Here is a 288,358-nt window from a genome sequence, read left to right as displayed (position 1 = left end):
AGACTTGGCTTATAAAACAGCTTCTGGATGCCTTTAAACGTAGGTTGTCCTGGCTCCTTGGTCATATTAATAGTTTACCATGCTGCTATAGGTGTGTGTAAATTGTACTCTGGTGCTCGCTGTGTCCATAAAATAAACTTGGTGGTTGAATTGTAGAGAATCGAAGCTTTCCAACAATGTCTAACATGTCTATATTGGTACGAATTTTACCATCATAATTGTCATGCATTCTGAGTTGTTGTAAACGCTATAAAAACGGTTGCCGGCAATCGGGTGGATTTCTTGTTTGTTAAACAAATTCCCACCGCAGCGATCAGCAAAGTGGGAAACACTGCTTTGCTAAGTTGCATGCTTTAAACCCACTGCTGCCTTGTAATAAATTTTATCGAAAAGCAGCTCTTATATTGTAGAGTGTGAAAAGTTTTAAACTAACTAACTCTTTTACAATGTCAGGGTTACTGCCCTGAGCGCTTCCAAGACCACAGGAACTACAGTCAACCTTTCAGACTCTTTCTAGTTGTTCCCTGGGCCCTTGGTATACATCAGAGATCGCAGTCCAGACATGTGCAGTTCTAAGGAGTGCTAAGATATTGCGAAGAACCCTCTAGCTGAGTTTGAGATGAAGAAGCCACCCGCAATACCCTGGAATACAACACAAAATTCTAAAGTTGATCCTTCCTGTCACCAAGCCTCCCTGGATGTAATTTGCTTAAATACTTTTATGCTATTTTTTTTTACAGGTGTACAACTGGCATAATTTCACCTCATTCATGGTGATGATAGTTTGACACCCGATTATCAAAATTATGCCTAAGAGCAGTGTTGGGAAAGTTCTCTTTCTACGTGAACTAGTTCAAAGTTCAGTTCACACATTTTTAAATGAACTAGTTCAGTTCATAGTTCACAATTCCAAAAAACGAACTAGTTCATAGTTCTTTTTTTTTTTCATATATTGCTCAATTACACCATAGCCTACTGTAGAACCACAGACAGCAATTATTTTATCAGTTGTAACTCTGAAACTGTGCGTCAGATTTCATCTTCATATCCAGTTTTGAATCCTTATCCAACCAGGGTTTACATTAGCATTGAGGGGACAGCATTTCCCCATTGTTGCTTTAACGCTTTGTTGCTGTCCATTCACATCACACTAGTAGCAGCTGCAGCTTTCACCCCTACAGTATATTCTCAAAAACATCGGGAAAAATGTGCTGCTTGAATGGTCTTTTTTATGAGTAATTATTAAAAGAAAAATAGGAAAGTAGTCTTTAAGGTGCAAATGTTTTTTTTTTTATTTTAATAATTTTTTTCCATTTGAAATTCCATTTCAATACATACTAAAAAGGAATCCTGGAATCCTGGAAAATTATACCAGGCAGGTTTAACAAACAAGTTACATGGATAGTAAAACCCTCAAGAACAGGGGTCTTCTATGTTTTCCAGACCAAGGACCCCCAAACTGATGGCGAGATGGAGAGGGGACCCCCTATTTATATATATTGTATGAAATTGTGTCCTATAGTCACTCTATTACAGATGGAGTAATGTAAAGAAATTAATTTCTCCCTGGGATTATTAAAGTTTTTCTGATTCTGATTCCTGGTTGTTGTGAAGGAAACGGTGCCCAGCTTGAAAGAGCTCCTGTGTGTCGCTGAATGTGTGGATTGATGACTGAAAGACATCTTTTGTCTCCATTTATCTGTTTACTACAGTGTGTTGATTTCATGTTAATGAGTATTTAAAGACATTTCAATTAGTGGGGGAAAAAATGCGGGGGGGAATATAAAAATATCAACTAACCATGCAGACCCTCATGCAGTACCTCCGTAGACCCCCTAGGGGTCGCGGATCCCCTGTTGAAGACCTCCGCTCAAGAAGATTTTACTAACACAAACTGAGGGACCAGGCTGAGGTAGGAATTTAAGGTTACTGAAGTGCAGATTTTTTTACTGAAAGCCGGCGGGCAAACTTGTTGCCATCATCCTCACCGACCACCTGGTCATTAAACTGTTTTAAGTCGCCTCCATGCTGCTGTGGCTTCTACGCTGCATTTTGTTTTGATGACGCACGCGGCTGTAGGCTACGACGCTGGTAGCTGGTGTTGCCAGATTGGGTGTTTTTCCCGCTACATATTAAGGCCTGTTTACGGTGTGATTTAGCCGGGGTTTCGCCTGGAGGGCTTTATAGAAATCTGGCAACCTATTGAACGGAGCTGAACTGAGAGTGTGCCGTTCACAGACACCAGAATGAACGAGTTCACAAAAACGTTCATCAGGCAATAATGCAGTACGTTCAGTTCACGTTTGCCCAAAATATGAACGAGTTCATGAACTTTCGTTCAATGAACGCGTTCAGGCACAACACTGCCTAAGAGGAACCCTTATGAATAGATTGTAATAGCCTATTTGGCTTAATTTGTTTAGTATAGCTAAAAAAACATAACTAATGGATACATTTTTTCAAAAATAAGAAAAAATACCTAGCAAAGACAAGAGGTCCCCATTTTAAAAGGGAGACAGAAGACGTTTCTCCTAAATCAAGGCAGAATAAACAAAGTATATAATTTCTCCCTGTGAGCACATAAGACTAATTATGTTTTTGATTTTATTTTGATGTTTTAGATGATCCTAATACTCAAAATGCAAAAATCCCAAACCACAAAACATAACAGAGGCTGGTAAACAGAACATGAATTCCTAAACTGGTTTGTTTATTATGTGGAGCTTCAGTTACGTGACTTTGTGCCAAATTAGAGGTTTTGGCTGTAAGTCTGGACTCTCTGGTGTTTTGTTCATTGAGGTAAAACCTTAATACACATAATCAATTTAGAGATTCTCTGTCAACATCATAATGTCACATATTGTTAAAATTTGACTTTAGGAAGAGCTGAAGCCAAAATATCCTTGGATGCCAAATATCAAGGCAGACAATATGTAATCTGATAATTATAAGGTTTTAATATGAAAGGAAATTACCATGGTGGAATCCTTGAGATTAAATCTGTTAAAGTTTACATGATTCTGTTTGACATAGATAGGAATGTTAGACATCCATTGTGTTTAGCCTTCAGTAGAGCATGCTTATTTTTTCATATAACATCAAACATGAGTATTTTGTCTTGCTGAGATGAAGTTATCAGCACTTAAAGATGAGACAGAAACACCACTCAACTGTCAACTGAAAATGTTTGCTTTAAATTATAGCATACATATGTGTAGTTTTGTGAGTGTAGTGGTAAGCTTTCATCTTGAAACTAAGTGTGGATAAGATCCCTTTCTAGCTGGGGAAAATTAGGAGTCCCAGCTGCAATCTAGACACGGGAATAATAGGACATCCCAGAGGGAGCCTCAGTAAATGGATTCTTGTTGATGTTCCAGGTAATGGCAGGACACAGCTGTCATTGTTGATATCCTGACACTTTTCTGCTATATTTTTCTGGGTAACATCATAAGACATTGCTTCTTTTCTCTACAGAGAAAAAAAAAAAAGAGTGTTTTGGTGCTTTTTTGGCTAAGTGTTTGTGTTCAAAGCAATTTTAAAAACAATATTATTGATTCCAAAAATACTCCAAACAATAAACGCTTTATATCTGATTGATATTTACCATAAGATCCTTTATATATTGGGTCATAGAAGTAACAAGTTCTGAGAGAAGTTTATGCCACTATATCCATAAGAGACTACAATAGTTTAATAGCCCAAAAAACAAATTTCTTTTGTACTTGAAACTGAAAATGTTTTGCTGGTTTAAATAATCTTTCTTCAGCATTTTCATTCATGGTATAATTTCCACATCAAGTTTTTACAATATATGTTTTACGATATCTATATATTTATTTGACTTTACGTAAATCAGAGTTCTTACAAATGGATGAATACAATTTTGGATGATAGTCAATAAAGTAAATCACACTCACTTAAACTAAATATATTGCATAAGATAAACTCTCATGGTTATTCTGAGAAACCTTTTTTAGCACTCAGAAATGCGTAAACCTGTCAGATTGGTTTTAGTGTTGGATGTGGAACTGTAGACCTAAACCTAGGATATAATAGTGCAATGAAAAGGTATGTTAAACATCTCCTTAATCTGGTCACTATTACCTCTATAATAGAGGTAGAGTCTGAGAATGTCACCATGGGAGAGGCTATTGGGGTGTGGAAGATATTTCCTTGGAACATTTAACCAGAGATTTACAGTTGAGTTGCTGGGAAGGACATTCTTTTGTGCATCTTAATAACTGTTAGGATTATTTTCATTAATGATGTGAGTCTTTTAAACCTTAATAATAGCTGTATGTTACATGTCAGAACTAAGGTTTTCCCAAGTAGTTTATCTAATTAGGACGGTGAGTTCTTCTGTCATGATAAAAAGTCATCTTCATTATGCAAGTGGCTAAAGATTTTGGAAAAGAATGAGTTTGGTGTCCTTGATATAAAACACAGTGTAATATTTTGATAAGGCTGTAGCTATGGATGTCTCCTCATCTGCAAAACATGTATGATGTAATGATGTGGCAAACTGGAGATGTATAAAGGGCTTTGTTAACTGTGATACAGGACTACTTCACTGAGATGTGAGCCAAGTTGGTAAACATTGCGTCCTGTAATTAAAAGTAACTTTCCTGATCAGAGTAGGATTATACTTTCTTTCAAAATCTGTTGTCATGTCTCATGGTTATTTAATACATATACATTATACTGTGTTATTTAAAGAGTTTGTCCTGAGTGATCTCTTCTCAGGAAAGAATTCGGGAGAGAAAGCTTAAAAGTATAAACATAGAGCTTTCTTTTACCAATTACTTCTCACTCCCTTGATATATTTTTTGGGTCACCTATATGTTTAACATTACTTACGTGTTAATATGTTACAGAATATAAGTTCTTTCTTCCAACCACAAAGTAAAACATTAGCCTTCAAAGCAAAACCTCATATCTCCATCTGTTTGCAGCCCATTTCACAATGTCTCTGTATCACACCACTTCTAAAGGCTAAGCAAAGTTGGAAACCTCTCAAAGCTGAAAAACAAATTTTCGTGCCTTAGAGATTAGCTTAAAAAAGGTTGCTGTCCTGTGCAGTTTAGCTCCTAAAAGAGCCATTTAATCATGCTCTGCATAGTATCCCACCTCTTAGATTGGATGAAGCAACGTCTATATTTACAATAAGGTAGATGCTTCCTTCTCATTTAGTTATTCTCCAAATGCTCGGTTTTGCAGGATTGGGAGGGGCAGCTGCTCTGACAGCAGATGTCATTGGGAATACTTAAAAATGATAAATTCCTTTTGTGCGTGATTTTGATCAAGGAATAGCATTAAAACAGTTTAAAGCTCAGAAAAGTTAAATTTGCCTGACACAGGAACTTTAAATCTGGCTATTTTTTGGGAGATTTGACAATAACTCTAAGGGCCGGATTTATCAAGATCCAATTTTGCGTGCAGTAATTTGCGCTCGCAAACTGGAATTTTGCGCGAGGGGCTGAACCATGGTTTGCGGGTGATTTAACAAGAGCGATTGCGTAACTGGTGGCAGGTGCAAAACTGTTGGAGACGCCCTATTTAAATGATGGTTTTGCGCGTTTTGTGGTTTGCGGCAAAGTAGTTTGTAGTTTGTGCAAACTAGTGCATTAAGAAATTTTAATCTTACAGTGACAACCCCACCCAATCCCCCCCCAAAAAATTATATATATATATATATATATATATATTTATATATATATATATATATATATATATATATATATATATATATATAGCCCTGCGATGGACTGGCGACCTGTCCAGGGTGTACCCCGCCTCTCGCCCATTGACTGCTGGAGATAGGCACCAGCACCCCTCGCGACCCCACTTGGGACAAGCGTGTAAAGAAAATGGATGGATGGATGGATGGATATATATATACACTATATTGCCAAAAGTATTTGCTCACCCATCCAAATTATTGGAATCAGGTGTTCCAATCACTTCCATGGCCACAGGTGTATAAATTCAAGCACCTAGGCATGCAGACTGTTTTTACAAACATTTGTGAAAGAATGGGTCGCTCTCAGGAGCTCAGTGAATTCCAGCGTGGAACTGTGATAGGATGCCACCTGTGCAACAAATCCAGTCGTGAAATTTCCTCGCTCCTAAATATTCCACAGTCAACTGTCAGCTGTATTATAAGAAAATGGAAGTGTTTGGGAACGACAGCAACTCAGCCACGAAGTGGTAGGCCACGTAAACTGACGGAGCGGGGTCAGCGGATGCTGACGCGCATAGTGCGAAGAGGTCGCCAACTTTCTGCAGAGTCAATCACTACAGACCTCCAAACTTCATGTGGCCTTCAGATTAGCTCAAGAACAGTGCGCAGAGAGCTTCATGGAATGGGTTTCCATGGTCGAGCAGCTGCATCCAAGCCATACATCACCAAGTGCAATGCAAAGCGTCGGATGCGGTGGTGTAAAGCACGCCGCCACTGGACTCTAGAGCAGTGGAGACGCGTTCTCTGGAGTGACGAATCGCGCTTCTCCATCTGGCAATCTGATGGACGGGTCTGGGTTTGGCGGTTGCCAGGAGAACGGTACTTGTCTGACTGCATTGTGCCAAGTGTAAAGTTTGGTGGAGGGGGGATTATGGTGTGGGGTTGTTTTTCAGGAGCTGGGCTTGGCCCCTTAGTTCCAGTGAAAGGAACTCTGAATGCTTCAGCATACCAAGACATTTTGGACAATTCCATGCTCCCAACTTTGTGGGAACAGTTTGGAGCTGGCCCCTTCCTCTTCCAACATGACTGTGCACCAGTGCACAAAGCAAGGTCCATAAAGACATGGATGACAGAGTCTGGTGTGGATGAACTTGACTGGCCTGCACAGAGTCCTGACCTCAACCCGATAGAACACCTTTGGGATGAATTAGAGCGGAGACTGAGAGCCAGGCCTTCTCGTCCAACATCAGTGTGCGACCTCACAAATGCGCTTCTGGAAGAATGGTCAAAAATTCCCATAAACACACTCCTAAACCTTGTGGACAGCCTTCCCAGAAGAGTTGAAGCTGTTCTAGCTGCAAAGGGTGGACCGACGTCATATTGAACCCTATGGATTAGGAACGGGATGTCACTTAAGCTCATATGTGAGTCAAGGCAGGTGAGCAAATACTTTTGGCAATATAGTGTATATATATATAAACTTTGGCAACCTTTATTCCCTAAGGTGGTATGTGGCTGAATTTCTACTTCACTGCAGTAAAAAAAAACAAAAAAAAAACAGGTGTTTTGTATTGGCCTGTAGAAAAATGCACATACCAAATGGCTCACAAGAAGTTACTGTGGATGAGGTCACTGCGCGCACTTCTGAAAAACGAGATTGGGAGATCCCAGATGCAAAAATGTGCAATGTTGCAAGGAGTTTTGTGATATCTGGTATTGCGTGGGCCCTCCTTGTGGCTGGCTCCAAATCCATTCGGAGTTCCCCCAACAGCTCCAAAATGGAAATGCTGGATAAACTATATGTTTTGATGATCGTTTCCTCGTTCATTCCAAAAATATTCACACGGAGTGAAAATATGCGTTCTCTGCGTCTCCTTGCTTCATTTCGATGTCTCCTTCTTGCGACAATAACCGCTGCTATGTGTGCGCAATTACGCATACAGACCATTTGCACCTTCTTTTGAAACGTGTTAAATATAGAGTCAGATACCGTTAGCAAAATTGCTTTCAGGTTTAATAAATCACTTTGCGAGTGCTAAATTAATATATTTACATGTTCTCCTCCCACAAGACGCACTTTTGCGTGTAAACGCCCCATATTGCATATTCATTGCAGAAAAAGTACTAAATGGATAAGAGGCGCTATTTAGCACGTTTTAAAGACCAAATCCTTTTAGCACGCTGTTGATAGATCAGTTTGTACATTTTTTAGCGTGCGCAGTGAAATAGCTCACGTTTTTATACACGCAAACATTTGATAGATCCGACCCTAAATCTCTTAATCTAAACAACATAACCATTTGCTTTTGGTAAGTTACAGAAATAGCGAATACATTTGAAAGATTAAAACGTTAAATTTAACAATGACAAGAATTGTCCAGACTGCCATTCCTGGAATCGAACCCAGAATCTTCTTGCTGCAAGGCAGCTGTGCCACCCACTGCAACACTGAGCAGCCCCTATTTCTTCAAACAATCAGAAACAAAAAAGAGTTTATTTTAGTGAATGCCAACATTACAGATATGAAGAAAATTGTTGAACCACACAAAGAATACATACAGTATAAGTAACCGTGAACACTGAGGTATCAGTCCTCAATTACTATAGACCGCTTTCCAAGAAAGCCCACATCAATGCCCTCCTGTGGAGACTCCTGAAGGCCTACCTGAGCAAGCAGGACCACCGTGGAATTGGAGATGAAGATGCCATCATACACCTGCTTCAGCAAATCTACTGTCATTTAGAAAAGGCACACAGCACTTTGAGGATTAAGTCCTTTGATTTTTCTTTAGTGCGCTTGAGCTAACATACTCAATTTCATGCTCACCCCACGATGGGGATAATATAGGTTGGATAAGATAGACACCATGAGTTCAAATAACGTACCTCTAATTTATGGCCCACGTATTTGCAAACGCTGGCAGAGTACTTGGAAACCTATGTCGAGGTGTGCCAGCATGCTTCAGCATGCTCATAACTTATACAAAACGTAGCCTACCTATAACTGATCCAACATATATCAGCGTTTTTGCATAATCTTTCGTACGTCGGCATAAGCTGTTTAAATCGTCAGGGCGTGACAGCGTCATAAGAGAGGTTTTCATACTTTGGCAGAAAAGGTACTTTCATGTATTGTTTTGACTCTGACAATAACGCTTCCCTATGTTTTTGTTAAGTATTGTCAAAATCTCCACTTTTTAATAGTTTTTATGCTGAAGTTGTTCTAGTTTTTATTTTTGACTTTATTGGTTGCTTAATCTCTTTTGTAGTTTTGAGTTACGTCCTGTCACTCTAGACTTAATTTAAGGTGTTGTTAATTATAGATTTTGTGTGATTAACTTCTTGATTACCAATTTTAGAAAAACTAAAACTGGTATGAAATAAACCTTACCACTGCTATAGGCACTCCATCCCATAAGATTCAAGTGATCTGAGCCTTTCAGTTTAAGGCTCCAAAAATCTATGGTGGACCATCGTAGCACTTTAATTGTTTTTTTTTAACAGAGTTACTAATTCTGATTTTGACATCATCATGCAGGTTTATATATTATTTTATAAATCAATACTTTTCATTACCATCAAAGTTTTCAGAAAATGTCTGTCAAACTGTGATGGCTAGTTAACCAAACATCAAACTCCTTATTTAATTTTAGAGCTAACAGAGAGCAAATTCCTCAAAACAAAGTTAGTTTTTAAACATACATATTCAAACTTAAGTTTGATACATATGCATTTGGGTTTATTAATATCAGTTTTATTCTTTACGTTTAGTGTCTTCATTCATGTTCTAAAGATACAGTGGGGCAAAAAAGTATTTAGTCAGCCACCAATAGTGCAAGTTCTCCCACTTAAAAAGATGAGAGAGGCCGGTAATTTTCATCATAGATATACCTCAACTATGAGAGACAAAATGAGGAAAAAAAATCCAGAAAATCACATTGTCTGATTTTTAAAGAATTTATTTGCAAAATATGGTGGAAAATAAATATTTGGTCAATAACAAAAGTTCATCTCAATACTTTGTTATATACACTTTGTTGGCAATGACAGAGATCAAACGTTTTCTGTAAGTCTTCACAAGGTTTTCACACACTGTTGCTGGTATTTTGGCCCATTCCTCCATGCAGATCTCCTCTAGAGCAGTGATGTTCTGGGGCTGTTGCTGGGCAACACGGACTTTCAACTTCCTCCAAAGATTTTCTGTGGGGTTGAGATCTGGAGACTGGCTAGGCCACTCCAGGACCTTGAAATGCTTCTTACGAAGCCACTCCTTCGTTACCCAGGCGGTGTGTTTGGGATCATTGTCATGCTGAAAGACCCAGCCACGTTTCATCTTCAATGCCCTTGCTGATGGAAGGAGGTTTTCACTCAAAATTTGACGATACATGGCCCCATTCATTCTTTCCTTCACACGGATCAGTCGTCCTGGTCCCTTAGCAGAAAAACAGCCCCAAAGCATGATGTTTCCACCCCCATGCTTGACTGTAGGTATGGTGTTCTTTGGATGCAACTCAGCATTCTCTCTCCTCCAAACACGACGAGTAGAGTTTTGACCAAAAATTTCTATTTTGGTTTCATCTGACCATATGATATTCTCCCAGTCATCTTCTGGATCATCCAAATGCTCTCTAGCAAACTTGAGACGGGCCTTGACATGTACTGGCTTAAGCAGGCGGACACGTCTGGCACTGCAGGATTTGAGTCCCTGGCGGCGTAGTGTGTTACTGATGGTAGCCTTGGTTACTTTGGTCCCAGCTCTCTGCAGGTCATTCACTAGGTCCCCCCGTGTGGTTCTGGGATTTTTACTCACCGTTCTTGTGATCATTTTGACCCCACGGGGTGAGATTTTGCGCAGAGCCCTAGATCGAGGAAGATTATCAGTGGTCTTGTATGTTTTCCATTTTCTAATAATTGATCCCACAGTTGATTTCTTCACACCAAGCTGTTTACCTATTGCAGATTCAGACTTCCCAGCCTGGTGCAGGTCTATCATTTTGTTTCGGGTGTCCTTTGACAGCTCTCTAGTTTTGGCCATGGTGGAGTTTAGAGTGTGACTGTTTGAGGTTGTGGACAGGTATCTTTTATACTGATAACGGGTTCAAACAGGTGCCATTAATGAAGGTAACGAGTGGAGGACAGAGGAAGCTCTTACAGAAGAAGTTACAGGTCTGTGAGAGCCAGAAATCTTGCTTGTTTGTAACTGACCAAATATTTATTTTCCACCATATTTTGCAAATAAATTCTTTAAAAATCGGACAATGTGATTTTCTGGATTTTTTTTTCTCATTTTGTCTCTCATAGTTGAGGTATGTCTATGATGAAAATTACCGGCCTCTCTCATCTTTTTGAGTGGGAGAACTTGCACTATTGGTGGCTGACTAAATACTTTTTTGCCCCACTGTATATTACCTTAAGAATACAATAAACAGCAAAAAAAAAAAAAAGAAAAAAAAAGAAAACAAGCGTTGTCTACAAATGTTTTCTATGACTGTATTACTGTATTTTTCCGTATGCATGGATTTTTGCTTAGTAGCTTAGTGTATTGTTGCTAGTTTAATTTTAGTTAACTTTAGTTCTTTGGCTGGGCATTTTACCATGAGGTAAGTATTTTGTTAATAGATTCATTTTTGTTGAGATGTTGGATTCGTTCTGTAGGCTATATATATATTTTATTGACTTTGTTTAAGAATGTCAAAGCTCGAATAAACTCTTCGCTTAAATTGTACTATAATACCCCACCTTGGGGTTACAGTACACAAAGCATGTTTAACAAATTCAGATTCAAATCTGCAACTCTAAATTAATCTTGCCTAAAGTCGGGAACTCTGACTGTTTTTGTTTCACAATGGCTGCTGTCAGTTCAATTAATTTTAACTAGGTCCACTCAGAGTTAACCATGTGCGCAACAAGTATGAAAAGCCATTATCAGTGGATAACCATTAGACAAGCCACCATGTCAACAGGCAACAGGAAGTGCCTATTTCACCCCACTGGAACTAGAGATTATAGTGCAGAAATGCAAAAAAATATAGAATAAAAAAGGAGAATGTGTTTAAGTCTTTTTTTAAACAGTAAAGTGGCTGTTTGCAGCCACGGTTAGGATATTATCATCCCTATAAATGGCTGTTATAAGCAGCTATCAGTCCCATTGAATGGCTTCCGATTGTTCCAGTAGGCTCATTAGGTTGTTATTATCAGGTGAATCCTAATCCTAACCCTAAAGTCATTAATTTCCCTGTGGAATTAATTAATCTATTTATGTATGATCTGAAAATAATTTCAGCAGTTCTTCATGTACTGTAAATAAAACTAAAATAAAAATAAAATTATCTGCATCTTGCTCATATTAAACAAACCAAAAGCATATAATCTCATGCCCTGTCAACTCAGTTGTAGAGAGCGACAGGAAATCATTTTAAGGAGGATACTTTTAACATTTTATGGTTACGTAAGGGTTGAATTTAAAATATAAACATAAAGAATGTTTTTTATTTTTAAAACTGCATGTGTTTGTACAACACATTTTTGGTTTGTATGAAGTTTGCATATGATGTTAAACAAAAAGAACAAAAGTTTAACATAAAGGAAAGTGTGAGAAGGATCAATAAAGACCTGAGAACAACTTTTGCAACCTCCGGCCTCCTTGGGTGTAATATTAATAACTGTAATCATTCTTCTGTGACAGGTTCATTGTAGTGAGGTTTTATATCTACATTAAATTATTTTGCTCTCTGTTTACATGACAAGTGGTAAATAATAGTTGTCAAGGTGTGACAGGAAACAAATACAGACTAAAAACAGTGATTCTTCACAAAATGTAATGAAAGTGTCTTTTTTGTGCCTAAGCTTTTCAAGGCTGTACTGTCACATAGTAGGATCCTGCATTAATGAAACATTTATTAGTTGACCTTTTACATTACTAAGGGCTCAGGAGATAACATTGTACCATACAGTATGAGTTACGAAATTGCAAGGACTGCAGTATTTATTTTTCTGCTAAATTTAATCCAAATGTGTTTGAAACAGACTTTAATATTAAACGTTTTCCTTTGGAGGATATTGTGTTTCTGCATTTCTGCTGTTTTTATTCATTGTCTTACAAATATGAGAGGTATATTTTTGCCAGTGTAGCTCTGGGAGTAGATGTATAAGAGCTTGATAATAACCCAAGAGATTTGCTTTTACAAGCAGACCATTATGATTGTTGCCATAAGGTCCTTCGTGGTACTTGTATTTTAAATTTTATTAAGAATTATTTCAGGAGTAAAATCATAGGTAACGAACATGGAGATCGAAAGGGAGGTGAGAAAGAAAGAGGGGATAAGGGAGAGAGGGAGGAAGACAGAAACAGGAAAGGTCACATGAAAAGAGAGAAAATGAAACAAAACAGCAAAAATAGACAACATAGAAGATATACTGTACAGTGACTACTAGAAGTCTGGGTTTACACCTGTATGAGATAAGAGGGAAAGAAAATATAACAACAGTAAAAATAAGACAGCAGACAATCAAATAAAGTTCAAAAAAGGCTTCAAGAGTAGTGGATATCCTTTAGATATCCGTGTGTGTCGGTGTCAGAACCTATGGTGATTACACAGTATCAATCAGGATGGTATACATCTGTAGCTGCAGCTCAGTATTTAGTTTTTGTGTGTATCTGTGAACACCTGGGCCCGAGCTCCTATGGTATGTATGCATTTTTGGGTATAAAGGATTCACAAAGCTTCTTTATAAGGAAAGTGTGCTTAATAGCAGGTGTGGGCGGCCTCAGATCAACCATAAAGGGCCCAGGTCAGAAAAAGGGGTTGCGAGCCCCATTATCCAGAGGCACCCCAGATCACTGGGAAACAAGGACGGCAGACATAGGGATGGCTGCACCCACAAGAGAAGGGCAGACCATAGTCCCTGGGTGCTGCAGGGCCGCGGCAGCAAGCCTATGGGCTCCACTTGTGGCTGGTCAGGCCAAAGGTGGACCCAGATGAAAGCCCAGGGGTCCATGACCCAGTGGAACAAGACAACCTCCCTCCATTCCCTGCCTCGGTTAAGGATGGCTACGCGGTACGAGGTAAGTTATTGGATCCTGACTCTGTGTTGAACCCATTCTGCGGTAAATACAGTTTAGTTGTCCTAATTCTGGATTATTCTCGCCAATGTGCAGCTGCTGATGGGCCTGGAGATCGGGACCCCACAGGGCCAGGAGGCCTGGGCCCGGCCCAGCCTGGCAGCACCCAGGAATGAGAGAGCACCCACCAAAGTATCCAACCCTGTACCTAGAGAACCATCAACACGGCAGCAGATAAAGGCACCTCTCATCGGTGGGGAGCATAAGAAGGAGGAGGAGGCAGAACATACAAGCACTCAACAGAGATGCACACAGGGGAAGACACTAAACATATGCTTACACTCCTCATACATACACTATCCTGTGTGGTAGCAGGTCAGTGTGGGAAGGCAGCTTCAGCTATGGCTGGGATCAGGGGGCTGAGATCTGCTCAGATCTCTTACACCCACCTAAAATGTCACATGGGACGTGGGGAAGGACATACTGGAACGTAAAAAAGAGATACCAGTACATTTGATGCAAATAAAACTGTAATGTACAGTTTCAGCCCTCTTCGGTTGACATCTTGTTCCTGAATTGAAGCATTTGTTTCTCAACATTGCTTTACATCAGCAAATTTGTGAAAGAGATAAACAACCTTTACTGTATTAGACTCTACCTTCAGGAAAGAGTTTCCTAACTGGCTGAATCAATCACACAAAGCAGATATATGTGGACACAACTAAAGTTTGGCTGTCCCAAAAAACATTTCTCATCCAACTAGGTTGATTTTAGCTGCTCTAAGGAATCAACAAAGGTAAATTTAAAAAGACACTTTAAGAAAGGGCTCTGAATCCAATCTGTTCTCAAATTATAAGGGGTTGAAGCTAATTTATCATTGAAAAAAACATAACTTTATCTAAAAACGGAAATAATTATATTGGCTAGTGCAAACAATATAAAAAAAAAATAATGTTTGCACCAGCCACTTTCAAAAATTGCTCTATAAGAGCTACAGGAAAGGCACCAACTCATCTATGTTCACCATGACATAAAGCATTTCGTTGGTAACTTCTCATTCTTTATTAAATGGGAAAAAAAATGTGCATTTTGGCATATTAAAGATTAGGCATACAATACACAAAAAATGTGGAATGGTTTTAATCCAGGGAATGTACAAAAAAACATCTCATATTATCCATATTTGTTGGTATATATGATTAATTAATTCTTAGTCTGTTATTGAGCCTTAAGATTTAAATAGCCATTCATATTGGTTCATACTGCAGTTTATTAAATCAATTATCATTAACTCAAAATCTTAAAAAATCAACTGAACCACAGTAATCCTAATATTTCTGTCAAAGTTGTGGTTCAGTTTAGTTTGGTTTTGGACTTATGGCCTTTTTCTGTTCAGCCTGTCACTATTCAGCCACCAGCAGTTTTCATAACAGCTCAATTTGCCTCCAGCCACCACCCCACTCTAGATTATCTCCACCTGTTCCAAATAATTAGTACTTAGCTCACCTGTTCACCAGCCTACTTATAACTGCCTCTGTCTACTCATCTCTGTCAGAACGTCTCTCCTGCTAAGGACACCTGTGTCTGTATGCTGCACTTATGCCTGTTTCCTTCACTACTGGATCCTATCTGCCCTGCCAGCTGAACTCTTCAAGTTGAGGTTGCCTTTCTCTCCATGACCCATTACTACCCGTTCCTTGGTGAGTCTCAGCTGCCCACTTGTCTGTTCCGGTGGTTCTCCGGTCCACTCGGCCTATTGGTTCTGTCAACATCTACATCTCCTGGTTCTCTGCTAACCCCTGCAAACCAGCACAGTCAACCAGAATTCATCTGCCAATAAAGTAACTGTTTTTGCCTGCTTCATCTGCCTTTATTCACTCCTTCAATAAACTCTTCAAACGTAACTCTGCATCTGGCTGAAAATCGGGTTCACCTATGGGAAACTGTGACAATTTCCAACCATCTACCATTTGATCTAAGTAGTAAGGAATGATGCTGGGGATTCTGTGTCCTTATGTGTCTGTGGTGTTTCTTTCCTGAGCCACAATTAGCTTGCTGTAAACACTTACCGACAGCCTGACATATTTTAAAATTTTCTTTGTAATTATCCCAACTGATGCCACTTCGCCAGGGATTTGTCCATACTTTTGCAAGTGTTTTAAATTGAGGATGTGCAGGAGCAGAGGTTCCAAAAATGGGGGGGTCAGAACCCCCTAGAGGGCCACAAGACACCAAGTGTGTGTGTGTGTGTGTGTGTGGGGGGGGGGGTTACAAGATGGTTTTCACAATCATGATGAGGCAATCCTGAATGTATAGAGAGGGCCAAAATATAGGGGCCAAAATATATGACTTTACCAGCGTTACTCTTTATACTACAAAATGTCTGTCTATATACGGTACTACAGTAGCAGCCATTAAAAGTGGGCCTTCCCAGTCAAATGCCATTCGAATGGCAGCCCACTTTCCTGCATCTCCCGGCTAAATCCCCTCCAACTTCCAGCCACTGGTCTTCTCCTGGGCGTGCATATTTTTTTTAACTTAATTTTTTTACTTTTTGACTCCACCCTTTCACTTAATTACAGGGTTTGACCAGTAGATAACGCTTCTCTGTCTATGTACTACACTACAACTGTCTATTAGAGACTGACACGGGAGTGGATTTTCACTCCTGTCCCGTCCCACTCCCACAGAAAAAAATGGTGTCCCGTCCCAATCCCGGGCCAGAGTAGAAATCTAAATCCTGTCCCGTCCCACTCCTGGTGAAATTACTCCCACTCCCATCCCGCTCCCATTCAGAATGACTCCCGCTCCCGCACCACTCCCATTCTTGTTGTTTTTGAGCACGGGTGAAAAACTCAGAGCGGAAGTTACTATTGGTTTGCTCCCGCTCCCGTCTGCTCCCGTTAATGTTTAATCCTGTACCATCCCAATCCCGTGATCGTTACTAATACTGACTCCCATCCCACGGGAATCCCACGGGAATCCCGTGACCCGTGGGATTCCCGAAAAAATGTCAGTCTCTACTGTCTATAGACTACATTACGGCTGTCAATAGACTACATTACGGCTATCTATAGACTACACTACGACTATCTATGTACTACACTACGAATGTTTATATACTACTCTATGACTCTCTATATACTACACTTTGACTCTATCTACTACACTATGACTGTCTATATACTACACTACAACTGTCTATATAGTACACTACACCCTATAGATGTATTTTATCAGTTAAATTAGATAGTAGAGTATCACATATTCATTATCCATGTTTATCTTTGACTTTTGTGAATTTAATAGTAGCAAGCACACCTCTGCTTTTGTTTGAATCTGTTTGCATTAATAAATGTAGAACCATTGTATAATTCATAGCACCCTCGTTTCAATGCTAAGCCCCCATTTAGCACCTGGAGATAAAAATCTCTGGAGCCGCCTCTGGTTGAAGACCAGTTTATTAGGTCATGGGAACAGGTGAAGCAAATGAGCAGATTGTGTTGCAGCAGAGGAATGATCGCAGGTGCAATAGATGACGTTAACTGGAACAGCAGAGGGAGAGTGATATCTCATTCACAAAGACTTCTTCCTCTGAGTGTCCTCATTCATTAAAATATAAAAGCCTTAATAGTCTATGTGGTAAATACTACCAGCTCTGTTCTTACATGGCATGACAAACACCAGGGTTGAGACGACTCTAATCCTTTTCCTAAACTAATCAGAGCTCATGTCAATACACAGCTTCAACTCTTCTGCCAGGGTCCTAGCCCCAAACAACTTATTTCTTTCAAGGCAATAAAAATCTTAATATCTGCAACTTTTCTTTCTTGTAAGTTTCTCCAGATTGAAATGCCTCAATTGTCTAAAACCTGATTAGCTAAACAGGATGTCAAACACCAGAAGAGAAAGCTGGTTCAGTTAATATTCAAAATAAATGGTGATTTATGCATGGATGGGACCAGCACTGAGTGAAGACTTCTTCATAGTAAATGTTGTGAGATATAAAAGAGCGGGCACAGATCGTATTATGTGTGAGGGAGGCCTGAGTAGGCAGACAGGCCAGAATAATGACAAGTTGCAGCACAGGTACTTAAAGGTGAGAACATAATCCTGCTCATCTGGGGTGAGATCTGTCCTACTAGACCTGAAGAATCAGGGCTAAATGTGGGATAAGTAGCAGAGGTTTAGATAGGGTTAGATAAGGATGAGAGAAAGTGGCAGTTACCTTAACCTAGCCTAGCCTCATAGAAACATGGGGAGTAAGCAGAGGTGGCTGATTTTCCACCCCCTTTGACAGCAAAGGTTAAGGAGAGTTAAGGAGGAGGACAGGAGTATTCATTATAGAGGCATTTGCCTGAGTGAGTTAGGTAGGATATATTCAGATCAGCTAGAACTTAGCACCTGTTATGATGTCTAAGTGCATTTGTTGCTGTCTGACATTTCCTTGTTAATTAAATACAGATATGCTGCCCATGTTTAGATGAGAACGGAAAAATACATCTGAGAAGAAAAACAGATTGACTTTGGATAAGCTAAAATTAAGGTGTCATGAATACCCTAGTACAGACCTAAAATGGGTCATTTTCTAAATTATTGTACAGTCAAATCAAGTATTTAATGAACTATACTCTTACTTTGTGTATTATTCTGGTGTACACAGCCCAGTTTACACATTGTAGACATCCTTAAAAAACAAATAAAAAATATTGGCAATGATGAAATAATGCACAAAAAAAAGCAATGCAATCAAAATGTTTTAAATGAAAAGAAAATAGCACATTATTTTGAAAAATGTATATGATATTAGAAAACAGTTTTTTGAGTTGCCTAAAAAAAAACAACAAATCTTTATTGATAAAAAAAATGCTAAAATATGCTTTAGGATGAAAACAAATTTATAGAAAACATGAGAGTACCAGCAGTGTAAGCAAACTTTTGTGCATTTTCTCCTTTAACAGTTGGTAATGGAATTGAAAAGTGAGTCCATACTATACTGATATTCTGGTTGGGGAAGACGATATAAAGGAGGTCATCCAATCAACGTTTACTAAGAGATGCGAATTAGTAATCTTTTTATCATTACTGTCATTACTGTTTGACATCGCAGGTGAAAAAATGCGGTGATCCCTTGTGAAAAGTTGAATTTTTGTCCTTTATATAAACTGCATGAGTCAAATCATGCAGTAAGAAAAGATTAACACTTTTTTGAATTACCAACACCTTCTGTGGCTGTTAGATTTCTGCACTCATAGGCTGAAGTACAGCCTCCAATCTGTGTTTAGTCCAAAGACAGGAGCCAAATCACACTGCCAAACTGACATTCCATTTGCCAGATATGTGCTCAAAGCTTCTGGTGGCCAGCAGACAGTGTTTGTGTCTTTAATCCCAATTTGCCCTTAATGTGTTGCTGTTGGATGGTACACATCATTTGGTATGGATATAGGAAGCTGGGGGTGGGGGGTGATCAAGCAGGTTAAAGTGTGTTTTTGTTTTGTGTATTTGTGTCCGTGTGCCCCAAAGCCACCAGCCTACTCTGGCCATCTGCTTGGTGCAACACGTTGGGCCTTCCGCCTCCCTGTAGAGCGCTTTAACAGACTCCAGTCATGGTTCAGAATAAAATATTGCACTTTTCAAATATTTCTTTTTCGCTCAGTTAAACATTCCAGTGAAAAGTTAAAGTGTAAACATTGTCACCTTCAGTTTGTGTCATTGGATTCACACAGATTTTTTACACTGGCCCAAACATCATGCAGTTGCAAGGCATTGTTCAGGGTTAGTATTACTCCATTGTTGTGCTGATCAACAAAGAAAAGAAGAATGAATAATTTTGTCAGTCTGATTGGGTTTCTGTTGCTACTTTACTGTTCAAATACAGTTGAGCCCCTGCACCTCTTTACCTCTTTAAGTTAAGAGTCATCCAGGTTTTTATGTCTTAAATACATGCCTGTAATCTATGTAAAGGGTTAGAATGTCAGGACGAGCACAGATACAAGTCAGATACAAGTTCGTTATCTGAGGCCATGAGAATATCATTAGTGACTTTCACCAGTGCTGTTTCAGTGCTATGATGAGCTCTACAGCCAGACTGAAACTCTTCAAAAAGTTCTTTATGATGTAAGCGGTTGCACACTTTTTTGGCAACTACTTTCTTAAGAATTTTAGATAAGAAAGGAAGATTGGATATAGCTCTATAATTGACAAATTTATCTGGGTCAAGAGACAGTTTCTTAAGCAAAGGTTTAATTACAGCAACCTTAAAAGCCTTTGGTCCATATCCCTGTAACAGGGAGAGATTAATCACATCTAAAATGGAGGAGATCAAAGGGAATACCTCCTTAAATATCCCCGTTGGAAATAAATATAACAAATTGAAAGCTTAGATGAAGACAATAGTTTTGCTAACTATGAAAGTTCAACTGCATCAAAGCAGTCTAGACCCGGTTCCAATTCTATGGCTACCTCAGGTGCTGTCTCACCGTCCAGAGATAAACCAATCATAGATAGAGGAGTGCTAATGATCTTATTTTTAATAAAATCAATCTTATGTATAAAAAAATCTCATACAATCATTACTGGTAAGAGCAGGTGGTATAGACGGTTCAACAGAGCTATGGCTCTGGGTGAGTTTGGCAACTGTATTAAAAGATATCTAGGATTATTTTTATTCTTCTCTATTAATGAGGAGAAATATGCTGCTCTTGCTTTACAAATGGCATTTTTATACAGCAGTAAACAATTTTTCCAGACCAGGTAGGATTCCTGTAGACATGTAGAGTTCCATTTTATCTCCAGTTTCCTAACATTATGCTTCACAGTGAACAGCTCTGTATTAAACCAGGGAGCCTGCTTTCTATTTTTAAAGCTTTTCTTTTTCAGATGGGCTGCATTATCTAAGGCAGTACGTAGAGAACTAGAACCCCATCAACAAAATCATCAACCTGTGAAGGGGAACATGCTAAACTTTTGCCCTCTGCAGCACTTCTCAGTGACACAGAGGAGAGATAAATTGAAACAGATTCTTTAAAATTTATATCTGCACTATCTGATAATGATCTGCTAAAGTGAAACCTTCTATTTGGGGAGGAGAACTCTGTTAAAGAAATCCTGAAGGTTATTAAAAAGTGGTCAGAGAGGACAGGGTTGTGAGGAAATGCTGTTATTTCTTCACATTCACATTCTTCAACCTTCAACAATTATACTTTGAAGGTTGTAAAAACGTACTAAAAGGTTTGAGAACTTGGCCGTTACTCTTTTCTTCCCCTTTTTATCACATAGTTTGAACTCGTGAAAAATAAAATACATGGAATCAGGCGAAATGCATAAGAGGACATAAAGCTATTGATCTGCAGAAAGGCATCCCCGCAAAAATAAAAAGTAAAGAACAGCCAAGCAGGATGGAGAAGGTGTTTTGGGGGGTTTAAAGAGATCTAAGGGTTTAGGGAGAACTGGGTAAGATTGATGGAAGAGTTAATAAACTAGATTTCATTTCATTAGAGGAAGCCCAGAGGTACAGTGCATGTTCTTCTCACCTGCACATACCCACATAGCCTGTCCCTCTACCATCTCAATCTGTAAAACAGACTCTGCCATATTACTGCCTACTCTCTTTATCAAGTCCCTTCTCAGGTACACAAAGCGGGCAGATCTGTGAGGACAATGTTCTTTGATTTCTCTTGGGCTTTTAACACTATTCAGCCATAGCCCTGCTGTGAGATAAGCCCTGATAATGCATGCATGCCTCCACAACAGCCTGGATTATTGACTATCTGACTGTCAGAACACCATTGTACCTTGATGAATGTGAATAAGTGGGTGGTAAGCGGCTAAGGTGCACTGCTGGGACCCATGCTTTTACTGTTTCTCTTCACTCAGAGCTCCTCCGACTTTCATCAAAACTCTGAATTCAATCATTCCTGTTTTCTAAATGGTAAAAGAAATTAGCAAGAGGCTTGACAAGGAGTATTAATGAAACCTTTTTGTACATGAAACAAAGAAAGTGCCAATTTTGAACATAAACAAGACCAATAAAAAACATTTCGATTGCAGGGAAAGAAGGATGAATAAACGTTAGAAGAGAAAAGGTGAAATAAAAAACATATCGCCAAGGGATCTTATTTCAGCTGAACAGAGAAGGTTATTTCTGCTTACTGTAACAATACCCTACAATAATTGTCTATACCATTAGGACGTTAAAAAAAACAGCTCTCTTTTTCTGTATTTTCTTAAATTTTTTTGTTTTCATTCATACAGTTCTTGCATATCATTTAAGCTGACCAAAAAGTGGGGGAAATTCTGCAGTTTTAAAACAGGAAACATTGGTTTGGCTCTTTTAATTGGGAAAGTTGATTGAAATATAAGCAAACTTTAAATAAAATCATCTACTCCCTGCTTATTTAAAAGCCAGAGGCAAGGTATATTCTTGACAAGAATGTCGCCGGTCCTTCAGAGTGACGCATAAGAAAATAACCATGCGCACGTCTAACCTTTGCACTGTGGGAGAGTACTGGGAGAAAACCCATGCATGCACAGTTAAAAATATGCTTTAAGGTTGGAAGGCCAGAGGAGCCCATGGTACAATCAGTTGCTGGCTTCATACAGGAAAGAGACACAGTTACAAGAAAACACACAAAGTCAGGGGTACTTTCTATAGGGAAAATAAACCAAAGCTGTGCATCATTAGAGGCAGCAATAGCTCGTTCAATTGCTCTGTCCAGGAAAAACCAAGAGCAAAACACAGAATTGGGCCAGATGTAGCTTACATGTGAAGGAAAAGAATCCCTCTCTCACAAAGTAAGTGGCAAAAATATCGGCTAGATATTCAGAAGATAAAAAGCAAAGTAAAATTGTTGTGGTTTGACTAAAAGAAAACTTGGTGGAAAAATATTATCAAAAGTTGGATTTTTGTTTGTTTTAGAACTCCTGGCTTTTTCATTCAACCAACTTTACTTATTATTGGGTAAAAAAAAAAAAAAAGAAAATTGAAAATTCAATCTTTTTCTCAAGTTGTTTTTAGAGGACGCTTATTATCAGCAAATTACCTGACAAAAAATGTGGGCCAAAGACTTAATAACCCAATTTAATTTACTTCTCATTGTACTTTGTTTTTACTGTGTTAGAAAGATAGATTCGGCAGATCTCTGGCAGAGGAAAACAGGGGAACAAAATGCTTGAGTTACTTAAAGAACGGTTTTTGACAGCAGAGTTAAAATGCACCCTGGCTGATCTCATTGAGCCTCAGAGAAATAGAGAAATGTCCCGTTCACAGAACATTAAGAATCTGACTAGCTGAGACAGTATATCACCAGGAGACAAGTGCTTGTCTGTAAGTCTGCCATCCTCTTTTCTGTGAGGAAAAAAACAAAGACGTGGAGACAGTCTGAAGTTATTTATGGGACAAAGTAGGTTCTGTTGACACAGCACACAAACTGCAGATGGAAATGAAGTGAATAGAAGAAGAAATATGCATTTTGATATCCTTTATTGAAAGTTCACACAAACATCAGCATCCACAGTGTTTTGGATAAATAAAAATATATATCCATGTGCAGTAAAAACAATAATACAACAGATTAAACAACTTGATTCATATAAATCATATTTTTCCCACCAGGGAAATTTCATAAAATATAATCTCCATTTTCAGGGATTGAGTTTACAGGTGCTATTAGCAGGAGCAAGATTGGGATTTGTTAATAGAAAAAATTCAGTCTGAAGGTGAGATGGAGCACGAATTAACTTTCTGTTTCTGGTTTAAGAGTTTCAACATTGCAGCAATCAAGACAGGTGCCGTTCCACAGTAAATGTCATTTGGGAGACGCATCAAGCCGTGAAAGAGACCATAATCATCCCTGTAATTCTCACTCCTCCACAGACAACTGGGACTTTTCCTCATCTTGGTTTTTAAACAGATGTGATGGGAGCCAGCAGGAGCACAGCTATTTCCTGCTTTTCTTTTAAAAGACACTTTCATTTCTTTACTTTCTAATTGCACAAAAAACAAATGTTTTTTTTTTCCTGTTAGCCACGTGAAGTCTTAAAATTACTTGTTTTCATTACCCATCTTTTTAAACTTCAATTTACATCTTATTAGCAGGAAACAAAGTTGTACAGCTGCATTGAGTTGTTTTTTTAATCTCTTCCTCTTGCTGTTTGTGTTTCATCCAAATAGACTAAATTAATTTTTGTGCTTAAACAAAGACTTTTATATCTATAGATCAAGTTTGAAAGGGTGAAAAAAATGAAAACAGAAACAAAACATCATGTTATTTAAGGTTCAAAAGCTTCTGTACAATGTGAGGAAATTAATTTATTCATGTGTTCAATTTCAAAGAGGATCAAAGTTATCAGCATGTTTGATCCGTTTTCCTAGTCTTTACTGCCATCTAGTGGCCTAATAGATTTATCAAATGTGGTCAATAGTTTAGTGGTAAAATGTAGGTTAAAATGCAAAAAACAGGGATTTTAAAATTATCATTATTATTATTATTATTATTATTATTGTTGTACATAGGTATTTCATTAGAACAGAGTGCAAATGAAACCATAAAATAAAAAATGTAATTTTATACAGTAACACCTATTTTTTTCATAGGTTTTGGAATGAGGCTGAGTGAAGTTATTTGTAGTAGTTCCATTATTAATATAAGAATGTTTAATTACCAAGAGCTTGTTGGAAAAGTACATTATTTGTGCACAGTGCTTGGCACTAATAGCTGGTTATTTCAATGCATGTGTTCTAGCAGGAACAGGAAATTATTAAATCAGTGGGATACAGACTATGCGAATTGCACATCTCGGGCCCTGCAGTATATTATGGGTACTGTAATTTTGTAATTTTTTTGGCAACCAATCATCATTCAAAGATGCCAGAAGGAAATTAAGATTTTAAGTATTTAAACAGCTTGGAAGTTGATGATTTAAAGTGTTTTAGTAGTGAGAGTGGAATGTCTTTTACAACCAGGACTGCGTACGGCAACATAGAGAGATGAAAACAACTTGCTGCCCTTGCATATGCTGCATCTGCACAAAAACTAAAACTATTCCCAAAGTAGGAAAAGATTCTGTCCAAAGAAGCTGCTTCTCCTTGTTGGTCATTGGAGACAAACAAATTTGTGACTTTCCAGCCTTAGAAGAGAGTTTTCTGGCAGAACTCTTCTTCTTTTTTTCTTTTTTTCTACAATGGCCCTAATATGCCTTCATAAGTAAACAGTGTTTTACTGAACCATTCACATTTGAGAAATATACAAGAGTTGAAATCAATATTATGAAAAGTTATCAACATTACTGCCCTAGCAACCGACCTCCAGCCCTACCTCAGGAGTTTCTGACAAGTTGCAGTCAAGTTAAGTTTTGACAGGCGTCATGGCGTTATTATTGCAGTCATATATGCATGAAAAAGGCACACGAGCACATTGTGATTCAGGATTGTTGAACCACATAGTGGACTCAGTGGAGCCTTGGAATCTTTGGTTTTCCATTATCTATCAAGCCATAAAATTCCATTAGAGCAGCGTTGGACAATTCCAGTTCCTGAGGGCCGTTATCCTGCAAATTTTGGATGTGTCTTTTGGTTCAGCACACGTGAATCAAGTGGTTAGATGATTGAGAGAACTCTCTGCATATATTGAGGAACTGTCTGCATAATGAGGAGGTAACTCAGCTGTTTGATTCAGGTGTGTTGGACCAAGGATGGATCTAAAGGTTGCAGGATACCAGCCGCAAGGAACTGGAATTACCCACCTTGCATTGGAGCAATCAAACATAGCACAAAGCACACCTCTGTACGTCATGTAAGGCTTAAAACCTTTCAACCAAATCACTGTTAGCCTTAACTCCCATGGTTTGCTACTTGCAAACAAAGTTCAATGGCTACGTGTTGGTTTGGTAGCCAAAATGTTTCACCTTGGTTGACCTGAATTATTGCATCATGCACACATCCACTGGGTGTTTTTTAAATGATATTGCCAATTAATGCAGTATTTATTCAGTGCAGGATTTATAGCAGTGTAAGTGAAGTTGGGACATCCAAACATGTCATAGGAGATATGTTTGAAGCCTTAAGTAAAAGATGAGGTTGGTAGATGATCCTCGCACACTTTTCCTTTTCACCAATCTACAAAAATCCCAGCATTAATATTGCCAAAAGCGTCAGAGAGGAGATACGTGGTCTCAGAGGATTATCATGGATACCATTAATCAGTATGCTGTCCTGCCTGACAGAACTGTTTGTTATCGGTGTTAGATCAGAAAGTATCAAAAAAGTAGTGCTAAACACATTCCCATCTTTCCAATAGACATATCCAAGGAAACAATTTAAGAGGGAGTTTAATCCTTTTGCAGAAGGAGGAATGTGGTTCACCTTGAAACACAAGAGATTCAAAAACTTGTCTGTCTTCTCTCAGTGCCTCGCACAAAACATCTACACCTTCCCCCGGAACAAAGTGTTATCTAATTATCCTTGGGTGGATAAAAAAAACAGGGTCAGACCAACCTTATTCATTCTGTAGACATTAAAAAACATTTAATGCAAAGGGACAGAATTCCAGATTAAGCATTTCATTAAGCACACTCATATGTGCCCCTAAAGCTTTTATTTAGTATTATTGACAGGGTTATTACAGTACATCACTTAAAAAAATCTTTGGAGGTAGAGGTGCAGAAAGTACAAAGGTTAAAGCCCCTCAGTACATCGGCAGCTGTGATTATCAATGCCAGCAGTCAGTCTGAGAACACGGCAAAGAAGAATGAAGCTTATGATAAGAAAAGCTCTCATATTTGACCACAAAAACACGTGTTTGAAGGAGTCAAGGAAAGGCTTGTAAGCAAAGAACAATGTAATAACTGTAAAATATGTTGGTGGCATTGAGTGTGGTTGTTTTACTGGCAGTGGTACAACAAGGTAGATGAGTAATTGACTTAAAGATATAGTGAAATTTTGGAAAGACGTGCTCGCTCCACTTAAAAAATAATAATAATAAAAAAAATGCACATACACAATCCTGTACCTGCTCCTGTGAGGGATCGCCTAAGAGCATAAACAAACCCATTTCTCCTCCGGGAGGTGCAGGGACCCATGCAATGATAAGATTAATCTCATCTCAACCAAATTTATACATGAAAAAGTTTCCCTGCAAATAAGACTACTGGTACATTGAAAAGTCATGACATGCTTGTATGTGTGTGTGTGTGTGCTGCAATGGAAATTTGGACGTGTTTGCGGGGTAAATAAGGATCTATAGTCACCGTATAATTACTAACGATGCAAATTACAAAAAAAAATAAACTTATCTTCCCTGGAAAGTTATAATATAGAGGTAGATACCATCTACCAGCAGTGATGTGAAATGATTTCTCCAAATAGCATGCCAAGCTTTACCTGTCAAGAGGAAACTTCGTAAACGAGGCATCAGTGGGAAGCCCGACCTCTGCTTTCAGTGAACGCGCGAAAGAATCTTGTGATGCCTTACTCTTCTTCTCATAGAGTAAGGGCTTAAACAGAAGAAAACTCAAATATGTGAATAATTAGGTTTTTTTTTTAAAAGGCTACGAAGTCTACTTCTCATAGACTTCGTAGACACTTTTTCTCTTACGACGCTCATTTTCATTTTCCAAGAACCGTGGTGAGAAAGGCGAGCTCCAATGACTGGATGAAACAGTAGCTCGTAGGACGGCCTTACGTAAACATTTCACCTGAGTGATTGACAGTTAGGAGGACCTCTTATTTAGATGATCCACCCAGAAATAAAAGATCGCCCTCTATACTTTTTGGGTTCTGCTACTTCACCTCAATCGAAAGAATGACAGTAGAATTTAAAATTGCTATTGCTAGATGTCACATTTATCCTAACTGCAGATGAAAACGGGTTCTAAAGGGATTCAGTCTTTAACCTCTATGGAATGTCCCCCTTCAAGTTATAATCCTACTGAAAAATCACTGTGCTTTAAAGACCTAATAAAATTTGGCATTTGAGCTTCTCATAAATGTATCTACATCTCTGACTGGAAATATACACACTTAATAAACGAGAGAGAGACCGGTTATAGGGGACCATAAAGTTTAAAGTCAAATCAGTCATTAGACTAATAATGAAAGCTTATCTTTTATGACTTGTTTACACTGCCATGCTCTGTTTGACAGGCTTCCACTGAGGTAAACAGAAGAAAACTCAAATATTTGAATAATTAGGATTTTTTTATTTATTTTAGGAGACAGGTTAGTCAATCCCTCCGGTCCCTTTAGTTGTCCTGTTTGTGTTGTTTTCCTTTTTCTAATGAGGAGCAAGGCAGAGGGCTCGTCAGCCTTTTTAACATACACCTGTGCGGCTCCCTTTCAGCCAGTTACACCGCTGAGAGTTTGGTGCAGATGACGACCTGATGAGTCACTCTTCCCTGCATGGTGGCTTGTTGAGAACCCATCTTCATTATTTACCTCAACCTCTGAAGGTGAAAGTAAAGCCGGATTTTAATGAATCTCGTCTATCCCCCTTTTATTGCAACCTCAGTCTGGTAGTGACACAGGATGCTGTTTAAATCCAGCGAGGGTATAACTCCACCGAGGGATATTTTATTTTATCCTTTTCTCTTTTTTTGTCATTTAAACATGAGACAAAAAAGCAGGAATTTATTGAGTTTATATTTTACTTTAAAGGCTTCAAAAAAGATCTTTGCACTATTGATTAGCCTTAGAGACTATTAATAAACTAAGAAAATAAGGTGGCAGTGCTGCATTATATGAGTGTGTATTCTATAGCAATGGATATCACAAGAGGACATGGAGGGCAAATGGAAACCTCTGTATCTTAACGTCATCCTATAGGAAACAGAGACTTCACTGCATGGATGCGCAGCAGAAAATGAGTTAAGGCTCCATTCCTGAAACTCTTTTAAGGAATTAATTAAGAAGTTGGAGAGGTATTTATTTAATCTATGTAAAACTAACGATAGTATTTTCTACACAAATTAAAGGAATCATAAGAGCTTAGAGTTGGTGAAACATGCATATTTGTATGTAGCATTCATTAGACCATGCTATTTAGAGGAATTAAAGCTTTAAGATTAAACTGCATATAAAAAAGAAAGAACAACAAAATAATTTGTATAATTAGGCTTTTATTTGATAAAATATTATAAAACATTGTTATAAGACAAACATTGTTATAAGACACCCAGAAATAGTCTCTTGTCTATGCCGATTAATAAATAAACAGCAGCAAAAATAAACCTGAGCCTTATAACAAAAAATAATTGAGAATTTACCCATACAAAAACTACAAACTACACATATAGGTTCTAAACCATAATTTGGCTTTAAATACTTTGGTTTTAGTAATAAAGTCTCTATTATAAAGTTTTAGATGCATACAAATGTTTTTGGCATATCTATACAATACCTGATGGACTCTGTTGTACAGAATTAAACTAATAATAAATAAGACAGTTTTATACTAATCTGATCATTTAAACTTGACAAAAAATGATCCCTACCAGCACTTATAGATCACGTTTACTTTTAAGCATTAGTGCAGTGAATCTCTCCATGTAATTCAACAAAATAACAATCACACTCCTGCCATTATGTGTTTGATTATCAAAGCAAAACAAGCTAAACAGGAGAAGCCAGATAAAAAAAAAAATAAAGTCTGGCCTCAAACCCCCGCCACACTATAAGTGCTAATGCAATGTGAACAGTCACACCCCAAATATGTGCATACAGCAATTCCATAAAATAGTGCTACAAATACAGACCTAATTTGTAGATTAAGGCATCTGGTGACAGATAGCAACAGCTTTTGGCAGAAACATATAAACAAGAATTATAGTTTTTTTCCTTCTTCTTTTTGTTTGTTTTTAGAACAACCACTTTTCATTATTTCTTCTGGGAGAGACTAAACCTGAGGTCTTGTTTCTTACACCATCCATAACTATTAAATATATGCAATAATAAAACAATTTATAAATATCTAGCATATGAGCTTTATTAACCTTTATGACTGTGTAACAGCTCTGGCCTTCATTCTAATGACCTACATTAACCCTTAGAGGGTGTAATCGCCCGTCACTTTGTTGACTGATTAAATATGTACAGGCTCTGCTCCATAGAGTCTTTAACCCAACCCATGACGTCTGACTGCCATTATCAAACATTACAAAATAAAAAGAGGATGTTTTAGGACGGTGTAAAAATCTCCCATGTCAATACCTTTAGCCTCAAACAACCTTAGCTGCATATTTTTCATGTTACAGTAAATGACAGTGACATCATCCTGTTCAGCAGTGAGGCTGATGCAAAAGATGAACACAATTAGAGCGACACATTCCTTATGTGCTTTGTTTAACCTTATTGACTGAAGTTCCAGTATCACATTGTATAACTCTGAACAATAATTACAAACTGTACAAAAAAAAGCATTGATTTGTCAAAAATGAGAAAACATTCACAGATCAAAGGATGAGTAAATATGGGATCAGCAGCTATGGCTCTCCAGTTAAATATTCAGGAGCAACTTCAGACTTTAAAAAATGTTAGAATTAGAACTTTCACTGCTTGCTCTGTTTTTTAAAATCTTACTTTCATTAAGGCAGTACAGAATATCAAATATAAATATATTATAAATATATTTGATGTTCTATACTTTATCCTCTTCACTTAACCAGGTGATATTTACTAAGACATTACTTTTGCTGAACATATTTCAAACCACCAACATTATTCCTTAAAAAATGTAGAAAAATCTAACTTTTATATGATGTACAGTAGTTATTCTGTGAGGAAAAAAACATTTTTTAACAAAGTGCTTTCCTTTTTAAATATAATCAGTGTGTGAAAATGTTTAATTAGTAATTATGTATCTAACAGTACAGAGCCAAGGTCACTAAGGTCAGGACATGATTATAAGAAAAGACTTGCTCACCTAAACTTACCGAGATCTGAAGCTAAGACAATGTTTAAAACGGACAGCTGAGGCTGGATTGTGTTAATCGTGCCACATTATAAAACTATGAAAGATGAGAATTTTTTTTTTTTTTTCAAATCCTAACCTCTGAGGAAGAAAATGTACTTTGATCTTAACATCAAGGTTCATACTACATCTGCTGAGGATTGCAGTTGTTTCATTTCCATTAGTAAAATCTTTTAAATGACAGTTTATGTAGCTGATAAGTTACTGGGGTCATTTAATATGAAGAGGCTGATCAGCATTCGTTCCAGAAGATTAAAACAGAGCAGCCTGATGTGATATGACTGGACAAAAACAGTTCTTAGACATGAATATAATGGGTAAAACATTTTTGAAACAATATGTGACAAAACGATAGTGCTGCTCTAAAAATAATTGCTGCAAAACTAACTATTTAAATGTGATAGTATGAAGCATTGGTTTAATCAGAGATCAAATTAAACTGTCTGGGCCTGACTAAAACAGGCGTCAGCACTTCCTGTAATCCTAGTAACTTTCCATAACGCAAAGGCACAGAGCAGTTTGACAGGAATGACAACTACAGTGTCAATTGGAAGATCAGAAGATGTTTCCTTCAATCTAGAGGACGGAATTTATCCTGTTCTTAAGTTGAGATTGTTTTTAAATTATTTGGTTTTTGACTATAAACGTTAAAAACAGAAAACTTAAACACTATGAAAATTTAGAAGGATTTTCCAATCACAAAAAGACACAAAATCTAATAAAAAAAAGAGTTCCATAAAAATAAGATTATTTCTTTATAATTAACACTATAATAAAAATATTTCATCATTTTTGCCCTAAAATACTCCAACTTGTTTTATTCATTTATAAAATAAGTAAATAAATATAGGAGCTTATGGTAACATTCTAACTAAAGTTTCCAGTAGTAGTATGAAACACTGATTTACCCTGCTCAAACGGGAATAAATATTTCTGATCAACTTCAGAAACACAGAACTTCATCTGCTGCAGACGGATTATAAGGCAAGTCGGCATCACTGAGTTACTGATTGGTTGTGTTTTCATTGGATATTAAATAGATGTAAACAAAGCTCTTCTGTGGGTTATTGCATCTTCAAGATTTGTTTTCACAGTCTCCGTTAGGAACATTTAGGCTTTGGACATAGTTGACGGCATCGGTGATGGTAAAGAACAACATGTTGTTTTTTCCTACTTCTCCATCTTTTTGGTTGTCATAGTAACCTCCTCTTTCCAGGGAGTCCAGAACTGAGGTGTTACATTGAGCTAAAACTACTTCAACTGCAAGATCCTTGAAATCTTTGCGTACTTCTTTCAGGGCGTTCACTCCAGCCGTGTCCAAAAACAAGACGCCACTGCAGTCGATCACTAAGCTGCGTAAGTTTATGGAAGAGTTCTCATCCAGCATCACTGATATGGAGGCAGAAGCTTCCTGCTCGTTCTCTTTGCTTAGTTTTTCTTCAGACTTCGCTCCAGGCTCCTCCTGCTTTTTGTTCTTCATGAACTTTAAACGCCGAACTTTCTCCTTTACGGGGTTAAGATTTGCACATTTGTAAAGAGACTTTTTGAACAAGCTTTGGTTGGCATAGTAAATCGGGGCCCCGTATCTGAAAACGGCCACTCCAGAATGGGTCTGGAGGCCGTGGTAGGATGACACATTCTCATAGTGCTCCCTGGTGGCGGCGCGGCCTAGCTGCAGGACCTGGGCCTGCTGGGTTCGGCCAAGGACGAAGAAGGCCGACACCAAAACCCCAACCAGGAGCCCAAGCTCTGTGTTGACCAGCGCTGACGTCGCCATGGTGATCAGCCAGATGGAAGCATCGATTCTGTTTACACGCCACATCCGGGGAATGTCTCTGAACTTCCTTAAGGCCCCACGAAGGTTCACCACGATGATAACCGCTAAAACACATCTATAAAATACAAAGGAGAGAGAGAGCAGTCACTCTTTGCTCTGAAATGGAAAGTAAATGAATGTAAAACAAATACCTAAGGAGTTTCCTGAATTCTCTTCTATTGTAGGAGGTACCAAGAATTTAGCGGAACCACTTTACTTTTTCAATCAAGTGAGCATAGAGCTTAAAGGTTCTATATTAAGTCAAATTCTCATTATAAACATGTTGTAACAGTTCACAAATATAAAAAAAGAAAAAAAAATCCTCCTCCATCTCTGCCTTTCTCCACATCTTAGCAAATGTGTGCTCAAAATGGTCTGTTTTTATAGCATGCCCCTGATGATGTCATGAGGGGAAATGAGCTATCCAGAGTAGCCATACATTGGTCAAGCTCTGGCCTTCAATTAATTTATTATCCCATGCTCCTAGGCCATCTATACAAACTATGGTTGTTACGGTTGCGGTTTTTGGGGGTGTGGCCTTCATGCTGACAGGGGCGTAGAAAGCCAAAACAGCTCATACAGAGGAGGGCTGAAGGAGGAGATTTTTGGTCTGTCTGCATAAACTGAGAGGAATTTTCCTGCGAAACCTGCCAAAAACAAAAGCTCTGGGGGCATCATTATAAATATTTCTTATTTTCAAATGTAGCATAAAATGGAACCTTTAAAGATATGTACAGTACAAGTAGTCATACAGTAGGGAATCATCTGAGGCCCAAAAGACGCCATGATGAGCAAAGCATTCCTCCAAGTATCGAAACTTGGTCTTTTTGAAATTTACCTCAAAGCCGCAAACTTTAAGCTGTTTTAGTGAGCTATTGAGCACAAAGCAGTTTATAACTGGAATGAAAGACAAGTACCCATGTTCAATACATAAAAAAAGGTAATAAACTTAATAAATAAGCTTACTAATCAGTCGATTGGTTCCAGATGTTATTTGAGATGATAAACAAAGCTGTTCTGTGAAGGTGTTATGGGTTTGTTGGAGAACATTAGCACAGTTAAAAAGAAAAAAAAAAGCCTAATGAACAATAATGAGCACAGCAAGAATTTTAGAAAGAAAGTAGTAGGGAACTCTAAATCAGGACATGCTATAGATCTGTTCAATCCAATATCTGAAAATAGAAAGAGTCTAACACAACTAAAGATATGCTTAACTAAGTAAAAAGACATACTGATCAAGAACAGGTATCTGAGAAGTAACAAAGAGGTCAATGTTTACTCTGGAGGAGCCACAGGGATGGAACTATCTCCACAAATAAAGCCTTCATGAAAGAGCGACAAACCAGAAGTCAGAAGAAGTTCAGGACACGGGGTTGGCAGAATTATGCTGAGGTTTTCCTCCAGCAACAGCAGGCAAGAAAGGCAAAGTTGGTAAAAGACAGTTTGCACAAAACGCAAGGTAAGACCAAAAGAAAACCTGTTTGAGGCTACAGAAAGACTATAACCTAAATGGATGGAGGTTCATCTTATAGCAGGACAAATACTAACAACCAACCAGAGCCACAAAGTCAGATTTCATCAACGCATGTTCCTGTTTTAAAATGGCCCATTCAAAAGTCTCATATTAAGCTACATTTTGGAATTAAAAATATCAACAATGGCCCCTTAGAGCGTGTTTTATGACATTTGAGCAGAAAAAAATTCCTCTCAGATGATGCAGACAGAAAATGTCCTCATTCAGCCCTCCTTTGGACGAGCTGTTTTGGCTTTCTACACCCTGTCCTCCTGAAGGCCACGCCCCCACAACCCACAACCATGATAACCAGTCAGAGTGCATAAAGATAGACTAGGGATAATGGGATAATACATAAGATGAAGACAGTAGCTTGACCAAAGTATGGGCTGCTACGGACAGCTTATTTCCCCTTATTACATCATAAAGTGCATGATTTTCAAACAGACCATTTTGAGTACACATTAGACAAGAAGTGGACAATGGCTTCATGACACATGACAGTTACAAAATGTTTTTAATGTGAATTTTGCAGAATATGGGGCATTAAAAGTCCAGCCTGAATAAAACTAAAAACCCATGTCAACCAAGGTTACCAGTTTTCTAGAGGAGTGGGATCTGTGTGAGCAGGATGGGATCAGGAGAAACAGGAAAAGCGTGAAACTAAGGAGAAACCATGTGAAAGAACATGTAACCTGCAACTTCTTTAAAGTTTATTTGTACCGATTCACACCCGCTTTAAATCTGCATATTTTATCATCCTTTCCTCTTTATACGTAGCAGCAGAGGAAAGTGACCTGCACACACTCTGCATGATGAACACATAGAAAGTGGAGATTAGGGGTGGGTATTGCCAAAGAAGTCACAATTCGATTCGAATCACGATTCACAGGCCACGATGCGATTCTATCACGATGCATCACGATACTTGAATTATTGCGATGCATTGCAATATTTTCTCCTCCATGTTTTGTTTTTGAATGACTCGGCGCAGTATCCCGCGGCCGGAAATCCTTGTGACACAAGGCAGCATGCGTCAACACATCCGCAGCGACATCTACTGGACTGGAAGTTGTATTACACTTTTTTTAGGCTGATGTTCGCCAACCATTCATGCAATTTTATTTATTAATTTTTCTATATTAATAATCGATACTTGGCGTCAAGAATCGATGCAGTAGATCACGAAAATTAGAATCACGATGCATCATCATGACGATTATTTTGCACACCCCTAGTGGAGATTACACAAAAGTATGTTGGTGCAAAATAGGATAAATAAACTTCTAAACATAAAAATGTCACAATTTATATAGGTTAAAAGTTTGATAAAAACAAATTATTTTGAAGTTGCAGACAGGAAGGTGAGTATAACTACTTTAACACATCAACATCAAGGCAAATATGCTTGAAGACAAACTTGTTGAAAATTTGAAACTATGTGCCATCAAAGTTGTTTACTGTTACTTCAAAAGAGCAAATAACACATATAGCGACAGGCTTATAAAAACGCACGCCACACATTTTTATTTTATTTTGAAATAAATGTCAAAACTACATTTCATTGTACTTTTACATCAGAATTATGTACTGCTGAGGTAGCATCAGGACTAAATACAATAACATACTAAAAAAAAGCATGGAAAAAATCCAAAGAGTTTGTATGTTAATAAATCTCCTGATGATTGAGAGTTCATTCACATTCCCTCAATCATTGCTGTTCTTTGCAAACCACCTGTGTCCGGAGTTTGTACTGAACAGAGCTCCTGCTGAGAGAGAAGCAGGTTGTCAACATGAGATCTGATCTATAATGATGTCAAAGTTGACCTCTGAAACCTCTTTTCAAAGGAAATCACTTCCTATTGTAAACTATAAAGCTTCCGGTTTGCTGAAGGACTACGAACATTTTACAGTTCAGACTTTGCTAAAGTTGATCTCTATCTGTCTATGGTTCGCTCTTTGGTTTTACCGTTTCAAAATGAAATGAGACAAAAACTAAAAATCACATTATTTTAATTCTTTGTTTTAAACAAAATTAGAAACACAGCTATCCAAAAATAAATAGGCTGCGGCTTTCTTGCTTTAAAGGTTATGAAAAAAGTCCAGCTTCATATTTTATTAGTGCAACTAAAAGCGTAAATTGAACATGATCAACATTAAATAGGATAGGCTATGCAAAACCTTCAGACACAATAGAATATGGAGGTCTATAACCTGCATGGCATCATTGATTACCGAGTGGGGAGAAACTGATTGCAAGGACAGTTATTTATTACTGAAAATGTAAACTAGTAGATATGTTGCATTGATGTAATTAAGATGTTAAATGTTCCTCATGATTGTCCAAATCATATCAGGACATTTGTATTTTGAGGCACATAATAAATTAGACGTTTTTCATTCATCTAGAACTTATCCCCTTGAACCCTACGGACCCACCGGCGGGTCCAGCTGCTACATGACCTCGTAATTTTACCAAACCCCCAGTATTGATGTAAAAAACATATTTGGCACAGTTTGGTGACATTTATGGATAAATGTGCCAAAATGGCCTCTCCGCCTAAGAAATTTCTCACTAATACCATTCTAAAATAAATATGATTCATCTGACTGAGTCCAAATTTGGTATATTTTTACACAACATTTAGATTTAAAAGTCTGTACTACTTTTTTGTGCTATAAATAATATTTTGGTAGTGTTTTGCAATGTTTATTTCAAAGAAAATTTTGGCGAGGTTCAAAAAATGCAAAATATTTTGTCCCTAATATTTCAGGCAGGGTCAAAGCTACAATGGTGCTGACACCAGAAAACCATTCTATGACATCTTACCTTTACAGACGTACCAAAAGTTTCTTCTTAAATCTAATAGCTTTGAGGCTATAAGTTATTTACTTTTGTGTGTTTTTGTCAGGCAGAAATTTATTTATACCCCCTTAGGGTGTAAGAGGTTAAGGCAGACTTACTTCTGAAGGGAATAGAAGAGTGGAGCGATAACCAGAAGAACCAGCAGCAGGATAACAGCCGTGACCAGTCCTGACATCTGGGTTTGGCATCCCGTTGACTCTTTGACGAGAGTTTTCGTCAAAGCAGCACTTGTCGTGAAGCAGCGGAAGAAAGAGGGCAGGATGTTGCAGAAGCCAATGGCGTACATTTCCTGATTGGCGTCCACTGTGTAGCCGTGTTTCTTGGCAAACATCTCAGATAAAGAGACGGTGATGGCAAATCCCACAATGGCGATGGAAAAGGCGTCGACGGCCACATTAGGGATCAGGGACCATGCTGGCAGCTGTGGAGGGAGGAAGCCTGTAGGGATGTCTCCAGCGACCCCTGAACCATATTCACTATTAAAGTGACCAAAGTGCGAGGCAAGGGTTGCTATGATAACAACAAAGAGCTCAAACGGTATCGGAGCCTGGGGAGAAGAAAAAGGAGTAAAATAAATAAAGAGAATTCTACATCAAATAAAAAGTTACCATTGAGAGCCAAAAGTCTGGAATCAGGGTTACTAGAAGCCTGGGTCATGCATGTTGAGTCTGTTTATGAGCAAACAGCTAGAATAGATATTCTTTCCTAGCATACTTCTACTAAACATATCTAAAATATACCACATGTGAACAAAATGTTAACAAAGGTTTGTCACTGAAACAATGGCCAAGATAGACGTTAGCTGAGACCTCAGCCAATCCATTATTTCAGTGAGTGGAAGCTTTAAAAGTCAAATGAAATGGTCATCTGGCATATTTTATGTCCTATATGTTTATTCTAAGATAGATAGTCCTTAAATTACATTATGATATGATGACAATGAAGAATCTTGATTCTAAAGTGAACCCTAAAAAAACCCCCTATTATATATTAGGGGGAAAAAAAGAGCTTGAATAATAAGTTTTCTGTTGCTGCGCCCTGAAGACATTTTGTATAAAGGAAAAACATAAGCTGATCAAACATTTTCTCCATAGGCAGAGTTTGACTGTCCAAGTCCAAACACATTAAGCCTTAAGCTAACATTTTCAGTCTGACAGCCACAGAGGACAAACTGAGCCTGTGAGCCAGTCTTCTTTCTAGTTTCTAATGTCTATGTTGCTAACAAATTGCACACAACATGCAAATAGGGCTAAACCAATTTATTGATTTCAGAGAACTAATTAGGTGATTGAATCCAGTTGTTAACTGGAGTATAAACACCATAAAAAAATGCAATTTTCTTAAAAAAGAAAAAGAAAAAAAACTTACAGCCTTCGTAAACCCAAACTAAACGATTTTAACTAGGGATGCACAGATCCACTTTTTTCACCTCCGATACGATACCGATATTTGACGTTTAATGTTGGCCGATACCGATCCGATACCAAAAACCCGACTGAATTATTAGCTAAAGAATAGTTTTATTGTGTGAAAAAAAAAAACAGATAATTCTTCTGTGTATATGATTTAACTTCCCTTTTCTTAAAAAAAAAACATATAAATATTATGACTAATTTATTTAACAACTGTGCACAAAATTTAAACCAAACGTTCTCTGACTTGGTTAACATGTAAAAAAAAAAAATGGTGTCATTATTATCGAGTATCATCTCTGTGATGTTTTCTGGCCTCTATATATTGTTACAAGGTAAAATTTTCACTTCTTTGCTTTGCTTCCAAAGAGATTAGCTGCTTCCTGCTGCTTCCTTTTTGTTTGCTGAGTCCGACAATCCTTGCATGTTTCTTGTTATTAAACTTCTGGAGGTGTTTCAATAAGTTGGTGGTATATTTAATGTGATCGTGTTGTGTTGTTGCGCTGCCGCATGATGGCAGAGCATATTATATAGAGTTAGAATGAATAGATCGGCCCCTATAATCAAGTCAATTGTCACAGATGCCGATCTAGTTTTTTTTCCTTATATCTGGACCGATACCGATAAAAATATTGGATCGGTGCATCCCTAATTATAACCAGCTGTTTGTAACAAAAGAAGTAGTCAATACATAAAAAAAACCCCCAAAACAAATAAGCTCAGAAGTTAAGTTTTGTGTAAATATGTGAAAATTACACCAACAAAAAGGTATTGAACAAAATTCAGAAAGGAATGTGAATTCAATGGTTGATCAGAAAGCCATCCTGTCCGGGACTGATGACCTATAAACATTACCAAAATGTCATTCAAGGAAAATTTCATGACGGTAAAGGCTGACGAAGGTCATACCGGCCAAAACGATACATCAATAAATGAATGAGTGAGAGCCATGCAGTGTGCAGGATCCTTTCTTTCAATCTTTGGACACTTTCTGTGCTACGCCCTCTTCCTACATACCTGCGCCGTCAGGTGTGGTGCAATTTTGCATTCACACTTGAAACTTAAAGGCAAAATTGTAAAGCTGATAGAATTACCCTGCCAATCCCCTGACTAGAATCCAATTGAAAATCTATTTGTGTGAAAGAATAGGTCCAAATCACAGCCCATCCACTAGTTTCTCCATACAGAAGGAGACTTGAAGCTGTCATGACCTACAAAGGCATAATAAATACGTTCTCTCTGTGTGATATCACACCATTACACATAAGTATATAATTTCTGGGCTTATTTGTTTTGGTTTCTTTCTATGTATGGACTACATGGGTTGTTCCCAACACCAGGTAAATATGAATGTCAATAGAACCTTTAGAAATGCGCTTACTATAAATAACGGGGACGTGTTTAGTATCTATTTTACCCGCTGTACATACATCTATCAAATACTTTATCAATTTAACAATTAAGTCTTAAGCATTTCATTATTTTTATGTTTTGTCATTGAAAGTTTATCTAAAATGTGCAATAAAAGTTTTTTTTTTAAGTACAAGTTTAAGTAATGTTGACTTACTAAAAAGAATTGTTGATAATCCTGTCTAATATACAATGTTTTGAAACAACAAATGAACAACACATCATAAACATTTGCCAATGTAAAAAGGGGGGGGAAATATAAATCCTTGATGATTTCATATTATCCTCATGATGTTTTCAGTTTTTTATATATATATATATATATATATATATATATATATATATACATTCCTCAATTATCAATTTGTGTGACTTTCCCTGCTTTTTTTTTTTTTTTTTAAGCATACTTGGAAAATCTTTTCCATTTCCCCCAAACTGTTGTTGGTTCTTGAGAGAAAAATGTATTCTATTAATGAGCAGGCAAATATCCAGAGCAACATGTTGGTTTTATTGAGTAGGAAAAAAAAACTCTGATCATTGGCTGGTTTACGTTAAAGGACCAACCGTTCGAGAACCCTTCAGAAAGTGGACCTTCATCCCTGCCTTCAAGGGTCGCCCTGTTTGCCGGCCTAGGGGTAGGGGGGTGGGGGTGGGGGGTTGGGGGTGGATGTTCACCTACCTAAAACCGCACACAGGGTGAGTCTGATTTGATGACAGAAGCAAAGGAGCACAGGGTTTGGTGGGTGGGCCACCTTTACATACCACAGACTTTAAGGCCTTGGATGAGGTTCTCACATATATGTGCAAATAAGGATGTAAATGTGTAAAAAAACAAAACCTGTTTCATGATTCAATGTCGACCTTATTTCAGCGTCATTTTGACAACTTTAAGCCTAAACCTGCTGCCAGAGGGAAATGTGCTGCCAAGAACCTTGACGAGTGCATTAAAAAAGTGAAAAGGAAAAGGAGCAGCTGAGGAACAATAACTCAGGCTTTTATTTTGGCGTAAAGAATGGGATTTTCTCTCAGTGTTTAAACAGCCTAACAAGGGGCTTTTCAAAATGAGGGGTGTGGTTCCCCAAGGGGCCCCAGAGCTTTTTAAGGGGGAGACACAAAAACCAGGAAGTATAAAAACTAATGTAAAATATAGCCTCCTTAGCTATAGCCTTCGTCTGTCTGTAATGACGTTTCTGTTAAAAATGATCAAAACACAAAGGGGATACATGGACCAATGTTATGCAGAAAAGCATACACATGCAGGTATGTGCTGCACTGTTATAGGAATGCTTATTGCTCATTACAACCTCATATTGATGAAAACTGGTTAAAATATGACTAACGGCTACTTATAACTGAAGCTGTAATGCTAACATGTTCCTTATTCATATACCAGGGTAACTTTAATCTAATGCTTTTTAATGCTCTTAGTACTAATTTTAATGCCATCAACAAGTACCCATGACTCTCATATATGACACGGCAAAATCCTTCGTCATCCTTACCGTCAACAGTCTGCAGCCATGTTTCTTTACCTCAAGTTTCTTTTCCAAACATACGGCTTTACGATAAAACGGAAGCAGCAAACACGCGGAACCAGTTATATCTGATCTATCCGACAAAATTATTTGTATAAACGTTTCTTTATTTTTTTTTTTTAATAAAGCATTTTAAATGCCACTATAATCACATTTAATGAATTTTAATGCCAATTAAGGCCTTCATTTAAAAATATGACTTTTAATGACCTGCGGAAACCCTGTATACATTGTGAAGAGCTGCTGTTGTCTTGCAGATATATCTATATAAGAAAGATTTTGTTTAACTAAATTACTACATTTACACATTATTAACATTTACGCTTAAAGAATAGAGAGGGGTGGTGCTGTTCTCCAAAACAGTTACACCTGTAGTCCTGAGTTTATATGTGGTCATATCAAAATATGTGATGTCACAGGTTCCTCGAAGCTGACAGGGATTTGAAATGATGAGAGTTGGAAACCTGCTTTTTAGGATGTTAAATAGATTTCTTTAAGCTTAAAGGGACAAATTAGTTAATTGGAAGAAATGGTGCCAGAAATAATTATGTAGTGGTGATCAGCTGTCTATTGCTTCTTTGAGGGGGAGCTAACAATCCCACAGTTTGAAAACCCCTGGTCTAACACATGTAGCCTGACGTAGTCCGACTCAATTCTAGTCAGAATATGAGTCTGATACTGCTCCATAGAGCTGTGATTATGGGGCGTGTTTTGAACGAACCAGGAAAAAAAATGCCTCTGCACTCAATTGGATAGACCTACAACCAATAAGAGCAACGGAGTGCGTGACGTATCTTAAGCGAGGCATAGTTGTTGTCCACAAAAATCAAAGCGTGCAGTTTCACGCCTAGAATAAGAAGATGAGACTTGATCGCGTTTCTCTGTTCCTCTTTTGAAATTAATTTGCTGTCGATATCTTCTAGAACAGACCTGATAGCAGAATCTACTCACCCAAACTCTCCAGCGGCAGCCATTATTGTTGTCACCCAAGCGCGCTTTGGTCACGTGGTTGATAACGTTACTCTTGATCATCTGTCCATCATCGTATAAAGCCCGCCCTGACAATTTGATTGGATCGCCTGACAGTGGGCTTTAATACTCGCGCTACTATGGAGCAGAGCCAGACCGAACTTCCCCGAACTCAAACCTTGTGGGTGGGACTAAGTTCGGACTGGCACCCAGGCTATAACACATGCATAAAGAAACACAAATCTAAAACTTAAGCTTTTTACCTTTAGCTTGGATTTGAATCGATCATTCAGCTCCTTTGACGGGATGAGGACCGCCAAGCATACCAAGCTGGTGATTAGGTCACAGATGTTGGTTTTTCCTAAGCTGCTGAACAGAGCATACCAGGTCTTGAACAGAGTGAACCAGCCCTGCGGCCGGGGTATCTTTAGGCCCAGGAGGTACTTGATCTGGGATGTGAGGATGGTCAGGGAGGCCCCTGTTGCAAACCCACTGAGGAGGGAGTCGGAGAGGTAGACGGAGACAAAGCCTATCTGCAGAAGGCCCATCAGCACCTGAGAGAAAGAGATGAACAGGAGTTAGCAGCCAGGTTAAACTCTAAACCAGCTGTAAAAATGTCAATAATCAAATAACAGTAAAATAAATAAACCCAATTCTAATTTCCTGTTTAGAGACTTATGAAATTTACCTGGTAAATGCCCGCAGTGAAGGTGACCGTTGCTCCTACTGTGATTGCATAGCAGCTCCTATCACATCCCATATTGCTGCTGTTCCCCTGAACGGCCAACAAAGTATCGCTGCTATTATTACCAATGCTGCTCTCTGGGGAGTATCCTGCTAGAACCAATTCTTTATCCACAACCTGACCCACAAGCAGACAGAGAACTCCAAATATTCCCACAGAGATGTGCCTGGAGGAGCCCAAAATGGCATAAATGATCGACGAGAAGAAAGACGTGTATAAACCATATATAGGGTCCTGATTAGCCAGTAAGGAGTAGGCTATGGACTGAGGAACCAGCAGGATCCCGACGATAACTCCTGACATAATATCACCGAGAATCCAGTCTCTGAGCTTGTAGCGAGGCAGCCACTTCAGAATTGGGACAAAGCCCAGTATTTTGGATTTCACCTTCTCCGGGCTGCATGAGCAGTGCTTCTTCACCCGATCTGATAGAACCGTATGCCATTTCTTCTCCGGTTGCTTCTCAACCCTTTCCAGAATCAGTGGCTGCTGCAGGTCAGCCTTGGCTCCATCCCCAAAAGGTGTGCAGCAGTCATCTTTCGCCGGCATGCTGGACTCCAGTGCCTACAGTGAACAAAGTTCAGCAATTATCAAATAAGAAATAAACAGCCGATCAGATGAACACTTCTCTAGTAGTGTGTTGGTCGCTGCACCTTCCAGGCTAGACCATTGAAGGTGTGATTCTGACCACAAGCAGCCCCAGGAAATAAAAACAGCATCTGAAAACGCCCTTAATAGATGGATGCTACTGTAGCAACAATCACAATGCAGTACAGAAGCCTGGGAGGGTCTAATGACTGGACATTTGCTCAGACCTAAATATAGCTTCTACTTTTTTTTTTTTTATACTTCACAATAAAATTTATAAAGAAAATATAATTCAAGCAATTAATCAAATGATCCAATGTTTAAATGGTCGATTGCAACTAGCAAGGGAAAAAACACGACATATGGGAAGTTATCGTTAATCAAGTGCTCAAATATGTCACCAAATAAAAGATTCTAATTGACAGTTTAGAAGATATTTATCCTTTAAGACTTTAAGCGATGCTATACTCGCTGAATTAGACAAAGGACAAAAAAGGGTGAACTAAAATTGGGGGGGGGGGGGGGGGGGGGCTTACATTATAAGCTGTTTAATTATTGATAACAACAAGTTGACGATATATACACCGGGATTTTCAACAACTTCGTGAAAAACTCAAATAAATTAAAGTTTCTCTCAGTCTAAGTGAGGACTAGTTCATCCAACTGCCAGCTTCCTATCAATGGGCACCATTGTAAACAAGCTGTCAACGTGGACACCGAACTTTAACAACTTCCGTTAATCGACAAGAATTGTCCTGCGAAAAAAAAAAAGCAAAAAAATTTTACGGAAAAAGTCACTAACCTGCCACCGAATCAGGCGAATGAAGTTAGAAAGTTTTTTTCCTGTTACTTTTTTGACGGTGGAGCTTATTCTGCCTTTGAATTCATTTTACGCTTGGTTTCCAGGCGATACGTGCTGACGTCTATGTGAACGTGATGACGTCACTATCATCCTCTTCGACATCATCCTGTTCTTCAACTAACCTTAGAGGTGCATACCGCCCCCTACTGTGTGATTGAATAACTTGATAGCCTACACCTTCTAAAATCTGTTTTAAATTTGTACGTATAAAAATAAGAACAACGCTTTATCCATAATCATAATTTCATCTATATCCCCCTTATTTCTTAACATTGATTTAAGATTTTTTCCCTCTTATTTTTATATAAATCCTCTCTTTCAATTGCATATTTTTAAACACTTTCTTGAAAAGTAATTTAAACTCTTTTTATCTATAACCCTCACATTCCTCATAATCATTCCTGTTTCTTATTATAAATAAAAAAAGATATAATTTAAGTATGACCACAGGACTGATCTGGCTATTATGTAGCAAACCACAGTGTCTGTAAAGGGTCCAAGGTAGTGTCAAGTGATTTGGGGTCTTTGGACTTAAAAGAGTGCTCAAATAAACACAAATCAAGTTTAATTCTTGTTTTTTAAAAAGGTTAATTGCCTCTAGATCTCAACTGCATGTAATATAAATCTAACCTTCTCCTAGTTATACACTTTCTTTCGTTTTGAGTTGTAAGGTTTGTCTTAGTGTGCTTCTACTTGTTCCTTTTTTGACTCTTACTTTATAGCTTACATTTCTCCTGTTATGGTCAATAAAGGGTTATTATATATCTGTTCTTATTTTGCCTTCTAGAAGGAAAACATTTTAAATAAAAAAAAACATATTTCCTAAGATTAATCACAAGATGTAATTAAAATATGGATGCAAAAACAATATCTGTGGCCGACAAACACGGATCAAACTAAATGAATCGGAGACACAGACACATACCAGCTGTGTGTCAGTAATAAAATCTCTGTACCTGAATAGAAAAAGGAAAAAAAACAGCATTGCTTCTAGGACTTCACTGCCCTCTTGTGTGTAAACACTATATCTACCAGAACCCTGAGTGAAAAATACAATACATTTTCCGATGCAAAATAACAGATTGTTAAAAAGGCACAAACCTTAGTACTTTGAACAGATTAGTATCTTAGAAGTCTCTCAGATCCTCTTTTGTTGAACATTTAGTCTCCCTACTGATCAACAGAATGAGCCAGAGAGATAAAATATGTTCTGGCTAAAAGCAATAATTCTGCTGAACCCAGCTGTATGTTTCTCACCATCCAAGGACCTAAAAAAAACCAAGAAAAAACAGCATTGCTTCTAGTACTTCACTGCCCTCTTGTGTGTAAACACTCTATCTACCAGAACCCTGAGTGAAAAATACATTTTCCTATGCAAAATAACAGATTGTTAAAAAGGCACGAACCTCAGTGCTTTGAACAGATTAGTAACTTAGAAGTCTCTCAGATCCTCTTTTGTTGAACATTTAGTCTCCCTACTGATCAACAGAATGAGCCAGAAAATATTTTCTGGCTAAAAGCAATAATTCTGCTGAACCCAGCTGTATGTTTCTCACCATCCAAGGACCTAAAAAAAAAAAAAAAAAACACACACACTTTGCACAGTTAATTGTTGTTACATTTTAGTTAAATAAAGATATAAAATTGTATTTTTCTTTTTGAAGAATCAACAACAAGTGGGACATAATCATGGAGTGGAACAACATTTACTGGATATTTTAAACTTTAACAATAAAAAAAAAAAAATTGGCACTGCAAAGTTATTCAGCCCCCTATAGTTAATACTTTGTAGCGCCACCTTTTGCTGCAATTACAGCTGCAAGTCTCTTGGGGGTATTTATCAGTTTTGCTTAGCCCATTCTTTCTTGCAAAACAGCTTTTCCACAGATTCTTGATTGGATTCAGGTCTGAACTTTAACTTGGCCATTCTAACACCTGGATATGTTTATTTGTGAACCATTCTGTTATAGATTTTGCTTTCTGTTTTGGATCTTGGAAGATAAACCTCCATCCCAATCTCAGGTCTTTTGCAGACTACAACAGGTTTTCTTCCAGAATGGTCCTGTTTTTGGCTTCATTAATCTTCCTATCAATTTTATCCACCTTCTCTGTCCCTGCTGGAGAAAAGCAGGCCCATACCATGATGCTGCCACCACCATGTTTGACTCTGGGGATGGTGTGTTTGGGGTGAAAAGCAGTTTTGTGTTGTTTACAAAAACTTAATTTTGGTTTGGTCTTCGTAGATTTGCAGTGTTCCTGATACTTCTTCAATTTCAGTGTAATTGCTTTCAGAGTGCTCCTTGGGATGTTTCAAGCTTGGCAAAACATTTTCTATCCAAATCTAGAGTCAGATCGGCATACTTTTTGTTTCTATATAAACTAAATTAATTCTTAGTCACAATATAAAGCACAGCCAATATTCTCTATGATTTTAAACATGAAAATAAAATCTAACCAAATTTAAATTCCCGCACAAAGTTTTTTCCTACTAAGGTAACTTATTTAAACTAATATTGACCAATACAGTTTTAGCTATAGAGAATCTTCCCTCAACATCCCACAAATTTCTTATCTCTGGCCATTTCTGCATCCAAGAAATAACATTATAATCAAAGCTGATATATTTGATTTTGCTGATTTTTTAAAAGTTAAAATAAATGTGTTTTTGCTGGTCGCTGCACTGCTGCTACAATTCAATGTGGGAATAATTCTCTGTTGCACATGCTTATTAGAACAATGTATGCCGATCTGACAGCGTATGCTGTTCTGACAGAAGACCCTGCATCACACAACAGTATCTTAGACCTGCCTGGTGTGTTCACTGTTCTTTATTAGGCTATCTGCGCTTCAAACAGACCTCTGAGACTATCGTAGAGCAGGTGCATTTAGATGATGACTTGATTAAGAACAATTGGATTCTATTTATCATCATTGGTCATTTATGTCAACATTGGATAATTCAGAGATCCTCACTGAACTTAACTGAAAAGTAAAGAGTCCAATTAGTTTTGCACGCCCCACTTTTCAGGTTTTATTTGTTAAAAAAGTTGTAATTCAAGCAGGTGTGGTTTTTCAAAATAAAATTCTTAAATGTTAAACCTTGGATGTGTCCTCACGCAGAGAGAATTTGAACATGACATCTGAAACTAAAATAAAATTTTCAAAATGTATCCCCAGGTTCAGATTGTGAATGTTGGACAGTTAGCGTCCAACAATTTACATTTCCATACCTGCGAACATGATGGTTTCCTCTTTAATTTAATGTTGTATTATCATGTATTGGAGCATTGATGTTTACTGAGGTTGATAGGTTCAAATAAGTCAATGGGTTGGGATTGCAAGTTGCATGTCGTTACCTCAGACACCTGGGAACAGTTATTGAAACACTATCATTTAAACCATAGCTTATTGGGGGTTAGCCCATTGCTTTGTTTGTATGACTCATACATTTGAATTATTAAATGATTTAATGCAATGAAAATCCATTTGTTCTGATATCATAGTTATCCATCTAAAAATAATATAAGTCAAGGGGTACAAAGCCAGAAAGGCAAGTAACATTTAAGTATGTAGCACAGCTCAATAACAAAACAATTTAACGAACTGTACATGAGCAGAACATCCATTTATTTATTGAAAGTGTATTACCCTTTTCTACATGGAATTAGTTCCCCTCTATTGCCTAACACAGGGGTCTTCAATATTTTCCAGACCACCAAACTGATGGAGAGATGGAGTAATGTCTCCCTGGGATTATTAAAGCATTTCTGATTCTGATTTCTGGTTGATGGGTGTTGTGAATGAAACGGAACCCAGCTTGAAAGAGCTCCTGTGTGGTGTGTCGCTGAATGTGTGCATTGATGACTGAAAGACATCTTCTGCCTCCATTTATCTGTTTATTACAGTGTTTTGAATTCATGTTAATGCGTATTAAAAGACATTTCAATTAGTGCACAAAATGCAGGGCGGAATATAAAAAAAAAGAAATTTGTAATCAACCAAAACTTTCACGACCCCTTTGCATACCTCAGCAGACCCCTTGGGGGTCGTGGACCCCCTGTTGAAGACCTCTGACCTAACAGATTAGGAACTGCGTTCATTATACCTTAAAGGTGTGTTCCAAGATTATTAGTCCCACCTCTCACCACCTGGGCTTTGTGCAACAGCAACAGGCTAACTCCTTAGTGATCCTGCTCATGCTTTGTTTTTATCTTTCCAGAAGATGCAAGCTCTGCTTTCTGGCCTTTAAAACCCAGAGAAGGAGACTGACTATTGTTTCCAATTTGTTTCCACTTCTGAACTCTGAGGGGTTTGAATAACTGATTTCTAATGAGCAATATTGGAGTATTTCCATGTGTATTATCATGATATTGTTGCCAGATCTGTTGTTTATGCGTCGTTTCAATTGCTCCTTTTCATTTAAAGTACTGCTACCTATATTTCTGTTTTTGTTTTTTGTTTTTTTATACTGTTAGCTCCCCCTGGCCCTGGCTCTCTAAATGACCCCTCAGGGATATGTCCTTCTGTTCTAAACCATATCAGTAAAATAAACCAACAGATATAAATACATTGCATAGGCAGGTTAAAAAATAAAAATAATAAACCACAGTGGGCTCAAATAAACAAACTGTCTCAGAATATTAGATGTTTGTTAATCTGTTATGTAAAGTATTATTCAGGTCTGCATGTGATTCATGCAGCAGCAGTAGGTACGGTGGCTACGAAAGAGCCGTCGGTCTTTTGCTACAAGATCACTTGAGAAGAAGAAGCTTGTCCAGAAATATTTTAAAACATATTAAAATGCAGTTCAGACTTTGAAGTGTAAAATATTTTAGAATATATTTTATTAGATGAACAACAAATTTTCAGATTAAAAATTTTGTACAATAATATTTTGTAGTATTAAAATATTAAATTATTTAGAACATATAAAATTGAGAAAAAATATATATAATTTTTGTTAAAACTTCCTCACTGAAAAAGAAAATAGTTTTTAGAGAACAGATCAGATCCATACCACTGTCGGGTGATCTGTTAAATATTTCTCTTTATACATTTTTCCCTGTTTTACTCTAAATTCCAACAATTATTTGATTAGAACTTTATTTGTGTGGATATTAAAGCACAAAACACCAGAAGTAACCAAACACTATCATAGGAATTAAAAATCTCAAGATAGCCGATTGATTTTGTAGAGCAGTTCTCACTTCTATCCGCTGAGGGGCGCTCTTGGTCTATAGTTGGTGCTGATCAAATAATCTGTGAAAAAGACTTTAAGAAAATCTACAGTTTAATAAAATACATTGAAAACTGCCATAAATAAGTTCAAAATGTAGGAGGTACATTTTATTCAACTTCTGCTGCTATAAACCTGGCCTTCATGTGTCCTCTACAGGTCCACATAAGGACTGTTGGTGTGGATTGTTAAGCTATACAGGGTCACAGAGATTTCTGGGGATCCTGGACTTTAGATCACTGCTCTAAAAATAAAATGTTTGAGATGTTTCTTTAAGATAAAACATAATTTTGGAGAAACAAGAATAAAAGGATTAGCAGAAACTCTAAAATTCATGATTAATAACATTTAAGGAGTCTCTGTGGAACTTTTTTAAATTAATTATGTCATTTGTCTGTTTGGTTGTTTTTTTTTTTTCTCACCCCTTAGTTCATTAACTTAATTAAGATTACATTTGAGGAAATATTCTTGACTGGAATAAGGTGATACAGTGCTATCATGGGAACTTCTAAACTGTTATAGCATTTCTTTGAGGTACCAAACCAGTGTACATTTTTATATTTAGTATTTTTGATTTTTCATTCCATAAATCAATCTATTTGTAAGAAATTAAAGATAGATTTGGAGAAGAGAGGCCCATATTCATTTATGCTTCTAAGAGATCACTGATGAGACTTAAGTCTTTCAGGAGGTTTTTTCTTGGAATATTATATATGGGAAAGATTTCAGGATCTTCAGAGTGTATTCAGGTTGAGGAATTAAAGAGCTGAGGCCCAAGACGCTTTCAGAAATGATATAAACTGAGTTGAAGATTATAAGGAAAATCACTTTTTTCCATTAAAACATGTGGATGAATATCTGAAGTGAGATTTAATTCATGATCGATGAACCTGTTGTTGTGTTCCTAATTAGGTCTGTCTTCCTCTTCATCATCTTTCCCTTCATCTCCATGTTTGCTGTATCTCATTGACTTCTCTCTCTCTCTCTTCCTCCATACTGAGGTTTTTTTTTTCTTTTTTTTCCAGGATTTCCAGACGTTTCTATTTCCCAGGAGGAAGGCACTGGGCTAAAGGAGGATAAATATTTAATCAGTGCTGCTCCGGAGTTTCTGCTTAATTAGAGGATTTCTGAAAAAAAAAAAAAAGAAGAAAAATACTCAAACAAAAACTGACAAATACACACGTTAGGGTATGTCCGCATCCTCGTGCACAAAAAGTCACGAGCAGCGATCAAACATAACTTCCAGAATGTTTGTAATGAAATTCAGATTGCTATTGTTTGCACTGGATCCGGTTCTGTTTTAATTGTTTGATGTGAAATCATTTCTGGCGCGGAAGCGCGTCTGATTAGTGATGTTGGCGCTTGCTGTGCCCATAGAGAAGCAGAGCGCCATATGTCTGGATGTAGAAATAAAAAGCCAGAATGAGGAGCGCTAAACAGAAATCCACCACAACTGGAGTCCGGGTGGATCCAGATCCAGATCAATAACCTGCTTCAGAGTCACTCAGCTGGAAATGCATGTTGGGCCCCTGTGCTCTCAGGGGCCATCATCGGTCACATGTCATCAGTGCGTCTAGTGTTTACCTTTTTTTCCTCAGTCCGCGCGGCCCAACACGCGGAATCCCATATTTGGAGCGCACTTAAAAAAAATAAGTGACGCGCCTAGAAATTGCAGCCAATCAGACGCCAGAGGTGAGACGTGTATTCAAATTAGGATTCCTTATATGGTTAGGCCCCGCCCCCTCTGTTCCACGCGGGTCCCCCGGGACCTGCTGTGCATAGAGACCGAGAGAAGGAGCTCTCCGCCGGGACGGAGGAGCCATAAAGAGCCGGGGAGGGAAGGGCAGATTTCTCGCTGCCCAATCCCCCTGTTCCCCCGAGAGCAGCAGCTTTCCATGGCCCGTCCCTCCCTCTTGTTTGCTAATCATTTCATTTTACTCCCTTTTTGAAGCGCTCTCCCTTTTTTTTATCCCACTTTTACTCGCCGCTCAATCCGTGGCTGCTCGTCTCCCTCTGATCCCGGCTTCGTGCGCTCCGGCTCCCCGGACCCTCTGCAGCTCCTCTGAGATGCTCTGCCCGCTCCGCGCTCTTCCCTCCGCCCTCTTTTAGCTCCGACTCGCGGCTGGGATCTAAACCAAGCCCGGCGAAGCCCAGAGGAATCCGCGGCTCTTCTCTGGATCAGGACCCGGTACTTTGGGGAAGGTAGCTGCTGGGCCTCCCCCCCGCCCTCCTCAACCACCTCCTCCCCTCCTCCTCATCACTCCTCTTTTCTCCACCTTAATCCAGGTGGTCCTTTGGCTTCTTTGAGCGCTTGGTACAGGGAGGATTACTCTTCATCTTCTGCCTTGTTTCTGGTGAAGAAAAAGCTCCCAGAAGGACATTCTGATGTTCTCCATCCAGGACAGCCTCCCCCGGGGGGCCCTGACCATGAAGGAGGAGCCGCTCCCCACCGGCATGACCCCGGTCCGTTCCTGGATGCAGGGCGCAGGGATTTTGGACGCCAACACAGCGGCCCAGAGGTAAAACACACACCGCAGCTGCACCTAGAAACTCCGGCGTGGACATGAAAGCACACAGGAGGATCTGCGAGGCTTCATGAACAAAACAGAGAGTTAAAGTTAAACTAAGTCCGACTGGGATACTGACTAATCGGGACATTTTAAATCTGACAACTGCAAATAATTTAAGCAGGATGAAGATTTGAGGAAAACTTTCCAGATAAACTATGGCATTAAGCGCATCTAGATTTATTTATCATCAAAACATAAAAAATGAACATATTTTGAATTTATATCATAAGAGAAATTAAAAACTCAAACACTCTCCTGCTTTCCATCATTTCACTCACTGGGATGATTTTCGGCGGCGCGCAGCAGCTTCCTCACGCCTCCTCCCTTCTTCTCTCCACCGGTTTTAAATCTAGCAGTTGCTTCTCGCTGCTTTGTCCTAAAACTACCCAGAAATAATGGATAAATATCTAAACTTAGCCTTGTTCATTTAAAAACAATTAATATACTATTCCTGCCGCGGAAGCACAGCGCGTAAAGAGCGCAAAGAGGCCGTGGCTGCTGCGCACACCGCGGCTCAACATTTCAAGGTATAAAAACCGCCTATTAAGCTTTTAAACAAGAAATAACGAGTTTTAAAAATAATTCCATACTTTTAAAAAATAAAAATAAATCTTTGAGAAGATTCAGAATCATTTAAAGTTCGTCATAATTTATTTCATGTTTCCCAGAAGCTGAGAATAAAACCAGCAATGTGTGGCTTCAATTAAAGTTCATTCTTAAAGGGAACTGCTACTGACCCCAATCCGCGCTCCGAGGAGTTTGAATGGGAAATTTGAGCGCTTGGCTTCAATAAATCAATGCGGGTTTCTGCCATGGTTGAACTTAGTGCAGATCCATCAACAGGAGGAGGAAGATGCGCAAACTTTTGCGGCAAATAAGCCACAAAAATCTGCGCACCAATCAGTTCTAAGAGGAGGGCAGCTTTGGAATTCTAAATGCACACAGTTTTAAAAGTTAAATTTTTCGTCCTGTAAAAAGTTTCAGAAAAACTTCCAACTTTAGTGATCAGGTTTAGATTTTCGTTTGTGGTTTTAAAACACATGAAGATTAAAGCGTTTCGTTTCACGTTTCTGCGGCATCCTTAATAAATTTCTCTATTTTTATATAGCTTAGAAAAAATGTAAGTAACTAATTAAGACATTTATCATTTGACAACCCGAAGCATAACATGTTATTGTGCTGATTTAAATTTTAATTTTTTTCTCAAATAAAAGTTCAGGATATTCCATCTAGATCTCATGAGGGTGGCACATTTCACAAACTACAAAAAACGAGCTCTTGCGGCAACAACAACAAAATCTGTAACTAAGCTGAATAAACTCCCTTTATGTCGGATTTAAAAGTCATTCAGGTTGGAGGTCGATCTGGGAGAGTAATAATATGTCAAATATGTTTTATAAAACAAAACAAAACAAAAAAACAGAAAATTTAATGCAAAGGAAATAAAAAATACACGCATATATAATAATTATGATGAAAAAAACCCACCTTTGTCCTAAAAGGGAATCCACTTCTGCAGGAATCGGTGAAAATGTGCCCAAGAAAAGCGCTCCGGGGTTTAATGTCAGAGTTTCTGAGCCTGTGAGGCTGGGACTGTTGATTTCGGTTAATTTTTTCCAAAAAAAGAAAAAAAAAAAAAGAAAGAAAGAAAAAAGGAAAATGTTAATCTGAGTGTTTTCAGTTGTATAACCTAAAGTGAGAAAGAAGATGATGGATGTGCCGAAGAGAACCCATAGCTGGTGTTCATCCGTTAGATTTGAAGTTAAGAGACGGATTTTATAAAAATAAAAAAAAAGAAGAATTTCCAGATAAAGTCAAACAGCTTCAGGTGAGGCTTTAGTTATAATTTGAGAACCGAAATAAATTACACAAATAAAATGCTACTAGTAAAAAAAACTTCTATTAGGGTTATTAAAATAAAATAAATTATATCAGGAAAGAGTTAAGCTTTGATTCAACTAATTCAAAAAATTTAATTCAGGAAAATATCTGGATTCTGGATTAAGGAGAACCAAGTAACCAAAGCTGGGAAACTGATCAGAACTTATTGATTCTGGTCTGGATGAGGAAAGTGTTTGAGTTTAGATCATTCATTGAAGCTGAGCAGGAGATCACCAGATCAGGCTGGAACTCACCCACAATCTTTAATCCTGAATGTTCTGTAGCTGAGAAAGAGTTCGACTTTATGCACTGGTCCATTAAATCTCACAGATTTCTGGTTCAATCTATGACTAAAAACCTGAGATAAAATTCTATCAAAAATATGTTAGTTAAATGCAATTTATTTAGAAATCCAGTTCAAAAACCCCCAAACTGTTGAACACCCAGATATTGAGTTGAATCATTTTATTTTCATGTTAGTATTTAAACCACAAACACGTGAATTTTTGTTGAGACAACTTTCCAACCTCTCTGGATTTGTCAAGTTAACTGAATGTTTATCCCATCTCTTTATTTAATGTCTTTTCTTTTAACTTGTTAATCTGCTCAGCAAAGAGACTATAATTCTGACATGGATATTTAAACATGTTCCAGTTTCTCATCAACTTGCATTCTAAAGATTTATTCAGAAATGAAAGGGGTGAAATAAAATCTGACACTAGATGCTCTTAAATTGGTGATCCGATTTCTAAATCAGTTTGAGTGAATGACAAAAAAGGGGAAGAAAATGAACAGTAAAGAGATTTATTAGATGTGGTTTAACTTAATACGGTTTATTTTGTTACTACACATATCCGGGATTCTTACTTTTTTACATAGTCTCATAACATCAGAGACCTTTTTTTGTTCTGTCTCATGGTAGATTTATTTTAACTAAAGGCCACCTTGATTTAGAAACCATCCGGTTCAGAAAAAAGAAATACTCCCTAAGAGCTCAATTTTAAGTCCGATAAAACCAGCATGATTGGGTCAGAGTAGAACCTCAATATTTTGTTGCACACAATGCTCCTTCAGTCGGATTGGATCAAAGCCTCTAAATCAATGTTCTGTATTCAGTCATGGTCCAAAACAAAACATCTGGATCCTTTAATGCTTTTGTTAGACCTGATGGTCAGAAACATGAAAACAAAAACTGTAGTTGGTTAAAGTCTCAGAAACATAATTGACAAAGGAAACTGTGATCTGGGACTCAAAATTTGGACCGATTCAATTTTAAATTTTATTTCTTTAGTTTATATAATGTTAAAATTTTAGCACAAAATCAAAATCTTATTTTGCAATTCAAAAATGTGAAGTTGCATTCTGATAATTCCTCCAAGGACAATTTTCAGATAACATAAAATCTTAAGCCTTAAATCTTCTTTTTTCAGGACTTTAAAAAAGGCCAGAAACACCCCATGAAGAACGATGGCTGTCAGTGATACGACCTGTAACGTTCACATGGAGAGATTTCTGCAAACTGATTGCTGATTCAAAACAATAGATTCATGTTAAGATTTAGTGTGAAACATGAAGCATGAAATCTTCAGGCAGCTCAGAGCTGTAGAAGTGAATTTGACAGATTTTTTTTATAAGGAAAAACTTTCTATAGTTCAAGGTGTTTAAATCAATCAAACATGAGGAATCGAGTCATTTCAAAGAAAGAAAATCGGCTTATCCCAATTCTCAGTTTAGGAAAAACAAACGAAGATGAATTTTATATTAATACATTTTATAAGCCAAACGTCTTTGGGATACAAAATCAGGTGGAAATATACAAAAAAATACACAATTTTTTTTTTTCTCAGTTTGTTACATGAGTCTTTTTAAAGATCTTTCAGGTATATTTTATAGGAAACTTAAAGTATGAAAATCTTATATCAGCACCTGGCTTAATTTCTATGGGAAAATCCGTGCTTTGGTGTGTTTTGTTGTATTTGAATGTATAGCAGCTCTATATTTCCCTCGGATCTCTCAGAAGCTGAGCGATTGCTACCTATTTCTTGCAGATCTTTGTCCTCTGGGGTTAAAGGTTGTTGGCATCTCCAGCAGGTGGTGGTGCATTGGGAGCTAATGATTGATTCTCCTCTCCTATATCGTTTGCCATCAAACAGTGGCAGAGTTTTCTGCGTACTGCTTCCTAGACAAAAGCGAGGGAAAACCAGGGATCAAACCAACTCCTCTCTTCCCTGTGAAGGTCTTCTGCACTTTTTCTCCTAATTAAAATGGAAACTGTCTAAACAGCAGATCCAGGAGCCTTTTTAATCCTCTGATGCCTTAAGAAGAGGTGGTAGAGTTAAAGAAAAAGCTTCAGTCTCTTATAATGCAACACAGCACCATCTTGATCACTCTGTCCCATATTTCTGTGCAGCTGCATGTTTTGCAGTAATGCAGAAAAGTTTGACTGATTAAAATTCATTGAAAAAAAAGTAGAAGCCAGAGCAGCAGGTGAGCTACAGTTTATATCTGGCTGAATCACTTCTGATCTCTGTGCTGTTATTTTATTCCCGTTCATCAATCCATTACCCTTACAGCCTTTATTGAACATCTTCACATTCTGAAAATGAAGGAAAAGCTTTCAATCTGTGAGCCAATGGAGATGAACAACATGCAGGAAGACCTGCCACCTGGAGCTCTGCTCGGTTGAGGAACGAGTGACCACACTAAAGGATGGGATGCTTGAAACGATAAATGATGCATTTCGGTACAAACAGCTGAGCAAAGCCAACCTGCAGCTGCAACCGTCCAACTGTCATCCATCCTCAGCCGAGAAGAGAAATAATTCAACCTGACAAAACTGGAAATATATCCGAATCGCTTCAAGATGGAAAGCAACAACACACCTGCAGACCTGAATCCTGAAGCCTACACACAGCACTGACTGCATTGGCCTACCAGAAAACTGATATTTACTCCAACCCCTGAAAGCAACGCTCAGTCAGGTTACGTGAAAAACAAGAAAAAGGAAACCTAACCTGTTTAGAAGAAAGAGCAACGGATGTCCCAAACCTCCATATGATGATGTTAGTAAAGCAAAACACATTTTCTCATAGGAAAAAAAAAAGGTTTCTGACAGAATCAATCTCTTATAAGAATCTCAGGGCCATTAAGCAACAACAAAAAAAGAATGTTTTCGGATCAGCAGTCCACAAAAGGAGAGGAAAACTAACAGACTATCTAAACCAAGACAGACAAATAAAATCTGAGTAGGATTTAGTTTTATTTTTGTTTATTTTGTAGTTAATATTGCCAAAAGAAAATGACTCCTCAATCACACTCTTTTCCTTCGTTACATCATGGTTCATCAATCAAGTTGGTTGAGTAGAGCTTCTAGATGTTGAACAGTTGTATTCAGGTGTAAATATCATGGAAGTGTCAGGTTATAAAAGCGAGCAGATGGAGGCTGTTTCTGAGACCCATAAAGGGAAACCATTCCTACTCTAAAGTACGGTGGTGGCAGCATCATGTTGTGTGGGAGTGTGTGAATATCAGGGCAACGTTCCAAAACATCATCCAGGATGTTAAAGCTTTGGTTAAATATGTCCTCCAATAGGACAATGTCCATCAGCATACCTCCAGATTGGGGCCCTGAGATCCCAGGAGCACAGAAATCTGTCCCAGCCCCCCTGGTTCTGTCAGAAAAAAAACTTCCAGGAAAAAATGTTGATACACTTGTTGATGGAAACCCAAAATACGGTAAGGTAATTCTACCAATTAGAAGAGATCAACATTATCTCAAAAAAAAAAAAAAATAGATATAGCTTTAATAATGCCAAGCGCCATAAAACAGGGCAGGTTTAATTCTTTCACCAAAAGCAGTGGCTGCAAACATCTGGTTTCAGCTGCATATCCAGTGATTCAATTCACCAACATCTGACTGGATGTTTTTGATTCGTTATAGCTTATTCTGTCGTCCTGAGACATCGAACGCTCTGGAAAGAGGTTCTGTAACATTCCCAGTCTTCCCAGCCGTTCATTCAGTGGAAATAGGTTTATAAATGCCCTTTAAGAAGTAGTTTATCTTGGAATATTCCAGAACGCAGATATAAATCTGTGTTTCCTTCTTGCTCCTTAAGTTCATCCTTCACCTCCTGGCCTCTGTACTGTTCCAGTCAGATGGTCGTTTCATAGAGCAACACCTTTGATCCTGTTAGTTCAGCAAAGAAAACAGCTGCAGATCCCAGACTGTCATGTTTAAAGTTTTTTTACACTTTCAGTCCTCAGAACAAACCAATTAACACACCAGCCCACCGCCGCACATACACAGGGTGGGTCAGGAGTGTGTGAGCACATGCAGAAACCCCTTCAGCCTAAAGACTAATTTGTTGGTAATTGCAGCATGACAGCAGCAGCACATTCCGGCAACGAGCCGTCGTTTTTCCTCCCGCATTGAAGCCTAATTAGGAATGACACACACTATTAAGAAGCACAAATGGAAATCAGCCAGGGGGCGTGTCCTCCTTCTGTTCACCGCCGCCACCCGCAAGCTCCCACAATGCATTTCTCGCAGCATCATGGTCAACAAACCAAAGAGTAGAACTGAAAGGTGTGAGCATAAAAAACGGGTCAGATTTTTAGGACTTAAAATCCAATTAAACTAAATTCAACTTTACTTTAAGTGATCCTGTCAACAATACTTTATTTAATATCAACAAAGTCATATTCCTATCAGCTAAATGATCATGGTATTCAATAAAATGACTAATTGGTGTTTAAAATGAAGAGGTTAGAGTTAAATGTTAAAGGTTAAATGAAACATTTGCTCCTAATATGTTCAGATAGTTATACGCTGTTAAAATCCTTAGTTTTGGCTCCAGTTGAAATGTTCTCTCTGGACGTAGATTTGATGCAGTTTGGTGTCAGAACAGTAAATGATCCAAACACTTTAGAGCCGAACTTCAACCTGACTGTTGGAACAACTTCACCCTCCTTAAGGCTTAAGTTCTGTTAAAACAGGTTGACTTTGAGAAGACACATGCTCTCTGTTTGCTTAACATCTCAGAATGTTTGGTGAAATAGAAAAATCTGAGTGAGTGTGACAGTAAAGCTACAGTACTTGTTAAAGGCCCCTCACTGCAGCAAACAGCCTGTCTGACCACATCATGACCCCACTGCCGAGCTAATCAAGTCAGTTTTTCCAAAGAGGATTTTTCCTGAGGTAGTTTGGAACAGATGGAATGTGGATCTTTGTATTTAGTGTTCAAATGTTTTTTTTGTTTAGTTTTTTTCTGGTGACCAAGCCAGTGTCCACCCAGTGTAGAAGGGTCAGGAATATATTGACAAAACAGCCACCATGGTCACCAGAGAGCATATCAACACCATGATGCCCATCTTTCCCTGGAGGGGATCTGAGTGAAACTCCCTTCTTTCTCTGTTATTTGATCCCCGCAACTAGGTTTTATTATTCACTACATCAGGACTTCTCCTGCTCTCCACCTGGATTATAAGATTCCTTTGGCCACATTAACTTTCTTGCAGCATTATTGTAAATTCCTTTTAGTACAAATATCGTCTTTTGAAAATTATACTTTCTGATATAGTTTTTCTTGAATATTTGCTTCAAATGCCTCCCATTGCACACTAACCAAACTTTTAGTCTGGATTAAACTCGCAATAACAAAAAGTTTTTACCACATTTAAAAAAATAAATCATAATTACTTATGTAACTTGGGACTGTCTGTTTGAATGCTTTTCACACTTTTCTGCACAGTCATTAATTGATAATGTTATCTGAATAATATGGTTTTTGGCTATTTTTATGTAGATGTATTCCATTTATTTTAAAAAACAATTTTATGACAAAAATAATCAATGAAGATTCAACGTAAAATCAGAATTTCCCATATATTCGTGACTGGTTGTACTTTAGCCTGATGATGAGAGCAAGGCATTGAAAACACAGAAAACGCTAGAAAATGATGCAAATAAAAAAAAAGATTTCTCTATGCAATCTGTCATCTCCATGTGTTTTAGTGTTTAAGTCATTAGTGCGTATTACACAGATAATAAGAGCTGACCAAACATGTGTTTGTGTGAGACAGCGAGGAAATATATTTCTGCCCCGGATAAATCAGCACAAACACAGAGCCCTGCACACCAACAAAGTGTGCATATTTTAACGAGCCAAACTCAACACCCATAGCAATTACAGATGGTCTGTGTGCGTGTTTGTGTGTGTGTGTTTGTGCTTTTTTCTGTTAATTTTATTCCTGCCGGATGTTTGCACACACCTGCATGTTTTAACACGCTTTGACGGATGTCAGAAAGTTTTATTTTATTCAACAGATCTCTGATTCCTTCATCTGAGGAAGTTCAGAGAGAAAACCTTTGTGACTACCTGAAAGGTTCACTACAAATTAATTGACTATAAATATAATGAGAATACCAAGTATTTCAAACAACAACTAAAGCTCTTCAAGAAGCTGTAATTGAATCAATCTGTTTTTTAATGTTTTTGTCAGATTTAACTCTCTACAAACTAGAGAATAAGAATTAGTTCTCAAGGGACAATGAGGATCGGGTTTTCAAAGATGGATGGACAGTTTCTGGGTCAGAATGAGGAGTTTCTGAATCTATATAACAGATTGTGATCCTAAAGTTTGTAGACGCAATAATCACAGAGTTGACTGACCAGCCAGATGGCCAAATAAAACCATTGATTCCAATAAAACTCACCACGATGCAGAGGTCTTTTTTATTATTGTGCTATTATTTATACATAATAATTTTTTTTTATATACATTTGGCAAAATAAAGAGATGTGTTTAAAAATTATGCCTGAAATCCAACAAGTTTACTTTTCCAGATTGAGAAAGGAAGACTTTAATGAGGTGAAAATTTTATTATTTTATGTTTTTATGCTAGTTTGTTGGGTTTTTTTTGTCTTGTTAGTTAACTTCTTAAATTGATTATCAAACTGGTGAAATTACTGCTAGTTATTATGTAACTGTATTGTATTTAGGTACAATATTATGATTTACTTTTTAATTGAACTGTTATAGTGATTTTGATATTAATTATTCTCTAATTGTAGCAAGGTAAATGACAGCTGCAGAAAACTAACAAGCATAAACAGATCAAACTGCTAAAGTCTATAACGCTGCTGTTAGGTTAGTCGTCAGATATCCGAGCTTCTTATCTGATAGAGTTAAACATTTTTCTACTGGTCAAGGTCACAATGCTGAGGATGAAACTGATCACACTGACTGCATAAACACTGATCAACCAGACAAGCTTTTATTACCTCCAGGTGTCTCAGTTATAAAGAATGTATCCCTTTCCTTTTACTTTATGAACTCTAATGTTCATCAGCCTCAGCTCTGCTAACCTCCCTGTCATGGAAACGTTTAGGTCTGAACTGGGGCAGGCTCTTTGTTTATTCTGCATTTAGCTTCAGACAGGACCGAGGACTATCACAGACTTCCAAAATAAAAGTCTTTGAGGAAACCCGAAACATCTGATAAGGTACAAAACAATGAGTTTTATGGCAATTAAAAAACAAGGGTGACGAGACCTGAAACATCGGTGAAGAAGTAACAGAAAATGGGCAGAAAAGGAAAGTTAAAGCAAAAGAACAACAAAGAAAATGCAAAAACTTTTGCAGAAGATTAAGGAATAACCCTGAGGACAGATGAAAGAGAAATGGGACAAAGATGCTTCTAATCTATAATTAAATTAAAGACTGACATTGAAGAAGAGACATAATACAAAGACAATCATTTATGCTGTTCTTATTTTTTTGTGGTCATTTTTTTCAACATCAGGGATTTAAAAAGATCGAAAGATGGGTTATTGGATAAATCAATCCAAACACAACATAATAAAGGAGGTTTTAACACAAGTGAAACATTATGAAATGCAGACAATGAGGAAAGGCTAAAGATGCTACAGTAGCGATAGAGTCAGACTTTATGAAGGATTTTATTTAAATCTCAGTTTCTGCATCAAATAATCATAAAAATTTGATTTAAAACTATAGTTTTCAAATCCAAAAAGCACAGTAGGTGCAATATTTTAACTCTCTGAGAATAAGGATGTTGTTTTTACAGTCAGCGGGTTTACATTTCTAGGAATTGCGCCATCCCACACCCTTGGTATATTCGGCTCTTTGAAATTGACCTCAGATTAGGAAAACTGTAGGAAAACTGTTGGGTTCCTTCTTTTCTCTGCTGATCCAGTCAGAAGTCAGTTTTAATGGTTGGTTAATAGAAATGGTTTCATCTGCAGGGTCTTTACTGGGATCACTGGCTGCAGGAGATCTTCCTGTTGAACCCAGTGTGAAGAGATGAGTGAGGCGGCTTTTATTCTAAATGTATGCTATTATGAAGTGAGGGTCTAAACCTGGCTGTGCTGCTCAATAATTGTTTACTGACCTTTCATTTTAGGTTTCATGGAGGATCCGTGCAGATCAGCTGTCCTGGTTTTCCTCGCTTTGCTTTTGTACTGTGTGTGTACTGTTGGAATATGTGCTACTCATGGCATGTTTGTCTGAGCCATGTGCCATCGATACTGTTTTTATTACACCTTGTGCCAAGTGCTAACAGCAGGGTATGAGTGGATGCAGCTGCAATTAGCATAATTGAAATAATAATAATGCTGACGAGCTTTCTGAGAGGAGGTAGAGCATTGCCGCGGCAATTGGCCGTCTGGCTGGTCTGCAGAGCATCCTGTTTAATTGGGATAATGGCTGGTTTAGTGGAAGTGATGCTGTTGATGTTGTTCAGTAGGCAGCCATGCCAAATTCAGCCCAGGTTTGTTGATTTATTTTGTTAATCAGGTCTAGGATCTTAATTTGTTTCTACGGTAACAGTTTCCATCTAGAATAAGCATTTTCAATAATTTTCTAGTTATCATTTAAATTTTTTTTTCTAAATTGAAAAAAGTTACATTTAGATATTTATAGATTTCATAGTTTAATATTTGTTGAATTTTAACTTTAGTGGCCAATTTTGGGTATAAAACATGGGAATCTGGCTTTGTTGTTTCATCATAATTAGCACTACTAAGAAAAACCACAGCAGGAGGGAAGCTTGAAGGGGAAATAACACGATAACAAACAGTTTAAGAACAGTATCTACAGGTGTGCTTTTTTGTGTGCTACAGGTGTGCTAATTCAGTTCTAAATAGAAGGTGGGCTCTTATGGTGCAAAAGACCCTTTAGTTTCTGACAGTGAGACAGCCTGGTGGAGGAAACTGTGTGTGGGTCGGTTTGTTTTTGGCTTTATAGCTCTGTAGCGCCGCACTGCAGGTCTGAGCAGCCTCTGATCAGGATGGGTGGGATTTGTTGGCTTTTGAGATGCTTTTTTTGTGGCCCTAAACCTACTGGTGAATGGACAGAAGGTCAGTTTGACCCTCTCTGTATATTTGTTGCAGTTTTGATCTGTCCTGATTTCTTGATGATCCGATCCACAAAGATAGACAAACACAGGACAGACTGAATTATGGTAGTATAGAAGATGACCAACAACTTGGACTTCCTAAATGCAGCAGGAGCTTCAGTCTCAGTGAGTCTATAATGGACCTCTGCTGGCTGTGCTTCTGCTGGAGGATATCTGGGTGTTGAAGACCAACACCATATTTGCCTGACCTCTTACTCTCCATCCTCACCCATTCCACTTAAAATAGCCATCAATCTCCTCCTCTCTGGTCCCTCATCCTGCCTCGCCACCAAGTGATGCAGGGTCTTCTGCCGCTGTGATCCTCAGCTATAGAGGTCACTGTTTTTCTGATCTATGAAACATCACCTTCTGTGCTGTTTGCATTGCCCAGGGGCACACTGACATAAGGCAGGAGGAAGCTGGAATCAAACCTACAACTTTTTTGCCAGATAACTGCTCCTTCTTTCAGAGCTACAGTCATCACTTATTATGAGATTTTAACCCTTTTTTAACAGAATCTGAACCAGACTAAAACTGCAAGAATCTGGGTGGAAAATATCAGACAAGGAAAGTTTCTCATTTTTTATTTAATTTTTTTATAATTATTGTTCATTCTTTCTCTGAGTGGGTTGTTTTTTCTTTTTTTTCCCTCAAAATTTTTGTTATTTTTTCATTGTGAAATTCATTGACAATCATTTCAGTAATCAATTGATTGCAAATAAAATCATTAATTGTTTTAAGTCTATTGAAATCGTTTCATCTTTTTGATTTTGGATTTTTGTGCATAGAGGGAGAGAGTAAAGAATATGAGACGATGGAGTTTTTAGTGATTGATTTAAAACTCCTCCCATCCCTGAAAATAACTCATGATTAATGATTGCTGCTGAGCTTTCCTCTGTTTGGGATTTCCTCTCAGATGAACGATTTATTGCTTGCATTGTTTCCAGTGTGGAGGTGATGGAAGCTGCTGCTTGGACTGGGAGACAGGTGTGAAGTTGTTTTTTTTTTCTTCACACAGGAATTCACTGATTTTATTTGATGGTGAGGGTGTTGGAGTCATCCTCACTGTCATTCTGCTTGCTGTTATTTCTATATCCACACCCGGCAGCTTTTGCTCCCACTGCGCCTCCATTAAAACGGCTCGATGCACACCTGAGCTGCTCCTCCTCCTCCTGGAGTTCCTCTGCAGCCTCTCCACTCTGCGTCCACCCGGCCAAACACTGGGAGTCAGGAGAATTAGCTTTCAACAAACTGGCCTACAAATGAGGCATTAGGCATCGGTAATGGAGGTACAGAAAGGTCACGGCTGTATTAATCTGCTGTCTTGGGAAAACACCCCCGAGCCGGGAAGCACAGGGAGAGCAGGCCGGCAAGTTACCAAAAACAAACCCAGAGCATAAATAAATATTTCTCCAAGCCACGGCAGTGTATTGATCATGAAGTGTTTTAGGAAACCAAACGAGCCAGGAAATGAGATTGATGTCAAAATATTTGGCTGCTGTTTGGAGCCTTTTCCCTGCTGGACTCTTTGAGTTCTGCAGGCTAGGAGCAAAGGTCGCCTCCTGCAGGATCATTGACTTTAGAGCCCTCTACACCTGCAGCGTCTTTTCATGCACTTTTCACATCATAGGTCAGGTGACCTCTGACCTTCAATGATTTTTTTCTGGCATGATAATCACCAATAAAAACTAGAACATTTGCTTCAGAATATTGCTTTATTTAATTCCCGTATTTAGATCAATTTTATATGCTTTAAACGTGTTTTTCTTTCATGTGTTGGATTGGTGGTAAAGGATATTTTTCTGGGTGGCTATTTTCCTCTCTGTTATGTTCGTGGCTGCTGAAAATTGACATCATTAGAGTTAAAACAACACTAATTCATTTTTTATTTTCTATCATGAAAAAGTCAAATTCGGTCTAATAACTGATACAAATTAAATATAAATGTGTAGAAATAAACTAATGATCAAATATTTGAATCATATTAAAAGATCAGAAGCTTCGTACTATAAGATGAACAACTGCCTCATTCAACTATAAACCTATAAAATTAATAAATATATAATCTTTTTCACATTTTTATTAATTAAAATGGATCAAATTAAACCTTTTTCTGCTTAAAGGCTCACGTACATTCAAAACAGCAAGGCCTGCTCTGATTGGTCAGGAGTTAAGGTAGCTCTTGTACTCATTCTGTGATGCTGTGCCCTGTTTCTGAAGGCGGGATAATCAGAAAGCTGGAAAACTGTTATCCAGAGTGAAGTTACTAGTGCTAATGACTCTGTGATTCAACACTGAGAAGTGTTAGAAATGGCATGTCCTTTTCTGCCAGAGCCTGTAGATAGGGAGCAAATTCTCCACATGATTAGGATCCTATTTTTCTCCAGATCCACAGGTTGTTGAGCATTTTCCTCAGAGTTAATAATTTATCTTAATAGAATAACAGCCTGCACATCCCTCATATGACAAAACATGATCTAGATGTTTGTGCTGCAAGTGCAGTTTTCTCCAAAAAACAAATTGGTGAAATCTCACTGTAAAAACACAGGCGCTCAGGAGGTTGGTTGCAATTTTATTACGTATTCTACTATATGTAATAAAAGCCATTTTGAGTTGTGTCAATTTTTCCTTCTATGCACTAACCCTGGCAATGACTCTACCTGTTTACCATGTGCACCTAACGTAACCTGAACTCATTTCACACTGCAGTCCTAAACCGTGAAGAAACAAGAAATAGCTGACCAGCAAAATGTCCTCACTTTGACACAGTAGTAGTTTTCAATAACCTATAATTAAACATTCTGCATATAAATCAGTTTTACTTGTGGGTTATATTTTCTGTAATGGTGAGTTTCAATATAATCCGAAATGATCTCTGCAGAGAAAGGTTTATGAACATCTCTTTTCTTCAGACTGCCTTATGTTTATCCCATAAACGCCTGTGATAAATGTTTTCTGTGTTTCTCAGAGTTTCCTGGTGAATCACACGTTATTAATTAGCTGAGCAGACTTCATGTAAAGACAAGTTTGCTAATATCAAAGTGAAAATGAGGTCCCAGAGTTAGTCCTCTGATAATGAAGTATCAAAGTCATCAAAAGCAGACAAAGGAACAGGAACGACTCCTTTGACAGACTCAGAGATGAGAGTCTTGCCTGGGTTCCAGTGATAGTCTCCTCATCACATCTCCAAGCTCAGAGTCAGCTTCTAATGATTTACGATTGATTGCTGTAAATAACATCAGCGTGAAGCCGCAATGGACTTGGACCCAACAATAATCATTACTAAAGTGCAGCATGTTTCAATTGTCCTTACTTGTTGTTCACTTATTGCCAATTAAAAAGGTGTGAGGCAGACATCCTCTCCAGGCTGGTTCTAGGTGCCAGGTTTGCTACCATGTTTGCTCTGATCCCTCAGACTTGTCCTCTCTGTGTTTCAGTGGAGTGGGACTGGCCCGAGCTCACTTTGAGAAGCAGCCTCCATCCAACCTGAGGAAGTCCAACTTCTTCCACTTTGTACTGGCGTTGTATGATCGGCAGGGCCAGCCGGTCGAGATCGAGCGAACATCCTACGTGGACTTTGTGGAGAAAGACAAGGTAACCCCTGCCATGATCTGACACAAATGTTTGGACTCTGTTTTTTGTTTTTTTTTCTCTTTTTTGCGCATTCAAACAACATTTTGATCACTGCCGGCTGTCAAGCATTCAATTGTTGATTGATTTAGTACTCCATAAATTTAGATTACATAAACCTCTTTAGTTATGTTTAAAAAATGTTATTTATATATGTTGCAAAATGAATTTGAATTACATTGATGAATTATACACAAAAATAAGTTGGGATGATTCAGACCCATTTGAATAAAATGCATATGAAAACTGAGTAGCTTAACAATGTTCCAACTTCTAATAGTATCTATAGTATCTATAATATCTATATCTTCTGATATATAAAATAATAACAGTGGATATTATAAAATCTATGCAATCCATGTCTGTTTGTTGACATCTGTGTAGTTATTTAACATATCTTTCTGTAGTTTCCTACTTTATAACTATATCTTTGACCTAGTCTGCATCCGAGTCTTAATTTTTTATATATTTTTTTTTATTTAGAGACATTGACAATTCCTAAGTGAACAGTAAAGACCTATTCTATTCTGTTCTATTCCATTCTGAGCTATTCTATTCTGTCCTATTCTATTCCATATTATTCTATTCGGTTCAGTTTTATTCTGTTCTTTTAAATTCTAGTCAATTCTATTCTGTTCTATTCTATTCTTTTCTATTCTATTCTATTTGATTCTATTCTGTTCTATTCCATTCTATTCTTTTCTTTTCTATTATATTCTGTTCTATTCTGTTCAGTTCTATTATTTTCTATTCTATTCTGTTATATTCTATTCTATTGTATTGTATTGTATTCTATTTTATTCTATTAAGTTCAGTTTTATTCTGTTCTATTAAATTCTAGTCAATTATATTCTATTCATTTCTATTCTATTTTATTCTCTTCAATTCAGTTCTTTTCTATTCTATTCTGTTCTACTCTACTTCTACTTCTACTTCTATTCTAGCTAATTACTTCATTATAAAGAAGAACAACTTTAAGTAGAATCAAATTCTAAGATTTAGATTGTAAATGTGGTTATTAGTGTAGCAGCATCTTTGCGGGACTGTTGTGGTGTGTAGGGCAGAACCAGAGACAGGATCAATCAATCAATCAACTTTATTGTCAACTATAATTTACATTTAATCAAGATTTCAGTTTCAGTACAAACTGTTCATCACAATACATAGCATACATTGGGATGGGGAACTGAGAGGGTGAACGGTTTTACTGAGGCCAGGCGTGCCGCTGAACACTGCCTTTGGCGCGTTCTTATGGCTTCCCAGGTTTCCACAGTTACCTGGCTTCTCAGGTCCCAGGTGGTTACCTATGGCGCTGCCTTTATCTCTGTGGAAAGATAGGAGCCACATTGGGGAAGAGAGGGGAAAAAACTCAGTGGGGCTGCTGTGTAATAAACTGGTTCTAAGCACATAGTTTCAGAGAACCCTAACTAATCGGTGCTCTGTAGCCACAGCCCCCCTAACAGGTCTGTGTTGTTTACGATGCATAACTTATATCTGCATAGCAGAAATGATAGACAGGGACACTGTTTTGTTTACAGTTGATCTATCGTTCATCGGTAGGTGAGCTTCTTATTAGTCCAAGAAAACGATAAAAAACCTGTTCAGGACACAACTAATAAATGAACAATAGTTTTCTATATTTCTGGAAGTGCTTTCGCTGCCCATCAGTTTGTGTTGCCCTGGGTGGTGAGCCATATCAAAAATCCTCCCCAGAGCCAGAATTGTGGGGGGAAATGTGAGCTGGTAGGGGCAGTGTGAGTCTTTGAGTGAAATCTTATGTCCATTATTCATCTGTAATTTACTTCAGCACCCAGCTACTACTTACCTCCAGCCACTCAGGGGAGTGGGCACCCTCACACAGGACCCCTTCCATCAGGGTGATGTTTCTTGGTTCATCTGGTTAGTTGTTCTGGACACTGTCATTCCAAGGCTTCTAGGACTGCTGAAAGTCCTGAGCCAGAGACACAGTAGACCTGGAGAGGAGTCCATGAAGAGTCAGACTGAATTAAAGGAAAGAAAGGAATGTTAAACTCAAGATTTCTGTCTGATTAGTTTAAAGGAAAGTTTTCTATCCTGAGAAGGAATCCTGATGGTTTCTCATCAGCATGAATAGTTTCTCTGTTTCCTCTCACCGAAATCACAGATGAGAGTCATAATAAGATCCATGCAGGGTTGGGGGTGTATGTTCTCTGATCGGCTGCCAGTTGGCACCAAAGTCCTGCGCCCACTCGCTCACCTCTGCCTTGACCTCTAGTCTCTCGGCCCTACGCACTGGGACTGAGCCAACGCTAGCAGGCACACTTGGCATCATACGGCCAACCAACAAGGACTCCAACAGGGGAGGGAAGAGAAATAAAATGGGAAGTAAGGACTAAAGAAGGAGAGCAGAGGGTCAGAGGGAAGAAACGATTGGAGGATGTAATGAAGAGAGATTTACTTTAATTTAGGCTGTGTTGGATCAACGTTAATGTCTGCTGACCCTTAGTCGAGCTTTCATAGTGCATCTTAGGCACAGCTGCCAAACAGAAGCTGGACAATTCTGCATGCACAGAACCAGAACATCTTTAGATCTTCCCTGCTAAATGATCTAAGAAATACAGTCCCGCCCATCTAAAAGATTCCCTTAAGCTTTATTTGAGGAATTTTCCCACAGCTCAAAGATTCTACAAATAACCTCCTAAGTTGATTAATTTGCCTCTGATTATTTCCGTAGAATGAAATAGACTTTATATCAGATGTTTACTGTGTTTCCTGTGTGTTTTCTGGCAGGAGTATAACGGAGAAAAAACCAACAACGGGATCCACTACCGCCTACAGCTGCTGTACAGCAATGGTAAGATTAGAGCTGGCCAGGGATCGCATCACTCAGTGGGGATCAGTCAGCTTCAGGGACCAGATCAATACACGAGTGTAACTTTGGGCCTGCAGATATTTCCTGGTAGCTTTTATTGACATAGATTCCCAGCAAATGAACCACCTTTTCATGGATGATAATTCTGACCGACATCTGGGATAGAAATCTGCTCACAGAGATAATATCCTTAAAACATGGGCTTTATTAGACATTTAACTGTATAAAATCACAGCATATGCACAGACTCTTAAATAATATCTTTTATTTTATCAGAACTTTGTACCAAACATATTTGGCAACCTATTTGTTGATTGGTCTCCATCTTTCCCTATTGAATCCAGCCATCAAAGCTACTTAATTGGATGAAGTGGGAAAATGAATTCAGAACTAGTTTGTTTTGCTGCAAGGTCCAAAATCTTGCATATTGCTTTGATTGTTTCCTGAAACTTCCCTAAACTGCTAAACTGCAAATTGGGTGAATAATTGATACAGAGGGATAATAACCAGGAAAACAGATAAAAAAAAAAGAAAACATCAGTAAGAAACTGTGTAACAATCTAATAAAACCATCAGGAGATCAGTTAATTTCAGCAGACTGTTAAATCAGATTAGATGTTTTAAGGGTTTACATTTCTGTCATCTCAGGAGCAGAATTCGACAATATATCTATAACGGTTGTTCTCCTGGTGATGCGTTTGTTCTGATATCACCACCACAGAGCCTTCCTAAAAAAAACAAATACAGGTGCTGGTCATAAAATTAGAATATCATGAAAAAGTAGATTGATTTCAGTAATTCCATTTAAAAAGTGAAACTTGTATATTATATTCATACATTACATACAAACTCATATATTTCAGATGTTTATTTTGTTTAATTTTGATGATTACAAATGACAACAAATGAAAATCTCAAATTCATCATATCAGAAAATTAGAATATTACTGAAGACCAATAAAAACAAAGGATTTATAGAAATGTTGGCCAACTGAAAAGTATGAACATGAAAAGTATGAGCATGTACAGCACTCAGTATTTAGTTGGGCCTCCTTTGGCCTGTATTACTGCAGCAATGCGGCGTGGCATGGAGTCGATCAGTCTGTGGCACTGCTCAGGTGTTATGATAGCCCAGGTTGCTCTAATAGTGGCTTTTAGCTCTTCTGAATTGTTGGGTCTGGTGTATTGCATCTTCTTCTTCACAATACCCCATAGATTTTCTATGGGGTTAAGGTCAGGAGAGTTTGCTGGCCAATTAAGAACAGGGATACCATGGTCCTTCAACCAGGTACTGGTAGCTTTGGCACTGTGTGCAGGTGCCAAGTCCTGTTGGAAAATGAAATCTGCATCTCCAAAAAGTTGGTCAGCTGCAGGAAGCATGAAGTGCTCTAAAACTTCCTGGTATGTGGCTGCGTTGACCCTGGACCTCAGAAAACACAATGGACCAACACCAGCAGATGACATGGCACCCCAAACCATCACTGACTGTGGAAACTTTACACTGGACTTCAAGCAACGTGGATGAAGTGCCTCTCTTCTTTTCCTCCAGACTCTGGGACCTTGATTTCCAAAGGAAATGCAAAATTTACTTTCATCAGAGAACATGACTTTGGACCACTCACCAGCAGTCCAGTCCTGTTTCTCTTTAGCCCAGGCAAGACGCTTCTGACGCTGTCTGTGGTTCAAGAGTGGCTTGACACAAGGAATGCGACAGCAGAAACCCATGTCTTTCATACGTCTGTGTGTGGTGGTTCTTGAAGCACTCACTCCAGCTGCAGTCCACTCTTTGTGAATCTCCCCCACATTTTTGAATGGGTTTTGTTTCACAATCCTCTCCAGGGTGCGGTTATCTCTCTTGCTTGTACACTTTTTTCGACCACATCTTTTCCTTCCCTTCGCCTCTCTATTAATGTGCTTGGACACTGAGCTCTGTGAACAGCCAGCCTCTTTAGCGATGACCTTTTGTGTCTTGCCCTCCTTGTGCAAGGTGTCGATGGTCGTCTTTTGGACAACTGTCAAGTCAGCAGTCTTCCCCATGATTGTGTAGCCTATAGAACTAGACTGAAAGACCATTTAAAGGCTTTTGCAGGTGGTTTGAGTTAATTAGCTGATTAGAGTGTGGCACCAGGGGCCATCAATTTTGAACCTTTTCACAATATTCTAATTTTCTGATATGATGAATTTGAGATTTTCATTTGTTGTCATTTGTTATCATCAAAATTAAACAAAATAAACATCTGAAATATATGAGTTTGTATGTAATGTATGAATATAATATACAAGTTCCCCTTTTTAAATGGAATTACTGAAATCAATCTACTTTTTCATGATATTCTAATTTTATGACCAGCACCTGTACTCTTTGATTAATGAACCTTAGAAACAGAGTTTTCTGGGCTGCAGCTGAAACCACCACAGTTTATCTTTAGATTCTGCTGAACAAACTAAACTTTCTGACAAAACCACATTTAACCTAAATTCAGCCTTTTTTAAGGTATTGAGATTTCCAGCATGGATTGGTGAGGTCGGGCTAATGAATGCCATTTTCCCCAGGTGAAGCTGCTGTTGGCGTGATTTAGACCGCACATTAAAGGTCACCTCAGCGCACGCAAAGTTGAACTCAGCTGTACAGTTAAAAGTCTGGAAAAAGTTTCTCATTATCAGAGCTGCAGACATCTGGAATGTGTGACAGAGCTGAATTCTGGTTTGTCCATCGGGTGGTGGCGGGGTTCCTGGGCTGATTGGAAACACACAACTTGGCCCCGTTCTGGTCTGAGTCCAGCCTAATGCTCTCAGACCCCCGCAGAAACACCAGATAAAGTGGGACATAAAGGAGCGTTTCCTTCCACAGGCCGATAAATCACTCTAATACGGAGCCACGGATTAGCATCGTACAGAGGTAATTGACCTCATCTGCAACTGGGATGGATAGACGCCATTTAAGCTGCAGAGCGAGGAGTGAATCATGTCAATTAGAAAGCAGGGAAGCTGCGAGGAAACGGCCCAAACTATGAGACGCTACAAAGCCATTTCTTCCAGTACAATTAGAGGCGCTGTGCCACTAACAGGTGTTCCCGGCAATTTTCCTCCTCCACCCCATGTCGTGTTTGTGTCACATTTACAGTCGGATGCATAGCTAATAAAAGACACGCAGTCCTGATTGATATTTAATTTGTCTGAGAATGAGGATCCCTTGTTCTCCTCAAGGAAGGAGGCAGCGGGGAGGAGAGAGGCGCTACGCAGTTTTAAGGCGGCCCGCCTATAAATAATAAACAGCTCTGCAGCAGCGCTAATGTTTGCGTTTGCAGACGGAGGGGGGCAGGGTGTGTGTGTGCGTGTGTGTGTGTGACAAGAGGCTCTGCAAACATGAATACACAACGAGCACATAAACAACCTGATCGTTCTGCTACAGCACATTATTAGGACTAGTTTCCTTTGTTCCAGAGCATTTTGAATCACCATAACAGCCTAATGAATGTATGTAGCCTAGTATTTTGTGTTAACGTGTTTCAGAGTCCCAAAGCCAAACTGTTGGGGTCTCACTGCTGTGTTTTTGCATTTCTTGTGATTCTCAGGTATCCGGACAGAGCAAGATCTTTACGTCCGGCTCATCGACTCCATGACCAAACAGGTGAGACACCAGATCTTAAACGGGACCCACACACTGGCACCTATCTCACACTTTGGCTCCATTCATTTTTATGATGTATAAAGTGCTATTTCACACTTATTCCACTTTTTAGAGAGGTTTCTTTGGGTTCCTTTTTAAAGATTTAAAGGTGATAGCTACATGTTTAAATTCTCCTGACCAGTTAAGCCAGGCATACACTGTGTGATATTTTCAATCATTGCACGCAGCTATAGCTCAAACTGTGCGACGAAACCGCAGGGTCTAAAAGTTCACAGCTCACAATGTATGTTCTTACGCTGTACATCCCGATGCGATCTAGCTGCATGTCTAAAAACCACACGTCGGACTGAGTACCGAGAGATTGAGGCTGTTTCTCAATTCACAAGAACTCGAGTACGGACTTGTGTCCTCGCAAAGTAAGTTCTTGAGAAGAACACAAGAAAATATGGACTCTGGGAGAACGAGAGCACGCAGCAAAAATATGGGTCAATTGGAACAGAAGCGTACTCTGGACGTCACCACATGGCCGGCTAGCCTGGAGCTGCATTTCACCTCCTGTTATTAATAGTCTCTAGATACTAATAAATTCTTTCTTTTTTCATTTATTGGGGAAATAATAATGAACACAGTTAGATAAAAAAAATAAAATAAAATAAACATTTGCCAAATAAAACAATCAAACATCCATCAGAGCCAGTGGAACTTCACACATGGCTAGGCCGAGAGAGGGCTGCTGCTAGGATTAGACCCTGCTGCCATTAACCACGGAGGTCTGCTGGTTGCCGCGGTTCTCTCAACTTCAGAACTTTTTTTTTGTTTGTTTTTATTATGCACTAAATTAGTAAACGGGCCATATAATGACGCTTAAAAGTATAATGTTCTCGCTTCAAATGATCTTAAAATGTACTTTTATTGAACAATGGAAACAGAAAGCAGAAATTTTAATTTAATACTTGAAGCTGCTGCTGCCGCAGTGCATGCTGGGACAGCGGTCAATCTCAAGAATGGGCATGTCTGCTCTGATGCATACCCTGTAAATAGGGAGGGGCGCGAACAACATCCGGGGGCTTTGTCCATTCTCAGTCGGTTGTTCTTGTGAATTGGAACAGTACTAAGGCTGAGGGTGATGACGTTTTAAGAGGACACGAGCACATGAGAACGCACAAGTACACATATTGAGAAACAGCAAGAACTGGTTGAACTCGTCAATCTGAAAGAAGATGGAGAAGGACCCTGTTGTTTGCACATGTACAGTGCTTGAGGGTTTGGTAAATCGGCTTGTATTCTTTGTAGCTCCGCTTTAACTGCAGGATTTGTCCACGAACATTTCACGACGGCCGACTGAATTTCAAACACCTTTTATTCCTGATCAGGAGGTAATCGTGAGAGGCTAATCGCCCCTCCTTACCCCCTGTACACTACACGATGCAGGACACACAATGAGACTGAAACTCGGCCCAAGGTGGAAACTTGTATCATTTAGAGCTTACTTTTATTTTTTTAAAGCCATTTAGAGTGTTTTAATTACATTCTGTCTTGCTAATGTTGATATTACTCTGTACTGCCTGGCAGAAAACATGACCAAATATTCAAATTAGATGATGATGTCATCTACTGACTTTTAGGATGGCGATTAGTGAGTCTCCTCACTAGATATAACAGCGGTATCGTCCTTCAAGCTCCAGATTGCAGATGTGCTGCATCTGGGTGGCAATATAAGGCATATCGCCGATGCTTCATTCCAACTAGTAAATGTGCCATAGCTGTTTACCTGCCATCATCAGTGTCCCTGTTAATAGCCTGCGTGTTCAGGAAGGGCTGTATCACAGTAGGGAGTAACAAAGATGGGCCTGTAAGGTATAGCTGTTTAAATTCTCACTCTAAGTCCAGGTTTTCTCAGATCCCCCCACTGCAGCTTTAAACCATCATACATTTTAGAATATTTTTCTAAAGGGGTGGAGGAGGTAGTGGTGGGGGGTATCTGACAGACCAGTGGAATATTGTTGAAAAGTGAACTTAAGAATGCTTTAGAAATCATTTAAAAAAATTTGTGGAGTGGATTTTTATTCCCCCCCCCCCCCTTAAATCAGATCTCTGTAGAACGTCCTCCGGCTTTGTCTCTACTAACTTTGAACACCTTCAGAGTGGAACCTCTATCCATTCTTCTCTTTAAATTGTATTTGTTAATGTGAAAATCAGAACATTTCTTCTTAAACGTTCTTATCAGTGACTAAGACTTTATTCTAAGATCTGTCTCTTAAGTAGAACACAAAAAGCAGTTTTCACAGCATCTGTTGTTCTGACATTACCTGACTGGCTTATGATTCTGTGAAAATACATCTGACTAAGTTTGACCTACTGAAGGCAACCATGTGTCAATAATGATCAAATATTAAAGAAAGATGAATAAAAGTGTATCTCACTTTGTATATGTGAGCATATCTGTTGCTGAATGAAGCCGGTCCTGCTCAGTTACTGATGCTTTTTACATCTGGAGGCTTTTGTTATGGATCAGTACCAGCTCAATGCAGAATCAGCCAGGCTCTTCATCCTTAGCTGTTCGTATATTCAGCTTCAGATCAAGATGTATTCCCTGATTCTTGGAAAACTGTATTAATTTTATGAAAATGACTCAGTCTCCTAATACATTCTGATGTTTTTTTCTGGGAAAGTTACAAATATAGAGATTTTTTTTGCATTAATCAATTTTTAGCGTTATTTCTAATAAGAGTATGTACTGCCACTTAGTTTCAGTTCATATAGAACTATGATGTCTCCTAAATGTGAGATTGTGTTTTTAAGGGAAGCTAAATATGTGTCGATGTGACTGTGAGGTTAGAGGTGGGCTGCTTTCTGTCCCTCAACTTCTCTCAAATTAAAAATTGTGTAAAATGTGTAAAACCAACCTCCTTCTCATCTTCCTCTTGCTCTTCCTCTTCCGCCTTCTTGTTAAATTCTCTAACTCTTGCTTGCAGCTCTGATGTGTTTTCCTTTCCAGCCAGTGTAACTTGGACCTTTCTGGGCCTCCCATTTTTCCCGTTTTCACTCACTCAGAATCCCATTTGGGATTTCAACCTGTGAATGGCTTCACTGCCAAAAAAAACCTGCAAATGTTTCCAAGTTCCAGTCAATTCGACCTCCCAGCCTCCATCAGCTGCACATTCTTCTTCCTCATGCTTAAGAAAAGTTAACATCAGGACAATGACCCACAAACCCCAAACACTCTCAAACAGCTTTACTTAAAGGATATTGTTTTGCATTGACTAAGGAAGCACTGATGCTGAATGTCACAAATCTTCTGGAAAATAGTCTGATTTTTGGAATTCTGGAAAATAATCCAGAAAAATAGAATGGATATTCCCTTTATCACCTACTAAATTAAGCAAACAAGTTAATAATGTATACAGGCTTCCAGACTAGAAAATAGGAAAAAGGACAAAAAACTTTTGTACAGAAAGGACAAAAAATATCTCACTAAATAACATTGCTTCACTTATGAAATAAAATTAAGATTTTAAAAGACGTGTGAAGCAGTTAAAAACTGCAAATAAAGGCTTTAAAGTACAAAAAAAACTAAGGGGTCGTTCGCCATGACCATCGTTTGCACAAGTGTAGTAAACATACTTGAACGGGGGATGGGGGGTCAAACTAGTGGCACACATTTTTTAAAGGATTCCTCACTTCAGATTATCACATATTTTACTCTACTAGCACATTGAAATTGATCTTAAAACTGTTGTTTTATGTTTCATTTATTTTTGACATGATTTTGGTTTTGTTTAAGTTTAATTGGTTACATTTCCATTTTGTGTGGTATTCTAGTTGTATGTGAGTTTTCATGTATTTCTTGTTTACCTTCTGTTGCCCCCCTGTGTCAGTCTCCTTCCACTAACTCCCTTCTAGATGCTTCCATCCACACCTGCTCCTCATCTGCTGATTAGCCCAGGCTTGTGTGTGCTCATGTATATTTTCCCTTACATGTCCTGGTTTTTGGTTTTCAGTTTTCAGTTTTTGTACTTTGCTTCTGTTTGTCTTTTGACGAATATTAAATCCGCTAAAAACCACATCCACTTCCGTCTCTGCATTTGGGTCCTCTTCAAACCTCAACTCAACCTGACAATTTTGAATTTGTTTTAATTAGTAACTTTGCAAGCAAGTGTTCACCAACAACAAATATACCTCTAAATAATTCACCTTTATTGGATAGTCCCAGCTACGATAACAGCAGGGATTGGTGAAAAAAATCTGATGTTTTTTTTTACTAGTTAAAATGTTAAAAAAATTCTTAATCACTGCAAAGTGAATCTATGCAACAGAGCAACTGAGTGATCTATATATGGCCGCCATGTATAGATGGTTAACATTGGGTGTGGTTGGAAAGCACAGGTAATATTAACGACATATCTGCTGAGCTGAAGGATGGGAACCTATTTGATTTGATCTGGTTGGACCAAACTCATAAACCTCTAATACCTGTTCAATGTGAATGATCCCCCAACACCTGTCTTCCTCTCTCTCACATACCCACACACACCCACCTCCACACACGCTGCTTGGTCCTGTCGGCATGTCCCCGATCGATATACCAAGCAGCTCCCCAACCAAGCGCCAGCCGATCAATAGGCCCTAATGCAGCAAAGCGACGACACACTGGAGACAATAATCCTAACACCTCCTCCTCCTCTGTGACAAACACACACTCTGCTCCACAGCTTCACCTCCTTTGACAAGACACCCCATTGGTCGACAGTCAGACCTGACAGACAGGTCGGCTGGAGTCCCTGCAGATCAATAAGGGCCTGGCGGCCTCCTGTCAGGGGCCTCTGATCTGCAGAGTTGTTGAAGCAATGAGGAGCTATGCTAATGTAAATCCAATTGTTGAATTCATTTTACACAAATAATCAGACCACAGCGAGAAAGTCATGGGGCACCATTAATGCGGTTAATCTTGGTTTACTAAAAGTCGTCCGCATTTTCACAAAATGAAAGAAACATGGAGTGTATTCAAATAATCTTATTTTCTCTGTTTGTAAATGTTATGTTGCTTAGAAACAGGATAATCTGTATTGCACCAGTCTCAGGAAACAAAACGAAAACTTCTTCAGGGGTCGGTTCATTTTATCACTAAGAACCCAACCGTATCAATGTGCTTGACAACAATAAGCCAAACCACAAACCCTAAGCACATATGCAGAATAAACACCAACAAATTTTCTCTAGAGAAAAAATCGTTCCAGCTTGCGGATAAAATAAGTAAGTAAAAATAACAAACAATAGAATAAAAACAGATGAAAAACTACAGCCAATGACCTAAAAAATTTGCTCGGAGGTTTTTGGGATGAAACAAACATTTTTTTAGTAAAATATGTTTTAATGATTTTCCTAATAGGAGACCAATAACTTTTTGAACTATAATATAACTGATGTATCATCTAGCTCTCACAGGATGTGATGGAGGACTAAAAATGTATCTTAAACCGTTGATAGAGCAACATTTTTAAAGATGTGACCGGTGTGATGATGTCAGTATTTCCAGAGTGTCTACTATATGGCAACCCTTTTAGGTCTCACATGTACCTTTTTAATCCCATTATTAAAAAAATGTGCATGAGTGCTGGTTTTGTTCTACAGCAGATCATTAGGCTAACAGAACGGGCTGTAAAATAGAGAAAAGGTTATGAACGTATTCCCTTCTCTAATGTTACTGAATAAATATGCACGTTTTAAAGTAAAGTCTTTTTTTCTTATCTAATCTTTCCAAAATAAAGCCTTTAAAATGTCAATATACACTGTTATTTAATTTAAACTGTCTTAGTTTTTTCTGAACTAAGAAAACAAAGTTAATCTTAGTATAAATTACCCAAAAATGTCAGACTTTCGCTGTGCCTCAGTTTCAAACAAACAATCTCTTCTTTCAATTAAGAAACATTTCACGATTTCTTCAAATGCACCTTCTTAAAATCTAGATTTTTATATCCGCAACATGTGGTCAAAAGCACTAAACATAAGCTATTATTATAAGCTATTATTATAAACAATTTTCCATCCATTCATACTGTTTTACCTTTAAAATAAATTTTTTCAAGTTTGGTGTCACTTCCTTAGACATTTTTAAGTTATGCTATAAGAAAAGATTTTTTTAAAGATCCTCTCCTGATCATCACGTTTGTTGAAATGAGATTATAAGAAACTAGTTTTAGTCCCGCATCCTTCAAAAACCAGAGCTGATTCCCAGCTGAAATCAGAAGCAGACTGTAGAGATTAACCTGCTAACAAGCATGAAGGTGGCGTCCTGGCACGAGGAACGATGATGTATAAATATCGACCAGCTGGATGTTGTCTCTGTTCCTGATGTAGTCCACATCCCTTCTGGTTAAAGTGGAGCATTTTAATCCAGAGGAACAGAGCCAGGGCCATGATCAATAATGCAGAAGTGGTCGTTATCCTAAAAGTATTGTCCCCCAGGGTGTGTATGGGTGTGTGTGTGTGTGTGTAGGGTGGAGGTCTGTTTTAACCATAAAGGTGGATGAGGTAGTTGTTGGTCATGGCAGGAAAAGAGCAGGAGGAGGAATAAGGACACACACACACACACACACACACACACACACACACACACACACACACACACACAGCCTTGCTTTTAGTGGAGCACATTTACAGTCACCAGGGTGATACAGAACACACACCCACTCCTTTCTACCCCAGGATGGTCATCTTTATTCTGAATGCCTTCCCCAAGAAGCTCAGGTCCCGAATCCTCTACCTGATTCCAGACGCAATGACAATGGCCTCTAGAAGCATATGTCCAAACATTTTTTTGCACTCACCTCACTTTGTGGGGTTAAGTATAAAAGGGGGCGCCGTCTGCCATGTGGCAGAGAACTCTGGAAAGGCTGGAGGAGCCAGTGACCACCATAGGGACAGAGTTGTTGGCGGCCATGTTTGATTTTACTGCTAGCTGTGTCCATGGGGCAGTGGGGGAGGACCTGAAGTACCTACTCACTCTTCTTCTGATTAGCTTCTGTAATTGAAATGTGGTTGAATGGTTCCTGCTTATATTGGAACCATCTAAACCAGACCATAAGGTCAGATGCTTATATTACAGTTACGTACAGCCTACAGTTTGCAGTCCTCTGATTGCGTGAAACAGTCCTATTCTACAGTATTTTGTCTTCTTGTGCTAAATGCAAAAGGTAAATGTCATCATCTCCATAAGGTGAAATATTTGCATCCTCAGTCTAGAGGTACGGCCTCTGGTTTGTTCTCACCTCAGACAGCCCTCTCTCATCTCTCTCTTCTGCTCTAAAGGCGCTTACAGACTCAGCTATTTTCTCTAGGAGACCTGTTGTGTATCTTTGCCAGATAAAGTTGGACTTGGGAAAGGTCAGAAGGGAAATGTTTAGAATTTTGGTTAATACTAATGGCTGAGCTGTTGCATGACCTGCAACGCCGGGTTGACGCCACCACAAGGTTGATCCTCTCTGCTGCACTCAGGAACTGAGCTGGAGATCCGGCTCTGGGAAATATTCTGCCTTTAATGTTTAGAGCTCAATCCTAAGCATTTCTAACAAACAGAAACTAAACTTTGGAAAATTCTACTGAAGCAGAAGGTATACAAAGTCAATAGGCCACAATATAATAAAGTGGCAATAATGCTATTTGGGAATTTTGAAATTTCACTATAACAAAGTGCATGCATGCAAACTATCTTTATACTAAGTAAATACATTATAATATGCTGTATTTCTTAAAAAAAAATGTAAATAGTAAATGAATATATTCATTTCATGAGCATGTGTTAAAGACATCCTAAATTTATTTAATCTCTCCTCATAACAAATTAATTAATTAGGCAATAGGAAAATCAGTTTTAATGATTTTGATTTTTTAAGGTATCTGCAGCTGAGTTTAATGATGCGCGTTAGAAAAGGAAGCAACAAGAGATTAGAAAAAACATAATAAATCAACACCTTAATAACAGAAAATATACTTATTTGATCTTAAAAGTTTACTTTTAGTTGAAGAAGTTGAGGAGTCAAAGGAAATGTGATCTGTTTTCACTGTCAGTATGTTAGCTGATGTGATGCTGAAAGCCAGCTCATGTCAGTTAGACCTTTTTAGATAGAGCCACTGACTAGGCTGAACTGGCAAGGCTGCAGTGCATTGGTAAACATATTCCCTAACTTTGGACTTTATGAAACACATTGAATCGGTACCTGCGCTTTTTCCTTCCCCTCAATTTCCCATCATATGTTTAGTTGTAGAGCAACAGCATGTTTAACAATGATCTTCATTTTTGTGGCTTTGGTTCAGATCAAATTCTGTTTGTTGCATAGTGGTTTAAAATTGAAAAGGTAAGACTAGAGAATTCATTGGACCAAACATTTTGGACTTGGATAAAGGGACTGTTGTTATTTTTTTTTGTCCGATTCTTATTCTTGTAACTCAGAAATGAGGATTTGCTGTTGGGTTTGGGTCAGAATGTGACTCCGGTTTTCTGTTTATGTCCCACCAGCCCATCCTGTACGAAGGTCAGGACAAGAACCCAGAGATGTGTCGTGTCCTCCTCACCCACGAGATCATGTGCAGGTAAGCGGCTTAGAGATCCTCCTGCAGCAGTGTGTCAGGCTCTCAGCTATTCTGGAGTGATAATGAAGCTGCACAGGAAGTGTGCTTATCTGCTGTCATAGATGATTACCTGCAAATACGAAACAAAAGGCTTCATTTGATTCCATATAAAGCATTGAGAAAAGACGAGTCCTTGAAAATAAAAGCTGCTGAACACTGAGTGGTTCTCAGTTGGTGCGTTCTCCTGCCGTGTCTGTAGTCGAGGAAAAAAAAAAGAGCAGCTGTTGGTTTGCCGTTCATCGCAACAATCAACACGTCTCCTGCCCTGCCTTTCTCTGCTGTTGGCTGTCAGTTAATGGTTTTATTGGCTCAGACCAAGGAGGGAAGAAGAAAGTGAGAGTGTCTTCAGGGCAGAAATAGGTCAGAAACTCAAGTCTGGATGTGAGATATGTGGCTTTAACATCTGTTGCATGGAGCCTAGCTGGTTTTGTAGTTGAACTCATAACTGAGGTGGTTATCTGATGAGGAAACCAGTCTGCACTGACTGATCAGCTGACCTGACATTTAGTGCAAGACATGTAAATGTAAATCACCCAACAATGACTAGCCATACATAGCTGTTACTGCTGTTCAATAGGGCTCCTTAAGGTGCAAAATAATGTTCCTGCAGCAGAAAAAGAATTAAGTTCAAGACATTTTCTACATTTTATCTAAAAGTTTTATTGAGGGCTTAGTTGTTTATGCTGCAGCTTACGTGGTTTAATCTGGTGATTAAATCTGATAAATATGTAAAGAAGAAATTAGGAATCGGCTGAATGAAAAGGCAAATCAAGAGGAAAGATTTATGGAAGAAAGAAGGAATAAAGAAAAACAAAAAGAAACATTTATTCTCTGTTTGCTCATAAGTTGGACAAAAAGGAAATAAAGAGGAGGAGCTATCATGGGACTGATCTGCTCCTGCAGGGCCAAATAACTTTATGCATTATTGTTTGATTCCTTAAAGAATTGAAAGGGTTTAAACTGAACCAACTCTTACCTCAATCGTCAGGGCTGCTCGTTTGTAAATGATCTGAAGCTCATAGTTACACCAATGGAAGATGGACAGAGGTGGCCATGTCTTTGTCTGGAAGTTACCCCCCACCGCCCAATAACCCTGTCTGCCATCAATAGGAGCTTCATCTGCATCACGGCGGCTGTCTGTCTCTGGGCTGCAGTCATTATTTGATGGAGGGAGATTATTGCACAGCTCCTCACTGATGGATGTTGTCTTCAGCCACTAATGAGTGAGCGATTGGCCCATCTTCTGACTCCCTGAGCCTCCCTAACGGCACCGTCCCATTTGAAGACGTCCTGAGATCTGGATGGCTCCAGCAGCTGTTGGTTTCTGTCCATGTAGCTTCATAACATTAAACTTAGCAGAACATCTCCTGTGGATCAGATGTGTGTAAATCCTGAGAAAATTTCCACTATAAATGGTTCCTCCTGTGATCAGAGTTCATTCAGACCTTAAAAAGGTTGTTCTTTTAATTGGCTGAGCCTCCATCCATTTATTGATCCATTCACTGCAGCATGTGCAAGACCATGTGGTTTATAATGATTCATTAATGGTCGTAATTGGAATTATTGTTAGACGGAGCAAAGAGCAAGAAAGAAAATATGATCTAAATGCCAGGAAATTCATGCAGCTGATCAATAATTCAAGGCCTCATCATCCCAAGCATTTCTACTGGATCGATGGGATGCTGGTCAGAACTATGATGAAAGTGGTATTAAATTAAATTCAGGGCAGATTTTAAAACGTGACTTTAACTCAGTAAATCTGCAGCAGCCCTGCAGGAGATGATTTCCACATGAGTATGTTTGTATAACTGTAATCATGGTAGCTTTAAAGACTTTTAAACCTTAAGATGTAAAGTTTCTTTAAAAGGTTTTAGCTTGATGTTTTCCCTGCTGAACAAGTCACATGAAGAATCTGGATCCAGGGAAGCTGCAGCTGAAACGTTGCCAAAATGGTTCTTGTAGAACGGCTCAGGTTGTGATTTTTCTGACAGTTGGATGCTCTCTGCTCTGACTGATGCCGATAGATTTGTTTGCTTCCACCCGCCAGCGCGATGCATTGATCATCTTTAAACGGCTGATTATATTAGAGCTGGTGGCAGACTTAGCAGTAGCTGCCAGACTGCCAGGCGGTGTTGCCCCCGGCCCTTCCAGAGGCTCGCCAGGTCAGGGCCTCATGCCTCAGCTCTGCCGGCTGCCAGGTTGCAGGCGGCGCTGGAATAACGCTGCTGCAGAGAGGCTCCAGGCCTTTGGGTAATTACAACACTTGGCCTATGAAAGTCATCCTGGCGTCCTGTTTGGTGATTTCTGGCTGCTGCCTTTAGAGTTCCACCGATCCCGGCATTCTCAGGACATCTTTGGACAGCCCCTCAGTTTTACAGACTGAGAAAGTGATTCCCTGAACTTCTCTGTGGGCTTTGAGCACCACTCATCTGAAGTGGCTCCTTAGAAGTAAAAGCTGAATGTTGGAGCTGGATTTTTTTTTCTTTGGTTTGTGTGTTTTTGTTTGTTCAGTCTCAGAAAGAACTCTCTGGCAGCCGAGTGACAGCAGCAACAACAGCAGTGTGTTTTATTTCACCTACCCAGACACACACAGAGCCGCTCAGGTCCGTGCGTGTTGTTCCTCTCAGTCATTAGCTGGCCGCAGTGTTAGCCCGCCTGTGGCCCGGGGGGAAACGTCATTAAGGCGGCATTGTGGACGCTCACCCAAGGTTTGTTTTCGTCTTTGGAAAGGGTCCCCAAGTCCCCGGAGGGGCCCCGGCAGTGCTCCTGGGGTCTGGTTTGTTTATAACACTTCTTTGGCAGTTTGGAGGAGGTTGTCACCACAGCAGCACCAGTGGGTTTCCAATGCTAATTGGTCTCCTGGAACTTTCACTAATGGTTCCAAGTAGCTGGGGGAATAAATTATTGTGGCAACAGTCACACGTACACACGCATGCAGCCGCCCAGACACAAACACTGCGCTGATTTTATGATTTTTCTCTACTTAGAGATCAAACAGCGTGATAAATGATTCATAAAGCGTCTCATTTGGCATTCGAAGCCTCGATTTGACGCTTGTTTGTCAAATGGCAATTTGATTCAGGACAGCATGGGGCCAATGCAGGAGTGTAATTGGACGTCACGGGTCAGATGCAGCATGATTAATTTTTAAGAATTACCGGAAGATATGTTAATGCCGTTTCAGAAGCTTGTCAGAAGATTATTGGCAGAAAATTAGATCTTATGTTGAGTGAGCGTTGTTCTTATCAATCATAGATGCTTTTTCACATTAGCATTACAGAAAGCTGGAGCTCATGTGCTGCGTATGAAATTAATTTGGACAAATATCGGAACGTTTCTGTCTCCTTGGAGGACAGAAGATGGAAATGTTTCCTCTGAGGCTAAAATGGGAACGACTTGGATCGTCTGAACTGGATCAGTTGGACATATTAGGTTACGCCTCTGATTTATTGTCTCAACAGTATTTTAATGTGTAAAACTAATTTCATTTTACTGTGGAATTGTTCCTAAAACCACCTTGCTATTTTCCCTGGGCTGTGACTGTCAGGCAGCTTCTGCAGATGATTAATCATACAGGATGAGATGATCTGAGTATAAACTGGGAACTAGCTCTGAGCAGACAGAAGATCTGTTCTGACTCTCCATTAAATTTGAGCTGAAATATTCGTCTCACATCTACATTAAATGTATTTATTCAATCAAGCAGTACTGATGTTTAATGCATCTCAGTCTTACGGTACATATTTCAGACAGTTTGACAACTCTCTTTGCCTGATGCCTGCTTGTGCCTACAGGCAGTCCTAAGGGCTGTTGAAATGATTGCTTATTTTCCCTTAAAGTGCTTATAGATCTAAGATGGCCTAAATGTCCTTCTAAATGAACCAGAGCTGATTGGTGTAGTTACTTCAGTTCTATAAATGTTTTCTGTAGATGAAAAAAAACAGTAGCTTCTGCAGAATCTTTATACTTTATGTCTTTGCTAAAATAAAGCAAGAAAAACAACCATATCTTTATCATTTACAAATATTTAAATCTCATCTCTTAATCTTCTGAATACAGCATTATGCTTCTTCATGTGAGGCAAATGCTGCCTTATAATTTTTTTAAATGTCTTATTTGATTAAATTCTTATAATTCTTTAACATAATTATATATGCCTTCAGGTTTTATATTTCCCCACCATTATCCTGAAATATTCACACTGTTCTCATTAATAGAAAACACTGAACAGCTAAATTTGTCTAATTCTTACCAATTTCTTCCACAAATTTTTGCATCAGAGTATTAATCCCATTTTTAGACTAGCTCCTATTTGCTGCTCAGGGTGGCTTGTTGATGTGTAACGTCAGATTAAGAGTCTGAATGTTCTGAGAACATCTGTCTGATGGATATTCATTTGTTGGAAGAAGCCATCTGCTGTTCCAAACACTACAACGAACCATCACATGATGAGTCTCAATAGGCTTCGTCGGTCCTGCGCAGCATGCCTAGAACCTGGTGTCCCCTCAGGGTGCAAGCTGCTGGGCTGGTTTTAGATGCAGCAGCCGGCTTCCTCACCCTCAAGCTGCATCGACGGCTGTTCTGGCCAGAACACGTCCAGTTTGCTGGCTGTCTGTCACAGGCAATAACCTGCAGTAGGAGGTGGGGTTGCTGGAGGGATATTATACATTGTTGGGTCTTATCCAACTGTCTGTGACCTCAGTTTGGATTCAACCCAGCTGCACAAAAATAGCTTTTATTGATCCATAATCCCCAAGTTTTTTTAAACTAGAGAAAATGTAATTTCTTTATTATAATATATAAACTCTTCTTACACTTTACTGTCTTATTCTTTTTACCTGATGGTGGTAAAGTATAATTTTAGGATAGGTTGGGTTCAACTGTCCTGGACTTTGGTTCTTCACCCACTGGATGGATGGGCTGGGGTGAATTAACTCTCAGGCCTTCTCAAGGCAGAAGACAATTTTCATGTAGTCTGATCACCTGGAGGAAACCCATGAAAGTTGCTGTGGGAATTGGGCCATTGCTGTTCCAAACCATCTGGTCCATGAATGGCCAAAGCAGGATCTGCTGTCGGACTCTCACGTTCTGATTCTGCGCTGCTAACCGATCATAGAGAGACAGATCAGAGCTTCATCTGCTGTAATAGCAACTCTGGTCAGAACCCTGGTGGTGAGGGTGACTCTGAGCGAAAAGATGAAGGTCTTCATTTACTGCTCATTCTATGCTCCAGCAATTACCTATAATCTGGAGATGTGGACCAGGACTCGAACAATCAGAGCCCAGGTGCAACATGCAGCAAGGAAGAGGTCCGGGAATTCACGCAAATTTTTCAGTCAACAATAAAAAAGGCAGCAAAACATTTAAATGCACTGAAGCACATCTTTCATTTGAGCAGAACTGAAAGCAGTGTTTGTCATTAGATTGCGCTTTTATGATTTAAACTCAAACTATTAAACTGAACTAGAGCTAAGCTCATAGCAGGACATAACACACCTTTTAAAAAAAGTGTGTTTTCCATTTATAGATGTAAACGCACATCGGTCTGTGAGCCGTGGGACCATAAAATACATGCAAATCATCTTAGGGCCTCTATCAACCTTACTAAGAATAAGATGTTGTGTCAAGGAAGCAGATTACTTCCTCACTAGCCAGAAGTGATGATCCCTGAGGTCGACCAGACGTAGAAAAACATACATCTCATTACATGATCTTGTATATGTTATAGTGATAAGCATGAAGCAATGGTTAAGCTTACTACAGCACACAGAGTTGTTTAGTCTTGTACAATCCTACAGAGTTTATTTTCAGAAATTTCTTGTTACTGATAAAACTCAAGAAGTTGCTGTTTGTTGTAACTCACTATTCAGTAGGAATCCCTCCTGGTATAGTGAGAGTCTCTTAGTGCCTGACAGCACGGTTGCCATGGTTATTTGAAAGTATGGAGGTTGCCCTCCAGGTAGTTATACTAGCTTGGAAACATATTTAAATGCTAGTGATAAATTCAATGCAAATAAAGGTAAAATGTGTGATGATGTGAAAACATGACTTAAAACATCTGGATTTCTTTTTATGCACCTCTATTTGCAGTTTTCAACAGCTTTCGTCAAATCAACATCTTTAGTATAGAAACTGCACACTCTTTTGTAGATGATGACACAGGGCAGGTAGCGGAACTTGGATTAGGACAGGTACCAGGAAAGCCAGGTAGAAGAAGAAACAATAAAACGGGTAGTAGGACATGTACTAAGATATATAACAGGAAAGGTCCTAAAACTAATTGTTTTGAAGATGTTAAAATTTCTTCTGCATTTAAACTTTTCCCTTCCTTTTACAGTCGATGCTGTGACAAGAAGAGCTGCGGGAATCGCAACGAGACACCTTCAGATCCAGTCATCATCGACAGGTAAGGACTCACCTGACCTCAGTTCCTGAGCTGTATGATTATCATTTGTTAAAGATGGATTCATGTTTCTGTTTTTGTGGTTCACTTCATATCGATCTGATGCCACTTTAGTGGTTTTTGAGCTGATGCTCAGCCAGTTGTTCAGTGTGACTCCTGCCAGGGGATGCAGCACCCTGACCTATTTTTAGCCTGTGGACTCAAACGCTATACGATTTATGCAATCTTGCCATTTAGACATCCTATAAAGTCTGTGTTTGAGTTCAGAAATCTCTGTCTCAGTCTTGGCACACAAATAAAGTTCAGTTGGAGGAAGCGTCATGTAGTATTTGTCATTGCTGCTGCACTGAAACTGGATCGTTGGTCTGAGTCATCATGAAACTTTAGAAAAAGATATATTTACTAGAAACCGTGCATTCTGTTTGAGGGAGGAAAATTCTGGTTTCTATTGCCTTCAGGGACACAAGCCTATCCAGAAGGTTTATCCTTGAGACAGACCTGATCATGAGCTAGTCCTTGAACACAGCTCATGTTATTTTTTTTAGTTACTTTAATTTTATTTATTTATTTTAACATAACCAAGCTTCAAGCAGCCCATACCTGGAAGTTCAGCAGTGTTTTAACTGTGCAGAGCAATTAAAACATGAAAGTGGGTGCATAAAAACATGGAAAACCTTGAGCAGTGTTTTCTTCATCCGGCTGCTGTCGATGCACAGCTGGCATCGCTCTGCTGTCTTTGTTTCTTCCTGCTTTTTCTGTTTTCTGGCATCTCACTTCTTTCTCACCTCTTGTTTCCGACGTCAGGCTCGTCTGTGTGAACGGTTTAATCAACACCACCAAGACAACATTTCCAGTCTGCAGCGCTAACCCACAAATCAGATCTCTGCATTCCCATACTGCATGTTTAGGTCTTTCTGTTGGATGTTGAATGTTGGAATTTTTTGTGTGTTTATTTAGCTGAAAGACCTGAATGCTTCCTTGTCGAAGAACTCTGCAGGTTTCACGAGTTATTCCTGATTCCTGACAAACTGCTGACTTTTCTGCACCTTTACATGGAGCTCCGAGTTTAATTTCAAACAATTCTCTCATCCAATGCCACATTAAAGCCTCCAGAATTCCCACAGTGTGAATATTTATCCAATCAGACGCCAGCAGACATCGTCCTCACTGCCCGCTCTGTCCTTGGAGTCAGCGTCTGTCTGTCCCATATGACAGCAGGCTGTGATTGGCTGAGTAGCAGCGGTGGGAGTCGGTGACCTCAGTGGAAGCTAGTGGGGGGTTATTTCATCACTGAGTCCATGTTGGCCTGGTAGTGGCCTTGGTCTGCAGCCAGAACAAACACACAGGTGAAACACGCTTTCATCCGGCATGAGTGCTGGCACATGTATAGGAGACCATGCATACGTGTCTGAACATGCCAGATACACACAACACTCTGAAACGACCTCTCACCTTTTGGGGAGTGCGTGTGCTCTGCTGTGTTTGTCTGATGGTGTTTTTAGCAGTACTGTCACCTCTCGATGTGTTTGGTCACACATGAGATGGACTCGGCTGAGAAGGTTTTTCACAATGAAGCACAACCTCAGGAAATAAATGTGACCTGATTTTACAGGAGAGACGTTAAAGGGCAACAGATGTTCAGTTACAGAGAGCACTTCATTCCCCATCGACTTTACACCAAGATGCAATCACCTAACTTAAAAAGGTTTTTCTATTTTATTTTGTCTTATTAAATCAATTGATTCTGAATATTAGACTTTAGGCAGAAATGAGCTCATAACCTCTAATATAGCAACATAAATGTTTCATTTCAACTGTTAAGCAGAGTGGTAAATGTAAATCCTTTGTTGGCACCTGGGGAGCAGTCTGGAGTTAAGGGTCTTGCTCAGGGACCCAAAGTGGCAGTTCATGGGAGTCTGCGGAACTTGAACTCAGAACCTCCGGGACCCAAGGGCAATGCTCTAACCACTTGGCCCCCACTGTTAAGCACAGTGGTGGAGGAATGATGATGTGGGCTTAGAGTGAGATCATTGAGTTCATCTCAATCTCATCTGTATACCAAGGTACTCTAGAGTCTGTGACTGTCTGTCAAGAAGCTGTAGCATAATCCAAACTGGGTCATTAGCAGAGCCATTAGCTAAAGCTCAGCAACAGATCTACAAGAGAATGGATAGAAATGAAACAAACAATTGCTGTATTGACCTAGTTAAAATCTAAACCTTAGTCTGATAAAAAAGCTGCGATGGGAGCTTTGGAGAGGTGAGCAGAAGCTAAATCAACACTGGAAAGATGGGAAGATCAAAGTTCTGTGAAGTGATGCAAAAGACTGCTGAACGTTCTTCTGCTGGAGGAGGTTCTACAGGCTGCTCCTCACTGAAACAAAAATTATTTGCATTATTTATATCTGGTGTTCAGCACTAAGATAACAGCTTAATGTTATTATTCTGTCTTCAGATTTATAGCTGACTTTATAACTCCTTAGCAAACAAGACAATCCAGAGCTCAGAACGGGAAGCAAAGTTGTAGTTGAACAGACTTCCTGCTTGCCTTTTTGAGACAGGGTCTGTTCTGATGCAGCTTTACCAGGAGACCGTCGGTATATGCCTTCATACTGACCCCACCATGTTGCTGCTGATGGAACTCCACTTTCTACTTGTCCTCGTTGCTCCCTGGTTGTTTCTCTGCATTTGGCCGCTATAATTAGGACACAACAGGACATGTATTCTAGTCCACCAACCCTGGGATTGCACACACACTCAGACAGACACACACATCTGCATATTAATGGACACGCCGGCGTATTTGTGTGGACGCGCTGTCAGTCCTCTGCTGCTGATTTACCGCAGCTTCGGTTGTTTCGCTGCATTTTAGAGGCTGTTAAGAAATGCAGGGATTTATTGCTGCGGTCCAACACACACCATTGGCGGGTGTGTGGAGATGGTTGTTTTTAGTGACCCAACATGCAAATGATGTGGCTAAGGGGCTACAGTAAAGCAGGCCTCTCGCTGAAGTAAATCAAACACTGTCTGTTTCCTAACTTTGTTTTTTCATCACCTCTGTTTCACTTTCACTTTTATCACCTTTGGTTATGTTTCCTCCACCTATCACAACGTGGAGTAGCCTCAATGCCACTTCAATTTGAGTTCAATTTGAGATGTGAGCGGTTACGGCCTTTTGGAAGGACATTGGTTTTGGTTGGTTTAAACAGAGCTTTATGAGGACTTAAGCTCAGAGTTCTAACGCCTGCTGGCAGCATCCGCATCCTGAAGCTCTGAGCATCACCTGAAGGTCTCACTGACAGCCGCTGTGTGTGTGAATATAAATGCGTGCTGATGCTCCCCTCAGAGGTCGCTTTGTTTCCCTAGTTTGCCGGTTAATGGCTGAAATCCTGCCGAGGCAGCAGAACACGGCGCTGACGGATCGCCACGGCTTCACTGTTATTGCCCGCTAATATTGCAATTAGATGGGTGGCCAAGTTGCCCGAGCAGGGCAATAAATTGCCACAGAGTGTCAAAATGTAGGAAGAGGCTGGGCTCTAATTACCCGGAGCGCTCCTGTTCCCCGCCGCCTTGGCCCCCGCCTCCTCCCCCGCCTGACCATCACCTCCTGCTTTAATGGGCGAGCCTTACATGGAGGTCACGACCCCCCTTAGAGACACTTGTTCCTCCAGCACCATTTGCAGCTTTGATGGAAGCACTGGGGAGGTGAGTTTAGGGTGATAGAGATCAACCTCTGACCTTAGAAAAGCAGCGGCCTCACTCTGACAACACGCACTAATCTGAGTGGGGTCACAACATCTGAACTGTAGATCCTCAGAATAACAGAACAGAGGAGGCTTATTGAAGGTAAACCTATCACTGGTCACACAGAGAGGAAAGAAACCTCACAGAACCATGAAAAAAAGAAACACCCGACTGTCTGAAAATAGGGCGGGAAAAACTAAAAGCCAAGTCTAACCTCCACCTTTGCTCATGGATAAACATTTCACTCAGCTGCTTCTCCAGAACCCTATCCAGGATCATGAGATTCTGCTGCTACTATACAATAACCAAAACCCTCCAAAGAAGCGTTATGCTTAGTTCTGTCTAATATATATTTTTTTAATTCGTTAGTCTCCTAGTTTTGGTGCTCTTACTAGGTGTCTGTCCTGTTGCGAGGTATTAGTCCAGTCTTCTTGTCAATGTGAAGTAAAAAGGCAGATGATGCGTAAGCATTGGACCACTAGTGGGTAAAGAGTTTCAACCCTCCTGATTAGAACAGTAAACAGCAGCTTCATCATCAGAGATTTTGTGTTGTACACTGAAGAGTCTCGACTCTGTGGGTGGGTTGGGGGGTGGGGGGCGGTATCAGTCCCTGTGGACCCTCCTCAACAATTGCGGCACATTGATCGGGACAGCATGGCCAATTGGAGCCATACAGATTAACAGTATAGATTAACAATAAAAGCAGGACAGTGAGGCTACAACAGAGAGAAGGTAAAGATGGAGGATACAAGAGAGACTCATGGGGCAAAGAAGGCATAGAGGCTGCTGATGTAATAAGGGGGGGGGTGGTGATTATGGTGGAGATGAAAAGCTGTGGACTGGTACTTAAGTCACAGACAGTCCACATTGGAATATTTAGGAATTAGGGAATTTGAAGACTGGAGATCAAATCACAGAACCCCACTGGAGTTAACTGAGCTGCTGAGAGTGACCCTCCCCTCTTGTTTGTAGCAACAGCCTAGATGTCTGGGTTTTTGATTTTTTCACAGATGATGAAAGGAACTTGAACACCTGGCTTTAGTTATTCAGATCCATGAAGCAGACTGCTATCATACCAGTTTGATCAAAATCCATAATTTAATATTTGAAAGAGGAACAACGAGAAGGGCTTTGTGCAAGAGTCGCAAGACCTTTGTGCCTTTTCACCTTCTGACTGGGTAAACCAAAGCACAAGGAGTAGCTTCATCCAGTCGAGTCTAAATGTTCTGCTAATTGTCCCTCTTTTTCCCAAACGGATTTGATGGGACCAGGCTCAGATTGACCAGGTATAGCACTACATCAAAATTGCAACACGTTAACCTTCAAGGCTCGACAAATTAGTTGCAAGGTGCTGAGCGAGGAGCTGTGGTATTGCACAAATTTAGCGATCGACAAAGCGAGAGTAGGCAGGGGTGGAGTTAGTAGAAATGAAGATGCTGATGCTGTGTTTGTGAGTGTTGATTAGGAGGAATAGTGAGAACCTTAGTAGAAGAATGTTAGAGGACTAGAGGAGGACCAAAGAAGCGATTTGTGGATTGATTTAAATATAAACGGGGGGGGGGACTGTTGAAACATTTGTGACACTACTGGTCTTTACTTTAAAGTAGACAAACAGGAAGTATGTGAGGAGAGAGCAGAAAGACATGCAGCAAAGATCTATTGATATGGATTTGGTAGAGCTGCATAGAGGACTAAGGCCCCCATATCAGGTTGGACACTCTACCCCTAATCCACTGCCATACCCCATGTAGAACATCGGGTTAGATGGAGACAGGTAAATTCTGGGGAGGAGAACAAAATAATGTTTTTGTTTTGCAAGTAAGAGTTAATACAATGCTATATTATTAGTAGTAAACAGACATAATCAAACATTAAAGATAAATAAACGTAGCATAAAAAGATAAAGAAAAAAAAGGAAAAATTGTCAACTATTTGATTAACTGATTATTATTATTAGCAGAAGAATTGAAAAAGACATAAAAAATAAAAATAACTAAACTAGATTAAATAAAGTAATCAAATAAAAAATGTAAAAAGTATAAATAAACCCATTTATGAATCAATTAGTTTGCTTTACAATGAGTAAATATGGGTTTTAGCAATACATAATATGAAATTTAAAATATCTACATAAACAAGAGGAATAGATATTAAAAGCTCACAGAAAATAGCAAACAATTTATATGACTTAAGAACAAAACTATTATTTAATTAAAAGATAGAAAAAATTAAATCCCTATATATATTTTAATCGATACAGTATGGTCTTTAATGTCTAAAACAAAACAGATATGATCAAATGTATTTCACAGTTTAGAGATTTCACAGGAGTGAGTGTGTATGTGTGTTATGGGTGGACTTTGTTACTTTGTTGAGACAGTGTCAGGCCAATTTCTGTTAGTTATGCCACACTGTAGGGATTTACAAGTACTGGAGGACCACTCCATTGGTCTCCATGGGAACAAATTACCTCCTTGGTTTTTGGGGTTGGGTTCTAGCCTAAGGTGAGAATTTAGTTTAGGTATATTTTGGTAGTGCTTAGGGTAAGGGTCTGGGTTAGGCCATACAGCACAAATGAATGGAAGTCAGTGAGGGGTCTCCATAAAACATGAAAACAAAAGGGGTGTGTATGTGTGTGTTTTATGGAAAGAGGGGGTCTCTGGAATGTAAAATATAGATGGTGCAGCATGTGGTCTGATGGTTAGACAGAATAATTCATTAACAAGCACACTGTGGTGGTCCTGTGTCTGCAGAGGAGATCCTTTAAATCTGGAGGACTGATCCATTGGCTCTGAACTGTGGTTCAGACCTGCTTTGTTCAATCTGATATTTTTAGACCCTTTCTTTCCCCAGCATTACCAGTCACTGTGAGAACATCTCTCCACTGTATACACTAAAGCTTTTACAATTATATTAAAGTGGGAATTTAAATTGAAATAATTTCCTTTTCTGCCTTCAAAAACATTGACTAACAAGGAAGTAACTTGGTTAAGACTTTCAGAGATTAAATGGATACTCAGATTTCAGGTGCTGTCTTTGTTAAGTTTTATCAAAGAAGGTTTTTTTTTTTTTTAACAGAAACCAGGTGAAATAAAATATTTCTACTTGAGGAGTTCTGGATAGATCATATTGAGTCACAAAGAGATTTTTATCTCTTAAATATTTAAATAATGTTTTACAATTTTGGCATAATTACTGCTCCAAGTGGGTTACTCTATCAGGTAAAGGCTTGTTTTGAAGTGTCTATCATGTACTCCACTTAACAATTTATAGATTATTAAAGATTAGGATTATTTCAGTAATTGAATAATCATAATTAATCTGATCATTTTTTTCAGTCCTAAAATCAAGTTATTAACTAAAGAGGTTTTTGAAGAGAGTAATCTACTGTTGATGAAATCACAAAACTTCTCTGCAGTTTTCATTAATAGGTTGGGTAGTTATGTGGAATCTTAATTTAATTTGATTGTAATTTATTATCAGAGACCAGAATGGGTTTCAAAAGAGGAGCTGGCAGAGATCATAAATAATCTTTAGCCACAGTAGTTATCAGAATCAGAATCAGAAATACTTTAATAATCCCAGAGGGAAATTACTTGTGTTACACGCTCCAGTTACAATTTTATATATATATATATATATATATATATATATATATATATATATATATATATATATATATATATATATATATATATATATATATATATATATATATATATATATATATATATATATATATATATATATATATATATATATATATATATATACAACCAACCACGCAAGATATAAAAGATGAAAATATATACACATATAGCTCTATTTTAGTTATTGCCATTAAACAAGAAAAGGAAGATCTAGTTTTGTTTTATTGCAGTTTGTTTGTTTTTTATTTCTTGTATTTTATTGTATATCTTTATACCTTGTTTGTCACAGCATGACTTAGAGGTGTCAAATTGAAAGAAATTTAAGTCTAGGATTAAAATCCATAAAGTCTCAGACACCAAACATAGATCAGCCAGTGAAATCAGCTACGCATGCATTCATTTTTATTCTGTAATTTATTTATTTAGTGTTGATGGTAAAAAAAAAAAACAAAAACAAAAAAAAAAACTGTCCAAATGTATAGTTGAAATTTCTAGTTACTCATTTTCATTTTTCTCTTTTAATAAAATGAATTCCTTTTGATTTGTTTCAGCTTTTTTAAGTATATCCTAAAATCTGTGATTTTTTTTGTTGTAAAATCTATTCAAGAATGAGGTCAGTAACAGATATTTCTCTCCCTACCTCCAGTTTTTTACCTGTTTGGACTTTACCTGGTCTCAGGTATGTCTCAGGTGAACACCTCTCTCTCTCTCTCTCTCTCTCTCTCTCTCTCTCTCTCTCTCTCTCTTTCTCTCATTTTCTTTTCTCTCCCTCTCTCTCTCTGTCCCTCATTTGGCTGCTGCCTCACCAACAGTTGTGGGGGAGGTGTGTGTTCATGTTTCGTCTGCAGCAGTGTGAAAAGTGAAATGTGAGGCGGGCGAGTCCAGACACAACAGCAGCAGGAGGGGAGATGGAGATACGGGGGTGAGGTGGGAGTGGTGGATTGGTGAGATGGGTGGGTGGGGGGTAAGGTGGAGAGACTATTTATTTCTGTATAAAGATGAAGAGCATTGATATGGGGAAGAACAGGTTTAGGTTCCTTAACTAAGAGAACTTTACATCCAATTATTGCAACAGCTCCTCCCAGATAATTCAGCTCAGTTCTACATACATTTAGAAATGATATTAATAACCTGTCTTGATAATTATCTGTCTTATAATAAGATCAAATCAATCAGTCAAATAATTAGAATTAGATCTATAAAATCTTCAATTTTTGAGGCAGCACAAACATAATATAGTTCTGCCATTCATTGACTGAAGCAGAACTTTGCTGCTTCCTCCTAGAACAGAGGCTTTAGTATTGCAGCAGCAACTAATGTGCATGTTGATTGTTGACCTGCATAAAGACAGTAAAGCAGGAAACTAGAAAGGTTAAGCAAGACTCACTCTAAAAAAATCAAACAAACAAATCCCCCCCAACACCCCCCGCATCACCAAAAATACACCCCCAACCACTCCCTACACCGACACACTGCACCAAAAGTTACCGCAAAGCAAGTGAACACTAAAAAAAGTTTTTTGGGTCTATTTAAACGCCGATCCCACCGTCATATCTAATCTAAAGGTTCCCCCTAAACTTCAACTCCCATCCCATTCCCTGACCCTTACTCATTCCCTCACTGCCCCCCTCTTACCCACCTCGTATTAGTGGTGGACACACCAGCTTCTGTGTTATTACATTGCTTGTTGTCCGACCCTCTTAATTTACTGAAAATAAAGCAAGAAGATGTTATATCCTCAATTATCGGCACAATAACACAGTTTGGTGTTGCAGTGAAGCAGAAGAGAAAGAAAAAAAACTGAAAAAGAAAATCTTCAATTCACTCGTGAGACATCCCATTGAGGTCGATAACACTGTAATATTTAATGAAGGCTTCATGCCGGTTGAAAAGGGGCTGCCCTAAAACCCAAACTCCCGCCCAGCAATCCTGCCTGAAACACAATGGACAATCAAATCTATATATATTATATATATATATATGTATTATATTAATATATATATTTATATACTATATATATATTTTATATAAATAAATATATATATATATTCCCCTTTTATTTTTATTTTCTAGTTTTTCCGATTTTTTTATCAATCCCTCCTTCAGCCCCGCAAAATTCCACAGAACCAAGAAATTAAACCCACAACCTTCATGACCACCACCAACAACCAAAACGTTCATATGTTATGGTATTAAAGACAGTTGAGATAGAATCAAGCACCCCTATCATAAAAACCCAAACCTAAAGCACAGTAAAATCAACTTCCCCATCATAAAAAAAGAATAGGCTCCCTTGTTTTAAACACTGAAACATAGCAGAGTCAGAACACATGATAACAAGTTGTAAATACATTTCAGTTTCATCATTAGTTTAAAACACCAATGCACAGTGTCACGTTTTTTATGCCTCTTCCCTTAAATGCATTACCACTGCATGAACAGGGCCTGGCAACACCCACTAAATATTCTAAAGATTTAAAGTTATTTGTGTTTCCTATAAAACCCGTACACTAAATTTTTGCTTGCTTTTCTTCTGTTTGGAACAGAGCAGAGGTCCACAGCTGGCGTACCAGAGCAGCCCCTTTTCTATTCTAGCCAGGTCGTAGAAAGGTGAAAAATACGTGAAAGTCAATGGAAGATCAGGACATCATAATATGCATTCTCATAATAAATTTAGATAATTTCAGAATCCAAAACAGTTTATATTTAGAAAAACTTGATTATTCTACCCTTTAATGATGAGCTTTCAGTTTTCTATGATATTAAGACCATAAATGTTTTCAATCTCGATCCGATCAAAGTTAATTTACAAACTCCTTAAACTGTAATAGCCCTAATTTCCAGTGTATAAGAGAATTTCAAGTTTGTCGTCTTGGCTTGTTTACTTGATACTTTGAACATGTTAACAGTCACACCATCCACAGAAACTATAAAACAGATTAATCTAAATGTAATGAAGACCCCTAATGTATGCTAATGGAGATGAATTTCCAGGTGTCTCATACATAAAAGAGCAGGTAGTTAGAAGTATCATTAAATCTGGAGACTTGTGGCACAAAAAAAAGGTGTACAGGTGTACTGTATAGAACTGTCCTAATTAGTGAAGTTGAACCCAGCTCCAGGCACCAACCTGGACCACCTGCTCCCCACCAATAGATACACATGCACGTGGTAGTAATACCTAGAAGGGTCCCATCATGTCTCCAAATAACTATGAAAATAGGGTTCAGTAGGGCAAACAAATCCAGTTTTAAGTCTTTGGAAATAGTGGATTTTTATCTAGTTTCCTCCGGTATTAATGTAGCAGGTGAAGGTTTAATGCTGTTAAGAGGAGCTGAATTCTTAATAATAATTGAACTTTACTGATCTCACATTGGAGAATTTTTTCTCTGCATTTAGCTCTCCCCTTGGGGAACAGTGGACTGCCATCATGGGGCGCCAGGTGAGCAATGGGGGATTAAGGATTCTTGCTCAGAGAGCCAGAGTGGCAGTCTGTGGGAGTGGGTTTCGAACTCACAACCTTAAGATTCCAAGCTCTACCCTAGGCCACCACTCCCCTTAATTAAATATGATGAGTGAAATGTTATGGTGAAAGCGTCAGGGGCAGAGTTATTGAAGGGGTCATAGGATACTCCCTCAGTATTCTCACAGCAAGACTTTTACACAAAGCTTAACGTATTACGGGGTTTTCCTTCAGTATAATTATGAATGGCATCATGCATCTCAATGAGATCCTCTCATTACATTACAGATAAAGGAGTCACTGTGCAAACCTGAGGTGGAAGAGGAAGAATATATTCAAAAAAACCTCTAGGGAGTTGTGATGTCTGGGAGACAGTTGGACCTCCAGTTTGGTGGAGGATGTAAACTGAGAAAAGTGAGATTTAATAGTTGTGTCATTTATTAATGCTAATTCTAACCATCAAATACTTTACCACCTAATAATAATAGTGCAGTTTTACAGTAACTCGGCTGTAAAATGGGAATTTCCTGATAAAATGAGTTTTATTGCAGTGGTGTTCTAATATAGACCCAGAATATGACTTATGGGGCCAACTGAAGAGATCAGGTCACTTTGTTCAGGATTCTTATGCAGTTATCATGAAGAATGTTTAGAAGGCCTGCATGCTGGTGTCAGAGCTGCTGTCAGCTGGATAAACTGGTGGATTTATCAGATGCAGCCTCTCATAAGCTGGAATCAAATTCGGATCACATCGAACCTCCAGCCGGTCTGCCTGGCCGGTGCTCCTCCATCATGGCTGAAATACTGAGGATGGTTTTGGAGGCAATTGGAGCTGAAATTTGGCAGAACGAAGCAGGAGGAGGAAGAGGAAGAAGAAGAAAGGGAAGGGGGGGGTTATCCTCTGCCCGCCCGCAGTCGTCTTTCTTCAGCCTCGCCGTAAAACCGCTCTTAGTGGGTAGTGCCATCTGGACGGGGCCCTTGTGGAGGCGTAACGGGGGCCAGAAACTCGGGGTCGCGATGCTTTACTGCCCAAGCCTACTGCCTGCAGATGGCAGCGGGCGTGCCGCTGGAAAACGCCAAGGTCGCAGCAGCATGTGGCGCAGTGGAGGGGAGAGCTAAATGGTAGCGGGGATGGAAGTGGGGGAGGAGGGGAGGCACCGCTGGAGCCATGGCAACATCAGGGCCATGCTATGCTACATTAAAGAGCAGTGCTAGCTTGCCATATGGGAGGGATACAGCTATCAAAGCTAATAGCTGTTAGCTCAACACACGCATACCACACACACACACTGGCTAATAGAAAACAAAGTTTCTGTCAGTGTGTGTGTGTCTGAGCTGGCAGCTGGTGGACAGAAAAGACTCTTTACAAAGGAGTCTAATAAGAGAACAGCTGAGGAGAGAACTGACTTCAGTCCAGCGTGGATGAACCAGAAGATTATGACCACTGACGGCCATACCTGTCACTGAGGGGCAGATCAGGGGATGCAACGATCTGATGGTTATCATCCATATCAGCAACTTTTTGGGGCATTCCCAGTCGGCAGGAGTCAGGACAAACACAAACAAGCTGCTCCAGGTCAAACTGGTTCTGACAGACGGTTCCAGATTGTTATGTCCGGTTCAATGCTGCAGGCCGCCCCGGGGTTCCATGATGACTCGGGTCCACCCAGCACTTCTATACTGACACATGAGTCTGGGAACTGGACCACTGAGCAATGGAAGAAGCTGGCTTGGTTGGGGAGACAGATGTAATCATACCACCAGGAGCCTGGAAGAAGCTGGAACTGTTGAAATGTCTCCCTGAACCAAATGATATAAAGATCATCAGACAGGTTTTCTTCTACACTTGGAGAAAAAAAATGATTTTTCTGAGCTAGGGCATGTTTGTTTCTGCTGACCTTCCCTCAGATCCAACTTCCCACTCCAGCACTACCTCGGTTCAATCTCAGCTGCTGTCACCCGGCGTTTCAGGTTTTCCTCTTTTTGCTGCAGAGGATTTCTTTTTCCAGGAATCTTTGCTGCAGACTGTTTGCTTGCTCTCTGGCTCTCACCTCTTCAGGTAAATTGAGTTTTCAAGGTGAAAGTCCCATTACAGGAGAAGGTTGACAAATTAATTTGGTGGGCGCCTTGTTGCGCTGTGAGTAGCGATAGTGACCAGCCTGTCAATTTGAGAAATGAGGTGGAGCTCCATGAGCCAGATGGGGGAGAAATTGAACAGCACATTAGTTAATTACCTATGCAAATCATCACCAGTCACTGCACCTTAACTTAAGCCTGCAGGATGACAGTCAAAGAACCCTGTTGGAGAATTTTAGCTAATGTTAATCCAGGTGTTCACACCCACCCAACTCACCTGCAGCAGCAGAAACTGGGTCAGTCTAGTCTGCAGGACCAAGTGGGTGTCTGCCACAAACTCGCAGATTTATTCGGGATCTAAACCTTTATCAGATTGATTATATTGTGTAAAACGAAGCCTTCCTTTCCTGGTGTTTTACCATAGTATTTACCCTGGTTTCCAGTCAGTTTAGATCCATATTCTTATGAAACATGAGGATTTAGACACATTTCAGCTAAATAGAAAGCAGACGCTGCCGTTTCAGGGTTAGGTCCATTCATTTTGCTGTATGTCTTCTCCACTCTCCCCACATTATTTCATTTCAGACCACTTTTAAAATAAAGGAAACTAGTGCTAATAAAAATCAAGCAACAAACCCCAAAAAGCACCTAAATCTGATAAGAAATAGAACAAAATATAATTCATTGTATCTCAGTGGAGAATTCAGACAGTTGAATGAAGTGAAACAAAACATTTTTTTTTTCTCCAGAAATATCTCCTGTGGTTGAGAAAGGCAGAAGCAGGTAAAAGGAGGTTTTATTTTGTTATATCAGGCAGAACTTTCTCTTTTCCTCCTCCTGCTCCTGTTCCTTCAGTTGCTCCTGCTTCTCTTGTTGATTAAGGTTGTTGAGGGGAGAGTTCAGCTCAAAGGGGATCTCCTGACATCCTCCTGGTAGTTTTTAGCTCTTTTTTGACTTTCTAATGGAAATCTTTATCAAAACTGCCATTTCCTCAGAAACATCTTTGATTTTTTGATGTTTGATGGGAGCAACACACCGATTGCTGTGAGCCAAACAAGAACAAAGCTATAGCATCCAAACACAACTTTAGCTCTACTGATGAGACCTTGGATGTTATTGTCCTCTGGGGTAAATTATTACTGTGAATCTATGGAAACCATCCATATGTAAGTGTTCATCGTAATAAAATCCTACTGGGTTCTAATCTAGGAATTAATCGGATTGAATGTTTATTTCCCAAAACTTCATAAGAGATCAACCTCAAAGCCTCAACAGCTCATTGGTTTTCTAAATGTTTTATTATTGCTTTAAGTTCCTTGTGAAAGCTTCACTTCATCTGCTACCTGAAAAGTGTTGGAACACCTACCGGAAGCCAATATTAGTAATTAGTAGTAATTAGTATTAGTACTATTTGTGAGTTCTGAGTCTTTCTGGACCTGTTTTATGGGTACTGACCTTGAGAGGTGTCCTGTAGAGCCAGTGGCTCTTCATCTGCATAGCAAACCTCCTCCTCCACCTCTTTCTCACTACCCAGCCTCAAACCCATGGCCAGGTGTTCATTTAACACCCAATGGCGGGTCTGTAAAAATGCCCAAGAGCCCGCTTCGCTCCGCTGCCAACTCAGTCAGGATGGTTCTGCCAAGACCCCCTCGTCCCCCATAAACCTCCCTGTTACCTTCTTTGAGGCTGGCGTCTCCTCCTTGTCCCCTCCTGGTGATAAACAGACGTCCAGCAGCTGGACACTAATGACTAATTTACAGCTGGATGGAAGGGAAGCAGGATGGGACACATTTGCTCTGAAAACCCTGTTAATATACATGTTTCATAGTCTGAGAAGATCCTGGTGGTGAATTAGAATCAGCCTGAGCTTTTTACTACTTGTGAGGCCAACTGGAAAGATCTTTTAGTTCTGTTTACTCAGGAGCCAAACTACTGTAAAGGTATCCATTAGTAACTGGTTCATAAATAAACAATAAAAAAAAAATATATAAAATTATGGCTCAATTTGAATAATTTTTGAACTCAAATGATGGATGATAAACTTTTCTAGTTAAAAGTTTAGTAAACCACAAAAAAATGATTAATTTGGTATCTGACTCGGAAGTCTGGTTTGTGTCTCTGTTGAAATTAACAGTTTAGAAAATAAAAACTATAAAGGTTCATTAAGAGGCATGAATAGAACTTCAGATGTCTAATACAGCAGAGTCCTGCCCCAGTGTACACTCCTTTCTCTCTTCCGTGACATCCTAATCACGCCTCCCTTAACTCACCTGTCAGAACTAAAGGTGATGGTCCAATCACAGAGATCACTTCTGGATGCTGGGAAGTAAAAAATAGGCAGAGAGGAGGAGGCAGAGTTAGAGCTGGAGCTCCTGGTTTCTCCTCTGGAGGTTCGATGTGCGTTAAGATGGAGGAGAGCCGGGGGCGCCGGGGCACCTAGTTAGGATTCAGGTGTGTGTGTAGGTGTGTATAAAGGAAGTGAGAATGATGGACTGCACTGTGTGAGGGTGTGTGTGTGAAAGTACAAGCATCGATCCATTGATCGACGTCGGTGTGGCTCTCCTGGTGCCGGCAGGCTTAACTGTTGTTACTGCTGCGGCTGTTTAGCCGTCAGTCATTAATTAATGCCCTCACACTGTGAGCTCTCTGCAGCTGTCAGTCACCCCCCCTACAAACACACACACACACACACACAGCCTCAGCTGTGACTGATAGCCACTCAGAGTGTTTGATTCCTGCCTGTTGACGGTAATGAAGTGGGGACTGAGGGTCGTCTGCAGCCTTTGATTTCCTCTGTGGCTCAGTGTGTCGACACGCATCGTGATCCGACTGTTAAAGAGCCCCGCTTTTGTTTCCCTACCTGCATGTTTCTGAACCGGGGTCCTGGGGCCTCGACCGGCCCCCTCCGTGCTTCAGGGGAACCCAAACTTAAAGCTGTGGCAAAGAAGAGAGATTTTCACTGTTGTTTGTGGGAATGTTTCCAGTTAAAGCTGAGGTTGGCGGTCTGACATCAAATCAGTGGAAAGTTTTAGAAACTAGATTAGATTCATAATGATAGATGCAGGAAACGAACCCTTGATGACCCAGGTGTCTGTAGGAAGATCCTAACACCTTTATCGGGAAGAAAACTAAGCCTATACGGCCGATTATCATAGTTCTGTTATTTACTACTTTCTAATGAGGTGTGTGCAGAAGTACGCTGAAGGTAAGCAGATTGAGCAGCAGATTTCTGTCATTGTACTTATGGAGACATTAAAAAAAGCTATTGGAAGTTGGAAGACCTGCATCCCTCCTTCAAAAAAGTTCTGCATCCAACTGAAATGTGCTTCTTTGTCGGAAAAGGTTCTGACATTTTCAACTTGGTTGCATTGTTTCTGCTGTAAAGAGAGCACCTCAAAGGACACTGATAAGGAGGTACGTTGATCTAAATAAGGAGTAAATTAGTTAAAAAGCTGTCAGTAAAATATAGTACCCACATTTCTCCTCGAGGTCTGCAACGTCCTTCAGTCCTCATCACAGTAGGCAAACGGTAGACAACAGATCCTTATGGTGGATCCCTATGGTGTTCAAACAGACTAAAACAAAGTGTAATTCCTAACTAAACAAGAAATTTATATATTTTAAGAAAATCGCTGTTGTATAGTTTTACCCATTTTAGGTAAAGACAATTTGCCTCTGCACAGCAAAGTCAAATTGCTTGATCTTAAAAATAAAGTGTTAATTTAACACTCTTTTTTTGTGTAATTCTTTTACTTGATCACAAGAGATTCAAGAATTTTTGCTGAAACTACTGGATCACCTTCAATGACTTATTGTTTTTGGTTTGAGGGATTAGAAATGACTGTAGGAGGCTTTATAGCTACTAATTTAAAAAAACTAGAGCTCTATCAGGCCTGGTGGTTCTCTGTGATTCAAGGCTTTTACACCCTTGCACACTTGTAGCACAGAGAGAGGAACATCATTAGAGGGGTCTGTTGAAAGATTGGAGGGTCTTGAATACCCTCCAAGTAGACAGAGTCAAACAAAGAGCCAATGATACAAACTCCTTATTATATTAATATAAGACCTAACTTTAGTCATAGAACAATGTTTTCACAGCAAATCATGGGAAAACTTATGTTATCAAATATATATTGATCATCGAGTTTCTCAGTTGTATCAGATAAGTAATATTCCAATTTATCCTTTTTGATAAACGAAGTACATTTATTTGTTAGATGCCTGATGATTGCTCAACTAATGCCAGAAATGACCTTTTCTAGCTTTGTTTAATGATTAATGGCAAACTGTGGAGAAAACGTCATCCATTCATTCAGAATTTCCTGTTGGGAGCATGTTTATTTAATATTTTTGTAAAACTTTCCTTGGAAAATATCCAGTGTATATCAACATTTGGCAACAGACCTGTTTCCTCCAACTGACCAATTCAATGTTCATTTAAATGTTTTACATTTGCTTCCAAATAAAATGTGGTAAGCATTTGGGGGTCTTACTGTCCCAGGATGTAGCAACAATGGAGTGATTACTCAGTTTATTGCAGTGGGGCCCCTTTGATGAGAATTGACCAGCTAGCTGAGATTGATAGTCTCTTGAAAATTCAAATAAATCATTAACACAATTTAGCAAGTTCCATTCCATTCTCCAGTTCTCTTAATCTGAGTCTGTGTATTGTAATAAATGTTCTCATTGTTACTTTCCAGGGATTTGTGTTTCTTTTGTTCTACTATCTATTTTGGATATTTTTTTTGTAGTTATCTAAAGTTGTATGAACTTCTGGGACAAAAATTGCTTATTTCTTTTCCGTTCAATCAATTACTGTCCAGTTCACGTGGCTGTAAAACAGCACAATCAGCCCTCCAAGGCTGGACTTCATATTGCTCTAATGGTCATGGATCACTTGCAATAGATGTTTACTTTCAAAACAAAGAAAATGGCTGCTGCACTATTCCATCCGATTAGAAAATCTTTCAATCTATCATAAAATATTTTTCAGTTTGATTCATGTTTGTAGTTGTTGTCCATGTGTTTCATTCAGCTATGATGCTGATTTCTCCTTGCTGAGTGCTTGAGGAGAAATATTTCTCACAGTCTGGTTTGGAAACAGCAGAGCTCACTGCACTCAGCTCTGTTTCGTGTCACAAATCACTTGGAGACTTTGTCAGCCCTTGACTCTGTGGTGATCCCAGGGGATGTCCTGAACCGCCCTTGTGCTGCTGGTTCTCATCACCCTCATTTTTTACATATGGTGAACAAAAACCCTAAGAGTCTCTCACACTGTCCATCAGAACTTTGTTTTTTGATTTTTTCTTCTTTCCCCACAAAATAAACAGATTTCAGCAGCAAAATTAAGTTGTCTCCAGATGTTCCAGATATAGTTTTACTGCTCCTCAGTAACCCCTCTGACTAACAAGCCTGGAGTCCTTGATCGCATATGTCCAAAATCCTGCTGTAACAAACAAACCATAGAAACCTGAAGCTTCAACAAAGATCCATACCTTCTGTATAGTCATTGACCAATCTTGTGCCACCTAGAGGCTGTTCTAGGAAACAAGTGTTTAACATATCAGAGACATGTGAAACATTTTCTCCACATCTTTGTTATTAAAAGAGAGTAAATTAAGAACTCAGTGGGGCAGAAAATACCTTAAAAGCTGACCAGCAGTAGTAGCCCTGGTGATGATGTTATGGGATGGTACTTTAATGTGAGCAGAACCTTTTAGAGACCAAGAAGATTTTCTGGTCCAAAATTTAGACCCAGATTATCAGCTGTTTTTGTCATGATACGTGGTTGGTTTGCTAGCCCAAGGATGCAGAACTCCACAGACACTGAGGCAGGATTAAAGTCCAATATTTATTAGTGGCACACAGGGTTCTGCCCTGGAAGGCAGAGAAGACAGAGCACAGGTTAACTCAGGGACAGATAAACAAGCTCAAACTCACTGGTTCGCTGGTTCAGACAGACTGGGTTTAACAGGCACAGATAAGCAGATTCAGGCAGGCATGGCAATGGCAATGGCATGGAAGAGCATGGCAAGGCAGCACATGGCAGAGCATGGGAGAACGTGGCAAGGCTTGGAAACGATCCGGCTCAGAGTGAAGCTATCAAACAGTTTATATGGGGAGAGGTTAATGAGCAGAGCTGATGGGAAACAGCTGTGCTGAGAACCAGCTCCCAGGAGGATCCACAGCGCCCTCTGGTGGGCAACCTCTGGATCCCAACAGGAAAAGGAGCCCACAGGAAGGGATACAAACAGAAACAGAAGCTACAGAATGGGATCCACACCGCCCTCTGGAGGGCAAACCTTGGATCCCAACAGTACCCCCCCCCTCAAGGGCGGATACCAGACGCCCAAAAACAAAAAACCAGAAACCAAAACAACCCACCTAGGGTGAACAGAGGGGGAAACAGGCACGGGGGGGCAGGCACAAAAAACAACAGGGACCAAAACTCAAAACAACCCACCTAGGGTGGGCGAGGACAGAGAAAGTCTCAGGTGACCGGCCGAGGGGCCGGAAGCAGGGCTAAATCTCAGGTGGCCTGCCGTGGAACCGGCAGCAGGATAGAGTCTCGGGTGGTCGGCCGTGGGGCCGGGGACAAGGCAGAGTCTCAGGTGGCCGGCCGTGTGACCGGCAGCAGGACAGAGTCTCAGGTGGCCGGCCGTGTGACCGGCAGCAGGACAGAGTCTCAGGTGGCCGGCCGTGTGACCGGCAGCAGGACAGAGTCTCAGGTGGCCGGCCGTGTGACCGGCATCTCAGAAGCTGCAGGGGCCATGGAGGAGGGCGCCTTCTCTGCTGCTGTAGGAAGCTCCGAGTTGGACGCCGTCTCTGCCTCTGCGGGGAGCAACGAGGAGAACACCGTCTCAGCTGCTGCGGGGAGCGTCGAGGTGAACGCCGACTCAGCTGCTGCGGGGAGCGTCGAGGTGAACGCCGTCTCTGCTTCTGCGGGGAGCAACGAGGAGGACGCCGTCTCAGCTGCTGCGGGGAGCGTCGAGGTAAACGCCGACTCAGCTGCTGCGGGAAGCGTCGAGGAGGACGCCGTCTCAGCTTCAGCGACACAGCAACAGGCTCAGCAGCAACCGACGACTGTGGCTCAGGGGAAGGCTCAGAGGAAAGCGTCGACTGCAGCCCAGGAGGAGGCTCAGAGGAAAGCGTCGACTGCAGCTCAGGAGGAGGCTCAGGGGAAGCCGCCGACTGCAGCTCCACCCCTGGAGCAGGGGAGACCACCGACTGTGGCTCCACAGGAACCCAGGAGGCTGCAGATTGCGGCTCCAGATCAGGAACAGAAGAGGCCGCCCATTGCGGCTTCACATCAGGTACAGGGGAGCCCGCTGGTTGCGGACCCCGGTGAGGAACAGAGGTGCCTGCTGATTGCGGCTCCCGGTCAGGAACAGAAGAAGCCGCCCATTGCGGCTTCGCATCAGGAGGAGAGGTGACCACCGATTGTGGTTCCGGAGGAGGCGGCGAACAGCGCATAGCACGCCAAAGGGTCTCCAGATTACCCATATACTCCCGATTCCAGCGATCCCGCTCCTCATCACGTTGGCGACACCACATTTCCCATTGGCGATCCAACTCCTCTTTACGTCGGCGCCGCTCCATCTCCCGCTTCCGGATCACCTCCTCCCACCGGACTGATGCTGGCGGAAGAATCCGAGCAGGCTTAGGGGTCTCTAGACGGCTCGGGGCTAACTCAGGGGCTAACTCAGGGGCAAAGGCAGCCACCAGCTCATCATAGTGACGACGAAGCGCCTCCCACCCGGGAGGTAGCGGACGGCGCTGAGCGGGCCTCACCAGGTGAGCGTGCTGGGAGTCTGCTGGGCTAGTCTGGTGGCCGGATCGTTCTGTCATGATACGTGGTTGGTTTGCTAGCCCAAGGATGCAGAACTCCACAGACACTGAGGCAGGATTAAAGTCCAATATTTATTAGTGGCACACAGGGTTCTGCCCTGGAAGGCAGAGAAGACAGAGCACAGGTTAACTCAGGGACAGATAAACAAGCTCAAACTCACTGGTTCGCTGGTTCAGACAGACTGGGTTTAACAGGCACAGATAAGCAGATTCAGGCAGGCATGGCAATGGCATGGAAGAGCATGGCAAGGCAGCACATGGCAGAGCATGGGAGAACGTGGCAAGGCTTGGAAACGATCCGGCTCAGAGTGAAGCTATCAAACAGTTTATATGGGGAGAGGTTAATGAGCAGAGCTGATGGGAAACAGCTGTGCTGAGAACCAGCTCCCAGGAGGATCCACAGCGCCCTCTGGTGGGCAACCTCTGGATCCCAACAGGAAAAGGAGCCCACAGGAAGGGATACAAACAGAAACAGAAGCTATAGAATGGGATCCACACCGCCCTCTGGAGGGCAAACCTTGGATCCCAACAGTTTTAGGTGCCCAGAGTTCTGACCCATTTTGCAGCTCAGAGGGAGGGGATGTGCTGCAGCATCTGCTCAGCTTACATCTACAGGAACATTTTAGAGGAACTTATTAGGACAATCTGGACCATCCCACCCGGGCCTAATCTGAGCGAATCCAACTTTGTGTTTCTTAGTCTGGCTTGTTAGATTCACAGTGAATGGAGCCCAACGGGTCAACACTAAAGGTCAGATTTCCTGATGTACCTGAATTGCTCATCTACGCTTACGTAGCTGTAACAGAACCATCATTGTGGGAACCCATTTTAATCCATTTTCGTCCTTATTATGATGCTAAATGAATGGAACCAATGTAGTGATGATGTACACTGGCCAGATTACTTAATTCTTATGAACAGTGGCGTTTGATCGGATCAGAATCTAGACACATGAGGTCTTTAGCATCCTGGAGAAGGAAATAATTATACACTTGTGGGGAATGGTAGCCCAGGGGTTAATGCATAGGGCTTGGACTCCTGAGGTTCTGAGTTTGAGCCCCACTCCCACAGACTACCACTCTGGCTCCCTGAGCAAAGACCCTTAACCCCACACTGCTCCCAGGGCTCAGCACAATGGGATGGGTTAAATGCAGAGTTCATTTTGTTGCTCTGTACTTGTAACAGTGTAATTACAATAAAAGCTGGGAGAAAACCCTACAGGGTTTTACAGAACGATCTCCAGTTTTCAGCACTTCTGGGAAATAACTCATGCATGAAGTCTGAAATATTGCAACTTCTTTCTGTACTCAGTGAACTTCTATGTTGTTTAAGGTACCAGTGTATGTAGGTGTCAGACACACTGAGTGTAAATACAAAACAATATTATGTCGCTTACAGCTTACAAGGAAAATGAGCAGCTTAAAACAGTGAAATGAACACCCCCAGTGTGTGAAACAATTGTAGTGGGAATTGCTTTGGAGTCCCTTGACTTGATAAAGTACTGTACAAGTACAATTCATTTACTACTGGATTTAAATGTGTTGCAAAGCTCTATTTCAAAGCTTTTGAAAAAGACTACAGAGCTGGTTTTAGGTTAAATTTACTTACTTCGTTTTTTTTTTTGTTTTTTTTTTTACATAAAAACTATGCAAATACAGCTTTGTGCAAGTAAACTCAGAGATAGAAAAATATCTAGAGTAATTTTTAAATACCGGTAAGACATTATATACAATCTCTCACAGTTACCTTCATAGGGCTTTTGTTTTCAAAAATCTTTTTGAAGACCTTTATGTTGAGAAGTGTGACAGTAGATCAAAATTCTTCTTGGTGAGGAACTATGATCCCAAACCAGCACGGTTTTAATCATTGTGACGTGAACCTAGACAACACTTGCCTCCTGTATGTTCGATCAGCTTCCTTTCTTTCCCAGAGTCCGAGTCATACATCATGTGATGATGATGGTGATCCTCGGAGGGTTGCAGCTTCCGCCCGGCGACACATGTTCTTTATTTAAAGAGGCTGAAGTGGGTGGAGGCGGAGGAAGTGGATGATGGGAGTTTCTCTTGGGAAACGTTGTTCCATGCAGCTGTGGACAGATGTTCCAGCCTGCAGCTCCTGACCTCTTCACCTTCACAGCAGAAACAGAAACACAATCAGTGCTAGTGTGAAACCCAGAAAACTGCCCAGAACATTTTATCCTCCTCTTCAGGTGTTCTTCCCACAGTTTCACTGGAAGCAGTGAAAACGTATTTCTAGAACAATTTTACCCATAACTTGAGGCCGGTCATATTGTCTTTCTGATTCAGACAGAATTAAGCCTGTCTGAGCTGATGGTACGTTGATTGCTGTTTCTGACTGGAAAACTTTTCAGGACCAAGATTCAGTCATAGAAACATCTGGTCAAAAACTAGGAAATGTGTTAACTGTTGAGAAGACCAAAATCCCGGTTGCTGCTCTGGCTGTGCGGTGGAAAAAGTGGGTCTGATGCACGTTGGGCGGAGCTACCCTATCCTTTCTTTTCCTGTAACAATGGCAGGAATATTTGCTGTGATCCATGGGTTCAAAGTAGTTTTAATATATTTTGAAGTGAGAAAGTCCACCTGCAAACATTGTCAGTGCGGTCAGTTCATCCAGATTAATGTACAGTTGTCATTAGGAATCCCATTCAACAGCAGCCTCTGGCCCGGTCGTTTTTCATGTATGAAATCCAAACTTCATCACCAGGATAATAAAAGTGAACATGTTTTACTGGCAGATTTCAACATTTTAAGTTAATTTAGGCATTAATAAACTGTTTCAGAGGAGTGATCATAGCGCTCTGCATCATCAGCGCTTCTCTTGCTGCTCTAGACGCGCTGCAGACAGCATGTGCGTTTATGTGTTTTGAAGGCGTGGTTTTGTCAGTTGGTCTGAAGGGAGAGGCATGGTCCTGTATGTTCAAAAATATAGCTTGCTAGGACCATTTTTCCGAGATCTCCTACAGCACCTTTAAACCCTAAACCAAAACCACGGAGAAATATTGTATCTATGATAAAGTTGGATTTAGGGGTTTTATATCTGACAAAATGCTCAAATATCCTGCAAATTTGTCTCAAATGTTCTTTATAATAAAAATCAACAAGATTAGATGACAAACTGAACTCAACATCAAGACTTCTGGGTCAAATCAGATGTGTTTGATCCAAGTAAGTCCCTTCCAGCTGGACTCTTTTAGAGCGTTCATTTCATACTTCACAGTGCCCTCATGGTTTCCCCACAGCGTTCTCACAGTGTCCCCACTTGTGGTGACCCCACTTTCTTCAGAAAAGGTCACAGAGCCAGAGCTGGGTCTCTGAAGGGTACCCAAACCTTCCTGCAGGACCTGAGGCGGGTCATAGACTTGCTCCTAGGGGAGGGGGTGAAGCTGTAACCTGGGTTCATTAAGCCACTGGGCCCTTGAAATCATCATGGCGCTCCCTCACACTCGGCTGCTTTTTAATTAATCCTGAATTTCCTCTCTGACGTGTTCACACTTCAGAAACCGGGTTTCACTGTTCCGAAAGGTGTCGACCAATCAGAGAGCATAAAAAGCTTCCCAGCTGTTGGGATTCGTGGGTAAATTTGCTGCTGCAGCCTGCGGCAGGTTCCTGACAGCAGAGTGGCAACAGAGGGAGGTTTTCCACCTGCAGCTTTTAATATTCCCTCTGTAGTCTCTGATGGGTTTAAACTGAAAGGTTCTGTGGAAACTATGCTACTTTTTCCTCCCTGAAGCCACACGTTATCGGCCTCTTCTCAGCAGCTTTCATCTCTGGGAGCAGGAGCATGGAGCCGATCTGAGAGCAGGCAGCTCCTTGTTTAATAAAACAACTCCTCAGTCTGAAAGTGAGTCTGAGGAAACTGCCTACAAATGTAAAGCCACATATTATCTCTCAGATACCAATCTGCTTACTGGTCTGCTCCCTGCTGTCCTCCCTTTCCAGCCTCCTGCTTCCAACAGTTATGGGGAGTTCTTCAAGTTTGAATACTTTAATCAAAGCTACTGTGATTTATCATTTCTGTAGCTCCACTTTTGCAACAACTTTTCCATTAAACTTATTGCAAACATAACTTTAGGTGTCAACATTCCCTGTCGATGAAAGGTCAGGACTTCAGGCACCACTCTTCCTGGATGTGTTTTTTCGTGTCTCAGGGGGAGGGATGTTGGAATTCCCTAAAGAAGATGTGGGCTAGAAAGCTGTAGGTGTTGGATCAATACTGTCATCAGAAAAGAGAAGATCCAAGCCCATGATTTCATGATGTTCTGCTCTGAAGATGGAGAATTTAGAAAAATTGTTCCTAGATGAATTTCTTCAGGAACTTTTAACTTTAACTGGTTCAGTGATTTTCTGACAGTTGATGTCAGGTTCCTCACTGTGTCTTAAATGCTGATGTTGTTGTCTTAATTATTTTTACCAATAATCTTGTTCTCTTGAATATTTTACAGCAGAATAAACAGTTTGATTTTTGATAGTCTAAGATTAAATTAAGAGTAAAATCCTAGTTTGAAGTATGCAGACATGCCGCTGATGCACCACAGGTTCAGACAGGAGAGCTCAGCTTGTTTTTGGATCACCTATTTTATTCCTCTGCAGTGTGAGGCCTGTTAGCTTCCCGCTGTGCAGCGCTCTGGCTTGCTTTATGTGCTGAGCTACAGCAGCGAGGGCGGGTGCCAAAAGAAAACAAACAGAGAAAAAGCTTCACCTGCAGCAGCAAATCAAAGGAAAAACAAAGCGCAGGAGGGACGGAGTGCCGAGCGACCATACAGCTCTCGACGAGCACCGTCGCTGCGTTTGTTGGGCAAAATTAAACACTCAGGACCATTTTCACCTGCTCAGGCAGGCATATGGCCCGCAAGTTAAAAATAAAGACAATGCGCATACATTAGCATACATAATACAGAGCAGCCCCCATTTAATATGCAAATTCCCTGAAATATTACTGAACACCTTCTGTTCGGAGGGAATACATTTGAATTTGCAATTAGAATGATCCTGTATAATTAATGAAAAGCATCAATTTTTGGCTGCTTGCTAATTTGATTAAACGTGTTGACGAGGCGTTTAGAGGCACCGTAGGATTGTAGGAGAAAGCTGATCGGGATGAGCTGACCTGCAGGAGGTCAGGGGTCACTGTGATGTCAGTGTCAAGGTTTTGTCATCTCATCACTATCTGTCAGGAGAAATCTACATTCGTGTTCTTTTGGGCAGGTGAGATGTCCTCCATCGCCTGTGATGAACATTGATGATTTGTTAAAGCCTGTTTGCTCAGCTAAGACATTATTATTATGGTCTGTAATGCTTCAGGACCTCTTCTGCAGCTCATCTATGAAATGTGTGCATGGATCGCAGCACCTCGGCAGAATTTATTCAGCCTTTTTCTAATTTAATCTAAATCAGACATTTATATTCCGTTCGCTCTTATTTTGAAAGGTAGATATATTTTCTTTATATTTAACTGAGTTGTTAATTAAAGCCGATGTTAATTTACAGCTGTCATCCTGCTAGATCAGCTGTGTGGATGTATAGCAGGAATTTCTGTCTTCATTCGGAATATCATTAACTGGGATTTCCTCCTTCCGAGTCGACAGGAAATAAAAAAAAACACAGGCTGTCACTGCTGCTTCTGGACACGAAGGAATGAAGGACTGAGTGAGAAACAACGTTAATATGGCTGCAGCTGATCTGGCGGCATGTTTACACTAAGAACTCAGAGCAACACTTTTTCTTTCAACCTATAAGAAGCAAGACTGGTTTATAATTATGATCTTTAATGTTTAATTAACTTGTTGAGTCTAGTTAATAATTTGGAGATGACCTAATAACCGTTCACAGGTTGATGTTTAGTAAAAGAGAAAAAAATAGGACAGATCCAGGTTACTTCCAGAATAAAAACTGAATAAATCAAAAATAAAATAGTAACCAAACCAAACTAAGATCAAAATAAAATCATAATAAAAACAACATAAACAATGGACTCTATGATTGAATCAGTCAAGGACCAGAACTGTCCACTTTGTCATTATTGCTACACAAACACCTGCCTGCATTTGGTCAGATCAGCACCAGGACCACATGCATTCCATAGCAGCCGTTATGTTTTATCTCCTTTTAAAGGAGAAAAGTTGGATATGTAAGGTCAAAGCTGCACACCAGAACCAGCTGCAGGCCTTAATCCGAGCTATTCAGAAGTGTTCTGAATATCTACTTAGGGTTTGGGTTCTTTATTACTGGACTAGATGATCTAAAGGTGTGTTAGGATGATGCATTTAAAGGGGCATCCCTCGTGTGATCATTAGGAGAAATAGAACAGTGAGCTTCATCTTCCCTGCCACAGAAGTCTGAACTGCTTCGGACTGTCCTTCCCTATCCCTGTTTCGTCCCATCCCTGCCTCTCCAGTCCGAGCAGGCCCAAGGTCAGGCCAGATGGTGCAGCTGGCTTCACCTTGCTGCTGACCGCTGGTCCCAAAGCAGCAGAGAGGAGCCGCCGCCAAACAGATGGAGAATAGCGGTAAGCATCGAAGCCGTGAAAACGTGCAGAAAAAAGGAGAACGTGTTTTCGACGACCTGTTTGTGCCAATTAAGCCTCAGACTCCTTTTTTCTTTTTAAATTGTGGTTTTAATTCGGCCTCTCCATCAGGTGCATTCAGTGTCAACTTCAAAGCCAGTGAATTACATTCGCTCTGTAATTCTTGCATCATTATTCCTACTCTTTATCAACAGCCGATGCGCAGACTTTATTTACATCTTTAAGATTTAATGGGCAACACTTTTCACATTGAATCTCCACCAAAGTTCTGTTTTGAATTAAACCCATCTCATGAATGTGGAGTTCATCTTCTGATCAGTTCAGTTGATTCATAAAGCACCATTGCAGTTTCAATCTTAAGCAAAGTTATAATCTTAATTTGAGGAGGTAATACAATGATAGACCAATGATCTGACCTAAAAATAAGATTACACTATATAATGCACATAAAATAAGATAATGGAGTTTGTTTTCCACTGTAAGTATGTCTTATTTACCTGCTCAAACCAAGGGAAGATACAGTTATTACAAGAACAAAACAACTTACTTCACTCTTGGCATTGAAGTTTTTGGGGGAACATTAGTAAAATAAATCAGAGCAAACTAGATGGTTTTAATCCAATCGTTATATTCCAGTTTTATTACAGAATAGTTGGTTTATTCTATAAAACTGACTTACTGAGCTGTTTGCAAAGAAATTATTCTGTCCTACCAAGTAATCATAGGAACCCTGCATCCAGCATCTTTAACTCAACCCAGAATGTTTAATAATCCCCTTATTAAATAGGAGCTAAGCAAAATACATTTCCACAGGAATCCAAGTATTTTAAAATACTTTTAAAACACTAATTGTAAAGGTTAGAGTTACTGGGTCTTGTAGGGAAGGAAATCACCTAATGTGTGATAATTTGAACTGATATCTGCCACACAGAAGCTCCGAGTCCAGTCACGAATGAACAGACACCACTTCCTTTAGCGAGGAGTCAGTTGTTGGTAATTAGTGAGTCTGTGAAGTGGCTGGAAGTGTTTAGGTGACGCTCAGCAGCATTTTACTTCACGTCACTCTCCCAGTCCAGGCAGCAGCTGGAAAGGTTAAAGTGGCATGAAGAGATATTGAAGCGAAATGGTTGGAAGGCAAGCCCCAGGCGTTTATTCAAATAAGCCTGTTTTTTCTTCTTCTCGCCTAATTTTGATCCAATAAAGTCGGACGCCGAAACCATCAGCAGTCAGACACTTAATTAAATACCTCAGCGGCTGGACTAGCTCCAGGAAGCCTGTTCAGAATGTTAAACCTTCATGGCCTCTAAAAGCTCATCACTAAACTACACAAAGATATTTGAGCTTCAGGATCAGCAGCATTAATGAGTGATTGGCTGGAATCAGGGGGGCTATACTGGGAGCATTGGTGGAACAGCAGCAAGGAGCGGTTCTGCAAACACTCAAAGCAGCTTTTATTGTCTTAAGAAAAGTCATGGAATAGCGTCTCTTCGATTCAAGTCTCAATGAAACACCGTATTACTGGTGAAAAAAATAAAATAAATCAACAATGCATAAAATTCCTCATCCATAACATAACTGGCAATAAAGTAGACCACAAGCCTATTTCATAGACTGTTTCAGAACAATCCAATGGAAATACTAGATGCTACATTTCTTGAATATACGTTCTTCCAAACATGCCTATAGCTTCCTCAAATGTTTCTATTTTTATTGAAAAAGTGAAGTGTGTTCATTTATTGTGTTTTTTTTTTATCTGCTGGTCTTTTTTATCTTTCTTTTTCTTTAGATGTACTGTATTCAGTTTCTGTCCTATATATTGCATCCTCTGACAGATGTTTCATCACAATGTCATTATGGTCTCATTATGACAATATGTATTTTTATTTCTTAATTGATATTTAAGAAATATTAAAGGAATACATATTTAACATGCTGATCAGTGGGCATTGGGTGTAGTGGGATGGCCGTGTGGGTACACTCTTCTCTGTGCAACACCATATCCGATACCTGGATTGGATATTGGTGATTTGATATTAGATATCACAGATCCAATTTTGTGCACTTTACATACAACAGTTATTTCTTTCCTTTTTTGCTGCTTATTTCCTAATAATAATACATTTATCTCTGTCTTTATTTGTTACCCTTTTCAGCAATCTTTATGTCAAGGCTGAAGCCTTCAATTACATAGCAAAACATATTGTTCATCCATTCTACAGTTGAATCGAATCGTATCGGATATCGGATCGTATCAGATATCGGTCGATACGCTCACCCCAGGTATCGGTATTGGATCAGTCAAACTGGATCGTTGCATCTCTACTCTTCCGGTACCTTATGGTAATAAAAATTGTGCTGTTTGATTTTAAGCGAACAGATAATTCGCTGCAGTGCCAATAAAATTTGGTCGGCACAGAATCCAGTATCCCAGAATTATGACCTTGTTAATAATTCTGGGAATCATCTTCAGACATCTCAGACAGCGTAACTGTTGGAAAAAAAAATCTAAATCAAGTCTCAGACTCTGCATCACACCAATAACCGAACCAAAATACTGCATATTTGCACCATATACATACATATATATATATATATATATATATATATATATATATATATATATATATATATATTTGTCTTGAAATGCTCTGAACTTCCATATCAATGCATTTTTGCACTATGTTTCTTTTTTTTCCTACACTCTTTACATTTAATCACTACTGCACTTTATGGAATGGAAATGTTCATTTCACTCTTAAGTTGCTGCTCATTTACTATACATAACAAAATTTGTCTACATCTAAATCTATGTTTTGCTCCAGCTACATCTCTTAGTTAAAGCCTGCATCTGACTCGACTTGGAATCGGTCAGGCACCTTCAATTATTACAAAACAAGCATTAAAGAGTTCTTATCATCTGCCCCTTAGATGTGATCTCTCTCTGCACCTTATTGCAGGACTTTTTCTTCTCTGAACTGTTTTGGATATTTATTTACTTCCTTAATTGCTTTCTGTCCCTAAGCTCCATGTCTCCTGGGGGGTCCTGGACTTGAAGCCTGCAAGGCTGTTCAATAATCTTTGCAGCTTGCTGACACCAGTTTTAAGCCGACGCTTCAGTTGTTTGCAGCTCTGTGTAAAGAGAGCAAACATTAGGCGGTGTTTTGGGGTTTCAGGTCAGAGTGAAGTCCGCGGGTCATGAACTCATTGAGTTGCTCTGTCTGGAAATGCACTTCATTTATCCAGAGAGATTCTCCTCGCCTCACCTTTTCACACTTCCTCTTCTTATTCTCGTGTTGGTTCAAGCTGTTTAATGATGAGAGCTTTTGATATGCAGAGGTCTGACCTTCATTTGTCTTTTATTTCAGTTTTTTCTGAGCTCTGTTGATGAATTCAGCTGGTTCATATTGGCTGTTGATGTTTGACCGTGATGGACATCATGCCAAATCTCCCAGGTCGGAGATGTCAAACTTTTCAGGAAAGAAATGAGTCCAGTTTTTAGGTTTTTACCTTCAGGCAGTTTGGAGTTGATCTGCAGGGCTTTAGAGGGATTTCATCAGACTAGAAGCTGAAGGATCTTCTGTGTCCTCGGAGAGTAAAGAAATCCTTCAGTTCGGCATGAAAAAGCCTGCAACACGGCTCTTACGAGGATTTTTCCTGACAGCAGTGATATTAGAGCTGCTGCAGGATTTAAACAGATACCTGGAATTATAATTTATAACAATGGAAATAAATAAAAGAAGGCACATTTAAGTTTGGAGGGAAAAGTTTCAGTTACAGATGAATTTAATAGGAGTCAGAATGATGAGTTTTATTTCTTAGAAATGAGTAATATTTGACCTTCGACCTTAAATAGGCCCTGAGGCACTGCATTGATTAGCTTCAGTCCCAGAAAGCTGAAGTGAAGCCTTCAGCTGTTGACCTTTTACTATTCAACTACTTTATCCACTGAGGCTTCCTAGAAGTTCTTCTTAGAACCACAGGATGTTCTGGACAGACTGTAAAACTGTAAGAAATAGATTTGAGTTACTTTTGCTTTACTGTTAAGATGAAAACCTGTTCTGTAGTCTGTTATTATTTCCTTTCGTCATCATTTAAATGGGATCGTTTAAATGAATCCAACATTAATATGAGGCTGTTCTTCCCCTGGAAGAACCTTAAAGGTGTCCCAGGGTCTGCTGGACCCCAATTATATTTGCATATTTAATGGGACATATTACGGTTAAAGTCTGAATAGCGGTCCCTAATGTGGCCATATGGACCTCTGGGTGTTCTGAAATCCGAGGAAGCCAAGTGTTTCCAGGCTCCTCCGGGCCGCTTCCAGACTAATCTGGGTCAATTCCGGGCTGATCCCCGGGTCTCCTGCCTGTTTTGGTTGTCTCTTGGTGTTTGTCTGCTGCCAGCTGCACCCTCCCGTCTCACAATATGCTGCCTAGCTGCTCATCCCACTACAACTCCCATGATCCCCTGGGGAGCCGTGCTTGTCTGGATGGCGTTGGGGTGCAGGGAGGGTTAATAGGGAACAACTGGGCTGGTCTTGGTGAAGCCGAAGCAGAGTGATGATATCTGGGAGTTGGGTAGAAAAAAAAAAGACTCAGCTAAACTAAGGTTGTTTCAGAAGTTTAGTCTAGGAAAAATACTTTGACTGAGTCAGAATAACAACGGTCTTTATCGCCGTTATTTATGCAGGGGACCATAAATGAGTAAATGAGGAAGATCAGTTTGGTGCTTAAAGGCTTTCCCAGTATAATGGACAAGAGCAATTATTTTTTGGGGTCTAATTATAAGTAATAAAGTGCAGCAGAGACTGTGAGAGTCTGAGGTGGATTGATGGCTTTGAGACTGGTAGTCCATGTTCTGATGGTTCTGTTTTATTTCAATGTTCCTGTAGTCCTTTAAATCTAATGATCTGATTGGCGGAAGCTGGATTGTGTTCTCAGGTTGTCATTATGAGGAAAACAGGAGGGAATTTAGGGGTTTTGAATGATTAAATTATATATATATATATCTATATATATATCTGACGATTTTAATCATCCTGTTGGTCGCCACTTACGGTATAACACCATACCGGTTTAGATCCAACCAGCTGGACTGGTCCCTGAGGACAGAGGAGTCGTTTTCAGCTTCCTGTTTAATGGATTTTCTGTCAGATTATTTTCAGATGAAGTAAACTTCCCTCCGGCCTCAGAGGCCCTGGGATGAATTTAACATGACTCCCTTGAACGCCACTTCATTTAAAGTCGGCGGTAAACGAGGCGGCCGGATGGCGACCTGCAGCCTACTGGAATCCCTAATTGCTGCACTCAGTATTTCAGACGGACCAAATGAATTGAGCGTGGCTCTTTTAGCAGAATAAACAGCTTTTGCTCTAGGATGAGGTCCGGGGGAGAAGGGGACCTGATGTGTTGTGACAATAGAGGCCGAGCTGCTGTGTTTATGAGACGCACTGAGGCAGATCTGTTCCTCGGACTGTTTTAGTGCCTCATCAAATATTTAGTCTGATTGTACACGGTCCTGTAATTGCCATCTTGGCTGGTGAATTATTGATGGTGTGTAGCCGAGCCGGGGAGGGCCTTCACACACACACGCCCTCACAGCTGTAATAAGGCCAGACACACACTCTGGCTGCGGTGAATCATCATACGATGTGCATAAAGCTGATCCTGTTTCATATCCTAATTAGCAGCAGATAAGCATCATCTGAGCCGCTCAGTAATTATTTGAAGAGGACGTTTCAACAACATGCAGAGTCAATATTAGACTTTCCTTCTAATGAGGCGACGCTGCTTCTTCCTCTCAGGGTTTTCACCACAAACTGCCTTAAAGCCTGTTTGATTTTCTATCTTGCTGCTTTTGTTTCAGTGCTGCTTGGGTGCACAGATCCTCCTCGGTTCCTTCGTTAGCTGCTAGCAGATGAGATGTGACGGCGAGGTGGTTAGCAGACTAACCAGGGAGGATTGTAACCACGATGGCCTCTCACCTTCTGCTTCGCTCTGGGTTTTCTCACCCGTTAGATGAGTCTGTGGCGGTGGCGACGGTGGCGGCTGCGGCAGCCTGCTGGTCGGGGCTCACCGGGCGGTCAGCCGGTAAACGAGCAGCGGCGGGCGGCCTGCCGGCTCTTTGAGGAGATACGATCATGGTGTGAGGGCGAGCTTCGCTGTAGCACATCAGCTTTTAAAAATACTCCTGTGGAAATATTGATTTTTTTTTTCTGCTGCTTTTTCTTTCTGGGTTAGTGTAATAAGGGAGAGACTCCAGGGGAAGGAAGGCGGTGTGTGTGTGTGTGTGTGTTTGCATGTGTGAGTGTTTCTCAGTGTTTTGTATGTTTCTGTGTGTGACACTGTATGTGTGTGTTCATCGGGGTCCTGTAATCTGAGATCCATGTAATTGCTTCCCATAGTGAACTGGGTGTGGTCAGGCTGACATCATCTGGTTGCTGGTGAAAAGTCCCCCCCACACACACCTAAGCTGAGAGCTAAACTGGCCCTGAAGCTCAAACGTTCACAGCCATCTTGTTCTGCGTACATTTAGTTTTGAGGTCCTATTCATTCCCGGTCCTGCCAGGACCATTGAACAGGTCTCCAGGCCGCTGGGGCTCAGGGCCTCAGGGAGGCCTCAGTTTCCTCTTCCTGATGCAGCTTCGGAGGAATGAGAAAAGGATATACCACAGAGACACAGAGAAAATTAACAATAATGAATGTCTTTCATTTTTTACAGAAATGATCAATAATCAATCATAAACATTTGAGTCAGTTACATGTACATATTCAGTGGTATACATGAATCATGATTCAGTGCTGTCAGTTTATAATGCAATCTTTAAATCCATCTGTCCTTTTGAGGAAACATTTGGTGACAGTGGAAAGAAAAAACTTGCTTTGAACAGGAAAAACATCCAGAATTAGTGCAAGGTCTCAATGTTGCAAATGTTTGTGACGACTGAGGAGTTTGAGTTTTATTGCCAGGGAAGTACTCAGCCTTGTCAAGGCAAAAGTAAGTATGGTACTAACAGTTTTTGTATTTTATGATCATGTCAATAATCTTTGAAAAGTCTGATATTTCTGCTATGGGCACTCACAGTCAGTATCCGACTACTGCGATACTGCAGAACAAAATGAATCTGTTACCTAAATATATTTTAGGCCTCTAGTACGATTCCTTGCTCTCTTACCTGCAGAAAAAAATCGAGTCTGCAGTCTTTGGTTGTTTCAGAGATGGAAAAAAGTTGAGTATGGAGGAACTAGTAGACCGCTTGGAGTGAAAACAATCCTCAAATCCTGAATGTTATAAACAGAGGAGATTATGATGTACTTCAGGAGAGACAGGAACAGGTCAAACACTATTTCCATCATGGAAGTAGAAGTGGAGGACCATTAATGCCATGGGTTTCTCATTGACGCTAGACTAGACAGGAGGCTGTCTTCAAGAACAACCTATTCTCATTATGAGTGCGTATGAAATCGTACGAAAAGTTATGCACCGTAATTTTGTACATTTTGGACATTTTTTTCGTCGTATGCGCATGCGCATCTGACGCACCATTCACGAATCTAGAATATAAATTACAATTAGCCCTAACCCTGACCCTAACCCTAAGATATAAAACAGCAAGTAACGTAGTTAGAGACATGAATAAGTCATGATAGCACTGTTTTTCCCAGTTTTACGTCCGTCCGCGGATCTACTTTTTTTTTTCTGTCTGCCAGAGCATGCGCACTGATGTGGTTTTTTGAGGAAAAACTTCCAAAACGTACGAAACAGTGTGCATAACTTTCCGTACGATTTCATACGCACTGATAACGAGAATATGTTGACAAGAAAGGACATAGCAGAAGTTTAGCTTAGCTCCTCTGTGCTGTAGAAAGAGTGATCTCTTCTGCTGTTTTCTGCTGGGGTAACAGCATCAAAGCATCTGGCATGAAGCTCAAATAGCTAGATAGACAAACTGAATGGAACCTTACAGATAGGTTTACAATGGATGTACTTAAAGAGCTAAAGTTGTGACTAATTGCTAGTCTAGTGAGCAGCCCCAAATGCTGAGCAACTACATATATGACAACTGTTTTATGGTCTGGTGGCTTTTCAGCTGTGGCTTTGTGACAACAGCTAAATTGACGTATGTTGCCATGTTTGATGTAGCATGGCTACAGACTTACCGGTTAAGGCAGGTGGTGTGCTATGTTAACCTGCACACGTCAATAAAACCCAGCCTAAATTCCTGAAATTATTGTAACATTAAACAAAGCATAAAACTATTTTCATAAATAATTAGCCACATGTCATAAGTATGCTGCATTTGAAATAGTCAACTACTAATACGAGTGTAAGGACATTTAACACAGCTGTTTTAGAATAATATAATTGCAATGATATTTAGGGAGTCTTTTTTTTTTGTGTGTGCTTATTATTAAAAATGTCCAAGCTGCCCAAATGTATTTTTTGTAGATTAGGTATCCAAAACCTAGTTCAGCAGTGAACACCACTTGAAAATTAAACTCCTTTGAAAATGTTCCTGTTCTGAATTTCTGGATAAACTTAAAGAGCTCCAAAAACTCAGGGCAACCATTGATTAGGGAATGTAAATTACTTCCTAACTCTACTGAAGGACACCAAAGGTAATGTTTGACTAAAAGTCTGTAATGTCCAACTCTTATATAATGTATGTGGTCTTCTCCAAATTAGCTAGACCAAGTCTTATCCTCAAACTGTCATCCCAAAAAGACAAAAAAAAAGCATAACCATATAAAATTTTATATTAATTACTGAATTGCTTGGCATTGATACAAAAGCTTGCCATTGTTTTAAAGGTAATTCGATGAGAGCTTTTCCAGAATGATGTTTAGAATTAAACTGAAATTCCTGCCCTTTATCTTTTTGACTTGTTTGGCTAGAAGACACAGTCAGAAGTAGTGGAAGATGTAATGAGAGTAACGAATGTAGTAATATACCTTATTAACCTGAACAGAAATTTTCTTTATGCATGAAGTTTGCGTATTTTCTCTTTTCATGTGTGGGTTTGCTTCCACGGTTCACAATTAAATTGTCCAAAGGTGTGAATGTGTTTTCTTCTTGGTTGTGTGTCTCTTTGTTATGACCTGTCCAGGATGAATCCCACCTGGATGGATGGATGGATGGATGGATGGATGGATGGATGGATGGATGGATGGATGGATGGATGGATGGATGGATGGATGGATGGATGGATGTGTTAGAGTGGAAAATGTTGAGATGTAAATCAGAATTCTTTAGGGTTCTGCACCATAATGTTGGTAAAAACATTCAGTGACATTATGATCTCAGTCGAGATAAAATGGTCTATTGAGTAAAAACTGAAATGGATCAGATGAGGTATTGGGGATAAATGAAACCAGAATCCATAAAAACATAAAGCAAGCATCGAGTTGAACCACCTCAGAAGATCTTTCTGCTTTAACGCCTTCTAAAGACACGGTTAATTCACATTCTGTCCAGTCGGCAGCTCAGACTCCAGTTTCATTTAATGGGATCAGTTGAAGAAGAGCAACTGCATGTTTGAGATTTAGCTCTTTCTAAAGGAGTTTGACTCTCTTGGTCATAAAATCTTCTTTTTTCCAGCGTTATTTACTCCCAAGATTTAGAAGAATCAGAGCCTTGTATTTCTGTGTGTGTGTGGGGTTGTGTGTGTGTGTGTCCCAGGTCCTGTCTCCAGCTGCGTTTTAATTCAGTCTGTATTGATCCATATCAGCTCTCTGAAGGACTCAGTATCATCTGAATGGAGCTCCCGTATTATTCTGTTCACTGCCATAAAGGGCATTAGAGCCTCCAGAGCAGCAGATCAGCTTTCAGTCAATACACACACACACACACCCACACGCACAAACACCCTGCTCCACTGACCTCTCTACAAAGGCTCAGTTCACCCAATTTGTTAGAAACACACAGTGAGATCAAGCCTTCTTGAAAGGATTCAAAACATTCAGGAGTGATATATGTCTGATCCTCATCCTACCTTCTAGTTTCTTAGACATGCATGAACTTGAAAAAAAGGACCAGATCTTTCCAGCCAGACACTGGATCTGTGAAATCATTACTGCATCTTGGGAAAATTAATCTTAGTATTACAAGGTTTTGTATTTAATGAATGAGACATACATCTAAAAATAAAAGTTTGTAAAGCAAAGGTGATAACCAGAACTTTAGGTTTGTTGTAAGCTAACCTCTGTACTGATCCTGCTCTCAGTAACATGTCTGGATTTCAAGTATTCCCACTTGTCAAAAGGATGCACAACTTGATACATTCTGCTAATCTTCTTCTTGGATAACATCGAGATTAAGGGTCATTACCACCACTTTTTGGCCTGGAGTGTTTGCATTAGTGTGGCCCAAGAATACATGAAAGGTGTGATTCATCAGGTTATTTGCACTGAGATTAAATAAAAATTTTATTTTGACTTGAAATCTTAAAATTCTTTTGTACACTAAAATAAATGAGCTCAACTTAGCAGTTACTGTAATGTGATCTGCTGTTGGAATGTAGTCACTGCTGTTTCTTTTCTCATCTCTCAAAAAGATTGGTTGAAGGGAGATGTGAAAACTTTCACGTAAAAAAGATTGGTAAACCCTGATTTAGGAGGAACTGTAATGTTCATTATCCTGCATTTCTTGTCTTAAATCTGCAATGTTCTAAGCTTTGCTGAATTATTTATTTACTCTATGGATGAAACTAGTAAAACTGACTCAGGTAAAAGGACTAAGCTGGTTGATAATAAACTAAATCAGTTTTTTTCTCACCTGAGTAAAATTATTTTTCTCCCTGAGGGTTTCAGAGAATCTTATGTTTTGCTATCAGATCTTAAAGGTCAAGTGGAGGATGTTCTTTTTCTGGGTGCATCATTTAAATAAATGGTCCGCCTAATTGTCAATCAGTCTGGTAATATATTTACGTAAGGCCATCTTACATGCGCGTCCCGATTTTCACTTACCGGTGGTGAGTCTGACATACAGTGAGAAAACTGCAAAATTTATTTTGGAAAGTAAGCTTGTATGAGCGATGCAAACAGCAACTTTTAAACACAGCGTGCACAAGGAGAAATGGGCTCATGCATCCTCTTGCAGGAGGCGTTCCCTCTCGGCAATGGGTACAGGGTTGTGCATGTGCATTTTCTTTCTTTTTTTTAAGTTGAGAGGGCAGGTCTTTTTTAAAAGTTTGATTCCTCCATTGTACCTTGAAGAAAAAAATAGGTCATCAATATCCATCCATTTATCTCTACGTCTGTCAGTACATCAATCCACCAGGGGGCAGTACCTATCTCTTCTAGACAAGACACACTTGCTATTAAAAAAATATTCCAGGGAAGAAGGTTTCCTTAAATCAAAGTAAATAAAAGTCCCTTTAAACCCTGGAATTTTAAACGGTGACCTTGTTGACCCACCTAAAAATAACTTATCTAAAATCTCCCTCTTTGCTGAACACTAAAATAGTATTTAGTGCAAAGTATAAAGATAATAGTAGATTTAAAGATATTGTTTTTCTCAGATTGATAAGGAAATCAATGGTGATCCTCCTCCTCCTTTATCCATGCAGCATGCCTCGCTCCAGCTGCAGATCCAGGAGGAGGAGTTTTCCTGAGGTTATCCCCTGGTTAATGTGACATGTCTGTCTCGACCTTGCTGCTTGTTAACTGCCCGGATTATTATTGTGATAATGTGGCAATTAAAAGGGAAGCGCTCCAAAGGAGAACAGGAAGAGGAGATGGATGAGTAAAGATCACACGGCATTGGGAAATGCATTAAGTTAGCCATCCATTCCGATACCCCCTCCACCCCGCTGTTATTACCCCTCATCCTCACTGATATCTATTCACAATCAATGCTTTTCTGCTGCCTTGAACCCCGGGTGTAAATCAGCTGAAGGAGGCTCTTAATGAGGTGCTATCGGCCTGCAGGAGGAGTCGGCCATCTTTCAGACGCCGCCAGACAATGATAACATCATCAGCAGAGAGATAAAGAGACGATCAGTAAGGATGGGAAGGAGTGGCCACTCCCTGACAGAATCTGACAGGGAGCGGAATTGGAATGACATAACCCAGTTATAATTTAACATTAAACAGTCCATAAGATTCAAACTCAGTATGATCAACATGCAGTCCATGGGGATGGAAATGACTCTAGCACTGTAGAATTAGGCAGTTAGAGTAAAGCCCAACAGCCAATCAGGACAGAGAGTCAGTAGACACATGGTGACTCATCACCACCATCTGATAGGAAGACACTTGGTTACTGACGGATGCTTCGGTCACTGCCTGATGACACAGTCATAAAGGCCCACTGGTGACCGAGCTACCAGCTCTGCCAGAAATTTCAACGGTTCTGACATGATTTCAAACGGATCGGTTTATCTTAAAGGAACTCGGATAAGAAATATGTTTCTCTAACTTAGTTCTATGATATGCTCTTTATTCTGTTGCTTGATTAGTTCGTTTTAGCAAACATCAGCACCTTTCATAAAGAACCTGTTTTAATTTTGGACCACCTGAATGAAAACCAAACCTGATCTCTAAACAAATTTTCTAAATGTTCGTATGATTTCTTTCAGATTCTTCCTGAAGTTCTTCTTGAAGTGCAACCAGAACTGTTTGAAAAATGCTGGAAATCCAAGGGACATGAGGCGGTTCCAGGTGAGACCCTCGCCTGATTTGTTCAGGAGAAATCTTTGTCCATTAAGCCCCACCTCTTCAGTCTAACTGTGCTGTTGTTCCATCAGGTGGTGGTGTCTACTACAGTCAATGTGGACGGTCATGTGCTGGCCGTCTCAGACAACATGTTCGTCCATAACAACTCCAAACATGGCCGCCGGGCACGACGTCTGGACCCCTCTGAAGGTAAGCCATCAGAGATTCTGAGGTCCAGAAAAACCTTATGTCTGCTCAAACTTCTCTGATGTTCTGATCCTAGGTTCTGATCATCTTGACCCCAAACTTGATTCTCATGCAAAACTAAATGCTCCCTTCTTTCAGGGTCCAAACCATCCTAATAAAATCCAGTGTTGAACTATGTTTGCATGCTGAAACTTGACACTGACTCCTGAAGCTTTGCTGCAATCTTTTCTCTGAAGGATAAAAATTGAAAACCCCTTTTCCTCATCCTGAAACCTGTAAAATTTGATTTGACCTGGAGCCATCAGAGTGGAGCTTTCTCAAAATTGGCTTTGTTTGAACAGTCTTGCTCATTCAGCCTAGAAAAAAAGAAAACAAAAAAAAATCCCTTTGAGAGTTTTTGGTTCCTCCCGCTAAAGGTGAAGTTGATTTGAGCAAACTACAACACATCAGCTGGGAGGAGTCTGTCAAATATTCTGTAATTTATATGATCCTTGAACCTGATGGAAGTAAACTGTTCTTGAACCTAACTTACCAACTGTCTTCTATTTACATCCTTCTGCAGACCATTATACAGGTCTCTGATGTTAACACCACCCCTCTGAGACATGCAGGAGAGTAAAATACACCATCCCACTGCTCCAGTTGACTAATTCAAAAGCACAGAGCCCATAGATTTTTAGCAGATGGCTAGTTCTTCATAATAGCATCCTCTGTTCTTAAAACTTCAACCTAGTCAGCAAGAGTAAATCAGAGCCCTGATTATACAATACTTTGTCCTTGAACATCATAGTCCTACCCAGTAAGATCACAGGGCATGTGGTTTTAAATCATATCCCAGAGTGAAGTTCTGTGTCGCCATCTTACAAATTAATCTTATGTATTGATGTTGTTTTCGGCATCCGTTTTTTCTGATCAAATGGATTTTGAGATTAGAAGGACTCAGGATGATGATAACCAGAAGACCGGATAGCAGCAGCCATTTTCTCTATCATATATATCCCCCCTTGCAGCTTTATAACAGCCTCATGACCTGTTGGGTCAACTTCAACCCTCCGTTCTGTGACAGGACCTTACCTGAGCTGAAATCAGTTTGGGCTGAAGAAGTATATTGTAGCCAGTCTCTGCACATTAACCTGAGATTAGAGTGAAGTTATAGAGTTTAGACTCCCATGTCTGTTCCTGACTGCTGATCAGAAATCTTCTAGCGGCAAAGTTTAACTGGGTCTTTCAACAGCTGAAGTCTCTGAAGTTGCCCTCTTATTTGGTTTAACCCACCTGCAGCTCCAGTTAGGTGGATTCAACCTTCCTTTTAGCATATGGTGTCTGTCCCCCAACGTCTGGCACTACTATGCTTCTAAACCAAACACTCCTTGACACTAATCTGTCAGAGATCTACTCCATGGTGGTTGTCACCTGTGAGGTGTTCAGGAACTACATCAAACTGCCTGCTTAGCATTCAGGAGCTGAGTGTTCAGCCCTGAGAGCACTGGCTGATGCCCATAGTGTCCTGCAGGGGCCAAACGGGGCCCATTGTTTACACTCCAGAGCTGTATCTGCAGGAAGCCCAGGGTCTTTCATGTCTTCCAGACTGGGATGTTTTCAGAAGCGATAAAAGCTCCAACATCTGCTCCTGGCTTTGTCTGCAGGCGCTCACAGATAACCCCCCTCCCCTCGGGGGCTTTTTGTTTACAGCTCCAACAAAAGCAGCAGGACTGAGTGAGGAGGTGGCAGTCCGCTACTCCTCTCTGCAGCAGCTGCGACATTTGTTTTGATCCCCAACAAGGACCCTGGAGTTTGGGGCCTTTTAAAGTCCCCTGAATTAAAACTTTTTTCTCCATCTTTAATCTTGATAACATTAATAGTGTAGTTTGGTAACAGGAACATTCGAAAGAACATGTTCTAAGAGCTGGGAAATATGTGTTTGCTGCTGGCCTCTCATGGTTCTGAATGGTCTTAGCTTCTGCAAAGCTGGAAAACTTAATTAAACTCCAGTTTTTCTATAACGTCCTCCATTAGAAACACGTCTCTCCATTAAAACCACTGAGAGTTGGAGCCTCTGACTGCAGCTTTATAGATCACTTCTCATGGAGCTTTGACCGGAACGTCGGGATCATCCTCCCAATAAAATGTATTGTTCCGGGAAAACGGCCATAAAGCTACAGAGAAATATCCCGCTTCTTTGTAGCTGCTGGTTCGTCCGTCTGCCCAGACATTTATGTGGAGCAGCTGATATTGATCTGGAAAAAACAATCTTTTTGCATGTGTTAGTAACTGAGTCTCTGTGGACCAGAACAATGTTTCTGCTAATTCTGGCTAAAGTTTTAAGGAGTCAGATTATAAAGTGCTGTCCCACAACTTCAAATGTTCCAATGCCCGTATGAATTTGAATGTGTAGCAGTCGCTTATGCTGCTACTGTCTCTGTGTGTTTCGAAGCAGCCACTCCCTGCATCAAAGCCATCAGTCCGAGTGAAGGCTGGACCACCGGCGGCGCCACGGTCATCCTCATCGGAGACAACTTCTTTGACGGCCTGCAGGTTGTCTTCGGCACAATGCTGGTCTGGAGCGAGGTCAGATTCCTGTCCCAATGTCTCAGTATGTTGCATGATTTCTGCGGCATGCTCTCTGTCTTTGTGCGTTTTTTTCTCTAGAGGTTTCTGTATTTCTAGAACTGTCTGTTGAGTCATATTGAACTGTCCCACAAATCCGTTCAAATTCCAGGCAAGAATGGCATCAGTATCAGCGGGATACGTGGAAACAGTCCTAACTATGCTCAGTGTAACTGGGATTCTACTGTATTAAAAACTCATATTAAATTTTGGCTGTTTAGAAAACAAAGAATAGTTTAAAAGGATTATTTTAATTCAAAGAAGATAAATATGTTTTTGATTTTGTGGGACTGATTGAAATAAAAATAATAAAACAGAACTGAAATCTCCTCGACTGCGGTGGGTGGGTTCAGGTGTCTCAGCAGCAAATTGACATATTGAAGAGTTTAGATTTATTCAAAACTAGTCTAAAGACAGTAGGAATAAAACACAGGAGTTGCTGAAACAGGCCCCCAGCTATCTACTAAATATTTTATAGACTTTCAATGCCAAGTTTACCAAAAAAAGGTGAAACTGTCATGGAGCTCCGCATGGATCAATATCAGCTTTAACAGTTTCATGATTTGAAGAATGAAACAGATATTTTAATCAACCAGAAGAAAGGTTATGAAGTCTTATGATCGTCATCACCTGCATCTGCACATCCCCGAAAAAATAAGCAGATATGAAATAGGCTGAGCTGCAGGAGGTGCTGCGCACACAGCTCTGCATGAAATATTGAAGCTGGTCCAGAAGAGCGGAACACCTGGTGGGGGAAGGAGCTACGATCTACCTTCGCACAATGTTTGGCCCCAAATCATCACATCACACACAGCTGACGGAGCCGTTTGCTTTGATCACCGTCGTCAGGCGGCGAGCGCACATACTCTGAAGCCTGACACAAGGCTGCAGCGCATGTTTACCCAGATTGGATGGGAGAAGAATCTCCTGCTGGAGGGCTGAAGGAGCGATACCGTCTGATGGGTTGTCTCTCTCTGCTCAGCTCCAGATGTTCATCCAGCAGATTGAAGGAAGGTGTTCATACTTAACTGTTTTCCTATCTGGTACAAGTTTGCTTTTTTTAACATCTGAAGTTCTACCTGACCAGAACTCCAGAATATCTACATGATCTGCTAAAAAAAGTGTCCAACATTTCAAAGACGGAACAACATGCAAAACATCAATGTGATTTTGCTCCCTAATAGCTCCAAATGAGCCGAAGGCAGAACGTGAAGCTTTAAAAATGATATAAAGGTTCTGTGATCCAAAACAGGTTTTATGATAGGATTTTAGTGGTTAGTGCTGAACATTTGCGTTTGAGAAAGATCTAAGTAACCTTTGGATCACTGGGTCCATAAGCTGTGGTGCTCAAAGCTGTGCACTGAATATGGTTCTAATAAGGAAGACACATTTTTTTTGTTATGCCCACTTTCTATTATTAACTCAATTATCCTATGAAGTGATAGAAAGCTTATGGGGTTGTGATCATAGACAGCCATGAACCGGACACCATGAACCCAAAATGATAGAGAAGGAACATCCACTGGATATGGATGAAATCTTAACAGCCTTAAAAGTGGCACCATGTGAAACCAGAACCCATCTCACCAGACCTGAGTCACCAGCTTTATTTATTTTTTTCTCTTTAGGAAGATTCTATATTTCTTTTGAATTGTTATTTCTGCTCTGCGTTGTTCATAAAGAGAATGTCTGACGATAAAGGGTCGGTTACAGCTGCTCTAAACATCTATACTTCTTTACTTTCTGCAGCTGATCACACCCCACGCCATCCGGGTTCAGACTCCCCCTCGGCACATCCCTGGTGTTGTGGAGGTCACACTGTCCTATAAGTCCAAACAGTTCTGCAAAGGAGCACCAGGACGCTTCGTTTACACAGGTAAGCTGTCTTCAGTAAGCTGCTAACTGGAGCACAACCATTCATGTGATGAAGCTGATAACGGTTTCAGCTTCCGAGCATCTACAATTCAGTCATTGAACTCATTCCATAAATAACAGACGCACTCCCATCATGATTCAAAAGGCCAATCACATAGCCCATACACAACAAAAGCCTCCAACAATCTAGAAAAACAATAAGTGGCTATTTGATTTTAATTTTACTTAGAATATGCTTAAGTACATCAGCGCTCCAGCTACTGAATTAAAAAAAAATAGGTGTCAAAATGTTTTCAAAAACTGATCGAAAGTCTGGTTACCTCCCAATTAAAGCCTGTTTTGTGGTTGCTACAGTATGACCCAGCTGACTGAGAATTTACACATGCAAGCGGAGAGATCTCAGCTGATTAAACAGTAAGACTGTGGTGAGGGTCAGTAGAAATGTAAAGACTGCATTTTAATCATCTGATTATTTTAAATCTGACCTTAAAAAGGGTTAAAGCGGCCCGTTTGTGCTGTTTGGATCTGACCCTAAGGCCTGTTTGACTCAAGAAGATCTGACCTCAGAGAGACAGATTAGATCTCTTTCTGAATTGAAATTCTACTGGAGTGAAATAGCGTTTCTGAACGCTATTAATCTTCAGGGTTCCTAATAAACACTTTGGCTCAGTTCTGCAGCACCCTGTACTATTCTGGGCCTTTCGAGTCAATGAGTCAATGCAATCAACTGGTTTTTCTTAGATAGAAAACTCTGAAGCAGTTTTACTGTATGATCTGTTGAATTGTCTCTGTAAAGTGCTTTGACATGTGCGGTGATTTGGTGCTATATAAATAACATGAATGGAAATGAACTGAATTGAGTGTAGCTGAATGTTTAGTTGTTTCCTGATGCAATGTTGTGGGACATCTGTCCAGAGCGGAAACTAAAGAGTAACCGAGAAACTCAGAGTAGCCAACAGATGAAGAAGACCTCAGATAGCACTCAGTGCGTGAACATGTCATAATTACATCAAGACCTAAAAAGTTTTTTAGAACTGATGAGGAACACAAGCTAGTTCTTCTTTGGAGTTATGGATCGTGAAAAAGGTAAATTAAAAACATATGGATCATGAACTATGAGCTCGAACTCAATTAGAGGCTTGAAGAGGTGAATCTTCTCCAACAGCTGGAGACTGGATGTTGTTTAAGCTGCAGATCTTCTGAACTCCTCTCTGGTTTTCATTCCTGGGTTCCACCCGAGGCCTCCAGTTCCTCTTCCTTCTGGTGTCTGCTGTTTTTTGGAAGTTCTAGACCTCCTCCCTGGTTTAAGTTCTGAGGTTGTTGGCTTCAGTAAACATGTTCCCCAGAGTTTCTTCCATCTTTTCTACCCTCGCCCTTCAGACTCATTGTCAGCGGTATCTTCCTCTCAGATCGGAGCTGTTCCTGCCTCCGATTATTCCCTCAGAAGATCCAGATGTCATTCAAAGTAGCAGAAAGGTCAGATGGAGGGCTGTTTGGTGCGATAAGTAAATGTCAACGCGTCGGGCCACGATGGAGGGGAGCGTGTTTGGATGTCTGTTTAACACCGTTTATCATCTCTGTCGAAGCGTTGCCTCCTCCGACAGCTCACAAAGATGGACGGTCACAATGGACGCACCGTCCGCCTCCTTTTGCAATGCTAATCTGTGATCCTTGTCCCAGATAGAAAGACGGAACTGAGAGGTTTGAATAGAGCTGCTGCTGCTGGAGGATTTTCCCCTTCTTAGCAACCTGTCAAACGGGTTAAACATGGCGTTCACATCAGTTTGGAGCCAAATCTGAAACATCCAGGATGGAACAGAACATTTCTTTCTTTCTGTGTTACAATCTAACTGACAAAATAAAATAAATAAAATCACGACAAAAACTAAATCGAAAAAACTTCCACAGTCAGAAATGAATGTATAATTAGTACAGTAAACCCTGAAATAAATTTATTTCTTATCTTGTTGCAAATCGTCCTGTTTCAGGAATCTAACCTCCCAGGCTACTGGAACCACCTAAAAGAAGAAGAAACAAAGACTTTGATAGAAAAAAGTTTATTCTATAAGATTTCCAGACCCTGTTTTAAATTAGTCTGATAAATTTCAAGGTGATCTTCTGGGCGTTCTTCCAGAGGGTCTTGGGGTCTGTTCTCACAAGGTTGGAGAACACAGGATGAGTTTTAAACCTGGACATTTAGTTCTTGAAGTGAACCTCAATGTTTTCCTGGGGAGGCTTCAACAACCTATCAAGACCAGGAAAAATAGAGTCACAAGAAAATAAAATACCATTGTCTTATTTGTATGGTCTTGAAAAAAAGTAAAAGGTTAACAAGAGCTTTCTAAAACAATAGAATATAAGGAAATTCATTTTCCTTCAATCGATAAGCATAGAAAGGTCACAGTAGATTTGTGGCAGACAGTTTGGTGTTGAAGGGCTCCTAAAACTAGTTGAGGTGTCGGTCCTACTCTCTCCGTCTCTGTCATACTAAGTGCTTAACGTTCAGACGTTATCAAACATCATCATCTACCAGACAGGCGATGTAACAACACACCTTTTTTTTCTGTCCACTTCTCCATCAGCTGTTGCCATAGAAATGTATTTGCTACCTGCTTAAAGTTGAAAAAAACAGATTGCAAAAGTATAAGAACTGCAAATTAGCTCTGTCTGTAAATGCAAGTAGTTCTACAGGTTTCTAGGACTTTGGCTTCTCAATGGGAGTTCTGAATTCAGTTTACCTGGCTGGTCTTTAAAATGTAGTCATTCACTTAAATTCACTAGCTTTATGTACATGTGAACTGGAATGATCCCTCAGATTTTAACTGGGTCTAGAGACCACATCCTATCTTCACATCCAGTTCTCCATCATTTGAGCTGAGTCCCCAACACACAGCTCCAGGCCTCAGATGTGTCTTCTAAATGGTGTAACTGCAGGATTATGGCTTCCTTAGAAGATATATGAGGCCTCAAGAGGACTTTTTACGTGGCTTCAGAGGTTCTTCATGATTTTCAGGCTGATCTTAGAGGAGGTAGGCTCCTTGGAAATGATCAGATGTTCCTGATCAGAGTTTTCGTTATACCCCGGGTGGATGGAGCTCTTGCTCGTTAATGTTTCAATCAAATTGATAACGAAAGATCTACTGGGTTCCCACAGTCCAAAGATGACCACATGGTCTTCCATCAGATGCCAGGAATCCGCATTATGTGTAAAATCCATGCACAGATAAGCAGTGTTTCCTTCTCCCTCCTCCCTCAACAGCCTCTCAGGTGCAGCTGGAGGTGATGAGCAGTGAGATCCGAGTGTTTCCCACATTCCTGACTCTCTTCCTCCCCGTGGCTTAAAGCAGCTTGAGGATTTGATCCCGCAGCTTCACTCTGAGAAACTGGCCGAAGGCGAGAAGTGCTCCGGAGAATGACAAGAAGCCTGAGAGAAGAGATGAAGCTAAACGGATTCATCCTACAGCTTTCTGCTCATCATCTACAACTCTCAGTCGTTACGCTGGGTTTATCCACATTCCCAGGCAAAAAAAAAACAAAAAAAACAAGCTTCCTCTCGCTGTGCCGAGCTGTTTAGACCAATTATGGACAGCAGATCAACAGACTGGTTGTTGCTTGGTAACAACGAAGGTTCGATACCCAAATGAGCGCTCTTGCGATCCATAAATTAGGATGTTTCCACATGGAGTTTTCAGGGTTTTTCTGCAGTGCAGTATCGTGTATCAAAGAGGATTATGATACTGATAGAAGTACTACGTCGTATTCCATAGTACTAAATGGTGTGTGTGTAGACCCCAATTCCCAGTCTCCCAGTTGATGTGCAACGGGTCAGCCAGAGCTGCCGGGTCGACGCCAGCGCCTTGGAGCTTGTTCTAGCACAGATCGATGAGGCCCGATGAGGGAGGACGGGTGAGGAGACGGGAGGTTGTGGGATCGATGGGTGCTAAGTTATTGCAGCGCTTGGCTGCTGATTTTCAGAGAGCTGTGTTTTCCCAGGAAAGTCAATACCTCCAGGCTCCCTCATTAATTTCGACCTGCTGCATCCCCACAGCGGCTCCTCGCTCCGCCTGCAGCTGCACCTAAGGTTCGGGGCCCAGGAGACGCCAGAGGAGGGAAACTGAGATGATGAAGTCAGAGTCAGATGACAGGAAAGGAAGAGAGATAAAACCAGGATGGTCCAGTCAGATCAGAATTTGTTCTTTCCTTGGGAAAAGATCCAATGGACAGGAATAGTTGTAGTAGTACCAAAGTGGACCTGAATGACTTAAAATCGGTACCAAACCTAATGCTGTGTGTAAAAGGAAATTGGGGGGTTTCTTTGTTGACATCCCAGTAAAATTTCTGGTAGTTCTTTTAGGCTAATTTGATTCTGAGATGTTTTCCTGCCCGATCCTTTGGAGGTAAACTTCTATTCTGATGATGGGGTATTTTTTGTGACCCAGTTCTGAGCTGCTTTGAAGTTCTGTGATGTTCTGCTTATCTATCCTCGGCATGCTGTTTTCTTGTCAGACATTTTCCAGAGTGGGCGCCTAAATCCCTCAAGGAGCTCCCTGAGATTGAGCAGTTCTTTCCTCCACTTGAACAGGTCATTGTTTACTGAAGGAACCGCACTGCTCTTTGGACCAGCCTGTAAAGTCGAAGTGTTCTGATATGGAAAGTTCCGTTCTGTTTTCAGATAAGAAAATTATTGTTCCTTTTTGTTTTGCTTCTCAGAGGTCAAAGATCCAGATCGATTATAGGTTCGGGATTGACAAGAACCTATAGATTCAGGATCTTGTCCAGCCTGAATCTGTAGGTTTAAGTAAAAGTCCAAAGCCTGGATCCGTCTCTCTCAGCTCCTCCCCCTCCAGCAGCGCTGTCTCTGCTCCTTTAATCTACAGCTCTGTTCACTAATTGACTTCTGAATTTTTATTGTTTAATTACTGTCAGAGTAACACATGGAGGCAGTTAGGTGTAAGCGGCTGCAGATCGGCCACCATGCAGCAGCTGACAGAAACACAAGGAGCTGCTCGTCTTTTATGGCTCCACTCAAAGAGGAAAAATGAGAGCAATCCTCCATCTAAACCACTGACCCAATGCATCATTACCAGTTTATTTCACTTGAAACTGATTTTCGATGCATTATTGCTGTTCTCCTCCTATATTTGTATACTTTTTATTTCAAATCAGATTTTAAAAGCATTGCTTGTTTTCCCAATTCAGTTGAAAAGACGTAGCTGAAATCAAAGTTTCAATAAGATAATTTTCCATTATATGAAAATCTAAAAATATTTTTGCTTCATGTTTGCTTTTATGTATGTTTGTGGTGTGTTTTTTCCTGAATTTGAGTCACCTTTTTCCCCGTCAGGGTGTCACGTTGAAAGCTCCCATCTGTCTGATGGCCCAAATTTACCAGCAGCAGATGTTCTCAGGCAGCCAGTTTCAGGCGTGATTTAAAACCTCTCACCTGTGCAACTTCATGAGGTGTCATGCCTCGCTCTTCATCCATGCTCACCGAAGCTTCATTAACTTTGAATTGTGACTGACAGGAAACGCCGGCCTCCCAGAACCTCTCAGGTGACCTGGAAAAAACTCCTGACAGGCTGACACTAAATCTAACAGGAATTCATCACTATAATCAAACTGGAGGATTTAACATGATTAATACCAACATTTTACCTCACTTCCGCTTTACTTATGTCCCATGAGTTCCTATGATAAACAAAGGTTTATATCCCTGAGGTTTGTCTGCAGGCCATCTGTTCAGGCTTAATATTAGTATATGATGATGCAGAGAATGAAAGTTCAAGAATGTTAAAAAATGGAAGTGTCAGCGGCAGAAACGGAAATCTTAATAAAGAGTCTGGAGGGGTTAAAGGGTAAAAACTAGGGCTGAGCAATATGACCTCAAATCGTTATCATGATAAATTGGGCAGTTTTACCTTGATAAAAATAACTGCATGATAAATGCTGCAGCTCTTCTATCAGAAATAAAGGCATATGCAGGAAATGCAACGGATCTATTTGTAATTTATTTATTGAATAAATCATATTACATATTACTTTCAATCAAGTTTAAACATTTTCAAGTTTAAACATTCAATATTGTCTCATTAGGCAGGAGAAAAATGTTACCTCTCTTGGAAACATGTTTTATCAAAGGTAATGGAGCATTTTGCACATCTTTGAATTCAACAGCGTAGTTCTGCTGTAGGAGGTGGAGGTTGGATGTGTTACTTTGGGTCTTCTAGACAGTTTTCATGCAAACTTTACATTTCGTGTATCTATAGCGTAATTTTGGTGCCACCAAACTGAACATGCAGTGAGAATAATGTTCATTGTTTAAACCTCTTACATGATTAGACACAGTGTCTTAAAGGCAGTGGTGGCAACCTGAAGTATCAACTTGACCTCTTTACTCAAGTAAAAGTGAAAAAGTATTTGCTCAAAAAACTACTTAAAGTATAAAAGTATACAGTAACCTTTAAAAAAAACAGCCAGATGCCACTGTATGATTTGAAAGCTCAATTTTATGACTATTTTTAAAAATTCTTTGGTAGGGCCAAAGATGAGGGAGGTCTTGTTGGTCTCCATCTCCCGATACGCTCTCGCCTGTGTCCGACCGTTCAGACATTTCGACATCTTTTTCTGAATCCAAAATTGTAGCATGGCATAGACAATTCATGTTTGCAGTTTGAAGAACACCTGCTTGCTTCTGATAATTTCCTTTAGCTAACCAATGAGTGTTTGCGTTATATTACTCATCCAATTACACTAGTTTTCACTAGATGAGGATGGCAGCAATGATCTGCATTGGATGGCGCACATGACGTGAAATAAATATTTATAAACATTAAACCGAAGCCAAGAGTAACGAGTAACATTTGTTTTAAAAATGTAAGGAATAGAAACTACAGATACTTGTGTGAAAATGAGTAGAGGTCAGAAGTAGGAAGAAAAATAAGCAATGGAGTAAAGTTTAGATACCTAAATGGTGTACTTTAGTACAATAACGAAGTATTTGTACTTCGTTACTTGACACCTGTGCTTAAAGGGGAAGGGACCGGCCACCAGCGCACACAGGCAAAACAGCAACATTATGTTTATTTATTTTACCAACATGGGAAAGTTAATAGTAAAAACCCTGGTCTGATTTAAATATGGCTGCTTGGTCTCTCCTAGGTTGGTAGATGCTCATCTTTGGGGTTGTTGGCTCCAACTGGACCTCCAGATACTTCTGTTTTGTTTTGTTTTTTCAATATTATTAGCTTTATATAAGTTTAGCTAATTATTTAAGTATTGGTATAAACGCATCCTTAGGTTTTCTTCTTTCTTTGCTCTTGTTGCTTTTGAAAAACAAGTGGTTGGAGCAGTTTATTTTTCGTACCGTGGTATTTCTAGTAAGTGCTGGTAATACTGTCTGACAGGATTCTAGAAGCTTCTGTTAGCAGCAAGAAAAGCTGTTTTAAGATTCAGTGAGAGTAACCTGTAAGGTGGAGTAACCTGCACTTTTCTTTAACCTTTTGAATACGTTGTATTGAAGTAGCCGAGAGTTTTCACTTTGTGCAGTAGGACCCACCTGTTGAACATGACATTAAAAGAGCCAGTTTCTTTAACTTAAGGCCTTTTCTTAGACAGCAGTAGGAGATTACTCTCTGTCAGGGGACTTTATCTCCTTCAGCAGAGACACATTTCATATTTCTAAGAGCATGGCTCCACTTCAGGGACCTGTGGAACTAATGGTGAGTAATTAGTCATTTCTGCAGGGCTTTTTTAGCTGCTGTTCCTGAAAATAACAACTCGCCAGGTGAGAGGGCCTATTTCTTTGAGGCACAGGTTATTATTGTCTGATTGACAGGCTAAATGTGAGAGGATAAACCATCCAATCACAGCTCATAGATGATTCGCCAGGGAAGAAACAGAAAGGATGTGAAAAACCAGTTACCTGGAGCTCTCAGTTGGGACGTCTCAGATTAAGATTGTCCTCATTGGAGGACACCATGAGAGATCTTCTTATATTCAGTTGCTCTGACCTCTGATACCCTCAGCTTTTAAAGAAGTGCCCCTATGTGTTTAAGCTGATGCTTGTTTTGACCTTTTTCTGCATTTTCTACATCTTTTGGTAGGTAGAGTACCTCGAAAACAGAGTAGAACTACTTCAACATATTGTAAAAATGACTTAATGAACTGCAGAATTATTCAGTAAAAAGGCAGTTCAGATACAATGATAAGAAATATTTATTGATTAGGAAACCATGTACTCAGACAGACAAAATCCATTCCATTCTCATCCATTTCCATGCAAGCTACTGATCTGATCAATGATAGTAACTGAGCAGTTAGTGCTAGAAAATGAGAAGGCAGAGCTTGTAACTGAGAAGGAGAATACTGACCTACATTAGCTGGTGACCAGCATGCCTAGACTGGTTATCACCAGCTGATCTATACCAGAAGCATGATCCATTCCATCAGCACATTTGTGCACACACAAGTAGATATTCATCAAGGTTGCCATAAATTATGTGATTCTATCCTTAAATAGTTAAAGAATGCTAAACTACATGATACAAAAACTATTTAACAACATTTCTGAGAGAATTTGATGTGCTTTACATTCTCTCCGTCATACTGGTTCCTTGAAATCATCAGACATGCTTAAAATTAACCTTTTATATGTTGTATTTTGTGTGATCATTATAAATGGGGAGAGAGAAAAAAGTAATTTCTGCCTTTTTTTAATAAAGCACCATCAGACGTGTCCTCCATGCATTCTGGTTACGCATACAAAAGATGAACTGATGGTGCAGATCATGCCACCGATACAGATCAGGTAGTAACACTGGTCCCTGTATGGACTCTCTAATTCCTCTGCTGTCCAGTAGCACAGATAGGCTGGAGTTAGCATTGGACAGGTTTGTGAAAGTCTATTTAGGCATCTATGATGATGGCAGGTGCAGAGTTAGAAGATCCTCAGATATCGCAAGGACAGATTGCTTGGCTTTAATTCTTACTGAGATTCATCTTGATGATTGTTTTCAGATTTAGTGTTAATATGTGTGATAGACGTGTGTATTGGACATTTATGGAAATACAGGACAAATCATGTCGCTTATTGGTTTCTTAAAGAACACAGTACATGATGCTCCAAACTGGAATTTTGATTTCACCCCCATAACAGGAGGGCAGACCGGATATGGCCCCTATTTTTATTTATGGAAGGTTGCAATCCTGTGCTTACTGTATCCATGCTAATGCCAAGTTAATGTGTTAGCCTTTTAAACATTATTCTGACCACTGTATCTCATAACTCAAGCAGAAGCAAGGAATACCGAAGTGTTTCCACAGGCTTCCTTAGTGTCGAGTTTGAATGCTGTGAGGTTAAGTTAGTAGAGAGCAAACTGGTGAGTGACACTAGTCCCTGCAAAGGAAAAACCTCTAAAATTCTAGTATTTTAAAATTCATCTCAAAATGAAATAAAAACCTTTCTTAATCACATCTTTTTAACATGAAATTCATTTTATTGAGCAATTTATGTATTTATATTAGAACATGGTAAAAGTCAAGTATATACTATATTCCCACGTGACCTTTAAATGGCACAGATCAGATAGAAAATCTCATGTTGAAATAAACTTTAGGTTTGTGCAGTTTTTAATTTAAACATCATTTTTTTTCTATTCATAAAAGTTACTGGTGATGGGTAGAGAAGCTTTACTCAAGTAGAAGTAAAAAGGGCATATCAGTACTACTACTGGGGTCGCGTGTTGAGATGGATCTCCAGTTGTAAATCAGCGAGAGGCGGCGTACACCCTGGACAGGTCGCTGATCTATCGCATGGCAACACAGAAATAAAGCGGGCAAACAACCATTCACACACACACTTACACCCCAGGGGAGGCAATTAACCTAACAGTCATGTTTTTGGACTGCTGGAGGAAGCCCGAGTACCCTGAGAGAACCCACTCACATACAACATGCAAACTCCATGCAGAAAGACCATGGGCCGGGATTCAAACCTGAAACCTTCTTGCTGCAAGGCAGCAGTGCTACCCACTACAACACTGTGTAACCCATGACCACTACCAATACTGGTATATTCATGAAGTTACCTTCTAGTAGCTGCCCACTTCTGACTGTACCTAAAGATGATAGTATGGATAAATGGACGGATGGACGGATGTATCTTCTAAATTATCTGTGGTGATGAAGTCATTTTAACATAGATGGAGGAATGCTTTCCTCAGCATCACATCTTCTGGCTACTTCAAAACAAATCAGTGCTGGGCATCAGTCAGCCCTTCACCCTCCCCTCATCATATGTGGCCTAACCCAGCTGAGCAGCGCTATAAACTGCATCAATCTATGATTCAGATGCGGCCGGACTGTCGTCCAGGGAGTCGCTTGCTTCAGATGGAATCTGTTGTCCATCCAGGATGATCAGTACAATACAACAGGAAGCCACGCAGCATCTGTATGCTCATCAGGGATATGAGTGGTCCATGATATGGAAACCTGGAGGTAACGCCAGCCGGGTCTCAATCCGTCTCCTGTGTGCACATCCTTCTCTGACTGGGAAATTTGTTCAAGCCAGGAGCGTGGAGAAGCGAAGACGAATAAACAGCAGAGAGGAAGAAGATTAACCTGCTGAGATGTTCAGGTGCTCTAATAGATGAGGATGAGGGTGAGCTGGCCTCGGACCAGCATACCTGTTTGCATGTTTAGCCTGTTTTTATTGTGCACTATATGAAGAAACATGGGTTTTCCTTATGGTTGACTTGGTTTTATTTGACTTTAAATCTCAGTCACACACCGTTAATCAAGCCACAGCTCCTCCATCAGCCTGCAGGAGTTTCACACATGATTTCAGAGTTTCTGCAGGGAGTCTGTGTCTCTGCTGCACGCTCACCTCTCGTCTCCTCTGAAGCTGCAAATCTAGCATCAGTAAATGAGTTTAACACGTCGCCCGCCTCCCCTCTCTGCTCCTCTTCCTCTCCTCGGTCTCTTAGCTGCCTAATCAGTGAGCGGGGCCATCAGCAGGACGCCGACCAACCGTTTGATCCCTTTCACAGAAAGCAGAGAGGATCATAAACACTTGATTAAATATGGGAGGAATCAGCCTCCTCGCAAGGAGCCTCAGACGGCAGCAGAGCGGCGGCTGCTGCGTCCCCGCACGGAGTGGAGCAGGAGAGGAAATCAATAGGAATTACCACGGAGAAAGTGGCACTGATGCCTGGAATTGCAGCATATGTTTACACTAAATCAGGCAATCTGTCTTCATATCGGGGCGGTGTAATGTGAGGGGCTGGTGGGGGGGTCAGGGTTCGCCCCACCAGCCGCTGCTCTCCAATTACTGACATTGTTTGGAGAGAGGCAGCCAGTATCGATTGGCTAGGAGGTCTGAGGGGCCCTGAAGGCAGCCAATGGGACGCTGAGGTCAGAGAGCGGCGAAATTTTAATAAAGAGAGTAATGGGTTTAATTTCTGTCGACGGGGGCCGGTGGGGAGCGGTTAAACGCTTCTTGGTTAAACTGTCTTTGTTTCGTCCTCCCCTCCCTCCATTGAACTCTGAATCTTTATCCTGACAGCTATTCCAGGCAGACTGTCACTGCCACGTTTTTAAGCTTAGAGCCTGTGAGCTGATATAATGTTTATCATCTCGTTTCCCTGTGTTTTGTCCCATTCTCACAGGTTTTATTGTTGAGACTCTATGAGACAGACCAGCATTGTAACGATACAGCTTGAAAAACTATTCATTGTGTGTATTTGTGTCCAGTCCCTTCACTCTGAAACCTAGAACAACCAATTACCTTCAGAAGTCACCTGATTATAACCAGAGATCATATGTGTGTAACTAAATCCCAATCTAACAGCAGATTCTCTGTTTCTGATGTCAGAGGTCTTTCAGGTCTTTTTTCCTCTGGTCATACTGACCATGCTCGTCTTTGTACTTGGAACTATTGTTTTCCATTGACTTCCAGAAGGGCAAAGAGGAGGTTCTGAGTATCTTAAAAAAAGTAGCCAATAAAATTTGACACAGTAAAAAATAGTCTTATAGACATCAATACTGTGATGTCTAAATATAGGGGGAGTGGTAGCCTAGTGGTTAGGGCATAGAGCTTGCAATCCTGAGGTTCTTTGTTTGAGCCCCACTCCCACAGACTGACACTCTGGCTCCCTGAGAAAGACCCTAATCCCACTCTGCTCCCTGGGCGCCCCACGATGGCAGCCCACTGTTTTCCAAGGGGATGAATTAAATGCAGAGGCAAATATCTCCAATGTGAGATCAATAATGTTTAATTATTGTAAAATGCAGGTTACATATACACACACATATTAATCCACTGCTTATATTAATACAAAAAAATTAAAACAAGAAATTAAAACAAATGGAAAACAAACCACATAAGAACCATTTTTTAATGGAAAAAAAATATGAAATAAATACGTGTGCATTCACAAATTCACAATTCTCAAAGTCTGGAGAAGACTGCTTTAAGGGACGTTGTCAGGTTTATTCAATGATGATTATAAAATGAATGTGTGCTTATGAAACATTTGTGCAAGGGGATGCTCCACTCCTGTCTCATGATCCAGTCAGAAGACCATCCTGCCTTGTCATTCTGATGGAGCATTCTGTCTTCATGAACTGGTCAATTGTTCTGTCAGAACAATACTTGACACATGGTTTGTAACCATGTGTCATGTTCTGTTAATAAATGCTCTGCAGAGGAAGTCCAGTGGGAGACAGTATGTTTGATTCTGGGGTTCAACTGTCTCTCCTTCCTGCAGGAATAGTATCGATAAGTCTGTATTTCAGTTCTTGTTAAGAAAAAAACAAATCATGAACCCGACAGACATCAAGAGGTCCTGCAGCTTTACTGGAGCGTTTCTAATGTTGGGTGCTGCACAAGCATCCAAAGCAGCAGGTGCTGGAGTTGAGAAATCTGGAACTTTTGCATTAACCAGTCAGAGAAGCTATTCCGGGAAGACAGAAACTACTTTTTAGTAGTTTTAGTCTCTTTCTGAAGGGGTGTCAGCCTAAAACTATGAAAAAAGGTAATCACCCTCGGCTTGCAATTCACCTCTGCCTGTGTGCATAGTTGTACCGTCACAGTTTTAAAACAGACATTCTTTCTGTCTTCTTTTCTTTAGACTCATTGTCAGCTTATGGTGGACATGGGCATAAAGAGGTTTTTGGACTTTGGATTCCCCTGACTTGAAAATGCATAATTTAAGTATTGGACACTTAAACTCTCTGAAAATTATGAGATTAAGATATTTTAGGTTTTGGACACATGTAGAAGTTACATGTCCCCCAAGTTAGACACCTTTGCTCTGTGGTTACCAGATGAATCCTTTGGGAAACACAGATTATTTCTTTGGTTAAAGATCATTATAGATGTTTTTAGCAGACTAAAATCTGTTTCTTTCCCACATAATCTGGAGGACTGATTGCAAAGCAGAGGATAAGTACACTGACTAATGATGATGATTGTGATAATGGTCTAGAGATATGGAGCAGCTCAAAACCATTTACAAGCAGTTATTGATATAACCTTACCCATTGCTACTGACTGGGTCCAGAGTAGCTCATTACCAGAGGGTTATGACTGGTTTCTTACTATTTTGTTTACACCTCATTGAAGCTGGGTGAAGATAAACTTCAGTAGGCTGCTATTTCTGCTCTGACCTAACAGGACAGGTGAAGGTCTGCTCTAAAGTGCGGAAGGGATTTTGTTTCAGCGGCATTTACGGCATTTTAACTCCATATTTTGCTGTTCTGCAGGTAGTTAAAAGGACATTATTTAAAAAACAGAAACTTTTGTTGGAATTGAGTCTGGTGCAGCAGCAAAATGTGTTCCAACCCCTCCGACTCCTCCCTCAGAGTCTAAATAGGATTCTGATTTTATTGCAGTTGCTCCCATCGAGCTGCTCACTCGTTATATGAGATCAGGGGTTTGTACATGGCGTTGGGAGAGGATCCAGTTTGGGATTTGCTGCTGATTGCTACTTGTATCTTCCCACTGCATTATCTGTGTTTATCCTCGGTTGCTCCTTATTCCTCCAAAAAGTCTCTTTGGGAACCCACAATGAATCGGTCTTTGATCCACGGCGTGAGGAGGTAATAGATTCTCTGCTTCCTGTCTGGGAGGCGGGAAGAGGAGGACCTCAGCGGCAAGGGCCACGTCCCTCAGCACTCTGTCACCCTTCACACATCATCATCCCCACCTCAGCCTGAAAGCCTTTTTCTCCTCCACCGCCGCTCCAAACCTGCTCCGACAAATTTGATTTAGCAGCTCGCCCCGATCCCATTCCCGGAAAAGAAAACAAATATTGTTATAATGGTAATAACATCTATTCGGAGCAGCGGCGACAAACAGGCGGAGCCTTTGAAGGAGACCCCTCTGTGCTGCCGGATAGCTACCTTATTCTTATTCATGAAGGCCGCGGTTATTCATATTAGCACAAACTAGCTATTCTACTCAGCAGCATTTGAAGTGTCAATCATCCTTACAGGATACAAGAGGCAACAGTGACAAAAGCCGAGTGGGCAGTATCGGCTGACAAATTGTCCCCAAAGTCAAATTTGACAGCCTTTTATGATTAATGGGCTTGATTATGGAGAAGTATCTCCCTGAACTCATTTCCGGGTGTTTCTGCAGCTCTACTCGCTTTTTCAGGAGGAGGAGGAGGAGGCTGATTGTTTGCAGAGGTGAATGAGTGGAGAAGGGAAAGAAAGGACTGGTTGGATTGAATTAAGGAAGAGTGAGGTGGCTCACCTAATGAACACACTGAGGTCTGCGACGCTCCTTGAATGCTCCTCAGGAATGTGGTCTGACAGAGCAGGAACGAGAGCTTTGCTCGGTCCAGGTTCTCTTCAATGCCCACTTTCATGTACAGATCCGAGCCAGTTATTCTCTAAATGGTAGAGATGCTTTAAGGAAACACAAATCTGTTTCAAAAGAAAACTGATCTACTGAATATTCAAAAGTTCAAACAAAATCTATACTTTAAAACATTTTATTTAAACACCATTGATGAATAGATGTAGATGGACATATCAAGACCTCAAACATTCAGAAACAAATACATACTCATATGTTTTAGCCTCTTAATATCCACCTCATTATGGGAAATTCTCGCCTATTTTGCATACCCAAACGGAAAAGCAAATAAGTTAACCCAAATTACATGTGTGATACATTATTTAAAAGCTAACACCTTCTAAATTATATTTGAAAATTGGGTGAGTAAAACACCCAAGCTGCATCAGTTCAAACAAGACTCAAAGTTGTTTTTTTTTTATTCTTGAAAACAATAGGTTTTTTTTTTAACAGCAGTTATAAAGACCTGCTTGCTTGTTTTGGCTGCTTTTTCATGGAACATTTTGACATGCTGCTATATCTCTGTTATCTGTGCTTTGGTCCTCGATGTGTCCATAAAATGAACTACCGGTAGGTGGTTGAATTGTGGAGAATCTAATGATGTCTAACATGTCTATATTGGTAAACATCTTACCAGTGTCATTTTCATTTATTCTGAGTTATTATTTGTAAACGCTTTAAACCGGTGGGTTTTGAAAGGTTAGCTTCTCTCTTTATTAAAGCTTATTTTAGACTTTTATTGTTTAGATCTAAGTGCTTTGTTTCAGTTTTGCATAAGTTAAATTTTACTAAGTTTAATTAACCGGTTACTGATTGAGAATTTGAAACACTTAACTTTCTGCCAAATATTCTATTGAAATGCACTGAAGTGGTATATTAAATGATACTGAAGCTGGTTCCAGCTCTATTTTATCTTTGCTTTCTCAGGGACAGCTAACTATATTTTGTTCATTTTTAGAGTAAGACGTTTGCAGATTTCAAGGGGCCACTGATCTGTGTCATAGTAGAGAATTATTAAACACCAAGATGTAATCTAAGTAGGGCTGCAACAAACGTATGTATAATATAATAAATAAATTTTGCAGATTGATTAATTCGTTGATTATTTTTTCGATTAATCGATTAATAATCACATAGCAAAAGGTCCCTTAAAGAAAACGTAACAATATTGCTATAATTAGATTCATCACGAATAATCTGATTAATTAGTCCGGCCCTAAATCTAAGGCTCACATCCAGGAAGAGGCTCAACTAAATCTGAAAGCTTCCTTTAGAATCAGTTTAAACGTAAACCACAAAATTCAGTCAAGAAAAACGGGGCAAACACAGCGCAACAAGAAGAAAATCAGCAGACCTCTGGAAATGTTATGTGATAAGTTCATGAGAAATAGAGATGATCTGTCATATAAAGAGAAGAACCAGGTGTAAAAACCTTTGAAATAACCTTATATGGTCATACGGTCATTGGATCAGTCCAGGCTCTGTCTGGGTTCCATCAGGAGATTCTCTGTGCTGGACTCTCACTGCCATCCTCTCTCTGTTTGACCCACAGCACTCAACGAGCCCACTATCGACTACGGCTTCCAGAGGCTACAGAAGGTCATCCCTCGTCACCCCGGGGACCCTGAGAGGTTACCAAAGGTCAGTGCAGACGGCTTATTAAGTCAGAGCGCAGGTGAGAGGTCAGGATGCAGGTTGCACCCAGGATGTACCTGTCAATCTAAACTGATGCTTACTATCCAGTTTAATAGATTTTCTGTCTTATTATGGTTCATTTTGAATCTTTGTGAGCCACCTGCAGGACAAAGCTGTTTGTGTTGATCGGTGCTGTTTGGTCCTGATTTGAAGGGCACGCTGCCTGCAGGCCCAGGTTGTGCTGTGGCTCTATTTTGGTTTGGTTCTGCTCCATCTCAGGAACAAGGGACAGTTGAAAGGGAACATGCAATTATGCTAAATAACTTTTAATCGAATGTTTAATTTAATTATCTCCTATAATATTTTATTTATTGGTGAAATAATGTTAACTATTCCGTTATTTTTATGCTTTTATCATAACATTTCAGTTTTATTTTTTGTGATGTTTTTTTCATTTGATAGTATTTTTCTGTCTAAAATTCAACAGGTTGAGTCATTGTTAAGTAGGGCTGCTTGGTCAGCTCCATCATTAGTAAAACAGAACCAGATGACCTGATGACCACTCAGCTTATTTATCGGATCTAGCAGCAATTTTTTATTTTTTTTTTCTGCTCATGAAGTAGTCAAAACCTGAAAGCTCTCACGGCCTGTAAAGCTTCATCTGACAGCATGTTCTTAATCTTGAGTCCACTGGAAATCCGTCAGAGGTTGGTGGTGAGTAAGAGGGGTGCATGTTTTGATGCATTAATGAGGAGAATCTCGGTAAATTCTTCATGTCCTGTTGGATTCACAGCATTACCTGCATGAAGGACCCTGCAGCAGTTTATGTTTTTAGTGTCGAAGTACAAAAATCTGAAGATGAGACCTTAACTCATAAATGTTCATCAGATTAGTACGTGAAGGAAGGAAAAGTAGCTCAGAAGAACAGCACCAAACATCTCAAACACCAAGATTCATCCTTTAGCGGTCATTTTCAGATTCACTGTGATGAATCAGTTAGCCATTCAGAAGGTTAGAACATAATCAGGAATGCATCTTTTTCCTTCTTCTCTGTAAATAAGGATCAGCTTAAAACCAGACAAGCATTATCAAAGATTTATAATTTAGAATACTCATTTAGCAAAATATCTAAGCTCTTGGGTTAACGATAAAATCATACAGAATTTGAAAATGTTCAGATCCGATAGAAGACTCTGTAATTTTATCATTTAACATTTAGATGATTATTCTGTTTAATAATCTAAATTTGAGCTGATTTATAGAGACATTTTTTCTTTTAAAGACAGAAAACAGTGGTAAAATACTTAGCTACACTTAACATGTTTCTGCTTCTTGTTAAGCTTCAGCTCCATATTCTCATTTCTGGGCTAAAGAGAAGGTCAGGCCGTATGAAACCAGGCCATCAGGAAGCAGCCTCAGACATTTATTTAGATGCGCACTGTGAGCAGCCGTCAGGCGTCCTGGTTAGCATGGGGAGATTATCTGCGCTGCAGCGGCCTGCAATGAGGCTAACTGAGGCAGATTCTGGGAGGCAGCAAGCAGCAGGGGCCACCGCCAAGCCTCAGATGGACCCTGACACTCCAAAGCAGCTGCCAAATTGAAACCATTTATCAAAATCTGACATTGGAGATCCAGTCCCTAAAAAAGCAGTTTATTTGTAAATTGATACTAATAGTGAACACACATTGTCTGGCCTCTGCGATGGCCTGATTTACAACCTGCTCTGCTCCCTTTTAAATATTTATTTATTCAAAAGAAAACTCAATAAGCCCTCAGATCGTGTGGCTCCGAGACGCTCCGAGAGGATCTGAATCACGGTTGGGGGAGGAGAGCCGCTTTGTGAGCTGACAGAGCGGCATGTCGGCCAGGAGCGAGCTGCAACGGGTTAACTGGAGCTGTCACTTCTCTTTAGTTTTCACCTGCAGCTGCCACTCTGCTGAAGGAAACAGAGGAGATGCAGAGACAGGCGACAGATTGATTTGTTGTTGCCGTCAGGTGGAGGATGAAGCTTTCAGCAGCAGGAAAGATGGTTAAACTGAACAGAAAGGCAAATATGGGAACAATCAGAGGACAAACTGGAGGCTGATTTTATCTGAGCGGTGGAAAACTGCAGTTTACCTCAGAAACCATTCCTGCCTTTTGATGAAAAACCTATAAGAAGTTAAAACCAAATTAATCCAGGGGTTCGGGTTTTATAGATCACCCTGGTTTTATATCCATCAATGTGCTAAATGACCTCAGCACGAGTACCTTTACCAGAAATATACTAAATGATGGGTTTGATGCTGGAAATAAAAGCTTTTTAGATTTATTGACTTTTTAATTGTTCTTTTACTCACTCTAAAATGGAAAAAAAACATTTGAATTTTTAACTTGTTTCCATTAAAAAACATTAAATAAGTCTAATGCAGTTTATTTCTGTGCAACAAAGAAAACAGGAATGCTAACTTTTTGCTACCCAATAAAAAAATAGCCCTACTCTTTTATATGACTTAATTACTCAAATCTGTTTACCCAGCTATAAATAAAAAACGAGTTGAAAGGTTTTGAAACAATTCTTAAATGACTCATACATTTTATGGAGCGACCTTGTGTGGTGTTAATCAGCTTCCCTTTTATGAAAATTATATTTCTTATGTAAATTATGTTAAAATTAACTATATTATCAAACATATATGCATCTGATGATAGCTTAATTATCCTGTTTGCAGAACTGGTTCTGTTTGCATAACCTAGCTTTAAAATAAGATTTCTAAACAATATTAGTCTAGTCTCTTTTTTATCACTATATGCCCTTTTTATTAACAAGAAAAATCAATGGCTTTTACACAAAAACTACACTATAAAGGGTTTAGAATAGAATAGAATTCATCTTTACTCTTATTACACTGTCACAAGTAAAAAGCAACGAAATGTAGGTTATGAATAAGATGTAGAAATTTTAGCTTTATACAGTAGATTAATTATTTTTTTTCCTTGTTAGCAAACAATATAGTAAACAAGATTTAGTCTTTTTTTTTCCTTAGGGATAAAAAAATCATAGCCAAATAATGATCATCTTTAGATGTTAAATGGGGACAAAAACTGTTTTACTTCCTAATAAAGATTAAGTATTAGTTTCCCTGTGTATGTATGACACAAGAACAAATATTACAAGACAGCGGTTGAGCTTTTATTGTCAACGAAATTATATTTTGTACAGCTTTCATGTCAGCACCATCCATGTTTGGACCTTTCACACTGAATGTTCTCAGCGAATATTCCTCATAGAAATCTGCCAGAATCCAGAAATCCAGTTCATAAAATGTTTACGGCATCAGAAAATTTATGACATTGTTGATGATTTTCATGGAATAAATGAGAACAAAATCCTTCTTTTAGTAGCAGAAGTTCCTCTTTTCTGCGCAGGATTCATTGAGCAGAAGGTGGAGATTAAACGTGTTTGGCGTGTAGCGAGTGCACTTTTAGCTCTGATCATTGACCCCATCCGGACTCAGGAGGCGCCGGTCCGTTCAGGGATTATTAATTCCAGCCCACTCCATGAATGAGGAGATTTCCGCCGTTCAATGAGAATAATGAGCGATGTTGAATTCATGAGCTGAATTTCAATCGGTTTCCTCTGAATGGAATTAGCTCCACACCACGTCCCGCTTCGTTAGAGCACTCCTCCACCTGATAATCACTAATCTGGAGATCCTGGTGGAACGCCACTCCTCTGCCTCCTGCCCCTACTGCAGGTCCATCCATATTTTAGGAGAAAGGGGGGCGGCGGCTGTATCTGTAGAGCTGTGCTCAGGGTGATTTATCATTGTTAAGACCGCTGTCTGATGGCTTCTCCTCCAGGGTCACGCTGATCCCTGTTCGCCTCGCACCTCCTCAACCAAAGAGTCGGCCCCCCATAATTAAGCCCCAAGAAACCAGGGGTTGAAAATAGAAAAAGGAGGAGGAGGATGTCAAGAGATGGACAGAAGAAGGGCAAGGGCATGACGGCCACAAGGGTGCAACTGCAGGGAGGTGTTCCTCAGCTGTTTTAGGGAGGAAAAACTCACTTAAACACTGAATCAAGTTCTTTTGGTTAAAAAGGCAAACCTGAAATCTGTATAAGATCCTCAGCCAGCTGCTGAATCACTGGTTAAAGATCTTCTGGGTTCCAAATGGGTTCTCTGGAGATTCAAACAAACACCAGTCTTGCGTCCAAGTCAGGATGCCTTGCTGTGGATGATGTCCAGAGTGGACAGCAGCAGCTGAGCTTGTAGGTCACTTCTTGTTATATTCTGTGTAGTTTCAGATTAGAAAAGGAGTGCTCCGGGGCCATATTAGATTGGCTCTAGTCTTTCAATCTGGGTACATGGTGTTTTGACCGATAAATAATAATTTGTATGGCCAGTTTAACTGCTCCCATCTTACCTGACCCATAGTTCAGCAGCTGAATCTTTCAGGCACAGTGAGGATTAAAAAATAATCCCAGTTTGATCATCAGACTTCATTCTCCTCTCCTCTCTCAGTGTGTTTAATTTCACAGTAAATATGTTGATACATTTCATCTTCACAAAGCTAATACTGATCTGCATCTCTGTCTCTGTTTAATATCATCTTCAACCAAATATCAATAGATTCTCAAAGGAAACTAAACTTTCTGCTGTTTTTGGTGAAGAAACCAAGCAAGGATCTATTGTGACCTTTTATAGTTAAGTCTGAGCAACCATAACAAATACCTAAAAGTTAAATACTTTCAGGGTCCTTCATCATCATCCCTGGATGCTTGTTCATACATTTATACTCAGGCAGGGGTGGAGGTTAAAGGTCAGCAGGTTTTCATATTATAAAACCCATCATTTAAATAAAATCATGTCTTTATGAGAATGACCACTGCACTGCACTGCTCTCTCTCTCTCTCTCTCTCTCTCTCTCTCTCTCTATATATATATATATATATATATATATATATATATATATATATATATATATATATATATATATATATATATATATATACATATATTAACAATTGAAATCTGAATGTCTCCTTTTGCGTTGTTTAAACTAATTTCCTGAAGTGCATTAACCAGTCAGCAGCTTCTTTTCTCTGATGCTTTACCCACTCCATTGCTGCCCTAACCTCCAGCCCCCCCATCCACACTGTCACTGGGAGCAGTGGATCTGTGATGAGGCATGATGATGGCGGTGATAACTGGTAGCCAGTGTATTGCCGGGTCGATCCGAGCTGGACTTTAAGCGGCGCTAAAGTGCTCAGCTCTCTGATTGCTGGCACTGCCTCTGACAGGAATCCAATGGACTCGTCTGTGTGTGTGTGGATGTGTGCATGAGGGTGTGAAGGGTGTGGTCCTTTGGAGTGGGTGTGTGTGGCTGTTAAGAGGCAATTAGCAGCGCTGACATCCCATCCAGAAGCAGAACAAACTGAAACTGATGCGAGAGGAGAGGAGAGGAGAGGAGAGGAGAGGAGAGGAGAGGAGAGGAGAGGAGAGGAGAGGAGAGGAGAGGACAGGAGAGGAGAGGAGAGGAGAGGAGAGGAGAGGAGAGAAAAACATCACGCGCTGAACTTCGACCCTTAAGCTCCTGAGGGACCCCCCGGTAGCTAGCACTGTCTTATATTGATGTTTGATCAGATCAGAATTCATTGATCGATGCAGGACACAAACAAAACAGAACGGCACCCACACACTCCTTCACACACCTTCACAGGAAGCTCCAAAGACACACTTCCTGTGAGAATGAGCAGCAGCGGCAAGGCCTCTGAGGCGTCATTAACTGGAGAAGGCTGTTGTGTCTGTCAGGGCGTAATGAAAACAGAAGGACTCACACACACAGTGGAGCTTGAATGAGGTGGAGGTGCATGGGGGGTGTCGGTGAGTGCGTGGGGGGCTGGGGGGGGCAGCAGCTGCTGACTCGTGGCGTCTCTGCCGCAGCAGCAGAGTGAAGGAGACATTAACTAACTTCTGTTTTCTAATGGAGATTAATGAAGCCACAGGAACTACACATTACACACACACTAACACACGCACAAACACAAACACACTGAGAGGTTTGATTAGTTTGAGACTGAGAGAAAATAAAAAGATTAAAGTGAAATAATAAAAGGAGGAGGAATGGCAGGATGGAGACATTAGGAGGACCGAGGTTCTGAAGGAAATTCTTTCAGAATCTGACTGCACCAACATCCAGCTGAGATGAAACAGTTTTGTCTGGTCAATATTGTGTAGGCTTAGGACTAATGAACCGCTAACCCAGATTCTACGCCATCCTGACAGCACAGAACCATGAATCCAGGGAATTACCTTGTCTTCCTTAAAGGAAGCTTCCATGGTTCTTGAAGAGCTGCTCTTTAGAAACTTCCAGGACATTCCTTCGAGTCACGGAGTCACACAGCTCGAAGGACAACTAGGCTAAACCTGCAATCAGAACCAACTTTAGGACCTACCTCCCTGATTTTGGGTTGCTGTACCAAGAGGTGGCTTTGAGATATTTTTTTTCTTAATTCTCCTAAATGTTTACATGTTTTATTGCCCCCAAACCGCAGATGGATCTGGGTCATCACTTCTGGTTCTGGTACTTTTGAAAATAAACAGAACTGACGGCTGGTTCTGGTGTCAGAAAACAGAAATAGATTCCAGGATTCTCTTTCTGCTCCCAAGAAACATCCCAAGCGTGTCAGAGGATCTCTTCGAGGTCGGCCCCGGTCGTGGGAAACCCGCAGCAGTGTGTGTGCAGGGCTGTACTCTGATTGGCTGAGAGGGGGGGTCATATGCTTTATGGCAACCGTTCCTCCACCCAGCCTCAGGGAACAACGCGTTAGGAAGATGAGGGGAACCTGGAAAAATTCTGTGGAAATCCCTGCAGGGACTATCTGACCACAAAGTTCTCCAGCGGGTGATTTCTCTGATTCTACAGATCCAAAAGATCAGATTATTCTATTTTTATATTCTTATTATTTTCTTCTGCGGAAAACTAGACTTGCAGTAGGAATGTGAGCCAGAGTTGTTTGAACACCAGGAGATGCTCCAGAAAAGAAAGAAAAATAGGAATATCTGTTGTCCAATACCAGACTGGGTTCACTGGAAAATGTGTTTGTTTACTACAAAGCTCGTTCATTGACTCGTTCCTTTTGCTCTGCGGGGTCGCTGGTTTTCTTATACACGTAAAAGGTATTCTTGTTGGTGATTAATGGTAATTTTGTGAAGTATCATTAATCACCCAACTTAGCTGCGAGACTAATTAAGCTACCAGCGTATTAGCTATTAAATAACTGGAGAAAATATAAATTATTTTAAAAGCTAATCTAACCTCATTCAAAACTTTTCAAGATAAACCCTTCAAATATGAAATCCATATTGAACTGTGATAATCACTGCATCATTTTATTGGTAATGGTTTTATTTGTACCTTTTTTCTTTTATGTGAAAGTAGAAGCCTATTAGTTTAGTTAAGTTCACTAGCTAAGTTTAGAGTGTTCGACACTATTTACATTTGGGTTTACTCTTTGCATTTGGAGGTGTTTGCGAGACAGAATATGACAAACTGAAACTGATTTGTTTAAATAAGATACATGCATATTTTATATACACAACATATTTTTATAGTAAATTGCATGGTTCATATAATGATTTTTCTCTCTATCCCATTTTAATTGTTGAAAAAGGGTCTATTAAAGCAAATAAAATGTTAATGTTAAAATTATGGCTTTACTTTTGGCCTTTCCAGAAAGTACTCCTGTGCTGAGTTTCAACCTTTAGTGCCTCTGGGTTGGACCAAGATGATCTGGAATAGATAATATCATAGATAGATTTGTTTGCTTACTTAGTTTTTTTTTTTTAACTTTCAGCATCTAGAACTTCAAAATAATTCATAGATACTGTATCTTTTTTTAACCTTTGTGGCCAATGCATCTTGCTTACCTGTCTTGATGTTTAGATTATTTCCAGATAAATATCTCTCCCCATATGAAATGTGGGGAGAAATATAATTTTTTTTGTACCTCTTGCCACACCCTCCTTGGGAACTTCCAGTTTTTTTATCCAGCTCATTAGCTTCATTGTCTAGCTTTGGGTTAACACCTTAATAGAAGTGAGAGGAGATAATTAAGATAATTAGATAATTAAGATTTTCTTTCTTGTTTTTTTTTTTTTTTTTTTTTACGGCACTAGTGGCTCGTTTTATGGAAAGTAGGCTGACAGGAAAGGGGATTTTCAAAAGCCATGTTTGCCGTTTGTATAAATTGTCTTTTCTGAAACAAAGACATCATAGCTCCATATCTCTCTGCGACTTCAGGTTCATCTTTGCTGTATTTTCTGCGATGCTCATAATTTCAACGATAATTTTAGTGTGTTTCTGTGAAAGTGTCACAGTGCCACCTAAGTGCACGGCATACATACTACAGCATCTTGTGTTGTCCTACGGGCCCTGATTTGGACTCGCATTATATCTTGTCGTTTATGAAAAGATATCTTTGTTCTCATGTGGACACGACCTATTCTATTTGCTTTCATTGTTTTCTATTTTTATTGTATCTTTTTGTACAAAATTGATCACTTTAGAGCCTTGTTTATAATTATGTAAAAAATGTACGATTTACTAAATTGTCATATTTTCACGTTTTTATGCCTAAAAAGTGTCATCTTCTCTGTTCTTGTTTTTCTTTTTATCATCATCACAACTCTTTTTTACCTTACTCATCTATTCTTTCTTATTTTACTATTGTTATTAGTGTATATGTAATTTAAAGCAAATTATTTAAACGCTGTCCTTTTCATATTCAGCTCTCCTGAAGTAGCTGTAGCTTGAAAAAGTTTTTTGAATGAATTATTGAGACAATAAAAGTGGATGATGCCTTTCCTTAATGTTACCTGTTCTCCAGGAGAGCCTGTTCACCCACAGTAAAGGTTTGGAGGCAGGATTATAAGTCCTTAGATTGAGCTTTGATGGTTTTTCTGGTGTTGAAGCTGTCTAATGTGATTAAGGGGGACTGAAACCTTCAGGTGGAGGATGGGAGTCAGAACCAGATGCTTTTTTTTTATGTTTCCTTATATCATTTGAACTCAAAGGACTGACATCTCTCTCAGCTGTTCTCACTGAGGTGTAATACCTGCAGGAGCTCCAGCAGAGGCCTCCACCTCCTCACTGCTGCTCCTCTGGGATTCCTCGCCTTCCGTTATTCCTCCTTGTCTTCTTTGCATCCTTTATTTGATCATCTTCAGTTTTGTTTTGTTTCTTCTCTGTTTTGTCTGTTCAGTGCTCATCCCTTTTATTGTTTCTTCTCTATGTTTTTAGCTTTTTCAGAGCAAATCAATACCTTTTCCTTTTTCAGTTTCTTCCCTCTCTTATTCGTCTCATTTCAGAATATATATATATATATATATATATATATATATATATATATATATATATATATATATATATATATATATATATATATATATATATATATATATATATATATATATATATATATATATATATATATATATATATATCTATATATATAAGCCAGAGTAAAATTACAACCCATACAGTAAAATTACACCCCTCCCCTATAAATAGTGCATTACAATCCTTCCCATATAAACAATGTAAAAATAAGATATAAGAATAAAATAAGATAAGGTCTCAGTAATGCATCCTTTCTCTGGGAGCACCCGCTTTTCTGATGCTGATGCTGTAATTTGAGTGATGTGACTGTGCTGACCTGCTTGGAGGTCAGTGACCTGTACACATTGGGCTTCTCGTCTCCTGATGGGAAGACATCTGTTCTCTGTCCTTTAGTTCAAACGTCAGTAACTGTTTTAGTGGCTTCAGGATAAAATGCAAGTTGGAAGATAAATGAGTTTAGTTCTAATTTGTGAGCAGCAGGTTTCTAAACCAAGCTTTCTGTCATTCCCAGGAGGTTCTGCTGAAGCGAGCGGCTGACCTGGTGGAAGCTCTCTATGGGATGCCTCACAACAACCAGGTGAGCATGACACAACATCCCCACCCATCCGAGAACCTGTCTATTGTTTTAGCCTTAACATCAGTGTCCTCTGACCAGGAAGCAACCATCTGATTGGGTTTTAAGGGTTTAGGATCGAGTCAGATTCACAACCAAAATACAAGCTGAGTGATTTAATCACAGCCAGATGTAACTGCACTCCTTACATCATCAGGATGTCTCCGACTGAAATGTCTACATCGGGACATGTTAGACACTGGGTCTGACTGATCCTAGGTGGATTGACTGAAACCTCAACCGCTGTCATATTCAAACCTCAGAAGATCTGTAGAGCAACTGATACCCTCTGAACGAACACACCCTCCAACATTGTGAAGCAGTGGACAGCAAGCTTTCTCAGAGCAGATAACCTGGCTAATTGACCAGCTAAGACTACCTGTGTTGCCATAGTAACATCAGAACCAATCACTGGGTTGTGTTTCTATTTTTTTCTTAATTTACAACAATTTTGAAATATTTTTTTTTGTCAGAAATATAAATCCTATAGTTTTAGCAGGAAAGTGATTGATGTATTCCTGCTTTCTTAAGAGGAAGCAAAAGTAGGGGAAACAAAGCATCTTTAATAAACCTATACATATCTCTCCTCCTTCTCTGCAGGAGATCATCCTGAAGCGAGCCGCCGACCTCACCGAGGCTCTCTACAGTGTCCCTCGCAGCCATAACCAGCTGCCATCACTCACAGGCTCTGCCGCTCACTCCGGCATGATGGCCGTCAACTCGTTCAGCAGTCAGCTGGCTGTAAACATCAGCGAGGCGTCCCAAGCCGACCAGGGTAAGACATAAAGCATTCCCACTCCTCAGGTTAGGGCTCTGGTTGCTGCAGATGGAGACCAGGGTCCTCCTTGGAAGCTCTGAAAAACCTGCAGCTTATGAAAGCACCTGAGCAGGAAGCAAACCCTTCCCACCTGCACTGCCCCCATCTGCTTCTCCAATCCGGCAGCAAACACCTCTCAGGAATCCATGAGGTCATGGGAAACGAGCTTTCATAACTCCACAGTTTCTGTTCGCACTGAAACATTACACCGAGGACCTGCCGGGCGTCCTCCCCGCTGCTCCGTAATTATCCTCTGTGATTAAAGCATTAATAGAAACATTATCCCACGGAGCAGCCGGGTAATTTACGAGGCTAATTCCGAGCAGCTCGGCGTCACAGCTTCTACTTCCTCCTCTGATCCGTTCCTGAAGCTGAGAGGAGAGCAAGCAGAGAATACAGTCATCTCAACAAATGTCATCTAAAAACATTCTCTAGGAAAATATCTGGGATTCCGCTGCAGATTCTTCCCAGATTAATGGGCCTCACAGAACTCTAGTGAATCAGAACCAGAACCCAGTTTAGAGAGAAGATGAAAGTGGGGCTGCTTTGGAAGTATAAGTAAAAGAGATCAGCATTAAGGAATGTTTGTAAAAAATGGAATATTGAAATCAATCTGAAGTGAGTAATAGGGAGTAACTACAAATTTTCTATACAAATAGTGGATAAACAAAGAGGTTATGGCTCCTTTGGCCCGGTCCAAACTCCTGTTTTATTTCTGATTGACTCATGGAACTTTGTGTTTCTTATACATTATCATGATATTGAAAAGAAAACCAGTATTCTCCTATTTTTTCTTTTTTAACAACAAAATGCGATTTATTTTCATCAAGATTATACTGAACAGATAGAAGGGCCTCTACATTATTTTTTTCTGTGTTTTTTTAATCTGTTTTATTACGTCATTGACCAGATACATAGCTGGAAAAGATTACTCATTCTCTTGCAAATTTCACCTGTTTTTGTTGCACATTAAGCTTTTAGACAATCAAAACTATATATTATATCTGACATTAAGCAACTCAAAAACTTTCTTTAAATCATTTTTGGTCCTGCGGTTGACCTGGGGTTTAGAGTTCCTCAGATGATATACGGTTCAGGATGCAAACACTCTGTGAACAAACAAAAAAATGCCTTATCTTTCTGATCCTCTCAGGTTATTCCCGTAACTCAAACAGCGTGTCTCCTCGAGGATATGTGCCAAGCTCCACGCCTCAGCAATCCAACTATAACACCATCACATCCACCATGAACGGGTATGGAGCTGCTGGGATGACCAACCTCGGCGTCCCTGGCTCTCCAAGCTTCCTCAATGGATCCACCGCCAACTCTGCTTACGCAAGTGAGTCGATGTCTGGATAAAATCAAACCTTCATCCCTTAAAGGAGTGGTCAGTGAGAAGAGGAGGAGGAGGAGAGCCTTCATCTTTCAACTCTAGCCATCTCTGGGGAGAGTGTGACTGTGTGGGACTTCTGTGATGTTGTAAGAGAAAGTTGTCAGGGATCACTGGTTAGGGGACATCAGTATGGCAGGATGTGTAGGGAACATCAATTTGGGAATGTTAGTCAGGGAAAGTTCGTCAGGAATCACTTTAAGGAACAATAGTAGGTACTGAAAGGAGCTGTAGTTCTTTGGTACTCTGTGTTGCTTCCTCTGAGTTTAGGCAGTGTAAAGAAACTAAAACCAGCAGTGATGCTATGACAGTTTATTGGCAAGGTGGAGCTTCCTGAGAAACTTTAATCCATAAATCCACCAAACATTTTTTGCAAAGAAACTGTTTCTGCAAACATTTTCTAAAATAACTTCCTTATATGCAGGGCCTTAAATATAAATGAATGTAAACACAATACTGCACACCTGCCTCTGATGCTGGATAAACATCTACTGTTCAGATCTAAAACATCGCATTGGGTAAAGCTGCATCACTATGTTTAATATAAAACAAAAATATAAATAATAGTGAAACATCTTTAAAGGCTGAGTTTGATGTATGCTTAAGGTACTTAGTCAGCAAGGATTATTCCCAGAACTTAAAACACAGAATTCTAATGAGTCAAAAAACTGAACCGTTTTAAAGAAGCTTAATATCTTAACACCAACTTTTAAAGTCACCTTGTATGTAAATATTAAGTAATCAGGTCAATGTGGCACCATAAAAAAAGGGATTTATTTGCTGTTAAAACTTGAGAACAAAGACAGAATTGCTATTTAATTTCTCTGGTAATGCAATGGATTAGCTGCTTGGGGAATCAATGGACATCATCTCTGAGGTTTAAAGATCCCACTAACTGTCCACAGAATCTGCCTGTGTTAACATCATTATGCTATCAGTATGGTTCATTTTACAGATTTAGAAGTAAAGATTAATATTTCATAGTTGACATATTTGTAAACCTCAAAACCGTAAGGAACCACCAGTTAACCTGTGATCGAATGTAATTATAATTCAAGTCAAAAATGCTTTATTAATCCCAAGGGGAAATTAAATGAGTAATAATAAGGTGCTCTCGTAGAAATATAACGAACAGTTAGACCTTGGATGTAGGAATAAGTTTGATCATTTATCACTTTATACTTTAGAATTAAAATTGTAAATGTCCATTTAACTGAAAGGAGTTTCACCAGTATATAAGTGTTACACCAAAAACAACCCTGGAGTTTGAAGAAGAATAATCATGATTTGTTAAACACATACGATTTAAACCAGACTAGTAATGTTCCCTTACAGCAAGTTCAACTTTTTTTTACATAGTATTCTAATCTATATTTATTAAATACAGCACTGAGATCTAACAGGACAAGTACACGTACCAATTCATTATCTTAGGACTTGAGAGCATCATTATGGACTTTCACCAGTACTGTTTCAGCGCTTTCATGAGCTCTAAAAGCTGTGTCAAACTCTTCAAACAGATCATTATAGTGTAAATTCTCAATTATATTCTAAGGAATTTAGGTACAAAAAGAAGATAATGTAGACCTTTAAAAAAGCCTGTGATACATGCATCTAACTGGTCACATTCTAAGGTGATGGATAACGTCAGAGCTGTGGGAATCCTGTGGGATTTCCAGATAAAAACAGACAAAATGGTAGTTGTCAAGCAACTGGACATTGTGATAACTGATAAGCAGCACAGAACAGTGGTAGTGAGTGATGTGATGGGGCCACATTCACGTCATTCGGCATGCCCTGCTCTTGTCTAATTACCAGCTGTGCCCAACCTTCTCTCTTTTCACAAATGAGTACATAATAACTAAAGCACTTGTCATATATTTTCATAACAAGCTTAATTACATTTTATATCCACTAGAAATAAATAGACTTGGCTTATATCACACTAAGACAGATACTTCCCCCCCATCCTTTTTTGGAGGTGAGGTTTGTGAGTGGTGCAGAGAAGGACAGAGAGAAAAACGAAGAAAATAGGACTAAAGGAGTGGAGAGAGGATAAAAAAGAAAATTCGGGCCAAATATATTTATTTATGACAAAGCAGATAGGACATAAACAGTAGTGGTAAAGAGTCATAACACTAGCATGGCCTGTCCAGCACAAGTTTGTTTAAAACATATTTGTTTAATAAGAACCTGATTCTAGATTCTATAAAATATTAATAAATTAGTAACTATGAACAATGACATCCTTTTATGATTTTATATAATTATATAAAATATATATTATTATATATATTCTATATCAGCTATACTATGTTAGTTAACCTTTACTTACCCAGGCGAAATGGTCTGTTTTACTTTTTTAGTATTTTAAACACTCACCTGTGAACTATGTTTTTCTGAAATATTTAGAATATTACATTGCATTTAAATTAGACTTCAATCACATTCAAGACATATTGTCATTACTTATAAAAGTTAACTTGATTATAAAAATAACCTATTTGTGCAGTTTTAAAGCTGCTTCTGCAGCAGTCCTGACTTAATTCATTGCAATCGCTTTTGTGTGACACAGCTTAGTCTCATGATGTCCAATGCATTCTATCAGTGGTTTAACATTTAGATCGCTTAAAGCTAATTTAAAGAACTTAATCATCATTAGCTGTAGGTCTTAATATTAGGAGGCAGTATTAGGAGCAATCAGAAATGATTGCTAGCTATTTTTTTTTTATGTTAGTATAGCTAAAGATTGGTTAAGCATCAAACGTACGTATCTCAGAATAGATGTTTCTCAGAGGTTATTTCTCCCTGTTACTACATGGTGTTTGGTGTCAGTCTTTATATCAACAACAACAAAAAATGCTCTTTGATAACTATTTGTTCTATAAGTCTTAGTTACTTTTTTAGGCCTTGCTTTTCTTCAAAAGATTTGTTTAAAATTTTCTAGCATGCTGTAATATTTTATTCAGCTAAAAACAAATAAAAAAAAAAAGAGAAAATCAGATTACACATTATTTTTATTTATCTATTTTTTAATCTTACTGGAGTATAAATGTCGGGTTTCAGAAAAAGCCCCTTGTGTTTACCTCAAGGAAAAGGCAGCAACGTTTTATTTAATGACTAAGGTTTGGTAGAAGAGCTGGCTGTCAGTGAGCTGATGGCTAACAGTATTAGTGAGGTAAAATATTTTCCTAAATGTTTTGGCTTTATTTAGTTAACACAGAGATCTCTGAGAGAGTCAAAAAAATCTTGATGCAATAAAATAAAATGTATGTGGTAACTTTTGTACTCAAAAGCCAAAAGGCATCAGTAGTGACCCCAAAACCCTATAAGGTTAAGAACAAATTAAATAAAACAATAGTGATGATATATGATTACATTAACAGTTTGATTAGTCTAACTGATATAGTCAAGCTTAATATTTGATGGTTGAGAAATTTGTTGAAGCAGATTTTTACACATGAAACAGCTGTTGAGAAAGGCATTCACACTGAATCTATTTCCAGTGGCCAGAGTGATCGATTTAGGGTATCCCTAAGTAGAGGAGTGCTACAGGAGTGCTACAGTGCAAAGTGACGCAATGAACACACTTCTAGCAAAAGGCAAAGATATGGTGATAACGGCATTGCAACAAGAGTTTAAAAAATCTGTTTAGGGGATTCGGCTGTGATGCAGGGTAAAGAGGTACAGTGGAGACATAGCTTTTTTTCAATCGTAATAAAAAATAGAAAAATACTGTGAACATTGGAAGAAGTAAGCAACTCTCTTAAGAAGTGCGTGGGTGGCTTTTAATATAGTTGTTTTAATTTAGCCCATAAAAGCACTGCTAAATCATTCATTACTCATCCTCCTCTTGCAGCTCCAGAGCTGGCTTCAGCCATCTGCTGCTTGGTTGAGGTGCTGTCTCTGCTAGGGTTCATGCTCTGGTCTCCAGCTGCTCCTGCCTGAGCTCCAGAACGCCGCCTCACCTTACCTCTGTTGTCAAGGTGATCCTCCCCTAAAGTGGGACATTTTTGCGACCTGGTCAAGCAGAAGTAGTGTGAGAAGCGCGGCTCCTGGACTCCCCCAACCAGGAGCATCTCTAGATCTGTAGGATCTTCCAGAGATTGACGCTGTTCGACTTTACATGATAGATAAGCACCATGAATCTCTCACTAAAACCCAGCTAAGTTGAAACTGGGAGCAGCAGATAGAAGATCCTTTTATGGTGGAGTGATAAGAGTGTAGCTTGTTGCCTGTTATGCAAACTGCTGGCAATATGTCAAGCAAGTGACAGCACCCAAATGTGGACACTGTTGCTGGAATGGCATTCAATGCAAACTCACCAATATTGCTAATGTTAATGTTAGCATGTTAAGTCAGGTCAGGTTTTAGTTGTTTTTGGTGTTGATTTGAATAGTGTAAAATACTTGCTCATATCCATCACAGGTTTGTAAAGTATCCCTTAGCAAAAAGTAGTGTACTTGAAGTAAATTATATTAAGAATACTTAAGTTTAAGTTTAGAAAGTATACCTAACAATGTACTTTTAGTGTGCTTGAAGTATTACTAAAGTAATACTTTTTCAAACTAAATCGGGACATTTTTAAGTTTACTAAAGCATACTTAAAGTATACTTTAGTAAACAATAAAGTAAACAATAGTATAGTCAAGTACACTTGACTATACTATTGTTAAGTATAGGAAATATAGTTTAGAATAGTTAAACTCTAAATACACTGCCTAAATTTTAAGTATGAAATTAATGCATTTTTAGTATACTCGAATAAACTACTTTTTACTAAGGGATATCAATAATCTGAATGGGCTCTATGCACAGCTCCACTACTTCCTGAATTTAAGGCAGCTCCTTTGTTTCCTGTCTTTCATTACTGGACGAACTGATTAATCCAGGTGTGTCTGGCCAGTTACTTAGGTCATACACACCTGGATTAATCAGTGCATCCAATCATGAAAGACAGGAAACAAAGGAGCTGCCTTAAATTCAGGAAGTAGTGGAGCTGTGCATAGAGCCTATTGATGCCCAGATTTTTGAGCATTTAAATAGATAATCAAGAAAAACAACAAAGAATTATTTGCACTTTAGAAATTTAAATGTCTTGAGAAGTTTAGTGAATAAAATTTCTTTTTGTATACACTCTTTGTGTACAAAATGATAATAAAATCGGTCTAAGTCTAAGTAATTTAGCTAACTTTAGGCTTAAGTTTCTTGTGTAACACGGAAACTTAGACGTGCAAAAAAGACACCAGAAAGAGCAACTATTTTTGGGTCGGGGTTCTGAAGGAAGTAGATGTGTTAATATGCTGAAGGTAGAGAAATTAAGGAAATTTGTTTCACATCAACTGATTTCTAACTGGATTAGAGTATAAGAGGCTCTGTTTGGCGTCTGAGATGATCAAAAGCATCAGAATCAGGGCGAACACAAATCAGGGGGTGTTCAAAGATATTATCAAATTCAGTTTTAATTAAGTAAAATGGCACAGGAAGCAGACAGTCTGGTCCTAACCATGTCCACCTGGAATCTGACTCAGTGAGGCGAGGGAGGTGTGCAGCAGGTGAGCATGAAGCTGCTGCAGGAGGATAGCTCCGAGCCACTACTGTTGGTGCAAGAGCTGATTGGCATCCCTGCAGCTGAAGCTCAGAAGGCGCAGGTGTGTTTTTGGAGCGCGGTGAAGTCAGAAGCTGCCCGCCGGGAGCCCTTCATTGTTTTGGCTTCTGTTTCAAAAAGCTCAACAAGTCTCAGTGAGACTCGTTTAGACGGCAGCGAGCTCAATCCGCGTCTCCGAGCCAGGTGATGCTGTTGTCCCCGGCGACCAAACAACGCCTGGCCAAGCTGCAGCTTCCTGATGCAGAGGCTCCCACTGTGTGTGTGTGGTGTGTATGTACTGTATGTGGGAACACCTCCACACATTGTTCATCCCTATCCTGACTCCTTCTCTCCTCCTGACCGTCGTCCTGTCCATCATCCCATTCCTGCTGCTCCTTCACTAACCCCACTAACATCCTCACCACATCCTTCCTGAATTCCTGCTTCAGGCGCAATCCATTAACTCCAGAACAACAGGAACAATGAAGAAATGTGAGGAGTGACAGATGCTGGCATGAAGCGATAAATCACGTTACATCCCCGCTTCATTCTCACTGATTCATATTCAGATGGCTCATCTACACAGAAAAGCTCTCTGGATGCTCCAAAAGGAACACATCCATGTTTTCCAGAGAAATTTCTCTTCTCAGCAGAGAGCGACACGTTCAGATGGACTGAAAATCATACCTGGAGTTAAAAGATAGAAGACGTCTGGCCGCCTGGCCGGAAATGTAAAATATTTATTTGAAACATTAGCGAAACTTCCTCAGACTAGGTTCCCAGTTTGACTGAAATGGTCACAGGTACAAGGGAACTTGTACATAACTTTGACAGTCCTGTTTCATCTTTAAATGGAATCTGATTGTTAGGATGAAAGACTCTGGATGTGGCTTACATTTCAGTTGGTCCTCAGGAGATCAAATTCCTAATTATTAATAATAAAGTGGAAGTCCTGATTAAGTTGTTCAAGACTCGGGAGTCACTTAACTGACTCGTACTTATCTCTATAAAGTCATTTTCTTACCCCCCCTTCTACAGTTACTACAGCTTAACTTCCGTTCTTATGAGGTCCTTATCTGAGGTGTCCGTAGCTGTTGTTTGTTCCGGCAGTGTCAGCATGTCAGTTATGTTGACAGGCCGACACTGTCCTCTGCTGGTGGCTTATCGCTGAAAGATGTCGACTCTGCCTAAATGAATCACTGCTTATGACAGCTCTGTAACAGACAAAGGTATAACTCACGTATGTTTAAGACAAATGGCGTGTCTGATCACAGAAGAACCAAAAAAAAAACATACTTTTAACCAGATTTGGAGTCAAAGAGCCATGTCATGTATTTGTTCTGCTCAGCCACTGAACCAGGTGAATTCAATTGTGGAGATTGGACCTGGTTCAGTGGCTGAGTAGAACAAATACATGGCATGGAGATGACTCGTTGACTCCACATCTCCAACCTCTGCTTTTAACTTTGCTGGACTGAGGTGCTCAGCTGGTCGCTGCAGCCTGACTCAATTCACAAACAAACCAATTTCAGCACAATTCCACCCTGAATTAATCAACAAGGTAACAGCCCACGTTAGAAACAGCGTGCTCTTAACATGCGGGGGGGTTCCATCAATTTTCTAAGAGCTTGTTATTCTGCGCTTTGCAGTCTGCCCTTTTAGTCTTTGTAAAGACTAAAGGTGCACGTTTCAGTAAAAAATAAAAATTCCCATATTTGGAAACATTTTTTTATTTTTTTAAGCGGTGGAGGGTGACTGACTCAGTGATGCATGAAGACTTTGAGTTTGTAAAAACAAGTGATTAAATTATGTTCAGTTTATTATATGATATCATTTCAACACAAATGTTGTCTCAAGGCTATTTACTAAAACATTAAGTCAATTTCCAGAGCCAAGTGGTCCATTCAATCCAGACTGACAGATTTAATAGATTTATTCCAGTTAGAGCATAGTTATTAATCCATTAATATTCCATTATTGTTCATCCAAACCGCTGCATCAAGCCCCTGACTTTTCAACTATCTCTCTTCCTAGGAAAGAGGAGATTTAGTGACTGGCTAGCTCAATTGGTAAGTCACCTATCCTGCAAAAAGGGAGCCTGTGTTCCTATCCCAGCTGGGGGGAATGAGCTGCCAGTGTGGGTCCTCATGCAAGACACTTTACATTAATGTCTGCTTTGGGGAGTGGCAGCCTAGTGGTTAGGGCATTGCTTGGAATCCTGAGCTTCTGAGTTCATGCCCCACTCCCACAGACTGCCACTACGGGTCCCTAAGCCAGACCCTTATCCCCCACGCTGCTCCCCGGGCGCCACACAATGGCAGCCCTCTGCTCCCCAAGGCGGATGGGTTAAATGCAGAGAGTTAATATCCTTGCTCTGTATTTGTAACACTATAATGACAATAAAACGCTGGGAAAGTAGCAACATTTGAGAGGAAAGATAATTAAAGAAGGACACTTGAAGAACTAGAATTAGAACCTGGCTCAATCTGGAAGTGACAAGTTCCCTGGATTTTAGCTGGGAATCATTCAGACAGATAAGCTGCATTCAGCTTCTTGCACAATCTCCTAAAGTTTACTTCAGTTTAAGATAACTTTCTGACCAACAGCTAAAAAACTTTCTGTTGTATCTGTTCTAAATGTACTAATGAGCAAAAACAAAAACCTCCCAGTATAACCAGTAGAGTCAGATGTTTCCCCATGTTTCTCCCTGAACACCTCGCTCTCTGACAGAAGGTCACGGAAAATGTGTAGCTGTTCCTTTAATGAGACGACACCTCACCACCAGCCGATGGGTTTAACACACCCACTTACACACACACCAACACACTCAAACACCACCCACTCCTGCGCAGGGCTTATGTTATGAGCCGGTGCCCCAGGCTCCCATCAGGTTGGTTTGTTCCTTCAGGTTATGGATCAACTTTGCTGGACGTGTTTGCTCCTCCAGACCATGGCCCGATCCTACTCCTCCTCACCCTCCTCTCCATCTTTACCCCCCACACACAACCCCCACCTCCCTGCATGCCTCACCCGCCTCATCCCCGCCCATCTGCTTGCAAGTCACCCCTCGTCTTCCTCACCTCCTCCTGTTCTTCCTCTGCTCCCAGGCCCTTATTCATTCTCTCCTGTCCATATGATCTCCACAGTCAAACAGAAGAGCGCCTTCGCCCCCGTCGTGCGGCCACAGACCTCCCCGCCCCCCACCTGCACCACCACCAATGGCAGCAACCTTCAGGGTGAGCATCCCACACCCTACCCCTGCTCGTCCCACCCCTTCACCTCCCCCCGTGGTCCACGGCGGGATATCCAGCATCCCTGTGATGCTGTTTGTGAACAGTCAGAGGTCAAAGTTGATCCATAACTGAAGCCATATACATTTGCTTCCTTTGAGCAGAGCAGGAAAATCAGTTTCAAGAAGACGGACTCAGAAATAAGTCAGTTGGACGTTTAGTTGTCAGTTCACTACAGTCTCTTAATGGCAATTCACATCGGTATCACCAGACATGGATCAGAAGATAATTTACCTTAAGAATCCAGCTGATCGATGCTCCAAGGCTCAGTGGTCCACCTCTAGACAGCTCTTTTCAGGAGTGTGAGCCTTACTGAAAAGGAAATATACTAAAGAGCCCTCCAGCGTGGGTCTGTTCCTCTTCGATAGTTGTATCCCTTTGCTGTTACTGAAAGGAAAAAACTATGTTTAAAATGGAAGAAGAGGAATTTCTGTCATAAAAATCAGAAATATCGGCATGTCTGTGTTCTTCAGCTGCAGCCAATCAGATAGCTGTTTAAGAGTCAACAGATGTAGAACAACCTGTCCCTTAAAATCAGGGCCCTGTCCACGTGTAGGGTCACTGAAGCACAGATGCTTCATTCAATTGATAAGAAGAACAAATTTATAATATTTTACATTGAGGAACTTCATTTTCCACCTATGTGCTCATTTTAGTATGGAATTACCTTATCAACGTTAGATGATTAAATACAATTGTTTTAAGCGAGATTCTCTTCTGATTTAATTTAACCAACTTTAGAATGTATGCATATGTTTTTCTATGGAATTATGTTAAATAACTGTATATCATATAGGTAATGTTTGTATTTTTTTTATTATTATTTTCCAATTTAATTTAGAGGAGGAACTGACAGTCTCATTATAAATCAATTTAGTTAAAATGAGTAATTTTTAAGTATTAACTTGATTTTATTATATTTTTAATGAAAGTATTTATAAAACTTAAGAATATTTTTACTATATTTAAATAAATAGCTATATAATAAGTTGGATTAAATATATCCACACAAATGCAGTTTTTCAATTCAGAAACATTTATTACATTTATTAATCAATTTCATTTTATCTGAATTCAGTTAAATCTGACATAAGCATTTGTGTGTTTCAGCCATGGCTGGTCTTATCGTGCCCCCCATGTGAGGACGCCTCAGATCTGACCACGCCACCTCACTCTAACCCAGAACCACCTCTGTTTCCGTCGTCTTCTTCTTCATCTCCTCCACCACCAGCAGACCACATCACACTCCCCCTGCTGGCGGATCAGACCAACGGAGGACATCAGAGTGGGATGTTTTCACAGACTGGATAGTCTTAAGCTGGTTCTGTTGTTCTAGAACTACAAACTATTTTCTCTGGAACTGAATCAGAGGCAATGGGAGCCTCAGTTTGGCTCAAAGCTGAGCTGAAGGAAGACCATTTTAAAATTTGACTGAAACACAAATAAGTGAAGAATGGAACAATTTCAGCCATCAGAGGTTTGATCTTTGGGTTTTTAGGGTCAACATTAGTCTGGTTTTAAAAAACACTAATCTCCTCTGGGATCATCTTCAGTGGAACCGAAGGTGGATCTTAGTTCCCGGCTCCACCCACTTAAAATCCTAAATATTCTGATTCTGTTGGCCTGAAAACTCCCATTTCACAGTTGGACCAAGTTCAACTTATTTTCTGGGACTGGGAGGGGGGAACCCATCAGTTTGAGTTCCTTATTCTGTAAAGATGGAAGCTGCAGATCTTCCTGCTTCTTCTGACTTTTCTTTCTTTGTTTCTGTTACATAGCTTCTATCAGCTGATGTGTCCAGTTTTAGATTTGAACCAGAAGAGAGTTGGGACTGTTTTATTCTGTTTCTTTCTCCTTGTTGGGATTATTTTGCCATGTTACTAGGGGGGCGTTCCTTCTGTGATGTAGGCCTGAAAGATAGTCTGGATTATATCTGTAAACACATGGATGTCTTCATACCTTTGGATCTTGTAAAAACAATAACCGAGAAAAAGAAAAATCCTGTTTTTGTAAAAAAAAAAAAAATATTGCCTAAAAAAACATGACTATTGATCTTGATCTTCGAAAGCAGGAAATAAAACTTTCATCACTTTTGTATAAAAATGCTTTTTTCTGATATTTAACTTTTTGTAAAAGACTGTGTTTTTCCTGCTTTTTTTCTTGTTCTGTGTGAATTATTGTGAAATCTATATTCAAGGTTATTTCTAAATGCACTGTTTTGGTTGGAGCACTAAAAGAGAAGAGTAAAGATGAGAGAACAATATAAATCCAGGTGTTTTCATCCACAAAGCTCATCCTGTTCCATTATCAGGGATTCATTCCTTATGTAGAGGTTTTATTTTACAGACAAAACAGATTTTAAAACCTCCATTCATATCCGTTCTGGTGGGTCTGTCAACATTCCACACAATCCAGATCATCTTCCTACAGAACTGTGTTCCTAGCTCTGCAGTCATCTTCTGAACTGCTGTCAGGAAATCCTTCATTTTTGCAGCGATTAGAGAAAGTTTTGGTTCCTGATCTAATTTGCCTCAGGTTCTCTGTCACAGGAACAAAGAAACAGTTTAGGATTCAGATATTTTTCCTGCAGAGATAAGAGGAGAATATTTGACTCATTAGGAAGGATTTTCTCAGGGTCTGAAAAAAAATCGAAAGGTTTATAATTTATTGTTTTTATACAGAAAGAAGTGGCTCTGAACATCAGTAGGGCTCGGCTTTTACAATGAAATGTTTTTGGTTCTTATAAGAAGAAAGACGTAAAGAACTTATTGATAAAGGGATTATTTTAGCACAGCTTGGATTAATCTAAAAGTTTAATGAACGAACCAGCAGTTTCCTACAGAACAACAATAGGCGGTTCACATTTTTTTCACTCTTATATAATTTACTTTTTAACGTTTGAGGTTAAACCTACATATCCAGAACTTTTCCAAGTGTGTAGTGCGTTTTAACAGAACAGAAGTCTGGAATTGGGAATCTCTGTGAAAACCTGAGTCCCATCCGCAGAGTCTGATTGGAACACCAGCTCTGGTTTCTTCTTTCCTTTCCCACTTCGCACTTTTCCGGTTTTCCCTCAGTTCAAATATTGACTCTTGTAAATCAGAATCAGTGAAACCGGACAGAAATTGTGAAGGAAAAAAGTGACCTGCCATCCTGATTCGTCTGGTCTAGTGTTTCTCCATCAAGGTCCTCAGTTCGGAGTTTCACCAGAAACAGAAACTTTTTGGATGTTTTACTTCAATGTGAAAGAGGGCAGAAGTATATCATCTTTGTGAAATATGAAATATATCAAAGTATATCAAAGCACAATGTTTAATTATTGTCTTAAGAATGAACCCTCCAGGATGGGGAAATCCTCCACCCCCCACCTGAGGGTCTTGGTTTTTCTGTACCTGGCCATGCTGTAAATAGATGCATGTCTTCTGTTCCTCAGTTGTTTTCTTGTGATCCGTGCTTTTTGTACAGAAACAGTCTAATAAAGATTATGTTTGGCTTGAAACTCTCAGGTGTCTCAGGTTTCTGTCTCAGCTGGGTGATGGTGATGGAGATACTGCTACTCTACATCCAGCTTCAGAGTTAATGCAGGGCAGCTGACCCTCAGGAACAATCCTTGTTTAGATTCTATAGGAAATCGTGGACCCAAGCAGCTGGTACCTGTCATGATTTTCTTAAGAGATCTGACCCACATGCAGTAAACCACTCAGAGAACCAGGGTAAAAGTTTAAACAGGTTTATTGATAAGGACAGTGGGGGTTGGATTCAGGAAACTCAGTTTGCTGGGGAACCGGAACTGGAGGAGGAAAGGGAAGTATCAGCGGTTAGTTCAGGATCCATGGGAACTTTGAGCGATGGCTGGAGAGACAGAGAAAACGGGACTCACGTTGGTTGAGAAGACCTCTTCTCCCAAAATCCAGTTAGTGTGGGTTTATCTAGAGGTAGAGACTCGTTGGAGGGTGGACAGGTTTAGACTTGGTTGGATCCTGAGGAGCTATTGAGCGGACTGTCACTTGGAAATCCAGGAGGACTTGAACGGAACTTGTGGAGGTTAACCCCCTGCTCAGTGTGAGACTCAAACAATCCTTCCAGGGGAAGAAGGCCAAACATCCAGCTTGCAGAAAGCTTCCTGCCGAAAAGGCAAAGACAAAAACAAGGTTAGGCTCAGTGAAAACAAAGACTCAGTTAGACTAAGCAAAACTCAGCTTGGCTAGAGTACCCAAAACTGGCAAACACTCTGGCGTCGAGGTAGTGACAGTCCACAGCTCAAATAGTCCTCAGTAATGAGCCAACCAGCCGCAGGTGTGTAGGAGGACCAACGAGAACAGGGAGCCACCTGGTGGTGTAGGGAGTGAACAACACAAAAACACAACCCACACAAACTGGATTCCTATGGTACCTCTTTTATGATCACCTAATGTTGTCAGTTGTTGACGCTGCTTGAGATTTTGTAGATATCGCAGAGCGTCTTGGACTTTCTTATTGCTCTGGCTCCCAGTTTACTTGCGGTTGGCTCAGCGGTGAGCTTTTCAACAAATAAACTGCAGTATAATCAAAGCATTTAGACTCACTATATTAATACATCTATGACTGTATTTATATGACTATATGTGCATAATAGCCATTACACACATTAGATCAATGAGCGAACTGTATATATTAACTTAGGTAATCAAAATATAATGATTAAACATTAAAGCAATGCTGTGTAAATTGTATCCACTAATCAATGGCATCTGATAGCAGACCATTTTGGACCAACAGATTAAATTCAAGAGCTGGGTCTAAATTGAAATCTTCCGAATGGGATAAAAATTTAGTTGTGATGGGAAAAAAAGTATGACCAATGGAGTACCATAAAGCTAGTTGACTTTCTGCGACATATTACAGCATGGCCGTCATAGTTAGAACTTATTTAGGAGCTGCATCAATGGCCCTCATCTTGCGCTCCGGTAGTTAATTGGTCCTGTTTGTAGATGGTGCAACATCTGTTTGTATTAGCTCATTGCGCTTGGTGCTGAGGCTCTATTTAGGCTCAAAAAGGACAATCAAACACTTTCAGGATTGATGCTTGGAGTATATAGTCTTATTTTATACTAATTAACTGGATTTTGTGTCAATGTCAGAGCAGAGGACCAACCAGTATTCAAGGCAAACATACATCTCAAAAGTGTTTATTTAAAGCTACAGTGTGTAATAATTACAGGCATATAAAGTCAGAAATTTTATATATTATACATAACTATGTTATTTATCATCACCTATGAGCTCAGCCTTTTAACCATAATATTTGCGTTGCCTTAGAATTCGTTATTTATAATTACATAGGAGCGGGTCTCGCAGCCATGGAGGCTGACATCTTTGCGCTACGGCAAGCGCAGAGGCAACAAACTAGCGATTGCGAGATCTCCCATGACGCTCAAAAATAACTACGGCAAGTTGAGAGAGATTAACTGAGACGGTACTGAACAGTAGATGGCAGTATTATGCCTGAGAAGCGTTTAGTCTGCCTGAAACCAAAGAAGAAGAAGAAGCAGGTATACTGCGCCTCAGTAACAAGAAAGGTGAACAAGGCGGCAGGCGTGAGTGACTTTGCAAACTGTTTGGCACTGTGTGGCCAAACATCAGACGAATGGAGGATCATGCCTACTCTGTATCACAACGAAAAGCGGCGGACACCGAACCCCCGTCATCTAAGAAGCGGAAACACGACGAGAATAAACGCAAGCGTGACAAGAAACGGCAAAAAACACGGATCAACATTGGCACGGCATTTACACGATGGAAGTCACTGATGGAGGAAAAAGGTTTTCAAAGTGACGCTCAAGTTGCCAGTTTTCTCTTGGACAGGTAATTAATCCTACACACACAATTGTCTAATATCACTGCAGTTTTTGGAGTACAGGATGCTCAGACCTGTCTAAAACAATAACATGCTGCGTGATGATGCTGTTACTCTCCAGTATACTTATTCAGCAACGTCCCTGACGTTTCACAGGTAATGATTCAGTAATTTTCTGTAAAATAATTTTCTGGATATATACCTCGGTTACTTCTCTCCGGCTCCTTTGGAGATCTTCAAGCCTTTCCTCCTCTGCTCTCACCCCGCTGGCTCCCCTCTCTCGCCTGGCCCTAGCTGCACGGCCTCCCTGCCTTCGCCCTCGTCCTCTCCCTCTCCCTCGCGTTGTAACCCCCGTGCCACCAAAATGACTTGGACTCTGTAAACGTGGGATATATATTCTTCCAGCGAACACAATCTCGCTGTTAAACTAATGACTACAATTACTTCGTCTGTTTATATCACCATGCAAAGCAGCTCACCAAGACGTCACAACGATGTAGAAAAAATAACGGGTATATTTATTATCTTAAGTCTACATGAAATCTATACCCTACACAGACTAATGAAATACTATCTGTAAAATTATCTATGTAAACAAACCTCATCACTTGAGAGGGTAGGTGATGTGGACGTCGTAGAAGAAATTTTGTCCCCTAACGCTCGCCGTACTGTTGGGGGGGAGAAGCGGTGGGGGGGAGATGTTCATGTTGCTGCGGTCTGTAGTCTGACCGCTAGATGTCGCTGAAAATTACACACTGTAGCTTTAAAAACTGCAGATCTGTAGGAGCTGCAGGAACTTCTTGTTTTATAGCTTAGTCTGTGCCTAGAGAATGAGGTAGGATCCAGCTAGCGGGATGCCATCACGATGCGGCACTGCCTAGAGGGTCCCAGATGCCGTAGCCCTGGAGGAAGGAAAATAAGCAGGAAACCAGATCTGGGCAGATGAAGGAGGGCAGGATAATCCAGAATGTGAAGCCAAAGCCGATGTGGAGGACGTACTCAGGATTCAGAACCAGGATATCAGAAGTCAAAAGAAGCTCTGAAGGGAAATCCAGGAAGGTGATGGGAAGCAGTTCCAAGTTCAATTAACAAGCAGAATCTAGCAGGAGTCCAAAGACAGGTCAGGCAAACAGATCAGATGGGAACAGGCAGGCTCAGTAGTTTAGACTCAGAACAGGTCAGGATGAGGTAATCAGAAACACTAAGGTAACGCTGAATAACTCTCACCACTGGCTTAAGAATAATCTGGCACTGATGATTGGTTAGAGAGCTGGTTAAATAGAAGCAGGAGCAGGTGGGTCAGAGGAACGGTAACAAGAAAACGGGTGGAGTTACACAGGTGAGTAAGTAATCCAGTCAGTCATTAGCACCAAGATCATGACATTTGGGTCTTTTTGATATGGTTATATAAGGTGACTAGGTACATTTAACTGTTATTTATTATACACAAACACTGGAAATACAGTAATTCTAACTCCTTTTTAACATAGTATTCTTCATCCTTCTTAAACAACATTATTTTCCACCTAATTCAAGCCTAGATAAAGCCTGTTAATGCGCATAGATAGGTTCCAAAACATCCAGTTTGCCATTTTAAACCTTTGATATAGTAACCACCTCCACATCAATATATTGCAGTAGGTAGTCTCAGCTCACTTGCCCCACTGTGCATATCAAAATGGTGTAGATTAGTTAACATGGTTTTCAAATATGTCATTTCTATTCATTACTTTAACAATTATATGATGTAAATCTATTGGATATTCTATATTTGAACTGAATTCCTTGTTGAATACAAAGTTTGGATAGCAGGAAAGTCTTCCAGATTCATCAAGATTTTTTTAAATAAAAAATCAATTACATACTCCCTTTACCAAGAAAATATGCATTAAGTGCAGTAATGAGTATTACTTTTGGGTAAATAAGTTATTTACTATAAATAGCTGCTATATGAGTTAATGTGTTAAACACTGCTATGTGGAGTTACTCATGATAGTCTGCTGGGTTCTTTAGATAGAAACTTTTAAACAATCTGTCTGGATGGTTTGATTTAATGACTGTAAAGCGCGCTGAGGTGACGTGTTGTGAATTAGAGCAACATAAAAGAAATGAAAGCATTTAATTAACTTTTATTGACTAGAGCACATTTCTGTTAAATCTATCTCAGCATTAATCAGGAATAAAAGATAACCTCTAATGAAGTTTAAACTGAATGAAAATATATCTTAGATTTATTCAGAATTGTGATTACTATTTGAGTGTGATTTTTGTTATTACTGATGATATTTGAAGCTGATTATGTTAAATGATCAGTTTCTTCACTGATCATTTACGTAGTGATTCAGTCAGTTTAGGTGGTTCTAATCAGGATGCCTTTCATTACAGGTTTTCTTTTCCCACTGGAAGGAGAAATATTAATGGCCAACATACTTAGTCTTGCCTATAGTAACACATCATTATTCCTGGACAGATGAACATGGGTCAGTCATGCCAAGTGTCTTTAATGAAGGTGATTGTGACAATTCAATTTTGCAAAACCCATTGTTCGCTCCTGTAAGCATTCCAAAGAAGATGAGGGGCTATCCAAACCATCCTGGAGTATTTTCATTCCTTCAGCTCTTCGACACCACCAGGAGAAAGAGTGAGAACCTGGCATCCACTTTCCACCTGCTTCCCTTTTTCAGCTGTCCTCATCTTTGTGGAGGAGGCAGGATGTTTGGCTTGGCTGTCACTGGCTGTATGACCTCATCCCTGGTTGCTGCTCCCAAAGGTTTCATGTAGAAAAATAATGAAAACCAAATGCAAAGCATAGACCCCGATTCAGATTTCAGGTTCTGCTGGTTAACAACGCCTGAACAGCAAGGCCAAAGAAGTCAGCCTTGTTTTCCTGTGACATCAGGTCAAACATGAGATTTTTTTTCTTTGTCAAGTCCAGTAAGAATCAAGCCAAATGTATCAATAGGAAAAGTGTTTTTAATAAGCGTTCCCAGGCGAGCCCCTAGGAACACCTCTCACCTGGAAGCTATTAGAGCCGACAGGAAGTGAAGGCAGAGATCGAGTGCTTCCCAAAAATGTGTCCCCCCGGAGAGAGGAAATATGTCGATTCATCATAAAACATCTCGCAGCTCCTGAGGAGAGAGAATCAGCAGAGACATCTGGGCACAAACATCTGTGCATGCAACATGCAAGGAGTGCTTCATTTCTCACGTCTAACGTCTCCTGACTGTAAACACCTTCTCCAGATGGACACCCAAATTTATGGAGGCTGGTTCCTGTCAGAATAAGAAAGAATTGATGGAAACAAGAGCAGACCTAAAGAAAAAAAGTCTAAAGTTTGCAAGATAAATCCACAATAAAAGGAGGCTCACTCAGCAGTTGGGAACTTTCCATCCATCCATCCATCCATCCATCCATCCATCCATCCATCCATCCATCCATCCATCCATCCATCCATCCATCCATCCATCCATCCATCCATCCATCCATCCATCCATCAGCATGTCAGAAGCCTTTGAGCCCAGAGAAGCTAACTGCTCCTCTCAGCAGGCTAATTCTGTACTCAGTAAAAGCTGGGAATGTGACTCTAGATGTAGAGCTGAAGGTTTTCACAAAAGGAACTGCTTTGCCATGAGTCACTGTTCTGGAATGTATTACTGCCTTAACTGCAGAATAGAAAGATGAGAACAAGTGCAATTTGTCTAAAAGAGACAAAACACGAAACTTTCCAGCAGCATACTTTGAGTTCATTTAATCAGATATGCATGGAGACACCTTGAGCGATGCAGTTAGAGAACCATGCCTCAGACCCACATCTATGATCCATGCAGGCTGTTTTGTTTTTCTGGGTACCACCTGATCAATTGGTCAGAGTGGACCTTTCTTTTAGGTACAAGCAGCCTTTGTTTGCTATACATTTTGAAAGAAGACTTACAGTGCTTGGGACTAAATCAGAGGGAGGAAGATATGCAGTTAAGTTCAGCAGGCCGGCTCAAACCTTTGAAAGTCAAATCAAGGACTAAGGTCTCCGTACATGGACTACCCTAAGCCATTGCTGTTCCCAGTACGGATCTTTTAATCAAATCTCTTAACTGTTTATATGATTTTTCTTTGTTTTATTTGTACTTATTTATGTAAAAAGGGGAGTACAAGCAAATAACTTTTTATGTTTTTAACTTTTGTTTGTTAAAAGAATTAAAATGCTGATTTATTGTGCTGGAGGTTCTAAAGTCATTTAAATCTAAACGTAGGTGCTCAAAGCATGGCAGATTCCAGGCTGTCGAAATGTATTGAAAAACATAAAACCAGACTTTAGTTTAGCCCATGACCCACTGATCTACATAACCTGTAGAACAGGGGTAGCCAATAAAAAAATCAATGGGGTCTGAATAAAGAAAATCATCAACCAGTAAAGGTCTGGAGACAGAGAAGTGGGGTTTAGGCTGACCTGCAAGGCTTTGAACCTGGGTATGATTGGCGACAAATCCATTCTAAAGCACATACAAGGTGCTCATTTTGAGCCTGGAGCCATATTTATTTTCTGTTGATGTTCATGGTGAAGAATCCTGCTTCACAGCAATAGGTTGTGCCAAAATGTGCAGGGTCATCTTTGAGCACGCCATTTCACTTTTCTTTAACTGGTTCACTGCGGTTCTTCCAGCAGTCCGCACTTTCTCTGCTCTCTTTTTCTCATCGTCTTCTTTCCCATCGCCTGGCTTGCACAGGTTTGCCTGCTGTGTCTAAAAACAGCTAGCACCAGCAACCCTGATTGACACAGCTCATTGGCTAATTTGTATCAAGTGCAGCCTGGTGCTGATGCTACGAATAGTTTTACCATACAAACAGGAGAAGCGGAGCACGTGACCTTTAGACACTGTTGTCAAACAACATGCAGTAATTTATAAATGTTTTTAATCAGGTTGGGTCTGGATTAGCCAGCAGGTGGCTCCGGATCCAGACCCTGGTAACATGGCAGTAGGCCATATATGTATTTCCGACTGACTGAACAGGCAGCGCCCCCTGCTGTCTGATCAAGGGTACTACCCACAAGTCACAGATCATTTTTACCAATGAGACATTTGTGTCAAAATTCAAAATGAAGGCGTAACTTGTCAAGTTAAATTTGTGACTCACAGCAGCAGATTCGTCCAGTTGTACTCATTGATTTGTATTTGTGTTAAAGAAAAAAAAAACTAAAATGTTTTTTTTTTTTATGGAAGATTTTAATAAATATGTTTGAATTTGTTTTCCACCATTTGTTTTAGATCAACTGTAGCAAAACTGAATGACAAACATTTATGATGTGCAACTCACAGAACACAATTTGTGTGGTTGTACTCTAGAATTTGAAGAGGTGTAACTTTTATTTTGTAATTGTGACAGATTTAAAAAAAATCTGCAAGTACAAAACACCAAAGTTACAATACACAAATAGTTTTGCAACAATAGTTCTGGACTATTTGAAGCAAAACTGAGAATGTAAGAGGTTTTTGATGTGCCACTTGTAGAACAGAATTTGTCTACTTGCTTTTTTTTTATTTTTTTATTCTACCAATACAAAACTTATAATTTAACTCCCTCTAAAACTTCAAATTCAAACTTACAATGCACAAGTAGTTTTGGAACAAATTAACCTTCACACTGGTCCGCTAATCCGCGACCTCTGCTGTAGAACTTTCCTTGGGTTTCTAGTTCTGACCTTGGGCCTAATCTGCTGGGAACTCTATTCTATAGATTGGTAGCCATCTGAGATGTTCTCCTCTCTGGAAAAATTTGATGATGATGGACTTTACGTCAGGGGTCTCCAACCCTTTTCGGGTATGTTAGAGCAGATCCCAAATGTGCAGTACTGTTGATCTTGAGGACCAGGGTTGGAGACGCTTACTTCAGATGTTTTGGATGTGACCTTATGGCCTTCTCCAGGTTGATGGGCAGTAAAACTTACTTCTCTAAGGTCATTGCTGATGACCTCCCATCCTGGCATTGTGTTTGCTGTAGAGATTCTCACACTAATGATGATTATTGAGTCAATCACATGATCGGCAAAATCAGGCTGGTACCAAGCTGGTAAAGCAGAAAGGTGGACCCTGCTTTTCACTGTCATGATTGTTAGTAGAGCCGATTTAGAAGATGATTAGTCATGGATGATGCAACATGAGGGATATGTTCCATTCCAAGATAATAATAAACCCTATTATAAAACAATATATAAAATATATGAAAAAGCTAAAAGATAAGACAGAATTTTCATTAATACAACTTTTAAAGGAGCATGTTAAGCTGTTATACTGAGCCAAAGGCCATTAGTAAAAACAGTAGTTTAAATACTTCAAGACAAAAAGTTACAGGCTGGTCTAATCCAAAGTTAAGAAGTCATAACTGGAAAAGAGGCATCTAAGCATCCTTCTTGTTTAAATGACAAGGGAGGATAGATCATTGCTGTGCAGATAATAAGTGTTTAAAATCTTTGGAACACCCTGAGCAACAAGAGGACAGAATAGGCAAGATGTTTTAAGGAAGGATAAATGGCAATTTGAAACATCTGAAAAAAGGAAACTAAGCTGCAGCTGCAGACCCTCCGCCTTTTAGTGCTTTCGAAATATTTGGACTGAATTCATGGACCAAACAGATATATGTGGATTAAGAGAGAATAAGGGTGAATCAGGAAACTTTTAAGTTTATAATGAGCAGGAGAAAATCTAATCGTTGTCAGATAACTGCCTGCAAACAACTATATGATAAGGAATAGTTTGGGTTTGCTGAACATAAATAGGCCAACTAGAAGTATGTTTAATAATATTTTTTTGTGAGAGCGTCTTTCTGCCTTCTAGTCTAAAGCAGAGTGAAACCTCATCAGGCAGCAGCTAAAGTCCTGCAGCAGCTCAGATGGTTTTCTCTGCAGCTTCCAGAGGGAGTGTGGAGGTCAGAACCTGCTGACCTGAGCCTGATTGCTGCTCGGACAGACATTAGCTTTAATGCAGTGTTCCACTTCACCAAACCAGAGTCCCAGCTCTGTTTGGAGATGCAACAGACAGCTGCATTACCGGAAGCTGCACCCCCGGCAGGAATAAGGAGGCCCAGTAAAACTGGGAGAACAGGTCCGATGTTAGGAATATTTCAAGGAGGGCTAGTCTCCGTGGGAATCACCGTTTCTGTAAAGTTTTACTGAATGGAAGGTTTTTAACTTTACCAGAGCGTGGAGATCGAGTCAACCTAAATAATCTATGAGTAGAGCCCTAAAGAAAGAAAAGCTGATGATTTATTCCTTCCTGGGCTTTACATCTGTTTCCATCCAACTAATCCAATATTTCTAACATTTAGAAGAGTCCAGGAACAGAGTTAGTCCCAATCCACGGTCCTTCTAAGAACTAGGATGAAAAAGAACTTTCCGTTTGCTAATAAGGATTTGTATTTAATGAGGGATAAGGGATATAAGCATTGATATATGCTCCTCCTGTCATGATCTGCACTGATAGCTGGCCTTAATTGTTAATGCCTATCACCTGCCTAACTCTGACTGGTCTCCAATTATCACTAATCCCATCCACCTGTGTGTGTTCCTTTATATTGGGCTCAGTTCCAGCTATCAAGGCCAGATAATTGTTTTTAGATGTCTTTAAGTTCTGTTTTCATAAGTTTTATTTAGTCCAAGGTTCATGTTCCCATTCCAGTGAGGAGAGTATCCTGGAGTCTGTCTGTTTAAATAAACGTTTTGAACTTTCCTACTGACTGTCTCACCTTGAATACCGAGTCCATCTGCCCTGCTTTATGACACCTCATACCTGAATCTGGTTATTTTTTTACAAAATAAAATAAAAAAATCTGATATCAGTGATGAGGGGACCTGTACACTCTCACACACACAGCAGGATTTATAATGTTAATTAATATCTAGTTAGCTTGTGGTTATTAGCACCTTAGCTTTTATACAGTAAACAAATGCATATGACAGCAGCCTTCTTCTCTCATTCCGGTTTAAAAAGGGACAGTGGTACTGGTAGTACTAACACCTGTAAGGTTAGCTAACTCCTACCAACATAAAGGGTAACCCAAATTTAAGTGCAGGACTGTTAATCATAATAAAGTTTAGCATTGTGCAACATATTCTGATTAAGGCTAGACACTCACACAGTGTCTAGTCTTAACCAGTCTGACCTCTTAAATAATCAGACTGACTCTCTCCATTTCAGTAGTCGGGGTTTAAGTATAAGCAAGCGTTCTATATTTTTTCAATAGACTTTTATTAGTTTGTATTTTTCTTTTTTTTTTAAAGGGTCATACAGTATAAAAACACTTAGAGGCAACAGTTTAGGCAGAGATGCCCAGACTTCCCGATCCACAAACACCTCCTCCAGCTTCTCTGGGGGGACCCTGAGGCGACACCAGGCCAGCTCAGAGACATAGTCCCTCCTGCTTGGCCTTCCACAAGGCCTCCTCCCAATAGTACATGCCTGGAACAGCTCCCAAGGGAGGGGATCAATCTCGAAGGGTGCACCAAGCCACCCTGAAAAGGAAACTAATTTCAGCCCCTTGTATTCCTGATCTTGTCCATTCGGTCCAACCTAACCATTATATAGAGCTCTACATAAGGATTACGTCATTTTAATTGAGTGTCTAAATGTCTAATGGATGAAAAAGTAGAGGACTCAAAATTTCCCACAATGCACCAAAGTAGTATGGTGGTAAAAATTTAGATTTCTCTTGTCTCATATATTAAGTTATGGTATTTATTCAGTGAAAAAAAACATTTTTAATCAGTTTATTTCATCTGCGAGGCTGAGAAAATGTCTTATTCAGGGGTGGTTTTAGACAAAAGATACTTCAAAAGATGTAGGCTTTTTCAATGCAAGCAGTTTTTTTCATGAACTCTTTGAGATTTTTCTAACATATCATGGATTTATGTTGAATTTTTCAGGTTTGAAGTGCGATCAGTATTCCCAATATTAAGGAAAGCATGGTTCACAACCTATTTCCCAAAGACATAAAATCTAGGGACATGATAAAACATTTTAAGATATTTCAGATGGTACTTTGGGAAGTTTTATGATGAGCTATGATTTCGGTCATGAGTGCTTCTACTTAAGATAAGTACTTCATAAAATAAAGGTAAGCTTCTCCTTTTTCACAGGAAAGTATTTTTATCCAGGTACAAGATTAAAGTCTTGTTTTATTCTTGTTTTAGGCCACCTGAAAATATTTTCGACATGTATATGTTTTTTTAAGTATGTTTTTTTTTTTTTTATATATAATCTCTTTATTTACACGGCGTGTTTGCCTAGTAGTTAGAGCAGTGCACTTATGCTCCGAGAGGGTTGCAAGTTCCCACCAGCTGGTTCGATCCCCACAGCCTGCACTCTGGGTCTCTGAGCAAGACCCTCAACCCCACACTGCTCCCCGGACGCCACAAAATGGCAGCACACTGCTCCCCAAGAGGATATGTTGAATGAAGAGAGTTAATTTCCGCATTTTGAGATCAATAAAGTTCAATTTCTATTTTCCTATATTGCCTAATTCAAGCTTTACTTTTTTGCCATTGAAAAATTATTAATCATTATGGACATATTAGGCAATTCAGTAGACAAGGTTATTTGTAAATGCTTTGGCTATTTTATCGTAAACTCTGAATTTTTTTAATTAATATTTGCGAAAGAGTATGGAAATCAATAATATCCTTTAGTATCTTCTACCCGAGAGCAGAATTCACAATTTCACTAACTAAAGCAAGCTGTTGAAGATGTGAGGTAGCCTAGCCCATCACTCTATCACCTCCAAGTTTGACTGTAAGAAGAAGAGAAAAATTTCACTTTTTTACCCAAGAATTTCTTTCAATAAAAATTGATTGTAGTAGTTTGGTAGTTCTGCCGGTCCTTGGAAGGTTCTAGGCTGTGTTCTGGAGGACTTTTCTCCAGTCTGGCCAGCGAGGCTTACTTATATCTCAATAAGTTCAAACTCTCCAGCCTAAAACATACCAGGCCAATCACAGTTTGGAAGGTAGAAGTTTATGCTAAGTCTCAAAATTACTCATAATAGAGGAGATCTTTTCTCTGACCAAGACAGATGGTGGACTGTTCCAATGATGTCCTTTACTATGTCTTGCATGAGCTAGATATGTCATGATCTTGGTGCTGATGACTGGCTTAATTACTCATTCATTAACCGGTCTAACTCTGCCTGGTTTCTCATCACTGCTTATCTGATCCACCTGCTCCTGCCTCTATTTAAGGAGCTTGTTTCCGGTCATCAGAGCCAGATTAGTCTTGTTCTCTATAGCCAGTGAGTGTTTTTAGAGATCCTTGGTGTTTCTGATTTTTTGATCCTGGCTTGTTCTGCCTCTCAACCACTGAGCCTGCCTGTTTCTGTCTGATCTTTTTGCCTGAACTGTCTTTGGAATCATAGACCTCTGAGCCTGCCTGTTCCTGATCTGTTTGCCTGACCTGGCTTTGGACTCCTGCTTGTTCTCCGGCGCTGCAGCATGTTGGACACTCTAGGCAGCGCCCTACACATCTGGTTGGTGGTTCACCAGCTGGATCCTACCTCGTTCTCTGGCTATGGGCTGATCTTGTAAACCAGGTTAGTGACTCACTTTCATAATCTTTCTCCGTTAGATTAATGTGGTAACTATCTCTTAAAGAGTGCATTTGGTCCCAGTCGGAATTAAATTAGAACTCTACGTAGAGTATATTTTACTCCAGTTGTTGGTGTAATAACTCTAAAAGAGTCAATGTACTTTGACACTGCATATTTAACACTGTGGAATTTACTATGTGGCCGCTGCAACTACGGATCACTTTTTTTAATAAATGCTTTTTGAGTTCTATCTACATATCTATCTATCTATCTATCTATCTATCTATCTATCTATCTATCTATCTATCTATCTATCTATCTATCTATCTATCTATCTATCTATCTATCTATCTATCTATCTATATATATATATATATATATATATATATATATATATATATATATATATATATATATATATATATATATATTTTTTTTTTTTTTTTTTTTTTTCAGATTTTTTAGCTTAATTTGTTTTGTCGAGAGGGTTCTATTTCAGGGATTCGATGATTCTACAGTTCAGGCAGTAATCAGGCCTGGTTATGGTTAGTGGAATTTGAACCTCAATTTCACAAAATATAGCTAGTCACAGATTATTTAGGGAACGGCTACTCACAGCATGAGGTGTAAACTTTAGATTAAAGACGATGTGTAGTTTGATGTGAGAACATCTCCGTGTTGTTTTCATGTTAACTTTCAGAGAGTTTCCAATGGTTACCTCATAAGGAGAAATTTGCTCTTTGATTTTTAAGCTGAGCTCTAGTTGCATCACTGACTTATTAAGACCATCCAGCTGCATCTTATTTACTCCCGTTTTACAAGAGGCTTGATGAGCCTGCAGTATCCTTCTTCATGCTGCAAAGGATAAATATTTACCTGCATCTGTCCACCGCTGCCCTCAAATATTTCCCTCTGGGAGCTGTGAAGATGGAGCAGAGATCCGTGCTGACCGACACTCTTATTAAAACAATGAAGCTCATAATTATCCTGGAATTCCAAAGCAGTGCTATAGTCGTAATGAGGCCACACAGGAGCCGCAGAATAAAGAATGAATGTAATAAATAAGCCATTAGATGGGCAGTAAAAAGACGAGGGTGTAAAAAACGCTGAAATGAGTTCAGACAGGTCTTGTTTTCTCCTGACGAGTTCAGCCGAGTTTTTACTCCAGACCTTAGATAGTGTGGGAGAAAATAAAAACAAGTTTAAACTCAGAAATGTTGAGAAATGCTGCAATAGAACAATTTTTAAAGATCCATCCAATCTGATCATGTTCATCTGTCCATCCTTTCATGCAATGTCCTCCTTCAGAGGAAGCCCTGATCTCCTACTGTACTCTGCAATCAATGAGACACACCAAGATACTTGAAATGCTGTACTTGAAGCAGAAACTGGCTGCTTCATGACACCTACTTAATCTATACCTACGTATCTATAGTAGGTAAGTTTAGCCCAGACTTACTTGTAGATTAAGATTTTAAATTATTTAACCGAGACATTTGTTTCTAATAAGATCTGAGAAAAGTATTTCTCAATCTGCTATAAATTGCAGAAATCATTTAAATCTTGTCAAACAAAACACCTGAATTTATTAAGTTGAGTCAAATATATTCAAAGAAGTAGAAGTTTGATACTAACTGCAGAGTAAAAAAGTGTTTCGGGGAGCAGCCTCAGATCAAAGATGGGGATGTCTGATCTCACCATCAGTTCTTCATCAAAATCCATGTTTAAACAAAGCTGATGGAACCTCATGGAGGAGGGATTCTATGGAGCACATATGACTAGATGTAAGGTTACGGTTAGAACCTTACAAAGGAGAAGCCTGATTTAAGAGGAGTCAAATTCTCCAGGCTCCGATTATTTTTTGGATGGGCAACGATGGTTCACATGATTAACTTCTCCAAATATTTGCATGCTGGAAAATGTTTTTTCCTGTACTCGGCTTTTACCCAAAGCAGCCTACAAATGAAACATCAATGATATGGTTACGGTCAAAGCTAACGATAAGCAAATTAGAAGGAGATGAAAATCTCACACTTATGGACACCTCGACAATTGTTTACGGAAGACAGACTCAGACTGGTCTGAGCTTAAAACAAAAAATTGTTTTAAGCTTCACTTATATTTGATGGTTATCAACTGAATGCAACTCTTCTTTCCTCTTGTGTGTCTGAATAAGGTCTGATAAGGAGGAAATCTAAAGAAAAGATGGAATATTATCTCGGATTGGCAGCTGAAGATGTTTCTCCTTCTAACCTTGTCTTGCTGCTGATCATTAAACCCCCATCAGGCCAACTCCGACCCAGCTCTGTTCCTCCATCCCTCCATCAGATGCTCACCCTCTTTTAACGGCTGCTTTGAAGAACAAAGAATTATCATATCGCTGGATGTATTAAAGTTCCCCAGAAGGACTCCTACAGTTTTATTAGTTTTACTGCCGCTGTCTCCTCCACATTTCACTGCCTTCCTGGAGCAACTATAGCAGCAAAGTTAATGGCTAACGGAGAGGAAGTCAAAGGAAAACTTGGCTGATTGCAGCTATAACTCCTGCACATACTAATTACCAGTGGCTGTAAAATAAGTCAAAGTGGTCATCCTAATGAGTCCACCAGAGACCGATTGTTAAACTCCATTAAAAAGATCTATTTTCCTTCTCTTTTCATATTTGTGTTTTCTCCCTGCTGCATAGTCAGAGTCATCTCATGAAGGAGCCAAACAAACTTCTGTTTAAAGGTCATGATGCCGCAGCCAGACAAACTCAGTAATTAATGTTAAATTAAGCTGGAAGAATGCTTTATCCTTAAACTGGGAGAGAACTCTTTCACCAAAAGGTAAATCCCACTTAATAGTTCAGGTTGTAAACAACCCCACAAGATACATGAAATCAACTGAATCAAATAGCAGTCTGTACCAAATAACGCCACATGTTCACAGCTGCAGTTCTACACATGTAAATTATTTGACACAAAGTGATGAAACAGTTTAGCTTCATATCGTTCCTGTCAATAAACACCTCACAAGTTTATGCATGTCAGCGATTAAAGTGCCGCAGAGGTGCACAAAACTATAAAAAACATCAGTCTGAGTAATGAGTCCTCTGACAGGCAGCTGTTAGCTCCAACAGCTGGAGAGCAGGAGGCTCATCAAGTTGCTGATGTACCTGCATAACTGTGTGAAAACTGTCAAATCAAACATTGTATGTCATAAAACTCTGTTTTTCTGCAGGCCTGACTTTACACTGACTCGTTACTCAGAAGCAGATAATCTGTTATCTTGAAGGTCTCTTCTTTTCCCAGAGTAGAATCTATGAAGAAGATGAAAATGCAAAGAAATCATATTAAAATATACTCAAAGATCTTAAGCATGATTGCTGATCCAAGCTTTGAATGGAAGAATTGAACTGAACACAGAATGGTTAATCTGCATTTCGATGCTGCAGTTAACCTCTTTATGGGGGACCCCTAAAGGAGGAGCAACACAGCTGTAATCACCCTAAAAAAAGTCTACCCCACAGCCCACTCTGGCTCTTTTTCCTCTAGCCCTGAAGTAGTCACATTGGGGAGACCCATAAAGTCTGAAACTTGCTGGCCATTCTAACATTACTAATTTAAAAAGCAAAAATGTAATTGTAATTTCTCCAGAACAGCAAAAACAGCCAACCATTATGTCATGATCAACTGGAAGCACACTCGGCCTTTATAAAAGGGTTGGGACAGTTTAAGAATGAATCCCAAACTGCCCCCTAAGCACTAACCCTTAACTATCAGGTATCACTCCCAATGAAGTCTCACTTGCAGCTGTGGAAGGCGTCTTGATTGAAGGTGTCGGTGTTTAAACAAGAATGGGACGGCCTCTTCCCTCCAATGGAAAAGGAAAGCAGTTGTTGCTAAGGCAACACAGTGATGCCCCATGTGAAGCTCTGTGGCGCAAGGTGACATAAAATCAAAATTTTGCCTCTTTTTTAAAACAAAAGTAAAAGCTCAGATAAAACTTTTCAAAGAGGACCTTCCTTTTGGAATGAATTACATTTTTTCTTATACTTAACTTGTGATTTTCTGTCAGTGTGATGAAGCTGCAGCAAATTGGAGGAACTTACATTTGGAGGAATGTGTGTCCTCTGCCATTTGGTTGCCGTTACACCTGCTGCCAAATCCAGCGAGCCTGTATTGATGCAGACTCGCTATTTGAGGGCTGAACGGTCCACTTGACCCAACCACCACATGGTGTGGGATGGCACTTAATTTGGTGGATCCTCCACAGGAACGCAGTAACAGGAGGGTTAGTGTTCAGGGGCCAGTTTGGGATTGGCCCTGATTCTTTTTTTTTTTTGAGTTTCTACTGAAAAATATATTTTTTAAAGACTTTAGATTCTTAGCAGTTATCTTTCTCACTGATAATTAGAGAACAGCTTCCCAGCGCTCAGGAGACACCTTCTACAATAGGGAAAACATGTAAATAATTTGCACGAACCAGAAAACCTGTATTCAACGTGGACCCACCTTTAGCCAGTTGCTGACATGGTGGATTGGTCCAAAAAGCTGAGAGCATCGGCCGCCTTTTAACCTGCTGACCAACCGCCCAACTGAGTTTCCTTCTTGGTAAAAGAAAAGGATGAGTTTTGTCTTTTTTTGGTCAAAAAGGTAGTTAGTTTAGAATAGCTAATTTGGATATTATTTCTTTTTTGTTTTACTAATGCTACATGTTGGGCTAAACTACTACTCTATCATTTTTCACCACAAAGATAATTTGTTAGAGGGTCAGAATTAAAGGCGTGGGGACTAAACCCCCTGAAGTTATCTTTATATTAAAGGAACTATGATAAAAATAATACTGGCTTCTCTTCCTACCTCCTTCTTTATTGCCAGGACTATTCTGAAGATATTTATCATGGCAAACAGTGAAAAACCTTTACTATGGTTGAAGAGTCCTTTCCAATTGACACTTCTGGACACAGCCAATGATGTTCCCAAAAAACAAAGCCACTGAGAAATTGACTGGGGCAAGTCAAGACAGAGAACTACAGGAAAAAAATATTTGCTCCAGGTAGGAGCATAGAGCAAAAAAAGGTGGACCTACACTAACTGCAAGGCTTTCAATAGTCTGATTAGCACTGATTGACTGATAAAGATAAAGGCAGTTGAACAGGTTAGTAGGGTGAAGCTGAGTGGAAGAGGAGCGCAGGTGCAGTTGATGATCCAGAAAGCTAGAAATGCATGATGCTCAGAGAAATGACCAAAACCCAATGAGATCCATCTTAGACCCTTACTGATAAGGTTAATGTTGAAAGGTCAAGACACTAAACTGGCATCGCTATTTGGAAAGGCTTACGGATAAACTCTTTTTTCTCTAAAAGAGCAAAAAAAGCTAATCTAACAACCAACAAAGTAGTGGAGGCCTAATGGTGTAAGCTTTGCCCTGCAGCCTCTAGGCTTTGGCACCAGGAAGACACTGCCTTTATGTTGGAGTCACTACTTGACTACTAGGCCAATGCAAGTCTTTCTGTTTGATAGCTGGACAGTCTTGTCCTAATTGGGATATCAAGAGAACAATAAGCCCGCAGATTGAAAAAAGATCTACAACAGAACTACCAAAAAAGAGACAAATGGTAATAATGCAATGGCCTACTCAAAGTCCAGACTTTTATCTGACTGTAATACAGTTTGAACCTAGAGAGCAGATTTTACCCCTCCATGACCTGAAGCAATGTCCAAAGAAGAGTGCATTAAAGTTACTTGGGAACAACATGAGAGACTGCTGAGGGGCTTTACAGGCTGAAGAGAACACCATAGTCAGATCTTCCACAGAAACCCTTTCTGCAGCTTCAGAAATTATATGATGCTATGTGTGAATACTTCAACACACATTAAGATATGTTGTATAAGACCATATTTACCAGACAACCATGAACAACCAAGAATCCAAATGATGCAAACTGGTTTGTTTAACTCAAGCTTCTTTTTACAATGGAGGGTGCGGGTGTGTTTATCAAAGAAATGACTGATCATAATATCAGCCTTATTGGTCTCAACAGAACATGCCACAACCATCTTGCAGATTACTCCTTGATGAGGAAAATGCAATTAAAACGTCAAGTGCGTTTTATTAGATTCTCCCCACCCTGTAGGGTTTTAGCAGCCCCAGGAGTCACAGGATGATCAGGCAATGGATGAAACATATAGAGCTGCAGGCAACATTAGGAGCGCCGCGCCAAAATAACAGCCGTTCGCTCCCAGAAGAGGTCCTTTCATCAGCATACAGAGCTGAATGCAGGAAGCTGACTGAAATCATGTTCAGCCTGATTTCAGTCAGATCTGCCAGAGAAAAGCACAAAACATTCCCAGAAAGATGAATCACAATTAGTTTTGTTTTATACAGATGATAGTTTGAGCTTCAGCTTCATTTACAGCATCTCCATTTGGAAAATGGAAAGTTTTAATGAACGTATTGCTATTGGGCAAGTTGCTCTTACGATCACATGTCACTTAGTAATGGTGATGTTGCTTCTAGCCTTTTTTACACTCACCATAGAAACATCCAGGAAGATGCCGACAGCAGGACCAGTTGATCAGTTACGTGAGCTAAAAGTTCGCTATGTCCGAGCTGATTTGAAAAAAATGCTTCCATCTCCGGTTTTGATATTTAACTGACCTTAGATCGGGTTGTGGGGGCTACAGGTGCAGGAGGCAAAATACAATCTGAAACACTAACTTACCTTCTGTACCTCTGGAATTACTGAAGGTATAAAACTTCACAAGTGTGAAATTGAAAAAGGGAAAAGAAAAAAAGGGATTAAACATTTTAGACAAAAGAGTATGTGATTAGATGTCCCAGATTTCCCGGGACAGTCCCCGTTTTGGACCACCTGTCCACGGCTAAAGTTGTCCCCGGAAATGTCCCCGATTTTTCCCTTATTATGAATGAGGGGGGGGAAATGTTGCGTGTAGACTGTTGTTATTACGGTAGATAGAGCATGTGAGCAAGCTGCGCACAGAAACAGCTGTTAGCGTACAGATGAGAAACAGAGTGCACCACTTTTAAAACAGACAAGGATGTTTATTATCAGACCCGGTTTCAGCTGCCCAGTGTTATAGTGAGTGTGTTCGGTTAATTTCCTTTGAATTGGGCTAATCATTGCGATAAATGTTTGGTTTGTGCCCCAGTTAATAAAAAAATAAGCCTTTGATGTTTTGTTTTACTAAAGATGAGGACTGGAAATGTAACATAAACCAAGCTAACCAACAAAAAGTAAGACAGACCACTGGCTGCAGCTGGCATGAGTAAATAGACTCCAATAAAATTAAACAGAATAACTGAAAACTATTGTAATGTTTTTAAGGTGCTAATCTGGTTCGGTGGCTCTGCAGGGATTAACAAAGGTTCATCTAAAGATGTTTTTAGAACTGATTGGTAACCTTTAGTTTATATCTTCAGATAGTTGGTCATAGTAAGTAGACTTATAAGTTGTTTTGCTGTTTTATGGTTGTAATTTATGAGCATAGACTTCCCGGCTTATGTAGCTCTAATTTTCTACCACTCAGTTTGGATATATGAAAGTTCTTCATTATAAAAAATAAGAGGCAGTGAAAGGAAAACTGAATGAGACAAGAGCTGCATGATGGAGGAAGAGATAAACACCTTTTTTAATGTGCATTTATTGGGTTGTTTTTATTTGTAGCACAAAATATTGTGGTGATTAGCCTTTTTAGTATTTAATCAGTTGAGATAACAACAACAACAAAAACAACAACAATAATAATAATAATAATAATAATAATAATGATGATAACAATCACCATCACAATAATCATAATATGTAGGATGAGATTGTATGTGTTTGGAAGGGATTTTGGTTGTGTTATGTCCCTGTTTTAGATTATTGAAAGACTGATTGAAGAGGAGAGGAAGAAGATTTGAAGACAGAAAGAAGATTGAATGACAGCGGAGGAAAATTGGAACACTAAAAGAACAGTTTAAGAGAAGGAAGGAAAATATACACTCACTTTATTAGGTACCCCATGCTAGTAACGGGTTGGACCCCCTTTTGCCTTCAGAACTGCCTCAATTCTTCGTGGCATAGATTCAACAAGGTGCTGGAAGCATTCCTCAGGGAGTTTGGTCCATAATGACATGATGGCATCACACAGTTGCCGCAGATTTGTCGGCTGCACATCCATGATGCGAATCTCCCGTTCCACCACATCCCAAAGATGCTCTATTGGATTGAGATCTGGTGACTGTGGAGGCCATTTGAGTACAGTGAACTCATTGTCATGTTCAAGAAACCAGTCTGAGATGATTCCAGCTTTATGACATGGCGCATTATCCTGCTGAAAATAGCCATCAGAAGTTGGGTACATTGTGGTAGTAAAGGGATGGACATGGTCAGCAACAATACTCAGGTAGGCTGTGGCGTTGCAACGATGCTCAATTGGTACCAAGGGGCCCAAAGAGTGCCAAGAAAATATTCCCCACACCATGACACCACCACCACCAGCCTGAACCGTTGATACAAGGCAGGATGGATCCATGCTTTCATGTTGTAGATGCCAAATTCTGACCCTACCATCCGAATGTCGCAGCAGAAATCGAGACTCATCAGACCAGGCAACGTTTTTCCAATCTTCTATTGTCCAATTTCGATGAGCTTGTGCAAATTGTAGCCTCAGTTTCCTGTTCTTAGCTGAAAGGAGTGGCACCCGGTGTGGTCTTCTGCTGCTGTAGCCCATCTGCCTCAAAGTTCGCTGTACTGTGCGTTCAGAGATGCTCTTCTGCCCACCTTGGTTGTAACGGGTGGTTATTTGAGTCACTGTTGCCCTTCGATCAGCTCGAACCAGTCTGGCCATTCTCCTCTGACCTCTGGCATCAACAAGGCATTTCCGCCCACAGAACTGCCGCTCACTGGATGTTTTTTCTTTTTCAGACCATTCTCTGTAAACCCTAGAGATGGTTGTGCGTGAAAATCCCAGTAGATCAGCAGTTTCTGAAATACTCAGACCAGCCCTTCTGGCACCAACAATCATGCCACGTTCAAAGTCACTCAAATCACCTTTCTTCCCCATACTGATGCTCGGTTTGAACTGCAGGAGATTGTCTTGACCATGTCTACATGCCTAAATGCACTGAGTTGCCGCCATGTGATTGGCTGCTTAGAAATTAAGTGTTAATGAGCAGTTGGACAGGTGTACCTAATAAAATGACCGGTGAGTGTACTTAGAAGAATTAAACAAAGAGCAAGCAGAAAAGAGCTATAAACAAAAGAAGATGGAGAGGGAAGAGGACAGAAAAGACTGAATGACCAGATGGCCCTAATAAACACTATCGATTGATTCATTTAATTAATCACATTCCTGGATTTTACACTTGATTTTTGCTGTTTAGATATTAATAAATATGTGAAAATGGATTAAAGCATTACTGTCCCTGTTTCCTATTATAATTTTCATGATATGTACCGGTATTTATTTTTATCTACGAGCTGGACATGTCCCCAGATTGGATTTCAGAAATCTGGCCACCTTACTAAAGCATCTAAATCATAGTCAGTATGCTTTTGAGCTCATATGCCATGTGACCTGAGCCATAATAAGGAAAGAAGAGGCATTTTGGAGCCAGGACGTTAACTATCCCTGCTACCTGACAGAACACCGACTGTGGAGATTATGCTGAGCAGAAGACGTTTGAGTCTGGCAAGCTAGCGTTCCATCAGACAGCCGACTAAAGTCTGACGCTACTTCAAACGTTTTTTATTTCACAGCCTACAAGCTGAACTCTGTTGACAGGCCAACACACTCTGAAAGCGGGTCATCGGCAACAATTAGCCGTAATGACGGGGTACTACTCCTCCTTGGCCAGCCTTTCCACTTTCATGGAAATTTGAATAGCTAGGAGACTTCTGCTGCAGTCAGGTTTATGTGAAACAAACTGAATCAATCTGTTTTTTTTCAAACAATGCGTATTTAACAACAAAAAATGTTTAATAGTGATCTAATGTTCAAAATTCTTATTTGCTTTTTGATCTTTGAGCTATAACCTATGATTCAGCACTATTAGCAGGCCATTAAATCCAGAGGTTCAACTTTCAGTTATATTCCCTTTTCATCACCACAGTTTGGATGGATGTCTTTATTATTGTAGATGCAGCTCTTCAAAATCTGTCCATCTATTGTTTTTCACTGTATTCATGTAGAGGATGATCGGCACAAAAAGATTTATAAAGTGAACTGTTACTGTTGAATAAGACAGACTCACACGGAGGTTATAAAGGTTATTGTTTTCCTTTTATTTTTCATCATGTTTTTATAATCCAGAAGAAGTTTGCACTGTTTTCTGTATGAACAATATAGTAATCTTCATATCTTCATGCAGAGTTATTCCCTCAGGAATCATTTTCCAGAGAAACATTCCAGTTTTCTACAGAATCAGGCCCATCTTCCTCTACAGTTTTTTATGGGCATCCATCCATCAGCTGGTGTCTCTGACAGCTTCATTGCGGCTCTTCCATGTGTTTGATGGTTTTCCTGTTTTGAGCCAAAAGTATTTTAAAATAATTTTCCTCTGGACCAGGGAGCTGTTTTGGAAATTTTCCCAGGTTTAATGTGACAAAAGAGCAGCTGAATTACATGCCAAAAATCTCCTCCTATTTTTCTATTTTTTTTTGGCATAAACGAAATGATTTAAGTGCAAAATTTGAAGTACAATAACTGTGGAGAAACATGTTTTACTTCTCTTGTGGGTTCTCTTGTATAAATGTCACAAAAACTGTGTTGCTTTAGTAAAATTGAGTCCCTGGTTTCAGCCCCGTTGTCTGTCCTCAGAACTCGCTTATAAGCAGGTGTGCATTCAGACACTCTCAGGCATTAAGTCGAACGGATACTATGAAAGATCCAATCAGAGCCAATCAAAACTAAAACAGCTCATCTGGAAACGGGCAGAATGTCAAGGTTTTTGGTGTACGATGTCTGACTAATCTGAGAGGAATTTTCTGGAAAAACATGCTCATTGTAAAAGTTATAGTGGAAGATGTTCTACAAGCTGTCTTATGTACTCACCCGCAGTAACTTTTAAACAGAAACGTGCTCGTGCTATTGCATGCTTTTAATAGTCCTTCCCTCTCGGGAATTGGTATAGGGTTGTGCATATGCATTTTTTTTAAATTCGCGAAAATCCTCCACTATAGCTTTAATACTTTTTTTTCATAATATGGGTTTAAGAGAGCGATGAATAATAATTTCCATTTAATAAAAAAATTATTTTATTAACATTTCATGTTGGTTAAGATAATTAATTCTCAACTGATAAAAACCCGGATCCCAATGTAAATATCTGAATAATTGTTCATTAATAAGCCAAATTGTTAGTTATAACCTTTAACGGCCATTAAATTCAAACATTCAGGCATTTTACACTGTGGTTTGCCTCATTTTGAAGTAATCCTCGCCTATTTTACATACCCAAACGGATAAGCAAATAACTTAGGAACTGTAAGCCCAAATTACATGTGCATACATTATTTAAAATCTAACACCCTCTAGTTTCTGACTATATAAATGAAAATTGGGTGTGTAGAACACAGACCAAGCTTTTAGTTCAAACATAACTCAAAGTTGTTGTTTTTTATTGTCAAAAATTATAGGTCTTTTTTGAACAGCATTAATAAAGACATGCTTGAGAAAGGGCAGGTGTCATTGTATAACATTTGTTCTACATCTTGTCAACCACAAATGTAGAACATTTCAGACCTCTAGCTACAACAATTCCAGAGCTGTGGGGAATTGAGCTTTTGGTGTTACCAGCGTCTCCAAAAATCTCAGAATTGCACCAAATGCTTTTGCAATGCTTTGCTTTACTATTTGACCCATATAATAACACCGAAGCATTTTGATGGCCACAAAACATTTATGAAGCAAGAATTTTCCAGTTTTATTCAGAATCAGTGTATATAATAAAATGTTGAATTTTGAATTGGTTAACTTTTCTGATAATTACTTTTAATCTGAGGACCCTTATGGACGAATTAAGTATAAACAATTGAAGCTTGGATTTATAAAACAGCTTCTGGACACTTTCAAAGGTATGTAGTTGTGGCTGCTTTTTCATGTTTACATTTTGACATGCTGCAGTATCTGTGTTAATTGTGAGCATGGCTGTTGAATTGTGGAGACTCTAAGCTTTCCAACGTTGTCTAACATGTCTATACTGGTAAACATTTTACCAGTGTAATTTTCATGCATTCTGAGTTATTAATTGTCTCTTTAAACCCACCGGGTCGCTGGTGACCTGATGGGTTTTGAGAGGTTTTAAACATTATTTTTCACAATTAACATTATGAACTATATTCATAATTAAAGAGTTAAAACTGCACGACAGTGGCCTTTTTAAGGAGTTCTTCCTAAGGGTACGACAAACTTTATTTCAAAAAGGGGCCAAACATTAATATTACTATAAAGTCTTTCATTATTTGGATAAACTGCCTATTACACTACACTGCAACAACATGATTAAAACGCTCTTTGACAAAGTTATATTATCAGTCATAAGGGTCATCACCCTCAATTTAACACTCAGGAACAATCATAGGAGGTTAAAGATCAATTATTTACATGATAATTTATTTCTAATTTTGGCAAATTATAAAATGAAGAATTTTCTTAACCAAACAATGCTTTATTGACTTCAGGATTTGCATTGCTAATTGGTTTGAACACATTTCAGTTGCTTTAAATTTGTTTAGTATCTCATTTGAAGTAATTCCAAACACTTCAATATAAACTGGTTCACAAACTTAAAATCAATGGCATAAATATCGGTAAGCAGAGACTGCATTTGCTGTCACTGACCCCTGATAGGCAACCTACGTAATTAGGGACTTGGACGTCTCTTTGCAGATGTAATGATGCGAAAAATTCCTATTTTACCCACCTGATGCTATTCTGTCTGACCGGACCTTATTTATACCGCAACACATGCCAGATTTCAACATGATGGTGAGCCGTTTAATACTTCGTATGGGGCCCATCCACATAATATTGCTTATGGGCCTTTTGTTGTGTAGTCACGCCATCGCTTAAAATCCATACAAAACTGTGATGTCATTGTATACATTTATCAAATAGGGTTTTCAACCTTATTAATTTCTTCTTTGTATGCATAGTCAGCACATTCTCATTCCCAACTCATCAAATGTTGTTGCTTGGTCAAATCCCCATGAGTGTGAGATACTGATGATAGAGGAGTAACCCTCTTGTCATATGTTGACATGCAGGGGGCATGACAGGTTTCAGACATTTTATTACGTGACTGGCAATAAACATTTTAGCCTATGAATGTATGATTGTTACCTTAGTCTTTTGTATGCAGTTCATCGGAAACTCTGCAAGTTCCTGCTACAACCTGTCATACACCGTGCACATCAACAAAAGGCAAGTTGGGTACCCAAATGGCGTCAGTATCTGACATCAAGAGGACTTAGCCAAGCATCAATATTTGATCACTTGAGAGTGAGATGAATAGACATAATAGCTTAGTTTAGTTGGGTTTCACTAGTTGAGTACCGTAAGCAGTTTTTAACTGAAATATGTCTGATTTGGAGAATAAAGATTGTTGTTAGTGAATTCTTCTATTTTGTTGGGGAGTTGTTTGGAATGTATTCCCTATGTCTGCAGAGTAACTGTTTAACCACGATATAAGCTCAAATCGCACTTCCACTTGTTTTCCCAATGCACATCCAGTTTGACTTGTGTTTACGGCATAACACTTACAGCCTGAAAGTTATTTGAATAAATAATATTTATTTAAATAATTCAACCCTCTTGTGGTTGGCTATTGAGTGTAAAGGACTGCATAACATCTCCCATCTGGATCTTTAAAATCTCCACCAAGTTTTTATTTATTTTTTTGGTAGAATCTGAGTATGTTGCCTTTAACCGGTTCTTAGCCAAGCTCTCCACCCACTCTGGGTTCTGCTGCAGGACAATGAGATGACTGTATGTTCAGCTGCTTTGCTCATTGTTTATCAGTTAAGTCATTGCGACAGTCTCTTCCAATCTCCCTCCACATGATGAGAATCGGATCTGTGATCCAAAGAAAACATGGCTGCAGACCTGGTTCTGGCTGATGGCTCTACAGAAACCACCATTATTCGAATGATCTAAAGCTACACACCGTCTCTTTCCCCTCATCCAAATTCAAATTTGCAGTTTGAATGGCAGAAGCAGAAAACCGTCTTCTCAGTGTTGCTCCTACATTTAAATTGGAAGTGATCTCAGAGGAAATAGTTCTCATTTTAATGACGGCTTCCATTCATTAAAACGCTCATTGTTCCCCTCTTTCTCCCTCTCCTGTGGATTGGAAGCAGATTCTGACAAAAGATTTTCTTCAATTATCTTCCAGTTCAACCCGCCCTGCTCCTTCACATGCCGAGCAGAGGAGGTGGCCCTGAGATCCTGAATCCCATAAAGGGCCCCCAGCCAGAACCTCCTCCTGTTACATGGATTGGCATGTGTTGTATGTCATTCACAGGATCCTGGAGTTCATCATAGAGAAATACACAGAGGTGAAACGTTCAGCAAACTGAACATGACTCTAAGAGGAGAAACATTCCTCCTCTGCTTTTCTCCAAGATTGAAGTAAAGTACTAGAAAGGAGCTGGAAAAAAAATCCTGATGTGACCAGATAAATATCTATTCTGTTTGGCAATTAGTTTGAGGCTGTTCAGTATTTAATATCTTATGTCATATAATGTAAATCTACTCTGTTTTATTTGCTTATAGAATTTTTTATATTGCTAAATATGTGTAATCTCATCTGTGTAACCATTTATTCAGTACATTTTGACTTATTGACTTATGTATTGCTTTCTCTAAATAACAATTTAATGCTGGGCTGTTCAGAACCCAATTTACATTAAATCCTAGTAGAACCACATTCAGGCCAATAAGGAGATAAGGCATTCACCTGGTGACAAAGGAAAATTAACAAATCTTCAATAGAACCAGAATTAGATATGGGTAAAATTCCTGTAAGTAAAGAATTACAATAGTCAAGCCTTGAAGTAATAAAAGCACAAATTTAGTCCCGGAATTTACATTAAGAATGTCTGGGAAAATGTAGATATAATCAGAAAGAATGAGCACAATAGGAAATTTAGAAAAATTTGACAAGGTTTTGTTTTGCTGACATAATGATAAGAATGCAAATAAGGTTTGCTAAATTGACCAAAAAACTCAATTGTGCATGCGAGTTGCACACAAAAATTACTTATCTAAACGAGGCAACACAAACCTATTTATTGGTGATTTGCAATGATTTAAAAAACAGAATGAAAACAGAGGTTGGTTGTCCCATTTAGACAAGCAAGTTACGTACAGTATGCTACAGGCAGTGAAATAAGAAATGAATGAGTGATGTTCAAAGCCATGGAGGCGAAGGAAATAATTATAAATGTAATAGTAGTAATGACAGAAATCATACATCTCAAGGTGCTACAAACAAAAGCAACAAAAAATTAGAGTATGAAAATATCATGCCCTTTTCCCTTCTAATATTATTCTATCGTTATTTCTAATAGAGCAAATGTCCTTCATCCAATAATCTGCACGGTTTGGTAGTCTACATATTCATAAAGAAACAGACCCAAAAAAATGTTTTGCCTGCTTTTCTGCTCCGTTTACAAAAGCAGTTTGATTTGCATTTGCTTTTCTCTATTTCTTCAAACTTCATTGATGTGAAGAATAAAGAAGATCAGGTCTAACATCCCTGCTCGATTGCTGTCTATCTCTCAGGAATGTAAACCATCTTTTTGCTGCTGTTCGATGAAAGTAGTCATTTTATCAGCCACATATGTTCAGTTTATCTTCACGGAATCTCTGGACCTTCGCTTGAACTTACAGTACTTTTCCCCTCAGCCTTTTCCTACCATTCCCTATCATTCCCACATTTCCTCTCCTGTCTTCCCTTTGTGTACTTCTCTTGGTGTCTCGGCAAAGCTTGTATATATATTTCCCTGGATCACTGCAGTCGCCAAAGGCAATGAATTGGGCTTTGGACTACAGTTATGATGAAATCAAAGCAATTTGGATGTTTCTTTTTGTTCGAGCATCTCATTAATTGGAGATAAACCTCAGAGATCAAAGAGAATCCAAGAGGCCAAGCTCCCTCATTCATTTGTTTCCTCCAGAACCTCAGACCAAAGGAAGAAAAGCAGCTTTGGCTAATTGTGGATTTTGATCCATGGCTTGTTTGCCTGCAGAAGGAAGAAAGGAAGCTTCCTCTCACCTGAGGGCCAGAGCTGAAACACCTTTTAGAACAGCAGGAACAACATTTGATTAGGGACTAATCTCAATTTTCTCTGAACAACACTTTTAATATTTCAGCTCCTTCTCTGAATGCAAATGAGCATTGCACACATAAGGCCCAGAGCTTTCTGCCTTTTTTCATCATGTAATTAGGACCCAAATGTTAATGAATTATGCTAATTTCTTACAATTAGCATATAATATTGGAGACAATCAACAATTAGCATACGCTGCGCTGAAGACAATCAGAAGCTGCTGTGTTCCCTTGCTGACACCGATCCCATGTACAGAAATGGGCAGGTGAGCATCCAGGGCAACATGATTACATGCAGGATCAGCATGCTAATTACTGCAGCACCGCCCACGTTGAGAGGGTCCTCAGGGAGAGTGGAAGGGACAGTCCAAACAGACACAGGGACGGAAGACACAAATTAACCTCAGACCTCCAGCACCTGTAGAACTACAAACTTCACATTGTTTGGAGATTACCAGAGGTGGGTAGGGTACCCAAAAAGTACTCAAGTAAGAGTGGCATTACTTAAACATAGTTTTACTAAATTAAAATAAAAGAAATCCAAGAAATTACTAAAATAAAAGTAAAAAAGTATCCTGTAAAAAGGTTACTCGAGATATATACGTCAAATTTAATGTTTATAAATTATGATACAGACTTTATGTGCAAGGTCTGGCATTTTAAAGACTCAAACGCCTAAAGAAAAGAAAAACATGTCGTGAACATAAAAGAAAAAATTTGTGCAGAAGAATGAAGAATTACTTTTACCTTATTTTTTTTCCAACATTTCAACTTTGAAAATCAATCCTTACAATGAGTATATACTGTATGTTAGGTCAGATAATGGACTTCAACTGTTAATATTTACTGTTTATTGTATGTTTCCCTGATTTTGGAATAGTTCAAATCACTCATGGAGGACAGTGTCATAATGGGCTTTAAAGATCTGTCCCACATGCAGAGAAACACTCAGAGACCAAGGGTAAAAGTTAACAGGTTTATTTAAGGTTTGCAAAGAAACACAGACGGAGAGAGATATTCTGCTGGGCTATAATGTTGGACCTCAGCGGACTGGTGAACCGGAACCGAAACTCTGAAGGGAAGATCACTATGATCAGTTCAGGGACCGTGGGAAAAAAAAGACTGAGGCTTGTATTTTGCTGGAGAGGCACTCACACTTTGGGAGGCTCTTGGTTAATCCTTGGATCCAGTTTGTGGGGTTTAATCCAGAGAAGAAGGAACTCGTTGAAGAGTGGACAGGCAGACTAACGTTGGACCCAGAGGAGTAAAGGAGCTGACTGTCACCTGGTTTTCCAGAAGTGGACTTAAAAGGATCATGTGGAGGTTTCCCTTGCTCAGTGTGAATCCAATCCTTATCCAGTGTTTCAGGAAGGCCTCCTGCGGAAGAACAAAGACAAAACAAGCTTAGACTTAGAGAGACAAGACTAAGGTTAGACTCTGCTAATCTCAGTATGGCTAGAGTACCCAATACTGGCAAACACTCTAGCGTCCAGGTAGTGACAGCCCACTGCTCAAATACTCCTCTGGTAATGGCCCAACGAGCCGCAGGTGTGCAAGGAGGCCCAATGAGGACAGGACACCATCTGGTGGTGGAGAGAAGAAAAACACAAAACCAACCCACACAAACTGGAATCCTAACAGACAGAGTAGTCAGAGATTGCACTTGTAGTACAGTAAACATACTCCTAAAAGTGCATCTTTTTCAAATTGTTAATCAGGTAAATGTAGCTGAGTAAATTTAACTAATTACTACCCACCTTGGAGATGACCTTATAAGCCCTCTAGGGTTTTTGGTAAGTTGCTAGACCTTTTCTCAGGTCATTGCTTATGTCTTTCCATCTTGGCCTTGGATTTCCAGACACCTGGATGCAGCAAACTGATGCTGTCAGACACTAACATTAATCAGTAATTGGATGACCATAATCGGGCTGATATTCTCATTTGGACAAACCTGTCTTCTTCCTTTCACCATTATCATTTCACCAGTACATAGCTGATACTAATATTTTTTATAAAGTAAACTTTTTTTCCTCACTAAGATGAAACTTTGTGCTGCATTGATTACTTTTACATCAAAGGAGGAGAAGAGGCAGTGTTCGAGACATTTAGCTGGTTGTCAATGCTCTCAGTGGAGGACTACAGCTTAACACCAGATAAATGCAGTTATTGCAAATATTGAATATTGCTGATGTAAATGAAGCCTTTTCTAAGCATTTATTTAGAGATAAAAATAAAGACAGATAGGTAATAGTCCTCTGGTATCAATTATAAATGTTTTTTTGAAAATTTTGATATTTCTTTACTTGAGCAAGAACATACCCCTGACTGACAGCTGTAGGTAATAGGAAAATGTTATCTCGTACTAGGAATCGTATGAAGAAACAGTTTACAAGTTAAAACTGGACGTAAAATTGTAGATGCTTCTCTGTTCAATGACTGTTACACAGCAGCTTTTCATTTTCACTGCTTCCTCAACAATTCCCTCTACTTTGTTTTCTCTGTACCTGATTCCACAGGTAATGCTTGGGCTCCAGTTTGGCTGTTTTTTTTTTTTATCCCTTATCTCAGGGGAGCTTTTAGAAATTTGCATCGGCTTCACCTTCACTCACTTGCAAGGTCAAAGATGGCCTTGTCCTAATTCTTCATATCTGCTTTTATTTATGTGAATTGTGGACCTTGTTTCTGGACCATTGCCTTAGATGTCCTGCAGGATTATCATCTGAAACAGAGACTGAACCTTGGAGCAAGCTAGCTAATGAAACTTTCAGAAAATTGTAGCTAAGAGAAAAAAGACCACATCCAGTTTGTGGGTGTTCTCTGAGGTTAAGTTTGGTTTAGCCTTTTGAATGTTTTTTGTACTGTTGCAACATTTTATCTGTTGAGGATAAAAAAATGTTTGATGTTTGGCTCCAAAGTCTGAACAGGAGCGTGAATCATTTTGAGCCGATACTTTGAGTTTCTTCCTCACATTACTGCTCTGCCCCACACAGCACCGTCCGTTCCGAGACAACTCTTGGCTTCAGGCCAACAGGAAAGGTGTAGAGACGGGCCCCAGGTCCTGGATATCCATTTGGAACTCATTAAGGTTCTGGTACAGACATGAGGCCCCAGTTCTCACATCCTCTGGGGACCTCGTACTGTCAGAGCTTATTAACAGAGCGTCCTCTCCAACTGACAGGCTTTAATTCATATCTGGATGTAGGTCACATGGATCTGGGCCACTGTCCAAGGACCAGTCCCGTATGATCTGGACTGGCCAAAAAGGGCAGGCAGGAGTGAGAAATCACCTTAAAGCCTCCTTTTCCACTTCTTCACCATATAGCTTGAACCCTACAACAGGTTGCAACAGGCTGCTCCACAGGAATTGAACTGATTGAACTGATGTTGGAGGGTTCTGATAAGATGCTGGGCTGCTCGGAACCAAGGACAAAGAGATCAAATTCCTTCTGCCTTTTGAATTTAGATCTCAAGAAATATCTCTGGTTTATCTCAGGTTTAGATCAAATAGAGAATTGCCATACCCTGCTTTTTCCATTGCTGTTCCTCCTCATCTTTCTCCTGCTGTGTCTTCTCCTTTTCCTCCATACAACCCATTCAGCTGGAATCTGAGTAACATCTCACATTTTCCTCTATAAAGGTTTTAACTTCTATCACTGAGCACAGATTTTTACAATATTGACTTAATTTCTTATTGTGACTTTAAATCCTCAAATTGTAAGCCGTGTCTGCTGAAAAAACAATATGAACCACCTTTCATCAAACTCGAAACCACGCCCACATTCCAAAGTGACAGCCGGAAGTCCCGCCTTAATTAAACCGGAAGTCCCGCCTTAATTAATATAAAATTAATATAAAATTAATATAAAATTAATATAAAATTAATATAAAATTGATATAAAATTAATATAAAATTAACATAAAATTGATATAAAATTGATATAAAATTGACATAAAATTAATATAAAATTAATAATTAAAAAATATTAAAAAATGTATAAAAATGCATATAAGAAATTAACTATGTTATTTTAATAACGGTTATGATGATTAAATGATTATTTTTTATTATTTGTATTGATTTCTTATATAATCACTGTAAGCACTCCGTTTCAGCCTCTGCCTGCCTGCAGCTTGAGCAGCTGTGTGATGAGTGCAGTCACTCACACTCACACAGTGCAGCCACCCCCCAACCCCCCTCGCTGCAGCTGCTGTAGCCCCCTCACTCTGCCCTGTGCCTATGTGGCCCTTTGCCTATGTGGCCCTCTGCCTCATAGGATTCTGCCAGACTATATATCTTTATACACGATAAATAATGATGTACATGTATATGTATCGGTCTATTAAAAGAAAAAAAAAAACAAAAAAAAAAAAAAAGAAAAAAAAAACAAAAAAAAAACAACTAATGTCTAATTTTGTCCATTCATACGGTTTAAGCGTCCCACATGCGCAGTAGAGACTTCAATAACGTCACAAGCCGTCTTGCTCCTTGTTTACTTCCGTAGAAATGGAGGGAAGGTTTAGATCGCATCTAGCTGTCTTTCCCAAACTTAAATACACAATCGTTTTTAAGGTGGTTAGAAAAAACAATAAATAAAATGCTCCCCCACCATGGTTGTTGTCTTTCTAGCCGCTTCTGTGCTCGCTCAGACACAGGTTGCAGTGGAAAAGATCTGGGTCACTTTAGGCTGCTGTGTGAATCCAAAGGTTTAGATCGCATCTAGCTGTCTTTCCCAAACTTAAATACACAATCGTTTTTAAGATGGTTAGAAAAAAAAATAAATAAAATGCTCTCCCACCTTTATCATCCAACATGGATGTGGTGTTTCTAGCCGCTTCTGTGCTCGCTCAGACGCAGGTTGCAGTGGAAAAGATCTGGATCACTTTAGGTTGCTGTGTGAACCCGTCCATGCTGGAGAAAGGTTGGGTGACTTATTGAGGCTGACTGAAGCATTCTATACAAAGACGATACTGTCCGTCCTAAGGGTCTCCTCATGTGAAAGGTCGCATCATGAGGAGCTCACACCATGCCACACGGTTTACGCGTCACCTGATGAAAAAATAATAAAAAAATGTATAAAAATGCATATAAAAATTAACTATGTTATTTTAATAACGGTTATGATGATTAAATGATTATTTTTAATTACTTGTATTGATTTCTTATATAATCACTGTTAGCACCCCCGTTTCAATCTCTGCCTGCAGCAGCTTGAGCATATTGGTTATTAATTCTCCAGTTTTATATTTTTAAAACACTTTACAGAATTTTATTTTTTATATTTTAACTCTTCCCTATTATGTTATTCTTATACATTTTTCTAAGGTCCACATTTGTGTGACCATTTTCAATAATCTTTCTGCTGCTGTAAATTTGCCCATTGTGGGACAATAAAGGGATTTTCTATTCTATTCTATAAAAGGGGTAGAGAGATATAAGTAAATCTAAACAATGTATCTACAAAATGTATCTGCAAAATCTCTAATATTCAACAACAACAAAAAATACTTATTTAAGCATATTGTGCAAAACAACAATAAAAAAATTTAACTCCTATCAGATTTATAGTCCCCCCCCCCCTGCAGATTTCTTAGAATCTGTCCTTAAATTACAGCCAAACCCATTTACACAGTAACAGATAAAAACTTTAGAAAAACCCCAAACATTACCCCACATATCTGATCTAAAACCCTTTTAAAACAACTGTAACAGAAACTTTTCCTTCATCCGGAGAAATCCCATGATGAACATTTTTCTTTCTATCAACCCCCCCCCCATACTGCCCTTTCCCTCAGGGTCAAATGTTTGTGGGTTCACTATGGGAGCTCACCCCGTACACGGTTTAAGCGTCCCCTGATGTGAATGGTTAATTAATCCATCAGGTGTTTGGCCCTTGGGGGGGGGGTTGAAAAATACCCCACTTAGAAAAAAGAGGAGAGACTTTTGTGAATCCCCTGCCCGTGGTCTGAATCGAGTTTTTTTCCCCACGGAAGGGGATTTGGGAAAATGTGGGAGCATTATATAAATTAAAAAGTGTGGTATTGTCTTGGTAACCCTTTCGATCAGCGATAAGGTGGACCCACGCGTCCGATCTAGCCAAAAACCTCTGAAACCAGTATGTTAAAAAGTTAGTTTTTTGTTCACCAATTCACTCCGGGTTTTTTTTTAAATAACAGAATCCTTTTTTTTTCTTTTCACTTTCGTCATTGAGGGAAAATTTACTATCGTACAAACCTAAAGAGAGTCTAGGGATTGCAAATGTTTTGTAACGTTCCCCCTGAGGAAAGATTTTTGCTTTTCTCTGCTGTTCACAGAGAGAACTTTGACAGAGGGGGTTTTTTCAGCTTAAAAAAATTTTTGTATCAATAACGGATAGTGATTTCGTATCAAAAGGTTTCATCCATATGTTTGATTATATTCTTAATTTAAACCAGCATTTGGGAAAACTAAGCTTTTTAAAAAACAAACTGTCCCTTTTTTTAAAATTTTTTTGTATTAAATTTTTAAATTTTTTCAAAATTTATTTTCTACTGAATCTTTAAATTTTTTTTATTACCCTTAGTTTTTTTGTTTTTTTTTTTTGTAATTCTAATAATAGTTTTGATATAGTGGCAAATGATAAATTGTTTAAAACCCTTTCCTGAACGAAATCAGAGAAAACGCTTTTAGATAATAGCCCCTGCACCCTGTTAAGTGATTTAACAGATATATCACTATAGGTAATTTCACTTTTATCAAAAAGGTTTTTCCCAAATAGATAGTTTTAAAAAAGTAATTGCATACAGTATTCGCCTATAATTTTTTCTGCCAAAAGACCAAGCATTTTTTAACACTCTCAACTCCAAATGTAGTACTGTCTTTTTATTTTAATTTTAAAAGAGCCTAGAAAAAAATCGAAAATTTCTATTCCTGTTTATTTTTATTTATTTATTTATTTTTTTTAAGAAGCACACTTGTCAGATGGCCAATTCTGTAAAAGGGGAGGACTTTTTTAAGTGAAAATTTTGATGGAGCCATCAGCAATTAGAACTTTTGCTCTATCTAGCTCTTGTTTTGAAGCAGGGGTTTGAGCTTTTGATCCCTTTTGTAAGAAAAAACCCTTTAAGTTTTTGCAAATACCCTTGTGCAATTACTATTTGGCCCTCAGCCTTCTGGGACTTGTAGCAGCATCTTTTTAGCAGACCGTTGGGGGCAGAATTTAAAAATATTGAATATTTTAAAACCCAGTTATTGTTTTTCTATACCCTACCGTTTTCAGTTTTGTTGTAGAGTGAGTTCCTGTCTTTATGTGTCATTACAAGAAATGAGGCAGCAAAAGTGCTATTTCCTACTTCATTGCATTTTTTTTAAAACAAATCGCAGTTTAAAACCCCTCTTTTGCAGTAGGTAATTGTCTAAAAACCTTTGTTTTTTTTGGGAAAAAAATATATTTATATTTCAGTTTTAAAAAACCCCCTTTTAAGTAAAATTTTAGGTTTTTAACGTACAAAAGTCAATAATTTTGCCTCCTTACCCTCAAATATCCTTGTCCTTGCTAAACCATCTCTTAACCAAAAAAGAACAATCAAAAAATTTCTGGTTTATATCACACTTGGGGGGAAAGTTTTTGCCTTGAAAAAAAAAGTGAATTTAAACAAGAAAAAAACTCACATTACAGACCGTTTCTCCTAGAACTTTTTTACAAATCTTATGTGGGCAAAACCACATTATAGTCATAACTGTACCCTTTATAAAATTTATCAAGCATTTTGCAAGATTTTTCTATTACGAAATGACGGACTTTTTTTTAGATTTTAGATAATCGTTTTCTTGTTTTCATCTTTTGACTATAAAAAAAATGTTCCTTTTTTTTTTTTATCTTTTCCGGAGAACCTATTTTTCACCACTTTTTTAAAAACCCATTTTTTTTTTTTTTTTTCCCAAAAACTTTTCTAAATTTAAAAACAAGCATAAAATAAAATTTTTAGAAAAAGGGGCTTACTCGTTGACTCATTCTAGGGGGAGCCCTACTAGTATAAATGGAAAAAGAGTTACACAAGGAAGGTAATAGGTTTTTTTTTTTTTTAACTGATGCAAATCTAAAGGAGAAGCAATCGATTACAAAATTATCCAATGGGTAAAATCGTTGCTGAAATGAAACAAAAAAAAAGCTTTAAACCCCACTATTTTTAAGCGTAAAAATTACAAAAAACATTTTAAGGACGATTAGGGGACTCGCTGTAGGGTTTTAAAATGAAAAACTGCTCGTTATACTGTTTATTTTTTTCCTCATAAAAAATTAGTTGTTTTGATCTCTATTTTATGGTTTTGCTTGTTATCTTTTTTTTTTTTTTGTCTAAATCAACAAGATTAAAACCAACCTCTAAGTATTTTTTAAATTTTTACGTTTCAGTGACATCCCTCATTTCTTTGTATAAAACTGTTATCAGTGAATAAAATGTTTTTGATTGAATTAGTTGGGCTATTTTTTTTTTAAATAAACCATCATGTCTTACTTTTTTAATGCAAGTCTTTTTTTAAAACCCCGTGGGCATTTAACCCTTAAACATGTTTTAAAACCACTTCCCTAACTTTTAGTCAGAACTATATCGGTCGCAGAGAAAAAAACCATGTAAAAAACCTCGGATAGAATTTCAGCTGTGTGGATCAGTAAAACATTCTAGATGAAAAATTTACAGTATTTTACAAAGATGTATTACCCCCTTTAGGTAAAATTACTCTCAAATAAATAGAATTTAAAATTTTTTTTTTACTGAAAGGTACTATAGAAATAATTTGGGTCCCTTTAAAAACCTACCTTCCTAAATCGGGCTATTCGCCATGGGCAGGAAAAACTGTTCCACAAAAGCCCTTTAGGTTTGGACCAGCACACAGAGCTATAAGGTGAACATTTTATTTTCCCGGGTAATGTTGTTGTTTTTTTCATGCTTAAAGGAACGACCTGGGTCTCTTGAGTTATTCAATCATAAAAACCATATGAAAGTCTTTAGTCAAATCCCTCTCTACTGCTTTAGTCTAAAAAAAAAAAATCATCCTTTTTTTTTTTTTCCTTTTCCCCAAAAAAATGTTTGTTAAAAACCTAAGAAAATTTTTTGTGCTAACATTAGGAAACCATAGTTATTACAACTAAAAATAATGAACGGGGCCAGTTTCAAATTTAAATTTTTAGTAAAACCCTTTTGTTGCTTTAAGACAAAGTAGGAAAATTTAGAATTTTTTAAAGTGCACAACTAATGAAACATTTGTTTGTTCTTTTGTTTTAACAAAAACCGTTATTCCTTATTCCAAAAAACATTTTTTACTTTTTCTCCTTTAAAATCTTTACTGTGACTCAGAATTTAGGACTGACTATTGATTTATTCTCAGTCATCGTCAACAACAAATTATTTTTTTTGGGGTCTATAAATTTGTTTCATTGTTGGTTGGTTCTTGCTTCGGCTTCGTTAAATTTCTAATTTAAAAACTGGAAGGGCCCCGTGCTATGATACAAAAGGGGGAAAGTCATGTTATCCCGATTGTCCCCGACTTGTTCCTGATTGTCTCTCTCTTCAATAAATTCAGTCTATCCCCCTGCCAAGCGGTCATGGGATAAATTTTTGTTTTATTAAGTTGTTGAAATAAAAAAGTTTACGCAAGCTAAGGGAAAATTTTTTCAGTAAAAATCTGAATGAAAAGGCAACAATTTTTTTTAAGAAGCTTTTTTAACATATTAAAAAATGAACAAATTAATAAAAAAGATGTTTGTTTTCATTCTGATCTTTTTCTTTTAAACAAATAAACTCAGAATCCCCCCCTTTTCACCCCACCTTTGTAAGAGCATTTTTAGAAATTGGAAGTTAGGAATTAATTTTGATTTTTCTTTTTTTGGACACAGAAAGTTTTTCACACCAACTTACAGAAAGTAGGGTGGTTTTAAAAATCAACTTTGGATTTTACATGTATTCAAACAAGAAAAGTTTTTCTGCTTTCCTAACAGTGTGGGTTTTAAAAATTCCAATCAGAAACAATAAAGTTGTTTTCATTGCTTTACCAAAATGGTGAAAATTAATGACATATGTGTAATGGGCACTCTTTGTTGTTGATCTATTTCCCGGAGGTACTTTGGGAATAGAAGTTTGGTATTTGCTCAGATTTGCGAGATGCGTGAAACCCTTTTTTAATTTTAAACCATTTTTTACCAATCGAAAAATACAAAAACGTTGTTATTTACAATATTATTTTTCAAAACCATCACGCCATAGTCTAATGTTAGATTTTGCGTAATTAAAAGAATAAAAAAATTGGAAAAACTCTCCCCCTTTTAGAGACAATACCGGGTAGATCCAATCAGGGGAAACTTGTTTTTTTTCCTTCTTGATTTTCAGAGGGGGAAAACTACAATCAGTTTCATCAAAAAACAGAGATCAAAGTTTTATTTTGGTTTTATCATTAAAAAATTTTAAAAATTTTTCTATAAAGATTAGGAATAAATAAAACCTGATAGAAAAAGGTTTTGAGGGGAAATTTTTTTTTCTATCTCTCTAAGAAATTTTTTTTCCTTTTTTCCCCCCCCAGGTTACACCGTTTTATGAAACTTTTTTTAAAATGTAAGAAGAAATAGTTTGCTTTGGGCAGGATTGTTTTATACATCCGCTGATATGAGTGGTCTGTGTTTTTGCACCCCTTTTTAAAACTGAACAAATGTTTGGGGAAGCGGAATATCCATTTAAAATCTTTGTTTTAACAAAACTGAAATATATATTTGAATACTTTTTATTTTTTTTTTGAAGGAAAAAATTTTTATAATTAAGTTTATGACAGAAAGAAATAAAAAAAAAATAATTAAAAAAATGAATATATTTAAAACTGCAATTTTCCTCATAATTTTAAATTCCCCCACATTTTTAAAATTGTAAATTTTATTTCTTTTTTAAGTTAGTAAACCTTAGTATTCACTGGTTTTGGAAAAATTTTAAAAGTTAAAAAAACTCAAAATATTGGGGAAATGATTTTCTGCTGCTCCCTGTGAAAAACACCATAGTGGTTTTTTTCCCCCGGGCCCCTTAATTCGAGGCAGGTAACTTAAAATGGATGGGTGTTATAAAAAAAATTCTGGAAACCAAACTTTGATTGCATTTTCAAAAGGAGAGGAGCATCAGCACACACATCTGCGAACAGCAACTTGATGCTTAAACTTATATTATCTTCATCCCCCTTTTTTTTAATGGTCCTTCTTTTTTTTTTTTTATAATTTTCACATTTCCAAAGGAACTGATTTAATTAGCTTTGTAGGTAAATAAATGGTTCAGTTGTTTTGATGTACTTCAATCTGAACCAATACGGGGAGAATATAAAAGATTATAATTTGCAAGAGTATAATCTTTAAACTGCAGAAACAGTGAAAGAGCAACCTGAAATTGAGTATATACCAAACTTCTCATTCCCAAAGTATCCTCCGGGAAAGGAAAAAAAAGATACAAAAAAAAAAGAGGAAAAACACATAAAGATTTATTATTTACACAATTAGGTAAAGCAATGAAAGCAAATTTTATTTTTTTCATGATTGGTAAAAATTTTAAACCCTACCTGTTAGGGAAAACAAAATATTACTTTTTTTGAATACATGTATGAAATCCAAAGATTTATTTTGAACAGCCCTATTCTGTAAAAATTGGTGTGAAAATCTTTCGTGTCCAAAAAATAAAGTAAAGGTTTTAATTCCTAATTTCATTGCCCAAAAGTGCTTCTTACAAAGGTGGTTGATAGGGGGGAGAATGAGTTGATTTTGTTTAGAAAGAAAAAGTCAGAATCAAGGACAAAAATCTTTTTATTAATTTGTTATTTTCTTAATTGTTAAAAAATGCTTCTAAAAAAAAATTGTTGCTCTCTCATTTAGATTTTATGGACTGAAAACATTTCCTATTAGCTTGGTAAACTTTTTTATTTCAACAAATTAATAAAACAAAATTTATCCCATGACCGTTGGCGGGGGGATAGAGTGAATTTTTTTTAGAGAGGAGAAATCAGGAGACAAGTCAGGAGACAAATCAGGAGATAAAATGACTTTCCCCCATGTTTTATCATAGCATGGTCCCTTTTAGTTTTTTTTTTAAATTTGAATTTAACGAACTCTGAAGCAAAGATCCTACCAACTAGTGAAACTTTTTTTGACCACCAAAACAAAATAATTAGTTGTTGATCGATGACTGAGAATAAATCAATAGTCAGTGCCTAAATTCTGAGTCATCAGTAAAGATTTTACGGTAGAAATAGTAAGAATATGTTTTTCGGAGATAAGGAATAACGGTTAGATTTAAACAAAAGAACAAACAAAGTGTTTCATTAGTTGTGCACTTTAACAAATTCTAAATTATTCCTATCTTTTGTCTTACAAGACAACAAAGTTTGACTAAAATTAGAATTTGAAACTGGCCCCGATTCATCTATAGTTCTAGTTGTAATAACTATGGTTTGCCTAATGTTAGCACAAAACATTTTCTTAGGTTTTAGACAAACATTTTTGGGTAATAGGAGAAATGAAAAGGATGAGTTTTTTTTTTTTAGACTAAAGCAGTAGAGAGGTATTTGACTAAAGACTTGCATATGGTTTTATGATTGAGTAACTCAAGATGACCGTAGGCTCGTTCTCTTCTAAGCATGAAAAAAACAACAACATTACCAGGAAACTAACTGTTCACCTTATAGCTCTGTGGTGCTGGTCCAACCTAAAGGGCTTTGTGGAACAGCTGATTTTCCTGCCCATGGCTGAATAGCCCAGATTCAGGAACGGTAGGTTTAAGGTGAGCCCAAATTATTTCTATAGTACCTTTCAGTAAAAAGAAAAAGTAAAGTACTATTGATTGTGAGATGTAATTTTACCTAAAGGGCGTAATATCATTCTTTGTAAAATACTGTAAAATTTATCATCTAGAATGTTTACTGATCCGACACAGCTGAAATTCTGATCCTGTAGGTTGTTTGACATGGTTTTATCTCCTGCAGACCGATATAGTTCTGACTAAAGAGTTAGGCAGAGTGGTTATATCATGTTTAAGGGTTAAATGCCTACAGGGTTGAAAACAGACTTGCATTAAAGAGTACAGACATGATGGTTTCATTGTAAATAATAAATAGCCCAACTAATTCAATCAAAAACATTATATTCACATGACTATACTAGTTAGTTATACAAAGAAATGATGGTATGATCACTGAAAGCGTAGATGTTTAAGACTACTTAGAGGTTGGTTTGAATCTTGTTGCATTCATGACAAAAAGAAAAAAAAGATAGACAAGCAAAAACATAAAGTAGCAGATCTAAAACAACTAATTTTGATGAGGAAAAAAATAACAGCAGTATAAGCTGAGCAGTTTACATTTTAACCATACAGCGAATGTCACCCTAATCTGCTCCTTAAAATGTTTTTGTAAATTTTTACAGCTTAAATAATAGTGGGTAATGCTTTGTTTTTGTTACATGTTCAGTCAACAGATGTTTGACACCATTGGATAATTCTGTAATCGATTGCTTCTCCTTTAGATTTGCATCAGTTAAAAAAAAAGAAAAACCTATTACCTTCCCTTGTGTAACTCTTATTTCCATGTTATACTAGTAGGTCTCCCATAGAATGAGTCAACAGAGTAATGCCTTTATCTAAAAATTTTATTTTATGCTTGTTTGTATTGAGAAAAGTTAGGGAAATAAAAAAAAGTAGATGTTTATAAAAAAAGTGGTAGAAAAATAGGTTCTCCGGAAAAGATATAAAAAAAAAGGAACATTTTTTCATAGTCAAATGATGAAAACAGAGATACTGATTATCTAAAATGCTAAATACAGTCCGTCATTTCGTATATAGAAAGATCTTGCAAAATGCTTGATTCATCATGTCATACGGCTACAGTTATGAGCGTATAATGTGGTTTTGCCTACATAAGCATTTGTAAACAAGTTCTAGGAGAAATGGTCTGTAATGTGAGTTTTTGCTTGTTTATAATTCACTTTTTTTTTCAAGGCAAAAACTTTCCTCCAAGTGTGATACTAATACCAGAACGTTTATTTGATTGTTCTTGTGTTTGGTTACAGGAGTATGGTGGAGACATAGGACAAGGATATTTGAGGATAAGGAGGCAATATTATTGACTTTTGTACTGTGAATAACCTAAAATTTCTACTTAAATGGGATTTTAGTAAAGACTGAAATATAAATATATTTTTTCCAAAATAAAGCAAAGGTTTTAGACAGATTACCTTACTGCAAACTGAGGGTTGTAAACTGCAGATTTGTTTTTAAAAAAATGCAATGAAGTAGCAACTAGCACTTTCTGCTGCCTGCATTTCTTGTAATGACACATAAAGACAGGAACTCACTCTACAACAAAACTGACGGAGAAGCTGGTAGGGTATAGAAAACAGATAACTGGGTTGAAAATATTCAATAGTTTAAGTTCTGCTCCTCAGACGGTCTGCTAAAAAGATGACTGCTACAAGTCCCAGAAGGCTGAGGCCAACAAGTAATTGCACAAGGAGTATTTGCAAAAACTTAAAGGGTTTACTTACAAACGCATCATGAAGCTCAAACCCCTGCTTCAGAACAATGATGCTAGATAGAGCAAAAGTTCTAATTGCTAGATGGCTCCATCAAATTTGCACTTAAAATGTCCTCCCGTTTTACAGAATTGGCCATCTGACAAGGGTGCTTCTTAAAATAAATAAATAAATAAATAAATAAAAATAAACAGGAATAGAAATTTTCTGATTTTTTCTAGGCTCTTTTCACATAATTACTAAGAAGACAGTAGCTACATTTGGAGGTTGAGATGTGTTAAAAACTGCTTGGTCTTGGCAGACTAAAAATTATAGGCTGAATACTGTATGCAATTACTTTTTCTTAATCTATGCTATTTGAAAACCTTTCAGTAATAAAAGTGAAATTACCATATAGCTGATATATCTGTTAAATCTACGTTAACAGGGTGCAGGTGCTATTATCTAAAGCGTTTCTCTGATTTCTGTTCAGGAAAGGGTTAAACAATTTATCAGTTTGCCACTATATCAAATCTATTATTAGAATTACAAAAAAAAAAAAATCAAAAATCTAAGGATAGATAAAAAAGATTAATGATTCAGTAGAGAAATAAATGTTTGAAAAAATTAAGAGATTAATACAAAAAATTATAAAAAAAAGAGGACAGTTTGTTTTAACAAGCTATAGTTTTCCCAAATGGCTGGTTTCAAATTAAGAATATAATCAAACATATGGATAGATAAGCCTTTAGATACGAATATCACTATCCAGTTATTGATACAATTTCAGTAGGGCTGAAAAACCGCTCTGTCAAAGTTGCTCTCTGTGAACAGCAGAGAAAAGCAGAAAATCTTTCCTCAGGCAGCAGAACGCTACAAAACATTTGCAATCCATAGACTGTCATCTATCAGGTTTGTACGATAGATATTTCCGTCAATGACTGAATAGTGAAAAGAAAAAAAAGGATTCTGTCTATTTAAAAAACCCAGGCAGTGAATTGAGTGAACAAAAAACTAACTTTAAACATATTGTGTTTCAGACGGTTTGTGGCTCAGATCGTGACGCTGTGGCTCCACCTTATCAGCTGATCGAATCAGGAGTTACCAAAGACAGATACCGCGACTTTTGAATTTATATAATGCTACGCCACATTGTTCCCAAATCCTCTTCCGTGGGAAAAGAACTCTGATTCAGACCACGGTCAGGAGATTCACAAAGAGTCTCTCCTCTTTTTTCTAAGTGGTGTATTTTTCACCCCCCCCCCAAGGTCCAAACACCTGATGGATTAATTAACCATTCACATCAGGTGACGCTTAAACCGTGTGACGTGGTGTGAGCTCCTCATAGTGAGACCTATCACATCATGTGACCCTGAGGAAGGACAGTATGGGGAGGGGTTGATAGAAAGAACAAATGTCTCATCATCGGGATTTGCTCCGTGATGAGAGGAAATGTTACTTGTTACTAGTTGTTTTAATGGTTATAGAGTCAGATATGTGGCGGTAATGTTTGGTTTATCTAAAGTTTTTATCTGTTACTGTGTAAATGGGTTTGGCTGTAATTTAAGGACAGATTCTAAGAAATCTGCAGGGGGGGGGGGACTATAAATCTGATAGGAGTTAAATTTTTTTATTGTTGTTTTGCACAATATGCTTAAATAAGTATTTTTTTTTGTTGTTGAATATTAGAGATTTTGCAGATACATTTTGTAGATACATTGTTTAGATTTACTTATATCTCTCTACCCCTTTTATAGAATAGAATAGAAAATCCCTTTATTGTCCCACAATGGGCAAATTTACAGCAGCAGAAAGATTATTGAAAATGGTCATACAAATGTGGACCTTAGAAAAATGTACAAGAATAACATAATAGGGAAGAGTTAAAATATAAAAAATAAAATTCTGTAAAGTGTTTTAAAAATATAAAACTGGAGAATTAATAACCAATATGCTCAAGCTGCTGCAGGCAGAGATTGAAACGGGGTGCTAACAGTGATTATATAAGAAATCAATACAAGTAATTAAAAATAATCATTTAATCATCATAACCGTTATTAAAATAACATAGTTAATTTTTATATGCATTTTTATACATTTTTTAATTATATTTTCATCAGGTGACGCGTAAACCGTGTGGCATGGTGTGAGCTCCTCATGATGCGACCTTTCACATGAGGAGACCCTTAGGACGGACAGTATCGTCTTTGTATAGAATGCTTCAGTCAGCCTCAGTAAGTCACCCAACCTTTCTCCAGCATGGACGGGTTCACACAGCAACCTAAAGTGATCCAGATCTTTTCCACTGCAACCTGCGTCTGAGCGAGCACAGAAGCGGCTAGAAACACCACATCCATGTTGGATGATAAAGGTGGGAGAGCATTTTATTTATTTTTTTTTCTAACCATCTTAAAAACGATTGTGTATTTAAGTTTGGGAAAGACAGCTAGATGCGATCTAAACCTTTGGATTCACACAGCAGCCTAAAGTGACCCAGATCTTTTCCACTGCAACCTGTGTCTGAGCGAGCACAGAAGCGGCTAGAAAGACAACAACCATGGTGGGGGAGCATTTTATTTATTGTTTTTTCTAACCATCTTAAAAACGATTGTGTATTTAAGTTTGGGAAAGACAGCTAGATGCGATCTAAACCTTCCCTCCATTTCTACGGAAGTAAACAAGGAGCAAGACGGCTTGTGACGTTATTGAAGTCTCTACTGCGCATGTGGGACGCTTAAACCGTATGAATGGACAAAATTAGACATTAGTTTTTTTTGTTTTGTTTTTTTTTTATTTTATTTTATTTTTATTTAATTTTTTCTTTTAATAGACCGATACATATACATGTACATCATTATTTATCGTGTATAAAGATATATAGTCTTGCAGAATCCTATGAGGCAGAGGGCCACATAGGCAAAGGGCCACATAGGCACAGGGCAGAGTGAGGGGGCTACAGCAGCTGCAGCGAGGGGGGTTGGGGGGTGGCTGCACTGTGTGAGTGTGAGTGACTGCACTCATCACACAGCTGCTCAAGCTGCAGGCAGGCAGAGGCTGAAACGGAGTGCTTACAGTGATTATATAAGAAATCAATACAAATAATTAAAAATAATCATTTAATCATCATAACCGTTATTAAAATAACATAGGTAATTTTTTATATGCATTTTTATACATTTTTTAATATTTTTTAATTATTAATTTTATATTAATTTTATGTCAATTTTATATCAATTTTATATCAATTTTATATTAATTTTATATTAATTTTATATCAATTTTATATTAATTTTATATTAATTTTATATAAATTTTATATTAATTAAGGCGGGACTTCCGGTTTAATTAAGGCGGGACTTCCGGTTTAATTAAGGCGGGACTTCCGGCTGTCACTTTGGAATGTGGGCGTGGTTTCGAGTTTGATGAAAGGTGGTTCATATTGTTTTTTCTGGTGGATCAACCCATTGCTAAACCTGGCTCATTCATGAAACCTCAGAGCCTTCATTTGCTGGTTTCATTTAAAATACAGAGCCCATCTCTGAAGCAGCAATAGTGAAATTGACTTATGATATTCTCAGGGCCTCACATAATGGAGATCCTGTTACTGCTTGGTCACACAGTCTAACATATTTCAGTTCATATAAATAATAAGTCTTCTATAAGCTCCGGGATTACTTTTGGAGTACCACAGGGATTAGTGGACGAATCCTCTTCAGTACATCTGTGTTACCATTTGGTAAAATTATCAGAGGAATTGCTAATAAAAGTAAGCTTGTTTTGTCTATATGTTGTATAAATAAACCATTTAAGTATACAGCAAGCATTTAAGACAAGATAAAATGAAAAAGTTATTGAAAAGTCGATAACTCAGTCAGGTTTTCTGAATGCAATTTTAAATTACCCTTAGATAGTCACGTAAATATTAATCAGCATTTGTAATTGAAATACCATATTGAGTAACTAGCCTATCCAATTGTAACGTCTGAGCCTGATTAGTACATCTTTCATTTTTAACTCTGAAGGTCCATAATATGCAATAAAAAGCTTTCTGCTGATCTAGAAAGCCACAGTTAGGGTTAATATGATAGTTAGAAAGAGAAATAATGTTTTCCTATTTTGGCCTTCTTTCATTTATTACCTGTTAAATCCAGAATTATGTTTATATCGACCTGTTTGCTCTTAATAGTTTTGGAGATATAAATAAGTGTCCCGGCAAATCTAAAAATTGATATTGATTTGATAATTGATTAATTAAACAGCTATATATATTTATATTGTGATGTTTAAAAGTTATAGCTTCAAAATGTTCATCAAAGAGTTGGGTTGGTTGGGCGTGTGTTCATAGAACTATACATAAGAGTCTGAATATTATGTTATTAAAGAATTTATGTACCACAATTTATGTGACATTGAGGCAGTGCAGTTTTTATCTAGAAATATTGGCCCAGAGTTTCATATCGCTGCACCTTCACTTAATGTACCCTCCCTAATGTGGTAAGCATTAAATATATCATAATTGCACAATAGATGCCAAATATATCTGAATAGCACTAAAAAAATGACTTTTCCATAGTTACATTTGTCAGCTTGGAGAATTCCTTCTGGACCAAGTTTGCAAGAGCAGCAGTCTATGCAGAGACTATCCTATCTTCCCTCTCCCAAGACACCTTCTTTCCGTTCCCAAGACCTTTTTAGGCCAGCCGAGAGACATACTCCCTCCAGTGTGTGCTGGGTAATCCCCTGCACCTCCTGCCTCTGGTACATGCCTGGAAAACCACCAGAGCAAGGTGTTCAGGGGGCATATGAAAACATGGCACTTTAGCTGACACCTCTCACTTTCGATGAGAAGCATCTCCAAGGGAGTGCCCAGACACCATACATGGCTGAAACAGAGTGGACCAAACTGCTGCCCTGCTTGTACAGCGACCGGATTGCTCATGGTAAAGGCCCCCGACCCTGTACTCATGGAGAACCCCCCCCATTGGGCACCATGAAGGACACTGCCGTATGCCTTCTCCAGGTTCAAAAAACACACATTGACTGGTTGGACAAATGCCAAGAACCCCTAGGCACGCTACTAAATGTTTAGAGGTGGTATAGCATTCTACAACCAGGACGAAAATCCCACTGTTCCTCCTGAGACTGAGGTTCAGCAATCAGTCGAACCCTCCTCTCTAAAGGCCTTCCTAGGAACTTCCTATAACTAGAATACAACCTCCGATTCCCCCTTATTATTGAGACGAACCATTACAGTTACACTGTCTCCAACCACGATGCAATGTTGATGATACGATTCAGTCATGATTACCCGGTAAGATCCAGAGATCTACTGTACTACGGTACCTAAGGCAGATATCATCAACCCCAAAGCCTTGCCACTCCCACAATTTTTGATCAGCTTGGTGACTTCAGCCTGGGTGATAACCAAATCAATATTCTATATCTTCTTCTGCAATAGAAGGCATGTCAGAGGTTGAGAAGATCCTCCAAGTATTATGTCTATAGTCGGCGCCACGTGTATTTGTCCTCCTTTATGAGGCACTTGGCTTGTAGGGCAGATTTTTATTTTATTTATTTTGTTCTATTCAGCTACACAAGCATCCTCTTTAAACTACTAAGAATTGTACTATAAATGTGACTTTACCCGATTCTTATGTACACCTCAGTAATTTATTGATATCACAATGTCCTCCTTTTTGTTGCTATAGAAATGGCCACCTTAGGCTTGGAAGACGTATCAAGTAGTGTGGTGTTGTAGGCTTCTAGTTTGTACCGAACAAGTCCCCCTGGATTTGACCAGAATATAAGGCAGAGGAAGAAAAGCCACATGTAGTATCGTTCAAGTCGTGTCTGCATATCACATTTTTGCGCAGATCATACATGCGTCAAGCACAATTAAAACTTTAAACCTGACTACTATGTTAACGTGGTGGTTTAAGGAGGGGCTACTTTTGGACAAGTAATACGCTTTTGAAGAAACTTTTGAATAATATAGATTAAATAAATGAAACAACAATAGTATAACTATATGTGAAAACTAAAATATTGGGCAACTGTAAACATAACAATTTGAACTACTGTGGCCCTGAAGGATATAAAAAATATATACTTTAAGAACTGTAAAACAAAACATAAAATAAGAAAAGTGTCTTTTGGCTCTGTCCTGTCTTGAACCTGAAAGGAAATAATTATTCAATGTATATATACTGTAATGTGTTTTAAATTTTCAGATGTAGAAATATGAACTTTTTACTTTCTGAATCACTTCGGCCTTTCATATGTTTTGTGCTGGATGATCCAAATGGATTGTAGTTTATGGTCTTAAGGCTGGGACCAGAATCTCTCTATAGGAGTCCTCTTACTTGGCATGTTGAGAAGATTAGCATCTTTTGATTTACTGATGGGTTGCTGACCTCCAGCTGTAGATAAGACAGGTATTATTGTATTCAGGTATTCAGGCACAATTTGTACCTTTGCCTTCTCCTCCTCAGTTAGAACCACTGTTACTTAAGATTTTTAGCATTTAATGAATGTTTTACAAGCTGAGATGTCCCCTGAAAATCAGACAGAAACTTAAATCTTGTTTTTTTGTGTGTTTTTTTTAAAGTCTCAGAGATAAACTTAGTTCTGATTACTGTCAGTCAGATACTGCTGTCAGAGAACCTTTATTTGTTAAAGTATCAACCCCAGGCTGAAGGCCTGCTTAGTCATTGTTGGGACACTCTGCAGCTGTTTTTCTCTAGTGAGGGATTAAGAACAGCTCTCATGGGTTTGTTTCTGCATCAAGTTCATCTGAACTTTTTACTCTCCACAAGCAGCTCCCTCTCAACCTTTGGGGCCCTTATAGTTCGATGGTGGTTGGAGATGATGAGGAGAATTTAAATTTCATCAGTGACCCAGGAGTCTTCACCACCTTCAACTTCAACAAGCTGTTCCCTTTAACTCATCAGAGTTATGAGCTCTGCTTCACATCCATCTCCAGACAAGAATTTTCAACGGCAGCAACCAGTTCACATTATAGACACTCAGCAACCTGAAAGACATCCTGCAGGCAGCAGCTGCACGATTACATGTTCTTCTCTGAGACCTATACATATCTGTCGATGGAGAACTTCTGAGCCAACATGCAGTTGCTGCTAAACACAGATTTATCTGCAGCCAACGGAGAGGAATTGTTTTCAGGTTGTAAGCAAAGCCGCCTCTAAATTCAGGTTCCGTCTTAGCTGAAGAACTAGACTTCAACTAGACTGATCCCACATATCTAACACACTAACTTAATAACAATAACTTCAGTTTACAGCAGGTCTCTGCCACATTAACAGAGACATAAAAATACAACAAAAGCAAAAAAGTGGAGAACATTTTTCAAAGTATACATAGATTCATGAATACAGGGACTGTTTCCTCCGCAAATTTATATATATGTTCCTATAAGGTTCATTGAACCCATGTGTCTGGTAGCTTTTTTTATTGCAAACAGAGAAACATTTCACATACCAGGTTTATTGAAAACTAACTTTTCTAAACCTCAAATCAGCAACAATCTGAGTTAACTGACTTTTAAAAGGCTTAAAAATGCATGTAATAGGACTAAATATTTGCACTAACTTTGTGTATTTAATGCTTGGGGAACACCAGCAGTTCTACCATAATTGCAAACATTTGTTAAAGATGAGCAAATTATCAATCCATTAAAGTGAGTAAAACATTAGAGTTAAAAAAATTATCATTTTCAGAACTTACTTAAATTTGAGACAATTTGCTAAGTAACAAAAGTCTAAAATGAGGCAAACATGAATATTTCAATATCATCTAACTGAATTGGAAACATGTTTAACTTCCAGCCAATATTTGAACCCAGCAGTAGATTCAACATGACATGCTGAGAAAAAGGCACCTTCTGCTGGAGAGAGAGTGAATATCTCCAACTCAGCTGCCAATGCATCTGACTCAGAAAAATTACAAATATTTTTTGGAAATAAATGAAATCTTGACCATGTGCATAGATATTAAAGTTACATAAAGCTCCATTCTTGACTTAAACCATCTGAAAATGCATTTTATTGGAAATAAACAGGACCCAGTCTTAAAATTTGTGGGGGAAAAATGACACATTTGTTTAACGCTTTTGAACAAGTTGTGAATTTGGACAGGCCTTATCACAACATTTGGCCTACAGATTTGACTTTCAAAGGTTGAAGCCCCTGAATTGAGACTCATGTCGAACAACCTTTTCTCTCTGAGGAACAAGCATCTGAGTCTTTTTTATGCAAGACTTTTTCCTGAGAACCTATTTTGTCTGAGACCTGAAAATGTCCTAAAATGTACAGAAGACCTAATTGCTCTCCTGTTTGGTTGTTAACCCAAAGTGATTGAGAAGCTCAGGGCAGAAAAAAATACCTTAATTTACTGCATCATCTGGGACCTGTTTGCTCATCAACTCGGACATCAATTTTGACGTCCTTTCATTCTGGTATGGTGAGTTTCTTGGTTCATGTTTTTTTTTCTTTTTACCTTACACTTAAAAGGATTCAAGCAATATTTTGATGACAGTTGGTCTGTACAGGTTTTTGGGCAGAACATGCAAAATCAATTGCTATATATAATCAGCTACCTTTCCTTTGATAGAAAACCTTTTTTCTTTATGATTAGATTTAAATTATCCCTTGAAGTTCTTTAAGATGTATATGAAAAAACTGAAGAGACATTAATAAGCATATTCCTCATCAGGGGAGAAAGACCTCAGACTTATTTCCTGTCAGAGGAGGCTAAAGTAGAACATAAGAAACCGTGATTGCATAGAAATGTGGACACCATCAGAGCATGGTGAACATCTGCATTTTAATCGATTTGTTTGCTATTCTGTCTGTCTTTCGAGATCATTAACTTTATTGAGTCCGACATTCCTGTTGCAAAAACAATTCAGCACATTCATTGGCAATGCAGTTTCCCAGTGAGGGATGCAAATGCTGCTGCAACTCGCCGCCCAGGATGGAGATGCCCTCAGTGTCAGAATAAAGAGGAGGCTGCTCATAATAGGATTATTCAGTCATTACATGTTAGAGGGGATTCATTACAATGAGCTCTAGATTAAGCTCCATGTTTACATCTAGAACTGAGGCCAAAGCAGCATGTCAGCAACGTCACATCTAGAATCCGAGCTTTACTCTTACTACAGAGATCTGTGCTGAAATTCTAAGGGGGGAATGCAGTATGTGGCACTGCAGTTGACGTTTGTGGCTCACTCAAAGCAGAGTTAAGGGGAGCAGAACGACAGACTGAGGAGCTGCAGAGAGAAAGCAAAACCAAGAAGTTGCAGCTGAAACTGTCAAGAATCAGACCTCTGATCCTAAGAACTTTCTGCTAGCTCCAGAAAAACATGCAGGCCAGCGTGTAGCCAAACTCTTCCTTCTTCAGCCTGAATGGGTTCTTGGTCAGAGCTAGGAATGGTCCGGTTCCCTAAATCAGTACATTCAAACACCAACAAAACAAGAGGAACCTTCTCACAGATTCACTGTCCTGTAAGAATCCAAGCTAGTATGGTTTGAGGATCTTCAGGTACTGCGATTTGGAAGATGTCTAAACCTTATGATTCATCTTTGGTCCTTTTCAGACATTAGAAAGCAGCAAAACGAGGATCACAGCTTTTAAATGGCTCTACAAAACTTTGACCTAATGTGCCTGTCATCTGCTTCTTGGCACTGATGACTGGATTATTGGTTAATTTCTTCCGCCTGCTTAGCTCTGCCCAGTTTTATTTTCACTTATCAGATCCACCTGTTCCAGTTCCTATTTAAAGTGCTTGTTCCCGGCCATCACTGCCAGATTATTCGAGCAGTGTGTGAGACTTCTCTAGCGTGTGTTTCTAATTACCTTATTCTCATTAGTTGGTCTCTGAATTTCAGAGTTTTACTTGTCCCTGTTCTTATCTGTTTTTCCTGCCCTTTCTTCAGACTGCTATTTGGATTCAGCCAGCTAACGACCTTGGATCTGTCTCTTGACCCCGGTTGGATTTCCATTCGGTACCTGTATCCATTCAGTATCTCTGATCTTCTGGCCTAGACATCTACTTCTGCGTCGACACCGGCTTTGGATTTTCCCTCCGGTTACTTCTGCTGTTTCTCATCTGCAGACTTCCGCTCGTCAGTCTGCTCTGCATCACTCCTGGAACTCTCTGGGCGGCTTCTGCCGCATGCTGTAGAGAAATCCATCCGACTGGTTTCCACTCCTTCCTCTGGGCATGAAATAAAACTTAAAAAAAAGGTTAGTGACTCACATGCTCGCTATAATTCCCCTTCAGAGTTTTGTGGTCACTAACCTGAGTTTCTACCTCTACAGAGATACCAGTCATCCAGATTAATGAGCAGTAAATAAAACACTTTTTATGCAATCCCCTTTGTTCTGACTGCCTGAATTCCGGGTCCTACATTCCTGACAGTACCTGGTTTTACGGAAAACCCTGGTCCCTGCTCTACTACTAGAAATAAAGGATTTAGTTATAAGGAAATTTTAATTCTTTCTTGACAAAACAACATTACATGAAAAACATTGTTTAATGATAGGCTGAATTACCTGAAGACACTTAAATAAGAAAACATATTTTTATTTTATAATTAGGCATTTAAGTTTTAGTTTTCTGTGAATCTAAACAAGTGTTGAAATTCCCTTTGCCTGGATGTTGTTCTCTCGCTTGCTCCCCGAATCTGCACCCAATGGGGCTTTGGGTTTTTATGCTAAAATTTCAGTTAATGTTTGAATAATTCTTCTCTGACAGATTAATGTACATGAAACTAAACTCATCTCATGCAGAGCTACAGAGTCAGTGGTGATGAGTTTCACACATAGAAATTAAAGAGCAGCTTCATTTGGTGCATTATGATAATGAAGCCTGGAACACACTCCATGAGGTAGCACACATTTCAGGGTGGAATTTTCCTTTAACACACATTACCATCATTATTTGAATGAGTGTAATTGAAACAGCCACGCAGGCAGCTTGGATTAAATGAAATTGTGGTTAAGTTGCACCTTGGCTTTGCAGAGCCTGACTGGGTCCCTGCATCAGATGGATTTAATTATTCCTGTAGCCCATTTTTTATTAATCGTCTATATTGATTTCTGAACTCCCAGACTGCTTGTGGATATGTAAATGAAGCTTCGGCAATATTGGGATGGGCTCATTTGCATGGGAGCCCATTATTATTTTATAAGTAAATTTTAATGTGGACTCAATTAAAAGTCAGCCAGTGGAACAGCTAAATTGGCCCAAGGTATGAGCTGTGTGAGATTCATGTGCCGAGCCGGGACGTATCAATTAGTAAAGATCAAACTTTGGCTCCTCTGGAGGGAAAAGAAAATGCTGGGATTCAATCAGCGCGTGTGTGGCGCCTTTCACCCGCCTGCTCCATCTTTTTGCTCCTTTCTTTAATCTATTTCATCATTATTGGTGTGGAAAGAGCTGCGGCTGTAATCAGATTGGCTAAATGGAATCATAACCCGGAAAATTCCTGTACTCACTTGCAGTTTTAGCAAGGGAGCAGGAGGTCACTTCGGTGTTTCATCTCCATGAATGTGACCTTCCTGCTCCAAAGGTTGAATTCATCACACACACCTGAAGCCTGCCTAAAAAGCCCTGCAGCCACAAAGATAAAGGAGTCCCAACAAGTTATGGAGCATTGTGTTTTGTTTTAGCATTTTTTCACATTCCATCTGTTGCTAAATACTGAGGGAAATTTACAACTACCCTTAAGTCCAGCTTCCTTGCAGGTTACTCTTTGAGCAAACCTCTAAAGGCTGAGTTTTATAATTGCTCTTTTGGGTGCGCTTCTTCACGCACAGCGCAAAAGGCTTAACAGCACTGCAGGCATTTATGCTTAGAGCTGGAACAATATTCTCCAAACATACAGGGGGCAGTACACCGCATAACTAGTAGAAAGGTAGTGAGATGGAAAAGAAACGCTTCACAGAAATAAAAAAACGACTGTGCTTCCTGCAGAATAGCTGTAGGAGCAATTTATCTTTCTGTGAAGAAAAGCATTTCAGTTTCAGTCAAGATCATTTCTTTCCTTTTGGTAGTCATAAACTTTTTGCTGGAAAAAAAAAACATTTAATTGCTGGTTAACTGACTCCATGCTGAAACTCATAGATCTAGACAGGTTACTGGGGGAATAATGCGGTAAGACAGTAGGTTCCTGCTCTGATAATGGATGTTGACTGTATGTGTGTCTCAGGGTTTGACTCTTTCATACTTCTTGGACAATCCTGCAGGATTCTGTTCATCTCTCTCTTTTTGACTTGAGGCTTTTTACACTTCCTAAAAGCTTCTAAAACCCTGTGGATAATCCTTTTAATAAACACTAATATACACTGCCTATAATCCGCCACATCCATTAAGAACATTCACTGGTGCGCTCCATCTCTCTGATCTCAGAACACCTTTCCGAATCAGATTTGACCTAGTCAACCACTACAGCACAGCATATGTGCTGAACTCTGGCTCTGAATCTGAGTCGATTGGGATGAAACAGTCTTTTTATTCTTACCTACAGGCCAAGTGAGGCCAACGGATGTTCAAGACAGATTTAGGACAGTTTGATCTGCCTGCAATATTCAAATAATACACAAGACAATTATGTTCATACACTTTGGTTATGTATACTTGTATATAGGTTCTGGCAGACATGGGCAATGTGGAGTCAACAAGTCATCTCCATGTCATGTATTTGTTCTACCCAGCCACTGAAGCAGGTGAGTCCAATCTTCACCGTGAATTAACCTGTGCAGATTGGACTCACCTGGTTAATTGGCTGGGTAGATTAAATACATGACATGGAGATGACTTGTTGACTCCACATTGCCCATGTCTGGGTTCTGGTGTCTGGTATGTGAGGATCTGTCACATTATCTGATATGAGCTGTCCCATTTCCTTTGAATGTAAAAGTTGTGTGTGCACACAACTGCTGTCTTTAGAAGTCAATTCGCCCACTATTTTGGATCCAATTGTGTGTTGTGGATCTTGGCATAGTTGCTGGGCTTGCTCTGGTTGTGTCCTGATACGGCTGTGACACTGCACCAATTCTACATCTAGCTGCTGTTTCGGCTATACGACAAGCACGCCAGGAAGCCTATGAGCTTGTGGCATGGCTTGCATGCTGCACTTAGCATGGGCCAATGGGAAGTGGGTGACTCTGTAGCCATGTGTACGATAGCTATTTTTGGATGTAGGGGCTTGGGATGGCTGGCATTGGCTGGGGAGAAAGGAGTGGGTCTTGCTTTGGGGTGGCTAACCCCTCTTGCATTTCAGGGAGATACTCTGTGGTTGACTAGCATCTCTACAGTGTCCCTGAGCTCCTTGCTTGCACTACAGGGGATTGTAACCCTCCTACAACTTTGCCGGTCGGGCGCTTTAGAAGCGTTTGACCTAGATGGCATTTGCACTTTATCCCCATCTGCGAACACAAACCTACATGCCTAGGCAAAAAATTTTTTTTTTTTTTTTTTTTTACATGATTGGTTAAGTATTGTAAGACAAATGCAATACATTAAAACACTTTAAGGAACATGCTATGTTGAAACACAAAAGGAAAACAGGGTGTATATTTCACAAATAGTATCTTGTTTTAACAACAATGGCTCTCTGCAGAAATATTTTCCTTTATAAACATTTTTTTCCTCCTTCTCTTTATGCCCCCATCCTCTTCCTCCCACTTCGTTTTCTCTTTATTGTCATCTTGACCATTTTTTAACGTTCTTATCAGCACTGACTCCAGAACTTCCACTGAACCTGCAGGAACCAAGGTCTTCAGTGGTCTTTACTGAGGAAGAGCAAAGCAGATGAATATTAGAAAGACAGTATAGCAAAGCAGAGGAGAAGTTGCTCTGAAATTTTCCAAGTAAAACCTATAAAAACCTATGCCAGCTCTGTATTGTAGAAAGACTGAATGATAGATTGTTATGGATCCATTGGAACCAGCAAAAAGAACCTGTTTCCAGACTCAAATTCTCAACAGAGGTCCAGTTAAGGTAAAAACCTCCTCAGGTGTCAGGTTCTTGGTATCAGCTCTGCACTCACATCAGCCACATATTCAGTTTGTGCGAACAGGAGTCATTTAAGTCTGTCTGCTAATGAACAGGTGGTTGTGTTTAACCCGGTGAACCTAAATCTGGTTCTGCTCATATTTTCCTGCCCATGTAGCAGCTTTACTTGACTCTAAGCTCAATTTTCACTAAAGTATGAAATCCTTCTCCTCCGTCCATCCAGCTCACTTGAGCAGAATCACAAACTAATCAACAAGTTAATCGAGAAGATCCAGAGCTTGTCATGATCGGTTCTCTAATGGAGACCCAAAGATGCAGAACACCACTGACGGACACAGGATGAAAAGTTTAACAAGTTTATATGCAGAAGACTGGTTCGGGCCTGGAATCTGGTTTCACCGGAGTCTGCGTGAGAGACAACACAGTTAAGGACTGTTGACGGGGTTTGGTTTCCAATGGTGCTCTGATAGTACCTTGAGGGTTCTTGAGGTTCTCCTTGGGAGAGTCACTGTTGGTTCTGGAGAAGGATGTGTTAGCAGAGTCTTATTAGAACAGACCTTGGCTTGGGTTTCCTAGCTCTTGCCCAGAGCTGCTTAGAGGTTGACTGAGAATCTTCAGGGTTTGGCTCGGAGGGTCGGCTCGGCAGGTTAGCTCTTCCAGAGCTTTCACGGAGGAAGCACGAGTCACCTAGAGGCACAGAGACAAACGTTAGAATCTGACTCGGGATTAAGGACATGGAAAAATCACTGAGATCAAGGCTTTAGCGCTGACCAACTGGAACAACACTGCGGCGTTGAGGTAAGGTCTGAAGGCAGCTTAAGTAGTGGATCCTCTGATGGTCTTGATGAGCTGCACCTGTGCAGGAGGCTCCCTCAGAGGATCCACGGCGGACTCTGCTGGAGAAAAATTGTATTTTCTCCAGCTCCCAACAGAGCTAATCTTTGAATATGACTTACACCTCTTGCTAGCATGAAAGACTGTGTGACTGATAAATACAAAATATTTATATGTTGGAATTGCTTCATTGGGTTACTGAACAAATAGAAATCCTTACCCTTAAACATTTAATTCTGATTTGCATTTTGAATCCTAAGGCTGCCAGAGAAATACGGATTATGTGCTCGCTTTTATGTGAGCAGCAGCTTTTTTGAGCCTATTCAGCTGGTTTATTGTTGATCCACTAACCCTCATAGACCAGTACATTAACTCAACTTGGTGGGAATAATGGCTTAAGGGGCGCCTTAGAATGGTGGCATTTTATTTTGGCCATTTACCTCAAATAGTAAAAACTGCTGATCAGACTATTCATCCTTTCACATTGGTTTTATCCTCTTTGCATTTGTTTCCTGTCAAATTTAAAAATGATTTCAAAATATTTGCTTTGATTTGGACAGCTTTTCATGAGCAGGCCCCTCATTATCCTTTCTCCTTTTAATCCCTTACTTTTTTGTCACACTCTCCGGTCCTTAGGCCAAAGTCTTCTTAATGTTTCTAACAGACATGTTCACAAGTCATTTTTTGCAAGTCCAAGTCAAGTCTCAAGTCTTGAGAGCTCAAGTCCAAGTCAAGTCTCAAGTCTTGAGAAGGCCTGTCACAATTATCAATTAATCGCACAATAAATTCTAATCACTCGATTAATTAAAATAAGTGCAATAATTTGTATGCTTGCTTGTTTCTCCTTGTGTTTTCATCTCCGTCACTGAGACGGTATAGCTTAAAGGTTACTATTATATCTATGGAATGATCATTATCTTAACCTGGTAAATGAAAAATACAATTTAAAAAAAACACACACACAATTTTTTTTCCAGTTAAATTTTGCATCTTTGTTTTTGTCTTTTAAAAACAACAATTTTCTCACAGTATTTACCTGACATTTGTGGTTACAACTTTTTCTAGTTTTAGGAGTAAATGTCTGCTCTTTTATTTTTAAGTGAAAATGAGGGCTGTGAAAAAAAAAAAACAATCCTGCTTTTTATTAATACATATGAAGTTTGCAACTACGAAAGATAAAGAAAACCCCTAAATAAATACCAGGACAATAACAATTATTTAATAAAAGAAACATTGTTGCAATAACTTTTTGTAACTTAATGCCCTGGAACAGACAGAACCGACTTGGCGGGCAGTATTTTAAATTCAATTCAGTTTATTTATTTAGCGCCAATTCACAACATTATTCACAACATATTTCTCCTCTACGACTGACATAAAGTTTTTAAAGCTTGGCTTGTCGATCATGCATGCATGCGCGTGTGTCGGGATCCTGAGGCTGGCCCACCAGAGGGTGCCGAGGATCCTCTTCTGTTTTTTGTTTTCTGTTAGGGACTGGGGTTACTGTTGGGATCTGGGGATGTACCACCTTTCTCCAGCAGAGTGCGCCGTGGGTCTCCTGGGCTGGAGCCCTCCAGCACACCTGGAGCTTGTCTGCTCATCAGGAACCCTCCCTACATAAGCAGCTGCCAGACCTTCCTTCAAGGCCGCAGTGTTGACCAAGTTTGGTTAGTGAACCCGAGCCTCTGTCATTTTTAGAGAATCTTAGTTGGCTCAAGTGAGAAACTAGATTCTAATCTGCCTTTGTCTTATTTGCTCACAGGAAACCCAGAAGCTCTGGATGAGCTCTGCCTGGAAACCTGCCAGCCTGCCCAAGGAAGCCAAACTAGAAGATATCAGTCTGGATTCCTCCTGCAGCTCTCAAGGAAGAGCTAGGAAGCCGAGTCGAAGTCGGAAACTCACAAGTCAGAAGCTAGATGCTGCTGCTGCTGAGCTCCCTGCTGAAACCATAGTCTCTGGACCCAACTGGTTCCCCCCCTCTCAAAGGATCTGCCAGAACCCCTCCAAGGTACTCACTGAATTAACACACTCGACAAGCCATCAAACTGCCTGGCTAATCAAACTACTCATCTCTGCAGACATCAGTGAACCCAACCCGGACCGGTACCTGATCCAGTTCTTGTCTTTGTGTCTAACATATTCAATAAACTCTGTTCAACTTTACTCAGCCTCCGTTTGTGTTCTGCATGAGGGTTTAACCTAGAACCAATCATGACAGTGTGGGCATATATGTCATGTAGCCTTGCGTCAGTGACGTGAGTGCTACATGACAGTTTGACAGCTCCTCTGCCGTTTTTATTTTTTTTACCTCTGCTGTGTGCGGGTAAGGCGAGCGGCGATCAGTCAAGTTAGTAAAACAAAAAACACTTAAAAATAAAATATTGTTCACAAGTCAGAAATCACGAGTCTCAGTCGAGTCTGAAGTCCTTCAAATGCAAGTCTAAGTCGAGTCTAAAATCATTAAATATGCGACTTAAGTGCGACTCGAGTACGAGTCACAAACTCGAGTCCCCATCTCTGGTTTCTAAGACCCGGTTTGAAAATTGTGGGGTCCTGTGCTTCTGAGCTGTAGCCCCCAGACTGTGAAATGCCCTGCCCCTATGTCATTATGGGGCCAACTCTATTGAATCCCATAAAAGGAAGCTGAAGCCACTTTTATTTAGACATGCATTTATTTATATGTAAGTATTTTTAACATTATGCCTGTAATCTGTTCTTGTGAAATTATTATTGTGAAATCATTATTCATGATTTAATTATTGGACTCTATAAAGCACTTTGTGATTTTATCTGCCAAAGGTTCTATATAAATAAAGCTGACTTACTTACTTCTGAGCTCAGGATCCAGTTTGACCACTAGATTTCCACTAGACTCTTTGTGGTCAACATAAAAGCCCAGTTCATAGGATGAAAGCCAGCAGTACCCCCAAAGATAATCAATTCAATCTTGTTTACATTAAAATCCAAAAGATTCAGGCCTTCGTGGTGCCAAGAGATAAAGCTGGGGTTCCACTGGATGTAGAAATTGCGTGAAAGCTGCGCAAAAAGTGGACAGTACCGCTCATTTTATACCAGGTACCCAGGACCATTTTTTATTCAGCGACTCGGATCACAGCAGGAATGTGTTCGCGACTGTAGTGTACTGGTTTGCTAGAAATATAAAATAAACCAGTAAGGTTGTTATTTGGCCAGTACTAAATGCATCTCCCATGGCTTCTCTTTATGTAATCACATTGCCTTGTTTCCTTGGGATCCATTATGCAACTAAGTTGAAACTCAGTGCTTATAATTGTTGTAGTTGTTGCTAACTTTCAGAACATAATTTATTATTGCATAAAAGCCAGGAAAATGTGAGCTAAAGTTGGCATATGTGGTCTTTTATTTCTCAACTTGACAGGATTCAACTTAGTTTTTTATCAACTCACTTTCTGCACCAACGGGCCGCTCTGCTCGAGGCTGATGTGGATTTGGCAATAATAAATCAGCCACATAACTTAGAGAAGCTGCGAGCGCCAGCTTATCTGGACTTCTTCAGAAATACAACGCAGCACACCTGGTGGAACTACTCTGACTGACAGTAGTTGCTAGGATCAGCCACATAAATAAGTAATCTGCATAGCAATGGGATGAAATACCACTTTTTCATTAAATGGGTCCAACAGATCTAGGTCCTAAAACCGAACTTAGTGAGACCCCCGAAGAAAGAGGAGCAATGAGGAAATGGACTGACACAGAAAGTTGGTGTGATAAGTAAGAGTTAAAGCACTCCAGAGGAATGCTTCTGATTCCCATCCACAGCTCTAAAATGACCTTACACTATATTATGGGCCAATGTGGGAAATACAGCCGTTATTGCAAGAGGCAGAAAGATGAGATAGCCAAGAGTCAGGAGCTAAAAGAGATTGTTAAAAAGATTTAAAAAGAGCTGATTTATTGCTGCAGAGAGATTTGAAGATAATATAAAGTTTAGACATAGAGGTCGTACTGCTGTATGTTTGAAGTGATCAGGAACAAAACCCCAAGACAGGACACTGTTGATAAGTTAAAATATAAAAGACCCTAGGGTAGCACAAAGCTCTTTAAGAAGTCCAGGATCTCCAAGAAAACCTGATGGATTCAGATGACTAATAATTTCCTAAAGTTAGGACAGAGTCACAGGTTTGAAACCTGTCAAAAACATCACAAGCAGGATCACACACAGAGGGGGAAAACAGGTGGGAGGAGAAATCATTGTCCTTATGGTTCTGACCTTTTCAATGAATGTGGAAAAAATATTCCCTGTGAACAGAGGAGGCCTCCATAGAAACGGCTTGAGGAGGAATAAGTACAGAGTCAATCGTTTTGAACAAAACATCTGGTTCAGGGGTGTTTGACAGAATAATATCAGAAAGATATTTCCTTTTGGCATCCTTTATGATTTTATAGTAATGACGCTTGCAGTCCTTTAAGATTTGGAAAGAGACCTGCAGTCTGTCTTTTTTCCACTAAGGAACTCTGCAGTTAATATTCCTGACAGTCTTACCATTCAACCTATGCTCAGGTTTGAGTTTTATCTTTAAAGGAGCAGTTTTAGCGCAGCAGAAATGAACCCAGAAGCTAGGTTCCTTATTTTGGTACATGAAAACTGTAAGTTGACACACCTCTGAGTATAAACAGATGTAGGGAAGTGGAATGGTTAATGAAGCAGTAACACCAAGCACCAGTGGGAGGTTAGCCTGCACTTATAGCAAGGGGAATTTTAAATGGTACTGGCATATGGTCAGAAAACACTGTATAACAGATCTAAAGGTTAGAAACTGATGAACCATAGGAAAAAAAACTGGTCAAAGGTGTGGTTATGCTCGTCTATTGGACCAGACACAAAGACTTTTAAAATGTCTTTAACCACATGCGATTCTTAAGTGTCAAAACTAAGGACACAATCATACTTGGACTCTGTTTTAGCTAGAATATCAAAGTGCTTGTTGTACTTAGATCTTGTTGTACGTAGGAGTCTGAATGTCCTGGTCTGATATTGATATTGAAAATTGGTCAAATGTCAGCCACAAAAGAATGTAAAATCTCTGATGTTTTATTCCCCTCTTCCTACAGTTTTTAAACTGAGGTTTATAACAGATAGATTAGTTGTTCCCATATTGTTAAGCATTTTTTGAGAAATATCACTTGATAAAACCTTTTCTAACATTCCATTTGTGCTAATATCATATCGGATCATTATCAGAATCAGTCAATTTAAAATGGCCGATAGAACACAGCACTGTAAGGATGGCCAGATGCCAATACATTTGACTCATTTTTAAAGAAAAAAAAGATGGAGGAGATAACTTTATACAATTAAAACTGTATATGGTATTTATGGTATTCTTTCTCTTGTCACAGGTTGTACAAGTTAATGTGTTTATGTATTTTAGCCTTTAGCTTTTATCTTATGTTCCTTAACTGTGATTCCTGTACAGCACTTTGGTCAACTCCGGTTGTTTTAAATGTGCTTTATAAATAAAGTTTGAGTTGAGTTGAGTTGAGACCTAACACCAGCCAGTGGGACCAAAAGTCCTAAAGCACCAGATCCCAGCTTATGACTGGTAGAGTACCCACCAGGTTAAAGGAAAACAGTGTAAAAAGGAGATGTGGTACTTTTTTAACCAGAGTCTGGAAAGACTCACTAAAGCTCACTAAATACGTTTTCATCTGCACCAGCCTGAAGCTGTGTTCACCCTGGCAGGTGCTGCTTGGACATCCACTCCTGTATGACTGGCAAGTTCTCCTCTGAGGAATAATCATACTCTCTGTTGACAGTTGGATTTCAGGTGGTTTAGGATTACTTTATTACTCTTTTCAGAACAGCTGCAGTTGTTGCTCTGAGGTCATAGCTGATTTTTTTTTCCAACATGATGTTGTCATGACTTTTGGCTCTGATGTCTAGCTTCATTGCTCATCTCTTCACCTGTCTAGCTCTGCCCTGTTCTTTATCAGATCCACCTGTTCCAGTTTCCTATTTAAGCTGTCAGTTTCGCAGCCAACAGTGCCAGATTTTTGTTGAGCCTTTAGTGAAGAGAGTTTTCTAGCATACTTTAGTGTTGTGATTTTCCTATCCTGATCTGTTTTGCCTCTGGACCTTTGATCATGTCTACCTGCCCCTGTCTGTTTAACTTGCCTGCCTGTCCCCAGTCTTCTGTCAGCTCTGCAGCCTTCCACATCTGTAACTCTCTCGCAGCACCCGCTGCTTCTGTTCAGTCGACCAATTAGAACCATCCCCATTCTTTGGACACAGGGCTGAACTATTAAACCAGGTTAGTGGCTTGTGCATACATAATCATCCTCTGTTATTTGTAATCACTAACATTTGTTTCTCTCCAACAGAGCTTCAGTCATAGACACCCTAGCCGCTGATACCGTGGATAAAACAAACTCCTTTAAGAATTCCACTGTCTGTCTCACCTGAATTCTGGGTCCTACGTTCTGAGCTTATTATAGTTATCCTAACAAAAATCTGTAAACATCACTCCCAGATTTTCTATTCTGGCTTCATCTTTGTTTGGTGCTCTGTGGTCATTCTGTGCTTTAGTGGAAATTTTCCTGTGGATCGTCTGTAAAATAATTGCAGTTTGTTATGTTTGTGGAAATGACAGATTGCCCATTTAACCTGGATCCCCATGCTGATCCTGATGCAGTGACCTCTGGGTATCCTTTGGTCTTGCAGAATGCACACTGACCCCTCCACTGATGCAGCCTTGAAACAAGCAGCAGACGATTAAGTTTTCACCGCAGCTCCTAGCGTTTCCTCTCTGCAGCACTCAGCTGCTCTGTTTCTGACACAGAACACCAACCAGATGGCTGGGAGTCATTAAGGCTGTCTCAGTTGATATCGGCCCATGTCCATCTCTGCCCAACGTCACCATAAAGGGCTGCTGCCCCCCCAGTGAAAATCCATAGCTTTGCTGAATGGGCTTTCTGCTCGGTCAGGGATGCTGGAGAAACGAAACGATAGCAGAGACTTGAGGTAACTGCAGGAGCAGAGTCAGAGCAAGGCCTAACAGCCAAAACATTGTTGTTTCAGGAGCTGCTGGGTCTGTAGGTTCTGACTTATAAACTGACAGAATTCTGGGAAGTTTCTTAATTCTTTTAGGTTTATGGTCTGACAGCTTTTCTTACAGCACTGGGACAGATTTCACTGAGAGTAAAACATGTTTTGTTTTTGTAGCTATTTTTCAGAAGATTATATTCAATATTTGAAAAGTATCATCCTTGTGCGTTACCATTGAGTAATGACATCTACAGACTCTTTGGATTCGGCACAGTAGACTGTAGTTTCTTTCCTAGCCACAATAGTTTCCTTACTGTTGAGGCTTTGAAAAAGTAAGAGGAGGAGGACGTACAATTTTCTATATTCAAATCAAGCCAAATATGTTCTTCTTTGGCCAGTTGACCTCAGTATCATCAGAAGGTAGAGTCATTACTGACCATTCAGTAAAAAGCACCCTTTTCAGGGTTTTTTCTGCTGAATACCTAAAAGTCTTAGAAAAGTCAATTTTCTAAGCTGTAGTTTACCATTAGTCTGAAAGTCTGTTTAAGAAACTACAACCCTGAAACAACCTAGCCCCTCTGTATTTTTGTGTGTCTAAGGAGATATTAAGACTTATATGGTTTGGTCTGATTTAAATGGACTAGTTTCAGTTTCCCTCTTGGTCTGGACCTTTTGTACAGAGGCACCATACTGTACAATTAAATGAACCCTGACCTAGACTAAAAACTGGACACGTTCTATTATCTATCTACATGTCCTGTGTCCCATCTTAGTGCAGGTTAATTCTGGGCCACTGATTTGATCAGGCTTCTCCTAAGTGCACAGCCTGCCAAATGTTGAAAGGGCAAAAATTTGCCTTTACTGTTTATATATAATAGAAATGTAAACATTCAGTGATAAAATGTCACAGGGGATGGTATGGGGGTGTGGTCGTTTAAGAAGGTGGATGATTTTTAAGATTTTTCTATGAAGGGGGGAAGCCACCCCCCTCCAACTGGAGTACTGGTCATAAAGCCCTTTAATTAGATGGTTTAAATAAGATCAGTTGTCCCCCTATGATGGATTCAGACTTTTCCGGATGTTGGTGTGATTCCCTCTGAAGATGCTGTTGATCAGCTGCTGATTCCTGCAGGTAACGCAAATGTTTCCTCACCATCCTCATGTTTTACTAAATTATGCAGACATTTAGCTAAAAGGCCTTTTCCGAAGCTTCTGATGCAACACTTTCAGTTCCTTTCAGCAATGAGGTCATTTATATTTTTGTATTTGAAAGAAGAATAATCAGCTCTGCATGCTTCCGAGAAGTCAGGACATATTTACAAACTTCCATGTTTTTTCTGGCCGGCCTTTTGTTTCCCAACAGCCTCCTCTATCATCTATAATTCAAAATATTTAATGGGCAGCTGATATTTTGTGGAAACACCATTTGCAAAAAATCAATGGAACAAATAATGAGCGGCTGATGTTGAAGCTAAGGAGCTGACAGAGGGAGAAGGTGGTGGAAATCAGAAGGATAAACTGATCTGAGTCCAGATTTAAAGCTGATTAATAAATAAATGATGTGCCCCCAACAAAAAATGAATAATTCAGTCCTTCAGCCATAAAAGAGGATCCTAATAAACATTGGCCCAGATATTGAGATGCACGGTTTGGGCGGCTAATGACCGGAATGCGAACGATGGACTCGGATGAATTTTAAGTACATGTCTGTTCAACCATCAGGGTGAATATTTGAAGGCAAAGCAGACGTTGGCTTGTTTTTTTTTTTTTTTTTTAATTCACTGCTCAGTTCAATCAGATTCACCTTCTGCAAGAATCCCAGTGAAGCATCAAACAAGCTTATAATTAATCAGATTTACTACAGCAGCTGGACTCATTTATCAAAAATTGCAGCCTTTTTGTGGCAGATAAAAAAGTAGAGTAGAGAATAAATGTTAAAGCCAGTCTTTGCTGAACTGTTTTACATAAGACACACTGAAGGATTTTCCAGCATGGATGTGCTGGAAATGATGATTGGTTGCCTTTGATCAGGTTTTCAGTGGCAACCAAGCTGCCTTGCATTCAGCTGTTTGTACTCCGCTTGTTTCCATATTACTTAATAAATCGACAGTAACTGTATTTAATCTGTGTATTTCCTGTTCCTCACTTGTTTATTCTCTGTTGCCCTCCTGCGGTGTGTCTTCTCATGTCCTTTAAATATTGAGTTCATCATTATCGAAATATATCGTGTCCAACGTCTCCATACATACATTTTGTGCAGACATTTTTGGAATTCTGTTACAGTTTGGGTCTGTAACAACCTTATATAAGGACACAATGATCTGTTTAAGGTCATGTCTCAGCATTTATGTAAGCCCATATATTGACTAGACCAACCAGAAACCTTCGTCTTTATGTTTTTGAAACATTCCGGTGTGGATTTTTAACTAAGGTCCCAAACTGATTGGCAGACCTCCTCCTTCGTGACCTTCTGCTGGAGACAGGGGTGAATTTTGGAAATTTGAGGCCCTAGGCAAAGACATACAGGGCCCCCTCTGAATTGAGAAGACACCACATAAAACAGACCCATTATGCAGATACAGAAATTTTAATAGAATAGACATACATTATTTGTTCTACATTTTGTTCCTCTCTTCTTGTGCTTTTTGTTGTTGTTTTCCTCGCTATGTAAGATTTTTTCCAAGCACTATGCTCACTTAGCCAATTGATCCTTTCTGTGTTTCCAAAAAAAGCCATTGGCAAAAAAAAATAACACAGTCCTTCTTTTTATTGTAGACAAGCCATAATCTGCTTATCTGTTCTTCATTTTTCTCCAGGGCTGAGACACACTTCATATTATAAGTGTTTTGATGACATGTGTCATTGTGTCCTTTGGCCGGTGGGGGAAAGCAACAATGTAGAGTTCCTTGATTACTGTACTTAAGTACTTTTTTTTGAGTATCTTTACTTTGCTTTACCACTACATTTTACTTACAACTCCACTACATTTGGAGGAAATTGATTTCTTATCTGCTGTTGCTCTGTTTTCTGTCTTGAAATACAATCTCAACATGCAAGATAACCAAGCTTAGGACTAAATTGAGACACCACTGTTTTAGAGATTTGCATGATGTTCCGCAAATGTAAGCAACTCAGGGGGGAAATTATTTTCAATTTATACATTTTTGTAAGGTGTGAGTAATTGCTGTATGGCCGATTTGTTCAGTAGGACAAGTTCTCAAAGGAGAGTAGTATTTCTTTGTCATAATGGATTAAGCCTTAAGCCTCTAAAGTGTAAGGAGATTTAAAATAAATAAATTAATAAATGTTTGTAAATAAAAATTAATAATCAAAATAGCTGCCCTTATTTTTTGTGACACTTTTATTATGAAGTTACAGGGTTCTCTAAAATTACTCTGACAATACTTTAACTGACTGAGTAACTTACTACTTAAGTAAGATTTGACTATGAGTAAGAGTATGAGTATCAATACGTGTACCAATGGTTTTGGCAAGAAACTCTCTAATCAACAATAGGCCCTACGGTAGCAACTGGTATATATATATATATATATATATATATATATATATATATATATATATATATATATATATATATATATATATATATATATACACATGTATATATATATATATGTATATATAAATATATATATATATATATATATATATATATATATATATGTATATATATATGTATATATATATATGTATATATACATGTGTATATATATATATATATATATATATATATATATATATATATATATATATATATATATATATATATATATATATATATATATATATATATATATATATACAGGTGCTGGTCATAAAATTAGAATATCATGAAAAAGTAGATTGATTTCAGTAATTCCATTTAAAAAGTGAAACTTGTATATTATATTCATACATTACATACAAACTCATATATTTCAGATGTTTATTTTGTTTAATTTTGATGATTACAAATGACAACAAATGAAAATCTCAAATTCATCATATCAGAAAATTAGAATATTGTGAAAAGGTTCAAAATTGATGGCCCCTGGTGCCACACTCTAATCAGCTAATTAACTCAAACCACCTGCAAAAGCCTTTAAATGGTCTTTCAGTCTAGTTCTATAGGCTACACAATCATGGGGAAGACTGCTGACTTGACAGTTGTCCAAAAGACGACCATCGACACCTTGCACAAGGAGGGCAAGACACAAAAGGTCATCGCTAAAGAGGCTGGCTGTTCACAGAGCTCAGTGTCCAAGCACATTAATAGAGAGGCGAAGGGAAGGAAAAGATGTGGTCGAAAAAAGTGTACAAGCAAGAGAGATAACCGCACCCTGGAGAGGATTGTGAAACAAAACCCATTCAAAAATGTGGGGGAGATTCACAAAGAGTGGACTGCAGCTGGAGTGAGTGCTTCAAGAACCACCACACACAGACGTATGAAAGACATGGGTTTCTGCTGATGCATTCTTTGTGTCAAGCCACTCTTGAACCACAGACAGCATCAGAAGCGTCTTGCCTGGGCTAAAGAGAAACAGGACTGGACTGCTGGTGAGTGGTCCAAAGTCATGTTCTCTGATGAAAGTAAATTTTGCATTTCCTTTGGAAATCAAGGTCCCAGAGTCTGGAGGAAAAGAAGAGAGGCACTTCATCCACGTTGCTTGAAGTCCAGTGTAAAGTTTCCACAGTCAGTGATGGTTTGGGGTGCCATGTCATCTGCTGGTGTTGGTCCATTGTGTTTTCTGAGGTCCAGGGTCAACGCAGCCACATACCAGGAAGTTTTAGAGCACTTCATGCTTCCTGCAGCTGACCAACTTTTTGGAGATGCAGATTTCATTTTCCAACAGGACTTGGCACCTGCACACAGTGCCAAAGCTACCAGTACCTGGTTGAAGGACCATGGTATCCCTGTTCTTAATTGGCCAGCAAACTCTCCTGACCTTAACCCCATAGAAAATCTATGGGGTATTGTGAAGAAGAAGATGCAATACACCAGACCCAACAATTCAGAAGAGCTAAAAGCCACTATTAGAGCAACCTGGGCTATCATAACACCTGAGCAGTGCCACAGACTGATCGACTCCATGCCACGCCGCATTGCTGCAGTAATACAGGCCAAAGGAGGCCCAACTAAATACTGAGTGCTGTACATGCTCATACTTTTCATGTTCATACTTTTCAGTTGGCCAACATTTCTATAAATCCTTTGTTTTTATTGGTCTTCAGTAATATTCTAATTTTCTGATATGATGAATTTGAGATTTTCATTTGTTGTCATTTGTAATCATCAAAATTAAACAAAATAAACATCTGAAATATATGAGTTTGTATGTAATGTATGAATATAATATACAAGTTTCACTTCTTAAATGGAATTACTGAAATCAATCTACTTTTTCATGATATTCTAATTTTATGACCAGCACCTGTATATATATATATCTATACAGACATACACACACATATATATATACCGTATATATATATATATATATATATATATATATATATATATATATATATATATATATATATATATATATATATATATATATATATATACAGACATATATATACATATATATATTAGTGCTGTCAATCGATTAAATTTTTTTAATCGCGATTAATCGCATCAATGCCTGAGTTAACTCGCGATTAATCGCATTTTAATCGCAAATTTTTTTTCTGATTGAAAATCATTTAAATACTCTCGATGACATACAAAAAATACATACAGGCTAGGTTTGTGCCAATGTTCTTTTTTTAAAATGAAAACAGGTCACAGACACTGATTTATGCCATAGAAACATATGGCAAGGAGATGGGGAGGCATGTAGCAAAAAATAACAAATATGTAGCCAAAAAAAAGGCCCTGAAAACAGGCTGATGTAAAAGACAGTCTTTACAGTTAAAACAGTCTTTTGAACAAAGACAAGCATTTTACCCTACTGCTATAAAATGTAGTAGAGTTAACATTAGATGTTAATTAACCAAGATAATAATGAACAATTTTCAATCAATACATCAAAATAGTCTATGCTCTAGAAAGTTACTTTTCAGCCTCTTAACAAAAATGAGAACACACACACACCCACTCACCCACACACAGACACACCCACCCACACACACACACACGATACCGACCTGTAGCGTACACAGACAGCAAGAGTGCCATAGCAGATTCCATTTCACCTCAGTAATCTGTTTTCTCAGCGTATTTCAGGTTGCTACTAGTTACCAGACACTCAACTTGTTTGTTGGTGGTGGGGCTTAAAGAAAAAGCACTAGCGTCACCCAGTGTATGAGCGTCTTTTTCCCTTGAGGAGCTCCGCTCTCGAAGCCTATGAGAAATGCATAGACTGGGGGAAAATAGCCCCGCCTTCCTGCAGGCTGCAGCGGGATGTACTTGGAAAATTGTACCATAAAACCACATAGCGTTAATCTCACGTTAAAAAAATTATCGCCGTTAAAATGGCCTCGCGTTAACGCGATAATAACGCGATAATTTTGACAGCACTAATATATATATATATATATATATATATATATATATATATATATATAGAAATGCGATCCTACCCTACTCCCGGCAGCATTTTTTGGCTTAGTAATTTTTGATCAATTGTAATTTTGAGTTTTATATTTGGCTTTAACTTTTATGGCATACAGTGCATAGTCTAAAAAGTGGTGCAAGGGTTAAGCGTGTGTACCATGTGCATAGTGCTAGTAGTTCTCAACACAGCCGTCGCAGGTTTGAGTACTGGAGAAATATGTTGTGTTGGAAACCCTTTGACTTGTATATTGAAACTGCCCTTCCAAAAATTCACTTTTCCAAATAAAATGGAGATGGGAAATGTTATACCAATACCACTGTACAAATAAACAGAAAGATATATACACCAGTTCCCCTTCCTCTGCATTTCTGAAAGATATTAGAAAAAGGATCTATCAATCAAGTGGATTTGTTTATTGAGAAATTTTAAATATTAAGTAAACAGTAATATATCATTAGGGGGAGTAGAACTACTAACGATGAAATGGAAATGGTAGAGGAAATAACAAATCTCGTCAATAATTTGTTCTCTTTTGTTACCATTTACACTGATCTACAAAGGAAAGAAGAATCTATAGATTATAATACATTATCATAAAAGTGGATAGCTATAGGGTAAGAGGGCAAATTTGTAGCTAAAGAGTTACTAAAGAGTTAGCTAATCCAACTAACAGATACCACCATTCTTTACAGACAGATTAAACTCTGCAAAGAATCACTTAGGAAAAGGAATCTATTTTTGCAATAAAAATCCAAGGTACACTGGAATTAATTACCTGCAATAGAATATTTACCCTCAGTATCCAACTCCCTTCTTCAAATCAAGCTTTTATCCTCCTTTTCAGCCAAATTTAAGCTTCACACTTAATAGAAGAGCATCAGACAACCCACAAGTGTCTGGTTTCCAAAAAGCTGGTCCTTTCTGTTTCTTTTTCCTGCTATCTTGAACATTCAGAGAGAACACCGAGCCAGCAGATCAGACCAGCATCAGCACGTCTTGAGCTAAGATGCTGACTAGGTTGTTGTCCTACAGATAAATCTGAAGAGGAGTCCATAAAAACCTGCAGGATTGGAAAGTTAAGTCGACAGGTGTGGCTCATTCCGGAGATCTAACAGAGGTGAAGGAAATGTTTCTGAAGCCTTTTCTTATACATGACTCCGCTGGTTTACGTTTGACTCATACATGTTCTGATCTCTACAGTTAAATTAAACTGATATAAGAATGAGCATTTATTCTCACCTATAAATATGTTTGCAGGTTGAGCAGGCGGTAAAATGAGCTCTCCAAGTCTTGCCTGTCAATCTTAAACCCAGAGTTTTCTCAGAGACCCTGAGGACCTCAGAGGGCAGCATTCTGACTCTAATCCTGTTGTCAATCTGAGTGTTGGTGGAGGCGATTCCATCCTCTTCAGCAATGTTCTGACCCCTGTCCACTGAGGGGGTCTGCAGTCCACTAATTCCTCTATTGACAGACTGTCCGGCTGCTGCTGCTGCATGTTAATGAGATAAATACAGATAAACGTCTGCAGAACAAACATTCCACTGGGTCTTCCAGATATCAGTCAATCCAGAACCCTTTTTTGTACTTCATTCGTCCTCTGTCTGTTTATCTTTATTTAAATGTGTTAATATATATGCATCTATAAACAAACAGCAAAATTGAGTCACCAGAAGCAGACCAGAAATCCAACATAAGCATTTTATTGTTTTTTATCAATATAAGAAATGTTTAAAATGACTACGTGTATAAATTGAATAACAGTTGTTAGCAGCTAGAATAGTATAGTTTTCTCAACAAGGTTTTAGATCTAGCATAGTATGTGCTGTCCTTATGTTATATTATTTTATTGAATAGTCAAAAGAAACATTTACATCTACATCAAAATGCACCAAAGAAAACTTTGTCAAAAGGCATCCATTTGTTACTTACTGTATGTTCATTTTATTTGTTCCTATTAATTACAGATATCAGCTGAGAGAAAAATGGAATGTTATATACACTATATTGCCAAAAGTATTTGCTCACCCATCCAAATTATTGGAATCAGGTGTTCCAATCACTTCCATGGCCACAGGTGTATAAATTCAAGCACCTAGGCATGCAGACTGTTTTTACAAACATTTGTGAAAGAATGGGTCGCTCTCAGGAGCTCAGTGAATTCCAGCGTGGAACTGTGATAGGATGCCACCTGTGCAACAAATCCAGTCGTGAAATTTCCTCGCTCCTAAATATTCCACAGTCAACTGTCAGCTGTATTATAAGAAAATGGAAGTGTTTGGGAACGACAGCAACTCAGCCACGAAGTGGTAGGCCACGTAAACTGACGGAGCGGGGTCAGCGGATGCTGACGCGCATAGTGCGAAGAGGTCGCCAACTTTCTGCAGAGTCAATCACTACAGACCTCCAAACTTCATGTGGCCTTCAGATTAGCTCAAGAACAGTGCGCAGAGAGCTTCATGGAATGGGTTTCCATGGTCGAGCAGCTGCATCCAAGCCATACATCACCAAGTGCAATGCAAAGCGTCGGATGCGGTGGTGTAAAGCACGCCGCCACTGGACTCTAGAGCAGTGGAGACGCGTTCTCTGGAGTGACGAATCGCGCTTCTCCATCTGGCAATCTGATGGACGGGTCTGGGTTTGGCGGTTGCCAGGAGAACGGTACTTGTCTGACTGCATTGTGCCAAGTGTAAAGTTTGGTGGAGGGGGGATTATGGTGTGGGGTTGTTTTTCAGGAGCTGGGCTTGGCCCCTTAGTTCCAGTGAAAGGAACTCTGAATGCTTCAGCATACCAAGACATTTTGGACAATTCCATGCTCCCAACTTTGTGGGAACAGTTTGGAGCTGGCCCCTTCCTCTTCCAACATGACTGTGCACCAGTGGACAAAGCAAGGTCCATAAAGACATGGATGACAGAGTCTGGTGTGGATGAACTTGACTGGCCTGCACAGAGTCCTGACCTCAACCCGATAGAACACCTTTGGGATGAATTAGAGCGGAGACTGAGAGCCAGGCCTTCTCGTCCAACATCAGTGTGCGACCTCACAAATGCGCTTCTGGAAGAATGGTCAAAAATTCCCATAAACACACTCCTAAACCTTGTGGACAGCCTTCCCAGAAGAGTTGAAGCTGTTCTAGCTGCAAAGGGTGGACCGACGTCATATTGAACCCTATGGATTAGGAACGGGATGTCACTTAAGCTCATATGTGAGTCAAGGCAGGTGAGCAAATACTTTTGGCAATATAGTGTATCACGAAGAAGGATTAATCAAGAAAGTAATTTGTCCTAATAAAGCTTATCAGTACAGTGTATAATAATAAGAGGGATTTACTGGCATAAATTTCATATATAATCTATATATATGTGATTTATTATCACCTATTGTAAGGCTGAATCTTTATGTTTACTTTGCCATAGAAATTGCTATTTATAATTAGATAGGAGTGAGTTTTGATTTTCGGAGGCAGACATCGTCTGTGCTATGGCAGCTGATAAACTAGTTGCTTTAGAGATCGCAATTACACTGGAATAGGACTGTGAAAAGTTAGGCCTATATACAGTCCTACACAGACTAATAGAATATTATTTATGAAATTATCTATGTAGACTAGACTCTCACTGGCCATGACTGGCAACCGCGTGATTATTCTGAAGAGGACTGATATAAATCACCTGTTGTTCCATTTTTGTCTTTTTTTCTGATTGGACTTGCATCTTTCTCATGCTCTGGATCCATGTTTGTTTTGGTTAAGGTGCCTAAAAAAGGGGGACGAATCACCTGGAAAACAGAGTTAAAGTGAGAGAGCATTGCTGGACTCAGGCAGGAGCAGACAGGAATCAGTGAGAGAGCAGCAGCTAAGAGCTTCGGGACAGCCCGGCCAGCTATGCTATGCCTGCTTTGGAGTTAAGGAACCACAGCGGCAGAGGCAACAAAGGCGGCAGCTTGCCACTGCTAACTCTGGAAGAGAGCTGAGGAGCATGGCGGCAGCTGGGAGAGGCCAGCATGACATCGGAGGAGCCTGCTAGGACAACCGAGCAGGAAGAGATGATGGCATGCCAAAGCTTGCGTCTGGAGGCTAACTGCTGAAGATGGACAGAGGGTCACTAAGAATCAGATAAACCTGCGGCTGGAATGAGCAGCGGAGCGGGATGAGAGAAGGCCAGTGTTGGAGGTAGGTTGCGATACGGTCTTTTTAGGTCTAAATTAAAATATCTTCTTTAAAAGCTTGATACTGCGATCTATTTTAAATGAATCCCATAATCACTTGTAACAAATGTTAATATTTACAAAGTCTACTGCTTCAGTTTTTATAACGACAATTTGCATATACTCTAGAATATTATAAAGAGTAAACAGCATAACAGCAATTAATTGCAAAGTCAATATTTGCCTAGAAAATTAACTTTATCCCCCAAAACACATTTCAATGTCATTGCAGCCCTGCCTTAAAAGGACTAGCTAACAACGTTTCAGTGATCGCTCCATTAACACAGGTGTGGGTGGTGATGAGGACAGGGCTGGAGATCGATTTGTCATGATTAAGTAAGAATGACAACACTGGACACTTTAAAAAGAGGCTGGTGCTTGGCATCACTGTTTGTCTTCTGTGAACCATGGTTATCTCTAAAGAAACACGTGCAGTCATCTTTGCACTGCACAAAAATGGCCTAACAGGAAAGAGAATCGCAGCTAGAAAGATTGCACCTTAGTCATCAATCTATCGCATCATCAAGAACTTCAAGGAGAGAGGTTCCATTGATGCCAAAAAGGCTCCAGGGTGCCCAAGAAAGACCAGCAAGCACCAGGACCGTCTCTTAAAAGTGTTTCAGCTGTGGGATTGGGCTACCAGCAGCACAACGCTTGCTCAGGAATGGCAGCAGGCCGGTGTGACGGCAGCAAAGAATCCACTTCTCTCCAGGAAAAACATTAGGGACAGACTAATATTCTGCAAAAGGTACAGGGAGTGGACTGCTGAGGACTGAGGTCAAGTCATTTTCTCTGATGAATTCTCTTTCCGATTGTTTGGGACATCTGGAAAACAGCTTGTTCCGAGAAGACGAGGTGAGCGCTACCACCAGTCTTGTCTCAGGCCAACTGTAAAGTATCTGAAACCATTCATGTGTGGGGTTGCTTCTCAGCCAAGGAATTGGCTCTCTCACAGTCTTACCTAAAAACACAGCCATGAATAAAGAATAGTACCAGAATGTCCTCCGAGAGCAACTTCCCCCAACCGTCCAAGAGCAGTTTGGTGATGAACAATGCCTTTTCCAGCAGGATGGAGTACCTTGCCATAAAGCAAAGGTGATATCTAACTGGCTCAGGGAACAAAACATAGAGATTTTGGGTTGATGGCCTGGAAGCTCCCCTGATCTCATTGAAAATTTGTGGACAATCATCAAGAGACGGGTGGACAAACGAAAACCTGGGAATTCTGACAAGATGCAAGCATTGATTGTGAACTGCTATCAGTCAGGATTTGGTCCAGAAGTTGATTGATAGTATGCCAGGGAGTATTGCAGAGGTCCTGAAGAAGAGGGGTCAACACTGCAAATGTTGACTTGCTGCATTAATTCATTCTGTCATTAAAAGCTTTTGTTACTTATGAAATGATTGCAATTGTATTTCTGTATGTGATGACAACCTCTGACATGCACACATGAAAACCAGAGGGCAGTAAAAAATGTTTAACATGTCTGCAAACTTGGTATCACCGTCTGCAGCCCTGGTGGTGGTCCTCTGCTCAAAGCTGGAGATGTTCTTGAGACCTCTCCACAAATCTCTGATGTTGTTCTGCGCCAATTGTTCCTCCATCCTCCTCCCATAGTCCATCTTTGCTGCCCTGATCCTCCACTGGATCTCTTGCTGAAGTCTACACTGCTCTTCTCTGTCCCCTGAGTTGAAAGCCCTTTCTGGTTTAGGAGGACTTTAAGCTTTCAACTTTCAGAGGACTTGCAATATTTAAATTTACCCTAATCTTTACACTAATGCAAGCTGAGTTACACTGCATTTGTCAGGGCTCCAGTTTGTGTGTTTGTTTTTTTGTGTTTGTCTCCCTTCCTCCAACAGGAGGCGCCTGGTTCTGGTCCGCCTCCTCACACACCTGTTGATGGTTACCTCGTTAACGGAGTGCTCTTAAGCTGCTGATTCCCACTACCTCGACGCCAGAGTGTTTGCCAGTTTTGGGTACTCTAGCCAAGCTGAGTTTTTGCTAAGACTGAGTTCTTGTCAACCTGAGTTTAAACTTTGTTTTTGTCTTTGCCTCTTGACAGGAAGTCAACCTGCAAACTGGATCTTTTGGACCTCCACTCCCTGGAGGGATCAACTGAGCCTCAAACTGAGCTGGGGATTCAAACTGGAGGTTTGGATCCATTCTCCCAGAGAGGACGTTGAGTTTACACACTGAGCAAGGGAATCATTTCCACTACGACCCATTCAAGTACTGCAGGAAGTCTGAGTGGCAGTCAGTTTCTCCGTTCACCTACAACCGACCGTGTTCTGGGTAAACCCTGTTCCTCCCTCCACCGAATCAGACTAACACTGGAAAACAGCACACGGATTGGAGTCAAAGATTCTACAATTTCTCTGGAAACGTGAGTCAACAACCAGATCCTCTTCTCCAAATCCACAAATGAAATTTCCCACAGTGCCCGAACTAATCGCTGTGTCTTCCCCTCACCCTCCAGTTCCGGCTGAGCAGAGTTCGGAGCAACACTGCACCGTGCTTTGTCTCTTCAATAAAACCTGTTAAACCTTTCGCCCTGGTCTCTCTGAACTGGTTTCTCTGCATGTGGGTCCGAGCTTTAGATAAAACCATGACAGCATCAAGCTGCTGGTTCTTCTTCAGAAGCGAAAACCAGCTGACCCAATTGCAGCTCACAGGTTATGTAAACTTATCCAAACCAAACATTTCATAGTGGAGAGAAGGAAAACCACCTGTATTAGAGTACTGGGTTAAGTCAAGGTATTAACCCAGCACAAAAACTGGGGAAACCCTAGGTGAGAAAGCTGTTGTTCGAGGATGGTGTAAGAGGACCATTGCCTCAGACCAGGAAATAATCCAGCTACGGAGCTTTATCAGGATTCAGAGTTATTATTATTATTATTGCCAAGATATTGGATTGAATGGATGTTTGCAAAGTAATTGTCTTTGCTGCTTGGCTGGATGTAATAATGATAATCATACTGTGCACAGTGGTGCTGTGTAAAGCATTCAGTTACAACATGATTGCTGTTACTACCCAAACACACCCACACACACCCACACACATCAACAGCCAGTCACCCATGCACACTCACTCCTAAGTACAATAACATCTGCTGCAGCTGCTTCATCATTAGGCTGGGGTGGGGGGGCGGGGGTCAAACTGAGATCATTACACTCACAAGCCAATAAGCTGATAAAAATAAGTATGATAATAAGTATGGTGAAGAGTGTTTTAAAAAGAAGAACAAGTTTTTTTTTTTATTAGAAATAAATTTTTGTTATTAACTTTAAAAGCAATGTCTTATTTTAAAATAGATATTCTTCTTCCCATCAGATCTGGGGGCTGAGGTGTTCATGGAAGAAGGTTTATTAGGAGTATTTCAAAACATTTCAGTGCTGATTTCCCTTGTTGCTGAGAAGCTCAGCAACTGATTTGAACAAGAGTCTTAAGTCCAGTAAAAATAATAGTAGTTTCTTGGTTATGATGGTAGGACAGGTTTACCTTTCCTACCAGGGTTTACCTTTTTCTAAAACAACCAGTTGTAATATATATTAAGGAGACTTTTGGAAGTTAATTTCTTACCCCCAAGAGCAGCATTTTTTTTTTTGTAAGTTCCAAATGGATTCATTTGTAAAAAAGAGTTTATAATGAGTATAAATCAGGGATGTCAAAACTCTAATCCTTCAAGGCTGGTATCCTGCAACAATATCTCCCTGATCAAACACCTGACTCAAATGGCTTAATTACCTCCTCAGTTAAGGTCAAGTTCTCCAGGATCCTAAAAAGGACCTGATCATCTGCAGAGGTTTTTAAAGCAAGGAAGCATAAGTGCAGGACATAGGCCCTCAAGGACGGAATTCTGAAATCTTTCATCTAGTCTGTCTTTGTTTTATAATTTGCAGTATTTGATTTTGATCCAAGTACAGAGAGCATCTTGCAGCATAGGGACTTAAACGTAAAATATACAGCTTGGTAGGAGGATAACAGGACATGTATGTTTTTAACGCAGCTTAAATCACAATGTAATTGAAATATGTTAAAAGAAGTTGCCAAAATGTTGGTGTTTCAGCACCATGGATAGCACACAAATTTCCAAAAAACACACAACAGTAAACTCAGACTCATTCGTTTCAGTCTTTGTTACGTCCAGTAATGGTTTTATTCTTCAGTGTTTAATAAGTTCCCACACCCAGGGTCCAGAGCTCTAAAAGCTTCCATGTATATGTAATTCCATTCTCTGAAATGCGCAGCCATCTCTCCAAGAATCAAGTCTATAACCCAAAAAAGCACCCTCCTTATTTGTGTCTGTTTACATTCCGTTCTTGATAACCAACTTGTTCCTCCACCACTCAGCATAGTGCCGCAGGAAGGTGCTTGGCATTGCATGAAAAAACAGTCTTTGTCTGGGTCACACTAACAGACCAAAGTTTTAAAAACTCACTTTTCAGGCCTAAGATTTTCAGTGCAAACAGATGGGGTTTTGATGAACTGGACATTCATTAGGTTTGTGTATTTAGCTTGGATAAGTTTTAGGTGTATCCATCAGTTCCAGAAGCTTGTACTTCACACAGGCCAGAAATCTGAATATCATCTCTGAGATGGCTTTATGAAGTCAAACAGCTTTGATATTTCAAGTTCTAATCCCATACAGAAATCCCACTGGAGATGCATATGATTTTAGCATGACAGAAACAGTCTGAAAGTGTCCAATCCACCATTGTTCAGGTGTTCACTCTTGAGTTATTTTAACTTTTTGTTGTGCAGCTGCTGTTGGCTGTTTCAGGAATTTGTGTAGCTGAATGCATACATCAAAAAGATATTCAACTCTGTCCTCAGATTGAAGTGGAGTTAATGAATAAAGCAGTGAGAATGGGTTTCCATCTCCAATGTATTTTGAATGGCTTCTGCAAACCTTTGCTCTTGCCAGGCTTCACACTGGCACCATCCTCACACAGACTCAGTATTTTGCTTATGTCAAGGCCACAATTTGACAGCTCACCAAGTACCAGATTAGTTAGTGATTGGGAAACTTACTTATGAGTTGTCATCAGTGACAGCAGTTGTTTTGACCTGTGCATATTTGATCTACATATGAAACAACTAAAGAGATGTTTTATGGACAGTTGGATCCTTATATCATCCACATTAATTGTAAAACTTGACTGTCCAACACACTTCGCTATTTTTCCTGCTATGATAATGCTAAACAGTTCAATTAAGATGTTTTTACACCATTGACGTATATGTTGCTTTTTGTATGTGTGTGTTATAAGCCTGGGCAAGCTCCTGCTTGAAAAGAATATTTAAGCCAGTCTCTCCCACTGTACCAAGATGAAAAGGATAGATTAAATCCATATTTATACAGCTGTTTAACTGTGGAACTGGAGGAGTGTTGGCTTGGCTGGCACTTACTTACAAAGGTCACACGGCAGATCAGTGATCAGATTTGTCTTCATGTTTTCTAAAGTAACATGTTGTCTCTTTAAACAGTCAATTTCCTCCTAGTTTTTTTCTGCTCCTGTCAGAACAATAAAATGGGATTAATATCTGATTTGATAAGTTTAGATTTATTTATTATTTTCATTAATCCAGCAATCTCTTAGTACATTTAATACTAGAAGGGAAACACAACAACAACAACCATGAAGCAAAGCAGCAGGGAAAGCTGTGGGATTGGGCTTTGTAATCTGTCCACAGTACAAGTCGTAAGAAATGTTCCTGGTCACTCTGTTCCTAGAAGAGTCTTTTCTGTATTGGGCAACGAAAAAAGTTTATGGACCCTATATTTTATAGTAACACATTTATAAAAAAATTTTTTTCAAGTATTTTAGCCTTTGTTGTTTACCATTTTAATTTAGTTTAAAATCATAGTGTAAAAAATGGTTAAGGTGTTACTTCTCCTCTTTGACTTATCCTTCTTATTAAAAAAGAAAACCTCAAAAGGATCAGAGGAAAAGGTCAGATCCTCCCTAAGATCAGCTGAGGAGGAGAAATCCTCACGTCTGCGCTGAGAGAAAAAAAAAGAGACGGAAAGAGACGAAATAAAGACAGAAATGTGCTCTGAGGTGATGCAAACACACATCTCTGTGTGTGGGGGTGTGTCATGGGACGTGCCTTTACATTAACCCCACTATCAAGGTTTAGAGGAGGATGAAGAGGAAGATGAAGGGCCAACCACTTCTTCTGAAAACACTGGGCTATGAATAAAGGTCAGCATGCAGTGGTGTGAACACACACGCAAACCCCACCGACGTCTTGAAAGGATTTGAGCATGTGCAGAGTTGAATGGTTTCCAAAATGAAGACAGAGAGGGGATTTGTGGCTCAGATCATGTGTTTCTGAAATCCTCCTGAAAAGTCTGGAACAGAGTGGATATGATTTTCATGTTCTATACATCTTGATGGGACTGGAAAAGAAAGATGAAGTAGTATAAGATGGTTGGATTTCAAACTGTTGCTTCATTCTTCCTTTTCTGAGAAAGAAAAATCCTCAGGTCAAAAGATAAAATGCTCCAATCCAGATTATTGTCACCAGTTTTATCGAGAACTTTTCCTGATATTCTACATCAGCCATGTGAAGGAATTCCTTCTAATCCATCTAATCAGGCTAACTGATTAACAATACACATGATTAATAAAGAATAAACCTAACAGTGTGTACGTTACAGTGTCAAATCTATAGAAAGAAGCTGGAGTATTAGAATACTATAGGGGAACGTGTCATCTTGTTGTGTTTTACATCTGAGACCAAATAGTAGCTGTATCATCACCTTTTTTTCTCTGCAGGATCCAAAATTATTTCTGAACTTGGTCAAAAATATTAAATTTTTCCATTTATGGGTTATGACAATATTTGAAGACGTGTTTTGTTGGTCTCTTAGGCCAAATGAGGCTCTACAGGGTCTCAAAGGTGGTTCTAGACATGTCTGATTGAGAGTCCAGACTATCCTGGAAAAAAGGATGGTGTGGAATTTGGTTGTGTTTTCTTTAATGACTGTGTTTTGTTTATATTTGTAGGGCTCAGTACAGTTCTGCTTTATTATATCCTGAGATGTTAAACGATAAAAGTTACAGAGTAGTGCCTTTATAACAGCGGTGACAGAGAACATAACTTGGTTCATTGTTTTATTTAAAGATATCCTAATTACATATAAAAGGTAGCTGTCCATGGTCTTTGCTACCTCAGATGCTTATTTAGGTCAAAAAAAAACCTCACTGATTAGTTGTTTAATCATATTATTCATTGCCTTCAGTAGCTTCTGAAATCCGTCTCCACTCTGGGTTATGCTTTTGATTTCCATAAAATGCTGCTACATTTCCTTTTTTTTTATCCATGTGTTGAGCCAGTTCAGCATTTGAATCCACAAACCACAGCCCTGTGGTGGGTTGTATGACTCCACTTCTCTATATGTTCCTGTCTGGGCTCCTCAGGGATTCCCAGACTTCTCTGAGAAATTTCCATCTTCAGGAACCCCCCTCAGCAGAATGAGCTTCCTTTTTTTTAAAGAAAACATCCAGGAAGAGGCAATGTTTCTTTCTGCTTCAGGAATGTGGCTCTCATGGGTCTCTGAGGTGTAATCTGGACTTAATGTACAGCCAGCAGCAGTCATCTCAGAGAAGCTTGGAGATGAAGAACAGGAAACCCTGCTGAGAGGATCAACAGTCAGATCAGAGTCCAAAACGCTTCTCACAAAACAGACATCTGTTTCTGTAGTTTTCATTTCTGTGTCAATGCTGTTATGGATTGCAAGAATAAAACTAGATGTCTATAGAAAGTATCTGAGTTCAGCTGGACATTTTCAGGAACACAGAAATCTTAAAAACTTCCCAAATATCAAATGATTCCTGTAGGTTTGTCAATTTCTTGGTAGCTTAGAAGCTATATGTTGTACTAACAAAATTCATTTTTAATATTTTTAACGACCTAAAAATGTCAAACTGAACCCTGTAACTCTACACCATCCTGTATCCTTAAGAGGTTAAGTAGAAATTTCCACAATGATTCCTTAAGAAGGAACATGCTCCTTGGACCACCTTAGATTTTTGCAGCAGAGCTGATCAGAATGCATGCATTATGTGACGCTTTTCATTGGACCACACCATAGTGGAGCACAGCTAAGGCTCCGTCAATCTCACAATAGACCTCTGGAATATCTACTATTCCAAGATACTAAAATGTAAAGGTTTTTACTGTATTTTTTCAGTAAAAGTTTAAAAAACAGTCCACTGGACTTGGTTTCCAAGATTTTAAGACGTTTCGCTACCTCTCCAGGAAGCTTTCTCAATTCAAATGTCTGGACCCGCAGTGAGTTTGAGTCTTTATATAGACAAGTCCTTGTATTGCTTGGAAACATGCAAATTGAAGCATCATTTAAACGTCTTGGAAACCGAGTCCAGTGGATTGTTTTTTAAACTTTTACGGAATGACTATGACCTGGATGACTGAGAATCTTCATCAGCACGTTTGTACTGTATCTTTATGGTCAGATACTCATCAGCTTCTTTAGGAGCCATTCTAACCCTTGTGTGGAACCCCATTAAAATCACTCGTTTGTTCTTAAAATCAATAGTGCATAACAAAAAATCCTGCATCTCAAGAGCTCCTCAAAAAAATCCTTGCAGGTAAATGGATTAAGGGTCAAAACATGAAAGCAGCAGCTTCCAGCCAAACCACTGTTCACTCAGCTGGGAATCCAGCAGCTATCCTGCACAACAAGCAGAGGCGGAGCTAAAGAGAGGGCTTTGGCCACCCCTGTGGCCACCCTACCAGCGGATCCCAAGCGGCCCCTCGCTAAGAGTTAGCTATATCGCCTAGCAACCATGACAGTTGACTCACAAAGCAGGAAAAGAATGGATGCCAAACGTTTCAATACTATTCTTTATGCAAATTTTATGAGGAGCTTCAGCAGAAGTAACATTGCCGCAGATATGTATTCATACTTCCCACACTGGATTCTTTCAATAAACATAGTATTACCCATCACATATCTGAGTCACTAACCATTTCAATTAACTATTTCCATTAATTTAACACAAAGCTATTCAAATACTTATTCTTATATTAAACTGTACTTGAAATATTTACCACTATTTGTTGCCATTTTCCTTTTACCTCTGAGCACGGAGCAGCTGGCTTCCTTGGACTCGCAATAAATCATGGGATACCTGACATGGGCAATGTGGAGTCAACAAGTCATCTCCATGTCATGTATTTGTTCTACCCAGCCACTGAAGCAGGTGAGTCCAATTTTCACCGTGAATTAACCTGTGCAGATTGGACTCAACTGGTTAATTGGCTGGGTAGATTAAATACATGACATGGAGATGACTTGTTGACTCGACATTGCCCATGTCTGTGGGATATCCAAAGCTACGGAGGATACAGCAGACCTGTCCTTCAAAACAGACAAGAAGAAGGCTTCATTTGTCAGTCACTTAACAAGGCGTCTTCCAAACCAAACAGGCCTTTATGTATCTGACTTTAGGAGGACTAGGCCACTGAATATCAACACAGCTATAGTGCTGCAATAGTGTATCACTCAGCCTCATCTGGAGAGAAGGACCCATGATGCCTTCATTTGTAAGGATTTTAGACCAATTTCCATTTTTCTGCCTTAAGTAAAGATCTTGAGAAGCTTGTTCAATACATAAAACTCTTGTTTAAAATTTATGACTGTCTTAGGAGATTAACAATAGCTGTATGTCCATTACAAATGGGCCAAAAACTGTCGATATTCTGCTAATTTTGAAAAATGTCGTTTTGCATTTGCTATATTTCCATTAAATAACAATTGCAATTACACATAGATAAGTTTGCTCACATGATAACTCCAAAAGCATAATGGTAGCGGTAGATGTAAACAGATATGTTCCTATTGCAGCCACACCTCTAGTGGGCACCATCATCCTCCAACTACTTCCGGTCTTCCTTTTCTTTTACAAAGGAGTAAGTTCTAATTACAGATCATCTGACCTGGGTGATGTAAAGATTTCCATTGCAGTTTTGCGATATATATAATGCTATCAGTACAACTAAAAAAAAACACATCTGTGAAAAACATTTTTTTTTTAGCAGTGCTTCCATTTTGCAAACCTATTTTTATGATTATGTTTAGATTTAATGGTTAATGGAAATGCAGCTGGTATGATGTTGGATCCAATCAAAGTCCTAGAGAAGGACTTTTATTTTTAACCCATACTGTATGTCTAAGTGAAGATTAAACAAATAGTGATGTGTCACAGAGGAGGTGGTTGTTGGACAGGACCCAAATGCAAACAAAGCTTGAGGCGGTTACTTGAATGTTTATTCAACCAAAAGTTCAACAAAAGCAAAAATCCAAAACATAAATCCACAAAAAATCCAAAAATGCCCAAAACCAAGAAAAATCACAACCAGAAGGGGACAAAGTAATGACGACAAACCAGCAAAGAGTGACTTAACAGGAGGAAATTATATGGGAGAGTGAAACAAAGACCAGGCTAATTAGCAGATTGGGAGCAGATGTGAACAGAGGCAAGAAGGGAGCTAGGGAAAAGGAGACTGACTCAAGAGGGCAAACAGGAAATATCCAAGAACTCAAAAACAATCAAAAATACATAGAACACAATAATCTAAATAACACCAATGAAAACTCAAAATAAAACTTGAACGAAACCATGACAAGATGATTGTTGTCCATATCTGCTTATCCTTGTTTTGGAGATAGTGGAGCTCATGTCCAACAGTCATAAGGAGAGACAGAGATGACACTGGACACGTCTCCAGTAAAATGAAGGAAAATGCTTAGACACAGCAGATAGACAATCATGCACAAACTCATACCTAAGCATTATTTAGAGAGACTACTGTAACTAACCTAAACACTTTTGGAATCTAGAAGGAAAATTAAGTAACGAAAGAGAACCCACTCACATAAAAGGGAGAACATATAGACTCCAAGTTGGGATGATAGATTTGTCTAAGAAAAACAGAGATAAGTCACATCTGCTGCTTGACCATGTTTTTATGGTGCAAACCATTCATGTTGTATCCAGGATTTGGACCCAAGTCCCCTCCATTCAAGTCAAAGATTTAAACTACTAGCATACAGAAGGACTTAATTCGAGGACGAAATGTTATTTAAAGCTATTTATTTTGCAATTTTATTTTCTACAGTTAATATTCAAGTTATTAGTTAATAATGTTAGGTAAAAGGACAAGTAACTCCTAAAATAATGACATTCTCAATTAAGAAAAGGGATGACAAAATCTATATTAATAATCTATTGGGCATTTAGTCGATCCTCTACTGTTGCAAAATAAATAAATCTGTGAGCAATCTGGCTTTATCTCTTATTGTGAACTGCTAAATTCAACTATCGTATAATAGCCCTCTGAAGTCTTCATCTGGATTGCTGAATTTAGGCATTGCTGACCCTTCCTGGATAAACAGTTTTAGACAGTTTTTTAGACAGTTTTCTATTTATCAAATTTTCCAGACTGCCCACCTTAGAGTAAAAGCTGTGTCTATCCTGGGCGGGAAAAGGACCTGAAGCTCCGGCTCGCTTCATTGGGACCATTAAACAACTCCGAACCAGAAATGGTCTCTCATTGATAGCTGGAATCTGTTGGGTTATAAATTACATTAAGTCCTGAACATAGAGTGCTCTGAACGAGTTGTGCCAACAGCCGTCAGTGCAGCTCTCTTACTGGTATTTGCATTAAGTTGAAGGGCTGTCTTGCTCTGAAAGCTCCAAGCTCCATGTCAAAGAATGTAAATGTTACTGTACATGTTTGTCTTGTGCAAGGCTGGATATTGAAAATATTAGCTGAGTTATTCTTGTCAGGCAAAGAAAACAGAGCTGGGGCCCAGAGGGAGCCCCTGGCTCTGAAAACATGATTTATTCCATCAGACATTCATTTAAAAACGAGATCAGAGTGAAACAAAGAGGTGATCTGCTCTGAGAGCGTGGGGGGTGGGTAGAGGGTTATTTCTTATTCCTTGGATGGTGGGGCTGTCTGGGGACCATGCACCTCCAGGGGCCACAAATGAAGCTTCAACATCTAAAATGGAAATGAACAGCGCTGTAAAGTGACAGTTTTCCCTCCTGCTGTTGTGTTTAAAGTGACATTGTTTTCATCTTATTTCTTCATCGCCTGAGACGATGATGGTACACATTTATGACGCTCCCTGGTGACAGCTGATATTAAAGCAATAGCTTGAACATTATGATGAAACTCAGGTAAGAAAACCGACAAGAAACCGACGGAAAAACTGTTAACCTACATCAGATTTTCTGTATCTGTTCCAGCTTCATGTGAGGGACTGAACCTCTCAACTGCAGCTGGATCTGAACAAAGGAGGGCAGGAAAGGGTCTAACTAATGATGCTTCATAAAGTCAATTAAAGCTGGGAGCAGAACTTCTTGCAATTATCAATGCAGCAGAATGGAGCTTTAATGACCAGGTCTGAATATTTAGTTTTACAACACAAAGAGAGAGACTTAAGAGGAAAGACATAAATATAATGAAAATGACAACACTGAGACACCCTAAAGACTTTAACTAGGATATTAAAGAGAGCAGGTGCATCATACAGACACTAACAGAGACAATACTGAATCACCTCGACATAGTTTCCTCAGGGGAAAAACTTCAATTCAAATTTAGATGTCAATTTAAAACATTCACACCTGGAAAAATCCCATCAGCACTAGTTAAAAAAACAAAACAAAAAAACATCTCTGCATATTTAATAGAGTGCAGAGACACCTCACTGGAGGGTCCATCATACTCCTCTTTTCTGCAGACATCATCTCTTTTGGACAGATACACTGAACGGGTCCTCTTGGTGGAGCACCAGAGCAGCATGTTCTCCTTACAAGGAGGAAGGAAACTTGGATTAACTAGTCAAGCACTTGTAACCACAAGTGTCTTTCTATTTAGTGTCCCTATTTACTTAAAAGCTGACAAATCCTAATTTCCCAACCATTGTACAGTAAAGACCATATTACAGTCTAAATAATGATGAACATATTTAAACTGTTCCAACTAGAAAAGTAAAAATAAATCATAACCACATTATGTAGAAATAAAAATGAATTGAAGGACCAAACAAAAAAATAGTATCTATAAGTTCTTATTTTTTCAACGATCTAAAAAAGGATGGCAGTATTGCATAATTATCCTTATTATAAATATTTGTTAAACAGTATAAAATCATCCACAATAAAGAGATTTTATGCACTCTAGATAACTGGGATTAAAGGCTGCTTGTCTTTGATTATTATCATTAACAATTTAGATCACCAGTCACCAATTCAATTTTCCTGCAAATGTAGATGTTCAAACCAGTTGGGGAGCTTGAGTTTATTTAATCACTAGTAAACGTTAATGATTCTAATTTTAATTGACTAATATTACTAATCAATAAAACAACAAAAATGTAATCAAAACTGTTAGCTCAAAAGGGAAGTTTCAATCTCTAGCTTTTAAACTAGGCAGATCACTCAAATCAGAGCCACATTCACATGATATATGCTGAAATAAAAAAAAATTAATAGCTTTTACGTTACAAGCAATGTTCAATACTTCTTAGCTATAGCAAACGCAACTAGAAAGCAGTCAGGAAGATAATGAATCTGGATAACAGTGGTTCCTGGATAATCAAACAATTTATCAAGCATTAATTTAATTTAAGCAGTGAAATAATCACCAATCAAACTAGCAGCATTTATAAAATAAACACAACTTTGGGGGAATTTGGGAGGCTGGAGCAAACATAGCCGGAGACAAACTTTCAAACTCAGAATGCTACTATTCTTAAGACTGTGGGTTAATTGAATTTAATTGATTGGTCTTGTGTCTATAATTCCTTGAAACAGATTTACAGTCCAAAACCAGCATAACGTGTTTAGCAAATAATTTCAAATCACACTGTAACTCATTCCTGCAAGCACTGTCCTTCCATTTTCACCCTAATCCCATTTTATACAGTATGAGTGTCAGATTGTCTAAAAAGGGAGTGGACTAAATATTTCCCACAATGCATCTTGAAAATTAATGTACATCATTGGTCACAAGATGAGAACATTCCAGCATGATGTGCAAGAGCTCTCCTTGCAAAAAATAATGAAATTTTTTGGTGTAGTGATCATGTGTCTGAAAGGTCAGTTGATTGAGTTCACTATAAAATCCAACATATAATCTCTGCTTTATATAGTGACTGAAGGATTAGTGCAGTCCAGGAAACCATTAGACAGGCGGTCTTAATGTTATGCCTAAATACTTGATAGCCTCCTTTCGATCATCTCTCAAAAGCCTGGGGCTGTTCAAAGCCCTGGTAGCGTTTTCATACACATTTATCTTGGTAATTAACTTTCCAGGTGCTTTTTCTACTACAGATCCAGTACTTCCTGGGCTTTTGAGGATGAATTGTGTACAGCTGCAGTGCTTTGTTCCACCAGCAGTGGCAGTAATCAATAAAAGTGAGTGAATAAATGTTAGTTTTGTACCTTGAATATGTCATGAACTAAGTTTTGAGATGTTTTATTGTTGTTTTTGTAAGCAAGAAAGTGCATCTAAAATTTTCCAGTCTATTCAGTTTATCAAGAGATACCCTCCAAAGCTGCAGAGCCTCAGGTTTTCATCCCAGCTGCCTAATTAGCCAGGATTTGGAATGAGATATTCAGCTGGAAATAAGATGTTCTTTGTGTCTTGTCAAACCTGAATGACAAGGGCCAGGTCCCCTAAAGACCTAGGTACAGAGAGGAGGTTGACTTATTTAAGGAGCACATACACTTTAAAACAATTTTATGTGTGGGAATGATTCATGAATTTTGGCTTCTAAATTTCCCAACCTAGAATGCATTTTATTATGGTGAAGTATCTGTCTCCTGTATCACAGAAGTATTTCTGATTTTATTGGTTCTGGTTGTTTTCCAGTCCATCTCAATATACAGCGTAGCTGTCATGGTCGTTTTTAGACTAGAACCAACAAAGTTCGACATTTATGTCTGATCACATATAGTGGGTCCAGCTGTTTAGGAATGTTGCTGATGGTCAGAATAAAGGCTGTTACCCTAACCTAAACACTGGTTTCCTTCAACTGCTGATAGTACTTAGGCAGAGGTCTGCAGATGAAACATTCCTTCACCTGAAACTAGCAGTTATAATGTGCCACTGACAAAAGGAACAGATGGTTTAAATCTTCTGAGGTTGCTGCCAGACCCATTTTCCATACCCGTTTATCCTTGCAGGGTCAGAAGGGAGCTGGTGTCTTTCTCTAGCAGCCATTGAGTGAAAGATGGGGACACTCTGGACACGTCTGCAGTCCATCATAGGCCAGCACAAAGACATTCAGCACAGATGACTGTGCACGCACACACTCATATCTAAGGGAAGATGAAAGACTCGCTCTCACATTCACTTCCGCTATACTAACCCACCTTATTCTACTCATAGGTCTACCAACCCATACATTCATACACATACCTCCACACTGCAACACACCACTGCTTGGTTGAAGGTCATACTACAGCAGGTCACAATAATATCAATGTATCCTGTTACTTTGAGGTTGGACTGAATCTTAATCAAGTAAATCAGGCAATTAGGGTCCCGTCTTGAGAAATCCTTTCTGTAGAGCCAAACAAGCCTGGCAAGAGTAGGGAACCATCTGCTATAACTGGTGGGCTGGTAGTACTGCAACATGAGGACAGAAAAATAAAAATCACCAGAGGGCAGTTTTGAGGGACAGCATTTATATTTTTAGACTATAAAATGATAGAAAGAAATTTCACACCCATTGTACCAAAGATCAGCAACTATGATTTAAATCCAGGAACTTTTTGCTGAAAGACAGAAACCCTAACAGCCGCTAAACATTACAGCCGGAGCAATTGACCAGCATAAGCACCAATTGTTTGGATTGTTTTTGCCCCCAAGGATGTCGTCATCTGTCTCTCTTGCACTGTTGTCTGTGGTAAATTGATAGGCAACAACAGTCAATCAATTAACACCATGACAATTATTTGTTTCATCACTACATTAATGGAAAGTTATAAACTTCCCCAAAAAACATAATAAACCTCTCCAATTGCAATAGGTATTACATTTGCGCAAACTCACATGTTACATTTGCAGTAGGCACAAGCTATTACATTGCAAGCTGCATATTTTTATGAAGTTTGTAGATTATTATGTTTATTACATCTGCGAGGGTTACACCCTTGTTGCATCAGTATGTAAAGCACAGGGGCTTTGACTAAACATCCATATTTTACGAGTTATGAGTGAGAATGAGTTTGTGGATTGTCTGCTTTTTTTTGCATGACATTTCACCTCACTCTTTCAAAAAATTTGCAAAGACAAAAAAAGATATCATCGTATAGGAGGAGTATCTATTCACTTGCTGGTTACCTCTTGTTATTTAAACCCCTAATGAAGGGCTTTCATTTTGGCGAATGAGACACAGTGCCACAAGTTAAGCAGAAAGCCAAAGAATGGCATTGATGCTGTTGTATCTTGGTCCACCACATCCATTCCCAGTTCGGCCGGTACCACCACCTCCTCAAGGAGCAGTTTTTTTTCAGTCAAAAAATTAGCGGAGGACTGGATGCTGAAAAATAGAAGGATGCTAATAAAAAAAAATTAAACCAGAGAAAAGATCTGATGAATCCCTAAAGCCTCTGAGTCTAGCGAAGCTGACTCGTATTTTGAGTAAGATTGAGGAACATCAAACTTCTTCACTCAGTAAAGGCTGTAAAGATAACTTTGGATAACTGACCTAGAAAAGGACAGAATTGGTGTCTGACTGGAGATCCTCTGAACATTTGTGATCCTCAAAGACTAACCCTGACCTGAGACCAAATCAGAATCATCTTCTCACTGCATGAAAAGTGGGATTTTCGTCAATATGCGGCACTGTAGATTGTCGTGGAACTTCAGGTTAGCGGCAGTTTACGACAATTTGCAGGCTTCGCCGAAAACTCCCGTAAATTGTCAGAAATTGACGTGGACTCTCTTAGGCAGTGTTCCCCCCATGCCTCCCCCCCATGGAATTCTAGGGGAGGCTTTAACATGTAAATGAACATGCTGTGAGCTATACAAATGCAAACCAGGGTTGCAGGGGGGGTTTTACCCCAAGTGACATCTTTCTGGGTAAGAAATTCTCTGATACAAATGCCCCATTTACACTACCCTTGAAAAACCGATCCAGGCCGAGACCGGTCCGAGCTTGGATCGGTAACCAGGCCAAGCTCAGTTTTGACGACCGTTCACACGTCACACTTATCTCGGTTATCTCGACTCCTCGCCTCCTAGTGATGATGTGCGGTATTACTGCTAGGATTGAAGGAGGGACTCAAGCAGCTGGTGGCGGTTATGCACCAAACGCTGTTTGTCAACCGCCGTAAAACCCAAGAAGAAGAAGACGAAGGAGGAGGGAATCAAGCAAATCAAAATGGCGGCGCCCGTCACATTCAGAAAGTTATGCTTGATTATTATTGCTGTACTTCGGTGTTTGCGGTGGGTCAGGCGAAGACGGCAACCTTGCGCGGATGTACTTGAGAAAGTCGGCTTTTGGGAAGCCGACTTTCTGGAATGGAGTGTGAATCGGCATGTTCAGCCAGTCGGCGATGACGCGTTCTGCTCATGCGCTCTTGTTATCAGAGAACCGAGCCAGGAAAAAACCGAGCCGAACCCACCTCGGGAACTGGTCTGCAGTTAGCGCGGTCCGGTTATGTCTATCTCGGTTCAGTTCAGGTTGTTTCCGTTCACACACGACAAGTTATCTCAGTTACTGAGCTCGGACCGGTCTCGGCTCAGTTTTTTAAGGGTAGTGTAAACGGGGTTAAAGAGATCAGGCTTAGTATAGCCTCTTACATTTTAGCTTGAATTGATTTATTTAATTAAAGTATAGAGACCAAAACAGATCTTTAGCTGACAGAGCAATACATTTAGAGCAGTAATTATAAAAAAAAAATTTGCATTTAAGATAAAAAATAAAATGTTGTCTGTCAATATGCTCAATTCACAATTACTTAAGTGGAAAAGTTTCAAGAAATGAGTCTGAGATGATTTACTTTATAACATGGCGCATTATCCTGTTGGAAGTAGCCATGAGAAGATTGGTACACTGTGGTCATAAGGTCCGGCCAGGTCAAGATCCGCAATTGCAATCGCACCAAACAGGAAAAAGAACATCGACAAATTCCGGTTCGTCAAATTAAAATATAGCAGCAACAGATCGGTGACTAGAAATTATAGCACAATTCTTATATATATATATATATATATATAAAAAAAAAAAACTAACACTGTTTATTTAAATGATTGGATCCAAACTATTGGTTATTCACCAACGAGGAAGCAGATTTCTCATCTCCATCAAAATATTTATTTTATACCGAGGGACTTAAACTTTAATTAAATCCATTCAAAAGAAACTTCTTATTACAGGAATGAAAAGAGAAGCTGAGTTTGGAAGTAGTGAACAAGTTCATTCAAAAAAAAGCAGTTTTGAATTATCCTTATCCCCGTTACAAAAATCTACAAAAATATATATATATATTTGGGCAGAAACTGAACATATGCTGGATGATGGTGGGATTTTTTTAATATGTCATATTAAATTAAGCGCTCACAGGGTTCATACAGGAATGAGTGACTCTAATTTAATGCTATTTTAATGCTATTTGAAATGATTTTAATGCCATCAACAAGAACCATGTACACAAGTTATTAGTGTACATGAAATATGAAGGAGCTGCAAGCACAGTTCCATGACTCCTGTATGTATATAAACACACACACATACACACACACACACACATATATACGTATATATATATCCTCTAGCTTTTTCTCCGCCTGGAGCGATATAATATATCTGACGAAATTGTTTTTATAAGCATTTTTTATTAAAGAATTATAAATACTTCGATAAACATATTTAAATAATTTTAGTGCCAATTAAAGCCTTGATTAAAAAAAAAAAAAAGAATGATTTTTTAATTATTTTTATTGATCCGCGGACACCCTGGTTCATCTCGCGCATGCTCTGTACGATCTCCAAGAAACTCAGAGCGGCGGGGCTGGATCCACAGTGGAGGATGGATGCTTTGCTTTGTGCAGACGGTCTGGAGCTTCTGGATTTCGGGGTAAAACTCCTCTTGGACGCGATGGCGACTCTGCATCGAACAAGACGAACTCAAAGAAGAGATGCTAGCGGTAAATATATGTTCGATTACTGCCTGCTAAGCTAAAAGCGGCCTAGCCTGAGCTACGGCTAATAGCGGCTAATAGTAGCCTTGCAAGAACAAGCTTTATTAAAGTGTATTTTTTGTGATTTACAGGAAGCAGTACGCCGTCTTAACAACTCGGAGACTAATTGCAGGCGCTATGAACCGGAGCAAGGGTAAGATTTAAAGAATATGCTTTCATTCTGCGGTAAAAGGCAATGGATATGGATAGATACCGATCATAGCTTTACATTTTGTTTTCACAGACCTCCCATCTCGGCAAGTCCAGATTTGCACGATGTTGATAAAGACGACATTGTGTGTAAGTGACTTGTTTTAATGTTTTCTCCTTCCTTGTTACTGTGACTTGCGTTTGATTTTTTATTCATACCACTCTCATTTAATTGTTTTCCAGCTGCCTGTAAGACGTATTTTCAGACGGTACGCAGGAGCTTCAGATATACGCAGCCAGCCAGCACGCTGCGTGCTGAGGCAATCTGCTCGGAGTCGGGCCAGAAGAAAGAGGGTAAGACTTTATTTGGTGACTATTTTTCAGGCGCATTAATAGATGTGTTGTGTCCATACGCAGTGCGCTGATTCATAGTTTTTTTTTTTTCAGCTGCTGAAAGCGAGGCAGTCCGCCTTCCTCGGCGGTGTCTCTGGATGGATTGTACGGTCGCCGCCATTTCGTAGGCCGGATCTCACTGAACTCTGTGTTAAGCTGCAGTCCCGGTTAGAAGCGATGCCGAAGTACAGGGCCACGCACAGTAGGCGTCTGCACATCGGACCTGTCTCGGAGGGAATGCTGCCAATTACCTCCAACCCCTAGGAAGCAAACGGACCGTTCACGGAGTTGTAATTTTTAGAAACGCATGTGTTTGGATACGCGTTGTATATAGTTGTGTGTGTTTTAATAAAGCTCTTTCTTTGCATAAACAGCTTCCCGGCAAATCTTCATTTCCTGTATAAATTCATTCATGTCCTTGATGGTAGCATAATAATTGTGTAGTAGTGTAGGATAACATAAATACACACCATATGAATGAATAAATATATGAACGAATAAATATATATATATATATATATATATATATATATATATATATATATATATATGAATAAATATATATATGTAAATTTATATGTAAATATATATATATGCCAACCAATCACGAGTGACTTTACTTGTTTAAAAAGAAGTGGTTCCGTCCAATACTCAGTAAGAAAATTAAAGCCTGGCGTGGCCACGTGGGGTTTTGCTGCCAATCACGAGCGATTTCACTTGTTTGAGAATAGTGGTTTCAGCCAATACTGAGAAGGTGATTCAAGCCAGACTTGGCCAGCCGCGCGGGTTTGCTGTATTCATATGCTAATTAGGGCCATTAGTACAGCTGATCGCTCTCCACATACGTCATGGTACGTTTTCGACAATTTGTGGCACGACAAACGCGGACAAGCACGGGTTGCAAATTGTCGGAAACTGACGAAAATCAGGCAGATCTGCGGGAGTTTACGGGGGTTTACGGGGACGAAAATCTCACTTTTCATGCAGTGTCTGGTATGACATTCTCCCAACATTCCTACTCTAGCCATCCATTTTCCTTTACTTTATGTCATCCTTTGCTGTATGAAATGTAGAATTTGACAGATATACACTGACAAAATAAAGTCTTTGAACCAAAGAAATTTGTTCTAAACTTAAAATAAAAAATAACTAGATATTTTTTCTGCATCTGCATAAAAATATTCCTGACTTTGGAAAGATTAAACAACTATTTTAGAATGACCACAGCCCTCAATTTGACTTTTCTGTGATTAACAGCTGGTCAGAAAGCATACTGGTTCCCTCAGCCTCCCTTTTCCAGTTTTATAGTTGTGCAGGATGATATGTTGTATTATTTATTCCATTGGGATCATAAAGCCCTCAGGTGGAGGCCTGGCCTCTCGGGTGGCAGCAGGTGAGCTGGGTGTTTATGGATGTACAACGCTCAGATGGATGCTCGCGTGCAGAGACTGAGGTTTATCCCCCCCTGCTAAAACTTTGGGAGGAGTTATTGCATGCATGAACAGCATCTTTAGACATAAATCCACAGGGCATCAGGTAGACGATGAAGGCCCACCAGTTGCTGTCGGCATGGATTTACTGCCATAGACTTGGGATCTTCTTCCATTAAAATTTCAGAGCTTCTCTGAGATTTGCTGGATTTATGAAAGGAAATAGCTGTACTCCGTTTTATAATATTTTCCAGGGAAAAGTGTCACGTTCCAGCCCTTGGTGGGAACTGGACACAGGAAGCAAGACCTGGACTGGATGACAACATCTGGTTATGATTTTGTTGCATAGAGAGCTGAATTGCTACAGAGAAACATGGAAAATCCTTCTGTTTGAAATAAAAAAAATATATACCTTGGGAACTATTCCTATTTTACCTCCACATTCTTACATTTTCATATTCTGTCCAGGTTTACTTAGCCTAGATCAATAGATTAAGCCTGAGCAAATCTAGATTGTTACACAACAATCATAGTCACTAAAGTTAAACCAGCTGCAGAAACTGGTGTGAAATCATATGATTTAATCTTTAATCCTGTTCCAGTGCGACATAAATTATTGCTGCAATCTAGAATTATTTGGTTTATTATTTTCTCCGAAGTTTCAATTAGCATATTATGAAATTAAAGGTAGTAGTTTTGTTAATTTATTCTCTTTTAGGTTAAATTGTTCCCTTAAAGAGGAAATAAAAAGGTTAAAAAAATCACTTAATTCACAAGACTGTGTCTTATAACCCAACCCAGTCTCATAGTTTTGCAGTGTGGACCAACGTAGTGGGGGTACATTTTCCCATGAGACTGGGTTACACTATTAAAAATGTGGTAAAATATAAAAGTTAAAGAAAAAACAAAGCTTTGTTTTATAATTTTTTGTTAAGGGTGGCGCCATTGTTGCAGTACCTCGAACGGTGACGTCACGTTCAGTCGTCACGGTCAATCCAAGCTCTAGGAATTGTATACATTGGCTATACCAGCGATACATCACAACCAAAAAAAAACCTTAAAATATTTGATATGATGAAAAACGAAGCTGAAAGGACACTGTAGCTTCTAAATCACATTGCTTATGCTTTTGAGCCCATTCACAATGTGGCAAAAGCCATAGTAAAAAGATAAGAGGTTGTTTTGGAGCTGAGGTTCTTACTATCACTGCTACCCCACAGTACACCTGAACAACAGCCCCACCAGGTAGCATGGAGGTGTCCCTGAATGACCCCAGATGGTGAGGGATAGCTGGGACCTTATGATAACCCGACTGCCAGTCGTTGAAAAGGGGAATGGTAAGAAATATTTCTCTGATGGTTTGGACCCGCTGTGGTAGCCGGTCACTAGGGACCCTGTGCTGCACAGATGTGTTAATCCTGATGAGTGCAGCTTGGGGTATAAAAAAGTGTGTAATAAGATTTTTGTGTATGTATTGTCAGTTTCAATGTTTCGGTCTTTGCTTTTTCCTCGCAGGGCGCCCTAGCCAAGAGGGGCTTGCCTTATGAAAGCTGATGAAATGGATAGTTTTTATTTTTGGCTGGCTGCTCATGGTTTGCAGGATTTCTCATGGTATAGCTGACTTGCCTTAAGATGAAAAAAAAATTGAGAATTGCATCCCCCTGGGGAAAGCAGTGAGCTTTCACAACTGTTTTACAACAGTTTCAAGATGCTTTTATGACAATTTCATGGTTTTGTGATCTGGTGATCAAAAGGAAGAGTGGCGTCGCCTTCAAAATAAAGAAACTGAAACCATCAATTGAGCCTATTCTGAATTGTGTTCTAGAGGTGGGATGCTGTCACAATATCGATTCTGCGCTGCTATGATTGTATGGTGTGGTCATAAAGTTAGAGATAATAATAATAATTGAACTTTAAGGATCTCAGATTGGAGAAATTTACCTCTGCATTAAACCTATCCACTTGGGGAGCCGTGGGCTGCCATTGTGGGGCGCCCAGGGAGCGGTGTGGAGATAAGGGTTTTGCTCAGGAACATAGAGTGCAGGCTGTGGTACTTGGAACCTTCTCAAAGCACTACATTAACCACTAGGCCAACACTCCCCTAGAGATGTGAAAACAGACACACCTGTGAGAGGACTTTAACCCCAGAACAAAACCAGTAGAACATGAGGGGTATTTAGGCAGTTCTCCACAACCGGCTAACCCTTTTTGACCCCTCCGTGCTGCCATCTGTGGAAGCTTTTTCCTAGGAGCTGCAGAGTCAGTGTGGAAGCGAGAAGCTATAAAAGGTGTGAGTGACTGGAGACTGCAGCGACCACCTGCAGGCCTAAATTGGCCAATTAGAGCAACGAAGTGTTTTCTTAGCGGGTAATGCTGCGTAACGAGTTGAGTCTGCTGCAGGACCCACCTTCACACCTATAAAGAAATCAACAGGAGAAAAAACACAGCTCTGTGTTGGGCCTGTCACTCTTTTTAATCTCAGGCTTCAGCAGAAAGCACACAGCTCCGATCCTCCTCCTCCTCCTCTTCTTCCTCCTCATTCGGATGATTCATTGAACGCAGTCCCAGAGAAGCTGCAGCCAGGTCCACTAAATCCCTCCCTCTTAATTAAGATTTCTCTCAGCCCTTATCCTGGCCCTTTCTCGTCCTCCATTTGGCCTGAAAACTTCTGCGTCTGACAAGAAATCAATGCATGCAGGGTGCAGGGGCTCAGGTATCGGATTGCAGGTGGGCCCATGAGGGGCCCGGCTGGCCCCTAGACTGCCGCAGCAAGCCTTTCGCAGCCGCTATGCCCCACTGCAGCTAGATAGTGAGTCTTTGGCTGCCGGATAAAAATGTCAGGCACTAATAGGCTCCGTTGTGATTAACTGAGATGGAGTTCACAGATCCTGGGCAGAAAATCTGTTAGCAGCGATCTTTACAAGGTTTTCAGGTTTGTTGGGCCGCTCAGCTCTTCCTCACAACATCGCCTTCTTCTACTCTTATCAGACTGTCAGCAAGCGCTGAGGAATCGTGGACATAAATAAATGATTGTCTGAACTTTCTGTCAATTAGAAAATCAGAAGGAGCTTGAGTTGTTGTGAAGCTGTTCACAGAATATTCATGAGCTGGTTCATTTCCCCGGGACGCTTCGCTTTGCAGGGATTTGCTTTAGCCCTGCTCTCAGGTAGAAAATATTATTTACACTTTGTGTAGGATTTCTTTCTCTCATCTCTCCTTCACTCTTTCCTTGTTTTGCCTGAAAGTTGAGAGAAATTCCAGCTAGGGATTGGAACCCCTGCGAGCTGAGAACTGGAGCATCATTTATTCAGAAATACGCCTATTCTTAATCACCTAGAGATGGCTGCAGGACTCCTCCACTTGATGAAAACTTGGCCATAAAACTGTTGAACAACAAATGAAGCTGCAGCAGAGAGGAGTATAGTCAATGCTGCAGCAGGTGATTTTATTCACAAATAACTGAAACAAGAATCAAATATGCTTCTGTCCAAACTGAATCATAGCAGCAACTTAAAGGTCAACAAGTTAATCAAGAGTGTAATTTAGAATGCAGGTAGTCCAAAACTTTAAAGTGACCCTATTTTCTAATCTTAATGGAAATAATCTGTTTTTAGCATTTCTATCTATAATTGCTAAAACATTGCTACTAAAAAGAAAAAAAAAAAAAATTATGATGACGTTTTTACAAAGTCCAAATTCCACTAAAGTAAACACATAATAAATCATTGTATTAGCAGTTTTATGTAAAATACATGCATATAAACTACTGTGCATGTGCATTTTGAAACATTTTATGAATGCAGATTCATTTTCTGAATGCAGATTCAGTCAAAACCACCTGCCTGAGGTCATGCTCCTTCTCTGCACTAGTGTTTTTTTTTTTTTATGCACCTGTAGATCCTCTCTTGTGCGGAGTTGTTTCTGTGTGCTCATGTCAGCTTTTGTCGCTTTGAGGGAGTAAACAGCTGGAGAAAGTATAATGCATGTGAATGGCTACTTTTCAGGTAATTCCGCCTCTTGAGACAATAGTGATATTTTTTTGTTAATAAGGCATCTCACGAAAAAGAAAAAAAAAAAAAAGAAAGAAAATAGCAAATGCACAAAAAAATTGTTGTTTTGAGACGGAGACATATTCTAATAGTTGCAGGACACCTGACCACAACAACTTGAGCGTTAGACCACTGCATCAAAGATGCTCCCAGGAGCACCAGTAAGCTCAGCTGAATTCCAGCTGCCAAAGTAATTTTAAATAACTTTTATTTAAGTAGGACTACCAAGGCCAAAGTAAATAAAAGTTCAAGCCGCAATTTATTACAATACACATGAGGTAGACAATCAGAAAAAAATGTTACATAAATTTGACAGATTAATGCATTGGTTTATATTTTCAATACAAAAAGACAGGAAACCTTTCAAATGTCATTGCTTCAGGATCCAGATAATGAGAATAAAAAAACAGTCTGAAAATGATAGAACATTAACAAAGCTACAGTATAAAGCATCACCAGTTGCGGTGCTTGATCATGTAACTGGCCTTGCAAACAGAGAATTGAAATGACTAGATCACTATACTATCTTTATTGCTGCATTAAGAAAAAGAAAAGACTGCATTGGCATCATTCATCTGATATTCGATCCCTCTAAAGAGTCATTATTTTAGCTGCTTTCATGTCTAAATACAGGATCGTTTTATCTCTGGTCAAAATTCAATTTTCTTTTTTAGATAAAAAAAAGACCTAGACTTAAAAACATTCATATGATCTGATAGACCTTTATTTCAGGAAATATTACCAACCTAGGCATTTAGAAAAATAAATAGGCTTATGCATTTACTGTGATGAAAAACAAACAAACAAAGAAAGTCAGCTTTGTTTGCACTGAGGGCAATAGAAGCATTTTATAGACATGTATACCGATCAAAACTCATTATTTTAATTCTTTGGATTAGTGTCTGCTGATCAGTTCAGCAGAGACAGGGCTATAAAGGCCAATTTATGCTTCTGACGGATAGCCTCTGCAACCGTAAAATCTGTCTCTGGGCGCAACCACGTCCCCCGCACATAAGTTCTGCATCCGTCGTCGCACTCCTCAAAAAACTCCTGACTACGCGTTGGTCACGAACCCTTGCAGACCTCAAGCAGACGTGCGCAGACAAAAAGCAGCTATGATTGGTCCTTGGTATGCCTTTCAGGCTGTCTGTGCGGTCGTCCTTCTCGATTCGGTGCCGGGGCGCGCCATAACTTAAAAACCGAGGAACAACTGGAAAGGACAACTACGACGAAGGGCTAATCAAGGAGGCTCGAAAGTAAGTTCTCGCGAGTTCCCGAATAGGCTCCCCCTTGCACTTTGGGGGTAAACTGCTGTGCGTCCCTAGAAATTCCAGACCGACCATGCAGAAGCATACCAGCAAAACTGGTTTGCGACCAAACCCAAGCGACATTTGATGTGTACGGTTGCAGATGCCTAATCTGCCTTTAAATGTATGTAGGTTTGCCTTGTTAAGGAAAAAGAGCACTTTTACAAACACAGTCACTAACTGGGTTTGTCATAGTTCCTGTTCTGGTCTCAAGTTTCACATCTGATGAATTAAGTCTGAGAACTTGGCAAATAACTGAGGAAGCAAAAACTGTTTATAACCTGATCTAATGATGTTCTGAACCAAACCAACCTTTCTATTCACCTGGTAACAATTATCAGCATCCCTGGATGTCATACATCCCAAGTGCAAGTAAAGTTCCCTGTACTGCTCATAAGCAAGCATGCTAACAACCAAAGGTACCTCTGGTAGAGTATCTCATGGCATTTCTTTTCTCTGACAGTCTGCCTATAATCTTGACAAAGCAGAACTTTATTTTATTTAGAATTCGCTTCAGTTTTTTCTGAAACATTCTGAAACGAGAATGCTTAAGGGTTTTCCATACAGAGCTGTGCAGGGCAACACTGGGGCCACTCACACCTGCTATTGAGTATATTCTTCTTATTGAAAAAGCCTAAAACAACCATTATACATGCATACTCATGCATGCAAACCACACATGTTTGGTTCCAGGTTATCACAGATACACAATAATACTAAATACTAAGTTGCAGCTACAGATATACAGAAATCTGAACAATATTTTGCAATCATCATGGGTTTTACTCTATTCACATGTGTGTTAAATGTGTATCTTTGGAATACTCTCTCTTGGATTGTTGCTGTGTTCTCTGTTTTATACTCCCTCTCATTTCATGTAGATGCAGAAACCGATTTCTGGGAGTTACTGATTTGTTGTTTTTGTTTGTTTTGTTATTTTTTTTATTCTCTCTTTTTCTCTTTCTTTCTTTCCACCCTCTTTTGTCTCTCTATTTATATTAATTGTTATCCCCTCTCCCTCCCTTTCCATCTGTGTCTTTTACATACAATTGTATTCTCTAAACCATTTCTGATAAATGGTTTCATACATGGTTCATACATGATTACCAAATTGTTAGGGTGTTATCTGGCTCCAGGACATCAATTTCCTGGGGTATATTTCAAAAACAGGACAAAAACACATAAACACAAAGGAGCCAAACAAGAGTTAACCATGTATGTCTTATGTCTAATTTTGGATTTAGTGATAAATATTAATACCTTTAATAAAAATATACACAAAGCTGCAACAGATACAGGACTTATTTTTCAAATTTCCAGCAGTATCTTCTGTATCAGTTAAAATGCAGACAACAGCTTTATGTTTTGTTCTTGACCAAATTAAGCAAAGCATTATCTATCTTTTTAGCTTCTAAAGAAGAAAAAAAAAAAAAAGAAAAAAACCCATCCTGAAATAAAATAACAGATCAGGGCATCTAAAGTCACAGCCCATTGTAGAGGGTGTTCTTATGGAAATTGCTCCATTGAAACTTGTTATGTACCAAGCCAAGGACCCAGGACAATTTTTAATTGTTTAACAAATTTATTAGTATGAACAAAGCGAGAGTGAACCCAATCAGCAGCAAGAATAGGAACTTCTGAGGAAGAGAAATCAGGTTAGGGGCTGGGTTAGATCTCAATTAGAATTGAAAAAACAGAGCAGATACTTAGCTCTGGTTCAACAACAGCACTCAGAATAGTGCTTGGTAAAGTGGTGAAGTCGCTGCTGACTTGTACCGCTTTGGAGAGCCTGCTGGTAACAGAAAAATATTTGGACAGTGGGACAATTAGGACCTAATTTGAATGGAGACTCATCATCTTGCAGTGGAGAAGGTGGAAGACGAGTTAGCAATGGGTGTGGGTAGAAATGATGACTGGTCCAGGGTGTAGATTATAGTGAAGGTGGCAAAGCTCTGCTGTTGCTGGCATGGAAGGCTTCAATGCTGTTGGCACTTTTGGCCCAGGAATAAAGCAGCGGCAGGCAAGCTGTGAACTTTGGCTAGATCCATAGAGAGGATTTAGCAGAGACATCTGGCTGAGCACCAGAGGCAGGAGAGGAGTTTGTTGGTTGAACCGTCTGTGAGACATCATGATGGTGAAGGCATCTACAGTAAGTTGTAGAGGAAGCAACAGGATGAGTAGATTAGGATTGAAAAAGAAGAAGCTCCAGCTGAGGTGAGGAGGAAATAGCTGCGGAAAATTGCACCAGGATAAAGTTAAATGCAGAGGATACTTTTTTTAAATATGCAATTAAGATGGCAAAAAAGTATTACAATTTTATTATTATTTTTGTCATTTTCATACATTGTTTTGAGGGACCATCGGATATTGAATATGTTAAACTGATTTAACATTAGATTTTTAAACAGTACAGATAAATGAAAGCACATTATATCCCATACTGTCATTAAACAATCAGATAATCTTGGATGTTTCATTAAAATCAAAGAACAATTGAACATTATTCCTAAAAATAAAACATTAGGAATAAACTTTTATTTTCCAACCAGAACGAATTCAGAGCTTCAGTGTTGCAGAAATCTTCAGAACATAGGAAGCAGCGTTCACACAACATCCTCATGGCTCACACTGCAAAAACAATCATAGAATGAGTAAAAATAATTTTTAAAATAAGTGTATTTACCCTTAATTCGAGAGGATAAATAAGGTATGCAAATAGTATTTTTAGCCTTAGAAATTCAAGAAACAATGTACTTCATTTAAGCAAAATGGACTTACTTAGATTTATTTGCTTTTGCAGTGTAGCAGGAGTGCAGCCAAATTTGTTCAAAATTATATTTTAAATGTATTACATGTATTATGTTTCTGGAAAAATTCTAAAAAGTTGTTTGAGAAATGTAAGCTTAATTAACCATGCAAGAAAAGAAGTTCTGATGTTTTTGTATCATCAGAACCTCAGTTCCCCCAAGTGATGATCTAACAGCAGATCCTGATGTCAGCCCCTACTACTGAAAATGACAAATTAATAGTTAATTGTAAAAATATAACTTTGTGCGTTATCCTGATCAGTTCTTTGAAGATGGTCCTCTAATGCATTATGGGATACATTGTCCCACGGAGCAGCTCTACTGCACTACCGCCCGGTCAGTTCTTCTTGTTGGGTCTTCCGCATTTTTTTGTCAGCTTTATGAGGACTTACAAAATATGTTTATTTTTCTGCTATGTCCCCTCCAGGGCAAGTCGGACTCAAGGTGAGATGAGGTGAAACCAGAGTCCAGATAAAAACTGACAAGCAAAGAACAGGTGAAAGCAGATTAGTCCAGACAAGACCTGAGATCAAGTAATGCTAAGTGAGACCACTAGGGTTGAGGAGTCCTGAACAGATATTTGTTTAGAGATGTTTCTAAGGTAGCTGTTTCCTTCACAATCAGAACCTCATCCATCTGGTTCCATTCCCTCACACACATTTCTAAAACTAAGCCTTCCCAGGACCAGCTTTGTTTCTGCAGGGACCCTGGTTCCATGCTCAGAGCAGCAGGTTGAAGCAGGCCTCCCGCTAGTGTTGACCTAACCTCACTGTAATGATTGGACAGTGTCATAAATTGCTTACAAATGGCTGACCTTGTTCTACTGCGTTTCTTTTCCAGATTAGTTTATTACAATGCCAGGCATGTCAGAATCAATGGCTTACAGTATTTTTGACTCTCCCCTTACCACCCCTCCTCACAGCAGATGTGAGTCCGACTCCCAGGTGGAATATTTTCAATCAGCAGAGCGAGTATTGGGGTTCTGGAGCCCTTGAATCTGCAGGTTTGCCTGGGCAGAGAGCGGAGGCCTGACCCGAGCAGCGATCCGTTCCATAATCACCTCAGACTGGCGGATTCTTTTACAGCGGCTGGAGTTTCCCTCCCAGGCTGCTCCGCTGCTTTTAATGAATTTCCTGTCTTACGGCCTCAGAAATGTCAACACTCAATCAGGCTATAATTGAATTTCTGCAGCAGTCCGACCTTTTTTCCTCTTAAAGCGGGTCCATTAAAACATTCTTTAGTTGGAAAACTTACACTAGCCTTTTTTTACTGGTCCTAATGGTTATAACATCTGTCGGGCCGGAGCAGGAACAGGAGGAAGGGGGCAGGGAGGTGTTGGGCAGAACATGTTCACATCCCAGCTCCTGACAATCATGTGTCATTACTGGTCTGACTATTCTTCTATCCTCTAATTATGGTGTCATGGCGGGAACAGCTGCCGTTTAATGGTTGGGCTCTAATACAAACAGCCGGAATTATGTGGGATTTCTTTTCCCTATGTTTGGATTAGATCCTGCAGGTTCTGCCAGATAAAGAATAGTTTTCTGTTTTTATTTGAATGTCTGTCAACCAGATATTACAACATTCCCTTTAAAGAAAGAGACTGCGAGAGTTACTGCCATCTAGTGGCTAAACTGAGGACAGTAACCATTCGACCAGGAGGAACTAATCAAACCTCACAGAAAAAAACAAAGACTTGGTTGTATCTCCATTTGTTTCACCATTTCAAGAAGAATGAACCTGAATTATCCATTAAATGCTTAACATGAAATATGAATTAATTTCTTTTTAGTCTTTCTGCCTTTCTTCTGCCCTGTTGTTATCATTACTAAAGTTTATTTATTAGAAACATTTTAATCATAGTGCTTATAATTTTTTTTCAAGTTATGAGGAGTTATTTGATTTTCATCAAGTTTAGTCTTATTTTGATTATAATGAAAATATAAAAAATTATATTAAATATTTAATCTAATCTAAAAATAAAATTAGTTTCAATTTTTCAGCGAACAAATTTTTGCCTCTTAATTATTTCAGAAGCGTATTACTTTTATTTAACTCTATTACTTTTTTTATTTTCTTAATTATTCCTATTTATTTATCTCTTCCTTTGTTGTGATTGCTGAGCTTTTATTTTTCGAATAGCTTGTTTTGGGAAAGTATGTTAAATATTTTGTTGCACTTAACCCAGTTCTGCCTCAGCACAGTTAAAATCTGATCTGTAAGAACAGACCTACCTGTTTGAGTCCGATTGCATTAAACAAAACACTGCAGTTGTTTGGTTGACCTGAAAAAAGTGACTTTATGGTCTTGTAAATATTACCTCAGTTTTATTTAAAATTTACTACAAATTGCTATGTAAATGCCTTACTTCAAAATAACATCTTTAATTTAAAGTTACTTAAACTGTATTTCTAAATCTACATTCTATATACTTAGTTTAATTCATCTTACCAAACAATGTTAACAAAACAAATTAGATAAGTTCCCAAATTACATAAGTAAGGTTTATTTATATAGCACCTTTTTCAGACAATCGTTGCAAAGTGCTGTACAATATGTGGCATAGAGTATAGCAGCATCACATAAAACACATATTACAAGTAAAATGTAATTGGATATTAGAAGTAAACTTGGTGCTTTTTGAGGGGAATTGAATAAAATATAAGTGGAGTAAAATATACTAGCAATACAAAAATACCACATATTTTGTTAAGATAAATTTGAGTTTGTTTGTTAAATTAAGTAATTAGAAAATAAAATCATCTTAGATTTTGCTTAGAAAAAATTAAAATGAATTTCTATGTGGACAAAGTTACCTAGCTTTATGTAAGTAAATGGTGATCCAATTTTTTTTGCAGTTTGTGATGTGAGAGAAGCCTGCAAGAAGCCATCTCTCTAAGGGTTCTGCTGAAAACTAACCTCAGAAACCCTTATTTAATTAGTTTGGATCAGACCTGGTTTGCACAGTGATTCAGAACCAGCTGTATCCGGCTGCTGCGGGTCACTTCCTATAAAAATGATCTGTGCAGCGTGAAAACAAGATTTCATCAGATCGGATCGATGGTGCTTTCTTCAGGTTTGGGTTTAGATGTTTCCCTGCAGACTTCAAATGTTTCCAACATGAACGCATCGCAGACATTCAGCTGGATTTTCACACTCACATGGAAAATCATAAATCTGTTTGGGTGTGTCCTTCCAGCACTGTGGGAAACTCTGCAGAGCTCCAACCTTTGTGTGGGAACCTGATGATGTTTGGGTATTTGGTCCTGAAGAGGAATCTGCTGAAAGGTGTTCAGAAGTAAAAAGGTTCACAACAACATTTTAGAATGACAGCAGGTCTCCAAAAGGATGACGGAGCAGATGCAGGAAAACTAAAAGGTGCAATCTGATTTGCAGGGTGCAGACAGAACATCAGGAACTTAAGTTTGTTGATCATTTTAAATCCTGGAGATCCACTATTCTCCAGTCTAATTTTCCCCATCTGTTTAGATAGATTTGAGGTTTAAAAAGCTGAAGTTCATCGGATGGATCAGAGCTTTATCCACCATACTGAGGATATTCATCTGGGTTTTGTAATGGCTAAAATATTCTCTATAAAGAGGGCGGATGTTTAGATAAGGAGAGGAGGTCCACCATACAGGAGGAGCTTAGAGTAGAGGAGACAGCTAAGGTGGTTCCTCCGATCAGGAGGATCTTCCCTATGGAGGTGTCAGTGGGAGGAGCCAGAGCCAGATTTGAGCTGTGTAAACTGTTGTAGTTCTATGATTGATTTTTATTTAGTACTTATTATTTAGACAAAATGCTCAGGATTTGAGCTAATTTTCACTGATATTTATAAAAAAGACGCATAAATGGCTCATTTAATTATAAAACTATAAACTGTATCATGGAACTTAACATGGAATGTTTACTTCACACAAAAAAATAATAAATTGAGCTAAAAGATCGAAACAAAGTTTGGATCTGGAGGTGAATAAGTATCTGTCAAGCACATGGTCCTGAAACATGTAGGATGGGGCCAATGTTTGGGGCCCTGGTGGCTGAGGTTCTAGGAATGCCACCCAGTGGACAGTGCTCATCCACGGTCCCTGGCCTCCTCTGTCTCTCAAGAATCACCCTATTGTCTTCTCGGCTCCGCTTGAGACTTTGATTTTTATTTTGTTTTTATTGTGGTTTAGTGATTGTTTTTATTGTCTTTTTACTGTTTTCGTTTTTTATCTCTGTTTTTATTGTTTTTACTATCTGTTTTCATTCTTTTTTATCTGTCTTTATTGTTTTTTACTGTTTGTGTTTTTTACTTCAGTCTTGTTTTTATTTTTGTTATTGTTTTTTTACTGTTTTCATTGTTTTGAATAGTCTGATTTTATTGTTTTTTTATTTTAAGTTTTTACTGTTTCTTTTATTGTTTTACTGTTTGTTTTCATTGTTTTTATTTGTTTTGTGATATTTATTGATTTGTTTTATATTTTTTTCTGTTTATTATTTTAAATCTGTTTGTATTGCTTTTACTGTCTGTTTTTCTTGTTTTTACTGCCTGTTTTCCTATTTTTATTGTCTGATTTTACTGATTTTGTTCTGTTGTCATTGTTTTTACTTTCTGTTTTTATTGATTTTATTGTTTTACTTTATGCATTTATTGTTTATTTACTGTCTTTTTTCTTTTCTTTTTTCTGTTTTGTACTGTTTGTGTTCATAGTTTTTTTTTCAATCATTTTTTTACTTTTTGTGTTTTTCTGTTCTTTTTTATTGTTTGTATCATTCTGCTTCCATCTGTATGTTGTTGGTTTTCTTTTTATTATTTCTAACTGTTCAATATAAAAGACTCTCAATTGTTCTGTACTTGAAACATATATAAATTGCCTTGCTTTATCAGCTGTATAGAGGAGAGCTAAGCCCAGCCTGGTTCTGCTGCTGTAGCACTGAGGCTGGGTTGTATTTTGTTTGGCCCCATTTTGCTCATATCAGCAGCAGCAGATTTTTCTCCTTGCAGTGAACTCATCTGAATCTGGAGTTAGAAGCTAATAAATAAGAGCCGTAAAACGGCTCCCTGTGCATGTTCCAAACCCATTCCTGGAACGAGAACCTGAATTGGACCGCCTGTAATCAACTGCAGGGACTTTCAGAAGGTTCTGCTCTTTCCAACCACCTTTCTTAACATCTTTTAATAGAAGCCAGAATTGAGACAGATAGTGGATAAGGCCTGTCAATGAGGAAGCTCTCAGGTGTTCGGGGCAGAGAAGGGGGAGGTGTTGGTGGGGCCCCTAGAGGTCACTTCAGGATGTGTAACCTGATGTAATTGCAGCCATTAAGTGCCACACGGGCACAGGACCACTGCCTCCTTTGTGGAGTGAATTAAAGAATATTAGCTGGAGAGGCCGAGCACTGCTAATGGACAGAAAATGGATGGGGAGCAACGGGGGTGGGGGGCTGGTGTTAACTGGGGGCCTGTTGCTGGCTAGCATCCACCTGAACTGCACAGCTCCATGTCATATATCATCTTAGGGCAGAGTATGAGGAAACAGGAGGAGGAAAAGGCATTCACACCACAGAAGTACTACCTGACCGCCCACAGACGCTCCCCCGCCACAAACTCACTGTTCTCAGCAATCAAGACCATAAGTTCTGTGCAGAAAATGATCAAACAGGTTTGTTGGAAATTTTACAAACAAAAAGACATATTTCAGTTTCTTCTGTCTGTAATTCTCCTCCCTTCTCTGTTTTCAATAACAAGGATCAGAGTTTTCCTCTATGAGTTCTGCAGCAGTTTAAATAAGTTCTGCTGAGTTCTGCTGAGACAAGGAGGGAAAACAAGGGAGTGAACACTTACACCATAATGAACTTTTTGAAGAGTTTCAGTCTGGCTTTAGAGCTCATCATAGCACTGAAACAGCTCTGGTGAAAGTCACTAATGATATTCTCATGGTCTCAGATAACGGACTTGTATCTGTACTTGTCCTGTTAGATCTCAGTGCTGTATTTGATACAGTTGATCATATTCTTTTAGAAAGACTTGAATATTTTGTTGGAATTAAAGGAACAGCACTAGGCTGGTTTAAATCGTATCTATCTGACCGATTTCAGTTTGTTCACATTGATGATAAATCTTCCTCATGCTCCAGTGTTACCTGTGGAGTACCACAGGGATCAGTGCTGGGTCCAATTATCTTTACTATATATATGCCCCCAATCGGTAGAATTATTAGACAGCATGGGATTAATTTCTACTGTTATGCTGATGATACTCAGCTATATCTGTCTATAAATCCAGATGAAACTAACCCATTACATAAATTACAGGCATGTCTCGTAGACATAAAAACCTGGATGACTCTCCTGTGGAACCAACAACTAGTTTTACTCTGTGAGGCAGATATCCTGCCTACTTTTAAGGCTAGGCTTAAAACTTTCCTTTTTGATAAAGCTTATAGTTAGAGTGGCTCAGGTTGCCCTGAGCTATCTCCATAGTTATGCTGCTATAGACTTAAACTTCTGGAGGACATAGGGACCCAATTTCATCATTCTGCTTCATTCTTTCTCTATTCTTCCACTCATTAGATGATCCCAGAGCCCTCAGATCATCTATTGAGCCATACTTTCTACAACATCCTTTTCTAAGGTAATCTGAGTCTGATGTTAAGGTGTCAGACATGATGGTTACTTCCAGAAACTTTTACCAAATGTTTTATTCTTATTTGAGCAGATACAGTTACATTATGCTGCAGTGCTTACAACAGAGCAACGCAAAAAGTCCTGATATGAGAGGGATTTTTCTAATTGTTCAGCCTCTTTATTGACAAGCGGCACTGACTCATTCATCATACTGGTTCGCAAATATGGAAAACCTCATTTTGATATCAGACAAACAAGATCCTACTCCTACCAAGGTCCAAAAACACAAATGTTTAAAAAGTTCATTAATACTGGCCTTTTAAATTCAATTCAATTCAAAGTACTTTTTTAATCCCAAAAGAGGGATTTAATGTTGCTGTAACACAGGGGAAATTTTTCAATGAGTTGCTATAATTGTTGGTAGCTGTAGTAGGCAGGATGGTTCTACTGTACTTGTCTGTCAGGTGACAGGTGAACTTGCCCGTAATGCATACATAGCTAAGAAGAGCATCTGCTTAGATGGTCTAACAATGAAGTTACTAAGTCTGACAGGGCTGTTGCTTTGTTGCTGCTGGCACACAAATTAGTTTTCTAATCAAAATATCCAGCTAACATAGCTTTTAATTTTACCAAACCAAACCAATTTTCAGAACAGTATTTGTCATTAAGTATGTTCAAAGTGTGAATGTAGTGAAGAAAAAAGGCCCTGGATGCTGCTGTCAGGTGTCTGCTGTGTTATTCTTCCTCGAGTTTCTCTTTTGTAGAGGTTGCAGCTTACTCCAGCAGGGATCTATCTGTCTACTGACAGCTGGAACCAAGATGCTATTGAACTGGAACACCCAGATGACATCTGTTGCTGAAGAACAGTAAGCCATATTCAAGGAAGAACCTCATGGATCTTTATAAATCTTCAACACTTTGGTTCATGTTACATTTCAGTACTTGAGATCTGGTCGGTTTGGATTTGCCTCATGGTGTTATTCAGTCTCACTATTTTACTTTAAATACACATTGAGAAATGAATCCTTATTTAGTTAATATGGAAAAGTCCTAATGCTTTATGTTAAGACTTTATTTCTGACTATTTTCTGCTAGATATTCTCTTTTATTCAAGTTAGATTGTTTTATTGTGGATTGTATTCTCCCAAACCAACTCTTTTTGAAAGCTGTTCTGTTCTTTATTTGTGCAACCTTCATGAAAAAATAACTGCATTAACTGCTGCCAAGACTGGTGCACCAAGGAATCAATCTCCAGCCATTTTCCTTTAAGAAAGACTCTTTATCAAATGCATAATTTTAAAATACGTGACTAGTTTTAAAGCTAACAGTCCAGGTCATCCTTTTTGGCAACTCAGATTGTCCAAATTGCCTCACAGACAAGTGGCTAATGCAACAACAACATATGAACCTGTTTCTTGTCATGACTCAGAACAGAAGGACTGAGTATTCATGCAAGACAGACAGTGGGATTACTCAGAAAATGTTTATTAAATGAAATAGGTCTGTGATAACAGCTGCTAGGACATCTGAGGCAGGGAACTCTGGAAAGAGTAAATACAGGTTCACTGTTTCCCACAGGATTTTA

The 288,358-nt window shown here is 39.3% G+C and overlaps 2 protein-coding genes across 6 annotated transcripts; one reads left to right on the top strand and one right to left on the bottom strand.

Moving 5' to 3' along the window:
- Nucleotides 1–28,993: 28,993 nt before the first annotated feature.
- On the bottom strand, nt 28,994–45,656 carry slc26a2 (solute carrier family 26 member 2). Of its 2 annotated transcripts, none has more exons than XM_038295398.1 (5): nt 45,521–45,656; nt 42,913–43,533; nt 42,488–42,778; nt 36,997–37,445; nt 28,994–32,595 (listed from the first exon to the last, which is right to left on the bottom strand). In XM_038295398.1, the coding sequence occupies exons 2-5, from the start codon at nt 43,516–43,518 to the stop codon at nt 31,779–31,781; spliced, it is 2,163 nt and encodes a 720-aa protein (XP_038151326.1). In that variant the 5' UTR covers nt 43,519–43,533; nt 45,521–45,656; the 3' UTR covers nt 28,994–31,778. The 2 variants fall into 2 exon arrangements, with proteins under 2 accessions (XP_038151326.1, XP_038151325.1); XM_038295397.1 differs by lacking the exon at nt 45,521–45,656 and adding an exon at nt 44,360–44,504.
- Nucleotides 45,657–51,450: 5,794 nt separating this feature from the next.
- LOC119790076 (transcription factor COE3-like) lies at nt 51,451–174,403 on the top strand. 4 transcript variants are annotated; one of them, XM_038295404.1, is made up of 17 exons: nt 51,451–51,857; nt 51,942–52,174; nt 66,961–67,117; nt 69,923–69,986; nt 73,580–73,635; nt 82,151–82,224; nt 88,601–88,669; nt 128,564–128,645; nt 128,732–128,849; nt 131,281–131,414; nt 133,203–133,329; nt 149,741–149,829; nt 159,719–159,784; nt 160,421–160,595; nt 161,791–161,976; nt 170,761–170,850; nt 172,015–172,046. In XM_038295404.1, exons 2-17 carry the CDS (start codon nt 52,041–52,043, stop codon nt 172,044–172,046), a joined length of 1,653 nt encoding a protein of 550 aa, XP_038151332.1. In that variant the 5' UTR covers nt 51,451–51,857; nt 51,942–52,040. The 4 variants fall into 4 exon arrangements, with proteins under 4 accessions (XP_038151332.1, XP_038151333.1, XP_038151331.1 ...); XM_038295405.1 differs by having other exon boundaries at nt 51,451–52,174; nt 131,284–131,414; XM_038295403.1 differs by lacking the exon at nt 51,451–51,857 and having other exon boundaries at nt 52,041–52,174; nt 172,015–174,403.
- The last annotated feature ends 113,955 nt before the right edge of the window (nt 174,404–288,358 follow it).

Source organism: Cyprinodon tularosa, unplaced genomic scaffold (assembly GCF_016077235.1).
Source record: "Cyprinodon tularosa strain WSP-4 unplaced genomic scaffold, ASM1607723v1 ctg355, whole genome shotgun sequence".
Taxonomy (NCBI): domain Eukaryota; kingdom Metazoa; phylum Chordata; class Actinopteri; order Cyprinodontiformes; family Cyprinodontidae; genus Cyprinodon; species Cyprinodon tularosa.
Note: the sequence above shows the minus strand (reverse complement) of the source record. Positions and strands in the feature narration are given on the sequence as shown.

Coding starts and splice junctions, on each gene's coding strand:
- slc26a2 (XM_038295398.1), bottom strand. CDS start 43,518: ATGCCGGCGAAAGATGACTGCTGCACACCTTTTGGGGATGGAGCCAAG. Junction 42,779..42,912: donor TCACTGCGGGCATTTACCAG/GTAAATTTCATA, acceptor TCTTTCTCTCAG/GTGCTGATGGGCCTTCTGCA. Junction 32,596..36,996: donor CTCTTCTATTCCCTTCAGAA/GTAAGTCTGCCT, acceptor TGTATTTTATAG/ATGTGTTTTAGCGGTTATCA.
- LOC119790076 (XM_038295403.1), top strand. CDS start 52,041: ATGTTCTCCATCCAGGACAGCCTCCCCCGGGGGGCCCTGACCATGAAG. Junction 69,987..73,579: donor ACAGCTGCTGTACAGCAATG/GTAAGATTAGAG, acceptor TGTGATTCTCAG/GTATCCGGACAGAGCAAGAT. Junction 128,850..131,280: donor ACGTCTGGACCCCTCTGAAG/GTAAGCCATCAG, acceptor TGTGTTTCGAAG/CAGCCACTCCCTGCATCAAA.